At 45.1% G+C, this 281228-nt stretch overlaps 23 protein-coding genes, 1 long non-coding RNA gene and 1 other non-coding gene across 47 annotated transcripts; 17 read left to right on the forward strand and 8 right to left on the reverse strand.

Moving 5' to 3' along the window:
• The first annotated feature begins 628 nt into the window (after positions 1-628).
• fbxo41 (F-box protein 41) lies at positions 629-20771 on the forward strand. Its single transcript, XM_084688023.1, is given in 14 exon segments — positions 629-1174; positions 1359-1588; positions 7470-7677; positions 9755-9828; positions 11602-11770; positions 11772-11997; positions 13261-13496; positions 13702-13817; positions 14168-14320; positions 14926-15021; positions 15187-15305; positions 15473-15631; positions 15969-16084; positions 16772-20771. Coding segments are annotated over 14 exon segments (2511 nt in total). The 3' UTR covers positions 16835-20771.
• Positions 20772-22150: 1379 nt separating this feature from the next.
• On the reverse strand, positions 22151-49945 carry rnf24 (ring finger protein 24). Of its 8 annotated transcripts, none has more exons than XM_084688019.1 (7): positions 49550-49944; positions 45842-46077; positions 36546-36695; positions 33201-33243; positions 32637-32678; positions 28519-28598; positions 22151-26874 (listed from the first exon to the last, which is right to left on the reverse strand). In XM_084688019.1, exons 3-7 carry the CDS (start codon positions 36686-36688, stop codon positions 26673-26675), a joined length of 510 nt encoding a protein of 169 aa, XP_084544145.1. In that variant the 5' UTR covers positions 36689-36695; positions 45842-46077; positions 49550-49944; the 3' UTR covers positions 22151-26672. The 8 variants fall into 8 exon arrangements, with proteins under 8 accessions (XP_084544145.1, XP_084544147.1, XP_084544146.1 ...); XM_084688021.1 differs by having other exon boundaries at positions 45842-46074; positions 49550-49567; XM_084688020.1 differs by lacking the exon at positions 49550-49944 and adding an exon at positions 46709-48499 and having other exon boundaries at positions 45842-46074.
• Positions 49946-50411: 466 nt separating this feature from the next.
• LOC146236409 (uncharacterized) lies at positions 50412-53310 on the forward strand. The gene is made up of 2 exons (XR_014740973.1): positions 50412-50712; positions 52336-53310. It is a non-coding gene; the product is annotated as an uncharacterized LOC146236409 (long non-coding RNA).
• A 5747-nt stretch (positions 53311-59057) lies between these two features.
• On the forward strand, positions 59058-91288 carry tll1 (tolloid-like 1). The gene is made up of 21 exons (XM_084686495.1): positions 59058-59238; positions 66112-66228; positions 66959-67039; positions 67226-67411; positions 67616-67733; positions 70229-70407; positions 71220-71325; positions 73747-73871; positions 75065-75180; positions 75915-76017; positions 76117-76233; positions 76558-76703; positions 77852-78047; positions 78135-78260; positions 78972-79132; positions 79496-79676; positions 83191-83316; positions 85394-85521; positions 87776-87989; positions 88457-88707; positions 88896-91288. Exons 1-21 carry the CDS (start codon positions 59058-59060, stop codon positions 89028-89030), a joined length of 3093 nt encoding a protein of 1030 aa, XP_084542621.1. The 3' UTR covers positions 89031-91288.
• A 3053-nt stretch (positions 91289-94341) lies between these two features.
• On the forward strand, positions 94342-98511 carry LOC146236411 (NLR family CARD domain-containing protein 3-like). Of its 2 annotated transcripts, XM_084686496.1 has the most exons (6): positions 94342-95453; positions 95566-95736; positions 96308-96481; positions 96593-96766; positions 97121-97170; positions 97317-98511. In XM_084686496.1, exons 1-6 carry the CDS (start codon positions 94453-94455, stop codon positions 97835-97837), a joined length of 2091 nt encoding a protein of 696 aa, XP_084542622.1. In that variant the 5' UTR covers positions 94342-94452; the 3' UTR covers positions 97838-98511. The 2 variants fall into 2 exon arrangements, with proteins under 2 accessions (XP_084542622.1, XP_084542623.1); XM_084686497.1 differs by lacking the exons at positions 96308-96481; positions 96593-96766 and adding an exon at positions 96855-97028 and having other exon boundaries at positions 94343-95453; positions 97121-97158.
• A 105-nt stretch (positions 98512-98616) lies between these two features.
• On the reverse strand, positions 98617-119836 carry LOC146236412 (tripartite motif-containing protein 2). Of its 4 annotated transcripts, none has more exons than XM_084686498.1 (11): positions 119675-119836; positions 106851-107023; positions 106158-106395; positions 105532-105683; positions 104992-105172; positions 102977-103700; positions 102506-102609; positions 102160-102327; positions 101672-101852; positions 101089-101300; positions 98617-100774 (listed from the first exon to the last, which is right to left on the reverse strand). In XM_084686498.1, the coding sequence occupies exons 2-11, from the start codon at positions 106982-106984 to the stop codon at positions 100622-100624; spliced, it is 2247 nt and encodes a 748-aa protein (XP_084542624.1). In that variant the 5' UTR covers positions 106985-107023; positions 119675-119836; the 3' UTR covers positions 98617-100621. The 4 variants fall into 4 exon arrangements, with proteins under 4 accessions (XP_084542624.1, XP_084542627.1, XP_084542625.1 ...); XM_084686501.1 differs by having other exon boundaries at positions 101684-101852; positions 119675-119834; XM_084686499.1 differs by lacking the exon at positions 119675-119836 and adding an exon at positions 114675-114821.
• A 9320-nt stretch (positions 119837-129156) lies between these two features.
• Positions 129157-138196, reverse strand: fhdc1 (FH2 domain containing 1). Of its 2 annotated transcripts, XM_084687390.1 has the most exons (12): positions 137726-138196; positions 136233-136294; positions 135177-135279; positions 134949-135034; positions 134723-134823; positions 133789-133859; positions 133592-133699; positions 132804-132874; positions 131952-132069; positions 131536-131700; positions 129403-131385; positions 129157-129357 (listed from the first exon to the last, which is right to left on the reverse strand). In XM_084687390.1, the coding sequence occupies exons 1-12, from the start codon at positions 138194-138196 to the stop codon at positions 129157-129159; spliced, it is 3540 nt and encodes a 1179-aa protein (XP_084543516.1). The 2 variants fall into 2 exon arrangements, with proteins under 2 accessions (XP_084543516.1, XP_084543515.1); XM_084687389.1 differs by having other exon boundaries at positions 129157-131385.
• An 11235-nt stretch (positions 138197-149431) lies between these two features.
• On the reverse strand, positions 149432-161380 carry arfip1 (ADP-ribosylation factor interacting protein 1 (arfaptin 1)). 9 transcript variants are annotated; one of them, XM_084687357.1, is made up of 12 exons: positions 161174-161380; positions 160178-160239; positions 159205-159704; positions 156502-156603; positions 156299-156334; positions 155693-155798; positions 154700-154801; positions 153893-154005; positions 153147-153368; positions 152344-152501; positions 151913-152087; positions 149432-151341 (listed from the first exon to the last, which is right to left on the reverse strand). In XM_084687357.1, exons 2-12 carry the CDS (start codon positions 160185-160187, stop codon positions 151186-151188), a joined length of 1680 nt encoding a protein of 559 aa, XP_084543483.1. In that variant the 5' UTR covers positions 160188-160239; positions 161174-161380; the 3' UTR covers positions 149432-151185. The 9 variants fall into 9 exon arrangements, with proteins under 9 accessions (XP_084543483.1, XP_084543484.1, XP_084543485.1 ...); XM_084687358.1 differs by lacking the exon at positions 160178-160239; XM_084687359.1 differs by lacking the exon at positions 156299-156334.
• A 1018-nt stretch (positions 161381-162398) lies between these two features.
• On the forward strand, positions 162399-177198 carry fam193a (family with sequence similarity 193 member A). Of its 2 annotated transcripts, none has more exons than XM_084687554.1 (23): positions 162399-162809; positions 164893-164964; positions 165328-165570; positions 166262-166437; positions 167853-167990; positions 168260-168548; positions 168836-168960; positions 169163-169310; positions 169453-169527; positions 169651-169725; positions 169818-169930; positions 170082-170369; positions 170674-170815; positions 170990-171139; positions 171298-171603; positions 172248-172473; positions 172752-173093; positions 173487-173769; positions 173906-174092; positions 174335-174574; positions 174749-175760; positions 175877-175958; positions 176087-177198. In XM_084687554.1, exons 1-23 carry the CDS (start codon positions 162591-162593, stop codon positions 176178-176180), a joined length of 5025 nt encoding a protein of 1674 aa, XP_084543680.1. In that variant the 5' UTR covers positions 162399-162590; the 3' UTR covers positions 176181-177198. The 2 variants fall into 2 exon arrangements, with proteins under 2 accessions (XP_084543680.1, XP_084543681.1); XM_084687555.1 differs by having other exon boundaries at positions 172752-173045.
• Positions 177199-181653: 4455 nt separating this feature from the next.
• Positions 181654-186555, reverse strand: tnip2 (TNFAIP3 interacting protein 2). The gene is made up of 6 exons (XM_084686253.1): positions 185755-186555; positions 184522-184821; positions 184000-184077; positions 183565-183891; positions 183274-183390; positions 181654-183019 (listed from the first exon to the last, which is right to left on the reverse strand). Exons 1-6 carry the CDS (start codon positions 186076-186078, stop codon positions 182732-182734), a joined length of 1434 nt encoding a protein of 477 aa, XP_084542379.1. The 5' UTR covers positions 186079-186555; the 3' UTR covers positions 181654-182731.
• Positions 186556-186853: 298 nt separating this feature from the next.
• On the reverse strand, positions 186854-186927 carry trnai-aau (transfer RNA isoleucine (anticodon AAU)). The gene has a single exon. It is a non-coding gene; the product is annotated as a tRNA-Ile (tRNA).
• A 150-nt stretch (positions 186928-187077) lies between these two features.
• scpp1 (secretory calcium-binding phosphoprotein 1) lies at positions 187078-189946 on the reverse strand. The gene is made up of 9 exons (XM_084687558.1): positions 189819-189946; positions 189490-189544; positions 189315-189362; positions 188869-188925; positions 188724-188765; positions 188554-188607; positions 188342-188380; positions 188039-188104; positions 187078-187847 (listed from the first exon to the last, which is right to left on the reverse strand). Exons 2-9 carry the CDS (start codon positions 189541-189543, stop codon positions 187296-187298), a joined length of 912 nt encoding a protein of 303 aa, XP_084543684.1. The 5' UTR covers position 189544; positions 189819-189946; the 3' UTR covers positions 187078-187295.
• Positions 189947-193438: 3492 nt separating this feature from the next.
• sparcl1 (SPARC-like 1) lies at positions 193439-198582 on the forward strand. Its single transcript, XM_084686910.1, has 10 exons — positions 193439-193492; positions 193574-193639; positions 193820-195136; positions 195392-195500; positions 196151-196272; positions 196468-196588; positions 196866-197002; positions 197120-197268; positions 197696-197844; positions 197999-198582. Exons 1-10 carry the CDS (start codon positions 193439-193441, stop codon positions 198025-198027), a joined length of 2253 nt encoding a protein of 750 aa, XP_084543036.1. The 3' UTR covers positions 198028-198582.
• A 567-nt stretch (positions 198583-199149) lies between these two features.
• Positions 199150-200617, forward strand: LOC146236420 (uncharacterized). The gene is made up of 7 exons (XM_084686438.1): positions 199150-199194; positions 199282-199323; positions 199430-199546; positions 199699-199881; positions 200039-200122; positions 200285-200353; positions 200543-200617. The coding sequence occupies exons 1-7, from the start codon at positions 199150-199152 to the stop codon at positions 200615-200617; spliced, it is 615 nt and encodes a 204-aa protein (XP_084542564.1).
• A 2096-nt stretch (positions 200618-202713) lies between these two features.
• Positions 202714-204331, forward strand: scpp9 (secretory calcium-binding phosphoprotein 9). Its single transcript, XM_084686425.1, has 8 exons — positions 202714-202758; positions 202869-202883; positions 202969-203097; positions 203297-203425; positions 203559-203618; positions 203827-203901; positions 203998-204048; positions 204251-204331. The coding sequence occupies exons 1-8, from the start codon at positions 202714-202716 to the stop codon at positions 204329-204331; spliced, it is 585 nt and encodes a 194-aa protein (XP_084542551.1).
• Positions 204332-205316: 985 nt separating this feature from the next.
• odam (odontogenic, ameloblast associated) lies at positions 205317-207263 on the forward strand. Its single transcript, XM_084687947.1, has 9 exons — positions 205317-205376; positions 205495-205530; positions 205634-205693; positions 205889-206128; positions 206284-206340; positions 206603-206743; positions 206892-206924; positions 207015-207098; positions 207228-207263. The coding sequence occupies exons 1-9, from the start codon at positions 205317-205319 to the stop codon at positions 207261-207263; spliced, it is 747 nt and encodes a 248-aa protein (XP_084544073.1).
• A 4181-nt stretch (positions 207264-211444) lies between these two features.
• LOC146236423 (uncharacterized) lies at positions 211445-217769 on the forward strand. The gene is made up of 5 exons (XM_084687012.1): positions 211445-211517; positions 211640-211710; positions 211796-211870; positions 211958-212243; positions 217645-217769. The coding sequence occupies exons 1-5, from the start codon at positions 211445-211447 to the stop codon at positions 217767-217769; spliced, it is 630 nt and encodes a 209-aa protein (XP_084543138.1).
• LOC146236424 (uncharacterized) lies at positions 215323-215921 on the forward strand. The gene is made up of 3 exons (XM_084686541.1): positions 215323-215388; positions 215478-215534; positions 215724-215921. Exons 1-3 carry the CDS (start codon positions 215323-215325, stop codon positions 215919-215921), a joined length of 321 nt encoding a protein of 106 aa, XP_084542667.1.
• A 1219-nt stretch (positions 217770-218988) lies between the features above and the next one.
• On the forward strand, positions 218989-221587 carry LOC146236425 (uncharacterized). Its single transcript, XM_084686298.1, has 7 exons — positions 218989-219042; positions 219210-219500; positions 219625-219681; positions 220406-220552; positions 220677-220709; positions 220841-220879; positions 221072-221587. The coding sequence occupies exons 1-7, from the start codon at positions 218989-218991 to the stop codon at positions 221528-221530; spliced, it is 1080 nt and encodes a 359-aa protein (XP_084542424.1). The 3' UTR covers positions 221531-221587.
• A 1300-nt stretch (positions 221588-222887) lies between these two features.
• Positions 222888-224835, forward strand: scpp7 (secretory calcium-binding phosphoprotein 7). The gene is made up of 9 exons (XM_084687592.1): positions 222888-222925; positions 223080-223144; positions 223261-223305; positions 223606-223653; positions 223772-223813; positions 224020-224079; positions 224192-224260; positions 224443-224491; positions 224608-224835. Exons 2-8 carry the CDS (start codon positions 223091-223093, stop codon positions 224485-224487), a joined length of 363 nt encoding a protein of 120 aa, XP_084543718.1. The 5' UTR covers positions 222888-222925; positions 223080-223090; the 3' UTR covers positions 224488-224491; positions 224608-224835.
• Positions 224836-226742: 1907 nt separating this feature from the next.
• Positions 226743-227932, forward strand: scpp5 (secretory calcium-binding phosphoprotein 5). Its single transcript, XM_084686381.1, has 6 exons — positions 226743-226754; positions 226848-226901; positions 227180-227209; positions 227299-227367; positions 227592-227675; positions 227915-227932. The coding sequence occupies exons 1-6, from the start codon at positions 226743-226745 to the stop codon at positions 227930-227932; spliced, it is 267 nt and encodes an 88-aa protein (XP_084542507.1).
• Positions 227933-228453: 521 nt separating this feature from the next.
• LOC146236428 (uncharacterized) lies at positions 228454-230469 on the reverse strand. The gene is made up of 9 exons (XM_084687934.1): positions 230333-230469; positions 230080-230158; positions 229938-229985; positions 229705-229746; positions 229587-229622; positions 229423-229491; positions 229204-229266; positions 228810-228875; positions 228454-228665 (listed from the first exon to the last, which is right to left on the reverse strand). The coding sequence occupies exons 2-8, from the start codon at positions 230137-230139 to the stop codon at positions 228834-228836; spliced, it is 360 nt and encodes a 119-aa protein (XP_084544060.1). The 5' UTR covers positions 230140-230158; positions 230333-230469; the 3' UTR covers positions 228454-228665; positions 228810-228833.
• A 1360-nt stretch (positions 230470-231829) lies between these two features.
• On the forward strand, positions 231830-234033 carry enam (enamelin). 2 transcript variants are annotated; one of them, XM_084687613.1, is made up of 7 exons: positions 231830-231871; positions 232051-232113; positions 232275-232298; positions 232448-232522; positions 232707-232748; positions 233084-233161; positions 233385-234033. In XM_084687613.1, exons 2-7 carry the CDS (start codon positions 232057-232059, stop codon positions 233778-233780), a joined length of 672 nt encoding a protein of 223 aa, XP_084543739.1. In that variant the 5' UTR covers positions 231830-231871; positions 232051-232056; the 3' UTR covers positions 233781-234033. The 2 variants fall into 2 exon arrangements, with proteins under 2 accessions (XP_084543739.1, XP_084543740.1); XM_084687614.1 differs by having other exon boundaries at positions 231836-231871; positions 232451-232522.
• A 1933-nt stretch (positions 234034-235966) lies between these two features.
• Positions 235967-238861, forward strand: cnga1a (cyclic nucleotide gated channel subunit alpha 1a). The gene is made up of 8 exons (XM_084687013.1): positions 235967-236013; positions 236098-236151; positions 236250-236384; positions 236469-236573; positions 236681-236787; positions 236999-237609; positions 237769-238607; positions 238798-238861. The coding sequence occupies exons 3-8, from the start codon at positions 236311-236313 to the stop codon at positions 238859-238861; spliced, it is 1800 nt and encodes a 599-aa protein (XP_084543139.1). The 5' UTR covers positions 235967-236013; positions 236098-236151; positions 236250-236310.
• A 7885-nt stretch (positions 238862-246746) lies between these two features.
• Positions 246747-266422, forward strand: LOC146236431 (neuromedin-K receptor-like). The gene is made up of 5 exons (XM_084687095.1): positions 246747-247414; positions 250504-250692; positions 251042-251192; positions 261824-262020; positions 262885-266422. Exons 1-5 carry the CDS (start codon positions 247047-247049, stop codon positions 263189-263191), a joined length of 1212 nt encoding a protein of 403 aa, XP_084543221.1. The 5' UTR covers positions 246747-247046; the 3' UTR covers positions 263192-266422.
• Positions 266423-281228: the final 14806 nt, after the last annotated feature.

The raw sequence follows: 281228 nt of genomic DNA on the forward strand, positions 1-281228 counted from the left end.
ATGGAGGGCTGGATGGATGAAGGGAGAGATGGATGGATGGATGGAACTCTGTCTACAGCCTTTTCTAGAACAGGGTCGTGTAGCATGTCGCTGTAGCGGCAACAGCAGGCCTGTGTTGTGTAAGCTGAGGAGCTGACACGTCTATTTCTGGAAGCGTGCGAATGTGTTAAGGAACTGTGTAGATGTTTTCAGCATTTTCTGTCAGTCATTTCAGCTTGAGAAATACAGTGTGAACTAGACTGGAGAAATGATGTCTATACATTCTTGTTTTTCTCTCCTCAAGGGCCACATTTAAGGACAGCACATAAGAGGCAGCACTGAAGGCAAGGAACCTGGGAGGACTTTGAATGTGCACGGGGGCCAGTGTGTGTCCCCGTCCAACAATGCACTGTGTTGTGAGTGTGCAGAGGTCTCCCAGCACACAGAGCCCCCACGTCGCTGCTCTCCTCTTTGTCTAACTCCACCCCCATCTCTCCTCCGCTCATCCCTCCGTCAGATCAGCCATGAGGCGATCTCTCCGCATCCTGGCCGGTGCGCCAGAGGCCCGCCTCTGCCTCCCCGCCGCCTGAGCCCCCCCCCTCTCTCTCTCTCCCCGCCTCACTTCCTCCCCAGCGTCTGTGGGCGCGGCATGGCCTCTCTGGACCTGCCCTACCGCTGTCCTCGCTGCGGAGAACACAAGCGTTTCCGGAGCCTGTCATCCCTGCGCGCCCACCTGGAGTACAACCACACCTACGAGACCCTGTACGTCCTGTCCAAGTCCAACAGCGTGTGCGACGCCGCCGCGCTCCTCCCCCTCGTGGCCGAAGGGGCCCTCCTCGCCCCCACCAACAACAACGACCCTTTCCAGCCCCTCCGACCCTCCTTCAAAGAGCGACGCTTCCCGTGCCGTGAGCTACCGTGCCCCGACGACCTGGGTTTGACCCCCGCCAACTCCAACACGGCTGCACGTTACCTGCCCAATGTCGAGTTTCCCCTGGGGGAGATCTTCATGAAGACGGCCATGACCTCTGCGGATCCCGGTCCCCACGGCAACCCTGGCAATGCGGTGGCGGTGGCAGCAAACGTGGCGGCGAGCGCGGTGGAGGCGGCCTATGAGGAGGGACTGGCCAGGCTAAAGGCTCGGGCCTTCGAACGTCTGGAGTTGGACGAGAGACTAGAGAAGCTATCTGAAGAGGTACAGGTCTTTCTGAGGCTGACTATTGAAAGGAAACTTGAAATACAAAGTATTTTAAGTTGTCCTCATCGCATCTTTTTTCTTTACAGAAGGAAATCATTTCAAACATCACTGGCCTTTAAACGAAAAAAAAAACATGATAAATCCTCATGCTGAACCCTCCTTCTGAATCCTCCGTTGGCAGGTGGAGCAGAAGATCGCTGCGCGCGTGGGCCGCCTGCAGGCGGAGCTGGAGAGGAAGAGCTCTGAGCTGGAGCGGGCCAAGCTGGAGAGCGAGCGCCTGGGCCAGGAGAAGCAGCAGCTGGAGGACAAGGCCTCGGAGCTCTCCAGACAGGTGGACGTCTCCGTGGAGATGCTGGCCAACCTCAAGCAGGACCTGGTCACTAAGGAGGACGAGCTCACTCACAAACAACAGTGAGTGGTGGATGTTGGCATTTGATAACTTTTATATATATTTTCGTCTTTTTTTCTTTCTTTTTTTTGTGTTTGACTTGAGATACGGGCCTCTTTCTCACTGTGACTTCTTGTTGTTGATTACCATTGACTGCTGTGTGTGTGTGTTTGTGTGTGTGTAAATTTTGGTAGACAGCTGATTATGTTCCTGCTGTCCCTTAGGGCCTTACAGCTGTGTTAGTGTTAACAACGCCTGACTGAGCTCTGGGTGGGAAAACAGTGCTGTCACCTAGACCCATGCTGTACAGCAGGACAACACACACTAATTCACCCTGGTTAGCTTCTATTTTTCTCTCTTTCATTTTTTTTCTTTCTTTCTTTCTTTCTTTCTTTCTTTCTTTCATTCTTTCTTTCTTTCTTTCTCTCTCTCTCTGTCTTTTTCTGTCTCTGTCTTTCTACCTGTCTCATCTCTCTGTTGATAGTGTGATTGTCAGTGGTAGTCCACCCAGAAAAAACTGTGAGCTGCTCCTGTCTGCTTGTGTCTCTATGTCTCTTGTGAGCCTGGGAGCTGCTGGCTGTGCACAGGCTGAAGGCAGACCTGGACAGCTGCAGGAGCTCAGCACAAGGGGAAGTCTGGATCTGGTCTGCTGGTCTGGGCCTAGGTGCTACTGCAAGGCGTCGTCATGCAGCCTTGCAGTAGCACCAAGCAGGCTCAGCTTGTGGTTCTCGAGAGAGGACTAGCTGGCAGCAGAACAGTGAGCTCTGTCTGAATTTGGAATGAAAGCTGTGCTCAGAGAAGGAAAAACCGCATCACTGCCTGTGAATGTTGAGCCTGGGCCTTCATGAGTCAGCAAGACTGGTCCACGGGACCGCCCAGAAAAATGTCACTTTTTTTCTATTGAGTGTTTCACCACACCCAGGCCTCAATCCCCAGGCTTGATTTATACCTCTTCCCTGCCGAGTTGAAGGCAGAGTTGGCCTAGCAGGTGGAGAAACCCTCTTGTGATTACATAAAAAGACTATGCCAAGGCAGACACATTTAAACATCATATTTTGCCTCATGTCTTTTTCTCGCTCCCTCAAGAAACAAAAGAGCAGAGGAGGGGGGAGTGGTCTCGTTATCTTCTTCTGTCACCTCGGCCGCTGCCGTGGAAACAAGATTGTTCGACTCAAAAAGCATCCCCTAATGCAAAGCGATGTTGTCGGCAGAGAGAGAAAGAGAGAGGTAGAGAGAGGGAGAGAGAGGGAGAGAGAGGGAGGGAGAGGGAGAAAGAAGCCGGGGTGGGGGGCGTCTCACCTCATTAACAGCTGTGTCTTAGAGAGACAAGTAGGCGTTAGCATCATGTGGAGGTTAGTGCAGGGCGTTAGCATCGCATAGAAAAAACTGCAGATCTGACACCTCCCTAACAAAACAAAGAGAAGAGTAGAGGAAGAGGAAGAGAAAACTGCCGTCCTCCTCCATTCTGTGGTCAATGCGTCTGGTCAAATGGGAGAATGCTCTTATACAAAATCAATAAGACGCTGCAAAATGTATTGTTGCTCGTCAGTCACCTATCATGTGTTCATATTACTGTAAGAAGTCTAGGATAAAATTGAAATGGAATGTTCTGGAATGGATATGCGGGCAATACAGGTCATCCCCATTTTCAAGTTCTTTGAAACCTCAGAAGAATATTAAACATACATTGACTGCATGCAATATGAACTTACAAGTGTTTTGTCCAGCCTGTATGATATTATATGTAGAATTCCTGAGTTGATCTCGTTGTGTACGCTGGCCTGAGTAGCAGGAGAGAACCAGGAGAGGGGGGGTTGGCAATGAACATCGGCCCACAGAGTGCAATTTATGGGTGTAGGGCCGTCCGTCTTCCCCTTAGACAGCTGGGACCGAGGGCGGTGATTTGTGGGTCCTTGAAACTAGAAGTGCTTTGAGGAGAATGAGAGAGGAGGCACAGGGACAGCCCTGTGTCTTCTCAGACATGCCCCGCCCCTTTCTTTGTTGTGTGGATTTAGATGGGTCAACAGGACTCGGCTCTGCAAGGAGAGAGAGAAAGACAAAGAGAGGGACAGAGAGACTAGAAGTGACAGAGGAAGACCGAGACAGAGAGACGTGAAGAACAGATAGAGACCAGAAGGAGAGAGAGATTGAGAGAGATTGATACAGACAGACTGACAAGAAGGAGACAGAAAGCGTGTGAGAGAGAAAACATGGAAAGAGAGAGAGAGACCAGAAGGAGCCATGAGTGAGCGAGGCTCACTAGGGTCCTGAGGTAATTGATCAGAACTCCATCCTGGATTAGCTCTGTGTTGGGAAGCCAGTCACGCTCTCCTGGAAAGGAGGGTTTGGAAATAGGGTCGATGCTAGCATCAGTATGGTGAGGGTGTACCGTTAACACTATGGTCCCTCCACACTGTGTCACTGCACGGCAGGATGACATCACCTCAAGTATACCTCTCTCTCTCTCTCTCTCTCTCTCTCTCTCTCTCTCTCTCTCTCTCTCTCTCTCTCTCTCTCTCTCTCTCTCTCTGTCTCTCTCTCTGTTTCTCTCTCTGTCTCTCTCTCTCTCTCTCTGTCTCTCTCTCTGTCTCTCTCTCTGTCTCTCTCTCTGTCTCTCTCTCACACACACCCTCTTTCTGTCCAGGTGACGGCTAACTCCCACATGAGCCACTGTCCCTGTCAGTTGTTGAGACGAACAAAGTGACTATTTACAGCAGCTCGATGTACCTCACACATCCTTTTGGGGGCATAAATGATTTCAAACCATGAATATTAATGCAGAATAACATTGCATTAATGACCAGTCATCAATGACAAAACTGAAAGGAGGCTGACCAGCGGTTGTGATTACCATTTAAGTAGAGCACTCTAGGAGGTCATTACGTATTCATTGTGTCTGTTGTGTCCAGAAACCCTTGGATGGGCCAGCTTGTCTGTCTTGGCCTACAGTACAGCAGATTCAGAATAGCATTGCCTTTTCCCAACCTTCTGTCATGCAAATGACCACAGACCCTCGTGGTGGCTCTGCATCCACGTCTGGTTTATCTTTGCATCGAGAATTGCTGCTGCTTAGGTGATGAATTGGCGGCCGCCTTCACCTTTGTTTGAGCTTTGTTCTTTTTCACCCATCGCTTCTTCCCCTGTCCGTCTCTCCAGAGACATTGCTGTTATTCCGTGGAACACCACACGATTAGATCGCCTGCTGGAATCAGTGTTCAGATGTCGGTTCCATGGGAGATCTACTGTGTCTGGTATTGTACTAGTATTGAGTTGTCCCTGTTTGCATTAACCCTATGGAAACACCCCTGTCAGGCTGACAGACTCTAACATATGCTCTTCAGCTTGGCCTCTTTGTATTACTTAGGTGAGAGAGAGAGAGAGAGAGAGAGAGAGAGAGAGAGAGAGAGAGAGAGAGAGAGAGAGAGAGAGAGAGAGAGAGAGAGAGAGAGCTTTATTGTGGCAGAGAGAAAGAGAAGGAGACACAAAAGAGAGAGAAGGAGCTAGAGATGATTAAAGAGACTTTGGACAGGTGGACTGGAAGCCTCTCCCTCTTTAAATAGCCCCTCCTCCTCCACTAGCCCCTCCCACCTCCTCCATACACAAACTGCTACACACACTGTACACATAATGTACACACACACACATACACACACATACACACACACACTCAGGTTTAGACACTGGTCCCATTAAAAAGCTCCCAACTTCACATCTCCACACCTGAAACTACAAAAGGTGTGTGTTTTTCCCAGAATGCACGAGGATCTGCCGCCCAGCTCCCGCCATGACGGCAGGTAGTCCTCAGATGTTTCGATTGGCTTTTCATTCCTTGGGGGATAGTGTGTGTGTGTATGTGTGTGTGTATGTGTGTGTGGAGGGTTTATTCGAGATGGATGGCAGGAAGCAGTGTAGACTGAGCTCTCCCACGCCTCAACTGTGGTGCCTCCAGGAACTGCTTTTAACTGTCTGTCACCTCCTTTGGTGTTGTGTGTGTCGACAGTATATGTGTGTGTGTGTGTTTCCTCTCCCTCCACCTCTCCCTGTGCATACCCCCTCTCCCTCGCTAGTTCTCCTCCGCCCCCACGTCTCCTCCTCTCCTTTCCTCTTTCCCTTGGAATATTCCATCGTGTGTTCAGTGTGGGGGTATCTACTGCCCCCTCGTCTCTTACTCAAACGCAGACCAGGCCTCCTCCTGGGGGGTGGCAGGAGAGACCAGGCCTCCTCCTGGAGGGGTGGTAGGAGAGACCAGGCCTCCTCCTGGAGGGGTGGTGGGAGAGACCAGGCCTCCTCCTGGAGGGTGGTAGGAGAGACCATGCCTCCTCCTGGAGGGGTGGTAGGAGAGACCAGGCCTCCTCCTGGAGGGGTGGTAGGAGAGACCAGGCCTCCTCCTGGAGGGGTGGTAGGAGAGACCAGGCCTCCTCCTGGAGGGGTGGTAGGAGAGACCAGGTCTCCTCCTGGAGGGGTGGTAGGAGAGACCAGGTCTCCTCCTGGAGGGGTGGTAGGAGAGACCAGGTCTCCTCCTGGGGGGGTGGCAGGAGAGACCAGGTCTCCTCCTGGAGGGGTGGCAGGAGAGACCAGGTCTCCTCCTGGGGGGGTGGTAGGAGAGACCAGGTCTCCTCCTGGGGGGTGGCAAGAGAGACCAGGCCTCCTCCTGGAGGGTGGCAAGAGAGACCACTACTTCCTGGAGGGCTCATCCTCAACCGAAACACTGTTACTTTCCTCAAACCTTCAGCTCCTATGTAAACAGCACGGAGGAGCCGCTGTGCTCTTTACTCACTGTTTCCCCTGGATGATGTCTCTCTCTGACTATGCTTATGACAAAACAAAGAAGCAAAGCAGAATCAGGCTGGTGTTGTTTCAGCTCTGTACCACTATTTCAGCTCTGCTGTGGTTAGAGATATGTTCACGAGCTGTTCTCCTGGTTTAACAACTGTACTGAAACATCAGATCTGCCGAAAAACGAGCTGTTACCAGTATTCCAGGCGACTGAACCAGCTCTTTCAGGCCCAGGGCGGTTTCTTCACATCACACAACTGTCTCAGCTAACACAGGTTTGATGATTTATTTACAAGCTGTTTTAGATACTGTCAGCTTTCATTTCTGCACTTAAATACTTGTTCTAATCGGGGAATCAGATTTTGGACGTCTTTGCCCACCATGACATGAGCAATTATTTTTTCCCTGATATCAAAGCATTTCAAGGCCTGTGTTCTTCCTGGCTGCCAGTGTCTGGCTGGATCTCAATAGTGTGAGATCCTTTCTTATTCCTCTCTTCTTCCTTCGTCTCGTCATTTGGTAGTTGCTAGAGTCTGGCAAGAGGAGGCTAGCTGAGAGGAATGAGATACAGGAAGGGAGAGACTGCTTCTGCTCCAGGCTCAACTGAAGGACCTGTCCAGGGAATTATAGAATGCAGATCTACATAAACAAGTATGAAAAGAAACAGAGGGAGATAAGGAAGGAAGGATGTAAGGAAGGAAGAAAGGGAGGGATGTAGCGAGGAAAGAGGGGACATGACTTCAGGTGTAATTTCTGTTTGTGAAAGTGATCAGAATGATTACGGAAATAAGTTGTGAGTGTTGGTGTGTATGTGTGAGATTGTGTGCGTGGGTTTGTGTGTGTGTGTGATCATAAATTGCAAAAGAGTGAATATGTACCTCATACAAAGCCATAATCTCTCTAGTAATGTCTTTAAGGCCAGCGTCTGTTCCCTGTTGGGCTTCCTGGACTCTAAACCTTACACAGACCCTTGTGTCCAGTGGCACTCTTTGTTTTGTGCTTGTATATGGGTGTCTATGCACATGTCATAGCATATGTGTGCGTGTATGCATACAAGTATGTGTGATTGTGTATATACACACGTGTACACGCGTGTGTGTGTCTGAACCTGCCTCTTGGCTGAACCAGGGAGGTGGCCCAGATCGACCAGTTCCTGCAGGAGACGGCAGCACGGGAGGCCAACGCCAAGGTGCGCCTGCAGCAGTTCATAGAGGAGCTGCTGGACCGCGCCGACCGCGCCGAGAAGCAGCTGCAGATCATCAGCAGCTGTGGGACCACGCCCAACGGCAGCCTGGGACGCTGCAGCCTCCAGGGGTCAAAGGGCAACGGGCGCCAGGTGAGGAAGGGGCGGAGCTACACGTCGGGTGTGGGCGAAAGTTAGCGTTTTCTGCTCTTGTGGGGCCTTTTTGCGTTTGGATATGTGTGTTTGCTTTGTCAAGTCGTCACACCACATGGGCAGTTGTGAGGTGTCTGAACAGAACCAGGAGCCTCAGCCTGGATAGCTGCCTGAGTTTGATCCCAGAGAACAGCACGTGGGCACAGATGACCTCACAGCTTCTCAGTGATGTCAGAGCAGGTTTCCCCCCCCTGCATTATGTATAGGTATTGATTATATTGAGCTCTTTAGAGGCAGTGTCTCACTGTGTGATAGGCTTCGAGGCCGCAGACACGTCAGGGATGGGTGATAGACCTCCGTTATGTAAACAGTGCCTCCCTAACGGAATAGCAACACTGTGCAACACACACTGCCAGCGGATGTTTAAAAAAATGCCGTCACTTGTAAATAGGAGTCTTGTAAATGGTCACACTGTATTCTCATAACGATGAAAAATGCCTGATTTGTATTAGATCAGACGTATCTGTAGCCTGCTGCAGCTGAAGCATTAGTGCTGTGGAGTTTCCATGGAGACCGATGTCTCTTCTGGGCAGACTATGGCTGCATCCACCTTTGAGAGGGACAGCAGCCATGGCCCTGTGACCTCTGATCTCTCTCATAGAGGAGGTCTTCAGTGTGTTAGAGCCCACAGCGCCCTTCTGTCCTCACTTCCCCAACTGGAATACACAAATATGGGAAAATGGCTAGATGGTAAACTATGATGAAACTGGCAGTTAATTACTGTCAGGAAGCTTTGTGTCACATACATTTCCATCCTGTTTTTATGTAACACTGTTTATTTGATCATTTTCGAACGCTTCTGAGCACAAAGTCTGTTAGTCATTCAAGGCTGCGGTACAGATTTATTTTTGCGTCACTAAGGACGGTGTTGTCATGGGGCTTGACGTTAACGCTGCTGTGGCCGGCCAAGTCCTGCCTGTTATATTTAGACTGTTTACTCCACAGCCTCTCTGTGAGCCTGACAGCCAGACGCTGGGTCTGTGGCTTCGGAGAGCAACTGGAGAACCAAGCCCTTCACCACAGGCAGACAGACAGGCTAGCTGGTGCATGAGCCAGTTGGCGTGGTGTGTCTCTGGTCACAGGGAGGGAACTCTCACCCTTTATGTTTGCTCACATCGAGTCAAACTTCCTCCTCTCATCTTAGCTTAGCGCTCCTCTCCTTCCCTCTCCCCCACAAACAACAGGAAGGGAAAAAAGGGGATAGGGAAATGTGCCAGATGGGCCCACGCCCAGAACCCTACCTCCACAATGCACGCACATGCACGCACACACACACAAACACATCAGCTGTAAATTGCTTCTTTCTTGTGTTACAGTAATGTGGGCATTGCCAGTGTGTTTTCCTTTGGTTCAATCAAGAGACTCAAGTAGTATTTTCGTATGAGATGACTGACTACAGCCACGTTGTCATTAGCTGGATGGTTCTGTTTCATGAAAACTCTCTGCCCGAGTTGTCAACTTGAGACTTCCTCTGGACATCAGCAGCAGGGAGCTTAGACATCCATCAGTCCTCCAGACAGATCGAGCAAAGACATAACCACAGGTGAAGTCTCTCCTGGTGGAGGGAACAACCTAAACAATCTTAACGATGTGGAAAGTGATTGGATCATGCAAGCACCCCTTTGAGTCTCCCACCTGAACCAGCTCTGCCCATTTAGATGATACCCGCCCCCCCCAACTCCAGCCAATTAGCTGACATGTGTTCAGAGATTTTTCCCATCACAATTATTCCTCCAGCACAGACACCCCCAAGGATGGTATATTTTAGCTTTCTTTTTCACATAGATCTGTCAGTATGTGAACTGTTCTCTCTCCTCCCTCCCTCCCTCCCCCTCTCTCTCTCTCTCTCTCTCTCCCTCCCCCTCTCTCTCTCTCTCTCTCTCTCTCTCTCTCTCTCTCTCTCTCTCTCTCCCTCCCTCTCCCTCCCCCTCTCTCTCTCTCTCTCTCTCTCTCGTTTTCTCCCTCACCTCCTCCTGCTCCTGGCTCCTGCTACTCCTCCTCTTTCTCCTCTCTCCAGAGAAACTCCAGTAACTCAGGATCCACCAGAGGAATGTACCAGGTGTCAGAGCAACGATCATCTCCCAGCACAGGGTAAGGAAGTCCTCACGGCACACACAGGAGGGGAAAGTGGGCCTAGGGAGCTATTTTAGAACAGACTAAATGTGGTCCCCTTGCATTGTGTAAGCAAGCAATAGGAACTTTTTAACTACCATCTATGTGTGTGTATTTAGCTGTTATTTAGCACTTTAATTTATAAATGTGTGTTTATAAATATGACTTTCTTTCTTCCTCCACAATACGTTATTAATAGAATATGACTTATGAGAGGAATGAAGCTGGTTGCTGTGTTGGTGTTTGAACAGAATCTCATTAGTTTCTTTATTGATTTTGTCTGTATTTTTACACACCACAACTGGCTCCTTCTTGCATCAAAATATCTCTGCCTTCTGTCGTCAGCTTAATAGTGCATTAGCCATTAAGAAACTGCCTAAACTTCCTGGTTTTACATGCAAATAATGATCTCCAGCCAATTAGCAAGCTCCCCCTATTGATTTTCCTACATTGATTCAACCTGTGGTCCTGTTGAGCTAAAGTCATCTCAGTTACAACAAGATGTCTCTGTGGCCCCATCAACTGTGTCACTGGACGGTCACTCGGGTCCCCAAGGTTACGCTCATCCCAGCAATATTATGAATCCAGACCAGGACACCATAGTCCCTGCACACAATGAAAGGGATTTCATAACATCAGCTGTAAACAAATGTGGTCATTTGTACAGTGATAATATGTAACGCTCTGATGATATCCAGTGTTTGGACAGCCGTTACTGTAAATAACGTTAGGTCAAGGCGTGTTTGAAAGCTGCTGGAGGGTGTGCATAGATGAAACCGTAGGCAGAGGAAGAGGGAGATGGAGGTAGAATGACAAACAGAAGATGTCCTACTTTCTCTCAGACTCAGATTATAAACTGCTCATTATATGTAAGTCTGGAGGAGGAAGGTTAAGTGGGCTCTAATGCGAACAGAACGACTGTTTCTCCATCTCTTTACCGTCTGCTACTGAGAGGCTGCTCTTTCTAAGACAAAAGCTCCCTAACTGAAAAGCTTAATATTCCGTAGCATTCACAGACTCATTGTGCTTTTGTTTAGTTTGTTTTAAGACATTGCTTGTTACATAAAAGGACATCAGTGTTTGTTTAATGTTACTGGACAGGAGGAATAACTCTTTGATTCGTAAAATGCAGTGTTTTTGATACTTAAATGTTTTTAATGCCAACGGCCACTTTGCGGGAGTTCATTCATATTTATGTTCTCACCCAGGTTCTGTATCTAATAATATTATTGCGCTGAGAAGAAACCCCAGGCATCTGCAGTTCTAATATTAACAACCTTGCTGAGACACGTTATACTGCAGTCTCTGCATGACGGAACCTTGTCACGGAAACAACTTCCTCTAATGTCCAGAAAGATTTAGACCCCTTCTTATCTCCCTTTGGTCCATAACCCCTCCTCTCTCTGCCCCTCTCCCCTCCTCTCTCTGTCTCTCTCCCCTCCTCTCTCTGTCTCTCTCCCCTCCTCTCTCTGCCCCTCTCCCCTCCTCTCTCTGTCTCTCTCCCCTCCTCTCTCTGCCCCTCTCCCCTCCTCTCTCTGTCTCTCTCCCCTCCTCTCTCTGTCTCTCTCCCCTCCTCTCTCTGTCTCTCTCCCCTCCTCTCTCTGCCCCTCTCCCCTCCTCTCTCTGTCTCTCTCCCCTACTCTCTCTGTCTCTCTCCCCTTCTATCTCATCTTCTTTCTGTCATAACCCTTCTCTTCTTCCCCCTCCTTCCCCTTCTTTTCCCACGTCTCTCATCTCTCTTCCCCCGGTCAGTGGGATGGGTCGGGTTCACTCCATGTCCCAGGGCTCGGGCGGGTATGACAGTGACAGTGTGGATGTGCACCCCATGGAGGAGTGCCCAGAGGCCCAGTACTACCACGTCCAGTGCCGGCTAGGCGAGGGCGGGGGCGCGGGAGCGTACGAGCGCCTCCCGGCGACTGGGGGGGGGCTGCTCCCGGAGTTGGGGGCTCCGCAAGCAGGCCATCCAGAACTGGCAGCGCCGGCCCTACCGCAACAGCACGGAGGGAGAGGAAGGGGACGTGTCGGACGTGGGCTCCCGAACCACCGAGTCGGAGGCGGAAATGTGGGAGCAGGAGAGGCGGGCCGTGGCAGAGGTGCAGCAGTCTTCAGCACACCACAGAGGAGGAGGGGGATACCGTTTGGGAGCAGGTAGGGGGGCTGGAGGACACGCATACACACACACACCCGACATGACCCTGTACACATGCACACACACACACACCATTCATTACCAAACACACATGTTCAACGCATTCACACACAGCACACATTACCACATATTCAATTCACTATGTGTCTAAGACTAGACCACAACACGGAGTACTGGAGCGCAGACACCCTGTGCAGAACTAGGTCAGGGTGAATCACAGCAGATCTGGGCCTAGACTGACCAAAGAGCAGTCAGAGGCTTTGTCACTTCAACATGACTAATGAGCAGACTGCTCCAGAGTCTGACTCTAGGTCAGCCAAGAAGTAGCTGTCACGAAGGGGTGACGGATGGCCACACTGCAAAGACCAGGGCACCACTAAAGTGACACACTTCTGCTGTTTGTTGGGGTGTGTGTGTGTGTGTGCATGCGGGTGACTAACTACAGATTATATTTGAATCCCCTCAGCTTTTGAATCATGGAGCCAATAGTTTTCCTAAACTAGTGCCAGTTTCTCTTTAACACGCCCTTCTCTGCCAACTTCCTTCCATTCCCGGCTGCCGTCCCAAACCTTTTATTTCATGTTATTAACAAGCAGCTTCTTGAAATGGCTACGTGGCTGTGAAGTTTGCTGAAGGGGGGAAATCCTAACAACCCTCTACACCAGGGACAAGCCTGCTTGGCCTTCCTGCGTATCGCAAGGCTGCAACGTCAGTCATGTAATGTCACGCCCTGACGTCGTCCTCCATATTGGGCTCTCAGAGTGTGTGCGAGGTGAGATGGAACACATCAACATATCACACGGTTTGTTCAAGCACATATATCCCAGTATGGCTGTGAGAGTGTTGGGTGGATCTCACGCGTGGGTGGTGCTTCTCTAACGGCCTGTTGCTGGATAAGAAGCCTCCTTCCAAGGCCAGGATGACATGGATGACTCATCCCCGGCTGATGGAGTTGGAACAGTGTCAGGGATCCAGCCCAACAGCATTGAAATCCAGAACATGTTTGAATGTAGGGATTTATCATGGTGACACGTTGAATGTTGGTGCCCTCATGTGGATTGAAACCGAATGGCACTTTTAACGCCCTGGATAAAAATCCAATCAATTTATACAGCCTGTTTTAAGCAATGGCGCATAAGGCTGCTATTTCTCCCCAGGCGTAAGTGCTAGTCTATTCTACTGTACTCTGTATGGATACAAACAAGCATCGAAAACAACGAAAGGATCTCTCGAACCAGACGCCTTCTCTGTCCTGGCGGCAGGGCGGTCGGAGGGGGGCCACAACAAGCCATGCCACCACGAGAAGACAGGCAGGGCCAACGAGGTGATCAGCCCCGAGGTGCTGAAGATGCGGGCGGCGTTGTTCTGCATCTTCACCTACCTGGACACCAAGACGCTGCTGAGGGCGGCCGAGGTGTGCCGGGACTGGAGGTTTGTGGCCCGCCACCCCGCCGTGTGGACCCGGGTGCTGCTGGAGAACGCCCGCATCTCTTCCAAGGTGGGCTCCGCCTGGGCGCGCACACACACACACACACACACCCCCACAGGACATTTCCACATTTTAGGAATTCATTTCAGACGATGTTCTCCTATGTGATGTACAGAAAGTGCATGTGGAAGGTACAGCAGGAGATCAGATGGTTAGTAACTAACACAGGAGCGTGCTGAGTGAGACTGACAGGCGCTGTGTGTTGCTGTGTTAGTTCCTTTGCACCCTGTCTCAGTGGTGCACACAGACACACTCGCTCATCCTGCAGAACCTCAAGCCACGCCAGCGAGGCAAGAAAGAGACCAAGGAGGAGCACCTAAAGAGCACACGGTGAGACACACACACTCGCAAACACACACACACTCACACACACACACACACATACACTCAAACATGCAAATCTTTTCTCTCAGCAGACTGCATAGGGTTTCTATCCGGTTTGTGGTTCATTCACACTCCATCCTCCTCTCCCTTTCTCCCTCTCTCTCCCCTTGTTTCCCTCTCCCTTTATCCCTCTCTCTCCCCTTGTTTCCCTCTCCCTTTCTCCCTCTCTCTCCCCTTGTTTCCCTCTCCCTTTCTCCCTCTCTCTCCACCCTTCCCTCTCCCTCACCCTCTCTCTCCGCCCTTCCCTCACCCTCTCTTTCTCCGCCCGTGTCTCTCTCTGTCTGTCTCCTTCCTAGTGGATGTCTGGAGGAAGGTTTGGAGTCCCTATTGAAGGCCACAGGGAGCCAGCTGCTCATCCTCAAGGTGTCCCACTGTCCCAACCTGCTGACAGACCGCTCCCTGTGGCTGGCCAGCTGCTACTGCCGCGCCCTGCAGGCCGTCACGTACAGGTACCCACTCAATAAACACTTTACATATACTGTAGAGATACTGTCTATACGAATATTCTGTATGTAATATATTAGTTATCAAATGTAACTTGAGACTCAGTACTGTGGTTTGTGGTTATGCAGGAGGTGCAACATATTGTTAGCAGTAGATTATTTGTTGTTCTAAAACTGGTTGTTCCCATCCTTGATTGTGATTGGCTATATCCTCATAACATTCTTTAACATTCCATATTACTGCGCATCGAATATTTCAAATAAAAAAAGACGGCTAAGGTGTCCATCTGGGTTAGGGTTAACCCTAACCCTAACCCACCCCAACGGTTTATTATTGAACTATTTTGTTTCTAATTGTTTTTATTTATGAAACCATATCAAATATTTGTAGTAACAGTTTTAGAAAAGCAATAAGCCCCGCGAGTCTTCGCGTAGTGCCTAACAACCCCCCTTATTTGTTCTAAAAATCAGCACAAAACACGGCCTCTTGGGGCTTATTGCTTAAATGTATGTTAGGTATCTAACAAACGGAGTCAATTCATGGGGTGAATGTCCAGTGGGCTGTGGCAGTTTGGTTCAGTCTCCCATGTTGTGTGAATGCGTTCCCTCAGGAGTGCCACAGACCCGGTGGGTCAGGAGGTGATCTGGGCTCTGGGAGCAGGCTGCAGGGACATCATCTCCCTCCAGGTGGCGCCACTGCACCCATGGTGAGAGACAGGCCTGGCCTTAACATGGAGCTATCTGAGCCCTGATCAACTTTGTCTGGGGTTTAACACTGACCTTTACGTAACCTTCAGACTTTTGAAATGGAGGAAATATCTCAGTTGCGTTGTGAGGCTGTGGTCCAATCAGTGCCCATCTCTCGTTCTCAGCCAACAGCCGGCGCGCTTCAGCAACAGGTGCTTGCAGACCATTGGTCGATGCTGGCCACACCTCCGTGCCCTAGGAGTGGGCGGGGCTGGCTGTGGTGTACAGGGCCTGGCTTCATTGGGTATGTGTGCTTGGAGTCTGTTGTTACCTTGGTGATGCATTCAGTATAGAACTCTGCCATGTGTTCACAGGACTGACAAGGAAAACAAATGCCCATCAAGACAGACAGTGTGTATGTGTGTGTATGTGTGTATGTGTGTTTGTGTACGTGTGTGTTCTCCACCCCAGCGAGGAACTGCATGCGTCTGCAGGTGCTGGAGCTGGACCATGTGAGCGAGGTGAACCAGGAAGTAGCAGCAGATGTGTGCAGGGAGGGTCTGAAGGGCCTGGAGATGCTGGTGCTCACCTCCACCCCCGTCACCCCCAAAGCTCTGCTTCACTTCAACAGTGAGTACACACCAGATAGCCCTCAAGGATAGGGGAAGGTTGGCCGAGGGCTGAGGCAAAAAACTACCAACGGAATAATCCAGGGATGCAGTCCAGGTGTATTTATTTATAGAAAAAAACATATTTAGAAAGAAACAAATCTTATACTATACTGTATATCCAAATGTAACTTGGGAACACAAGGCACAAGGCAATGTCCACAGAATGCTCGTCAACAGTAAGTAGAACCTACAAATACAGCTGTGTCGCACTCCTCTTTAGTAGAGCTAGCATTGTATAGTATGTTTCTGTAGTTTCTGTTTGTTCAGGCCTGGCTCTGTCTTGCTTCTCTCCTCAGGTGTGTGTCGTAACCTGAAGTCCATCGTAGTGCAGATTGGAATCGAGGACTACTTTGAGGACCCCAACAGCCCCGAAGCCAGGAAGCTATTTGATGAGATGGTGATCAAGCTGCAGGTGACCCCATGTCTCTGACCTCACATCCTCTAAACGGAGATAGTTCCATCCTGTTTTCCCTGACTAACAACCAGAGACACGATCCTCTCCCCAGTGTCTGTCAGGTGGGTGGGAGGGGTCTATACTTAGAACACAACCGGACAGGAGGCACATGACTCAGCCCGGGAAGTTCACCGGCTTCTAGAAGGAATGAAAGAGAGAAAGATGAAGAGAGAGAGAGAGGGAGCGGTGCTATCCTAGGCCCCTTTGGTGTTTTCCGTTTGTTAGTCAGCTTGTGGATGTTCCTGCTAAATGAGAGAGGGTGTTGGAGGAGTGCACAGAGCTCTCAGATAAGTTCCCCACAGTGGAGGAACCGTGTGAGTAATCCTGCGGCTGTTTTGTAGTCTGCCGAGGAAACAGCAGGGCAAACATTTCATCACACTTAATGAGAGTGCTGTGGGAGGATATGCTGTGTGAGTTATGAGCTATAGGATTCCGAAGCTATTCCAAGCTCCACAATCATTCATTTTGTGTAGTGCTATGGAATAGGACTCGCACTCAATTGAATCAAGATTAATGGACTTACTTTTCTCTGACTAACAAGTGTAGCACTCTAATTTTTCTTTTTTGGTCCCGGCTTTTTCCATTTTCTTTCTTTCTTCCATTCTCTCTGTATCTCTCTCTCTCTCTCTTTGTCATGTGAATTAGGCCTTGAAAAAAAGACCTGGCTTCTCCAAAATACTCCACGTCAAAGCTGACAGCCTCTGCTAACACCCTCCACATGCCAAGACGGCGCAAAGGACACCGACCATTTTGAATCCAGTAACTCAAACAGACCCAGTCATTTCAAAAGCCTCAATATGACTGACACAGTGGCATATACTACCATGTTGGACCAGGGGAATAAAGCTATCCAGCCAATGTTAAGTCAACATGCACTCTGAGTCTAAGCACAGAAGCTTAGTCTGCACAAATAGCCACAACCTGGGCTGAATCAGTGAAGATCCCAGAAGATCTCAGAAGAAATAAACACTCTACTAGAATAAAAGGGACAATGTTCTGACTAGCACAGTAACTGGGGACCCTGCCTGACACTTGTCAAATGAACAGAAACAGTAACAGTACAACGAGACATTCTGGCAGCCATTTCTTTTTTTTTCTCATCACAAACAGAGACGTTAGTTGGAGGATGACATCATAAGAGTAGGTTCTGGGAAGATGAATTCACATGTGAGCAGATTCTGCTGGATGATGTCATAAGAGAGCAGGCTCTGGGGGATGACTTCAAAAGGGTGCAGACTCTAGGGGAGGATAGCAGCAGGGGGAAGGTTCTGGAGGATGATAAGGGAGCACGCTATATAGGATGTGTTTTTCTCAAAGTGGATGATTTGTTTTGATGTTTGAAGATTTTGACCATGCCCAGAGCCAATAGCCAGAGACCCAGGTGTGTGTGTTTGTTTGTGTGGTTGTGTGGCACCTGGGGAGGTAGACAGATTGCCCCCCAGATTGGTCAGTATCGAACGGTCTTTCCTGCCACCTCGGGAAATGACTGCTTCACGGTGCCTGCTGCCACTTTGGGAAGAACAACACTGCTTTCATCCATCATAAACAGAACTTTTAACAACTCCAGACCTGGTAAAAAAAAAAAAACTAACACAAACTGCTTCTCACTACTTTTTAAGGAACCTGTCAAAAAATCATCCCCCAGACCCACTCTAAACTTTCATCCTTACAGCCACTGCATGGTGTGTGGTTGTTATGTAAACAGCAAACTAAAACCTCTCTGTCTGCGCCGTTTCTCTCCCCTCCTCAAGGAAGATGAGTAGAGCACAGAATCGACATCCTTCTATCCATAAACTCGGAGCTCTGTTATAATGTCTGTCGACTAGCTACTGGCTTTGCAGTCTTTGGAGTCAACTTAGTTCTGACTTTGGTGTCTAAATTCCATTCAGGTAGTCCCCACAGACCTTCATATTGCCTTCCTTCCAGGAACTGGTGCCATTTGTTGGCCTGCGTGTGTTTTTCTCATCCAACGTGCCATTAATGTTAAGGAGCCATGTTACATCAGAAAGATGTCTACTATCTTCTAAAAAGACAATTAATTGACTGAAACTGCAAGCAAATCACATTTGTCACAAGAAAAACAGTTGTAACCTGTGGAATACATGTGTTTTCCAGGTGTATAAAAATATGATGTGTTACAGCAGTATATATGTATACATATGGTATACATGAATAACAGTATAAATATATATACATGTATTCATTTCAGACTAACAGACTTGCACTACAACCACAGCTGAGGGCTTTGTGTTCCTGTCCTCTGATGTCATCTAACAGCTAGCTCTCTTTGGCGCCATCTAGAGTGCTTTACTCCTGGGAACTCCTTCCAGCACCATCCGTCCAAGTCAACACCTATCAGATCATCTCGTTTTAACAGTTAAATGATCTCCCACAGAGGTCAGAGGTGTCTGTGTATGCTGTCATAACATCAGAGGCAAAATGACTGGAATTTAGTATATCTTATCTGTTCGAGTGACTGGATCACAGACAACAAATTAGAACTGGTCCCAGACACAGAGTAGACGGTGCACAGAGTTACATCAATGGTTGTAGGAATGGGATCGCAGGTTTTTCTCCTACTCGGTAGTTGACCCATAGTCATCTTCTTTAGTAGATTCCATAGAGATTTGCAACTCATTCGCTCACCTGTGACTAAAGTTGGTCTTTCTCATCTGGTCCGTAAGACACTAATCCATTTCCAAAAAAGAGAAATTACAAATTGTATGTAAATGTTTGTGAAAACTGGCTTACCAAGCACCAACCCCCAAACCCACTACAATCTCAAATTAATTGTTTTTTAAGTTACAGACAATCTTGTCTTCTGTAAGACTATAAAAACCCTGTATATAATGTTGTTTATAGTGGGGGTGGCAAAGACTTGGCGTGGGTGATTGCATTTGGTGTTCTATACATTAAGGTCATAGGAATGTGGATCTTCACGGTGAAAAGAGTTGAAGAAAGGTGCCTGCTGTTGTTGGTTCTGTACTGTTCTCTCTCAAAGGTCAAATGGTAGATCACCACAGAAAAAATATATGATGTATAATGGTAGTGTTGAAATTGCAGTTGTGTATTTTAAATCCTTTATATTTAATGGGCATCAGAGTCATATAGAGATGGAAATTATTTAATGAGAGGATGAATACAATTGAGCTATTTATTTATATAAAAAAGAGAAATGTCTATAATATTGGCATGTTTGTGTTCAAGCATAATTCAATCATCAGGTTGCCTTCTTAACCGTTCTGCTAGCCTGGCTATAGAGCATTATTAGGTGTTTAAAACTTAAATTTGCTTGCAAAGGTTTATGCTGTTTTATTATTTTATTAAGTCTGTTGTTGCACTAGTGGAAAAAATATAATCCATATTAATATTAGAGTGCTGTTTTTTTATTATTCAGCTCTTTGTCAGTATTTGGCATATTACAATGCACTTTTTTCTAGAGCGCTTTTAGGCTTCAGTTGTCGTTGGTTCTATAAAAAAAGTTAATCACACTTTTCTGTCAGTCAACGTGATGCTTCTGTTTCCATGGTTTCCTCCGTTGTGCCAAAAAAAGAATATATATGACGTTACTTATGTTCTCATAGGATGGAAAAAATGGACAATTCCAGTGATTCTGAATTATTGTCAATGAAGGTGCAATACGTTTATGAAGGTGCAACTACCTTTGTGACTAATAGCCTTTGGCTCCCAGGAGATCCTGTGTGCTCTATTGGCCCAGGCTTCTCACTCCTTTATTTGTCAGATCTCTGGGTTGGTTGTTGAACATGTATGGTTGAACCTGGACCTACTGGGATCAACAGCATCCAAAGTGCTTTTAAGGTTCATTGCGATCATGACAGTACACTCGCCTTTGTGTTGGTTGCTGTCAGTTATTGTCAGGTGCCGGCAGTTGCTAGGTATAATCACTGTTGTGTTCATGCTCAGTGTTCATAAGTTTGGTTCTATTCCAATACTTCATAAAAGAAGGGGTACCCAGTCCACATCAGTGTCTGACACCCATGTTACAGTATACTTTTTAAAAACCATATACTGTAGGTTAATATTATTTTTTGATTCACTGTATTAATTTGCTACCTGAAATTACCCATAAGTGCTCATTTGATTTTAATATTCATATTTGTATATTTTGAGGGATATTATAATTTTAGATTTTTAAAGGCTGCAGCATTTTTAGGATTTAAGTGTGTACGTTAAAAGTGTGTATGCTATACGTGTGTACGCCGTGTGTAAATTGTGCTCTTCTACTGTGAGTGGTAACGTTCTGACCTGCTTGGTGCCAAGGCTTTAATTTACTGCAGTATACAGTATCTGTTTGTCTCTCTCAAGGTCTTCATAATGTACTTCTTATGCACATATTATTCCCTGTATGAATGATTGTATTCTTTGCCCATTTGTCTGAATAGTATTTTCATGCATTACCTCAACACTTAACTGGGCAACTAAGTGTGCACATTATTTGATCAGTATTGAACATGATGCTCACTCATGAACTGTAGTCACTTTCTTCACGTTGCTCTTTCTTAAGGAGAATTGTCTCACCTCCAGAATAGTGTTTGAATCCTTAGGCCATGCATTGCAATAGATGAAAACTGTTTACTGTCATTCTATTCATTTTTGCTCATAATAATAAAATTGATTAATTTAATGTAATTGTTTCTTTATTTCTGTTACATATTACCTGGATATGCATATCATTAGGATTTAAAATTAATTATTGAAACATTAGACACCGGAAAGACATGACAAACTGGAAGCTCCAGTAGGAGTAGGGCACGTCAGACAGTAACAGAAGGCTATCCAGGGGAGCTCGTCAAAACCTGCTGTCTGAAGAAGCCCCTCCCCAGAGACGTGCATACCATGCAGCCTAAGGCCTGACCACAGCAGCTTGGGTTTGAATCCAACTTTGGCCTTTTGTTGCAAATCTTTCCCTCTCTCTCTTCCTGCCTTTCTTGTCACACTTCACTTAAATACTGTCCAATAAAACATAAAAAAAATTGTCCAAAAATATATCTTTAAAAACAGCTGTTTGCAGTCTGACACTAGATGGCGATGTACGTTTGGCCAACACATCATATAATGATTTTGGCTGATTGGCAATGACATTTTCGGGAAGGGAGATATCTTGTTTAAGAAACCAACCAGCTACGCTCGATTGAATGCAGCAATGTCCAGAGTAGAAACAGTTAACAGATGTAGCTCTACCATTAGGTCTATAGGGGACATGCTTGTCCCAGTAGGATCTGTACATTGAGATGGTCTCTGACTAGGCTTTGTAGCTGTGTGGGAACTAATGTTGTGGCTGCATGCTGTCCTCCAACCATTTCACCAGAACTTACATAACAGGGAGGGGCTCCTTTAGTGAGATAGACACACACACACACACACACTCACACTCTGTGCAGAAGTTGTACTGGGATGAGATGTTTTTGTTTGCTTGGTTTTGAGGAACTGAAAAGGAAAGAGCAAACTGACTTGTGTATTTCTTCCACGTGTCGAAGTAGAGAGCTGTTTTGCTGCCATCCTCATCCAGAACACCCCAGGCGAGGTTAAGGCCAACTGGCAACTTTGAGGGACCAAACATCTACACACTGGCTCTCCCCTCATACTCAGCCATCAGCTTAAAAACAAGCTAATAAAGAGCTGTACGTTATGTAACTTCTGTACTGTAGAGCTGGATAGTGCATGTAGGGTATGCACATCTGAGAAATCCATTAAGTGTTACATAACTTCAGCAACGGACAGGAGTATGGTCTCTACTATAGCAGACATAACAAACATTCCATGTCATGCCATGTTAGGGATATGTAAAAAATATATATATAGATAGCCTCAGCTATTAGGAATGCTGTCATCACATTACGTGAGATACTTCAGTATCATGTCATGAGACCCATCTATGCAGTGTTCTAGATCCACAGATAACCCTGAACATTGGTGAGACACTAATAATGGTAACAGTTTTAAGAAAGTAACCATATTCTACTTAAGCAAAGTTTACAGTAAAAAAACACTGCTCACGCTGTATTATGTCCAAAACTTGGTAATTTTATTTACAGTTCAAGTCAGTCACATGCAACAATTTCCTTTAAAATGAATAAACATGAAATTGGCAAAAAAAAAAAAAAAAGCATCTCATTTATCTCCTCAAAAATAGCAATTAAATATACAAAAATAGAGCTTACAAATACTGTACAGCAAATAGTCTCCAAAAATATTCTGCTGCAGAATTCTTAGTTTTACAAACATGTTTGTAGGAGTCCACAAACGTCGTCAGTGTTAACGCAGATGTCAAGGTGCAGGTAGGGAGTGGGGGGGTACTGGGGTATTGGAGGTGGTGGTGGTGGGGGGTCATAAGGAACAATAATGATGGAAGATGCTTCAGGAGGGGGGAGGGGGGTGTTAGAGCAGGAATACAGTACAAAAGCACACGCCAACACAACACAGGGTTGAAGTAGGCGATATGCAGGGGCTTGACAGAGTTGTTAAATGTTGTGAAACCCAGCTGACCTCCTCTGCATGGCGTTTCCTGTAAGTCCCAGTCTGCACTGCAATATGCCTTCTGCTCCTGGTTTGATCCTTACAGGACCTCTGAATGTTTTGTAATCAATGACCTTAACACTGAAACATTAGTGTATGGAACTGCAACTCCAAGGCTGCCATGTTCATTACTGGTCGTTTCTAATCATTTTGATTGATCGTGATTCAGGCTGGCTCACTGTAACTGTTTAAACTAATTTTTAACAGAAGTTGTCTACGCTATTTCCTAGCTCCTTCTGAGAAGTGGAAGTGGCATGTGTTTACAGATGATGGAACTGGAGAAAACATGGTTTCGACAAATACATGTTATTCAACTTAGAAAAAAAGCCTTTAAAATCCACCCTCCTTCATTACAAATCTTCAGTGAGCGATGGCAGCAGGGGATCTGATGCAGTGTATTTTTAGGCAGAAGAACACTAACTTATCCAGGGTTAATATGTCACTGCCATGACTCTTTTTGACAACAACTGGGATTTGTCAAAATCATATGCATGCAATTCACATTTCAACCCGCCTGTTTTAACTGCACATCCTATCCTAACTGTACATTCAGTTGCAGAACCTTGAGTTTGGGGTGGAGCTTTAAGACTTGCTGTGTTCAGGTTTAGAAGGTGGCAGGGTTGGCAGTCCAAATACTGTACACTGCTTTACAGGTGGGCATGGACAATAAATATCAGTCTGTTTGTTCAATCAAATATGCAATATACTAAGTGATAAATAGTATGGCAGAGATACAACTCTACTGAAACATAGTTAACCGGTAAGCCACTCACACATACAAACAACGTTGAGTGCCTTAAAACTTTTTTCTTTTTGAACTCCATTCTCTGGTCAACTACAGGACTGTTTCATCACAAACATTGACATACAACACACACATAAGTAAAGCAAAAGTAAAATAAAAAATTCCTTCCCTGCTAAATTTGTTCTCTTTTTTTCACCCATTTGGAACAAAAACGACACTATAACTGTTCATCTGTAACCAGGCCCTACTTTATGATGTAATGTTCCAGAGAGTAGGGGCAGGTTTTTTCACTGAGGCTTTGTATAAGTGTTTAATGAGTTATGAACCTAAACTCTGCAAACTCTTGTCTGGCAATTTGAGCTATCACACTCTCCAAACTGTTTGGTGATGTCCATCTTAAAACACAAAAAACAACTGTTCGGTATCATGGCTGTATGACTCTTAGCACTGAGAAAGCCGTAGTGAAAAGGGCCCTGTCCATTCTGAGAGTAACCAACAAGACAGCTTCGATCACCATTCAGCCCTGTTCAAAAATCCAATATTTGGCCTCACTTCTTTTAGGGAAAGTTGCAATGTCATTTGGACTATTATGTGACACTAATCATGGCCATGACCTCTCACCTTGATCTAGTCTGTGGCCTTCACAGTTTAGCAGCCTGCACCTGCCTGGGTTAGGATTAGGGCAAGAGGACATTCGCACAAAGGACCTGTTTCACAGCAGGGTCCAGTTACATAGTGCTCTGTGTAGGACCAACACATAAAGGGTGTGGGAAGAGCCCAGAATAAGGGCTCTAAAATAGCTACACTTTGTGACGAGAGAATGAATGAAAGTGCTGCCTCACTATAACTTGCCTCACGTTCATCTCTCCCCCATGTGTGTGCGTTGAGCCCTGTGTTCTGGTCATTAGCAGGGTCCTTGTGTCAGTGCTAACAGTACAAAGAGGTGTGCTGGGCTGGGGACAATGATATGCTGAGGGCAGCATGATTTCTGACACGTTTTAGGACCAGTCAAATAAACAGCTAACTCATACAGCTAACTCCTAAAGTACAAGGTCAGAATACTCAGCTAAAACTAAGCTAAAGGCCAGAACCATGTTCTTTTTAAGAACCTTGATCATGGGTTATTATTTTTATTGAAATAGTAAAACAGCTGGTTTGCTCTGGTCTTTGACAGTGCTGGCAGCCACAAAGCCCAATTAGCTTTCTTCTGGTGAGATTTGTAACACCTCAGTTGACACAAACAACCACAGGATATAGTTTCTGATTTGCATAGTGGCTTATATATATATATATATATATATATATATATATATATATATATATATATATATATATATATATATATATATATGCGTGTGTATATTTTTTACTTCAGGACCTCACAACATTCTAAGTGCGATCGAGGTATTTGGTAACTAAATCAAGACTTGGGCCTGACGAGATCTCAGATCTGAGAGATCTATCTCAACATTTGGCACCGTGTACATATGTGCACTGTACATATATGTATAAATGTGTTTATTAGGTGTAAGATTAAGATTTAGTTTTGTTCAGTGATTTCCTTTTCTTCCCATCCAAAGAGGAACACTGGTGGTTCTGCTATTGGAACAGCTCACGGTTCTGCTAGTGGGCTGTAGGCTGAATCGCATCACAAAACAAGCAATCTTTAACTATGGGTTCTGACATTCACCGTATGCTAAACCCATGACTCACACTTCAGGAGCACTGTGGCTGGGAGCCATACTAATCTCTCACTTCCGTAACAATAAACAAGGCTGCTGATTGGCTGCAGGGCCGAGGAGTGCCGCAGACGCAGGGTGTCGGGTTTCTCCATTTCCTGCTTGCATTAAGACAGGAAGTGACTGGAGCCAAGATGCTCCCAGCGTGTGTTGACTGACGTGTGGATGGGATGTGCAGCACTCTCTCTCTCTCACACACACACACACACACACACACACACACAATGAGCAGGTGGGGTTACTGTTATCATGGCACCCATGTTTAGAATGGTGTAGATCAGGGTCCTGGATGGAACAGAGATTTACAGGCAACTGAAAAAACTTCAGAGGACAGTGACGTCTGAACTGGCCAAGTACAGATGGGTCTTCCCAACTATTCACAAATGTTACATTTCTCTTAGCCAAGCTCATTCTAACCAGCTGTCTAACATCAGCATTGATGCAGATGACATGCTGTTCCTAGTGTCTCATTAGAGTGAGGGGCCCACAGAGGAGCAAGGAGGGGGGGGGGATTCTTAATGGCATGGTTCTCACATCATCCTTCTCATAGCATATTAGTACATGGCCTGGCTATACTGAAATGGCAGTGGCCACACTGTCATAGACACACTCACTCACACACCGAGCTGTGAGTAACATTCTGCAGAGCATTCGTATGAGCGTGGGGGAGGTGTCAGTGGCCTTCTGGGCACATTGACATCTATGTTCACATTTAAGTGGTCACCATGACCCGAGGTTAACTAGGCTTAGAGCTCTTCTCACAAAACACGCGAACACTCCACACACACAAGCCTTCAGTAATCAGTTGACTTGTTTTGTGCAGGAAGGGGGGGGGGGTGGTGTAAGTGTGAAGGAGCATCTGGTCTTTAGGATGGTGTGGTTCTAAGCATCTAATGTGTTTCCGGACGTTGATTTGAAGGCTATTGTCCCTTTTAAGATATTTTCTCAGTAAAAAAAAAAGTCCACACAACTACAAATGAAAATTCATGTGGCTCTGTACACATAAAAGAAAAGTTAATCTTAATAAAATATAACCTTGCTACTACTCTCCTCACAAGCAATCAAGGTTGACTTCTTATAAAGTGCTCGTTAAAAACAACAACAACAAAAGTTATGTAAAAAAAAAAAAAAAAAAAATGCAGCCATTTCCATTTCACTGTCGTAGTCGTCTGATTTTATGTCTTTCATTCGTCTTGCGCTGGTGTCCCAAGAAAAGTGCTTTGGTTGGGAAACAGAGTGACCTCAGTCACAACTGGGACAGCTCTCCTTCCATCGTCCCCCAAAAAACGTCATCAAAATAAGACACCAAAAATGATCAGTTGCCGTAAAATCGTTTCGATTTTGCGACTCTACAAAGGCAGCGAACAGAGGTGGAGTACGTGGAGTGGGAGAGGCCAGGCTGCTGGGTGTCTGCAGAGCGCCTGTCCACTCCTCATGTCCGACCACACTCATATACACGTGTACCTGTACAGGTGAGGGAACTGGTGTGTTGAGTGTGTGTGTCGATGTGGTAGGTATGTGTGTGCTACACCAAGTTCTCCACGCCTGGCAGAGGCTGCTGGGGCAGAGGCTGCTGGGGCAGAGGCTGCTGGGGCAGAGGCTGCTGGGGCAGAGGCAGCTGTATGGCCACGGCTGCGTCCAAGGTGCCGGCCTGCTGGGCGAGCTGCAGGACGGGCATGTTGCACAGCGGGCACACCTTTCTCACCTCCAACCACTTGATGAGGCACCTGGAGGGAGAGAGGGAGAGAGGGGGAGAGAGAGAGAGAGAGAGAGAGAGAGAGAGGGAGAGAGAGAGAGAGAGAGGGAGAGAGGGAGAGAGAGAGAGAGAGAGAGAGAGAGAGAGAGAGAGAGAGAGAGAGAGAGAGAGAGAGAGAGAGAGGGGAGAGGGGGAGAGGGGGAGAGGGAGAGAGAGAGAGAGAGGGAGAGAGAGAGAGAGAGGGGGGAGAGGGGGAGAGAGGGAGAGAGAGGGAGAGAGGGAGAGAATGAGAGCAAAACAAACGGAGAGACAGTGATGAGAGACAGATGGGACAGGCACAGGGGAGACAGACTCTTTTTTGTTGATATGTTGTCTGCATTTTCATGCTAATGGGGGTGGGGGATGAGGAGAGAGGGGATGAGGAGCGAGGGGATGAGGAGAGAGGGGATGAGGAGAGAGGGGATGAGGAGAGAGGGGATGAGGAGAGAGGGGATGAGGAGAGAGGGGATGAGGAGAGAGGGGATGAGGAGAGAGGGGATGAGGAGCAAGGGGATGAGGAGAGAGGGGATGAGGAGAGAGGGGATGAGGAGAGAGGGGATGAGGAGAGAGGGGATGAGGAGAGAGGGGATGAGGAGAGAGGGGATGAGGAGAGAGGGGATGAGGAGAGAGGGGATGAGGAGAGAGGGGATGAGGAGCGAGAGGGCTACATGGAGCCAGGTCTGGCCAATCAGCCACTGCCATGAGTCAGAGCGACACACTTGCGAGCTCTCTGCTGGTGAATTATTTAGGGCCGGTCCAGGCTATTTCTGGCGCGCTGGTCACTGAGGTGACGGGCTGAGACGTGGGGGGGGGGGGGGGGGTTAAGAGGGAGGGGGGTCACAGAGGAGGTGGGGGTTGGGTGGGATTGAGCCCCTCCTCTTCAGAGAATCCCAATCCATCCAGTCCTCCATTGTTGACATCTCTCACACATCTGTGTCTCATTCCTTTTCACTCTCAGGCTCTGTTTCCACCTGGCATGAACATGCGCCTTGCTTGTCCCAATCCCAAAGCGGACAGCTTTGAGGACATCAGTTCACGCCTGGCATCAGAATGTGTCTCGAGTGACCACTTGTGATCTCACAACACCACTTCTTTGTTTAAAGAAACACTTCATTTCCCTTTTGCAAATACCAACTGAGTTGTTGTTTTTTAACAGGCGCAAGGCAGCGACGCACTTCCCATGCCTAGTCTGACGGAAATGAACAACATTTGAAATCAAAACAAATCAGACTGGGTCTATTCTTTGACTGTGTTCCAGACAAACCAAATCGCCCGAGATGTTTGACGCACTCATAATAATATTATCTCAATGGGATCTTTTTGATGTCACGGACAAAGCCAGCTAACACGATTTGTTGTTGTTGCCTATAATCACACTGTCAAATGTTGGTATGGAACTCCACAAACGTGTCTGTGTTTATGGGGTGTGAGCGGGAGTAACACACTGAACCACAGACACACATACCCCTGTGTTAATGAGGCTGTGTGTGTTAATGAGGCTGTGTGTGTTAATGAGGCTGTGTGTGTTGACGAGGCTGTGTGTGTTGACGAGGCTGTGTGTGTTGACGAGGCTGTGTGTGTCGTGCGTGTGCACCCAGGGTGGTTGTTGACGGGACGGGACAGTGTCAGTACTTACTTCCTGTGAAAGGCGTGTTTGCACGGGCAAATCCCCAGCTCATCCTTCTGTTTGAACTCCTCCAAGCACACTGCACATATCTGGGAGAGAGAGAGAGACAGACAGAGAGAGACAGTGAAAGAGAAAGATAGATAGATAGAGAGAGAGAGAGAGAGAGAGAGAGAGAGAGAGAGAGAGAGAGAGAGAGAGAGAGAGAGAGAGAGAGAGAGAGAGAATCAGCATGGCAGACTGTAGAATCGCTGAAGCAACAGAACAGTTTGTCGTTAAGAAAGTCTGTCCTTGCACATGCCTCTGATGTGTGAGCAGGCTTGTGTGAGGGAGCGCTCGGTGCTGTTCAGATGTGTGTTATGTAACCAACACACATGCACACACATGCACACACGCACACACAGAAACACAGGGTGTGATTTATTTAACAACCCACTGACTCATTCCTGACATAATACGTAAATCAAAAATGAAACTGAAATATGCACACACACACACACACATACCATCCACAGCTTGACACACCAGTGCCAAGAAACGTCCAGGCGGGAACCAGTCTAAACCAGCTCCTCGTATCCCCTGTCCCAAAACCGGTCTGGCCCGGTTCTACCATGTTGACCCCCCCCCCGGGCCTGTGCTGCCACCGAGGTGGCACCAACACCACCCAGGAAGTAACAATAACAACCCACAGGGAGAGAAACAAGGAGGGGAAAGGAAGGACTGTAACCTAATGTGTGATGAGGACCCGGGGTGCTTCCTTGGTCCGGGCTGGGGAAGAAAGATCACTTCAGGGCCTAAAAAGCCTGCTTGTTTTTGGATGGCTTCATTCAAAGACCCAGGGTCGCTTTCCTGTGGAAACAAACGAGTGTCTTCCTCTCGTGTTTTCTCCGGGACCCGACGGAGGGAGGCTGAGGGGTTAGACCCAGCAGGTGGGACCATCAGCACATCCTCTCAGTAGCTAAGCCCTGTCAGTCAAAATGACATATCCAGCTTCAATGTGTGAAACTAGTGTTTTCAAACTGTCTAAATGACAATACGCCAATTGTGCCAGCCCCATTCAACACTTTGCTATAGTGTAAAAGCCCCACCGGAGCTGAATAGAGACCGTGGCAAATGTGGCTGGAGCTCTCACAATTACTACTAACGTTGTGTATGTGTGTGTGTGTGACAGTGCTGAGACATTCTACATCCAGAATGTGACAATAGGGCACATTGTGGGTGGGTACACAGTGTGAGCTTACTGTGAGTTGTGTGTTCAACTTCAACTGTCTCGCAGTCAGACAATGGAGAAGACAGTGACATAAGCAGTGGCCGAAGGGCCGACTCCATTTGGCTGACCAGACTGGTGCTGTGTGTGTGTGTGTGTGTGTGTGTGTGTGTGTAAGAGGTACACTGTTACCATCTGTTTCCACTTGCTCTTTCTGTTCTGACACCACTAAAGTGTAATTGTTCCTGATTTGACTCTGAGCTACACCTTAACACCTGACAATTAAAAACCAGACCATTGTACTCATGGTTCCATACTGTGACATCACATACAGGTGACGCTACCTGCAGGAGCAGCAGAGAGGCCTCCTCCTCCCTGCTGCCAACACAGTGGTGCTCATGAGCACAGGGGAAAGCATGGCGGCCCAGGCTGTGGAGCTTCTCCCAGGTGACTCCGGGAGAACAAGAGAACTACACTCTCTGTTGAATGCTGCCTTGCTCTCGCTATCCTCACTAGGTCAATGCCTCAGTTCTTTTCAAAGCCTTGGCAATAGACACACTCTCTCCAAAGACACCCTGGGTGAAGACACACTATCCCCAAAGAGAGAGACACTGACAGCGACAGCTGGTCGACATCCACGCCTGTCACTTGAACTCATTATATGAACTCATTTTCTAGAAAACTTTTTCTGGAGCTCACGTAAGCAATTACATCACTGGGGGAAGATGGTAGGATTTCACCTGGGGGGAAAAACTAATCTTCCTTTGTACTGTGAAACATAGTGAAAAACACAGAGGTGCCTCTGGGATGACAGAATGAGTGTGTGTTTCTGTAACGGCTGTTCCTGTCTTGCCTCCTTCTTCATTCTCTCTCTTGAATGTCGCTGGTTCTGACAAGTGTGCCCAGGACAGAGACCCAGACCATGGCCACGACATTCTCCTGAGGAAAAACATCACGACTGCTCTCGCCAACGGAGAGACCGAAATAAAGAGTCAGCCTATAAAAAGCCACATAGTGAGTTCAGTCAGAGAACATGATAGAGAGGGTGAGAGAGAGGGGGGGGGGAGGGACAGAAAGAGATGGCGAGATAGGGGGACACTCACGACGCCGAACTTCCTCGGCTCTGTCAGTGAGGTTAGCACAGCGTGCTGCATCAGAGTCATCTAAGAGCGGTGGCGAGGCAGGCAAGGGATTCTGTAACTGTGGAGTGGCTGCTCACGGTTCATTAGATGTATTGTTCCTATTTATTTCAGAGGCCAAAAATAATCTTTGCCCTGTTGAGAATTCAGGCTCATCCTTGGTGCACCTCCGTGGTTATGCAATATGTGCCTCGTTCCTCTGACATAGAGCGAACACAACAGCTGGCTCCAGAGCCTGAAGGAAAGCTTGTCGTCTGCCCCCCCCTCCCCCCTCCTGCAAACCAGCTCATCTGAGTTTGGATCAGGTTTGCAAAGATGCAAATTCTCCCTCAAACTGCCACCAACCAATCCGGTTTTAGCCATGACAAAATTCCATAACCTTGCTTTAGGGGGGGGTTTATACCAGCTCTCATGTGAAAGCTTTCCTGGGTACATGTGAGAGGAGGGTGTGTGTATCGTGAGGTCAGCCTGGGGTAAGGGGCTGGGGTGGTGTGTGTGTGTGTGTGTGTGTGTGTGTGGTAAGACGTGCTCCACCACCATGGTTGTGGCTGTCAGAGGTGACCAGCCCCTTCTGTCTTTCAGCAGGGTTGATGAGTCAGCTGTCTTCCAGCAGAGCTAGCCATCAGCCACCTGGATGTACTGGGAAGGGAGGAGAAGTCGCACGGAGCAAATTACACACACACACAAACACACACACGTGCACGTACACACACAAAGTCGTAGTTTCAACTGACAGAACAGTAAACGTGTCAGGAAAAAGCAACCCCTGCAGTATTGCGCATTCAATAAACAGGCTTACAGAGGCCATGTTCTGATCTGATGATTCCTGTAGGAGGTTGATGATCCATAGCAGGTCTGTACTGTTGTACAGTATGATTTACAGTGTACACCATCTTCTCTCTACATTTATAGCTCCTAACAGAGGAGATTTATAAAGGATTGAAGTACAGTTTTGCTGCACAAGGCTTAATCCAAAGTAATATAGCGAGGCTTTTTTCTTTTGGAATGGTTCCCTCCAGAAAATGGGTCAGTCCCCGGGGCTAGCATTAAAGAGTGTTATCAATTTGGCTCAGCTTGGCTTCTGTGCCACACAACACACTTCTGTAACAGACTGTAGAGCCCCTCTCAGAGCTAATAACAGCGTGGGGGGGGTTAGCTCCTGGCTGTGAGAAATACCAGGCCAGAGAGTGAGCTCTGAGGTTTAGCCTAACAGCCCACCTAGCATGCAGGCTACTTTTCATTAGCACGGCGGTGCTGAAAGGCGAGTGGTGTTTGAGGACGGTCCACCAGGGCAGCGATGCACACTGACTCTGGGTGTGCTGTGGATGTAACAGACACCTGGAGCTGACCAACACACCGACGGTGGAGCGCTTGCACTGGCGTTGACAGACGGCCCTGCTAACTTTAGCCGGAGGTGTTAGTTTCACGTTGTGGAGCGCAAAATAACTTGTGAGAACAACAAGGTACGCCAGGGACAGAGTATGCTTTCAGTCAAAGCTGTAAAACTGCTTTCTATGGCACATGAGAAGTCTGTGGCACTTTCAGGAAATCTCTGGACGTATGAACATCAAATGGCCTTTTCACATGGCAAAACATGCACAGATATCATGGCAGGCCTTGTCAGGACTGATCCATTCCATCTAGTGTCTGTGTCCCTCGTCCACAGACGGACATGACGTCCACAGACGGACATGACGTCCACAGGTCCACTCCGAGCCCTCTGGGATCATCCAAACACCACACCACTCAACATATGCAGCAGATAAACATGGCAGGCAACTTACCTCATGCAAGTTTAACTCTTTCACTTTTTCTTTCTGTATAACCTGCGCGATAAAGAAAGAAAAGTCACCATTAGTCAACCCAAATGAAGTGCTCCACTGTGATGAACGTCTTACTGTGCCGGCACTGCATTCATACAGTGAGTACCAAGTGCCCCCCCCCCCCCCCCCCCAAATGAGCTTCCTTTCCGGACACAGATGCTAAGTATCTGGCATACAGTATATACATTTATTTAAACCGAATTAGTCCCAGATGTGATACAGTATGTACCCCCCCCCCCCCCCCCCACCTCCTCCTCATAGGCGGGTGCTAAATGTAGCCGGTACATTCTGTATTTATGTAAGCACATCTATCTTTAGGGGAAGGCTGGAGAGCCATGCTGCTGGGCTGGGCTGTAGTGTGACGTGAAATGGAAACCCATGTGTGTCTGGAGTGTGACTGTCTAGACTTACACCTTCATCTAGTCACCTTTGGAGAAAGAAACGGAAAGAGGGTGTGTGTGTGTGATGAGAGCCAACGAAAGAGAGCAAGAGTGTGTGTGTGCGACAGAGAAATGGACTGCTTACTTGTTTGTACGCGTACAACTCCTTGTGGGCCTGATGCCGTAACCTGGGGGATCACAGAAAACACAACACCTCTACATTAGTAGAGGAAACCACCAAAAGATCTTACAATGTCTTCAAATGTCATGGCATAAGAAACCTGCCTTAACAAGAGGAGAAAGGAAAAACACTTAGAACAAAGTAGAAACCTTATACTGAAACAATAGTGCTATAATAGAGGGGGGGGGGGGGGGGCATTAAGACCTCTAAAGTCTGGTTGCTCAGACATGACATGGATAAATTAGTTTGAGTTCATTTGATCCCAGCTCATTGCAGCAGCTGCACAGCCATGCCAAAGACCTCATAACCTGTCGGGTAACAGACTCATTGGGAGCCTACATGCATTTGGTCAAAACAAATAAAAAAGTGATTGTATTGAAAAATGTGCTTTCCGTGAAAAAGCTGAACCTCCTTCGGTTTTAGAACAGAGGTCAGTGCTTGAGTTGATCAGACATGTAGCCTGCTCCTGGTTAAGGGTTACTGGACTGAACCAGGTTGACATGTCATGTTCCTATCAGAGCAGAGGGCTCCCATGCTGCTTGGCATTGCTCTGACAGTTTTGGGCTTCTGTCTCATTTTATGGTCTGTGAAATGGCGACGCGCACGTTGTTAATACTGCGCCTGTTTTACGGGGAGATTTGAGGGAGCCGTGCTGGCCCTGAACCCAATGACACTGACGTCTGACCTTTGTAACACTACCACCCCTTCCTTTCCTCTCCAATGCATAACCCCCTTCTCTATTTCACACACACACACACACACACATTCAATCTAAACGTAAGTGTGAATGGAAAGTAAAACTGCTTACTACCATTTCTTCCAAGGTATTTATACGATCATTACATGTGAAAAATAAAAGCTTGTACAGACTAAATCAAGTTTGGCTTGAAAACAGAGGAAAAAGATAGTGTAGCTCAAGAACGAGGGGGAGGAGACTGACATGAGAGAAGAGAGAGAAAGAACGAAAAAGAAACAGACAATGCAGACAGAAAAATACATACACAAACATGGTTTTGTTAAGATTTACCTCCATTACAAGTAAGCTTAACCTCTCGTAGCAGTTTGAGAGGGATCTGTGAAACAGACAGCACAGTCTAGGAGAGAGAAACTGATGTTCTGTAAGAGAGCAGCGGGTAAGAACGTGGGGTCCTCCCAGAAGGGAGGGGGCCAGGTGATGGGCCTGGTGTGGTCCTCCCAGGAGAGCAGGAGGGGCTTCCCTTCACCCCTGACTGGCCAACACAGCCAGGCGATGGAGGGAGGCCATGTACGCGCTTATCGTTCTGGGAGGGATTTATGTGTATTTACAGCTAAATCAATGTTTTGTTGTATGTGCTCATGTTAACCTGCTTAAAATACACAGATTAAAACTCAGTAGAACGTCTATATGCTATATGTCTATAGAACTGTGGAGATGTCTGAGGTATTTACGGGTGCACTCGTTTTCCTTCGACATCCTACACAAACACTCCCCAACGTCTGCCTGTCATAGGACTCATTTCACACGCGTGTGTGGACTGTTGAGGGTAGCTGTGACGCTCGGCCGCACACGCTTGAGTGCGTGTGTGTTTACCTTTGTCCGGGGAAAGTGTGTATTCACATGTCTACTCCAGCTCGCTCCATTTGCCTTTCTCTGCACACATCCCTTCCTCCCCTCATACGTCCCTCACCTTCCTCCCCCAGGCTATTTGTCTCTCTGTTGAGAACCTATGACTGGATCGAGTCTGAGTTAAATAGGCTTCCAAAATGATAGTTCTGTGTGTGTGTGATGGCTTATGTGATTAAGGGAAGCATTCAAGGGAGTCTGGATCTTTAGAAGCCTTTTGTTCTTGTGTCGAGTCTCGTATTGCTATGAATTGACTTGATAATCCGGCCACCTTTGAACATGTTCATGAATTGTGACACTGAATCAATTTCATACAGTTCATATTTAAGGGGGGGGGGGACACAAAAAGAGTAACAGTAAGCAGAAACACACTTACCATAGTCCCGGCTGGGCGGGCTAGGGTGGGTGGGATGGGGTGAATGTGTCTGAGAGATGCTGCTTCTCACTGCATTAGGTAAGAGATGCTTCACAGTTGCAAGTTATTTCTACTGCCTACTGCTGCTAGGGGATGACCACACCCCAGCTACCGAGCACGGCAACAATGGTCTGGACAATTGTGATTGGACCACAGAGGCCCAATCAGATTTCCAGTGTCTTATCCTGTGGAAACAGCTAGATTCTATAGAAGGTTGGGACTTAAACCATAGCTGTTTTCTCATGAGGATTTGAATACATTAAGCTGCTCTCGCTCAACTCTGATTCAATAACCTCACAGTGATACACGTCAGGTTAGAATTAAATTTAGATCAAATATCTAAACTAGTGGCTTCACAGTAGCCACTTATCTGGAGGTAAACATGGACTGGACAGTGTTGGTGAGAGGTACGACGTGAGCCTCTTCAAGTCTGGGAGGGTCAAGGGATTGCTAATGAGAAGCAGCTTTGAAAGAATTAGTTTTAACAGTCGAGAGGCCTTGTGGTGGAATTTCTTTGTTCAGATTATCAAGTCAGCAATTGTACAGACATTCTCCAAACTGTTCTGTTGATCCTTTTGACCCCATAAAGATGTCGAAAAAGTAACCCAATTCGATTCCAAAATGACAGTTACTGTATTTCAAGCCATCAAAGAACAGTTAATAACTTCATAAATGATGTGCGTGACCTTTGTTCTGAACCAAATCACAGATTAGGGTTATGGTAAAACTGCCACAATTTCAGATACAATTCAATCACTTCCAACACAGGCCTTTCTCTAGGGTGTGTATCGTTCATTTAGCATAACTGTACCGTAGGCTGAAAGCAGCTCAGGTCTTCAAAGAGAGCGTGATGAAGGACACAGTCACTTGGACCTGTGGCACAGGAGATGAAAGAGCCTTCCAGAAGCACCCCTGCCCACACCACCTCCACGCTCGCCCTGGACTCACGGGGCGGAGATGAATTTGAACATCTTCTACCAGCCCCTCCTCCCCCCTCCAGTACACAGCTGTAATAAAACTCCCTGGCTCCTCATGTCCTTGGGTAACATGCTGGTGTCCATTCAGGTCAGATAGGGGGAGGGGGGGGTCAAGCATCTGATTGGACGCTTGACTATGCAAACTCAATCAAATTGTCGTCGGACACCCTGAAGCTAACTGTGCCAACCATGTCGATATCTTTTTATTTTCTTTTTAATAGTAGAACAAAGACTATGGCGCTTGTGGCAATGGGCCTTGAACACTAACCAAACAGCTTGTCTAAATCCGTCCATCAGCCCAATGTAGATCTTACCTGATCAGGTAGCAGCAAAAGAGGAGGCTGAGGATGAAAACAAAGATGGCCGTCCCAAACACCACAATGTAGATGTTGAGGGGAAGGTTCTGGAACCCTATGTTAGGCATCCTGAAACTGTAGTGTTGGAAGTCAGAGCTCATGGATATCCTGGAGAGAGAGAGATGGAAAGAAAGAGAGCAAGAGAGAGCGAGAGAGAGAGGGATGGGGAAGGGAAGAGGGAGGAAAGGAAGGAAAAAAAGAGAGGAGAGAGAAACATTAGACTGTAACGGAATGATAGAAGTGGCATGACTAGTAACCATGACAACAGTGGAAAGCTGGGTCGATAAAGGGCCCGGTGATAGGAGAGCCCACTTTCATATGACCTAACCTACCAGCAAAAAAACATCTGCACCAGTTTTCCTACAAATAGCTTATGATGACGTAGACTCACTCTCTCACATTATTCATACCAGGGGGCAACAAACACTTCCACAAAGTCTGTTTTGCAAAGAACCCAGCAGCGCTGAAAACAGGGGTTTAAATCAGACAGTGTTGCTTCCCAGGGAGAGACTCAACCCCCCCCCCATGGATCAATGGATAAGAAGAACCAAACCGTGTCATGTTTATGCCGCTGGTACAGTAGGAAACCAGCGATCCCAAACACATCGGTGTGGTGACATTGATCTGCATTTGCAAGGTTACACAAAAAGCCTCGTCTCTTTTCCTAGAAGCCGATGGGAAACAGATCGCTATCGTAGCGTGGCCTCCTCCGGAAGACGGCTGCCTCTTTGTTTATGGAGGACAAACCCATCGTCAGGACAGCTCCAGCAGGGCTGGCCAGGCAGCAGCATGAGAGGGGAATGTCCTCTCGTCTCTCAGCCATGCTTTGAACACCAAGGAGGAGTGTGTGTTTCACTGTCTCAGGTTCCCTTCCACTGGAAGGGACATGTCTGGACATGACCGGTCTCAGAAGAGGAGCGGAGGACGACAAGAATGGCTGTTCTGTTGCACTGAGAGCCTGCTGGATCTCCCACCCCTCTCTCTCGCCTTTCTCTCACTCGCTCACATACACAGCCACACACACACACACAGCCACTCTCTTGAGACACTCTCTCTCACACGCACGCACACACACGGTCATGCTTTACTTCTCCCTGCACACCCAAGCCAGCTGACAGGGCCAGCGATAAACACTGTTTACTTCAGAAGGCTATGGAACGCTTCTGCAACACACACACACACACTCACCCTTGTGGTGCCTTCATGTTGCAGGGCTGAAACAAATCTATACCTCAGAGTGGCTGTTGTTCAGGGCAGAGTTTGGTAGAAGCGGAGGGGGAGGGAGTGATGTTTTTCCCCCCGTGTGGGGTCAGTCAGCCCCCCCCCCTCCCTAACACACGCCTGGGCAGTGATAACAAACACAGCGCTCCGTCCCCCAGCAGCCCAGCCGCTAGCTAGTGGGCAGTCGTAAACAGAGCAGCTCTCTCGTTGGCTCCGCTCGGCGCTACCACAGCCCCCCCCCCAGCCCCCTCCCAGCGTGACATGGCTCACAGCCAAGAGCTGCCCTCTCGCCGTCGCTCTCTTCCTCTCCCATGTCCCCTCTTACTCTGCCTTTCCGCGACCCCCCCATCTTGTTCTCTTCCTAGGTCTCTTGTCTTCTGCGCCCCTCTCTCCCCCCTCACTCCCTATCTCTCTTCCTCTGTCTCTCTCTTCTTCTTTCTCTCTCTTCCTATTTCTCTCTCTTCCTCTTTCTCTCTCTTCCTGTGTCTCTGTCTTCCTCTGTCTCTCTCTTCCTCTCTCTCTCTTCCTCTGTCTCTCTCTTCCTCTGTCTACCAAAACAGAGTGAGGTTATCTCAACTTATCGGAGCTTGTGAACCCACCAGATCCACATGGCCCTTTGACACACAAATTCCAGTGGGCGTGAATGCAGACACACAGACCGGCACACACAGACTCAAACAATCTCTCTGGAGCAGCCTACTGAGTCTGCTGAACCCAGATCTGCTCGCAGGCAATTCACTGATCCACCTCCATGGATCCCCTAGGCCATTGACATGTTTGACTCAGTAAGAGAAATACCTGAGATTGACAGAGCTGAAAGACTTGATTTTGCAGCCATTCCAGGTGGAAGGATAACCAAGTCTGTCACTCTCAGTGCAGTCTATACGATACCTAACCCTAACCAAACACCTAACCCTAACCCAACACCTCACCCTAACCCAACACCTAACCTTCAGCCAGTCTATACAACCCCCTTATCCTAGCCAACACTTAAACTACCAGTCTGCTTGGACAGACGCACAACCAATGACTGAACAGGCTTGACTTACATCAGTGAAAGACTGGATCTGTTTGTTGTGTCATCTACCGGATCTTGCTCCGGTACTCTCTCCCTCTGCAATCCTTCTCTTGACTTACTACTACCCCCCCATCCTGGCCCAGAGCTGCTGTTTGGAGACAAAGCAGTTTCTGTTGAAGCTGGCAGCGCCACGCGCGGTTACGCAATTCAGCTCGGGGGATAAACCCTGCTGCTGGGCGGTCTCCAAGGCCTAGGAGGCAGGGGTATGGAGGCAGGGGGAGGGGAGGAGGCAGGGGTGTGGAGGCAGGGGTGTGGAGACAGGGGTGTGGAGACAGGGGGAGGGGTGTGGAGGCAGGGGTGTGGAGGCAGGGGTGTGGAGGCAGGGGGAGGGGAGGGGGCAGGGGTGTGGAGGCAGGGGGAGGGGAGGAGGCAGGGGTGTGGAGGCAGGGGGAGGAGGCAGGGGTGTGGAGGCAGGGGAAGGGGGCAGGGGTGTGGAGGCAGGGGGAGGAGGCAGGGGTGTGGAGACAGGGGGAGGGGGCAGGGGTGTGGAGGCAGGGGGAGGAGGCAGGGGTGTGGAGGCAGGGGGAGGGGGCAGGGGTGTGGAGGCAGGGGGAGGGGAGGAGGCAGGGGTGTGGAGGCAGGGGGAGGAGGCAGGGGTGTGGAGACAGGGGGAGGGGAGGAGGCAGGGGTGTGGAGGCAGGGGTGTGGAGGCAGGGGGAGGGGAGGAGGCAGGGGTGTGGAGGCAGGGGGAGGGGAGGAGGCAGGGGGAGGGGAGGAGGCAGGGGGAGGGGAGGAGGCAGGGGTGTGGAGGCAGGGGGAGTAGGCAGGGGTGTGGAGACAGGGGGAGGGGAGGAGGCAGGGGTGTGGAGGCAGGGGTGTGGAGGCAGGGGTGTGGAGGCAGGGGGAGGGGAGGAGGCAGGGGTGTGGAGGCAGGGGTGTGGAGGCAGGGGGAGGGGAGGAGGCAGGGGTGTGGAGGCAGGGGTGTGGAGGCAGGGGGAGGGGAGGAGGGAGAGGGAGGGAGGGGCAGCATTCAGACACCATCAATCAACGCCATGTAGGTGCTCCCATGACTTGCAGGGCGTACGTTGTTATTGTTAAGCTGCATCAGACTGTCAGGAAGAGAACATGGTTCCTTCAGCTTTTAAATAACTGGGCTGTTAATGGTCTTGGAGCTACTTAGCTTTACTTCGTGGACTCATTACAAATGTGTTTCTATGCAGAAAAAACCCCAACTAGGATCAGACTAGAAGGGTGTTTCACATGCCTCAGGGCCAATCTGAAAACCTGAAGGGGCCAACTGTCAAAATAGCTGACATTCTATCTACAACGCACACCACCGGACAATCTATGATGACATGACATAGCCTGCATGGAGCCACACCAGGGACCTTCCCAGTCTCCTAAGGACAGAACCCAAGGTGACTTCTATTCCCCCCCCCCACCCCATACTCCCTCCTCATGCAGCAGAGCACAGCCCCCCCTGTAGCCCTTCGGCGGGCCCCTCCCCCTCCCCTGCCATATCATGATTCGCTGAGTCCAGGGGTCCAGGATGTGCCTCGTTGCTGAGGTAACACTAGCCTGCTTGGGTAAACAACCAGGCATGTCAAGGTGTCTCACCGTGTGAAACCGGGACCGTCCGCAAGTTAAAGTCACACAATAAGCCCACAGAGGCAACCCCCCCGCCCCCTTCCCCCTCAGAAAGAAAACCCTAAAACAAACTTTGTTCTGTTGATGCTCTATGTCAGCTATTCAGACTCAAAAGCCTCCCCACAACCCCCCCCCCTCCCCTCCCTCCCCCCCCTCCCCTCTCTGCAGTGCATCCATGTCGTCAGCGGGGTGTCTCTCAGCCCGTCTCTCCTGGAGGACCAGGGAGGAAAGACGGCTCATTGACTGAGGGGAACGGAGGCAGGAAGGAGAGGCAGGTCCCTGTCAGGGAGTGGGGCATGCTGCTATGGAAACAGCCACAGTCCCTGTCGACTTAATGAGGGCAAACGTTGAACACACACACACACACCTGAACAAAACAAACATCGTCCTGTGATGACCTCATTACGTGAGTATTTATGAGAATTTCACACCAACAAAAGAGTCATCTTGAGAGACAACTCATTGTCACTCGGTGGAAAGCACCTTAACTTCCCTACCAGTCTCCCCTAGTCTGGAGGAAAGCACCGGAACATCCTCAGCTCATTCCTAAACAGCCGGGTTCTGCCTGCTGGTTCCACACAGTCTAAAAATACCTCTCTGCCTGCTGCCGTTTTAAACTGAAGGAGCCTCTCAGGACACGACAAACCCAGTGGCACGCCCGACTGGACACCAGGAAGAGGGAGGGGGGATACAAACAAACTAGTGCTGTCAAACGATTAAAATATTTAATCGCGATTAATCGCATTAATGTCATAGTTAACTCGCGATTAATCACAATTAATCGCACATTTTTATCTATTCTAAATGTCCCTGATTTGTTTTTGTCCCAATCTTTTTTCAAATTTTAATGCTCTTATCAACATAGAAAAGTGGTTCGGATTGCTTTGTGCAAATATTTTTTTTATTGAAAACAACATTGCAATCGCCTGGCTTTGACGAGGGGGCAGAGAATTCGCATCAGCTGTGTGCTTGGCCATCAAGTGGTATTTCAGACTGGACGTGCTGCGATGATAACTCAGTTTACAACGACAAAACACACAGATCACTGGTCTTGTCAATAGAACCATTTGGCAACTTTTTAAAAGCAAACTTTCCATTCAGAATCTTATTGGCATCCATTTCGGCATCTCGCGCTCGTCATCCACTCAAAACGTAACGTTAGCCTACTACCAGAGAATGTCTAATATCCGTAAACGGGCTCTGCTACTACTCTTTAGCCAGCTCGCAAGCCAAACGAGTGTTTGGCGTGCCTGTTGTTTTGTTTCCGGTCTAGCTAGATCCGGTGTGGTGTTGTAGTTTTTCTAACGTCGGTAGTTGTTGCAACAGCATGTGAAAAAAACTACAAAGTTTGCTAGGCCAAAAAGAGCGTTAATCGCGCGATAAAATAATTTACGCCGTTAATTTGGGTTTGCGTTAACGCCGTTAATAACGCGTTAAACTGACAGCACTAAAACAAACAGAACAGCTTCCCCGTCGCCACAGACGAAACCTCGGCCTCCATCACACAGTCCAACAGAGCTGGCCCTGCACTAAGGCACAGGTAGCATCTACTGACGGTCAGGATATGTTTGCCTTTTTGCATTGGGTGAAGCTGATGGAGGAACAGGAGAGCCTTCACGCAGACTCCATGAACAAAGCCAGAAGTCGGACGGCAGATGTTCGACCTTCCTTTCCCTTCTCCCTCGCTCCGTTCTGCTCCCGTCCCATCCTCCCCCCTCCCCCTTGCGTAACCCGCTGGGGGCTCGTGTCACCACATTCCTGGGAAATGAGAGCGAGTGTGAGCACGCCGCTGGTCCCAGCAGTGGTGAGGGGCTCTACGTGAGATGTCAACACTGAGTGAGAGGTTGGACCTGGGAGAGGCCGAGAGCGGCGGGGCGGCCTGCTGTCCACTGTACCACGGCTCCTTCTGGAAGCTACGCTGCGTGAAAACGGGACGCCCGTGTGCTCATGAAACAGCAGTGGTCAAACCAACCCAACACAGGCATGAGGAGAGGACGCGGGGGGAGGGGGAGAGAGAGAAGGGTGAACAGAGAGGCGGGGAGGAGGAGTAACAGAAGATATATAGCCCTACAGGGTTGGTGGTCCGGTATAGTACATGGGCCCTGCAGTCAGACTGCAGTGTACGGAGTGGACCGCGATCGCCCTCCGCCCTGGCGTAGCCACACTGCCGTCGGCCTTTCAGCACGCCGGCCCCTCGCATATGAGGAGTTCCATGAGGCTCGTAGGCAGAAGGGGTTCAACAGCCGAGCAGATCGAGAACAGCTGACACCTCGCTCCACAGGATGTGTCAGAACAGGTAGCCTTTTCGACACTGGCTTGGAAACTGGAAAGGGTGAGGCTTCGGATAACCAGGACCTCAGCTGAATGATATGCAGGCCGCGCAAACAATCCTCCCAGGTTCTGGAAAGGTCATTACAACTCACCCCAAAGGTGAAACCTTTCTGGTGTGGAATAGCAGCCCTTTGTTTCTTCCACACCTCAAGTCTAATTTAGACTGCTTCACTTTGCATCACCATAGGGAGTAGCCGAGTTCTACAGCTCAGCTCGGTTGTTGTCGCAGTTGAAAATGGGCGATCCTGGCTTCATAATTACCATTATATTTGTTTATGTTAACATATGAAATTGGAACAAGCCCAAAGACAGCTTGTCTTGTTAAAAGGCTTTGCCCTTACAGAGCTTCCATCAGAAGTTAGACAGAGATCTACACATCACTACGCATCACAGTGTTTGCACAGGGAAGTGAGGCAAACCTTATGCAGACATCAAACACAGTTTGAAGCACCTCTTGGTCATTTCCCAGCAGAACCTGTCTCCAGAGAAGAACCTGTGGCGAGCAGATGTCCAAACACTCCAAAAGTCTTAATGACAGAAAAGAACTGTGTAGAGTTCATGTGGATGATGACAATTAGGGTTGGTATGGGACCAAACATTTCCGGTAAATTTCTGGAAACTTTCCATGGGAAGTTAAGATTGGGAAATGTGTTTGGTGACGTTTGCAAACTAATAAAAGAGATGTTAAGACATGTTTTAGTTTTTAGGCTAGTTCAATCGGGTCAAAAAATAAACAAGGTAACAGATAGGCTCCTGTGAATTCAGGAGACTCGTCAGCATGTTCTTGACAGAACTGTGGAGCTGGATGTGGTTTGCTGCAGCCTCTCAGCAATGACAAATGATCTTCTTTATTCAATCTGACACAGTTGTTGGAACATGAGAGCATCTTTATTAACCCCCCTCTCTAGCAAGCAACCAAATAAGCTCGTAAAAGGCTCTTATCAAATCAACCCTTTTTCTCTCTTGACAAAAACCCACCACTTCTCAAATCATAAAGCATCCTATGATGGTGGGTTTGGTACCGCTCTACCCAATGTGAGAGGTGGTGGTGTGGAGGGGGGTGGGGAGAGGGGGCTCCCTGTGATACCAGGGATCCAGTTCTGCCCTGGACGCATTTAAGACTGTAAGGCAACCCTGACTCCACGTGTCCACGACATGGACACTGGAGCTGGATGTTAGAACACCCCAGCTGCTCCAGAGACCAGCTCACTGGATCCTTCATTCCAGTAATGCACAACTGGGAAACGGTAGATCCAGTCCACCTTCCAGAGCAGCCTAACTCTACAGTGTGTAGTCAACAACATGCTGGACTCCACAACCCCCACTGAAGGCAGAAAAGCAGTGAACGTGACATTGAGACCAAAACATATAGATCATCTGCTTTCCCCACTGAGATCTTATCCAGTTCTTACAAGCGATCAATAGTCCCTCTACGATGTGGGACTGATCACCAGGTCTGTGACGCCGACAAACTGAAGTTCACCTTTCACCCTCTTCTTGTCATTTGGTTAAATTGTGTCACTGTAGCTGCATGGCTATTTGGAAACTGAGTAACCGTGACTAAGACAAATAACAGGAAGAATGGTGAAATGTAGACATAAAAAAAAAAACTACAGAATGTTGTAACTGATTGATGTGGGCATACAACACATGTGACTTAGTAGGTAGACCCATGGTGTCACATTAAACGGTCATTAGTGTATTTTTACTGCAAACAATCACTGCTTTCAAAGCTGCTCACCATGGCATGCTATCAGAAACACAACTCATCTCTGTCCTCCTTGGCACCTCCTGACCCCCATGTTTAGAAATGCCTCTCAGTTTGAAAACAAAAACAAGCCCACATTTTTACAACTTTGGTCAGAGTTGGCTGTGCTGTTGCACATTCTTTCCTCTCACTGTGTCGCTCAAGCTTACCCGCTCTCGCCTGTTCCGAAACAGCTTAATGTTTGCTGTATTTCGCAACAACCCCCCCCCACAACTGTGCTGCTGGCCAGTTTACAGGGCCTTGTAGAGAGAAGCCCCCCTCCCCCCCATCCCCACACACACACACAAGAAACAAAGGCTGCTGTCTGAATCTGGGAAGTGGAAAATTCCACTGGAAGTCCAGTCCTGCGATTTGCACTTCTGAAACCTAATATGCCAAAGGACAGCACAGGGAAAAAACGACTTTGGGAGGATCTGAATCGGTGAGTACTGGCGAGAGAGACCACACCCACACCGCTGCACTACTGGTTCAGTGATTTTGTCCAAAATCCCGACACAGGGACAAGGCCTTATGGTGGCTTAGAAGAGTAATTGGCATCATCACTGCTCACACATGTTGTATTGTGTTGTGTAGAGTCATTGTGGGGGGGAACAGTAGCGAGGCTAAGCTGTGAACAAGCTCAGCTGTGACCCCCCCCCCCCCCCTCTCAGGGACATGCAATGTATACATCAGGCATCATAAAGGGGATGGTAACCTTAGGAAAACTCCACTTTGTTCTGGTCAGGCTGTGAAACAATGACGGGTGTTTGGTTGTGGGAGGGCGACGGGAGAGGGTGTTAAATAGGCGCCCCATCGATTCTAGGAGAAAACATAATAGCCTGAGGCTCTGAAATATCTATCGCAAAAAGAGGAAAAAAAGATCTACTTGTTTTACAGCCGAGTTGTGCCAAGTTCAGTACAAAGTAGGTCAGCCTAACAGACTTCAGACATGGAGATGGAGAAGGGGGATGGGAGTCACTTGAGCCGAATAAGGTCAACCAAACGTCATGCTCTGGAAACATCTAGAGAACACACATTCATTATGTGTAGTGTACATTCACACACCCGCACACGAGGGGGGTGGGGAGGGAGGGGCCACCCACCTGGGCCCTGCCAAAGTCCACTGCCCACCTAGCACTGGACACAACAGATGTTCACAGGTACAAACTTCCATGCTTCATGCCATTATGGGTCTGCAACCTAACTGGTAAACACATCTCCAATCACACTATAAACCCATCACTGCCACAAGTGAGCAGGAACACTCCACAAATCATTTGATTCCCCTACCTTGAGACAATGAGGACAAAGTAGACACCATGACGACGGTTAAGTGTTTCAGAGAACTGCCAACAACATCAGTGAGCAGGGCGCCACAGTTGACCTGCATGATCGTCTAAATTCACTCAGTATGCTGGCACCCGGATTAAACCAACTCTTAATCCAGGGCAATGGTCTTGGTCGTGCGGTTAATTAATCCACTTTACTGCTGGGGCTGATCTGGGGCCGGGCTGTGGAACCCCCTGCTTAGAGAGGAAGACAAGTGGGAGCACAGAGACACAAACTGGGAAGAAACACCACAGAATAACACCGCCTCCCAATGACTGCTGTTGGCCTGGTAAGTAAGCAAGCCTGACTTGATGAATTGGACAGATGCCTTTACATGCGCCTGACTAGAAGCGACATTTGGGATCCCCGCCCTATTCTTCTTCTGTGGTCTCATTCAGTAACACAAGCTGGGCCAAACAGCAACTGACACACACAGCTGTCGACCATCACTCCGCGGCCCTTACTCACCCTCTCCCACCTAGTCCTGCGTGGTGTACGCAGGGCCTGCTCTCTCGCTTGAATTCCCCTGTTGCCTCATAAACAACATCTATTTCAGAGGCGGATAAGCTTATTTGTTGGACTTGATTCACACGTGTATCACACATGCTTTGTTTACATTGTCGGAGATATGTTTTACTGCCTGACTTAGGCTACACGCAGCAAACATAGACATTGATTAAATGGTTGACTTATTCCCGAAGATACACTGCTGCCTTGAAATTAAATGACCCATACGAGATGCAAAATATGAAAGAAAGGGAAAACATAGACTAGCACTACTTTTCCTTTTAACCAACCTCCTTAGTTTGATATTGCGCACAAACTCACCTAATTTTCGCAAAGACGTCTGCTAACCTGGTGAGTCGGTGAGATGGTAAACAAGCCCTCAAGTTAACTCTGAGTGGTGTTGGGTGTGCTATGTTCGGCTATTAGTCTGTATGCTCTCATCTTCAATGAGTTGATAGAAATAGGACCCTCTCTCGCCCTGCTAAAAACAAGGTAACTGATGCTCAGTAAAACACACGGTCACGTGAGGAGACGAGGGCCAAAACTGGGCAACAACCACATGCCAAACACAGATTTAGGCCTGTATATTATCTCAACCCCAAACCTCACAGACACTATGACTCCAGCTCAAACCAATGAGGGTGAAGCGTCGACATAGGAAGCACCGCAAGAATCATTTTCCAACAAAACACACACAGTGTTCATCGATCAAATGCTTTTACGATAGCCAACGAAGCAAAGCCACAGCACAACCCAAGCCGTTTGATCACAGGGAGTCACATTGCCACATTGCCAAACAACCCGACCACAAACAGACACTAAAAAGGAAACACGCTAATGAGGAAATGTGCATTTCAGTCCACAATCCAGTAAAGAATGATCTCTATGATTGGCCTGACCTCAGAGGATCATCTCATCACAGCGTTGCCCTTGGGCTTTTCTTTTGTCAGCATGCTTGGTGCTTTCTTTGCCAAAAGCACAGGGTTTCTGCCCTCAGTCCAGCACAGCGGAGGGAAGACCTAGCCAGACCTGTGCCCTGCACAAGTCTGGCTAGTGGCTACATGACTTGATATGGGAAAAGGGACTACTGTTCAGGGACAGCATGGTTAAAGTGTCACATAACGGTTAGAATGGTTTCTTGTTTCAATGTGCATACATTATCCATCTCCTTGACATGTAGTGCAGCATCCAGGTTTTTCTGGTAGCCATATCTCCAATTCAGTGTTTCTATCTGGCTTATCAGTGAGATGTTGATCGACAGCCAAAACCATGACTCGCATCCAAAACAAACAAGTTTTTTTGGCCTGGGTTTGGCTGTTAACTCACATACTGTCCTACTTTTGCTTTCATTCTGTTGTAAATCTAGGGCGTTTATGAGTCCATTATTAAAATCATTTTCAATACTAGTCTGTTACATAATCTTGTTACAAGTCCATTTGACCAACTTTGATCATTTAACATCACCGCAACTGACCCTCATCAGGGAGTCCCAGGTACCCTAGTGTACACCAGCACAAGTACATTTACAATTACCGTCAGCCTTGTTTCCACTTTAACAGGGGAATTGCATAACTGGGATTAAGACCAACACAGCTGGGCGTTGGGGACGGGAGTGTTGTTAACAGTGAATCTGATGTACGGGTACTTTTTGTGTTTTTATATTCCGAGATATCGGCTCCTGGGAAAAAAACTACAACCCCCCTTTTTCTCAGGGGGTGAGGTGGGGGTTTCAGTTGTTTGTAACCACAGTGCAACAAAGCGAGGCTAACTGACATCTCTGGACATTGTGCAGAATAACATGTCCCTGATTCCTTCTTAATAGCTGGTCTCCTATGGAGAGGGCACAGGGAGCACAGCTAAACGGTACACGAGTCCAACTGAGGGGATGATATTAGGGGTGGAGACAGACACAAACAGAGTACACACACACCCACACACACACACACACAAAGGTAGGTCTAATGCTGTTTTTTAGTGCTTGGTTTTACGATTTCAGGGTAAAGTCAAGGTAAAATGAAGTGTTTCATCTTGTTGCTATGCTTTGTCAGTACATAAGAGTAGATCCCAAAAGTTATTATCTAGTAACTATCTTTCCCTTGATTGAGGTACATTAGACTACAAACCCCTGTTTAACGTTGTTAAAAAAAGATGCGGACAGGGTTTACAATGTTTTCTACAACAGCTCTTATTTCAAATCCTCTAGCGCGCTCATTGCTTAATTTTCAAATTGCCGGCCTAGTACTGGTCTGTTGGTTCTAGATTTTTTAGGTCACATAAATAGCTAATAACCAGATGAAAGCATCTTATTCCAATTGATATACCTAGTTATAAGTATTATTCTGTTTGATGGCACAACGTGTTTTGAAAGTGACTCAGTAGTGCTGTAGAGATCCAAACTGTTTCAGACCAGTGCTATAAGATTTTTCATGGGGACTCGAGAGTTAATGTTTTACCAAAGCGCGTCTTTAACGTTAATTCTCCAACCTCTCAGTGAAATTCAATGCAGAAATAAAAAAAGACAGAGGCAACATCTAGTTTATTAAAGTGATGCTTACCACAATACCAGAATGTTATTCCCATATAACACATAGGCATGATAAAGGAGATTATAAAAACACAAAAACATTTTGTGTAATGGTACTTACAGTGCTCAACTCAAGAGGCAGTTGCTTATGAGTTCTGTTGTTATTCTACACAGCACGTGCCGCAATACAAATCTAGTGATGAAGTCATAATTAAACACAACGCATAGTCTGGAAGTCTACTACAACAACACAGCTCCCACGTCTAAATAAATCGTGTTTTTCCTTAGAATGATCCTTAAGTAGCATATGTCGATGAATGAGGTTTGCTTTGTTAATCGACGTGATCTGGCGGAACGATTTTTGGTAGCTAGCTCTCAGTAGTTACTAGTTCTGACTAAAAAACTGAAAAACCTACCAAGTAAAATTGTCTTATTTAGCAACTGTACCAAGCCATATAGCTAGCTAGCTAGCTAGATATACTCACACATACACCAACATCCATAGCCCATAGGTCGGCCTAAGTAACATTCATGCATCAGCATTAGCCTCAGGTTAGCCTTGCCTTGTAAATGTGACTGAAATTATAACACCAACATACTCTGGCAACGAAGCAAGATATAACAGTAAGACAACTTACCAATCGATCTTGACTCCGATATCTTCTTTGTGTTTGAATCTTCTGTACTGCCAATAGAGAAAATATTGCTTCGATACCAATGGAAAAAAACTGACCAAGTCAAAAAAATTAAGCGAAACGCGAAAGCCGCTCAGTTTAGGGCGTCTTAAATCAGTTCGCGACTGCTGTGGTCGATGTCAAGCTAACGTTTGTCTGCGTTGAATCTACGGTCTTAACAAGGTTACGGCCAACATAACGTTGAATCAAACAATTAATATGTCAACAAACGCTCCTCGGGCGACGGTCTGTGGGTTTTCAGGTGAAGATGGCAATTGATATTTGCGTAGACAATTTCAATTCAACGCGTTTCACACGTAGCTCTCGACTAGGTCCCTCCTCCTAGCCGGTTCAACATAGACAGAGAGAGTACAGTTTGTACGCGGAGTGAGGGATGCGAGCTGAAGCGAGGAGGGGGATGCTCACGTAGGTAGGTTACCTCCATCCCCACATAGCTCCATTCGAGACAGTTTTCACATTGTTCTTGCAAGCACACAACTGTTTGTGAAACCATAGCTGAACAGATACAGACCTAAATTACTACATAGTCTACTCCCTGAAATCCTGGGTATTGTACTTTTAATTGTTTAATTAAGTTTATTGCCTATACCTTCTCTTCCCTATACCTTAATACACAAATGTGTAATAACTGGATCTCTAAACGTTTTTAATGGGCTAGTCTGCAGCACTTTAGTTGACAGACACTGATGGTAACACCAGACGGTAAACACTTTCAAACACGTTAGATTTAAATGTGTGTGTGTGTGTATGAGCCCAACCTAGGCTAATAAACAAAAGAAAAATAGTTGTGTCAAAGCAGTCCTTAAGTCTGACATGTGTTATACAGATTGAAAACATACAAATAGGCTAACCAAAACAAGTCTAAATATTCCGCTAATGAAATCCACCATAGTTCTGTAACGACACAGTTTAGCTACAACTCTTTAAGTGGTCCAATTGCATGGTCAGTGCAAGTGCAAGGCTTCCAGGCTATATCAGTCATATATCTTTGTCTGCTTGTCTTTGTTGCAGGACATGCACACACTTCCCAGGTCAGTGACTGAGAAGCACTTCAGAGTTCTTATGAGAGGGTTTGAATGAGGACCGTTCCGGAACCAGGAAGTGGGGTTTGTTTCTGCACACACACACCCCTTCCCAATCCTGTGCGAGGCGTCGAGCTAGGCACCCTGTCCCTGCCAGACGCCACAACCACGGCATGCCAATGAAGGGCTCGTGACAGGGATGCATTGTGAGGCGGGCACGGAGTGGGCGTGCCATGTGACCATCCTGAATGTGTAGGAGGGGAGGATGGCAGCGTCGACAAAGGCCCATTGAAGGGTGGCACACTGGGGCATTAGACTGGCACCAGCCCCTTTCCATCTCCTTCCACCCTTGCTCTGCCCCCCCCCCCCCCCCGACGCAGTGGGTATGAGGGGGGAAGATGAAGGAGGAAGCCGGCTGCCTGATTCTTACTGAATAGATGGATTCTTCTGGAAGAATCGGAGAAAGGAGATATTTCTCTATTTAGCTCTTCATCCAGAGTCTTGTTGGTTGAGGATGTCATCTCTTATTCTCAGAGAGAAAAGCTGTTAAAATTAATTTGATAACATACATGAAAAGACCTATGTTTCTCTGTAGACAGATTGCATATTAGAAGACGAGACCCTCGAGAACCCTCTACTGCTCAGCCCTGACCCTTTTGTCAATCTTTGTTTACTCAAAACACACACTTAAAATAGATAGCCTTTCCTCAGATACATCTTTTCGCTTTGTGACAACACACATTCCATCTGTCACACACAAACACTAGTTCTCACTGGTTTGAAAGTGTTTTCCGTCACTCAGTTTTCTCTGCGCTCACAAAACCTTTCCACAAGAGATGAATGTAGTGCTGAACAACAGGCTAGTTTATGTAACAGACTCAAGCTTCACACTGGAGTGTGATTGCCATGAAGCCGTGATGATGCTCTTCAAGGAACATATTTTAAAAGTCCTCAGTTATACAGGCATTACATTTCATCACTTTGAGTCACATTCCCATATGTGACTCAACTTCTATTCCTGTACGCCCCACGAATAGAAGTTAAAGTTCCTGTCTTCTGTTGAAGTTTCTGGATGGTTGTTGAGTGCGCATATGTGGTTTGCTACACATATACTTTATTTAGAAAGACTCAATTTAAAAGTTTTGAACCGAAAAATTAGTACATTAGTGTCCAGATGTGTGTAGTACATTTAATGGCACTTCAGCATTGTTGTCCAAGGATACTCAATCTGATAAGACAATTGTGTATTTGATAGCCATAGGCAGAATTCATATGTGTGTATATCATTTACAAACTAAAAGGTAAGTTATTTTAAGATGGTTACATCAGGCCATACTATTTTCATGCAAGACAAGATGCACAGGAGTTTAACGTGTGTATGTGTTTGCGCTCGCGTGTGCGCTCGCATGTGTGCGTGCGTGCAGTCTCTCACACACACGATTCACAGAATAAACAGATTTCCCTCTTGTGGTAGAAGCAGTACATTGTAGGGAATGCAGACTGAAATTTACAGTACAATAAATCAGATTTAGGAATGTTTCTATGTTCTACCATTGGAAACTTTGCTGCTCTCTAGTGACCAACTATGTACACTACCATATTGCAAATATGTGCCAACTAAAGAAAGAATACAAAACCACACAGACATACATCACTACCATATATGTAATTTGCAGTATGTAATTTGCAATCTTTGCACTTTTGCAGTCTGTGCAAAAATCGTCCGCTAGAATCTTGACCAGGAGGAGGACAGGTAATCACATCATTCTCGTTTTGGAGTCCCTTTACTGGCTCCCTGTCATGTTTTGTATAGATTTAAAAATGATATGCTTACCTACAAGGCTCTGCATGGTTTGGGCCCTTTGTACTTGTCTGAACTTTTAAATTTAGTAAATTAGCAATAGTTACAGTAAGTACAGGGGCATTCCCCCGAGGCAAGCAGGGTGAAGTGCCTTGCCCAAGGACACAACATAATTTGGCACAGTCGGGAGTCAAACTGGCAACCTTCTGATTACAAGCCAGATTCCCCAACCTCTCAGCCATCTGACCCTTACCCCTTACATTCCAAACGTGTTTTTCGAATCTCTGATTGTGATTTGCTAACTGTTCCCATGTCTTGTTTCCGCTCTATGGGTGAATGGACCTTATCGTCTTTTGCTCCTAAACTATGGAACTCTCGTCCTTCTGAAGTTAGGCGTGCTGAATATTTTAGTATTTTCTGAAAATGTACTTAAATGTTTTTTCTGTGATTATCATGTGATTCATTTGAGGGGTTATCTTTGTTCTTATTGCATGTTTTCTCTACCTTTATATTCATTGTATTTAATTTCTTATGTTGTAAAGCACTTTGAGATGCAACTTTTAAAGGCTTTATAGAAAATACAGTTTTATTATTATTATTATTATTATTATTGTTATATAAACCTGACTCCAGGATAAGATGTAAAGTAACCCATATCTCTTATAATTGTTATATTTACATTGAATAAATTAGCAGACACTTTTATCCAAAGCGATGTACAAGTGGTCGCTGTAGCATATGAACTCACTATCTATAGAATATAAGAACAGGGATGAGTTTGGCCTTAAATAAGACCAAGAAACCCACAGGAAGAGTATATTTGACCCTTTTTTAACATGGTTTATCTGCAATTACTTTACGCATTAAACTTTTAAAAATTGTGTTTATTTCCATTGTGCAGTTCAATTCAAACTTCCTAAACTGTCTGATTTCCAACAGGGTGTACCCTAACTTTTGTGTACCACATGCACACTCAGACACACACACAGACACACACATACACAGGAATGAATTTAAACATAAATCCTACACACACTTGCAGCTATAGTGGCACTTCCAGACCAACTCTGTGGTTGATTCAGCTGTTTTAGCGCTAACTGCTAACTCTGCAGATCAATGGCCTCCTACCCTATTACTCATACAGTCCCTATTAGCATCCGCTATTAGCATCTGCTCATCAATACCATCGATCAGTTTTGCCACGAACACACACCAGGGTATAAAAGCAAAGTAGAGTGTGTGTGTGTATGCGCATTAGAGAGAAAGAGAGAAAAAGAAAGACAACTAATCAATTCAAGAAATCAATATTGCCTATGATGACCACTGCCAGCTCAACTGATTTATCCATGCAGTTGCCCACAGCAGCCTCTAGAGGGTAGTGCCTTGTTACAGACATACTAGCTGTCACTGACAGGAGTGTCACCCAAAGTGAAACCATGACATGACCAAATGTACATTTTAGTAGTAAGAGGGTTTCATGAAATAGTTGCGGGGGGGGGGTAAACATGTTGGTAATGACTGTAACTATTATGTCCCATGAGCGGTGCTTTAATAAGGTCAGTCTGGATAAGAGCGTCTGCTAAATGACTAAATGTAAATATAGTACACACATTATTAATAAAATAACACACTGGGCAGCACACTCACCTGTTACACAACATGATGCACAATGTGATGAGGTGTGTGTGTGTGTGTGTGTATGCGTGTGTGGCTTCTTTTTCAAACTGTCTCAGATCTTAAAGTCTTACTGAGAGAGGAAGTATATCTGTGAAGAGCTGTGGCCGAAAGACCACACACATGCACACACACATCCCGGAATTCCTGATGAACTGCTGTGTCAGCAGAAGACTAGTGTTTACATTTGGGCACACACATAATACACACACACAATGTACACACACGCATACACGCACACTCTCTTTTGAAGCCTTCCCAGGATTTACGGGTGTCAAGCTGGTGTGACTGGAAAGTTGCATTCATTATACTCTACACTCACTCACTGTACTCTACACTCATTCCCAATCACTATACAATAATTAACACTCATTCACTAATTCACTGTACTCTAAAGTAACTCACAGTAATTTGCATTAGGCTACTCTGCAGTAATTCACTATGCACCCATTCACTATACTCTACACATTCACTTTACACAAATGTACTTTACTCTACACATGTTCACCATACGGTTTTCCACCATACAGTTTTTCATTTTACTCTACACTAAACAAACATGTCCTGCAGTAACTCCTCCTATTTTCTTTTGACCCCTTTGTTCCTCTTTGTTCCTCTTCATGGCTGCGGTCTCCTCCTTTTTTTCACCCAACCATTCTCTTCTCTCCTGTCTCTGCTAATGCTCTAAGACAAAGACAAAAGTCTCCATATTATCTTCCGAGCAGGGCAGGCTGCTGGTTGGCACACAGACATGCTCCTCGTCATCTACTCTGAACCAGATCCATATGAAGGAGACAGACAAAAGGGAGGATGAGAGAAGAGAAGAGAGGGACAGAGAGGGGGAGGGGGAGAGGGGGAGGCAGGCTCAGCATGGAGTTTAAACAGAGGATATCCTCTCTTCCTCTCCTGCCCTCTCTCCCTCAGCTCGCTCTGTTGACTTTGGGAGAGACCTCTACGAGCTGCGTGTGTGTGTCCATACGTACATGTCCTTGTGTGTGTGTGTGTGCGTTTGTGGACATTCGTGTGCTTATGTGCTTCCCTGCGTGCATGTGTGCAAGTGTGTAGAAATTGTAGTATTCGTATCAGTGTTATTATTATAATAACACTTTGGATACACAGAGGCAGCTAGACTCTATTGAAGAAAATATGATGCAAATACTGGTCTACATGACAATAAAAAGCAGTGTCATAGCCCTCAGTCTCCTGGTACTTTTTCCCTGGAGCCAAAGCGGACCATCTCAAGTCAGGTGGTCTCCTGTGGTGTCAGCAGAGCTTCCCTTTCCTGTGTGGCCACAGTAACACAGTGATGGATCATTCAGTACTCTCTGCCCCCCCCCACCCTCCCCCCACCTCCTCCCAAGGCTCAGGAGATCTCAGAAAGGCGACCAATCCACCCTGTCACCAGAGGAAGAGTCTATAATCTCATCATCTTTACTACTCCACTCCTATCATCTTTGTATCTCTCCCTATATCTCTCTCTCTCTCCATCTTTTCATCTTCCCCACTTTCTATCTTTCCTTCTTTCCTCTCTTCATCTCTCGCAAATACAGTATATTGCACATGCTTTTTTGGTTGTGTGTGTGTATGTGAGTGGTGTGTGTGTGTGTGTCTGTGTGAGTGTGTGTGAGTGTGTGTGTGTGTGTGTGTGTGTGTGTGTGTGTGTGTGTGTGTGGGGTAATAACATTCTTACCTGCTGATCAAAGCATCCGGAGGGTCTGGTGGCCACTCAGAAGTGGAGGATCTGTGTGAGTGTGTGTCTGTGTGTGCCTCTCTGGGGGGTCAGTAGCTTGGCCCAGAGTGCTGGCGAGCTACTTTCACAGAGTTTCAGAGATGCATGCTGATCAATATGTGCTTTAAATAGAAACACAAACACACACACACAGCATTAATTTCTATAGATTCAGCCTGTTTAAATACACAGCATTAATGTGAATAGATTGCATAGATCAAACACAGACTCTGTGTAGGTAGCAAAGGTTACACAGAACTACTACAATCCAAAAGTTTTCATCAACAGATATCTAGGTGCTGCAGTTTTCTTTTGTTCCAATAGATGGCAGCACTGGTAACTCCCACTGTGGAGGTACTGTAAACAACACCATAGCCTAATCCAATTGTGTTGTGTTTGTTTGTTGTGTTGTCATAATATTAAGAAAGTACCATTTACTAATCTAGCATGTGTCTATGTCCACAGACAGTCTTGTTGACAATACACCCCAAGCCCAACACAGAATTGTGTGCTTTTAAATGGGCCATTACAGTGTAACTGGTAGTGCACCAACATCCAGTCAGTCAATTCAAGGCTATGTATACCCATATCAATGTCGGACAGATTCTAAACACGTCTGAACATTGAGACTGCTTGCACTAGACTCTGTAGGTAGCCTTCTACATGCAGGACTACAACAAGTAACTTCCAAATCATGTTTGGATAATAGCTCGTGATTCAACGGACCTGTACTTGTCCTAAAGGTATGGGTATAGAGCTGCGCATCTTCCTCTGTGTCTGTTTCTCTCTCTCTCTCCTGTCACCAAGGGATTTGTTTGTCACAGACCCGCGCAGACAGCTTGGTGCTGGATTGATGGAGTGACGTCAGCGCGCCGCTACTTCTCCACACGGCTGGATTAGTCGGCGCGCAGTAGAGACAGCGTCCCCTGTAATCTTCCCTTGGGGAAATGGGCACGTTTGGAATGACCCGTACCAGGCAACGAGGGCCTGATGAGACTCAGGCGGCGCTACGGGGCGTCCTCGGCGGCGTGGGAAAGCCTGGGGTTCCCTGTAAAGTAAAAAAGAACTCACCTTGAACCCTCAAAGAAACAGCAGGTAAGCGTCCGCGAAGGTGCGTGCGGTTCCAAAGGATTTAACCTGGTTTTCACAGACGCCGTCAGCAACTCCAACTTTATTTTTTACGACTGCGTTAATATCACTCCAGGCAACTTTAAAAGCATTTTACGACTTTGAAAGATCAGGTTGAATCCGATTGTGCAAAACCTATCAGTGTACTCGTGTATTCGTAGCGCACCTGTCATTAATCAAATAGCCTAGGTGTAACGGATGAAATTGTGTCTCCTGCTACTGAGACTTTGTGAAGGAAAGCCACACTAGAAATTATTCAAACAAAGGTAGCCTATAGAGTTATAGAGACCGAGTTTCCCTAGAAACTAAAGGTTTGTTGATGTCAGGCCTACGGGAAATAGATCAGTGCATCTAGCTCATACCACCACAGGTGATAACAGCCGCGGCTGTGTAGGCCAAAGCTCTTAGGTGGCATAGGCTACATGCCGCTAACAGTCGTGGAAACGACAGAAGGATAGCAACAACATGCTAATAATAGAACGTAACGAGCAATGATCATGTCCGGAAAGCGTATTAAAACATAGAAGTAGGCCTAGGTAGGCTAGTCTATAGGCCTACTGCCTATACGTTTATATAGGCCTATATCTATCTATAGGCCTATATAGATTTGGCGTGCGACTCTCTTTCTCTTTTTTGAGTAAGGGGGGGGGGGGGGGGCAATGCAAAAATGACCCCATCTGTCAAATTTCACACGTTCGCCAATTTCACCATGTAGGCCTAACTAAATTACAAGCCCATGACCATGCTAACGGTATTTACGACCCTACTCTCACCTACTTGGAGAGAGCATTCTAAATGCCCCACATCCTGTCTTTTCTAGGACTGTGCGTGGAGAACACAGACAGAACAACCCTCAAGCTAAAATGTTGAAGGCAGTGCGAATTTTACTGCCACCGTTTTTTTTTTTTTTTTTTTTTACTCTTTTCTCCAGTAAATGCGTGTCACAAACAAGGGCACTGAATTTAATTAAGATGCAATCCCACCCCCAACCCACCCACCCCCCTCTCCCCGCTTCTTATCTATCAGCATCCTTGTTTCAAAAGAAGCCAAGATCGCAGAAAGGTAATGAGGGACCCCCCTCCACTAACACCCATTCCAGCCCCTCCCTCCCCCCTCCGAACACACACACACAGACCCAAACACACACACACACACACCCCTGCACCATCACCTACCTTCGTCACCGCTCGAGGAACCGCTCATCTTCTGCACGGAGCAGAAGTGAAGTAGTAAGAACTGAAGCGCTAGTTTTGTGTCAGCTACAGTGCAAGTGACTATGCTACATGGTAGTAGTGCACGGAAAGTGCAGTGTAGGGGGTGCGCCTCCATATGATTATTAGAGCACAATATTGACGGGGACAGAAGCCGCGCTGGTCTCGCGGAGCACACAGTTTGGACCATCTATTTTAAACAGACAAAACGAGAGAGGTTCAGAGACGAAGAGCACTGTTTACAGAGAGTGAGCATGAAGGATACAGATAGAGTGGAGATAGACGAGAGAGATAAAAAGAGCTAGACAGACAGAGAGAGAAGGCCTACAGGACAGTGACGCGCAGAGCGTACCGCTTGTGCGGCTAGTGCCTGTAGTTTAAATCCCCCAAAAGCGTGCTTCCCAGGACCAGGAGTGGAATCCCCATTCCCACTTGTCACTTTCTCTCTATTCCGCAGCGTCCCGACACACGGAGTCTCCCCTGCGGTCACAGCACTTTCTCGGACACTTGGTTAAACCGGAACCGCACCAAGATACACTCCTCTGTGGAAATACTGTAAGAAAGCCACCGTCTGGCTCTTGACCATGGAACAGAGACAGCTACAGTTACGGTAACAGGAGCCACCTCTCGTTGTTCAGAGGCCGGGGAGCCGTGCAGAGACAACCGTATGAGTGCGACCACTGACCATTCCTAGCAATGAGTCGTTAAATTCCTGCACTCGTCGTTAACCTGACTTTCCGCCGAAAACCTTCTCTTCCAAAGAGGAGAGGAGGAGACAGTAAGACGTTTACTCATATATATATATATATATATATATATATATATATTTATATATATATATATATATATATATATATATATATATATATATATATATTGTCTTCTAATGGACCGAGTGCCCTCGACTTTGGCAGCTAAGATGCGTTGGATCACGCTGGTGCTGGCCGGGTTGACTTTCTGGGGCAAAGTGTCCGTGTGTAACTGTTTCGACTACGAGGACAACAATTATGATTATTACGAGGAGGAGAAAGCGGAGACGATCGACTACAAAGACCCTTGTAAAGCTGGTGAGTCCATCTCATTAGCCTATGATACCCAGCGAGAGAAGAGTCTCTGACATTGATGTATACATTTGCAGTTGTTTAACATTGATTGTGGTTGTCAGTGTATTGTGTATGTATGTTTTATTTTATGAGAAGTTGAGTTCCTGAATCAACGTGTCATTTAATGAAATATTTAGATTATCTAGACCCACCGAGACGCGCTTCACAGTGCGCTCGGGCTCTGTCACCATTCTTAGCGCCACGGAGAAGGGTAACATCTAGTGTCCGTGTACATACGGGATGTGTTTGTAAAATGTATACAGCCTACAGAGTGAGTGTGTTTGTGGAAGAGAGACAGGTATGCTTGTACGTGCAGAGATAAATGGAGAGAGATACATGTAGGCTAATTATTCGATTATTAGTCCAGAGTCCCTCCGCCCCCCTCTCCCGGCTTCGGTAACCGATCATGCCTGGTTTAGTTTGCTGTCCGCAAGTGATCCCGGGACGAAGCCACGTGCGGACCGCTGACGGTCATAAGCCCGTTTCCTCATCGGGATGCACTTTTCACCGCCCGCGCGTAAACTCACGCGGCTCCCACTTGTAGGCTACCTGCCCATCAAGACTATTATTGTGTCGGGATCCCATCTGTGTGCTTGTGTTTGTGTGAGTGCGTGTCTCTCTGTGTGTGTGCTTTTATTTGCGTGTGCCATATTTAACATTTAGAAAATGAGTCCATGCATGATATATAGATGAGAAACAGCGGGAGCTCACACGCGTACACCCACACACCCGCCCCATTCACACACATACACGCACAAACACACAAACACACACACACACACACACATACGCACAAACACACACATTCACGCACTAACACACACACACAAACAGGGTCAGAAGCAGTTTTGAAGTCTCCACAGAACCTAATGACAGGTTGGGGCGTGCTGTGGTATGAGAGTCCTAACCTCAGCAGAGAAGGTTTGGTCTTTGATGAGACATGTGCAATCATGGTACACTGCAGAATATATTATAATTCCTTTGAATATAGATGTAGGTTAGAGTGCTTCATTTAACCTCCTCTGCACCTGTGTCAGTATATGTAGTGTGTTTTTCTGTGTCTGAATATACATGTCGTGTGTGTCTGTGTGTGTGAGTGTATTTGTGTCTCAGTGTGTCTATGGCTTTGTGTTTGTCTCAGCTGTACTCCACCCAGTAGTGAACAGATGCTGAGACTCAACGTCTGGAGTTTCACTCAAGTCTCTTTCTCTCTCAATGGCCAAATGGGCACTGTCTCTCTATTTGTACCTGTGTCTTATCTCTCTCTCTCTCTCTCTCTCTCTCTCTCTCTCTCTCTCTCTCTCTCTCTCTCTCTCTCTCTCTCTCTCTCTCTCTCTCTCTCTCTCTCTCTCTCTCTCTCTCTCTCTCTCTCTCTCTCTCTCTCTCTCTCTCTCTCTCTCTCTCTCTCTCTCTCTCTCTCTCTCTCTCTCTCTCTCTCTCTCTCCCCCATCTCTGTAAGGGCAGTCAGATGGATAGTCAGCATGTCTCTCTTGTTTTTGATAACGGGGCGTTTGGGAGTAGGTGTGTGTGTATTCATGGGTCTTACTTGGTCTCACGTGTCCTCTCACATGCTTCATTACTCTGTAAACACATTTTCACACCCAGTTTTTCCTGCTACAGTCTTCATTGGGGAATATGTTTCATTTGAATGGACTGAAGCTCACTCTAGTGAACGTCACTGCTCGAGTGGGGAAAGTTAACCCTTGGATGGTGTCCAATCATCCTGTATTTACTTCAGCCATGCATCATTCAGTACTGAGTTTGGCTAAAGACCCAGATCTGAGTCAAGTACTGACCTGTCCTGTTCTGCCCTGGCTTGGCCTCTCTTCCTCTCTCCTCTCCTCTCCTTCCCTCTCTTCTCTTCTCTTTTCCAAATATTGTTTTGGTACTTGTCAGAGTGTGGGAGTAAGTGTAGTGGTAGTCTTACTAATGATTTTTGTGATGACATATTGCACTGATAAAAAATAACTCCATCCAGAACATTAAACTTTCAAAAGCTTACTTAAACACATTCCAAACATACCACATAGACCTGAACTTGAGCTGTGTGTGTGCGTGTGTCTATGTGTGTGTTAGTTTATAGTGAGGGTTGTGTCACGTTATGTTCTGATATTTTGATATGATAAACGTGACTTCCACAGCTCGATCGGGTTTGAGCATGAATGTACTCGTGTGTGAGTATGTGACTATGACAGATCACAGAGAGACAGCGTGAAAACACTGGGCTCTTTCAGCTCTCCTGAACACGTAAACAGCGCTCCGATTGAGAATCCTGAAAGACACGGGAGCCCTGAGACTTGGAGTTTGGTGCGGCCGCACACTACATACACGTCCACACTCAAAGCATGGCTGGTCCCTAAAGCCAACAGCTCTCGAGCCTTTTCCAAGAGCAGGAGCCGGACTCTCACTACCCAGCCACAGGTGGAGATGCAGATCTCCAGTTTGATTCTTCGTCCAGTCTCCCACTCTTCATGCTGTTCCTGTCCTCAGCCTCATCTCTGTTCAGTTTGGTGTGGCTGGAGGAGTTGGGTCTATGTAGTGCAAATGTGTGTCTGGGTGTGTGTGTATGCTATCATGTTTCCACATATCAATGTGACTGTCATTCACATATATTACTAAGTGTGCATATGTATGTGTGTGTGTGTTTGTGTGTGTACAGCCCATTAAAGTGGAAGTGGGGCCCATTCCCTGGGTGACCCCATGGCAGTGGTGTGAGAGGCTGGTATTCCGGCTCCTGTTATTGCTGGGAAAACACAACGGGAATATTTGGCTGTCTGCTTATCTCCTCCTAGCCTCACTCTGTTGGACAGGAGAACACACACTTCCAGCCCTTTGTGAAGTGATTTCCCCATATGAACACACACACACACGCATCGAGCACGCGCACGGTCGCCAACACACATGCGCTCACTCACTCTCACTTAAACACGCACACACACACTTACTCACTTACACATGCGCGCTCTCACACACACACACACACACACTCACAGCTCCCTCCATTCACCCGTGCTTATCTCTTCCTGGTTGTCTGTATCCTGCTACTCAGCTGGAGATGACACACACACACACACACACATTTACACACATGGACTCTCGCTTAGTCACACACTAACAGTCATTCATGCTTCCTTCCAGATCGCTGTTCTCTTAAACAGTGCCACACACAGGAACAGTGAGAACACAACAGAACCCAGTGTCAGAATAGAAGGAAGCTCTAACATTAGGACAGAACTGGTGTCTGCTCCACCACAAACACCATGGACTCACTGGTAGAACCTACTGTGTTTGTGTTTTTGAACCTGTGTGTGCATGTGTGTGCTATATTGTGTGTCTGTGTGTTTCACTATACGTGTGTGTGTGTGTGTGTGGGAGCAAGGCCACTGTGTCGTGACAGCAAGCGGGGGGCTACTGTTCACCTCCCCCCAGAGGAAGGAAGCCCAGTGTGTGTGAGGCAGAGAGAGAGAGAGAGAGAGAGAGAGAGGTTTCACTCCTAGTATATTAAACAGGATTTTCCCGAGCGGAGTGCTCCTGCTACTGAGTTTCCTAAGTCTCCCTCTGGGTTCTGGCCTCTACACTGACTGCAGCCAGGCCCCCAGCCCGGGGGGTTTGCTTTGGAACTGCATTCTTCCGGGGGTTCTAGAAGCCATGAGTCAGCGCTCTGTCACTGCTCCCATCATGCTTCGCTCAATAATGAATGGTCCAGATCCCGTCGTGTTGCCCGGTGTGTCCCAGTGCCACTCTCCTGAGTTGTGTGGGGATGCCTGGATGTTTGAGGGTAAAATATGTTGTGAAGATGTTGGGCTCACATCACTGTTTTAACCTGTCTTGACTATACATGAAGTAGGCTATGTGTTCCACGTAGTGGCATCAGCTCACATCAATGTGGGACGTGTATTTTGTATCTTGTAACTCCACAAATGTAATTTATTTTTATACCACGGTGTGTTTGCTTGGGTTATTCATGGCTGTCTTGGGGAACGTGCAATGTGAATATGGTATCCCACAATGCTCTTCATCACCATCTGTTTGGATTGGTGTTTAGCCATGGGGATATTTCTCCAGTTCGCTTATACACGCACACACACACACACACACACACACACACACACACACACACACACACACACACAGACACACACACACACACACACACACTAACACACACCACATGCACAAACACACTCATACACACATCATGACAGCCTGGTTGAAAATACAGTATTTCTCTCTTGTCAGACATGTGGAAAGAAGGTGTGAATCAAGGAGGGAGATGCTCCAGAGTGACGAGGGTGTCCCAGGGCACAGCTGAAAGAGCTGTGGAATTGTCTCTCTGTATGAGAGCCTGGATCCGTGTCAAAGACAGGGGAACTGTAGCATTAGCATGTGTTTGTGTCTCTGTCATTGGGATACACAGAGTAACCCTATTGGTACACATTGGCAAGAGGATTCATCCAATATGACACACACATGCATGTATTACACTTTGTGTGTCTTTGGGGTGGAGTAATACCGCCCAAATATAACCCAAACCCCAATGTCACTAGACAACGCACACACACACACACTCCCTGGCACCTATTAGGGAGCTATTTCAGCTTCTTTGACAAAAGCAGAGATTATACCGCTGTGTGAAGCTGAACTCAATGAACCTGCTGGGTTCTTATAATCATAACATTAACCAGTCATGGGTGATTTGTCACTCGTTGACACAATGGTGTGACTGATGACGATATAATACTATAATTTTTGAATGTTGGAATGATAGAATATTAGAATGATAGTAAAACAGAATGATAGATAGTTGTATGTTCTAAGGAATGATCAGAGACTTATAGTGGTCCAGCTCGGAGAATGATTGCTTTCTGAGAAAATCCTGGAGATTAATCTATTTTTTAAAAGACTTTCTCTTTTCCTCTCTGTCTCTTTCTCTCTCCCTTCATCTCTTTCTCTCTTTCCCCATCTCTCTCTTTCTCTCCCTCTTCTCTACCAATTTGTCTCATTCACACACTCACCTCCCCCCACACACACTCCTAAACACCCACCTACAGTGTGACCTTACAGTATAGCTACTTAATGAGGAGCTTAATGGCAATACGCACACACACACACACACACATCCCTCTTCTTGTGACTGATTGACGGCGTCGATCAGCCTGCCGCTGTGTAAAGCAGTTGTAAGCAGGGATCTGTCCTGTCAGCCTAAGTGGTTGATCAATAAAGGGCCTCCACTAACCTCCTAGCTCTGGGCTGTGTGTGTGCGTGTGTGTGTTTCATCGAAAAAGATGCAGTGTTTGGTGCAGCGTCCCTCATTTGTGCTTGTGTATGGGTATTGTATGTGTATTGCGTGTGAGCGCGGGCATGTGTTTGCCTGTGTGCGTGTGCGTGCCTACGTGTTGGAGTTTGGGTGTGTGTGTATGCAGGCCCATTTGGTGCATTGCCCCTGCTGAAGGACAAACAGGAAGACCAGGTCAGCGTGACAGAGGTCCTGAGGGACATCCCCGGAGTTTAAAAATCAATAACCCCCCCCACCCCATCTACTCCTCCTTCTCCCTCCCTTGCTCCCCCCTGTCCTCACCCACCTCACCTCACTCCACACATTCTCATCCCAGTTTCTTGGCTATTTATAGGGTCTGCATGGATTTGCAAGACCCGTGAGATCAGCGGCCAAATGGGCACTGTCTCTCTATTTGTACCTGTGTCTTATCTCTCTCTCTCTCTCTCTCTCTCTCTCTCTCTCTCTCTCTCTCTCTCTCTCTCCCTCTCTTCCTCTCTCCTTTCTCTTTCTCTCTCTCTATCTCTCTCTATTTATCTTTCTCTATCTCTTTTGTATATCTTATCTCTGTCAACCTTTTACCCAAGTGAGTTAAAAGGCCTACCTTGTGGAAATGGACTCCACCTTCAGATGGATTTGACCCTCATGGCCACACGACAGCCCAATGCAATAGCTCCATGCACGCCCCATGAGAGTGGTCTAATCATACGCTGCTCCCTGGCCTCTTACACTCCCTGTCTCTATCAGATAGGATGATTTGTTAACCATCTGCTGCCATTGTGGTCGGTGCACAGAGCAGCACAATGCAACAGACAGACCCATTTCCCATTGACTGTCTTGATTTGGCAAATGGCAGACCCCCCGACGTGTCTCGCTAGCTTTAGCATTAGCAATGGGCTGAAAGGTCCACAGGGGGCAATAGCAGAGCTACGCTAATCACCCCAGCGATGGTTATCACCGCAAATGTTCTGTGTGAGAGGTCAGGGAAGAATGAGAAAAAGGGGAGGGGGAGGGTTAGGAGGACTGGTAAGAGACAGAGAGAAGTGGGGGGAAAGACAGAGAGAGAGGGAGAGAGAGCGAAACAAAGAGAGAGGATGGGAGAGAGAGACAGAGAGGTGGGGGGGCGAGAGGGGAGGGTGTGAGAATGTGTGGCTTGCTGAAGTCTTTACACATGGTCTGATATCGGATCTGAAGACGACAGCGCGGGGTGGGGTTGTTTGTGGGGTGGGGTTGTGTGTATGTGTGTGTGTGTGTGTGTGTGTGTTTGTGGTGAGAGTGACTGAGCTAAGTTTAAGCCATGTGGGGGGTTTTCTTGCAAAAGTGGAACAATAACGGTGTTTGATTTCTCGGTGCCGCAGGTTGATCATATGACTTAGAGATAACAGAGCCAGTGAACACACCCTCGCCGACTATGTACCATGGCAAGCTCAGTCCATTCTCTGTTTCAGGGGCCTCTAACCCTGTTCCTGGAGAGCTACCTGCCTGTAGGGTTTTGCAATGGTGCTGATGATGATGAGGAGGATTATGATGATGGTGTGTGTGTGTGTGTGTGTGTGTTCCAGCCGCATTCTGGGGAGACATAGCGTTGGACGAAGAGGATCTACGGATGTTCCAGGTTGACAGAACGATAGACCTATCACAGCACAGACACACACACTCCCGACAGGGACACACCTCCGGTGAGTGGCATAGACACTGGACAACAATGGAATATCTATAGCAATATATGGATATGTATGTACAATATACGGTTTATTTTCTCTCTCTCTCTCTCTCTCTCTCTCTCTCTCTCTCTCTCTCTCTCTCTCTCTCTCTCTCTCTCTCTCTCTCTCTCTCTCTCTCTATCTATCTCTCTCTCTCTCTCTCTCTCTCTCTCTCTCTCTCTCTCTCTCTCTCTCTCTCTCTCTCTCTCTCTCTCTGTGTGTCGGTCTGTTTGTCTCTCTCTCTCTTTAGAACGGAGGGGGAGGAGATGGGAGGAAGGCAGAGGAGAAAGGGGGGGGCAGACTGGTGATGGTCCAGTAGAGAAGTGTAGAATTTGTCACCTCAGTTTCTCACTTAATAAGCCAACCAGGGCCCACCACACAGCTGTCAGTCAACTTCTGTCCCTCCCCCTCTAACCACACAGTATCATCATACAAGGCTTCCACACACACATCTCTGTTCTCCTCTCACACATGCTTCTCATCCGTCCATCCATCACAGTGAGGAGAGACGGAGACTGAGCGAGAGGGAGAGAGAAAGACAAAGAGAGAAAGGGAGAGAGAGAGAGGGAGACTGAGCGAGAGGGAGAGAGAGACTGAGAGAGCGACTGAGAGAGAGAGATTAGTGGGTCTTCTGAGTGAGAATAAGCTTGTCTGGTTTATACTGAACTCTTCAACTCTACTGTGTGTGTATGTGTGTGTCTCCCAGGTGGTCAGGAGGAACATGAGATTGCCAAGAAGAAGAATTCGTTATACCTCTTGTTGGAAAGGATACAGAAGTTTGGCATTGGTATGGGCCCAAGTCATACATACATGTTGCTACAGCGGTGTGTGCACTGTACACACACACACACACACGCATAGATAATTTCCTTTGTGGATAGAACACAGTCAATCTCTCTCTCTCTCTTTCTCTCTCTCTCTCTGTCTCTCTCTCTCACTCTCTTGCTCTCTCTCTCCCTCCCTGCTCTTCCAGAGTATCTACCTAAGAACCGGAGCCAGGAGGCATCGGGCCTCAGGTCCAAGCCTGCGAAAGCCTTGAAGGGCGGGGGCTCTGTGAGGGAGGGCGTGAGGAGCCGCCTCCCCAGGGCTGCCACGTCCCGGGCGGAGCGGATCTGGCCTGGAGGGGTCATCCCTTACATCATCGGGGGGAACTTCACCGGTGAGGGGAACAGCGGGGATCTCACTTTATCTAGGCTTCGGGGTGTCTAACCCTAATGGAGAGCGACCTCCTTGTAGGTTTACACGCCTACACGCTTGATTGTAACGGTCAGCGGGTTGATCATGCTGAATGAGGAGGTTAGGATGATGATGGTGGTGGTGGTGGGCATGATGATGACGGCGGGTTTGTGTGTGCGTGTTCCAGGAAGCCAGAGGGCCATGTTTAAACAGGCCATGCGTCACTGGGAGAAGCAGACCTGTGTCACGTTCATTGAGAAGACAGACGAGGAGAGTTACATCGTGTTCACCTACAGACCTTGCGGGTGAGAGACAGTGTGTGTGTGTCATGTCCTGTGAGCGTGTGCACGTCTGTGCAAGGGTATGTCGATGTTTGTGTGTGTTTGTGTGTGTTTGTGTGTGTGTGTGTGTGTGTGTAGGTGTGTGTGTGTGTGTGTGTGTGTGTGTGTGCAGAGGAGGCTGAGTAGTGACCTGGTCACAGTGAAAGACGACACAGTCAGTCAACAATGGCTGTACTTTCCTTCCTGGTCCCCTCAGCTCCCACATCTCCATCCCCGGTCCCCTGGTGTGTCTGTGTGTGCCTGCTGCCTGTGTGTGTGCATGTTGTCTGTGTGTGCATGCTGCCTGTGTGTGTGCATGTTGTCTGTGTGTGCATGCTGCCTGTGTGTGTGCCTGCTGCCTGTGTGTGTGCCTGCTGCCTGTGTGTGTGCCTGCTGCCTGTGTGTGTGCATGTTGTCTGTGTGTGCATGCTGTCTGTGTGTGCCTGCTGCCTGTGTGTGTGCATGTTGTCTGTGTGTGCATGCTGTCTGTGTGTGCCTGCTGCCTGTGTGTGTGCATGTTGTCTGTGTGTGCATGCTGTCTGTGTGTGCCTGCTGCCTGTGTGTGTGCATGTTGTCTGTGTGTGCATGCTGTCTGTGTGTGCCTGCTGCCTGTGTGTGTGCATGTTGTCTGTGTGTGCATGTTGTCTGTGTGTGCATGCTGTCTGTGTGTGCCTGCTGCCTGTGTGTGCATGTTGTCTGTGTGTGCATGCTGTCTGTGTGTGCATGCTGTCTGTGTGTGCCTGCTGCCTGTGTGTGTGCATGTTGTCTGTGTGTGCATGCTGTCTGTGTGTGCATGCTGTCTGTGTGTGTGCATGCTGTCTGTGTGTGCATGCTGTCTGTGTGTGTGCATGTTGTCTGTGTGTGCATGCTGTCTGTGTGTGCCTGCTGCCTGTGTGTGTGCATGTTGTCTGTGTGTGCATGCTGTCTGTGTGTGTATGCTGTCTGTGTGTGTGCATGCTGTCTGTGTGTGCATGCTGTCTGTGTGTGTATGTGTCAGTGCGTGTGTGTGTTTGGTAAGGGGCTATTGTTCGGGGATAACAGCACTGCGTGGGTATTGTGATTAGCAATGGATACAGCTTGCTGTAAGGGTAACCTTTTTTTAATGCTTGTGATGTGTGATGGCTGTGGTGTGGTTGATGTAAGCTCTCGATATGGTTGCGGTTGGATCACAGTAGCAGGCTGATAGTGGCGCAGGCCATGGTGTGATTTTATACATACTGTATGTCTTGTGCATTGTTGTTGAAGGGTTTCATTTGCACATTTTGTGGGATATATATATATATATATATATATATATATATATATATATATATATATATATATATATATATATATATATATATATATATATATATGTACAGTATATATATAAATGCTTGGTGATGGTTGTTTAATGGTTGTTGGAGTTGCAGGGATATAAGGCATGTTAAGTTGTTTTTGTGGTGAGGTGATATCAGGATGCATGCTGCACTATACCAACTGATTGGCTTGTAGAATCAGCGATTAGGTGCTTTAATCTGAGGTATAAATAGCCCTACATACACACGCTGTGCTTGCATATGTATGTGTTTGTGTGCACATGTAAATGTATGTGCATGTCTGTGTGTGTGTACATGCATACTGTACGTTTGTTTTCTCAGTCTCAACAGGAGTAAATAGTGAACGGAGGGTAGTAGAAGTGCCAGAGAGCGTTTGTAGCAGTAAGTGTAGTTGTGCCGTAGTGTTGGTTCCTTAGTGGATCAATGCAGTGTAGTAGGATAGGACGTTAGTACTGGAACAGAGCTTAGTACACGGTGGTACCATGTAGTGTGCTGTTATGCTCTGATTTCTGATCCTTGGTGTATAAATCCAGCCCATTAGCAGGATGACTTGAATCAGATTGTTGAACCTGGCACTAACGTCTCTACTTCTTAGAAAGGGTGTGTGTGTGTGTGTGTGTGTGTGTTTGGGGGCTGGGACCGGGGGGCATTATTGCAAAACCTAATTAACCTGCTTTAAGTATTGCTTGAAGATCTCAGAGCTTACGTATTTAGGTTGAGTTATGAAGCAATTATCAGACTGTTTGTATGTAAACACAGCTGGGTTAAAACCTAGCTGGAGTGTGGAACCAGTGGTGTGTGTGTGTATGCATGCATGCCTGTTTATTTGTGAGTGTAATATTTCTTGCTATCTAGTTTCAGACTTGGCAAATGCGTGCCCTGGATCTAACAATCATTGTACAATCACGCAGAACCACTCCATTTTCCTTGCATCCTTTATCGAATTGCTCTTTCTTTCTTTCTTTCTTTCTTTCTTTCTTTCTTTCTTTCCCCTCCCTCCCTCCCTCCCTCCCTCCCTCCCTCCCTCCCTCCCTCCCTCCCTCCCTCCCTCCCTCCCTCCCTCCCTCCCTCCCTCCCTCCCTCCCTCCCTCCCTCCCTCCCTCCCTCCCTCCCTCCCTCCCTCCCTCCCTCCTCTCCTCTCTGCCCTTTTGCTCCCGCCAGGTGTTGCTCCTATGTGGGTCGCCGTGGCAACGGACCCCAGGCCATCTCCATAGGGAAGAACTGTGATAAGTTTGGCATCGTGGTCCATGAGCTGGGTCATGTGATCGGCTTCTGGCACGAGCACACGCGGCCCGACCGGGACGATCACGTGACTATCATCCGAGACAACATCCAACCAGGTGGGACTGCCTGCTCGTGCCCCTTGCTTTCCCATAATGCACTGCTATCCCAGCACGACCTGGGTCTGAAAGAGTGGTATTTCATGTGAACGTTCCACCCCAGGCGATGGGGAGCTGGAGACAGGGGTGAGATGGGGGTGGAATGGCCAGGTGGCACATCCCCCTCACACCTCACTGGTGGGTGTGAACGCTGGTGGCCCTGCCCTCCACCTCCCTGTCTACTGAAACCCACACGCTGCTGACACAAAATGGCCGCCTTGTCCGGGAGGTGTTGAGAACAAGGCTGGGTGGTGACTCGCATCCAGATCAGATCCTGGGGTTGTTAAACACAACACGTTAGAGACAATGCCGTTGATGTGTCAACTTGTTGACCTGTTGACCTGTTGAAGTGTGAAGAATATTTAATCTAACTGCAAACTGTTTTAAGAGTGTTTAAAAGTTGAAATTTAGCAGCTTAAACAGCTTACCATAGCAAATGAGATGTTGGTTGTGTAAAGCATGCTGGCGTGAGAGGGCTGGGCTCCAACTAAAGCTGACACAGCCTGCGGGAGCATCTCCCATCTACTGACACTAGGCTGGAGGAGTGTACCAAAGGATCACAAGCACTTGATCAAACGTCAGGATTTACACATACACACACACACACACACACTTTCTCACCCACACACGCTGCAAACAAACATATACCTATCCAGACAATACAGTCTAAGAGAAGCCACATCTGAAAAGGCTCTTAGCTGTGCCGAAGTCGGATTACATCTGTGTGTGTGTGTGTGTGTGTCTGGGTGTGTGTGTGTGTGAATGATTTCCAGGTCAGGAGTATAACTTCCTGAAGATGGAGCCAGGAGAGGTGAACTCACTGGGGGAGTCGTATGACTTTGACAGCATCATGCACTACGCCAGGAACACCTTCTCACGGTACACCACAACACACCAAACTGCACTACACCAGACACTACACTACACTACACCAGACACTACACTACACCAGACACAACACTACACAACACTACACTACACTACACTAGACACTACACTACACTACACCAGACACTACACTACACTACACCAGACACTACACTACACCAGACACAACACTACACAACACTACACTACACTACACTACACCAGACACTACACTACACTACACTACACTACACTACACCAGACACTACACTACACTACACTACACTACACTACACTACACCAGACACTACACTACACTACACTACACTACACCAGACACTACACTACACTACACAACACTACACTACACCAGACACTACACTACACTACACTACACTACACTACACCAGACACTACACTACACTACACTACACTACACTACACTACACTACACCAGACACTACACTACACTACACTACACTAGACACTACACTACACTACACTACACCAGACACTACACTACACTACACTACACAACACTACACTACACCAGACACTACACTACACTACACTACACTACACTACACCAGACACTACACTACACTACACTACACTAGACACTACACTACACTACACTACACTACACCAGACACTACACTACACTACACTACACTACACCAGACACTACACTACACTACACTACACTACACTACACTACACTACACTACACTACACCAGACACTACACTACACTACACTACACTAGACACTACACTACACTACACTACACTACACCAGACACTACACTACACTACACTACACAACACTACACTACACCAGACACTACACTACACTACACTACACTACACTACACTACACTACACTACACAACACTACACTACACCAGACACTACACTACACTACACTACACTACACTACACTACACAACACTACACTACACCAGACACTACACTACACTACACTACACTACACTACACCAGACACTACACTACACTACACTACACTACACTACACTACACAACACTACACTACACCAGACACTACACTACACTACACTACACTACACTACACTACACAACACTACACTACACCAGACACTACACTACACTACACTACACCAGACACTACACTACACCAGACACTACACTACACTACACTACACTACACTACACTACACTACACAACACTACACTACACCAGACACTACACTACACTACACTACACCAGACACTACACTACACTACACCAGACACTACACTACACTACACTACACCAGACACTACACTACACTACACTACACTACACCAGACACTACACTACACTACACTACACTACACCAGACACTACACTACACTACACTACACTACACTACACTACACCAGACACTACACTACACTACACCAGACACTACACTACACTACACTACACCAGACACTACACTACACTACACTACACCAGACACTACACTACACTACACTACACTACACTACACTACACTACACTACACTACACTACACTACACTACACCAGACACTACACTACACTACACCAGACACTACACTACACTACACTACACTACACTACACTACACTACACCAGACACTACACTACACTACACTACACTACACCAGACACTACACTACACTACACTACACCAGACACTACACTACACTACACTACACTACACTACACTACACCAGACACTACACTACACTACACTACACTACACTACACTACACTACACTACACCAAACACTACACTACACTACACTACACTACACTACACTACACTACACTACACCAGACACTACACTACACTACACTACACTACACTACACCAGACACTACACTACACTACACTACACTACACTACACTACACTACACTACACCAGACACTACACTACACTACACTACACTACACTACACTACACCAAACACTACACTACACTACACTACACTACACTACACTACACTACACTACACTACACTACACTATACTACACTACACTACACTACACTACACTACACTACACCAGACACTACACTACACTACACTACACCAGACACTACACTACACTACACTACACTACACCAGACACTACACTACACTACACCAGACACTACACTACACTACACTACACTACACTACACTACACTACACCAGACACTACACTACACTACACTACACCAGACACTACACTACACTACACTACACCAGACACAACACTATACTAACCAGACACAACACTACACTACACTACACTACACTACACTACACCAGACAGTATAATATGCCACACTAGACACTACACTACAATGCAAACTACACCACCCTACACAACCTCCTGTGATCTCAGCCTTGTGTTCCACGCTGTACCTCTTCAATCAGATCCCTCTCTGCCTTGTTTGTAGGGGGATGTTTCTAGACACCATCCTACCATCCAGGGACGAGAACGGGATCCGGCCAGCTATTGGTCAGAGAACCCGTCTCAGCAAAGGAGACATCGCACAGGCCAGGAAGCTGTACAGGTGTCCAGGTACTACCACAAGCCTTACCACACTGTGTGTGGGGTGGGGGGGTGGCTGTGGGTGTGAAACACAGACAGAGGGAACTTGACCAATCCATCACGTAGAATGGGAAAAACACATGACATCACTATCGCTTCAGTGCCTTTCAGGGTGGAGGGATCAGGCAATGCACGCGCGCACACATACACACACAGACAGACAGTTCCTGGCATCGTGTACAAAGGACGTTCTGCTCCACAGTCACTCCTCCCCGTGGAAGGCTTCTGATGCTCTGGAACTGTTCTAGAGCTGATCCACACAGTGATGTCATAAAAGTTTATGGGCTAGAACACTGGTATTCCGGCTCCTTCTTCAAGGACTCATTGATGAGAGTAAAGTGTGTGTCTGTGCGTGTGAGTGAGTGTTTTTTTGTGTGAGTGTGTGTGTATGTTAGTGTGAGTGTGTGTGTATGTTAGTGTGAGTCTGTGGCCCCAGCTGGACAGAGAGAGATCTCTAACCTTATGAAGTCACATGTGAGAGATGCCATATTCAGGAACAGATGAACTGTGCCCTGGGGCATTGTGGGAGGACAACAGCACGCATGATGGGATAGGAGGGGCACATTTGGCCCTTCATCTTTTGAGAAAGAGAAAGAGATGACGATGGAAGACATATTTTAAAGAATATTCACCCTCCACGTACAAAAGCATGAAATCCCGCCTCGATTATGGTGCATCGTTATTGGCTGGTTGGCCCTGATTGTGGTCGGCAGTCAAGCTCATGCTCATGTGTAACAACAGTTCACCTAAATGGTCTCTTTCTAAACCAAGGCTGCTCTTGTTTTTCAGACTGTAATTTAGTGCTTATAGTGTTTCCTATCTTAATCAGACACATAACTACCTCCACATGGAGCCCAATTAGTGTTGAGGAGACGCAGGACACACACACACACACTCCCATAGTCCAAGATATGGCTCTATGACATGTAAAGCCTCTCTGCAAATAAGGAAAATATTTGAGTTATGTATGTGTGTTTGTGTGTTTGTGTTTCTACTAATATGCTTCTAACAGTAGTGATATGATTTCCTACTGTTTTCGGCTGTGATGAACACCATAAGAGCTTGAACAAAATTGAACAAAATTGCAATGATGTGACTTTTTACGTGAATAATACAAAGATGGACTGGAAGAGAGTAACCTCCTCAGTGTGTGTGTGTTGCAGCGTGTGGAGAGACACTCCAGGAGTCGACAGGAAACCTTTCGTCTCCAGGTTATCCCAACGGTTACCCCTCCTACACACACTGTGTCTGGAGAATATCAGTAACCCCTGGAGAGAAGGTATACACACACACACGTTTGTGCTCTGAAATCCACGTTTTTGTATTCTGTTGGCTCAATTCCCAATGAACTGATGTACTGATGTACGTCATGGTGAACATATAGCTTGATACTGTAGCTACAGCATGTATACTGTCTGGATACAGTGCAGGGTGCTTTTATATTGGGAGTGAGAAAGAGGGAAGTCTTCCTTCGTAGTTTAGGAGAAAATAGTCTTTGCGCCACACACACAAACACACACGCAGAATGATGCTAGTGCGGTGAATGTGCCAACATGGTCAATAAAGAGAGTTGGCTGCTGAAACACGCCTATCGATCGTCCCCTAACCCCTGCTCCCTCCCTGCCTCCCTCCCTCCCTGCCTCCCTCCCTGCCTCCCTCCCTCCCTGCCTCCCTCCCTGCCTCCCTCCCTGCCTCCCTCCCTCCCTCCCTCCCTCCCTCCCTCCCTCCCTCCCTCCCTCCCTCCCTCCCTCCCTCCCTCCCTCCCTCCCTCCCTCCCTCCCTCCCTCCCTCTCCTCCTCTGTCTTCCCAGGGGAGAGGAAGCTGGACGTCCCCCGTTCTGCTGAGCAAACCTCCACCCTTCCCCTGCTCCTCCCCTCCTCTCTCCCCAACCCCCCCCTCTCCTTTTAGTAAGAGGTCACATATGAAGTGCTAGGACAAAGACTCTTCATTGATTCATGTTTCTTTTTGTTCTCCTTCTTCTTCACTCTCTCTCTTTCTCTTTCTCTCTGTCAGATTGTTCTGAACTTCACCACCATGGACCTTTATAAGAGCAGTCTGTGTTGGTATGACTACATTGAAGTCAGAGATGGATACTGGAGGAAAGCCCCACTCTTAGGTGTGTGTGTCTTTGACTCCAAATACCCCAAAGTAAACAAATGTTATTCACCTCCAGCTTACATACCTGTATGTGTGTGTGTGTGTGTGGGATCTGCAGGGCGTTTCTGTGGAGATAAGGTTCCTGAGGTCCTGGTCTCTACAGAGAGCCGAATGTGGATTGAATTTCGCAGCAGCAGCAACTGGGTGGGCAAGGGATTTGCTGCAGTTTACGAAGGTAATACCCCATCTGTGGGAGAGGAGGGCTGGGGATGAGAGAGGAGGACTGGGGGTGAGCAAGGAGGGCTGGGGGTGAGAGAGGAGGGCTGGGGATAAGAGAGGAGGACTGGGGGTGAGCAAGGAGGGCTGGGGGTGAGAGAGGAGGGCTGGGGGGGTGAGAGGAGGACTGGGGGTGAGCAAGGAGGGCTGGGGGTGAGAGAGGAGGGCTGGTGGACAAGAGAAGGGGAGGTACGGTTGTTTCATCCATCAAAGCGTGTCCATTATACAGTATATGTTTCTATTTGCTCTTATCCCCTTCACCCCCCTCCCTCTCTCTTTTTAGCCATCTGTGGAGGGGAGATCACCAAGGACTCAGGGCAGATCCAGTCCCCTAACTACCCCGACGACTACCGGCCGTCCAAGGAGTGTGTGTGGAGAATCATGGTGTCTGAGGGATACAATGTGGGCCTCAGCTTCCAAGCCTTTGAGGTGGGAGCTCTCTCTCTCCCTCTCAATTCATTTCAATTCTATTCTGATTCAATATGCTTAATCGGTACGAATGTTCCCGCTAAACAATGTTGCCAAAGCAGCTCACAATGAAAGGACAGCACATGTAGTTATGAAAACACAACAAAGAACAATTATAAATCTTTCAAAACTCTCTCTCCCTCTTTCTCTCTCTGTTTCTTGCTTCCTTGCTCTCACTCACTCTCTCCCTCTCTCTCTCTCCCTCTCTCCCTCTCTCTCTCTCTCTCTCTCCCTCTCTCTCCCTCTCTCTCTCTTTCTGTTTATCTGACTGTCCCTCTATTCATCCCCTCTTCTTTCCCTCTCTCGCTGTATCAAATTTCTCGGTGGTCAGGTGGTCAGGAATGTCTGTTGGACGAGATTGGGATCTGTGTGAGTGTGTGGATGTGTAGTCGTCGTCGTCAGATAAGGACTTGTAAGAATGCGGTATATAATGCTATTGGACTCTTGGCGACCTCTGGGCTTAAGACCAGTGTTTCCCCATCATCGTGCACACTCCTGGGGTAGAGCTTTCGAGACAAACCAGCATCCTCACAGCATCAACCAGGCTCCTGTATGGTCATTGACATAGTCACTGATCTGCAATTTTGCACTATTGTACTGTACTCCACTTAGGTTAGAATAGGTTATAGGGTTGAAATAGGTTTTATGTGAATTTAGGGTTAGTATAGTGTATTATTTATTGTTATCTGTAAATAAGGAAGTTTTAGTATTAGGGTTAATATAGTCAATTATTTATTGCTATCTGTATATTTAGGAAGTTTCACTTATTTAAGTTCAGCATAGATGTAAATTATGTTCTGTGTACTTATATGTTAAGTTATGCCAGGTGCTTGCGTTGTCTTGTCTTAAGAATTTCAGTGCCCAGTCTGACCTTGTGTTGTTCTGTGTACCTGACAAATAAAAGACTTGAACTTGAACTTGAGCATCTGATAGATAGGTGCTGGTGGTGACGCTGGTGGTGACGCTGGTGGTGATGCTGGTGGTGATGCTGGTGGTGACGCTGGTGGTGACGCTGGTGGTGACGCTGGTGGTGATGCTGGTGGTGATGCTGGTGGGGATGATGGTGAAGATGAAAGCTATAACGATGCTCTTTGTGTGTGTGTCTTAAGATTGAGAGGCACGACAGCTGTGCGTACGACTACTTGGAGGTCCGCGACGGCCCCCTGGAAACAAGCCCTCTGATTGGTCGATTCTGTGGCTACGACAAGCCCGAGGATGTCCGGTCCACGTCACACACACTCTGGATGAAGTTTGTCTCAGACGGGACCGTCAACAAGGCCGGCTTTGCTGCTAACTTCTTCAAAGGTGTGTTTGGATTCAGATCTTCTCAATTTGTGACACTCGATGGGTCGTCAAGCTGACGTTTGGATGTGTGTGTGTGTGTGTTCTCAGAGGAGGATGAGTGTTCGAAGCCTGACAATGGAGGATGTGAACAGAGCTGTGTGAACACTCTGGGAAGCTTTAAATGTGCCTGTGACCCCGGCTATGAACTCGCCCCAGACAAGAAGAGCTGTGAAGGTAAGTCTGGTGTGTGTGTGGGGGTGTGTGTGTGTTTCTTATGCGTGTATGTGTGCGTGTCAAGATGTGTGTGTGTGTGACTCATTACGGAACTTTTGGAATGTTGAAATGTTATTGTGCCAGCATCTGGCCTAACCAAAGGAAGCAAAAATGAGTGTGTGGATGTGTGTGTGCCCATGTCTGCATGTTTGTGTGTGTGCGAGCGTCTGCGTGTGTGTGTTGGTGTGTGTGGCGGATGTGAGTGTAACCCAGCAGAAGAAACATCCCACATCAACAGGAAAAAACAGCTTTGGAAAACAAAGAGCTCAGACTTGTTCTTCACTGCCACATCTTTCCCTGCGACACACACGCACACACCAACTCACACCTACACACACTAACACATCAAACACAACACATTCCAGCACACAACCACCATTATTATCCCAACACATTGGAGCAATGACTAAACCCACACTCATTAAAGCACTTCAAGGGTTCATGTGTGTTGTCAACGTCTAGGGATCTGAAGTAGTGTCGCTGTGACTGTGTGTGTGTGCGTTCTTGAGTCTCAGCGTGTACTCTTCTTAATCTGTGTGTACCCTCTGTAACACCTGTGTGTGTGTGTGTTTGTGTGTCCCCTCCCCTCTGTACACACCTGTGTGTGTGTGTGTTTGTGTGTCCCCTCTCTCTGTAACACACTTGTGTGTGTGTGTGTGTGTCGTCCCCCAGCGGCGTGTGGGGGGCTCCTCTCCAAGCTGAATGGGACCATCTCCACCCCCGGCTGGCCTAAGGAGTACCCCCCCAACAAGAACTGTGTGTGGCAGGTGGTGGCCCCCACACAGTACCGCATCTCCATGCAGTTTGAGGCCTTCGAGCTGGAAGGCAATGAGGTAAAGGAGAGAGAGAGAGAGAGAGAGAGAGAGAGAGAAAGAGAGAGAGAGAGAGAGAGACTGGGAGAGGGAGAAAGAGAGAGAGAGAGAGAGAGACTGGGAGAGGGAGAAAGACAGAGAGAGAGAGAGAGAGAGAGAGAGAGAGAGAGAGAGAGAGAGAGAGAGAGAGAGAGAGAAAGAGATAGTAGGAGAAGGAGAGTTAGAGTGATAGAGGGAGAGACAGAGAGACAGAGACAATGACAGTGAGAGATGCATGTTTTCCATTTACTGTGGACTGCTTTGGCAACATTGTTTAACCAGAAAATGTATACCAATAAACCATGCAGAGCAATGTTATTTAACGTGTGTGTGTGTTTGCTCCAGGTGTGCAAGTACGACTTTGTGGAGGTGCGTAGCGGCCTGTCGTCAGACTCTAAGCTACATGGTAAATACTGTGGAACAGAGGTGCCAGAAGTCATCACTTCCCAGTACAACAACATGAGGATAGAGTTCAAGTCTGACAACACCGTTTCCAAAAAAGGCTTTAAGGCTCACTTCTTTTCAGGTAATACCTGCAGCCGTGTGTGTGTGAGTGAATGAGTGAGTGACTGAGTGAGTGAGTGTGTGAGTGCGTGTGTGTGTGTGTGTGCATTAATGTGTCCAATTTGTCGATCTCTCAACCTTAGCTCATGGCATTTAAGTGGTTGGCTATCAGGCTGGTTTAAGGATTATCCAGGTGTTAGTGTGTGTATTAGTGAGTGTTGGTTTGTGTGTGTGTGTGTGTGTGAGCAGAGCCCTGTACCCACCCTGTGCCCTACCTCTCTTCCTCAGACAGACAGGCCCTGTGCCGAGAGCGTGTGTTTGTGTTTGAATCATGTCGCAACACCAGGCGCACTCGCCCTCCCGCTCGCGCCCGTATCCGTGGCAACACGGCGACCTCAGGGGAGGTCCGAGGTAACGACCTCACAATCGGGCTCTCTGATTGACTCTGGTCTAACATGCGATCCAGGGAGAATGGATGGATCCAGCTTTTGGGGTGTGCGGACAGTGTGACATCCATTCTCCTCCCAAGGGAAACAGGATTTCTTCTGAGAATCAACAAATGTTCCCCCCTATCTCTCTTTCTCTTGGTGGCAGGGATGGATTTGTTGGGTATTATCTTTACAAACAGCTAAAGTTGTCTTCCAGGACCAGATCTGGGATCAGACTTACAAGTTAACATGCACTAGTTGCTTAGGAAAAAGATTGGGGGTGTGTTTGATATAACATGTTTGATATTTTTGAGACCATTACATTGCAGTTAATCAATCGGAATCAAACGCACCCTTACTTGTTCTAAGTACAGTCATGTTGTGATTGATCCAGGTTCTGTTTTAACTTCTAAACAGCCAACTGACCTCAGGTGGAAGTCCTGGGACGTCTGCTTCGTGTCATCACCTCCCCTCTCTCTGTGTCTTTCTCTCATCGGAGAAAGACAATTCCTGCTATTCTCTTGCTTTACTGGGAATACTGGGGCTGTTGGACAGGGATATGTATTTTCCTGGGATTTGAACTCTTTCTACCTAACTAAAGAGATTAACATCTGCTGTCTAAAATGTGGTGGTTTTCTGGTCCATTCGGGAGAAATTGACAGCTGAATGGCTTCTATAAATGTATTCATTGTCATCTGAACATGCAGTCATTTGAAGAATGGACCAATTTTGACTGTTGTCAGGCCATTCCCATTTCATTCAGTCTGTACGTACTATAACCTACTGACAGTGGTATTCCTGGTACCTTTGGATACACTGTAGACCTTGTGTGTGTGTGTATGTGTGCATGTCTGGAGTCACCGTGAGAGCGTCTCAGCTATTGTCAGGAGCTTCCAGGGATAGCTGCTTGTTGGCCAACAGCCAACTGCTCTGGGGAGGTCCCTCTGGCCTCCTAAACTAATCCCTCTCTGTGTGCGTGTGTCTGTGTGTGTATGTGCGCGTGTGTGTGTGTGTGCGCGCGCGTGTATGTCCATGTGCGTGCATGTGTGTATGAAGAAAGCCACTGATTCCCGTACAATGGACACTGTGTAGCGTTGATGGAAAAGCTGCTTAGCCTGTGATTGGGTGAGACTGTGCCCACAATAGCACCATAATACCACATCAGACACACACACACACACACACACAGGGAAGGATTTGGCTGTTTCATTAAAAGCAGATCTAGTTTGATTCACAGGCTCTGAGGTGAGTAGAGAAGTCAGACCTCACAACCAGCCTCTCTTTCTTTCTCTCTTTCCATGTCTCTCTCTCCCTCTCTCCTTCTCTCTCTCTGTCTCTCTCTCCCTCTCTCTTTCTTCTCTCTACTCCTCTTCCTCTCCCTCCTACTGTCTCCCACTCATTTGCTCTGCAACACTCTTGTTGACGTGGCAACCCCTGAGACCACATCTTGCCTCCCTCTAGTCCAACCCTGTGATCTGCGGTGCAGCAATCAAGGCACCCGCAGGGCCTGGGTGACCACTCAGCCGCACAGAGACAGAGGATGTGTGCGGGTTTAGGGTTGTCTTCAAACTATCTAGACAAATGTTGCCCACATAGTGCTAGGTAAGTTAAAACTCTCTCACAGGGACAGAAAATAGATATTCTTTACCAGATGCTTACTCATCTTTTTTTCACCTGCTAAGATTTTATTTTTTCGCAGTGCTGACACTGGAAAGAGAACTGGGAGATCGAAAACTTTGTTTTGTTTTATTCTGCTGAGTGAGGATGGCCTCCTGTGGGTGTAACAGCTGGCTTAGGACCAGCTGAGGTGTTGGCAGGAGAGGTGGAGGTTTGGACAGAAGAGGAGACAGCTGATCTGGGCACAGCTGTGACAGACAAAGGAAGGCCAGACTGAGTGACTGGTACCTTGACCATGACCACCAAAAAGACTACCTTGGTGTCAGAAGAAATACTTTGTGTCTGTGTGTGTGTGTGTGTTTGTTGGTGTGTCTGTGTGTGTGTGTGTGTGTGTGTTTGAATGTGTGTGTGTATGTTGGTGTGTCTGTGTTTGATTTCCTGATCACTCGGCTGTTGACGTCTTCTGTAGGGACTTTACTAAGAAACACACACACACTAACATCGACTCAGGTTGTCTGTGGAGGAACAGTACTTTTTAGCTCTCTGCTTTATCGATCCGCTGCTCTCTTCTCCTTCATCCAGTCTTTGAAGGACGGCTTTGCCTTTCAATCTTGCCCTCCCTCCTTCACTCTCTCCCTCCTTCACTCTCTCCCTCCTTCACTCCCTCCCTCCTTCACTCCCTCCCTCCTTCACTCTCTCCCTCCTTCACTCCCTCCCTCCTTCACTCTCTCCCTCCTTCACTCTCTCCCTCCTTCACTCTCTCCCTCCTTCCGACACTCTTTCCCTCCTACTACATGTGGGAGATGTTTTGTCCAGTTAAGCAGTTGTGGTCAAACCCCTTCAACATTTCATACTTTTTTGATGGATGTTGGTTGGTTTTAAGGGTTGTTGTTTGAGTGTTTAAATCACAACCTTTGTCCCCTGTATGGGGCTTTAAATGACAACCCTCACCTAAGTGTTGTGACCCAGACTGAAGGCCAGGGACAGGATAACCAGAGGTTTCTGTCTCTGAGTTCTCATCCCAGCTTGTGTACGTGTCTCTGGACAAACATGACGACGGCACGTGTCTCGCTGTCCTCCAGCGTGCTTCCTTGTCCTGTCGCACTGTCTATTTGTTTCCCTCTCTCTTTTATGTCCTTCTCTTTCTGTCTATCCACATCTTTTCCCCCTCTTCCTCCCCTCCTCTTAAACCTTCGGTGACCTCTGCCCCCCCCCTTCTCTGTTCATCATGACGTTTCCCCTCCAACCCCCTTCATTTCTCTCACCCCTTCCCCCTCTTCCTCCCCTTCTTCCTCTTTCTATTCTCTCTCTCTCTCTCTCTCTCTCTCTCCTCTCTCTCTCTCTCTCTCTCTCTCTCTCTCTCTCTCTCTCTCTCTCTCTCTCTCTCTCTCTTTCTCTCTCTCGTTGTTTACCCCCTCTTCCTCCCTCTCTTTGCTGTGCCTCCCTTCCGTGATTGATGTGGGCCTGTGTGCATCTCTCGCGTCTCCACAGACAAGGATGAGTGCAGTAAGGATAATGGCGGCTGCCAGCACGAGTGCACCAACACGGTGGGCTCCTACATGTGCCAGTGTCGCCACGGCTTCATACTGCACGAGAACAAACACGACTGCAAAGAAGGTAGGCTAACTCCACCCCCTCACACACACACACACACACACATGGTGCTCTTCACATGCAAACACAGACACACACACACACCCACATCTAGACTCACACAGCAGTTCCTAAAGGGACTCTGGTTACAAACATCTGGTTACTTCAAAGTAGAGAAGCATCTTTGTGTGTGTGTGTACATGTGTACTATATATGTGTAATAGAAAATAGAAAGAAAAACAAAGGCAGGCAGGCATGTGGGGACCTGATGACTGCTACAGCACATGTTCCAGGCCTTTTAAGGAGTCAAAGTCACAACTTTAATTTCTGTTTGACCACATCAGAATGAAAGAAGCCAAGTCTGACCCAGAAACGGGACCATGCACATGTTTTCATGTATTCATGTATTCATACACCAGGACACGCACACATTCATCAACTCACTCACCTAACCAATTGTCACTCCCTCTCACCCACAGGCAATCACAAACACACACACACACACACACACACACACCAGTAAGTCCATCAGTTCAGTGGGTTAGCAATGGGGTAAGCCTCCCAGAGGCTCTGACCCAATAAAGGGCTGAGTGGTTTTAGAGAGAGGGGACACTGGGTCCTTTCCCCCATAGGCTCTCTCTCTCTCTCTCTCTCTCTCTCTCTCTCTCTCTCTCTCTCTCTCTCTCTCTCTCTCTCTCTCTCTGTCTCTCTCTCTCTCTCTCTCTCTCACACACACACAGAAATACACCACTGATATGAATGCACACTATGATTCTGCATGACAAAGCAACTGCTTCATGTCAGTGTAGCTCTGAGCGCAGATGATGGTCTGTGGTTTACGCTGATCCCATTCCCCTCCCCACTGTGTTCATGGTCTATGTAAAGCTCCTCAAGGGCTCAGTTGCAACCCCTCCCCCCCCTCCCCTCCACACACACACACACACACACCTGAAGAGGCAGCCATATTATGCTGGAAGTGGTTCATATTTAGGAGAACAAAGCCCTTCAGTGAGAACAGAACAAAGCTGTTTCACACAGTGTGGTTTTGATGGTGTCCCAGTCTTAGCAGACTGATGCTAATGTGAATGTCTGGATTATTAGGATAACCTGTGAGAGGAAGGCTCAGAGCCAGCAGCAACACAACACAGCAGCCAGGGAAAACACTACCGGAGGACCACTGTATTCCCTGAGACTGGTGTGTGTGGTGTATATGTAATTCCCCCAAATTCCCCCCTTCCCCCACACACAGACATACATGCACATACTATTATGGACACTTTAACTCGCCCCCCCCTTTCCTTCTCTCTGTACAATGTGAAAGGTAGAAGGTTAATCGGCACCTAACAGACTTAGTCTCTAGAGTGCTTAACATCTTCGTCGAGCCTTCTCTTTCTCTTTCTCTTTTGCTCGGTCTCTCTCCCCTCCTCTATGTCTCTCTCCCCCTCCTCTATGTCTCTCTCTCCCTCCTCTATGTCTCTCTCCCCCTCCTCTGTCTCTCTCTCTCCTCTATGTCTCTCTCCTCCTCCTCTATGTCTCTCTCCCCCTCCTCTATGTCTCTCTCTCCTCTATGTCTCTCTCCCCCTCCTCTATGTCTCTCTCTCCCTCCTCTATATCTCTCTCCCCCTCCTCTATATCTCTCTCCCACTCATACAATCACACGCACAAACAAACCACAGGCTACAAGCCTATCTTTTTTAAGGTCAGATTAGCGCTGGGTTTACATCAGGTCAGACAGTTTACGATCTGCTCGCTCCGGGACCGTCTCCTTTCACCTCAGCTGTCCAACGTCAATGTCCACTTGTTGTGGCGGAACCCTGGGCCTGTGTATCTAGAGAGAACAGCTGGAGTCCTCCAGCATAGGGAGATCCTGTATGTGTACGTGTGGCTCCAGTGACACGGGCTGGCGTGCGCACGCTGCACATTCCACAGACGAGTCTCCATCCTCTCTGTTCTCTTTCTCCTCGCTCGTCTCTCATCCCTCTCTGTTCCTGCTCCCTCCTCGTTTCCCTTTTCCTGTGCAGCCGCCGTTCCTAACTTCCTGTTTCCTCCCTCTCTCTTTCCCTCTGTGCGCGTACGTGTGCGCGCGCGTGTGTGTGTGTAGCGGAGTGTGAGCATAAGATCCACAGCCCCACGGGTCCCCTGAGCAGCCCCAACTGGCCTGACAAGTACCCCAGCAGGAAGGAGTGCACCTGGGACATCACAGCAACACCTGGACACAGGGTCAAAATAGTGAGTAGACCTTACAGTACCTGTCTGTGTGTGTGTGTGTGTGGGGGGGGGGGGGAGGGGTCTGGATGTGTCTTTCCCTCTTACTGTCTTGCAACATTACACACGTCCATGGCCACAGACTACATCTCTCTCATATTTCATGCTCCACTTCTACGCTCATGGGAGGGGGGTGGAGGAAGGGCCCTGGGCAGGGGCCATCTGTGTGTGTGTCTGTGAGTGAATATGTACATGTGGGTTTCTCTATACTAGTGTGTGTGTGTGTGTGTGTGTGTGCTATGTGCTACACTAGCCCAGACAGATGGTGTTTGGCTAGCAGTGTTAGCTCCGTGCTAATAGAGATTCAAGTCAGCCTTGAGCACGGAACACGCTTAACCTCACCTGAACACCATTGGCCGAGGTGAGAGCATGGGCCATGCACGAGACCTCACACACACACACACACACACACACACACAGACCCACACACACAGGCACACACACAGACACACACACAGACACACACAGACACAAACACACATGGCACGCATCAGGTAATCCTCAGAGCCTGCTCACGTTTCCATGCAACTGGATCACACACACACAGCTGCTCTCACTCCCGTCGCTCAGTCACAGACTCACAGTCATTGTTCTGTAGGGCGGTCCTGGACTTGGAATCATCTCTGGAGATCTTTACCAGATCAAAAGCCCCACTTTGCATCACAATATTGTGCCTGCACTTAAAGCACACACAGCTTTCCCATATAACCAGCCAGCCGGTCAGTCAAGATCACACGCACGTGCACACATCCACACTCGTCACACTGTCTGGACACATGTTGAGAGTGCAGTGTGTGTGTGCATGTTTAACCTTCCATATCTCGTCACCTGTCATCTTCCATAATAATCCCTCATTACTGCTTATGTAACCGGATAAACTCCACATCATCAGCCAACAATATCTCATTTGTACCCAACTGTGTGTGTGTGTGTGTTTGAGGTGATGTGTGTTTTTGTCATTACGGAGGGCATTCTATGGCCCATTCTATGGTGATGACATGAAAATTAGTTCCAGAAATGTTCAAAAGTAGAAGGTCATATACCTCTCGGTATACTTCACTCCCGAGATACTTAGTTTTTGTACACATTTGTTTCGACACACACACACACACACTCACACACACGATTGTGTGAGTTTGTGTGAGGTACTTCATTTGAGGTTGGGTCCTCACTGCAGCTTCACTCCAGTGATGATGTCAGGCAGTGCAACAGACACCCCCTTCCTAACAGAAACATCTGTAAGCCATCAAGACCCCAGAATTAAACACTTCCTTGTTCAATAATAAACTCCCCTCAGAGGGATACCTCCCAGCGCTCTCACACACTTTCTCTCGCCTTGTTGCTCTTTCTCTCACTTTTTGTCTCTCTCGCTCTCTCTTTCCGCTCGGTTAAGAAAGATCAATGGTTTCTGTCCTCTAGATGTGGTTGAAGTTTTCTCCCGGGGAATAACCCTCCGTAGATAGTTGGACAGTAGTGTGTATGTATTTGAGTGTGTGTGTGAGGATAACCAGGTGACGCATATTCACATGGGGGCAAAACACGACCTTTTCCAACGTCAAGGAAACGCTCCCCGCGTCTATCATTAATGAGCCAGGAACGTCAGGCTCCCATTAGGGAGGCTTGTTTCACGCCTGTCGGTGCGTCTCCCAGTCAAAACCCAACCTAAACGAGGTCTAAACAGCCGTGAATTCAAAGCAGTGACATGGAAGTTGTCCCCCCCCCCCCCCCAGCTCTGTCTGTCCTCCTCTGCATCGCTGCGTCTTGTGCATCTCATTGTTGACGAGTGATTAGGAAAGGAGCCAGAGACGAAGGGGACACGGGGCAGAGGAGGAGAAGAACGCTTCTGTTTGAAGACGCGCTAATGAGGGAACTAACAATGCACCCTTCGTGTCTTCGTTTGCCCCTCTGCCTCCTCTTTCCTTAACCCCCCCCCTCCTCCTCTCCTCTCTCGCCTTCTCGTTATCTCCCTCACATTTTCTCTCTCCCTCCTTCTCTCTCTTTCTCTCCCTCATTTCCTCTCGTTCTCTCTCTCCACTGTGTCTTTCTCCCTCTCTCTCTCCATACACTCTCTGCTGCATCTCTCTCTCTCTCCTTCACTCTCTCTGCGGTATCTCTCTCTCTCCTTCACTCTCTCTACTGTATGTCTCTCGCTCCTAAACTCTCTTTCTTTCTTTATCTCCTTCACTCTCTCTGCTGTCTCTCTCCTCTTGGTCTCCAGTCCTTTAGTGAGTTTGAGATAGAGCAGCACCAGGAGTGTGCGTACGACCACCTGGAGGCCTTTGACGGTGACGGCGACACGTCCGCCATCTTGGGTCGGCTGTGCGGCAGCAAGACTCCTGAACCACTTATCTCCACGGGCAACAAGATGTACCTGCGCTTCATCTCCGACGCCTCTGTTCAGAGGAAGGGATTCCAGGCCACACATTCCACTGGTACGTGTGTCCGTGTTTTCCTTTTTGGAATAACCACTGGTCTCAAACAAGTACTGACAGAGAACAGTGTACTGGCTCCCCCCAGTGGTATAAAACTGTAACCAAAGACATTGTTTCCTTTTGACTTAGATGACTTAGATAAAGTTCTACATTAGTCACGGCAATAATACATTGGAATTCTATAGGTCTTTTGTTTTCAGTTTTGTCTCCCTATTTATAAATGATCTAACACTCCTTCTGCATACCATCATCCATTCTTCTGTTCCACGCTCGTACACCTCCGCCCGCCCGCCCGCCCGCCCGCCCTCCCGCCCTCCCTCCCTCCCTCCCGCCCTCCCTCCCTCCCTCCCTCCCTCCCTCCCTCCCTCCCTCCCTCCCTCCCTCCCTCCCTCCCTCCCTCCCTCCCTCCCGCCCGCCCTCCCTCCCTCCCTCCCTCCCTCCCTCCCTCCCTCCCTCCCTCCCTGCAGAGTGCGGGGGCCGGCTGAAAGCGGAGAGCCGTCAGAAGAACCTGTACTCCCACTCCCAGTTTGGGGACAACAACTACCCTGGCCACACAGACTGTGAGTGGCTCCTGACGGCCGAGCAGGGCTACGGGATCGAGCTGACCTTCACCACCTTCGAGGTAGAGGAGGAGGCGGATTGCGGCTACGACTACATCGAGCTGTACGACGGCTACGACTCCAACTCACACCGCCTGGGACGCTTCTGTGGCTCTGGGGTGAGAAACCTGGTCGAAAACACGAGACATGTTTTGTTTTTCCAGAAATTACCCGATGTCGTTGAGATATCGGTGAGCGTCATCCTGTTATTCCCTCCTGCTTCGCCCCCTTTTCTCTCTCTCTCTTTTATTCCCTTCCTCCACCTCTCTCCTCCCTCTCTCCCATCCTCTGCACCTCTGTCCTGCAGCCCAGGGAAGAGATCTACTCGGCCGGTGACGCGGTTCTGATCCGTTTCCATAGCGACGACACCATCAGCAAGAAGGGCTTCCACATCCGCTACACGAGCACCAAGTATCAGGAGACTCTTCACACCAGAAAATGACCCCTGACTTCCCCATGACCCCCCTTTCCCCCCCACCCACCCCCACATGGTGACCTTGTCTGACCCTCGCCAAGTCAACCAGAGAGAGAGAGAGAGAGTCCAGCAATCACCTCGAGGCGCACCAATGCTCCTCCTACTTTACATTTCAGTGTTCAGTGAAGGAAGACAGAGAGGATGAGAATGGTGTGTTCTTGAACTCAACATCGCCTCTTTACTTCAGGAGTGGATTGTTCTGGAACTCTGGAGAGATCTAAACAATCCTGAAATGAGCTGAAGTGACAGTGGATTATAAAATGACTAGTACATGAAGCATGATCAGACTGTATAAGTCTTGGTCAACGGGAAGAGATAAAGTGGCCCTGGGTTTTAAATGGAGGGACTCTGAGAGTCTCAAACATCAGGAGGACACTTCAGTGTGCTTGTGTGGTGGGGGTTATGATGACAAGAGCTCTCTCAAAGGCTCGAGTGTTGAGTGTCATGACTGTTTTGATTTGTCAGTTGCACCGCTGCACCCTGTCTAAGGGGACTAAGGGACCTCCTTATGTTATACAACTGGCTTACACACATTCACACACACCATCAACCACTCGGATTGTGAATGCTTCTAATGTTTCTTCCTGGATCTCTGACTCTTTTACTCCTCAAACTTCACCTTTCATTCACTGCGTTGAACTAAGGAGGTGATCGTTAACGCTGTATCAATTATGACCGGACCCAAAATGGTTGTGTTATGGAAGTCTGAGCCTACAATGACTTGAGCCAAAATGGCACTTTCATGGAGATGACTTGAGCCAAAGTGTCTGTGTTGTTAAGATCTTTTCCCACAGTGACTTTAGACAATATAGTTACTTTAGAAAGATGTGGCCTGCTGGCCTATGAACTCTGCATCCTTAATTTTTTGGAGCCAAAATGGCACTGCAAGTAAGTCAGGACTAAGGCAGTGGCCATTTTGATTGCCTTTGAGGAACAGTCTGGACTCTTTGTCTCAAAAAACACCACATTGACAATATTGATGGTTTTATGTTATGTCTTATTCTACAACAGTGGTGTGTGTGAAGTTACTTAAAAACAAAGGCTTACCCCTAACCCTGGCCCTCTTTGCTTTGAGCTTATGCACACGCCCATACAACAAAAAAGGAATTATGAATACAAATGACAGAAAAAAAGATTTCCCAAAATATCTGCAATGTAATGTGACGCCTTGCGTATAATATGTCATATGTGTCCTTGCTGTCTTTACTCTGGCCAACTCAGACTTGTAATTCGTCACCCTTTCACTTCAGTCATAGTAGGACAAATCAGAAGAAACAGTACTGTGTTTTACTAGATGTGTTCTTGAACGCAATCTTTCACTCCAAAGACTCCAAGGTTTGTTAACTTCGTCATCTATACTTTGATCATTACAAGGTAGCACAACTACTTTTGGGAATCCCTCAAAATTAGGGAAGGTGTTTTCGACAACAGCGACTGTCTATTGGAACCACAGAACGTTCATCAACAAAGGGGAACTACCATGGTGCTAAAAAAATTAAAAATAAACAGAAGAGAAGAGAAACTGTAAAGGCAGAGGTGTTCTGCCTGCCCCTCGTCTGTCTGAATGTGCAGCAAACTGAACTGCAGTAAGAGGCAACAATATCCAGTGTTCTATCAGCACGCAGCGTCAACGGTATTAGTCCTGTGGAACTACAATAATTGCCTTAGTACCAAAATGTATGTTCTTGCACAGAATGTCTCTGTCTGTTGTAAAAAAAAAAAAAAAAAAAAAAAGTTTGACAATGAGTTTGAAGAACTTGAAAGATGTATTACCTGATAAAAAGGAAAGCTGTGTATGTCTGTGTGTGTGTTTGCATGGTGTGTTTGGGGTCTGAGTATTTGAGAGAATAGTTAACAGAGAAGAACATTTAAAAGGTATTATAATGCTTTACGCGTGAGCTAGTTAGTTAGTTATTGCCAAATGAATCAGCAGTAACTAATGGTGTGAATGCTATGTAAGTATGTATATTCTAGATGAGGCTTTACATGTGCTTGTATGTGTGTCGTATTTGTGTGTATGTGTGTGTGTGTTGTAATTGTTTGTGTGTGTGTGTTTATTGGGTTGACTCGTTGTTGTATGTGCCAAGCTTCTGTCCCACTGTAGTTTGTTTTATCACTGCTCCTCCATGTTTGTAGTTCTATCAACTATCGTCCATGTTTGTAGTCTAATGAAACCAACATGACTTCCTCTCCATGCTGAGTCATTAAAACTACACGCAGGTAAACTTATGTGTCATGATTTTTTTGCCACAATGTGTGCATGTGTGTGGACTGGACTAACTGAGTTTGAAGACATACAAACATACTGTAGCACAGTGCTACATTGTGACACACACACACATACACTCAGGTACATCCTGATTCAACCTGGTTTGTTGCAAGAGGAAACATGGAATGCCGGGTGCTCATGAAACCATATAGCTACAGTCTACTTCAGAACAGGTATGCAGCCTTTCCTCCCCTGCTGAGACAAACCTGTTCAACAAGGATTCAGGATTAAAACCAGTTTAAGATTGAGAAAGAAGGAGTGGCTCTGAATGTTTTGGGAATATGTTTATACGTCAACAACTTCTTTCACGACACCGGAGCAGGATTAACAGCTACTTGGAAAGGCCTCACAATTTTAAGTGGTTGGTGTTTTGTATCTAAAATTGAAACATTATGTTTGTCCGGCAAGGAACAGTTGTATTTAGGAGTGTACATGTGTAATATTATCGTTAAATTCATTACGTTTAGATTAAAAATGTTATGATAGAGAAGGACAAGCATACATAGCATACAAGCATACATAACTAATGCCAAAAACACTACAAAATATAATAATACTAATAATAGTTCACCCTGTAAACATTCTATGCATGATTACTTTTAGAACCCTGTTATTTCAACAGTGAAGTGTCGTACATATTTAAATGATTGGTTTCCTGAGAGAACGAAACTTGAGAAAAAAAGTCATTTCTGATCAACCTAAGAATGTATGTGTACGTGCAAGCATGAATGATGTCAAACATGTCATATCCTCACTGCAGATTTGATGGACTCGTCAAGGAGGTAGACGTCCTGTCTTTACAGAAGCTACTGACCCCGTCTGCTTCAGGTGTGAGTCAGGAGAGGTCACCTGAGGCTGCCATGAGTCTGTCTGGGGAGAGAGATGAGGACAGCACTGCCTCTGAAACAGGTCCTTGTGAAGGGAGTCCCTGCATTGAATCTAAAATGTGAGTTAAGTGATCGTTAAATAAGGCTGATGATTGGCTTCATGTTAGCTGAATGTTTACTTATATTTACAGTATGATTCATAGTAAACTTTTTTTAGAAGCGTTTCGATACCCCGTTGGTTGTCTGAGCAAAGAATTAAGTTGAAGCAGGAAGGAAAACAAAAGCCAAATCAAAATGTCAGATCTGATGCTGTACCCACATTGTGACTATCATGAGGACTATTTTGACGTTTACTGACAGAGTCAAGCATGAGAGGACAGGCTCCTGTGTGTCTATGGAGGAGCTAATATACTTCAGACAAGAACCCTTTCCAGCAGGAAGGTAAGGGAATTTTATCTTTAGGTTTGCTTCGCACTTTGCTATTGTCTTTTATCCATCAAGGCTTAACATGTTAACAGATCACATGCTATTGACTGGAAAGTTCTTCAAAACAAACACGGAGCCATGGCAGCTGGTAACACTAGCAGTAGGCCTACTAGTGAAAGAGGAGTCATTTGGTCAGGGAAGGAAATTACAGCACTTCTAATCTTCTCCATCTACTCTTTATTCAAATGTGTTTACAGTATCTGGCAGAATTGCTGAAGAATTATGAGTATTCATCCTAAAATATTGTATATTATATTGAGTGACTTCTTAAACACTTTCATTATATGAAAAAAAGGGAATTGGTAAAAAGGAAAAGAGTCCAAGCCCAATATGAAGGTTGCTGACGTGGACCCTTTCACAAGCATGTGTCACATTTTATTTTAATGTCATTCATAACAAGATAGTGTTTACCATCTAACTAATGTTGAATTAAGATAATATCCCTGTAAACATTTCCTCTTATGGATTTCATATTTCCAGTCAAAAAAAGTAATAATTCCTGTCCTGAGCACTCACATAATGTTTGTCCACAACAGTGACCAATGTAAGAAATCAGAATCAAACCATCAAGATGACGTCATCGCTATTTTCAAGGTGGGCTGATAACATGGATTTGCAGCAATAACTGTTTGTAAATGTACATATAATACAATACTTCAAATCAAACAATCTGTTTTAGTTGCTAGAACAAAACGTCATCACTTTAGTCAGGAAACATCTAAAGATATTCCGGGGACTTCTACACGAAGATTACCCAGAGTCCTTTGAGAGTCAAAAGAAGGAGGAGGAACCAGTTGATGCTGAGTTTGAAAACACAGTCAGAGATGGAGCTCTGAAGATCACACTGCAGGTCCTTAGGAGCATGAACCAGAACAAGATGGCCGACACACTGGAGAAAAGTAAGATATCTGGCATTTGACATTGAGTGCACCAATATCTAGGTAGTGCATACAAAATATATAGAAGTTGATTTGCGGACAAATGATTGTTGTACTACTGGGAGTAAATTCATGGTCTTCCATCCAGATGAACTAGTTGCTGTATGTCAGCGTCAACTGAAATGCAGCCTGAAGAAGAAATATCAGTGTGTGTTTGAGGGAATGGCTGGCCAAGGAAACCCAACACTCCTCAACAACATCTACACAGACCTCTTCATCACAGAGAGTGGAAGTGGGGGGTCGATAATGAACATGAGGTCGGACAGATTGAGACAAAATCCAGGACACCGGCAACGGCAGAGACACCTATCAAGTGCCAGGACCTCTTCAAACCCCTTCCTGGACAAGGAAGATCTACCAGAACTGTTCTGACTACAGGTATTGCTGGCATTGGAAAAACAATCTCTGTGCAGAAGTTCATCCAGGACTGGGCAGAAGGAAAAGCCAATCAGAACATCCAGTTCATCTTTCCACTTCCTTTTCGAGAACTGAATTTGGAGAACGGTAGACAACATAGTTTGATGACACTTCTCCATCTCTTTTGCGCGGAAACCAAAGATTCAGGAATCTCCAGTTATGACAAGTACAACGTCCTGTTTGTCTTAGATGGGCTGGATGAGTGTCGACTTCCTCTTGACTTCACAAACAACGAAATCTGTTACGATGTCACAGAGACAACCTCAGTGGACGTGCTGTTGACCAATCTGATCAAGGGAAAACTGTTTCCATCAGCTCTACGCTGGATAACATCCCGACCTACAACAGCCAATCAGATTCCTTCCGACTGTGTTGACTTGGTGACAGAGGTACGAGGGTTCAATGATCTACAGAAGGAAGTGTACTTGAGGAAAAGAATCAGCGATGAGAACATGGCCAGCAGAATCATTGAACACATAAAGATGTCAAGGAGCCTTCACATCATGTGTCACATACCAGTCTTCAGTTGGATTGCAGCCAAGGTTCTAGAGAGACTGTTGAGAGAAGCAAAGACTGGAGAGATGCCCAAGACGCTGACACAAATGTACACACACTTTCTGGTGTATCAGACCCAACAGAAGAACCAGACGCATCCAGGAGATCACGAGAGAGATCCACCCTGGGATAAAGAGACTGTCCTGAAGCTGGGAAAACTGGCCTTCAAACAACTTGAAAAAGGCCATCTGATCTTCTATGAGGAAGACCTGAGAGAGTGTGACATTGACGTCACAGAAGCCTCAGTGTACTCAGGAGTGTGTACTCAGATCTTCAGAGAGGAGCGTGGGCTGTACCAGCGGAAGGTATTCAGTTTTGTACACCTGAGCATCCAGGAGTTTCTCTCTGCTCTGTATGTCTTTCTCACATTCAAGACAAGTGGACAAAATCCTCTGGTCAAACACGTGAAACGTTCATTTTCACTGAAGAGCAAACCAGAGATTGACTTACACAAGACAGCTGTGGATCAAGCTTTGGAGAGCAAGAATGGACACCGAGACCTGTTCCTCCGTTTCCTCCTGGGCCTCTCACTGGAATCCAATCAGGCTGTCTTACAAGGCCTGCTGACTCAGACAGGAACGACCCCACAGACCAATGAGGAGACGGTCAAGTACATTAAGAAGAAGATCAAGGAGAATCCCTCACCAGAGAGGTGCATCAACCTGTTCCACTGTCTGAATGAGCTGGGGGATTGCTCTCTAGTGGAGGAGATCCAAAGCTACCTGAACTCAGGAGATCTCTCCCAAGCCAACTTCTCATCTACACAGTGGTCAGCTCTGGTCTTTGTGTTGCTGACCTCAAAAGAGAAGCTTAATGTTTTTGACCTGAAGGAATACTCCAGATCAGAAGAAGGTCTTCTGAGACTGCTGCCAGTCATTAAAGTCTCAAAAACAGCCTTGTAAGTACAGTACATAAACAGTTCCTTTAGTCCTTGTCTTATACACTAACATCATACTTGGTACAAATTTGTTGGCGATTACGGTTAAATGTGTTATTTTCTGTGTGTTTAGGCTGAATAAATGCCATCTCACAGAGAGATCATGTGAAGAATTGTCTAGAGCTCTCAGCTCTAAGTCCAGCCACCTGACAGAGCTGGACCTGAGTGACAACAGCCTGCAGGATGCAGGAGTGATACATTTATGTGCTGGGATGAGTCTACACAGTAGACTGGAGACACTCAGGTTGAAACGTTATGTCCATTTGTGTTCTATCAGTAGGATGTCTTCACAATAAACATACTCATTGCAATGTCCTGTCTAGGTTGAACAAATGTTGCCTCACAGGGAAATGTTGTGAAGTGCTAGCCTCAGCTCTCACCTCAAACACTCACATAAAAGAGCTGGATCTAAGTAACAATAACCTGCAAGATTCAGGCCTGAAGCTGCTCCATGCTGGACTAGAAAACATTGAGGTGTTGAGGTGAGATATTGTTGCGGGAACGTAACCGCAGCATACATATTTTTATGGATTGATACACAAGGTGAACGCCAAGGCTTTAAACAAAAATAGAAGTACTCTATTCTTTGATGTTTGCAAACCTGGAGAACACTTGCCTTACTAGCTCTTAGTGTGTCTGTAAAGGTAACGATGGTTCCAATAGGCTTGCTATACGCCCACTGTAGCACTTCTTCAGCTGACTGCTAAAACAATATACAATTTGTGGTTCTAAATTTCAATTTGGTAATAAAATACATTGATTGTTTTGCCCATACTAAGGGGCCTTGATGATATATCATGTTATCTTCTGTCAAGGCTGAATGCATGTCATCTCACTGAGAGAAGCTGTGGAGAGTTGGCATCAGTCCTCTGCTCCCCTTCCTCTCACCTGAAGGAGCTCCATGTGAGCATGAACCACCTTCAGGATTCTGGGGTGATGCTGCTCTCTGCTGGACTGGGTAATCCTCAGTGCCAACTGGAAAAACTGAGGTTTGCTTTATTTAACGTTGATTATCATTGATTATTTGGGTATGCTGTTTACAGTACTGTCTTAAGATCACGATATGTGAACATTTTGTTTTCCCTCCATTTCCTAACTAGTTTGTGTGAGTGTCAAATCACAGATCAAGGCTGTAAGGCCTTGGCCTCTGCTCTCGTCTCAGAACCCTCCCACATGAGAGAGTTAAACCTAAGTGACAACAACCTGCAGGATTCTGGTGCTAAACAGCTCTCTGCTGTTCTAGGGAGTCAACACTGTATACTGGAGACAATACAGTGAGTTTAATAGAGCTGAGGAATATCCTTTTTTTACTGATACACTTTCACTTGTTCTAGTGAAATTGTCATTGTCATTCATGAACAGGTTGTCATTCTGTGGTGTTGGAGAGGAAGGCTGTGCCTGTTTGGCTTCAGCTCTGAAGTCTAACCCCACCCACCTGGAACAGCTGGATGTGAGTTATAACCACCCAGGAGACTCAGGACTGATACTGCTTTCCTCTGCACTAAAGGATCCCAACTATAAACTCAAAATTCTCAGGTGAAAACTGTCATTTATGTAGTTGGTTTAACAAACTGACATAACAAAATGTTTATAAAATTCCTTAATAACTCATTTAATTTCTCTCTCAGAATTCAGCCTGCAGGGTTATGCTGGTCATTAAGAAGGAGTAAGTTTATATGCATTCTGCATTAACTGCACATTCAAACGGAACGAAAAGCATTGCTTTTAGTGCACCGTCATTCAAACTGCTACATGTGGCAGTCTGCTTGCTTGTATCAGAGACCACATAGATAATGGTTTACTTTTCCTTGTTTTCTCCATTAGATCCCTGTAATCTCACGCTGGATGTCAACACTACACACAGAAACCTGTCTCTGTCTGATGGGGGCAAAAAGGTCACATGGAAAGGAAAGAAGAATCCCTATTCTGATCACCCAAAGAGATTTACAGACTGGTCCCAGGTGCTGTGTAGAGAGGGCCTGACAGGATGCTGTTACTGGGAGGTGGAATGGAGTGGGTTAGGGGTCTTCATCGGAGTGGCATATGAAGGAATCAACAGGGCTGGGAAATTGCATGACAGTTTGATGGGGCACAATGATAACTCATGGTGTCTAAGCTGCTCTGGTCACTCTTACACTGCTTGGCACAGTAATATAAAGACTTGCATAGCTGTGCCGATGTCCTACAGAGTCGGAGTGTATCTGGACTGGCCGGCTGGCAGTCTCTCCTTTTACAGCATCTCTTCTGATACGTCCACCCTCCTACACACATTCCACTCCACATTCACCAAGGCCATCTACCCCGGGTTCTGGGTTTGGGAAAAAACATCAATTTCTCTATGTTAGTCATGCAGGATTCAAAGAAATGTGATTGATATGATGTCAAATTTGACTTTATCTTAAGTCTTGTAGACATGAACACACACAGGAAAGTGTTTATCTTAAAGTTAACAATAATGTGTTCTGTGTCTGGATTATGTTTTACTGTGAACAGACCAGTGGTGTTTCACTGCAAGCTCTATGACATTCCACCCACTAGAGGTCATGTTTTTCTTAAATGAAAGCTGTTCAGTCTTCAACTCCAGTAAATGTAGTCTGCATGACCTCATCTACCACTGAGTTGGTGCATACTGATGTACCAAAGACATACTTTATATACTGTAATGGAGAAAACTGTCACCGTCTAGCATTGACTTGAGAGGTAGAGCTAAAGTGAATGACCTGTTCATGTTTTTCTCAAATGTGGGTGGGACGAAACAAATATATAACTGAGGATGCTGCTGTTGAATATAATTTTCTTAGTAAAAAGTGTGTATACCTGTGGGCGGGCAAGGGGCTGATAGATTTCCAGGTCACATACCTTCCATTGGTTTATTTAGCGGGCAGATCAAATAGCTTATAGTGCAATGTTAGATTGTTTGGTTCACAGTTGATGAGCATTACTTCACAATATGGTTGACAATAAAAGGTATCTGAGAATATAGAGAAGGAACACAAATATACATTTTGTTATACTTGTATATTGTATTGTTTCTGTATTTTGTATTGTCATTCTACCACTTAATCACATTTTATTTAGTAGCAATATTAATAATGGACAAAGAACAAACAAAGACACAAGCACATCAAAGAAGCAATACTTTATTTCTAGTGCTGTACACAATAGGGCAAATAAACATAGATGGAATGGTTTACCGTGTGAGTGATAGAGGGTTTTACACCACAATATCCCACAAAACTGGGTTGGTTGAGATATGTGAACATATCCTAACTGCCATATCTGACATCACACAACTTTACTGACTGTTGTTCTAGAAGGTCTGAGGAAGGAAGCCTGTCACTAACATACACAACATGTGCATTCATACAACACTAAGAGCTGCATTATACAGTAGGACACATTTCTAAAGTGGTTTGAACTCCGTTGGAACAGCACAATCTAAATCAATGTCACTAAAACGGTTTAATTACAAAATGTTCAAGTTGCATCACATTTGTTTTTTATCTGAGATTTGAACACAAACACAACAGACATGTGGGCACTTAATTTTCATTTGGCATCACAAATAGAACCATGAACTAGAGGGGGAGAAGGGTTAACATTTTAAATTCATAACAATTTAAATGTACAAAATAGCTGAACTTGTCATCAAATTATACGTCAAAATAAACGTCTAGATAAGTCAAGGGCATTGAGAAACATTAAATAATAAAACTGCCAAATAAAAAAGAGGCCAATGTTTTGCATGATCAGTAAGTGGCTTTACATTTTCTTGAATTTAGTAAGGTTTGTAACAAAATACTACAGTACATCAGTTGTCTCCCTTGTCTTGTTGTCATAAAGTCTACCTCCCACCCGCTCACTCAAATTGTGTTGACCAACTGTGTTACTGTAGAACTGAAGATGTTTCTAGAACTGAAGATGTTTCTTACACCACAGAAGCAGACATAACATCACCATATAGTCACCAGTTGATTATTGTGATATTTCATTGTATGTGATGGTGTGGATTCAATTAAGCGTTCAAATACATGTAAGTATCTCTAGAAAACTGAAACTTATTTCAAAGAACTTATAAGGTGTGTTGCATCAATATTTGATGGAATACCAAACATTCTTCTTCTGTGGTTGAGAGCTGACGTCTACCATTTAAAGTTATGGAGAAGGTTTTACAAATGTTTGTTGATCTGTGTCATGTGTGAGTGATCTGAAGGTTATTGGCCCACATTGCATGCATAGAAATTCCATGCTTTAAAAAGTACCCTGCTTGTGCAGTATTGTGTTTGATTTAGTGTTTGTAATGATGACATTGTGACCACAATTGAACTATTGTTTAATTTATCACAGAGAAACTTTGACCACCCAATTCTGTATCAATTTACAACCCTTGAAAAGCATAAATTCACCTGAAACATACACCTTTGAAACTGGTCCGTGATAAAACTATGAGTAACATTCACTTAAATGACTGTGTTAACACTATACCCTAGTTAATTTACATAATGTGCTATGTCACAAAAAATAAATAACAAATGTAATAGAGGCTGCAACTTAAACGTAATTCCAGACATCAGTTTACACCATCCGAACAACTGTCTTTTCAACGGGATGTATTAAAGCAGGGGGCTTTGTCCCTCGCATAAAGAACCCCCCTCCACCAATCTGTGAACATCAGGCATCAAGCCCCTCCCACCTACACAAAAGGACCGCCTCTCCCTGACACCGCAACGCTCAACTCCGTTAACCATTATTCAATCATTCAATTTCCCTTTTTTCAGGGGAGACATACAGAGGCCTGTTTCAGGCATGAGTAGGTTTGTAGCAGCTGAATAAAAAGCACCTAGTCCCTCGTGTTCCAGATTACTTCAAGGTAGGGAGGAAGAAAGGGCGCACGTCTGAAGATTTGAGACATGCCCAGTGCTCCTCCTCTGCACTATGAGGGATCAGGTGAGGAGGAGAGGAGAAAAGAGGCCATGGAGACACACAAGGTGAAAGGTCAGAGTGAAGGCTTCTGCATGGCACCAACGATGGCGTTAGGGGAGGATGAGCAGATAAGTGGATGAGAAGCTAATCTGTCCATTGCTCCACAGTTTGTGTGTGTGTGCGTGCGTGCGTGCGTGAGAACAGGGTTACTGCAGGTAGCGGTAGACCTTGAAGCAGTGGTTTCCAGAGTCGGCCACAACCACGTGACCGTCGGAGGTGAGGGCCAGGCCCTGGGGGCCGTACAGGGGGTCTGCTGAGGTGTTGATGTAGGACAGGAAGGAACCACTGCCGTCAAACACCTGGGTCACAGACAGAGGGAGGGAGGGAGGGGGGAGGGGGAGAGGGGGGAGGGAGGGAGGGAGGGAGGGAGGGGGGAGGGAGGGAGGGGGGGAGGGAGGGAGGGAGGGAGGGAGGGAGGGAGGGAGGGAGGGAGGGAGGGAGGGAGGGAGGGAGGGAGGGAGGGAGGGAGGGAGAGGGGGGGAGGGAGGGGGGAGGGGGGGGGAGGGAGGGAGGGATACAAAAATACATAAATACATAAATACACAAACACAAATAATCCAAGAGGATCAAACTGTCTAGAGACTATTACATCGGAAAGAATCTACATTGTCACCTGAATACGACTGTTGCCCCAGTCTGCTACTATGATGTTGCCGTTGATATCCACAGCCACTCCTGTAGGAGCATTGAACTGGCCGTTCCCCTCGCCGTTGGAGCCAAACTTCAGCAGGAATTCCCCCTCCGTGTTGAACACCTTCACAGAGTGGTTATGGAAGTCGGTCACAATGATTTCATTGTTGTGGTTGACCGCAGCAAAGTGAGGTCCTGGAAGGAACAGGTTCAGAAAAGACCGAGGTTGTAATTTGGTAACGATAATACGGGGACTGTCAGTTTGGCATTAACTGGAATTTGACACTGGAAATGGTTTGCAAACAATCGCATAGGAACTGGAGATATGATAAAACATGAACATGCTCACACACACCTTGAAAAGCAATGACATTCAAGACAATTAAGCAACACAAAGGGAAAGTGAGCCCTTTTTGATAGAATGTCCCTTCACAAGGTCAAAAGGTCAGAAGCCAAAGGTCATGGCTCTTGACTGGGCGTCCTAGCCAGATTACGATCCTCATACTGCATGCAGGTGTGAGTAAGGTCAGAGGTCAGACAGGAGGAAAGGGGAGGGCACTTATTACCATTCAGTGTACCTGCAAACTGCCTGTCGCCGTTGCCACGGTTACCAAACTTGGTGACTAGCTTGCCGTTGGGCTGGAAGATGAAAACACAGCAGGCCTTGTTGTCCACGACGATGATGTGGCCGTTCCTGTCCACCGACACGCCCTTGGGACCCATTAGCTTGCCAGAGCCTATCTTAGTCTGGTGGAAGACAGGAAGTAGAAAGAGTATTGAAACTTATTCAAGAATCTGTTCAGACTTACATCTGAATGGATTAGTAGCAGCTGTGTCTCTGAGCTAATACTTTCCCCTATCCAATCACGTTAGATTGGATACTATCCCAAGGGGAGGAGGAAGAAAGCTACTGACACTTTTAGTTCTGGAGTTCTACTTCCAAGAATTCTAGAACACTTATAGAGTTCAAGTTCAAAGGCAGGGGATACTAACTACACTGTGAGTCTACAGGCTAGCTGATGGTAGTGAGGTAAAGGAAGCTGGGGGTCCTTACCTTGAACTTGCCGTCGCTGGAAAATATGCTGACCCACTTGTTATCATAGTCAGCAATGATGATGTCACCGTTGGGGTGAACCGCCACGCCTGTCGGCCGCTGCAGTTGCCCCGGAGACCGCCCCCTGACGCCGAAGCGGCTCTTAAACTGCCCGTCATTGGTGAAGATCTGTAGGCGCCAACACACACAAATGCATCCATTCAAGCACACACACAAAATACTCTTTAGTTACATCCTCTTGAATATTTGGTCTACAACTATATTTGCTGTGGACCTACAGACCAACAAGTGGGAAACAGTCACTTGCACACACAAAATAAAGTGACCAAGTGTAAGTTTCCCATACCTGGACACACTGGTTGTTGCTGTCAGCGATCAGCACCTTGCCCTGGGCCGAGGAGGCCACGCCCTGTAGGTTTGTGAACTCTCCTTTGTTTCTTCCCTTTGTTCCTGGAGAGCAGAAGTGACCGGAAACTAAATATCAGTCCATCTTTTCTCAAATAATAAATATATAATATTTGATTCAGCCTGGATCCTTGTCAACTGTCTTCAGTTGCTGTTGCTTTTCCAAAACATTAGTCGCACAGTGGTGACATGTGACGGGGACAAAAAATACAGCTTATAATAGCTGAGAATAATACACGACTAGTGATTTAGTTAACACACTACTGTTTGAAGTCAGTTCACATTATAGAAAAAAAAGAAGGTGAGAGGGAGAGAGAGAAAAGGAGGAAAAGTAGAGAATCAGAGCACCCGGTCGAAATCTATATCAAAGAAAGCCTTTGTGTCTGACGTCATTAAGACAGCTGGTCTTTACCGATCCTGAAGATGAGATCGTCCTCGATGGGGTTCTCTTTCCTCTTCCCGGTGCTGTACATGCTCGCTGGCCTCTTGATGGCCTTCTGCTTCACGTGCCCGCTCCCCGGCGACTTCAACCTCTTCTTCACGCCGTCAGAGGTCGGCGATACATCCGCCGACTTGGTGGCCCTGATCTTGAACGGGCTTCCTCTGATGTGCTGGTCGTAGAGGCGCAGCGACAGCGTGAAGCTGCCCTCCTTGGCAGCAGTGTACAGGTATTCGTACGTCCCGTTCTTGTTGTCCAGTATCTCGCCGTCGCCGATGCTGCCCGTGGGCGTGGCGATCTCTGCCGTGATGTTGGCGTTGCCCATCTTGCACAGCTCGCCGTCCTTGTCCTTGGTCGTGATGGTGACGGAGGTGGGCAGGCCTGCCACGCACTGGCGCAGGCCCTCGCCCGTCGCCACCGTCTCGGACGCCACCGCGTTGGTGGTCACGATGGTGCCCAGGTTGTGGATGGACTTCTTCAAGCCGTCCGTCTCCACCAGGAAGTCCAGCTGGTGGTTCTCGCCGGGCTGCAGGGGCAGGTCCTGGATGGCCAGCTCGCTGAGACGCTCGCTCATCTGCTTCTTCACCAACAGGACCTCGGCCTCCGTGCCGTGGCTCAGAGCCTGCTCCGTGAACGTGCAGCTGCTTTTGATGCCCTCCTGGCCTTGCAGCAGGGTGTCCAGCTGGGCTTGGAGCACCTGGGGCCCACACACACACACACACACACACACAGACATGCACACACACACACACACAGACATGTCCACAGACAGACACACACACAGACATGCACGCACGGATGCACATGTGCACAGACACATGTGCAGACGCACACACAGAGGAGGTAAGGACAGACAAATGTTAGACGCAAGAACATATACAGATTCTGAACATGTTGATGAGTAAAAACAATCACGCACACCTAATTACACACACACACACACACACACTTACAGTACCTGCATCTGGCTATCACATTCTCCTTCACCTCCCAAAGCAGAAGCCATTAGCCTTGTATCTTAGAACCAGCCCTCACTGTGTAGAAAACTACACTCAACCTAACTCTTAAAGAGAGAGAAATATACGAGAAGAGAGGGGAGGGGAGAGAGAGAGAGCGAACGAGAGAAACAGAAAGAGAAAGAGGAGAAGAGCGATCACGCCCAGAGAGAAGGATCGACAAAGTGCTTCATTTCCTAGCGCAGTGCACTGGGAAAACCAACACCACGGTGTTGGCTGTCAAATCTCACTGCATACAAGACACACCCTACCTCCAACAGGCCTAACAGTATATTAGAGTACAAAGACACAGCCCGTAACACACACATAAAGAGATACAGACCAAGCAAAGTCCTATAATAGAAGAGATAGATAGATACTACTCTGTTTTTTTACTTCAGGCTGAGGACTGTCTTTGCTGATCGCAGAATCATTATCCAATCATGTGATCAAACTCCCAAAGGGGAGGAAACTTGGGGGGGTTGGTAGCCAAGTACCGTACAGTGATTGGGTCTCTGGGTTGGGGTGGGGCTACAGCTCATTTGCCCCCCTCCCTTCACCTCTCTCTCTTTCTCTCCCTCTCTCTGTCCTTTGCCCCTCCCAAGTCTAGATTTCTTCATTTATCAGGCCAGTGGGGCCCAAGGCACCAGAGGATAAACATTGTATCTAGTGTTGACCAGGGGCTCAACAAAGCCTCAACTGTATGGGTAAGGATTACAGAAAGTGAAGAGTTTTCTATGTGTAAATATATACTAATATATGTCACATATCAGTGATACCTTTATAGAAAAAAGAAAAATAATATATATATTTTTTTTCATTATGTTTGCCATCCGGAAGAAAATTCTTGCTGTTATCTTATCAGTTTAAACCTTTGCTTTCACCCTCACATGTAAACATCGACATTACTTAACATTACGCTTACATCATACGGCATATTTCAACCAAGATTTCTTCCCAGTTGTCACACATTTTTTGCAATTGTGCTCTGACCTTTTGCTTGAGACCGTAGTTGACTTCCAGTTCCATGAGCAGGACGCTCTTTCGGACGTTGAGGGTCTTCTGCAGCTCATCAAATGTGGTGTGGATGTCCCCCTCAATTGAGCTCTTCTGATTGGTCAGCTGCTGCAAGATCTCTGACAGTACCTGCAGGGCCGAGTCAATCTCTGGCAGCCTGGGAGAGAGAGAGGGAGGGGGGGGGGGGGGGAGGGGGGGGGGGGTAGTGGGAGTGGGGGAGGGAGTGGGGGTGGGGGAGGGAGGGAGTGGGGGTGGGGGAGGGAGGGAGGGAGGGAGTGGGGGTGGGGGAGGGAAGGAGGGAGGGAGGGAAGGAGACCATTGCAAAAAAGAGAGTTAGGAAGGAGAACAACTTGAGGGAGAAAAGGAGAAGCTGTATTTTTTCCCTGGGTCTTAATAGCTTGCTGTCCCCCAAGAGTCCATGCTTGGCCCTGCCTGTTTTTCATTTATTCCATTGTAATGGAGGTTTTCCGATATAGAAGGACACATGCTGGGGTACACAACACCAACACGTGGTACCTGTTGTTGACAGCGTCCAGCTGGCCCTGCAGGGAGGCCTTGTGTTGTTCCACCACGTCTCTGAGGGGAACGGTGGGGTGGTCGCCATGCTCGCCGCTTGTACACTCCTGACACATGGCCGTCTCACATTGCGGGCAGTAGAACTCCATCACCTTGGCAACACAGAAGTTCAGAAGTACAGAGTTTGTTGGCACCAGGAAATGTTCTACTAAGTAGGAGCCGTGCCAGTGGAAACTCCTCTGGAGCACAGGGACATAACACGAACAATACATCCCCAGGAACATGAATAATGGCTGCCTCACTGCAAATCGAGAGAAAAGAGGTGAGGGGGCCAGAAAGAGAGAGACAGAGAGAGAGACAGAAAAAGAGACAAAGTGAGAAAGAGAGAGAGAGAGAGAGAGAGAGAGAGAGAGAGAGAGAGAGAGAGAGAGAGAGAGAGAGAGAGAGAGAGAGAGAGAGAGTGTGACGGAAAGAGAGAGACTGTCATAGTCTGATATGTCATGGCTAATGAATGTCAACCCAATCAGAAATTATCAGAAATGTCAGTCAAAAAAGGCTATCTACTAAAAACCGTCAGCTGCTCAGTTTAATTATTGAAAGGTGCATCACGTGTGTGTGTGTCTTACATTCCCCCCGTGGTTGGGACAAGAGAGCGGTTGACCCGTGGCGACGGAGGCGATGGTGTCAAGCGCCGCCGCCTGGTGGGTGTGGCTGTCGGCGGGGCGCTGCAGAACGTCCATCAGGTTGGTAATGAAGAAGTTGCTCTGGAGCGCCGCCACGCCTTTCTCCGGCAAGATGGACGTCTGGCGACACACGGGGCACGACAGCGTTAGGCTGTGGGCCGGGATGTAGTTCTGCAGACACCTGGGAGGGGCAAGGAGCAGGCATTCAACTGAGAAGGGGGTGGGTAAGATCTGATAAACACTCCAATAAGAAAAGAGGAGGCACACAATCACACACACACAGATAGCAACGAAGCAAATGAGCCTCTTGGGTCGGTGCTAGTTGCGTCATGTGGCTCTCTAGCTCTCTGCAACAACAAGAGCAGAGGAGACAGGCTCTGTGTTCTCTGTAGCACAAAGACAGACAGACTTGGAGGGTGATACTGACCAGCCCCAGGAGTACTATGACTCCAGGGTGACACAGACGGCAGCCATTTTGTACTGTTCTTTCTGTCATTTACTGTAACTGACTGGCTTAAAGCTACCTCAGGAATATGCCCACATCTTTTGATTAACTAGCAGACACATTCAACACGCATAAACAAACACACAACCCACACATCACACAAAAGAGCTAAAAGAAACATGTCCACTTACTTCTCACAGAAGGTATGCAAGCAGGGCAGAACTTTGGGGTTGTCGTAGCGATCCAGGCAGATACTGCAGATCAGGAACTGCTTGTCGATCTGGTGCACCACTGGGCTGGGGATACAGGAGCCTTCACTGGCCATCCTAACACATAGGGGTCCCTCCGCCTCTCACCCTGCGCCCTGCACAGAGGGGGAGAGAGGGTGAGGAGGGGCCATGTGTGCAGGCTCTGGTACGTCATCCACACACCACTGGGTGCCATTTGAAAAGAAGAAGATCAAAGGTGGTCACAGATGCAAACACACAACTCAGGAACCAAACCGACACGCCTGCAGGGGTTCAGGCAGAGACAGTAAGAGAAGTGGCCCACTGACACACACGTCATACATCCTTACCCTCCTTCCTCCCACAGACTGAGGAAATGCCAAGATTCTCACACACACACACACCTAAACACACACGCACATTAAGGGTCAATGACAGTGTGCGAGCTACACAAACATCCTCATATGGATTGTGTTTACTACGTTTGCTAGTAGAGCATCCATAGGACAAGCTGTTTGACAGTTTGGTCATGTAGTCTAAAGAACACACTGAGATATGTTTGTTTACAATATCTCTCACTCAAACAAACTACGGTTTAATTTTCACAATAAATCCCATAGAACCTATATGACTACTATCCAGTACTGTAGCACATCACAACAATGTGCTTTGATTAAAAGCTTAAATTACTTTCTAAAGTAATCAATGACTGAAGTCAATCACTTTAAACTGTAAAAAATCTCTCCATGTTCCAAACTGACCTGTAGCCCCTAGTTCTAGCATCTAGGTATAGCCCCTATAGATAAAGTGCATCCTTGAAAGGATTGGACTGATTGTTGAACTACAGCCTAGCTGATTGAAGAGCTAGATGGAGGGGAAGCTGTGTTACATTGGGAACTAGTGAAGCAATGAAGATGTGAGCTAATCCATGTAGTTAAGGGACTACAGTGCTGATCTTTTCCAAGAGAAAATACTAATAAATATTTGATTAGGTCTGGAAAGCAAAGTCTGAACAGCAGGTCAGCACAGTCTGCTGACTCACAGCAAACACAAACAGCTAACAGTTTTCTTCAACATCCTATACCCAGCAGAACATGAACTCATTATATTGGTATATAGGCTGCAAGCTCCACTGCCATGTATCCAGAGAGGCTTGATGAGGAACTACATTGTCTGATCACATCAGTCCTGGATAACCTGAACCACAGACGTTTTAATCACAGCTTACATATGGATGATAAACTTCCCCCAGACCTACCGGCATAGTCAAAACATCTGGATCCAAATGACCAAACCCTTCCTGTCAACCTGTCAGGTTTGGAATATCTATCATCGAGGCCTGCTTTAACAGAGGGGCGTCAGGGCTAACTGGAAAAGATCTGGCAGTGGCTGAGCTTAGAATATGTGTCAGCCTCTTTACCACATTTAAGACGGGCAAAGAAACAGGCCAGGCCTTGCTGCTGTTAAGACCCCCAGGGAGAATCCTGCTATCTCACTGGCTCTCCCTCTCCCTCTCCCTCTCCCTCTCCCTCTCCCTCTCCCTCTCCCTCTCCCTCTCCCTCTCCCTCTCCCTCTCCCTGTCTCCCTCTCTCTCTTTCTGTCTCCCTCTATCCAGTACAGTATGTGCCAGAAAATAGCTTGAGAGAGGAGAAAAGAATGGGGACCCGTTGCCTTGGCAACCGGGAAGGAGAGGAGGTCAACTTCATCCATGTGACTTTTGTAAATCCTAGTTACCCATGTTGGTACTAGTCTGCTTTTTTAACAGTGACGACATGATTGAAAACAGCATTGATCAGTGGTGTTTTCTACCTCTGATGATCTAAAGGGAAAGACGGAACCCCGTTACTTCCTGATATATTTGTACCCTAACCACTACTTTACTACCCCCCCCAACTCCACCCCCCCACCCTCCCACCACACACACACATAATCTGTAGCCACAACGAACGATGCCTGAACAATTCCAGGAAGCAGACAGGCAGATAAGTAGTGCATGAAATATGGAAGCCATCATTAAAACCTTTAGCCCACAAATCCCTCTGCCAGCCCCATCCCAACACAACACAACACAGCTCAACACAACACAGCTCAACACAACACTACAAGCCCTGTCCCCTGCCACACTGCAGGGTGAGGATGCATTCTGCTACAAATATTACATCATCTTTATATAAGACAGTCTGTGCCAAATGAAAGGATTTTTGCTGGATTGATGGAGTGTGTGAGTGTGGAGCCGCAGTGTGTTACAGTGTAGAAAGCATGCTAAGGCTTCACTCACATGTAAAGTTCAATTTACAAAGCAAATATTTGATTTATTGAATGCCCCTATTCCACAGCTGCAATGAAGACATTGCTACTTTATATATCTACCCTCATTCATCACTCAATCAATACATAAAAAGCATGAAATACTCTTTTATTTGACCACAATACTGAAATGAATTCGAAGTCGGAGTGAATGAAAGTCAGATCACTTACGCGGTCCACAGCACCGACTCCTCACAGCGATCAACAGGCGTCACCCATCCCTACACACACTGTCACGACCACCAGTGCCCCCCAGCCAATGCAAGCTCACAGAACCAGACTGTACCATATCCTGCCAGTCAACAGGAGCTCCATGACGCACCAGTGGAGTCACTCAGGGTGAACATCGCCTCGCATGCTGCCACTGGGAGAGGACTCTACCCCCCTCCCTTCCAGGTAGAGATGAGTTGATCCGGCTTTAAGAAGCGCTAAGCCATGAAAGAGATGACGATATGTACGAGGAGAGTGCGTGAGTGAAAATAAAATGAAGATAGGAGGGCGGGTGGGGGCCGAGGGGGAGAGGGATTCATTGAGAGAGCGCCGTGGACGTGTGGACCTGCGTCTGTACTCAGAGCCAATCAATTCTTATTACATCATCCTCCCTCCCTCTATCCCTCTGCCCTCCATCACAGTCTCTCTCTCTCTCTCTCTCTCTTCTCTCTCTTCTCTCTCTTCTATCTCTTCTCTCTCTCACTCTCTCTCTCTCAGTTTCTCCTGCCCTCTCCCTCCCTCCTTCCCTTCCGCCCAGCTCTCTGAAGTTAATGCTGGCTCACTGCAGCTAGCATAGCTAACACAGCACCCTGGGAAGGGTGGGCAGCAGCGGCAGGAAGCAAAGAGTGGATTGGCTGACAGCATAGAGCCCAGCCAATGTGAAAGAGAGCAATTGGTGTGGTTCAACTCGGGGACCAATGACAGGGCAGCTAACACCATCAGAGAAAGTATCGGTGTGTGTGTGTCTACGCATTTTGCTGACTCACTGCACACACCGGCAAAGAGTGAGAGAGTAAAAGCAGAAATAGAGAGACATACTCAAAGGATGGAGAAGGAGAGAGAGAGGGGGAGGAGACTGTGAGGGAGAGAGAGAGAGAGAGAGAGAAAGAGAGAGAGAGAGGGGGGGGGGAGGAGACTGTGAGGGAGAGAGAAAGAGAGAGAGAGAGAGAGAGAGAGAGAGAAAGAGAGAGAGAGAGAGAGAGAGAGAGAGAAAGAGAGAGAGAGGGGGGGGAGGAGACTGTGAGGGAGAGAGAAAGAGAGAGAGAGAGAGAGAGAGAGAGAGAAAGAGAGAGAGAGAGAGAGAGAGAGAGAGAGAGAAAGAGAGAGAGAGAGGGGGGGGGAGGAGACTGTGAGGGAGAGAGCGACGACCACGATCAAAGAGCCAGTCAGATATGCACACGCATGCAGGCACATGTGCACACACAGACCCAGACACACACACACACCATGTCAACAGTGAAATACCGCATAGGTGAGTTGAGGTCAACAGAATAGCTCTACAGGAGAGAGGCAAGCTATCTGTAATGTTATCTCAACATGCTTCTTGTGAAGGCACAGTAACTCTAGTCAAACGGAACCCACGACTGTGTGCATGCACGGAGGGGCGTGACAGAATAGAACAGAATAGAACAGAATAGAACAGAATAGAAACTTGAGTCTCAATCCCACAGAACAAAAGTTCTTTCTTGTGAACTGGTTGCATCCTGCCTACATGACTACACACTCTCATACCTCACTGCTTCACAAAGAAAAAGCGACTTGCACAAAGACAAGAGAAGACCTGGACCAAAAAGAAAGCCAAAGACAAAGCGCCCTACGCAGGGTCCACTGTATCTATTGAAGGCAAAGAAGCCCTTCCTTTATGGAGCCTGAATCAGAGAGCCCTCTGCCCAGCCTTGGGCCTAGACCCTGGCCCATGGGCTGCTGCTAGAGAATACTGATGAGACGGCATTCTCAGCCAGCCCTCATCTGACGGGAGAGGAGTCCACTCTGGAGACGGCACGTTAAACACATCACTGACTGTGCTTCAGTGAATCCTTCTGAGTCTGAGAGGATACACACACACAGACGTGTTAACAATCCTCACAGAGTTGATTCTGCTCCAGCGTCCACAATAATGATCCAGTCCCACACAGAACACACACGGAGCAGAGTGTTCCCTCTTACAGTCCAGACTCTGGGGCGACATGGTGACACACAGGCCTGAGGCTTGAACCTGAAGTTGAAGCTACGTCTCCCCCCCCCCCCAGCCCTGAGCCCCCCGCCCCTTTCTGTCTCCTGTACTCACCAGTCCTTTTTGGAGACAGTGCCCCTGCTCACAGCCCCCTCACTGTTCTGTCTCGCTCAGCTCCAATACTCCCATCAACACTCCGGCCCTCTTTTCCCTCCCCAACTCGTTCCAGAGCTCTGACCTCAGCTGTTTTCCCCCCTCCCCCCCCCTCGTCTCTTTCTCTCTCTCTTTCCATTTCTCTCCATCCCTTCACTCTTTGGAAAGTGCCCTGCCAACACAAAATCCCTCGTCACCCTGTACAATGATGATTCTACCAGAAAGGCCCGCTGGTGCTTTCAAAACGTAAACAAGCCAGAAAGACAGCTCCCAAGAGCCAGCCTGCTGTACCTCACACGACACGCACGTACAGTACAAGCATAATGACCCTGTCCCACCCACCAACACTGCACACACACACACACATCCCACACACACCAACCCTACATACCACCCCTACTACACACACACACACACACAGACACAAACACGTGCAGCAGGGGAGCAGCCTAACGCAGGCTCAGCGTCATGCCACCAGGCCACCTGTATGGGTCTGAGTGTTCAGACACTGAAGCTCCAGCGAGTGCAGGGTATTTACAGAGCTGGAGAGGCCGTGTTAAAGAGGCCCAGCGTCCCACAGAGGAATCCTGAGGGCCCAGGACACACAAACACACACACCTACGCGAATACACACATACAGAGATATGCTCACACACACACACACACACACATTTCACGAAGGCAAGAGTAGTGGGATAGGCTTCACATAATGAATACTAGTCAAGTCCCCCCACACACAGGACAGTCCAACAGCACCAAGCGTCCAGCCCTCCCTACAGAACAGATAGACACACACACACACACACACACACCTAGCTGTCCTAGCCACTTAAGCTTGCCTCAGATGGACTAGACCATTCACACCCAACAGGAGTCTCATGCCATCACATTCATCACTCTTCAAATCCAAACAAGCAACTGAGCTGTGCTGAGTAGTTGCTGTGCAAGTCTTTGTTGGGTAACTAGGGGCCACCATCACCATAATCACACCAGACATGATGATGAGGGGGATGTCTTCACACCCCCCACAGGAAGGCATCTCTGCCACGTAGCTTGAAGGCCATGATGAAAGCAATGTTGAGAGGTCTGAAGGGAGGATTTCTTAGCTCTCCTACAAAATGAGGATTTACGACAGCAGTGTTTATGGTTTTCATTATTTAACATTTTCGATAAGACGACATTTTGCTTTTACCTTGAGTGCTTAAATGTTTGAACATGAACAGACCCAGCATTGTATCCCTGGATATCCCAATATCCTTAGAACCCACACCAGTTCAACCAGCCATTTGTTCATCCATGTCAAGATTCATATATTTGAAGATGACATTCAGCAGTTGCTTGGATAATCCCAGTCTGGAGCACAACATCTTATCATGGTCTGTTGGCGGGCTCTGTGTGCTTTGTTGTTGGCAATGGTGAGAAAAGCCCCTCCCCCGGTTGAAAGGACAGTACGCACACACCCACACCCACCACCCTCATGCACATACACACCATCCTCAGACACACCACTCTCACACACTCCACCCACACACCACCCTTACATACACCATTCTCATGCACACGTACACAATCCTCTCAGAGACACACACTAATCTAAAATGTTCACCAGAGAAGGGATGATGAGAGATTATGGAGGGCGGCAACACGGTCAGGACCCTCACCATCCCCCCTCCTCATCCCTACATCCCCCCTGCTCCTCCCTCCATCCATCCTCCCCTCCTCCTCCTCTTCCTTTACACCACCTCTGTCTCCTCCTCCACGTCCCTCCATCCTCTCCCCTCCCTTCTTTTCACTTCAGATTCCCCCCTCACAAAGCCACTAATGGACTGAAACAAGTCAATAGTTCAAACAACACATAACTGCATAGCAGTGTGTGTGTGTGTGTGTGTGTGTGTGTGTGTGTGTGTGTGTGTAGGTGTGGGAGGTTATCAGCGTGGGCAGACAGCAGCATGACGTCAGTATGAAGACATTAGAAACTCTGACACAAGGGTGGCAGCAAATGTGTATTGATCTATGTGGTAATGAAATAAGATATCTAGCTCCAGCACTCAGCTGGTATCCATTATAGAGACAGTTAGAGTATTTGGTATCTAGTCTGTATTCAATGTGATAAACCTGGTTTTAATACACTGGCTTCATTACCTAATTTCAGACATTACATTTTTGCAGGGGATTCAATTTGACATTGCCAAGCTGACACACTAGTGTATTAGACCATTTCCTTCCATTTCAGTTTGACAATAATTGTATTAAAATGAACCTGTTAGAAGGAACACTGGTCATATGAGTGGTTGGTTGATAGTTGACAGATATGCAGCGAGAACCTTTTCCTCTGGTCTGTCACTAACAAAATTGCAGTCCCTTATTTGAGGTCATTGTAACACACACAAACACACATACAAAAACACACACACACACACACAGTATTGTCTCGCATTGCCCTATCTTCTGTCCTCAGGCTGTGTGGTTAGCAGATGTGGATCTGAGGGACGGTTCCCTTGAAGATGGTTCTGGAACACTACTGTTACAAACGTTCACACACATACACACTCACTTAAAATATGTGTGCTATATGGAAGAGGCCTGTATAAAACATGCAAGCTCAAAAGTCAACATCATAATATTGATAGCATTGACACAGTGAAGCAGACTCACATCATATCAAAACCAGCAGAGATTCTTCAAGTGAAAAACAGGAAACAGGAAATTAGGTTATTCAACTCACTAAATAACTGCAAATGTGTCACAGGCACCCAGAAAAGAAAGTATAAATGCCTGCAAGGGAAACAAGATCTGGGCAGAGAGGAAGCTAATTAAACACCTGTAAGAAGAAAAACGGTGTACACCTTAAGCATGAACTAGTTAAACTAGTTGAACATGTAACACATGCTTGTTAGAGCATGTGCTACACCGCGTTAATAGTGGGTTATTACAGGTGCACTGTGGCACTTTCAGTTTGAACAGGAGGTGCACACAAACAAATAAAAACACACACACAGTGGTCTTTCCTCGCAGGTCATCTCTAAAACTTCACTCATCCCCCTTCCACCTTCCTCGAACCAAATCTCTCCCTACTCATTTCCAGCTGTCCATTTCTCTCTTCCACTCCTCTCCCCTTCTCCAACCTTCTCCCTCCATCACTGACAGTAAAGAGTGGCACTTACTTCAGCTCCATGTCTGCTGTCCTTGTTTCCCTCTTCCTCAGTGTGAAAATGTCCACGCTGCCCTCTCTGTCAACTAATCCTTCTCATCTCTGACACTGTGGGTTGTGTGTGTGTGTTTGTGTGTGTGTGAGAGAGAGAGAGGCTGGTGTTATAATAACGCAAACAGACTGACAGGGAGCTGCCGGGGTGAGCAGAGAGGGAGGGGGAGGGGCCCTGTCGTCAGGGGAGATGAAGCAGCCAATCGCAGGGTCGTTTGGGTGCTCAGGGGCGGCCCCATAGTGTGTGTGGATCTAAAAACCCCACAGAGGCCGGAGGGAGGAGAGAGAGAGAGAGAGAGAGAGAGAGAGAGAGAGAGAGAGAGAGAGAGAGAGAGAGAGAGAGAGAGAGAGAGAGAGAGAGAGAGAGAGAGAGAGAGAGAGAGAGAGAGAGAGAGAGAGAGAGAGAGAGAGAGAGAGAGAGAGAGAGAGAGAGAGAGAGAGAGAGAGAGAGAGAGAGAGAGAGAGAGAGAGAGAGAGAGAGAGAGAGAGAGAGAGAGAGAGAGACAGATAAGAGTGAAGGGAGTAGGAAGGGATCTGCTAAATGACAGGAGCAGAGAGGAGGAAACAGGACGTGGCTGCAGCCAGTCAGACTGTCGATCAACGTTGTCATGACATGTTGTGTGTTTGAGCACAGCAGATTAAAATGTCATATGGGAAGTGTTATTGTTGAGTAAACAACTTGGATACAAAATAAGCATACAGGCAAGTTCTCTGTATACCTGTTTGCAAAAATGATTAAACATTAAAGTTATCATATCTAAATGATTTGCCTTCTAAAAGGCATAAACTTGTAAGAAACTGAAAAACAGACTCAGAGATCTTAACTAAAGATCCCCCGTGAGGTAACGGATGAGGTCATGGATGATGTCACTGTACCCAGGTACTATAACACACAGGGAGCTCCATGCACAAGTCCCACAGGGGAAGTTCCCCCCTTGAGCTTGGATGGTTTGTTAGCTTTAATAACAAACACATTCTCTCCATCTCAAGTCTCCGGTTTTTTTCTCCAAAGTGGATGATAACAGCTTGAGGTAACGGTTGGGATGAAAACTACAATTCCAACTCATCATTAGCAAGGGAGTATGTAACTACAGATGGCCACTGTAATGTTTATTTTTCAAGAATTCTGAACACAGAGTTGTCTAACAAACAATAATTTCAGCACTAAAGCAACTAAAGCTGTATAGTCATCTCTTCCATACAAGAACATTTATATATAATTGTTTTGCTCCCCCCCCCCATCTTTGACATTCCATGCCCTTCCTATATCTGTGTGAAAAAGAAAGAAAAGACAGTAAGGATGAAAATGACCCGGCTCCATCAGACCATGCTCCAGTAGACCAATCACAACCAAGGATTTGAGGCCCTAACATGAGATCACCCAGGAGGAGGATGAGAGAAGACAGGCCTTTGACTGCAGCCTGACTGTGCTGGCAGACATAGAGAGATGTGGAGCAGCGTGGTGACAGCAGACAAGGCACAGCGTTTGCAGAGCACTCTTCCATGCTTGGTTGAACAGTGGCTGAAAGAGCCTGGTTGGTATACACACGCACTCACACACACACGATATACATTGTCATAGACAAATTCAAACACACATGCTGAACGTTCAGTTTGCTTCACAGACTAGAACAGGTCAGGTCATCAGCGCATAAACCTTCCTCTTCAATCTGACATTCCCTCAATCAGTTTAATTACATTCAAAAAAGGTCAGACGACAAGATCATCTCTCCACACTCCCAATCCACCAAGGAGTGCACTGAAACATCACTGCGTTTCAGGTACCAAGGAAACCAGCTGTTTTGGTGTGTGTGTGTGTGGGCAGGGGTGAGCGGACCACCCGTAGACACTATCAACACGCCTGTCATGTTCCAGAACTGAACTGAACTGAACTGAGACCTCATCAGGGAAGCAGAGGAACACAGTGCTTCAACCATAATGATTTACATTATATAAGGTGGTTCACCAAAGCTTTATGTGATTCATATCATTGAACAGCATATTGTACACAGATTAAGCATGATTAGGAATCACCCAAAAAATCCATACATGTAGAAGACAAAGCCACATAGTATAAGCATGCACACACAAGCGCACGCACACAAACTTTCACACACACACACGCGCGGTCATGGATCACTAAACAGGTTGGTTTCCAATTCAAACCAATTAGCTCTAGCTAGTCGAAACATCTCATGCATGACCCCTAGTCCAGCTCTCATCCAGACGCCCATCGACCCTTATCGTAACAGAGGTCAGGAGGTCACAGGACAGCACTGCCCTGGACTTCTGGGGCCTACGGTTTATTTCCAAAATGGAAAGCATCAATACTGGTCATCGACAGCTTTCCCACACCACTGGAAACAGTCAATATATTCCTGAGTGTTAGGATACAGGAGAGACTCAGTGTTAGGATACAGGAGAGACTCAGTGTTAGGATACAGGAGAGACTCAGTGTTAGGATACAGGAGAGACTCAGTGTTAGGATACAGGAGAGACTCAGTGTTAGGATACAGGAGAGACTCAGTGTTAGGATACAGGAGAGACTCAGTGTTAGGATACAGGAGAGACTCAGTGTTAGGATACAGGAGAGACTCAGTGTTAGGATACAGGAGAGACTCAGTGTTAGGATACAGGAGAGACTCAGTGTTAGGATACAGGAGAGACTCAGTGTTAGGATACAGGAGAGACTCAGTGTTAGGATACAGGAGAGACTCAGTGTTAGGATACAGGAGAGACTCAGTGTTAGGATACAGGAGAGACTCAGTGTTAGGATACAGGAGAGACTCAGTGTTAGGATACAGGAGAGACTCAGTGTTAGGATACAGGGAAGACACTGGTAGGAGACAGGAGAGGACAGACTTTTTAGGAGACAGGAGAGGACGGACGACAGGGATTCTCTGTGTGCACCATGTGACAGACATACAGAGGCATCGAGACAAAAAGGAAAGCAGACACAAGTGACAGCAGTTGGGTTAGACTCATTTTTATGCTTAGACAACCTTGAATATAGGCCTAAAGTTGACCTCAGGGCTTTGAGTTAAGGCTGTTGTAGAGCGACTTTGAGCAAGAACGCTTGGGAGATTACATACATACAGCAATACTTTTAGGTTTGTGACTGTAAAGAATAGGGACTTCATTTCCTGACAGATTCTGTGCTGTAGATTATTACATACAGTAAATATAGAATCGTATCCCTCGTGACCCCATCTAGGGCTGCACTGCAGTGTTGCAGCAGAGACAGAGCTACGCACCCTGCTACATACTGCACCATTCGCTACTTCCTGGTCTCACACACACTTAGCTGTGATGTCAAACTACAGAGCTAAAGTACTACAATGCACCTGAGCTTGGGTCTAGGAGAGAGGGTGACAGAGAGAGAGAGAGAGAGAGAGAGAGAGAGAGAGAGAGAGAGAGAGAGAGGGGGGGGGGAGGGAGAAAGAGAGAGAGAGAGAGAGAGAGAGAGAGAGGGAAATGGAAAAAGAGAGGGAGGGAGATTATGTAATACGACTTTACAGTCCACCATCTCAATCTGCTGAGTGGTAGAAAGGGTTGGCAAAACAGGAATGTAAACTTAATGAAAGCATAGTGGTCTGTTTAAGGGAAGCAATCTTACTAATTCATGTGATGACGGGCATTTAAATGTGGGTGTATGGAAGGCTGACCATTCACGGAAGGAGGAGGATACGGTCAATCCCAGCGTTAGTCTTGCCTTGAACCACAGTGATTGACAGATCATAAAGTATGCTTTTAAAGCTAAAACTTCCTATATCATTAATGTATGCCATCCACGAATGACCCAATATCACAGCATGATTTCACTGATCTGCACTTTCAATGTTATCATTTAAGTTTGATGATTGATGTCAACATGACGTGACAGAGGATGTCCTTTTAGACAAAGCACTACCTAAGCATATTCACATGACCACAGTAGTCAAGGTCATAAGATAGCGACACGACACTCACAGGACCTGCGACAGCTCTTACGCATACATTAATATAAGAAACCCTCTGGTTGTTGATCTAGAATAAGTTACCATCAATCGTTTTAACATTTACGGGTGTTAAAAGAGATTAAACTTGGGACAGTGCCAAGTGTAATGTCTTGAAAGCACTACTGGAGGGGGCCAACATATGCCTGATGATGTCATAGGCATCTCTGGAGACCTTGAACTAAGTGAGCATCATTCACAAAGCATGAGTCAGCAATACAGAAAGACAAGAATCCCTTCCAGCTTTCTATCCACTCACTAGACCCATGTAAAATGATATAAATACATCCTAGTGACTGTCTGACCATGTCAAAGTCTTGCATGATCTGACAAAGTAAATTAATTTTGATAATGTGGATTGATAACAGGTGTCCGGCAATAAATGAAAGCACTGGAAGTTGGAGAGACTGAATTATTATTGAAATATTTCATTGAGGGGTTAAGTGGTCTCCGTGGCACTGATTTGGAATTCAGATGACTACTTTGACTAGTGTCATATTACCTTAAAGTAACAGAGACAAAATTGTACCAGTTCGACTTGATTATTAAGTCCTACATGAAAGTCTAAAAACACTGCAGTCTCTTCAAAATAAACATGGCAATCTAGCCTGTAAAGGAACATCACCAGGTTCCTAATCTATCACTGTCACCAGTGGATATACATAGGTGTGTGTGGATCTTAAACCATTAGTAGAGCTTGCACCATGTACTGCATCAGTGGTCAACATCGTGTCGATGACTACGTAGGTAAAAAAAAAAAAAAAACTGGTTTAACAATACTTCGCTTTTCCTCTCGCCTTTGACATCGTAAAGATCACCCGTAGTTGACGCGCTCGAACAAAATTTTCAACAAACTGCGATATCCCAAACAATTCACATGTTCACGCACCAAACTCCTGTTAGACCTAAGCGTACATGCAGTATCCTACATCATGGGAAATTGATGACTATCGACCTTTTTACTCACGTTCTTTCACAGCAGATGTGGTCACTCTCCGTTGCGAAATATTTTGAAGTAGTTTTAAGTTCTCGCTCTCCTTGCTGTGCCTAGACAAGAGACCCAGCGGAAAGCGCGTCTTCACTGCCAGATTCAACGTATGAAGTGGGGCAGAGCAATGTGTTTCTGTGCAGTTAAAGGGACATCTGTAGCGACTGTCAGGCAGGCGACCACAGCGGGACACACATGCATTAACCAAATCCGCTTAAAAACCACATCAATATTGGATTCATTGCAATGCATGCGCATCAGCCCATATACAGAAATAGACTTAAGATTCATGCAGTATTCAATTCCTTTTTTATCAGTTAAAATGTCAAGGGTCTACATAGCCTACTGTTCCTCGCACTGTTCGATGTTACTTATATATTTGAAAATGTTTAGATATCTCTGGCAGATGATCCTACATGATTCCTCGTCTGCATGGAGTGTCAAGGAGGGCGTCCCGCGTGCTCAAACCCTTGGTCATAGTAGTTTCCAGGGGAACCACTCTCTGCAGCCCCTCCTTCTTTCCTGAGGGAGGCTGTTGCCATAGCAAACATGCATTATGCAGCAAACCTATGAAAGCCTCTTTTGAGACTTTTTTTCTAATTCAAAAAAAGGAAAGGGGGGAAAGAAAGTTATTTGCATTCCTTTTTGATTACAGAATTCATTGATAGTAACAAGGAAGAGGCACACTATGGGATGTTTATGTGTTAATGTGTGTGTGTGTGTGTGTGTGTGTGTGTGTGTGTGTGTGTGGGGGGGGGGGGGTTAGGGTAGTTTCTTTTGAAAAGAAGTGCACTGCCTGTGCTACATTGTGAGAAAGCTAAGATAAGAACATAGTGTGCCGAACACTCATGCAGAACCTTGTATCATATCTCAGAGCTCCAGGACTTCTCTGTTGCCAACTGAAGGTGTGGCTGAAATGTATGCAAAGCAACATCATGATACTAACTACTCACATCCTAAAGACACTGGGATTCCTCCAATCAGAGTATTAGGGTGTGGTGTGTACGCCTGGTGCCCCTCTGCACCTGCTACAACCATTAGCTCAACAGTGCATGACGGGATTAGAACACACTCACACATGCACGCACACACACCTGCCTGCAGTAAATCATTAATTGGTCCTTTTGTCTTATTGATGATGGTATGGTGTTGATGTCAATGTGGTTAGTGATAGACAGATGTCAGAACATTGGTCTTCAAAAGAAACCATGTTTTCTCTGTTCATCCTAATCATTCCTTCGAAATATATTTCAACAGATCTGCACTGCAGGCAAGAACATGTAAGACTAAATGATCCACTGAATCTTTAGAATACCAGACCTCCTGCTGAGTCTCAGTAGGGGTAACTCAGACATTACAGTGCAGTCTGGAGAGATGTAATTGCACCTACTTTCTCTATGTATATATATTATGAAAGTGTTAGATAAATGGCTGTAATGAAAAAATGAACAAACTGGTGCAAAAAAAAATTTGAAACAGTTTGTGAAGGTTGTGGTAATTTCATAAAATAACTCACCTCTAAGATCATAGTTTGAATTTAATCAAAAAAAAATTATGGGGTAAAGTATCTGCATAACAAAGGTACACTATGGTGTACTCTCAGACAGGGCCCTTACCCCATGGTTGGCATGGTTTCTTTTCAGTCTTGGATGCGGTCTTTGTCTCTCTCCTGGGGGAGGGCCGGCTGGGCGAGCGTGTAGGGAGGGGTGGCTGTCACTCTCTGATCACATCATAGAAGGATCTGTAGACAGGGGAGAAGGAGCCAACCACTGTCACAACCACACAGCTAGCCTGATTCCATGAGCACCAACCTCAAACGGGAACTTCCCTAAGGTGGGTTTGTTCCCTGTGTGGCGTGATGTTTGATTAAAAAAAAACATGAAATTCTAAGTGCAACATTTGAAATTTGTATCATGTGAACAGTTAATATGAATTATATAGAAACCTTTATATTCTGATGTTTCTATGCCTGTACATGTCAATGTATATTTCGAACTGACTAGTGGATGAAATCCTCATATGACATGAGGACTATCTGGAGATATGCCTGCGAAGAAGACTTCCTCTGTCCCGCCATTAGCCTCTTAGTGCTAATCACTCTGGCCAATGTTGACGTCCACAAGCTAATCCAACAAGAATCAGTGAGTGTTTGATCTAGAGGGGTGTCCCACAAAGTAGTTGATTGTGGTGACATGGAACAGTCTTTTCTGTAGTGACATGCTGATAACATCGGGCCCTAAATGGACATTTGAAAGACCATCTGTGAGTTAATGTGACACATGGTCCTGTTAATGTCATTCAACTTTTCAAACACAAACGGATATAAAAATCTACACTGTTTTAATAAAAAAAAAAACATTTAAATCCTAAAATGTACATCATTTAATATATACATTTTTTCAAATACCTTACCAGTGCAACACAGTGTACTATCAAAGTTGCAATGTGCAGTGGAGTACGCCCAAAACACAGGGTTAGTATCTGCTGCAGCACCAGCCATGGCTGCCACTTACCCTGGCCTTGGTGCTAGTATCAGCTGAGTCTTCCTGTTTACCAGCTTCCAGCAGCTTCCTGTTTAAAACACTCTCGTCCCCCGTCACACAAGCAGTTCCTCAAGGAGCTCAGTTGAAGCATGAAGAAGAAAAAAATCACTGTCTTTGTTTTAAACACTACTATGCTTCGCCACTAATAAGTCATCGTAGTGAGAGTAAATTCTCCAGGAAATATGAAGTGAAAGTGAGGATTCACTTGTTCTTCAGGTGTACTGACTGAGCCAGAGCAGGATTAAGTAGGATTGAGGCGAGGGTATAATCCTTGGCGCATGAGAAGAGCGATGTTGATCTTCAGGATAAACGTGTCAGGTCATGAGACACTGCATTGAAGACGTGGCTCCAAACCAGGCATGGTGACCGTCACCTCTACTGCTGGCTCTGTACTCACTTCAGGGCATGAACCTGCAACTGAGAAAAGGAGGGTGTACTACTACTACTAATGCTCTATTATACTTTAGACATGAGTAGAATGAGTGGAGTAAAGACATACACATACGCTTTAACCACTGAGACTACCACTAAGACTACCTGTATGGTATCTCTTGATTTTCTACTGTAATTCACAACTTTTGATTTGTAATCAACCAGTATATAAAGTGCACATTCTAAGAATGTTTAAAAAACTCTGCCTTTTCTTTCTAAATACATTGTGGCAAACTGTAACCTGGCCATTCTGTCTTTTGAAAAAGGTTTTGTGGACAGGTGAAACCAATATCTTGATGGTAAGTGCAAAGTATGGAAGTGAAAAGGAATACTCAAGGTCCAAAACATAGCACATGTAACATCAGAATCAGAATTGGTGTTTATTCGCCATGAAAGTTTGAACAGACAAGGAATTTACTTTGGCAGGAGAGCCTGCGCCATTTTCGGCGCCAACTAGAAAAGTTACAGCATAACATGAGGAGAGAGGAGGAGAGAAAAAGGCAAACCCCAGACAATGCTCCTAGAGGAGTACAGTGTGGGAACAGGCCAAAACCTCAGCACATAAGCCCAACAACATTTACAAGACACGTGACTTGCAATGGGGAGTGGGGGGGGGGGGGGTAGACAAGCAGCATCTGGACCTGCAGCCATGGTAGGCGCTGGACACAGACCCGCCAGCCACCCTGAGGAAACAAGCAGGCAAAGGCGTTGGATGGGGGTGGGGGGTAGGTGATATCTGTAGAAGGTGAAAGTGTGAGTAGGTCGGGGTTGGCGCCCTCGACCTAGGCCACAATCAGTCTGATTCCTGATTCTCCCTATGCAGATCGTGCTGGCAAGGAGACATCCTTGGTCATGACCCGGGCAGAGACCAAACCACAGATGTCTGTGGGGGGGGGGGGGGGCAAGATAGTCTCGCTTCATGGTGGTGGGGATGTTATGGCCTGGGTATGTACGGCTGCCACAGGTACTGGCTCACTCATCTTCATTGATTTGTGGCACTGTCTGTCTACAGGTTGAAACCCAAATGTTAAGACTACCCTTTGATAAAACTTGCAAATGTGTCCTTTAACCACTTGAAATCGATAGAAATTGTGGAGTACACAGTGAAATCACGATTGCTTGTCCCAAATATTATGGAGGGCACTATGTAGTCAACCAAGACAGTGTACTATCAGGGAAAGTGTGCCATGGGCATCTGGTCTACAAGAGTTATAACTCCTTACCATTTTGTCACAATGTTAAGTTTGATTCCCTCCTAAATGGCAGGGACTGGCAAAAAGGGACTGGCAAATTACTGCCATCTGGTGACTGCATTACAACCAATGAATGTTGTTCATTTTTCATATGACTAGTAGGCGGAATTAAACCACAAATTAAGGAACTACTGCTCCCAGGTGGCTTCACGGCCGCAAGTGCATGTAATTCAAGTTTCCTACCACTAGACTGCAGTAATGTAAATATAGCACTGTAATGAACGATTGCTTCTGTAGCAGCATGACTGCAACGACATGCATCATGTCTTGCTACCACTAGATGGCAGCAACATACTATGGAACTACTGCGACTACATGACTGCAGGCAAAGGTTGTTCCGAGTTCACAAAGATAGGTGGCTAGCTGTACTGTTGTTCATATTGTCCTGTTTTTTTTATTATTTTATTGGACTGTAGCTTGTACAGTAGACCTGTCAAAGACTGCAGTTTCCGTTTACTTAGCTACACTCATAGCCTAGTAGCAGGAACGTTTTGTCAATTTATATGGATGGCATTCAAAGAGGACATGACCCTTCGCATATGATTCAAACAACTGCGTGGTTACACGATACAGCAAGCAAAATTTGGGTACAAGATACCAGTCCATAACTACAGGAAGCTATCCCCAGCATTACTAGTAGCCTAACCAGTGCTTGAAGTGGAGAAAATAAGGTGCCCTGGTACTGCGTACCGGAGAGTACCGGCACACTTCGAGCACTGCTAATAACCAAAAGTTAACCCGACAGCTCCCGTTGCCTCCATATTCTGTCAGACTTAAGCAGAGAATGTCTAATATAGAGAGAACTGCCACTGTCGGGAAACTTCCGGGTTCTGAACTGGTTGAAGTTCCATGTGAGGGCGCTAACGAGCGAGTGCAGAATGAATGGAGGTCTATGGAGCGGTACCCCTCAAAATCCACTTTTCTCAGGATAAAATTTTTTGTCTAGTAATTTGAATTCTGAATTCAAAAGGGGAGGCAAAAAAAATACATATGCTGGCTGTTAAATTGTTGTAAAGTCGCCTTTCTGTTCTAAAAAGCTTTTGAAAATGTCATTGACGTCATACACATCGTACGACCAGAGCTACTGCTTGACGGCAAGCTCTGGTCACTTACTTTTTTCTCTCAGGGCATCGACAACACAGCTGACAGGTTAGGCTCTCCCTGTCAATACACATGCTTGAAAGAGTTTTGGCTTGCTAATGTTGTTGCTAATGTTGCTAATGCTCCGACATTCTGATTCCGCTTCGGATGCCATCAAGCGGGAGCTCTGGTCGTATCAGTCCTTTACTAACCAATCAGCATTCAGTAGCAGAATGCTAGCGTGTTATGGGCAACAACGACTCACCATGTAAGAAATCAAATGGACATAAGTACTCGTTAATTCAATTTTAGACCTATAATCCATGTTGAACATGCACAAACTACAATCAAATCGGAGATTTTTCAACGACAATCAGGCGAAAGAGACACATTTAGCCGTTTAGCTCCATAGACTCCCATTCAACATGCACTCGCTCGCGATCACCCCCAGTGGAACTCTGGTGGAACTGCATCCAAATTCGGTACAATGGGTTTTAATAGGGAGTGGCAAGGCTCTCCTTAAACGGGCTCTGACTTAAGTATCAAGTTAAGCATGTTGCAACTAGCCTATAGGGTGAATTTAAATTCAATATTAAGGTTGAGACAACGATGTCATCACAACGCGGAAGCTTGGAATGTAGGCTACCATTGAGTCGTTAGCCTGACGTTGTCTTACTCATTCTAGTCCGAACTCTGAAAAAAATGCTTCTTCGCTAAATTGGATAGACCTATAACCAATCTGTAATATGTTGTTTGTTGAAAACGAATTCAACCAAGCGCTCTTTGGTGACGATTGATTACATTACTGTTGATCATCTGTCCATCATCGTATAAAGCCCGCCCTGACAATTTGATTGGTCCGAACAGCTCCTGTTCGGACATACTTTTTCCCATAAGTAGCGATCCAAGACCCAATTTCCCGACCACATTTTTTTGTGTGCGTGGTTAAGTTGGGCTGGCAGCCAGGCTATGCATTCGTAGTTGCAGCGGCAAGTCTTAAGTTGTCACCTTGCTGGGCTAGCTACTGAATAGCAAACAGAACCCCAATGAGCTACTGACTGTAAAAGCTAACAGCAGTTAACTGTCTCTATTCATGACATAAAATAAAGTTAAATAATTCGCAATTAAATATATTTTATTAAAATGAAAGGAAAATTATGACAAACAACTATGTAAACATTAATCTATTTACAACTAGAAGCCATATTATGGGAATCTTGCCATCCTCCTTAATGACATGCACTTAACAACTGTCATTTCACTCCCCAACACGCAGGCTCCTAGCTACCAGTATATAGTACAGGTTGGGTAAGCTTTGGCAACAGTATCAGCTGGGGTAACTGACTAGTCTACATCATGGTGGATACCGAGCCAAGGTGCAAATCTTGTTGAATATATCAGATGCAGGCAAAGGCAGGCAAAACACTTCTGTAAATGACACAGCAATATGATTTTATTGATTTATTTTGATATAATTTCAAACAATCAGTGCTGGAGAATATCGACATTCCATTTTATAATACTAAAGTGATTCCAGACTAAACGGGTCTCTGGGCACCGCTGCTGGAGACTTTTAAGTGGAAAAGGTGACTTGGGTTAAAAGGCTAAGCAGAACGAAGGCAGGATAAGAGAGCGGCTAGTTCATCCACACAGCAGTGGGAACTACAGCAAAGACATGCTTTGGGTCTTTTTTCAGAAAAGAACCACCTTTCATTTTTAGAAAAACACCATCAAAGCCAAACTCAGACTTAGACACACAGGGGCTGCCAATAAGGTTATCTGTGCCACACAGTACCTTTTCCTTATGTAGTAAACAATGAACCTCAATGAAAGATAAGTTAGGATGTACTATTGTATATGAAGTCACTGTATTGTGCGTGTGACTATTGGACAGTGGAACAACTGACGGAGATTTAATCCCGTCTGACGTGAAAGTCACCACCTACAGTGACATTCAGTTAAGGCTGGGGAACATTAAACAACAACCCCTTTTACTATTGCTTGCAGTTCGCCAGGGGTCATAATTTACTCTGACACCCCTTGAAGGAGGCTCTTATTCTCTAAGTTAAGCAGGCAATAAGTCAGACTGCAGTCTACAGCTTGTGTTTCAGTCTAGTCTCCCTCGCCCGGAACAAGTTGCTACGGTGACCATCCCATAGCAAGGAACTGTTTGGAGGGTAGTGTGACAGAGGTTGGTGTGTGTGTGTGAATTTAAATTCCACATAGGTCCCACTGTTAGGAGCTTGACGTAAAAGTCACCCTATTGTTGCCCCCTCTGCCTGAGAGCAACCCCACAGCAGGAGGCATTGTGAGATAGAGGTGGGAGGTCTATGTAAGAAAAAGGAGGCCTTTAGTAGAACTAGAGCACTTCATCTTATAGAGGGTGTGAGGACAGAGAGAGAACAGCTCCTGTCTGATGTCTTCTGTGTAGCCTGGAGTGTGGGCCAGAGTAAGGACCTGCAGTTTTTCCTTCTGATCCTAGGGTCCAAATAGTATCTTCAGGGTACAGAGAGGGTGAGGAGGTGTTACCATCCTTGATCAAGAATATCCATGACTTTAAAATGGAAATGTGTAAAATACAGGGATAGGCTTTAACTCATCTGCTTCCTACATCTTATAATGAATGTCATATTTTACCTGTAAACATAATGAGAGCTCTATGTATATAGTCCAAAAAATTGTACGTCTATACCCTATTTACAAAGTGGACATCTACACCTGTTGGCCTCATGTCCTTCAGTAACTATATCATTTTGTTTTCGTGCAATGGAATGTTTGGAAAGATTACAATTGAGGAATGGATGATGGAATGGTTACATCAAGTTTTAAGGTGATGATTGTTGTGGTGTTTGGATGCTGTTCCTGTTTTTTCAAGTCAATGGCACAATGCAGTTTGAAAGGCAAGTGGTGTGAAGATCAATCGCAGGGCTAAAAGGCTAGTCTACAGTACTGACCAGCAGTGGTCATACAATTACAACTTCACACTGTATGAGGGGTCAAATAAAAGACCACATTCACAGCAGAAATGTTGATGCGTCATATAGAGTGGGACAAAGCGTTCAAAGCAAGACTGGTAACACCATTACTAGGTGTCTTTACAGTTCAAGAGTACAATGTTCAATGCAATTTCTTATAGCATTATCGTCAAACTAGCTACAGTAGCATGGGCTGGAAAAACAAACATTTTCCTTTGTTTGGACTACTCCATGAGACAATGGAGGCGTAAAGTACAGAGGAACAGAAATACATGACAACAGTAGCACAAGCACATGAGAAGACATCAAGTCAAACCAAGTCAAACCAAGGTCACCTTCAGCCCAGACTTGCTGCAACGCAGTGTACGACGTTGCACTGCAGAGGTATCACACCAAATTAATAGACAGTGTCACTCTTCTGAATTTTGGGACAGGGGACTAGGGTAGGTGCAGTTCCAGTACTTGACTCAGTATTACCAAATAGGATTGAGATTGAAGCGGCAGCCATTTTGTGTGAGCTGGTACTGTTGTGGGAAAACTTGGCTCCGGAGCAGTGGAGAACCTCCCAGCCCGCTGCTGAGGAGAGCCAGTCTAATAACAGCACATTGAGCTCAGTCCAACATGGCTTTGCACAGAGACGAGGCGATAGAGGAAGATAATTAAGTCACAGACAAAGACAACTGCGCGGTGTTGCAAAGCTTGTAACCCTGAACGGACGACTCCAAACTCAGTCCCAGAATTGTCAAATCTAAAATAGCAGCATTCATATGTGTTGTTCAGTAGGTGTTTTTTTCTACTTTGACATAAGGTTTCATCACAAACAGCGTCACTGAAGATCACAAAGCAGGCAAACATGTTCTGTGGAAGGAGCAAAGAGGGCAGGAGTGGAATTTGCCAGTTCTCTTCCCTGTTGAAAATGCACAGAAACACACACAGGGACTTTTGAAAATATAATCTATCTTCTATCTACAGAGTGTAAGGACATGGTACATTGCATTTGTTCAGCAATTTGCAAAAATCAGTGGGGAGTTGAGGTGAGATTGGTTGGTCATTGAACCAGGAAAGATAGAAGTTTTTCTGCTCTATACATTATGGCAAGAGATTGTACTGTAAAGAAATTGGGGAAACAAATTCTAACTATTTCCTCCCTCTAAGATTCCTCCAATCAGATTCCAGTTTTACTTCCAGGTGGGCTTATGGGTCCTGCAGGATGTTGCAGAGTCTCTTGATAGGAAAGATCTTTCAGAGAAAACACTATTCTTGCGAGTGCGTTCGTGCGCGGGTGGCGGAGTGGGCGTGTTACTGCGCTGGGTGCTCCGGCTGGATGCTCGGACATTCTGCACTCTTCGTAGGTTGGTGCCTTGGGGTTTCTCTTTCTCCTCCCCTCGGGGCAAGTGCTGCCCCCCTGTGGTGGGAGGGGGAACTGTCCTGGTGGCAGGTTGCTTTTGAGAGGCAGTTCGGGCGAGGATGGAAGGGGTTTTGGAGGGGGTGGATGGAGTGGACACAGGACCCATCTCCTTTGTCCTGGAGGAGGAGGCTACGGTGTTGCGGGCAAAGCTGGGCAGGCCAGATGCAGTCTTGGGGCAGTGCGCAGGGGTCTCAGGGGCGCTGGGTTCAGTGGAGGTCCCCACACCCTGGGCCTGGGCCTGGGCCAGGGCTCTCATAGTAGACCGGCACATCTTCTCCTCATGGGGGGCCTTGGGGATATTCCTAATAGGCTTGGCACTGGGTTTGCGGAAGGAGGGCTTGCGTGGGGTGGGGTCGCGAGCCCATCTTGACAGACCACAAGCCAAGGCTCCACCTCTCGGACTTTTAGACTCATCCGGTGGCAGGCTAGAGTGTCGCCGCGTCCGGCTTGCCCTCTCGTCGTGCCCCCTCACTGGGGTGCTCTGGTCGCGGAGGGGGCGAGCCGGCTCGCTGCTCTCGTGCCCCGGTGGTCTCTCTGGCCGCCTTGCGTTGCTGCCGGAGCGAGCCAGCTTGGTGATGGGCACCACCTTGCGCATGTCCTGGGTCTCGGAGGCGGTGAGTGTCCGGGCAACTCGCCCCCCACTATTTTTAGATGACTTGGACACACCCTTGTTCTTAGTGCTTGAGGGTTTCACACCACAAGTCTTCACTGCTTTCTCCCCCACCTGTCTGGCCCTGGCTATGTCACAGCTGTCTGTTTCCCCCTCTTCCGTAGTGAAGGACTGTGTGGCGGAGGCGGGATGTTCGTCCGTCAGCTTAGATGCAGACACTTCATTGGTTGAAATGGACTGTTCATTGGTGGACGTGGACTCATAATTGGAGGAAAGGGAGCTCAGGTCTTGAATGTTTCCTAATTCGTTGTTGCAGTCAGTGGTTTTTATGTCGTGGACCAGGCCTTCCCTTATGAGAGGAGAGCTTTCGACTTCGGAATAGTCTAAAGCAACCGAGCAATCTGTCTCAGTGCAGTCTACAATGTAAAACACCGGCTTCTTATTGGACACAGAGGTGTCTAAAGGGAGGGGCGTGTCGCAAGTCGTCGATGACACAGTGCTGCTGTCCTCCTCCTCCTCTTTCTGTCGCGAAGCGACATACTGAGCAGCCCTTTCGGCCTCCCACTCTGGGCCTCCGTCTGAGCTCTGATGACAAGACGAGGACATCAGATGCAGGGTCTTAGGAGGGGTCTCCCTCTCCAGGTCGGTCACCAGTAAGTCGCCCTGGTTGATTGAATGCATATGGTTGCTGTTGTTGTTGGGACTGGGGAGGTCAAACAGTTGGAGGCCGGTGACAAGCGTGTGTTTCTCCACGCTGACGTTCATGTGTCCCGTTGTCACACTGGCGACTGGTGTCTTCTGGAAGACATTGCAATTGAGAGGTGAGACGTCCCCCTCGGACAGAGATGTGTAGTTGTTGTTGACGTACGGATCCTCATTTGCGTTGAAGCCGGCGGAGGAAAACCGGGCCAGCGGGCTGATGGGTTCCGTCTCGGCACGGGGGGACGTCGCCGTGGTCACCTGCCGCCCGGGGCCCAGCTCGCGGTTGTCGTCCTGGGAGACGAGCCAGGCCGTGGTCTGGCGCTGGGGTGTCCTGCTGGAGCGTGGCAAGCTGTTGAACTTGGAGTAGTCCGTGGCGGCGTTGGGGCCGCCGGTTCCTCCGAAGACCTCGAGGTAGCTGTGTAGCTGGCGGTCGGCCATGCCGGACATGGTGTGTCGGTGTCGGCGTGCGCTGGCCGAGCGGCTCAGCGGGCTTTGGGGGCTCTGGGAGCGCTGCTGGAGGAAGTCCAGGAGTCCTTCCTTGGTGAGCATGTCCACGTCGTTTTCACTGCTGCTGCGACCGAAGCATCCGGCATTCTGGTCGGCGCCAGCCCAGGCGACGCGCTTCTCCTCCAACTCCCTGAGGCGCCGCTGTCTGGCCGCCTCTTTCAGCTCCCGGTCATGGTTGTCCTTGAGGAGTGGCGGGAGGAGCAGAGAGGGAGAGACATGGCAAGAGTCATATACTTAATCTCCAATTATTTCCAAGACATGGTTTGAGTTCCAGCGAGCATCAGACACACCCATTGATAAGTGGGAGAAAGTATCTACGAAAAATCTCACCTTGACCGCCTTTTTGAACTTGTTGCAGAAATCCTGGAATATGCGAAAGCACTCGTCCAGTTTGAAGGCGTCCTTGTCTTCACAGAAGAAGTCGATGAGTGCACTGCCCTCTTTCCGCAAGTCCAGCCTGCGCCTCTTCAGATCCTGCAGCGTGCGTGCGGAGCTCTATCAGACACAAACACAAGGCAACATAAGAGAAACACCAGTACTTCTGTATGGACGTCCATAACTAAATGTAGTAACTCTGTTTTAAAGGTGCCCTCATGGAGGTGCATTGGTTATGTGATAAAAATAGCCTCCTATACTTCTGTCACTTGACCAATGGTGACATAACCTGACTACATGATTCAGCTTCAGCAAAGTCTAAGCCACATGTCCCCTGCTAGTGCCTCCGGCCCTGCCAGTCCTGCTCCCACCTGCAGGAAGGGGTCCAGCTGCTGAAAGAGCTCAGGGTCGTCCTGAACTTTCTCCTCCAGGGATCTGGTCCTGACATAGAGAGATGAGAACTCTGACTCTATGTTCTCCACCGAGACCCTGCAGGGGCGAGTCAGAGAATGGGTTAAAGGTCAATTGGAACATTGAGTAAAACAAAACACTGTGAGGAAAAGATGGATTTACAAATGTTTTTCTTTGAGGGGGGGGGACTGCAGTGCCAGTCTGTTGGACTGTAAATGAACTCATAATCAATTACCTCGCACTGTCCAACAACCCTTGTAACTAAAGAGCCAGAGAGGAGGTGAGGTGGAACAAGAGAGGAGGAATGATGTGTCAGCAGATTTACAGGGAAGGAGGAAGGGAGGGGGGTGCAGGAGGGACGGCAGGTAATCTTTTGGCTCTCCTTTTGGAAGAGAAACTGCATCCAGCCATGCAGAGAAAATGACCTTGTGGAGGAACAAAGTCTGACAGCCATGAGGTAGATGTAGCCTTTCACACAGCTGAGCAGGTGCATCTGAAGTATGGTCTAAAATGTGGTGCTAAACCACTTTTATTTGAGGTCGTTGGGTATCAAGACTTGTTCTTCTCAGGTGTAGATGTGAAGTCTGAAAAGTGTTGATTTATAAGCACAATACTGCAGCTGAAGCAAGCCTGTCAAACACTATAGCATTTCAGGAAGTTTAAGCTTGTAAATGGGGTAATTGTGGTTGTAAAAGTCCTCTCAGTTAGAATCCCTCTTAAAGACAGTAAATTAAACTCAGACAAAGCCATCAATAAACCCATGAATGTCAGATCAAACCCTGTCCAGGTGATCCCTGTCAGAGGACACATACCTGGCAGCACTCTGAACATCCTGCAGTTTCTCTGTGAACTTCAGCAGTTTCTCATCCTTCTTCTGGGCCTCCTGGGAAGAAAAACATATTCGAACACAATAATTAAATGAAAAATAACACAAAAAGCTGATATATTCATGCATTTATTTACTTTTGTGGGATTTTATAAAATCAGATTATAGCTTATAGCTTCTTATTAAGGATATATATGGGGCTGCTCTTTCTTGTTATGTAACTACAGTGAGCAACACATCATTTTCTGCTAACATCTGCCATCTTTCGTCCTTCTTGCAAAATTCATAATGCCAGACAGTTGGACACTGCTTGCTAAGAGTCATAAAAGATGGAGAGGCCAATTTCAAGACGGTTGACAGGGCAATTCTGGAAATAGATGCTTCTTATTTTAAGTTGCCCTTGGTGAGGTGAAGGGGTCGAATTTATATATGTGGAGGTGTGTAGATAAGGTCCACAGCTTTACAGAATGAGACATCACCAAGATTCTTCAGTGTTAAATATTGGCAGAGAATGGGCCTTTTGCTGGGCAAATGACAACTATAAGTAGCAGTCAACACTCTAGTGCTAACTACATTCATCGCTGCTCCTCATGTTTTTGTTGATCTGAACTGTGGTCTTCATAGAGGAGAGTAGATGTTTACAGTAACCTCTAACTTACTGTTGACAAAAAGAACGTACAACGACTTTCTCATGTATGTTTTTTGGCCCCAAATCCTCACAGCTTCTCAATTATCCAAGTGTGTGTGTTTCCCAGAATAGCAGCCATTACTCACCAGGGCCACAAAATGTAGCAGGTTCATGGCTGGCTTGTTGGCCTTGGTGTCGGCCAGGGAGAGAAGAGACGACAGCTTGAAGCCCACGGCGTTGCCCGCGTAGCCACCCTGTCACAGAACAGACCAATGCGCCAATGAAAAACACACCTTATAAAAATCCCATGACACCAGCCTGGTGTCTGCCCCAGACTACTCACAGCATTCATGATGTTACCAGCCTGCAGGACCAGGTGGAGGATGGCATGAAGTTCCTCACAGGTCATCAACTCTGCAGGAGAGGAGAGGGGGAGATAGGAGAAGAGGAGAAGAAAGAAGAGGGGAGAGAGGAAAAGAGAATAGAGGGGAGGAGAAGGAGAGCAGAGAGAAGAAAACAGAAGGAGAGGATCAATATAAACTCAATCAGAGCATTCAGGGAACAACTCTCCATGACACACTCTCACTGCTCAGGGCTTCTCGTCATCACACCATTCCTGACACCTACTGACGACTGCCAATGGAACCAAAATTAACTACAGTTTTTGGTGAACTAGCCATTTAACGGCAACAGGTCGACAACACTTGCAACCAGGTCCAGAGAGATAGAGAGAGAGAAGAGGGGTGAGTACTTGTGACTGCTAAAAATGACACTGGGCTGCCGCGGTAGGGCTTAGAGGGAGATGGCCTTGTTAAATACTTCTCACAATTTATTGGATTTTTGTCTCCCCCTTTTCCTCTGGGAAAGGATGTGCTGGGTTATGTATGTGAGAGAGAGACAGAAGATACAGAAAGAGTTAGCAATACAAACAATGATGTGTGCGTGTTTCCCTCAAGAAGAATAACGTTGTTTTCAGCTGTTACAAGGTACAGATATCTTTGCATACTGTAACCTATGGACACATCTGTCCAAGTTTGCCCGAGTATTTAGTATGTCCTCATTCTCCCCTGCGTATGTACAGACCTCCCATCTTCCTGCCCTGTCCCTGCAGTGTCACTGTCCCCACACAGTCCCGGCTCAGGTGACGGGCCTCTGGTCCTTGTCATTTCAACGCTGCCGGTGGCTCAGATATCTGGGTCATCTGCCTGCATGTGTGGGGGCCGATGTACTAGTGTGTGCATCTGTGGGTGTGTGCTCCAGCAGTGGCGTGCCATTACCTTTGGTGGCCACTCGGATGACATCGATACCGTGACTCATCATGGCGCAGGAGGGGAAGAACTCCTCCTGGAGGACCATGGCCTCGATGCGTACCTCAAACCTGCAGGGGGGGGGGGGGAGGGAGGACATGGGGTTCAGGGGCATCTTGCACAGGGGACAGAGTGTGCACTGGGTTTGAGAGCAGGGTACAAAGGGACAGGGGGGGGGTGCCAGTCACAGCCTTACCGTGGTACCTGGATCAGGAGGTACATGAAAGAGTCGGCTAGAGTCAGCTTACTGGAGTCTCCCTTGAACTCCTTCAGTTTCTTAATCTATGGAGGGAAAGGACAAAGCTGATGTGGTGCTGACTTGTTTTTACTGATCAGATCTTGTGCAGAGAGCAGAGGATGGTACAATATGTTCTCACACACTAAACAGGAGTGTACACACACACACACACACACACACACACACCTCCTCAGACTCAGGCAGCAGCTTGAGCAGGTCTTTCAGCAGCTCGGCTCCATACAGCTTGCCGTCCCCCTGGCGTATGTCCTCCACAATGGAGTGGTTGGACCTGGAGGAAGAACACACACACACACACACATTGGTGTGTGCACGAGAGGAGCTTCATAGGCAAGAGCCCCTATTCATCTATTGTATACATTTAAGTGTGTCTCCTTCTATGTCCCTCTCTCCCTCTCTTGCTCCCTGTCCAGGATAATAAATGCAGTTTTCTCACATGGGTGGTCTGATGTGTCAGCTGAATGGACAGGCTCAATGTGGATTTATTGGCAAGCAGGAGAAATACACCCTTTTTCTATCTGGGACTTCTGGGTATAAGTAGAACGCAACCACTTAATAGTGCAGCTCGACAGGAAGTTACCACAGTTTGACACAAACACGTAGTTTTTATAGTGTATAGACTATGAATGGCATTTTTATGCGCTGGTAGGATGTAAGTGTTGATGGAGGTGTTCTTGGGACACATTCAAATGCAATGGAAATATAGTCAGTCATGCAAACATGCTATGAGATCAGCTGGCTTAGCTTGTATGCAAAGAAGCAGCAACAACGTTCACCACACCCCTCCTTCTCCCCCCCACCCCCCCCAATCTCTCTTACTCCACATACCTATGTAGGCTATAGTACTGGCATGCACATACAGTACCAAAGTCTTTAGGTTGAAAACATGTTCTTCCGGAAACATTCTGATGTGTCTATTGGACCGGCCAAGCTCAGGTTGCATAGAGGCCCCTCACTATTGAGAACTACTCAGAACATCTCTGTTCTCGACTCCCTGTCTTGAAACCTTTTGTGTTCACACACAGACCCTTAACCATGTGACCTAATTTTCCCAGGTACCTGCTGCCTCACGCAAGACGTTTGGACCTCGCCACTTGAGCCCGCCACACACCTGCATCGGGTTTCACACACCGAGACACACGCATCCCTCCCCCAGAGCCCTCAGCAGCATTACGCACACGCTCCACTGGTCTCACACACAGGGCACTGCGGCCCAAGACTTACTTCTTGAACTGTTTGAGGAAAATGCCCACGTTCATTCCCCGCTTAGAGTCCAGAATGCTGATCTGGAAGGAGAGGAAAGAAGAGAAAGGTGACTCAGCATAGATTTAATGGTACATGGAGGTACATGGGTTTATGGGACAGTGTTTTATAGTCAGTTTGCTACTTCAACCCTTCTCAGTCAAATTGGTGATTTAAAACGTGACCCTGCTGCACCTGCCAATGTGTTATTCTCTTCAGCTCTTCTGTTTCCAAACCTCCCAGTGATGAAATCATCTAATTGAATCCAAACAGGCTTGCGCACTTGCGCGTGGCCGTACACGCAACACACACACACACACACACACACACGCAATCCTTCTCCTTCACAAACAAGCTCCTCCCTCTTCCAGATCCCAGGGGACCAGTGTGTGTTCCCTGCTGCCTCTGATGTAACCTGGAGCTTCACATGGTGACACTAGAGGGCTTCTGAAATTCCACCTGGGCCACACGTGTAGTGCGCACCACCATCGTAGACAATGACGGAAAGCTCTACCTTCAATTCCCAGGTGAACAATTTGTACTCTTAGTCCTCAAGCAGGATACTTCTGGTCCTGATTATAGAGTTGAGGCATCACTGTGGGTCTATTAACAGAGGTCCAGTACAGGATGAGTGAATGAGTGTATGTTGGCATATGTGTGTGTTTAAGGCAAACTGTGGTAGGGAGACTGATTGGTGTCAAACTTACCAAATTGTAAAAAAAAACTGCATTTAAGAGACATCTACTTTACATGAGACGGAGCTCACTGACAACAAAACATTACGGGAGGTGAGAAACATAACGTTACAGTAGTTATGGTAACAGGTGTCAGGGTCTCCTGCACCAGCAAACAACAACCGGTTCTGTATTACAGATAATCATTAAAAAACACTTCAGATATGGTTCTGGTGCACGACACTATTGTTCTTGTAGCCATAGTATCTACGGTCTGCCTCCACTCAAAAGGCACAGCATGTGCCTGCATGTGCGTAGAAGCTATATTTGGAGTCCTTGGGGGCAGAACAAGAGGTTTGTGGACGTGATAACAATTGTTCTGTCATGTATGCAGAGGGGATGCTGGGAAGTCCTTCTGTGTTCTGAGCCTCCTGACCCCTCACTAGAGTATCGCTTTACTGGACTGATCATCAGGGCTGTCCTGGACAGGTCTCTGACACTCCACCACAGATAATTACCTACATGTACAGCTAATGCAGTTGTGTAACTTCCTGGAAAAAAATGCCAGACTGTTGTGACTTTAGATGGACAGCAGTGGATTCCCTGAATGAACAGACTAGTATGACACACAGTAAAGGGTTTCTGGCATTCTCATACTTATCTTTCATATTTACAGCCAGGCAGTTTTACCTCACAAGACCACACCACAAAAGGTCCTGAGGTCCTACTGTGACCTCAGAGAGCCCTCCTGTGTGGAAGCCCTCCAGGTTCCCATCAGCCCCTGGGAGCCGTGTCACTCACCTCGTCCTTGCTGGTCTCCTTGAAGGAGCGAGAGCGTGCAATGCGCGCCGAGGGTCCGGTGGCCGTGCTATCGCCCGGCCTTGACCCTGTCTCCTCCTGCTGGCCGAACAGCTCCTCCACGGAGCGCACGTCGATCTGGTACTGCTGCTGCCGCACGGCCATGGTCCAGATGTTGGGCTTGCCCCGCACCTTCTCCTCAGGGATCGGCTTCCAGAAGAAGCTGCGCACGCGGCGCTTCTTCCTGGAGCCGTGGTTGGATAGGGACGTGGGCAGAGGGGGCGGGACCCCAGGGAAAGGCGGGGGGAGGGGAGGGGGAGGCGGTGCATCATGGCGGTGGGAGAGGGGCGGGTCGGAGGAGCTGAGTCCAGACATGGACGAGGGGGGGTCGGAGGTGGTGGCGGCACTGCTGCTACCTTCGCTGCTGCAGCTCTCTCTCTCATTTGTCGGGGATTGGATACTCATAACACGCATCACAGCCCGACAAGGGGTAGGCTGGGTGGGGGCGGGGCTAGTGCCAAGGGGGAGGGGCCGACATGCAAGTGCCACTCCGGGGCCTCCTTGCTGGTTCAGGGGATTTTCAGTCAATTTATGTTTATCACACCAGCTTTCCTCAGGTGCACTAATACTATGTCTGCAGGACCATACCAAGACAGCTAAATAACGTTGTGTCCTTGGGCAAGGCACTTCAGCCTACTTGCCTCGGGGAGAATGTCCCTGTACTTAATGTAAGTCGCTCTGGATAAGAGCGTCTGCTAAATGTATATGACTACAAATATGTGCATGTCTAAATGCTCCTAGAGTCTAAGTCTTTCCCTGAGTTTAAGAGAGGGTCGGTTTTGTATGTAATGTCAAAATGAAGTAGTCAGCATGTTTCCTGGCTCTGTCCATCTTCCTCGCCCAGCAGGTATCCCATCATGCTGTGCAGGGCATGCGGAGGGCACCTCCTGTGGGGGCGGGGCTTATGAGAATAGCCATGGTTCTGCAGGAGGAACAAAAACAACACAGGGAAGGATTATCTGTGGGCGCTCAAGCATATCACACTGGGGGGACCTGAAATTAAGGGGTACCAAACATCAAAGAGCCCGAGGTCCCCCCAGCCCAAGGAATCACAGTCCAGGGAACTACAGACATCATTGTTTCACATGGAAGTCCTTGAAGTCAACCTGTAGGGTGTAAAATGGCCAGTGACACTCCAGGCAGGAGGCCTGACATTACCCTTGGGGGAGGCTGCAGGAATGGTTAACTGTAGCACAGTTTGTTTTGAACAGTTAGGAATCTTGGGAAGGTCAAAAAACAATGTTATACTGTAATGATAGTGTTTCTTCAATGTTAATTTGAATTGGGTGCTGTATATTTGCCGTTTATATCTTTGAGGAAGTGACTGCAAATGGATAAGCACACAGATCCCTTACTTGACAGTGAAAATGCCACAGACTCTCCATCTGTATCTGTTTACCATAGTACTGTGACTGGACCAGGGGTGAATCAATGGGAGTATGTGTATCCTTGTCACTGAGCTTTGCATAAAATAAATAAGATATCTAAGTTTGCATAGTAACTTGTATTTCAATAAGGAAATGACCGGATTACACCACTACATACCGTTTGCCTACGTATGAGAGACAGAGAGATGACCAGGTGTTCCCAGAGCATGACTACGCTAAACGACTTCACGTGATAAGGAAAGTCCCTCAAAGTGAGCGTGAGCAGTCCCTGGAACGCGGTGGAGACGCCGTCTGTCAGCGCCCCGTGAACCTGACACCCAGGGGAGGGGTCTTTACTAATTAACGTCTCTGACGTCACAGACTGCCTCATGTTCCACAGTCGGCCGTGCTGTCCTCCGTCCCGGCCTGCCTGGCTTGTGTCTTATTCATGAGCGAGATGTGGAGAGGGGAGGAGAGCGTCTGACCCACCCTGCGGCTCGGTGTTGAAGGCCCAGGGACGTGACAGGGCTCTGGAGGGGAGGGGCAGCGGCTGGGTACAGTAAGAGGTAGGGGAGTAAGAGGAAGGGTTAGGTCTGTCTGCTGGCTCGCTCATCGCTCCTCTCTCCCTCTCCCCGTCGTCTTTGCAGCAAAGTCAGCTGCTTCGGAGTCGCATGGTTCACACACACACTCTCTCTCACACACACACACACCCGCTGCAAGCTCTGCTTCTGTGAGAGAGGTGACTATTGCAGCTGCAGTCCATGATGGAAATTCTACAAGCTCATACATACCAATCTTAATGCTATAAATTCAATAAATGCTTAATGCGTTGTCTATCCCAGAAGTATCCTTCTGGAGACTGATTTTCCTAAAAAAGTCCCATTCAGAGAATGAGGCTCATGGCAGAAGCGCCATCATTTGAAATCACCCGTCAACCCCCTTTGCCGAAGATGTCTCAGACAGTCACAGGTTTTTGTTCTTCCTACAGACACAAAGCTAGCAGTGACAGGTATTCTACAAACAACATAATGCAGACATGCCATGTCGCTGGAGGCAGACTGACACAAAAGCCAGGGAAATACTCCAAAACACCAAAGGTGTCTGTTCTCCCTCCAGACACCTGACACCATATGTAACACTATGAGGGGCCCTGGGGGAGCAGACAGACAGGCCTGAATGACCGTCCCCCAGCACTCTGTGTACCTGGAGCACACAGCTCTGAAGGAGGGACACAGCTGGGTAAGACTGGACAAAGCTGTCCTACCCTGCAGCCTTTGGGTTAGAGTTAGGGTAACACTTCAGATCCAGGTGCTTGTAATAAGCATAAGTTCAAGTGTAATAAGGCCCTTATATGATACTTGTTTAACATGAATATGTCTTAGTAAGACTTACTAACTTACTAAGGCCTAATTACCTATTGATTGACATTTAGGACCTTAGAATTTGGATCTAAAGTGTTTCCCAGCCTTCCTATCACCATCACCAGTCACCATTACTGACAGGACTGCCCCTCCCGGACTTGATATGCTGATGTAGCTTCAGCCTGTATCCAGAAAGGGTGGAGGGTTGAGACAGTGGGACAATGGCTCTCCAATTCTGGTCTTTAAAAGTAGTGGGCGGGGCTGGTTGGGGGTGGATGACAAGGAAGGCCTTTGAGGTCAAACATAGTATCTACTACAGACACCGGGAGGGTTGAGTGTGTGTGGGCTGTCAACTTTGACAAGGGGCTCACCTTATATGAACCCCTCACCAAAACTTAAACCCTTCCAGACAAAAAGTGCTACAATGCTACAGTAGCCAAAACATCTCCTTATTTGGAGGTCAAAGGGCCACTTTCTGCCCCAGATCAGAGAGGAAAGACTAACACAGCGTCCCCCAGGAAGCTGTTACATCCTGTCACTTCCTGAGCTGGTTAATCCCTCACTGGGTCTTTCATTCCCACAGCAGGTTCAGAGGGGCACGCTCGCTCAAGGGGGTTTGCTCAATCCTGCTCCGTCATCATCGCCAGGGAAACGCATGCTAGACAAGGCTTGGTGGAGGGCTCCGGCGCTCTTGATCTTGTTCGTTTTTTTTTTATCCTTCCAACAGCGTTGATCTGCCCGTGGGATTACGCAGGAGGCTTCAGGTTGTCAACAGTCAGGCAGCGACGCCAGGGGTTAAAGGCACATCATTGTTGAAACTCAGTGGTCTAAATGGCCACCGGCTTCATTCCCTCAATCTGCTATGACTCAGTTTGTTGACACATTAGATGGGGGGTGGAAGAGTGTACACATTCTCACACACACACACACACACACACACACACACAACATAGAGACCCGGACACAAGATTATCTTAGCCAAACACATCTATGAGGCTGAACCTTAATGGTACATGAGGAAAACAGAGACATAGAGGCAGACCCTTTACAGTACACCAGTTCCTGGCAACTGCAGCAATAGCACGGCATTTAATTCAGATTTGACAGATGGCCACAGACTGCATCAACAATGTTTCATCTATCTGGGGTGTTTCCTGATACGTCCCTCAGCCACACTTGTCTGCTCCATTCGTTTCATACTTCACTGGATATCCCTTCCTGGTGGCGTCTGTGGAAAGACTAAACTTGTCACTGTGGGCCTACATGACAAAACTGGGTGTCAAATATTTGTGCCGTGCATAGTGAAACAATATGTCATATTGTGTCTTTTTCTTCTGATATCTATCAAAGTCATTTTTGCAGACTATTGAATACTTAACACCTGCTGCAGTGATGTCGTTTTTACTTCTACATGTGTCACGTTATTGAAAGAGAGGAGATGTTTTGCATGTGGTCTGCAGTCTCATACAGAGTATATGGTTATGTTCTGACTATAGAACAACTCCACTCTGGTAGATAAATACAAGTCTCAATAAAAGCACGAGCTAAGCTGTCGGAAATTGGGCAACGACACGGACAACAATGTTTTTATTTGAGAAATTCAATTCAGACTTGAGAAGAGGGGGATAAGGACTTACCAAATACTTGATAAGATTGAAAGCTTAGTGCTTGTGTGGAACTTTACGTAAATTTGGTCTAAGAAACCTGGACCAAATTGGTTTGAGGCTCACTGAATATTCACATTATTCACATTATTGAAATAATCTTTCTTTCAGTCTCACATTCTGAGACTGACCGGTTGTCCTAAGCAGAGACGCACCAGCATCCATCTAACAGTGCCAGTGGCACAGACACCTGCAGAAGTTTTCATACAAATGCTTTATTCATGACCCCAAAAAGGAACACATACTTTGCATATGTCATATCAATATTGAAAGTTGTCTTCCCTTCAGGTTGTGTTTCAAAGATTTCAATCATGATTAACTTTCGTTTGATCGACATGGTGCGTTGAAATCTCCAATTGTGAGTTCCATCAGTTGGCGTTAATTCATAGATGGATCTTATAAAAATTATGAATGCAAAAATGTACTAAATTCAAACAGGTCTGACCTGTAGAACGAGGGTGGCTGGTACAGACTGGCAGAAAGAAACAACACAAACCAAAGTGAACCTGGCAGGACGTTCCGGCTCATTCCACTGGGTGTCAGAGAAATGAAGGAGGTTTTTTATTCCCAAATCTGTTAATGAGCTTTCGTCAGATTACCACATTGTTTTCTTGCCTACTCCCAGACCTCTGTAAGACCTACTGTTGTCTGAACATTCTGGAGGGAAGTCAAAACGCAGATGAACAGAACAGACAGACTGTTCTCTGTTGCATCCAACTGCTGTATACTCAAGGAGTATATCATTCACATATATCTTTCACCCTGTTCTACCAAATATATTACCATTTAACATCAAATGTGAATATTCTTCCACAACTCAAAGAAGGTCTGTACCATATCGAGTCTTTTTGTATACCAACATGAACCTTTTTTCTTATGTAATCACTGGGCAGGTGAAAATAATCAGTACTCTTAACTGCCCTGATTCTCCCACATCATGATACAACAGTGACCTATAAAGTTTGTCAACTATCAATACCCTGCAATTCATTCTCTCTTTAGTATGAACCCACTCGTTGTGAGAGAGGGCTCTGTCTGTAGGTGACGGTAATGACACTTCAGTTCATTTCTCTCCTTAGTGCCGCCTCAATCTTCTCTCCCTCCGCCAGTGGAGTGAGATACGACACAGAGGAACGCGGCCTATGTTTACGCATCGTCTGAGTATCCTCATAATCTTTGCCATTTTACAGTGGAGAAAGAAAGAAAAAGAGCAAGCAAGCATTGGACAGCACAAACGAATACAAAAACAACATTGTAACTCTTCAAGGCCTGTAAATGTTTCACATCAGGCAAACAACAACATAATCAGTATCTTGACATCTAGCACTATGCCAGAGCCTGTCAGTGCACAGCTAATCTCAGCCCATCTCTCCTGTGCCGTCCTCATTATTGATCCACTGGCTCATTAGAGAGCATAAATCCACTGCGGAAACACTGAGCCAGCCTTGCGGCTGGTCCCCGCGCTAACTCAAGCTGGCTGGAGATTCTTGTTTTCACACGTTATGCACACACACACCCTAACACGCTTGACTGACACATATAAAATAATGCACAAATTGCTGTTGCCGCGTGAGGCCGATGTTGGCAGCTCTGAATTTTTGAGTCTGACCTGGTAGGTACCTGTAACATTGGTGCTTGTGGGAGGAAAGTGGGTTTCTGGGTTACAGAGCCCTTATCGTACGATAGCGACACAATAATTGGGCCATTGGCTTCCTAGCTTCGGGGACCATTCAGATGTGAAAGATTGTGCTGTGTGAAATGAAGGTTAGGGAAGCCTAGGAGCCTGGGGTAACACATGTGTTTCTACAGTGGGTCTTAATATATCAATAATATCACATAACTCAGCATGCACTTAGTAACACTCTTCTTCAATACTCTTTCTGTTATGTCCACTTCCCAAGGCAGGCAGACATGAAAGTTAGTCTCTTACAATCATTAACGAAGAGCAACATATTTTGATTTGCTTCAAGACTCGTGCATGGTCAGTGTCTTCTCATCATGTTATGGTCTATAAGGCACCGCACACACAAACATACCCTGTAGCCTACACACCTCATTGACTATGGCTAGTGCTGAGACAGGCAGAAAGAGATTGGTTGCATGTCAAATTTCCATTAATTTACAGTATCATAAACATCAAATCCCTGCCTCAACTTATTTATGACAATAAGGGGTATCATTAATGTAATATTTATAAATATTTATAATCTACATAAATAAACCACTTCTACACGGTACAGTACATGTGTATAGGTTTCAGAATCCATCTGAACACAGTTGGTCTTCACGTAACGTGTCCACAAGCAAAGCACCAATCCCTTAATCATAGCCTGTGGGTCTGAAGGCAGGAGGTGGGGGGAAGACAGGTTCTGTTTTGCTCTGTCATTGTGAGATCTACTGTGCCAATGTAGGCTAGACGCTAACAAGGAGCCGCTGTTGATTAATGTGAAATATCCAACATGGGCCTCAGAGAGTACACAGCCACTCTTATGCTGACATTGATACAAATAGCAAACATACAGACTGGACTTCCCCATCGTAAGTCATATAATACAGTACCATTACTGGAACTCACTTGTATTGTAATACTTCCGACATGCCACAGCAAGCCTGAGGATTCCCGGCTAAAGTCTCTAAAATACCCATTTAGTTTACGGTGCCTCAATCATATGCGTTACAGCAACATAAAAACAAGACTGCCACCCAAGAGCAAAATTCTTTATCTTCTAGCTGACTAACAACTTCAATCTTAGTCTAGAACATAGGTTCATGTGTCATGAACCTATGTTCTAACCTTTCCTGAACATAGGTTCAGGAAAGGTTAGCTCAAATATGATACCGGTGACACCATCTCAAATACTATAAACAACTATAAGCAACAGCTAAGTCTCTTGAGATTTGGAGATTTCATGTTGTGTAATTTAAAGTAAGTCTGAAAATCCAATCGACAATTTGTCACGTCCAAAATATTTGGGGAGCAGCTCCATTTTTAAGGCTAGTTGAATAAAAACAACAGGGATTATATTAAGAGGACAGAGTGTATGCCCCACAGGGAAACATGGTGAACTGAAGCAAGCATCAAAACAAAGGTTTGAATCTGTCTCCTTTGTTCTGTTGCAAACAGGTGGTGAGTGTCTGGGCTGAAGCTGAACTAACGCTCAGCTCTTCACTCTAACTGCTATCTTTATAACTGAACCCAGCAGACTAGCCGGGTCCCAAGTTTCTGTCACTATAAATGGTCAGGCATACATCATATGCTTCATACAAATCACTCCAGCTTGGAAAGAAACACTTAAATTACTCATGTTAAATGACGTAAACTCCAACAGGTGTTTGTTGACAACACTAGTATGGTGAGGAGAGAAAGAGAGGTTGTTGGAGTTACCATAGAGATAACAGGTGGAAAGATGGGAGGGGCTTGAAAACACCTGATGTTTACTTGGTGGTGGTGGTGGTGTGTGTGTGTGTGTGTGTGTGTGTGTGTGTGTGTGTGTGTGTGTGTGTGTGTGTGTGTGTGTGTGTGTGTGTGTGTGTGTGTGTGTGTGTGTGTGTGTGTGCGGAATGGGGGGGGGGGGGTTCCTGAGGCATAGGCTCACTCAAAGCAAGACTAATGAGAAAAGAAGTCATAAGGCCAAACAAGGAGTAACTCACACATCTTGAATTACCTTAGTGCCCAGAAGGACACTCCCATGTAACCAGACAGGGAACCCCTGGAAACAATATTAATTTGTGCAAAACCCCCAAAGCCAACATGCTACCTATAATTTACCCTTATTTATGTAATACATGTATATATTTCAAGCCTTTCAAATTCATGTATAGATGAAATATGTTTAAAATAAGTCTATATATGAGCCTTTACATTCTGCTTGAATGAAACCAAGCATACATCATTTGGAAAAGGTTTGCCTTTCCACCACAAATTCTAATTCTAATGTGTCTTCCAGTCTGTCAATGCAGACAGAAGACTTGACATTTTCTGCTCTGTACCAACACCATGCAGTTTACAACTTTAACCTTTTCCACTGCCAGGACATCGCAGTCCAACAGCAGTTTACATTCGCTTTCCAACATGTAACATCAGTTAGACTAGTACCCTGTTACTGGAATAACTTTCAATTCACCCCATGTTTAGGTTACATCTCTATCACAAGCTACAGTATTTAAAATACCAAAACACAGATTTTACTATTTTTAACACTATAGTTTACAACTAAAAACCCATTTCACATTCCATCCTAGTATAACCATATGAATCCAGTTCTCAAAAACCTTACTATCCTTACTATGTCTCCATAAAATGTAGTTTCACCCCTTAGTCTCAATCTCCTGGGTAACAGGGGTGGAACCATCCTCCCCCTTGACCTGTCCCTGAGAGCTTTCTTTCCCTTTGGAACATTGTTCCTAACACTTGAATGGATCGCTCCCTAATTCATCGCAGCATGAGAAATATAATACAAAGACCAAAGAAGTCAGGATCTGGGGACTTGTCTACACAGACATATTTACAAAGACTTACATAAAGACAGACAGATTAAGGGGTCACAAAACAACTGGTTGACTCAAGAACATGCACTATAAGGCTAGAATTGTTAGAACAGTTATTGACTTGTTTCCAATTGTGCAGAGGAGTTAAAAGCTTCAGGCAAAAGCCATTAAAGAATTATGAGAAATTGTCTGACACACAAAGCCTACAATTTTCGATAACAAATGTTATGAGTCCCCTATGGATTCATGCAATTTACAGTAGCCTACTAAACATTAATGTTTAAAAAAGAGGCAAACATCTGTTTACAATCTGCTGGAGTCAAAGATCTAGTTGATGTCAGCCAGTGTAATTTGTATAAAAGACCGACTACCACCCATGTGTAAGTGGATTCAATTAGTACATTTGACCTCGAGAAATTAGTTTATCTGTATTTTAAGCAGTAGCCAACTGTAATATAATGAAGGCAATGGTTTCGTAACCCGCGTTTATTTTCTCTAGTCTACATTTTGAATACTGTAAACTGTGACAAGATAGGACAAAATAAGGTTAGGCGAAATCCATAGAATTTTTTTTTTGAAGAAAAAACTTACGTGAAAACATTTAACAGCCACCTAATTTCATAATCACAGGTTAGGCTTCATCACAAACACAGCTGCACTGAGTAAACCTCCTTGATTGCAGACCCTTAAATTCAAACTGGTCATAACAAATATCAATACTTGACTCACCGTTTCTTACAGACAGAAGGGTAGGACACATACTAAATAATCCGCAAGGATAAGGTAGTGGTTAGAAAGAGCGCTTTCCAGAGACTGAAAAGGTGTCGCGTTGTAATTTGTTCGTTGGTGCAGCATCGGTGTCCTCTGTAGCTGCTGCTCAGGAGGAGACCTGCAGGAATGAGTGAAGGGCGGCAAAGGCGGCAGTAGCATCAGCAGCGACCAAGGCGGTCGTGTGCATTCTCTCAAACGTGATTGGTCCAGGTGAACGCGATGCGACCACCCCTTGCTTGCGGCGCACCGCGCGACACTATAGGAGGCTGCGACAAGTGGTGCACTTCTCTCTCTTCCGGTCTATTTTTTTGTTATTACAAGGTGATATATTGTTATGTGTGACCGGTTAATGCACCAGTCTAGGAAATAATGTTTCCTGTAGAATTTAAATTACAAAAAAAAGTTGAAAATACAAAAAGGCACACAAGTTGTATCTCTGTCCAGTTAGTTGATGTCTAATCACTTGATAAACTCTTAATGGAACTGATAGTTTGACTCTATTAGTTAGTCATTGCCCAGACAGAAATAGATAACTAAATCATTGAATGAAACACCTGCAGGGTATTCATTTAAAAAAGGCATGAATGAATTAGTTCTCAGTGCATTTGAAACCTCATTTCCAACCACATCCTTTCTTTCTCACTTACCCTGCAGCTATCTATCTCTTGCTGAGGTGTATAATACACGTTTTACTCAACTGGAGATTTGGAGCAATTATGAAAAACAGGGAGAGCAAATTTTTTAGAAGGAATTTGAGTACATTGCAGTTGACATAGGTTGTTGATGCAAACCTAATTTGGGATTATCTAAATTAAAATTATTCCAAAATATATAGCAAAATCACAGGCACACTTCATTCCATGACTGTCAAATTTTGTGTTCCATACGAAGGATAAAACATGTTTTCCGTAAGTACAAAACACACAATGACATCATGCTGATGTTAGTCAAAACTATTGCCTTGTTCTGATGTCCTTGGGGAGGTGGATGGCTTGCATGTGTGCTGTATAGATGTTTGATGAGCACTTAAGCAAATGGGCCTCTAACCCTTGTGTAATAGCGTAGATTGGCTGTCACTTGTTAGCTAGATCAGCAGATCTGTGGACAAACATGCATATAGGGATCAGATTTAGAACACACACACACACACACACACTTGTGTGTGATTGTTTGTGTGGGGTTGGTACTGTCACCATGGTGCCATATAAATGCTGACAGTTGTTGCAGTCGAGTCACACCGGAAATGCCAAAGTGAATTCATGGCTTTTGTTGCCATTACCTGTTGGCTATCAAAATAACGTTATTAAGATCTTTATTTCACGTGATCTAACCATACTTTTTGACAGTTCTAGATCCCCCCCAGACACAGAATAATATATAGGGAGAAAGATGGGAAAGATGTGTATTCATTATTGACACCATGCACCCTGGGCCTGTCACATGTATTTTTAATACATATGGGAAAGATTTAACTTTTGAATTGGCCGTGAAGTCAGTGAAACCAAAAATGACAGAGTTTGATGTATTCCCAAGCTCTGGAGCTTGGTTGATAAATGGCAGAGCCTGGGGCTGTGCTTATTGTAGAACATCTCTGGCTCCTGGAGAGTCTGTAAGCTTCCAGCCTTACATTATAATGTTGGTTTACATTACATTTAACACAGAGGTTCCACCCCACTTCCTCTCTATGTTTAAGAGGATAATCAAGTTCCTGTGAAGTTTATAAAAGAAGCTGGGTGTGGCATTGATGAAAAGAAAGGTTGTCCACCTGTAGAAGCCTCAACTCAAAGAAAATGGACCTGGAAGGAGACCAAGCTGCAACATGACCCATCTACCACCCCAAGATCCCTACACTGAAGCACTTTTAAGTCAATAGAGGTGCACCCATTCTCAATAGTGAAGGACCATAATAAAAAATCTAAACTATTGGTCTAAAGACAGTGCCTCTGCACACTAGGCTTTGGTGGTAACATGAACAAATGCATCATAAGAATTGAGTCGTTCTTTTCTGAAGATACATTTTTATTTAATTTTTCCCAAAAGATGTTACACAACATTCAGAAACCAGTTTTGGAACATTTGTTAATAAACATGTCATTTTTACAAGATATAACTCCACAAGTCTTCAGAAAAAGAGTGCCCTGCGGCAGCATCAATACACTTTTTTATCCCAGGTAAAGAGGAAATTACAAATATATATGTTCATCTATGTTTACATCAGAAAGTCTGTGAACACCAGATTGTTGTACAATTTACACGCACACACTCGCTATACGAAGGAAAGACAAAGCAACCAAGTCAAAAGAAAGTCAAAGTTGGTTTAAAATACCAATCCGCTCAAAAATGATTCAACCCAAATAAATGAGGTTAGCAGCTCAGACAAATAATGCTGGTCTTTCCTATGTACAAACAGTTTCATTCCGTTTTGGTTTACGTATCATTCAGTTCTTAAAATGTGTTGTCATTATTTGCAAAAATACATAAATGTGTGGTACAATATCCTAAAAAGCAGAAAGATACATATAGTAACATTTCAAAAAGTCTGAATGTCATTAGTGTCTGTGTGATTGCTGTCCAACGCTGGTATGTTGCTAACGATCCCACGAGGAAACGTGTTCCGTTCGTGTGCATGTATTTGATTGGTCCATTATCCACATCTGACCAGATGGGGACTGAAACTGGCTGAGTGTTGGTATTTTTAAAATTACTTCTTAAATGTTTCTTCATTGAGGCATATGTGCAATGTGATAGTACTGGAGTGCAACATCAAACAACAGGGCAGGTAAACAGACAGATACAAGGCACGTCAAGTTGCAAGGTAAGGCTGGACCTTTAACTTATCTGGAATTACTCAAATCTAAAATTCAAGCCATTTCATGATTTTAGTCCTACAGACAGAAGGTGAATGGGAAAGTATTTCTTAAAGCTGGACATCATTAGGTTCTACAAATTGAATGACAATCCTGGGACTGACTTGGGAAAATGAACCAATGAAAGACAGGTGTACAGGTTTAGCTCACACTGTATATACACAGTGATTTCCTGACAACCTGAACACATTCCTATTGTCATACATTTGTTAAAACCTATGTTCATATCATGGTTGTGGTGCATCATTTAATCCTAATGATTACTTCCCCAAGAACCACTCACATATGGGTGACCAGATATTTATAATTTTTTACAAACCCCTTTCTCCAAAAGCAGAGATGCCAAAATGTTAGAAGTACTGTCCTACTGAAGCACTAATGTAGCACCGCGTCTTCTGCTTTGCTGATATCCATCATTCATATGCTGGAATAAAATAGGCCTTTACACATTCCTAACATATTTAGTCTTCATCTGCTTCTAACTTGATCGTCAGAACATACAAAAGTGCTTTCCCCATGATTTTCGAAAGTTCTGCCACAGTTCAAGTAAAAAAGATGAAGCAAAGAGAGACTAACTTCACTACACAGTATGTATAAGAATCCTATCAATAGCAGAAAATAGGAGCATCACCTTTTTTTTTTTAACTTTGAGTTTTTATTTTATTTTATATATAACCTTTTTTTTTTTTTCTTTGTTTGATTTCTTAATTTCTTAGTTTTTTTTGTTGCTTTGCCTAAGAGGTACACAATTCTGAAAGAAAAAGAGGAATAATAAGAAGCTTGGAGAGGCTTTTGAATTGCTTCTCTGGAATTCTGGAATCTTCCCTTCCCGCCAAAACTCTCAATTGAACCCGAGAGAGGCTTTTAAAGAGAGGGTGAGGGTGTTTAGTGCTGCTCCAGCCAAGATGGAGTGTCCCCACCAGGCATTTTCAATTTGATATGGAACTGCTTGAGCGTCTGTTCCAGCTGCTGCTGGTTCCCTGCATAGTACGCTGCTATGGCATTGTGGAAGAGGGTTAGCTGGTTGTGCAAAACCTTCACCTTGAGGAAGAAAAAAAAAAACAAAAAAAAAATACAGCAGGTTAAGTCAGTCCGGATTGTAAATACTCTAAACCATTAGGGGATTTCTCTCTTGACAGAAAACTGTGATTGATTGATACAAAGCTACCCCAGTGTAATGTACAGTTGTACTAAGTACACACTTTAGACAGGGGAGCCAAATGAAAGGTTTATTGAAGAGCTTCTGCTAATGTGCAGCCTGTAAATCCTAGCTTTCAAAGATCAGCTAAGGTCAGCTATGTTAGTGGAGTAAAACCAAATTAATTCTAACAATCTGCACTCTGTTTACCGACACTCAGGGCCGGCCCAAGCCTTTATGGGGCCTTAAGCAGAATTGATTTGGGGGCCCCTCTGAATTTGTATAATTACCATTAAAATAATATATATAATTTTTGAATTTAGCTGTAATTTCATGTGCTCTTGGGGGCCCTCTGGTGGCCAGGGGGGCCCTAAGCAGCTGCATAGTTCACTTAAGCCTTGGCCGGCTCTGCCAACACTGTAAATATTTAGGCACACATAACAGTTTCTGAAAGAAGCCCATCTTCAATCCTACCTTATTTTCCTCCAGGAACTTGAGCTTGACAGACACATCATTGCGCATCTTCTCATACTTGTCGCGATGGATCTGGAACTGCACCTGGGACTGCTCTATCTTGGGCAGGGTGGTGGCATCCCGGGGGCCCAGGTTCAGCTCCTCCAGGTCCGTACGGTACGCATCATACTCAACCCTGGAGACGAGGGCAAGGGTCAACCACTGACTTGATTTGAAGTGTATTCTATCTTAGGGGATACTCCAGCAGTACATCAAACTAAAATGTGATTAAACTGGAAGAAAAAAAAATGTTGAATATTTATAATACGTAATTCTATGTGTAAATACTATGTAAATACTTTGTAAATGCAAAAAAAAAAGCTGTGCCACATTCTGTGTTTGTGCAGCAGACAACACACGAAGGTGAAGGGGGACATCATCACTGCTATTACCTGGCTGTTTCATACTGTTTGATGTTGATGATGGTGTCCTCAATTGTTTTGTCCACCAGGGTGTTGACACTACTGATGAAGAAGGTGATGGCTCCTAGAAGGGTTTCTCCATTCTTGGACAAGAGCTTTTGGGTATCAGCGTTGTAGCCAAACTCCTCCTGAAAGTGGAAACATTAACACACACAATACACAGTTATTCAGTTATTAAGACTTGTAAGTCTCACACACAAACACTATAATTGTGTGCGTGTGTGTGTGTGTGTGTGTGTGTGTGTCTGTAAACATCTGATAACACAGAAGTAACATGGGATACTCAGTTTATGGCCCAAAATTGTCTTTACAACAGACACGTTTACACAGCAACCATAAACAAAACAGATTGTTAATGCTCGGCCAGATAGGGAAATAAAAAATTTAGTAGGTGCATGCATTAATAATGCACCACCAGTATAACTTTTATTGTCATGTGTTTTGATTCTTTCACATGAAATGGATGCAGCTTTATCACATTTTTATTACAGGTTGCCTTACCAAACCTGCATAATAACATAAACAGGACCATATTGAAGATGAATCAAGGAAGACATGTCATGATATATGACATCAATAATGTACAATTGCTAAGATTTCTGAAGAATACATAGACTGTTAAGAACGACATATACAAAGGCTGTATGAATACATTTATAATAAGAATACTCCATAAGGTGAGAAGCTAGACCAGCAGTCTGGAACCAGAGCTTCCATGGTAAAGGTGATGGTTTTGGGTCAAACCCGGAAGTGATGGGACATCTACGGCTTACGTGGAGTTCAGGTGACTTGAGGCTGAGGTCGGCGAAGGCGTCTCCCAGCTGCCTCTGTGTCTGCATCATCTGGGACAGCTGATTGGCCAGAGTCTGGGCCAGCTTCACCACGTTCTCGTACTTCCTCTTGTTGTCTCTCAGCACCTCGATCTGGGCCTCCAGCTCCAGGTCCACGGTGCGAGAGCCGCGGCCCAGCTTCTCTGACAGGATCTGTCTGGTGCACTGGTGCAAGAAGGGAGGGAAGGGGGGGCACATAGGGACAGCTAGGGTTAGTGTCAGGCTACTGGTATTTGGCATCCATTGTTGATTGCTACTCACAGTTTATATCAACCGACACAAAGATGAGTATTTAAAACCTCGTTCTGGATAAGTCCAAGTACTCTGGGTTGATTAGTTAAAGAGAAGAAATAACTAATAGCTCCTCAGTCACTTCAATGATATGAAGCCAAACAGTAGTGAAACATGAACATGATCAGATAAAACAGACAAGAGATCACTACACCTATTGGTGAGCGCGTGTGTGTGTGTGATATTGAGACTGTGATTGTGTGTGAGGGAGTGTAAGAATGTGAACGTGTGTGTGTGTGTGAGAGCTGCCAGCAGCAGATGCTAGTGGCTTCAGTCCCCCTGCTGAGATCCCAACAGACTGGGAGATAACCCAATGAGGAATAGAAGAGGTAGGGAGAAAACTAAAAAGGAAAAGGAGAACATGTATATATATATATTCTTTTTTTTTGTTTTTTTACTTTGTAGGTGTTGACGCTCCACTTCCTCACTAGGTCCAGCTTCTCCATGGCCGGGTTCTTCAGGTCATCTGCCAGAACCACTGCTCCGCTTTGGGAGGGTCCTCTCATAGTGCCTGTACAGAACGACCATGTGTTTGCTATGGGAGTCACCGCGCACAACATTAACCAACCATGACGCAGTGGTGGAGACTAGAGTCCCGCTGGAACAATGTACAGTTAAGAGTACAATAACAGAAGGGTATTTATGTGTTGTTTCTTTCAACAATAACAGCAACAATTATTTATTTTGTGAATGGAAAACAACTAAATTGGGATTGTTTTTAGTTGAGCAAGGAAGAATCAATCTGCAAGGAGCGACATCAGCCAGGTTGTGCAGTACGAGGGGGGAACAGGCTGCAGGCAGAAATGCTCATTGAAAGTCCGGTAAAGACACAAGCTTGGCAGACCCAGGAGAGTGTTAGAGCATGAGGAAGACCGTCTGTGCAAGCAATACTTCCCCCAGTGTTAGGGGTCACCAGGGGTCACAAAGAAGGTACAAACCGAAAGTGAGAGGGCATCCGGCACAGCACGGACAAGCAGATGAGGAGGGAGTCAGGAAACTGCCATTACGTCAGGTGATGAACAGGAAGAAGAGAGGGGGGAGGGGGTGTGTTTGAAACTAAACCGTCTGCTAACCCGGACCAAAGAAGAGGGAGAGAGATAAGCCTAATCAGAAGTAGCAATACAGTATAGCTGCTGTTAGTGCTGGGTGTAGCTAGCGACAGGTCCACAACATCTCTCTCTCTCTCTCTCTCTCTCTCTCGGTACCTGTCTCAACCTGACTATCGCTGGCAGAGCGCGCCAGGCGGCTAGCCACGGCCGAGCTGGGAGCCACAGATGCCACAGGAGACGTGGGCTGACTCGCTGACCCTGGGAACAGTCAGAGTAGCCGTTAGAGAGCTCCGTTCCACACCACACCTTGTAACGCTAGGGCTGAAACCTGGAGTGGAAGGTGTGCGTTTGCAAGATGGACTAATGGAGCTGCATTATGATAATAGCATAAACCACCTAGATGAATCTCATTTAAAAGAGTGGTGCTACTGCAATTCAACTTCTTCTTTATTCATTTCCAGGTGTGAGCAAATATCAACATGAACTGGGGCAGGGACAGCCCCAACTTGACACGGCAACAACAGACTCTGTTGCCAAGGGGGAAGAGGGGGGATTTATTTACATCTGTAATCGAGGAAGTTGTAATGACATGGAAATGCAGGAGCCACAAAATGGAGATCAGAGGCAATTCATTAAAACTCAATTGGAAGGCCTCCTTTATAAATTCAAATGTCTCTCCTCTCTGCCGCCAGGCAGAGTTGGGCAGTTTGTCAGGGGACACACACTAAGCTACTCACGTTTCCCTGTTGGATGTGGCAAAATGCAATGCAGGCAAAAATACCACAATACACTGAGGAAGAGTCTCATTAAATAGTCTAATTCATCACTATCTAGTTCTCTGTTTGAGCACAGCTGACTAAGACAAAAGAAAAGTATTCAGCAGCATAAAAGAAAAAACAATGACATTCAGTAAACCAGCCGTTATGAAAGAGGAAACACAGCACGTTGAAAGTAAAATGTTGAGAAGCAATAGATGCTTTAAACCAGGGGTGTTCAAGTTCGGGTCCTCGGGGTCCACTGTCCTGTATGTTAGTGTGACATAGGAAAGTGGACCCTGAGGCCCAGGATTGAACAGCCCTGCTTTAAACCAATGACCCGACATGTGTTTAGGACTACACTTCAGTTGCGTTGACTGGATATTGCTGCTACCTCTGTATGGTCCTGATTCGATGATGCCTTCTGCTGAGGCGAAGCTGCTGTTGCTGACGTGTGCCTCTGAGGCGCTCAGGGCTCCAGGGGGGCCTCGGGAGGAGTCCTGGGGGGGACACAAGTGACACACCAGGAGGTGTGAGCGTGTGACGAGCGTGTGACGAGCGTATGTGTGTGTGGGGGGTGGGGTGGGGGGGGCATAGACTGTCTTCTGACTTCTGACTGACTTCTATACAAAGTCACTTCACACACCGGCATGTAGCAAGACTAATGTTATTGACAGGCTGGGTTCATGTCGAGAAACCAAAGCCTCCAACTCTGTCTTACCAATCAGTTCATTATAAGGTGGAGGGCAGAGGCTCAGTCTTGTTGGACAAACTGCTGATTTCAACATGTTCCAAGAAACAAAAGCAACTGCCTTTGGCCTGCTCTGTGCTAAGCCTCGATCTACTTGTATGTACTTGCTCAATTGAATTGAACCATACAAGGCTATGGTTACAAAGTTTGTTTAAGCTCCATTTAAACTGCTCTCAGCTTTGACAATGTCCCTGTATGACTTGTAATGACTGGATGTAACTGTGGACTGGACAGTGTACATTTACGCACCACCATACATCTAGGTGTCCTTCCTGTTCTTGAATTCTGCAAATGACAAATTACAGTTCTCACAGTGGGACAGAATGTACGGTTTGTGTGAATGGTATCCATGTTTACAATGTGTTTGGAGTGTGTGTATTAAGCAGTATGCAGGATATCTGTGTGTGGTTGTGTGAGTTTGGTTGCGAGCATGCGTGAAGGTTTGTCCTCACCCTTGTGAACACATCTTCGTGGCCGTCGTCCAGGCCTCCATTGCTGGTGACGGAGATCTCAGCTGCAGGACTTCTAAGGGCCTCCTCTGTCATGGTGCTTTCCTGAGAGGAGAGCAGAAAACCTCCATGTGAAACACTGTGGCGGACAAAGCTTTAGAAAGGGGAGTCCTGTAGAGTTATCTGTCAAATGTTTGGATATGAACCAAGAGAGAGAGAAGGGGGAGGCTCCATGCCGAAGTTTGGCAGGTGTGGGCTGCCATCTTGTGGGCGAGATGGTCCAACTTTGATTTCAGACCGTTACCATAACCATGGAAACGTCATCTCACATAGCCACACTGAGTCATGTACAGAGCAGGAGTAACATACAGACGAGCGCACGCTTAAGAACCAGGGCTGTTCATTCATCATCCTCTGTAGCTGTGTTACACACTGGGATGGTTTGGCTGTGTCGAGGATTTGTTGAAGCACAACATTTGTAGATTGGTGACCCCAAATTATTGATTAGCGGTACATCCAAATTTTACATTACTATCATGTTAAGCTTAAGGACAATTGTCTAATTGTCTAGGATTAGGATTTATCCATGTCTGGGAAACTGGGCCTTTGACATGCTGAACCAGACACACAAACCTAGTCTACCTGTTCGACCACCACAATCTATACTTCCACAAGGAAGTTTGGCATAGAATGACATACCACTCTAAACCAAACAAATACAGGAAAAAAGCATAGACCTAAAGTGTCACAAAATGCACATATTGTGACACTGTAGGTCTATATTTCACCATAGCATATGTGACTACATTGACACTATGGTGAAATAGACATTTATGTTTCTAAGTATGTTGTCTAAGTACCGTTTCTACACTTGGCATGTCATGAGTTTGAGAGGCAAGGTTTATTTCTCGCAGGAAACACCGTCTATTTCCGGACTCTACTTCTCTGTAGCCCTAGACAGCGATCTAAATAATGCAGGTATCCACCATATACAGCTGGCCTACGGACTACAGACTTGTAGTTCAAATTCATCATTTGGACAAATTAGTTGGGATGCTAAATGTGCCACAGATGAGATCCACCCTACGGATACCCGAACAGTTACGGGAGGTTATGTCAACTCCACGAAGCCTTTAAGAAGATTGTAAAATGTCATCAGAGCCAAAAGCAACCCGTGAGTTTACAAGGTTGCCTGCCCATGAGACTGACTGACAGGATCAAGTTCAGGAATTATCATGCAAGTAGGCCAATTGAATCAGACTGAACCGGATGCTCAATCTCTGAATACAATAATCTCCTGCTTACTATTATATCCCACTGCATAGAAATTGACAAAATATTACAGACAAGGGCCTAAAGTGTACTGCTGTGTGCCATCTGATCATACGCTCACCTCAGACTACAAAAACTCAAAGCTGGTTGTGTTCCAAAGTTTGTCTGTGTCATTTTGTAAGCTCATCGGGGTTAAAGGAAGTCCTATGGCCTGTGTCCTATGTTCAGACGAACGACATATAGTACAGCACTACTGTTTCAACGCGCAATCAATGAAACAACTACATTTTCTAGTAAGAGAATATGCTAAGCCTTCAAAAGTTCAAACGCTCCAAAGAAGCGACATGATCTTAGAGACATGATTGGGATTGCTTTGGCAGCAGAGTATACCAGCCTGGCCCTGCAGACACGACTGCAGGTATCAGATTCCGACACACAACATAAATAGTTAAGAGCCACACGACGCCCACGTACGGTTGGAACACAAAGACAGCAGCATGCAGGCTTGTCTATAGAGAAACAGGACAGAGAGCGGCCCATCTCACATGAGCCGAGAGGTGTGTCTCCACAGAGCGAGACTGCATGGCCTTCTGCAGAGGTTGGCTTGAATACAAAATGGACCAAACCAAAAACAGTCAATCTCAAATCTGAGTCAGAAACAAAGAAAGAAAAAAAAAAAAAACTGTCATGGAGCCTATCGAACCATTCTCAGTCGATAGCCCCCTATTCAAAACCACGTGTGATGCAACAATGGGAACAAGCCCAGTGATTGAGTGCCGACAGCTTGGAATGGTCAGGCACAGCGACAGCAGATCTGGTGCTACATGGGAACACTAAGGCAGGGGCCCAAATCCCTCTGCCTACAGCCACAGCCCAGCCATGTGACGCTCTGCTGAATACAAGTGCTGTATCCACATACACAGGAAACACTGGGATGGATTCTTATCATAGCTGGGATCAGTCACATGTACAGGCCTCTGTCAAAGTCAAACCAGTGAAAATCCAGGTTTAGGCTGGCAGGTGGAAATGATTGTCACAGCAGTTGCTCGATGAGCCTCTCGTAGTCAATGGATTGCGAATGTATAAATCATTGGCATGTAGAAAGAGCAGCTTGTGGAGTTGCAGAAATCAGCTACAAACTACAACATGTCACAGTACAGCAAACCTTTCAGCAAGAACCCCACCAAGCAAAGGCAGAAAAAGCACAGACACATCATACCACCAGTCTGTTTTACAACTTAAAGTTCCACAACAAATTTAAATAATTTTGCAAAGCTACCAACCAAGCAAAAAGAAAAAGATCCCAAACGGTACAATTTGCGTGAAAGCATTCATCAAATGTTGATTTGAGCAAAATGTTGAACTTGAGTGCTGCAGTGAAAAATGTCAAGAGAGTAGCTAAGTTGATTGCCAAAGTCAAAGATAAGATGTCACCTTTGTGCAAGAGTGAGAATCTTGAACATTTTCCTTTGGTGTATTCTGGTCTGCTGTCTCAGTTTGGTCATTTTGTGTTTCTGCACCAGCGCTGAAAGAGCTGGCGCTGACAGCAGAGGGCGGAGCAGCAGTCCCGTGATCTGGAGTCTCCATGCTGTCTGGAATCTCACTGCTTATCTGAGCACCACCACCACCGTCACTGTCGTCATCCTCCTCAACAACATCATCATCATCATCATCATCATCATCGTCATCGTGTGCCTCGATCCTCTTTCCTCTGTCATCTTTGTCAACTTGCACATTGTCCTTGACTGAATGAGAAACTGGGTCAGGATGTTCTATGTAAACTGTTGCATGTTGAGCACCAGGATAACTGTTAGCGTCTTCCTCTCCCTCACTTTGGGAATCCTCAGTGTTCTGAGCTTCGTTCTTTGAATCCATTCGCAAGCCCTCGTCTGAGATTACCCCAGACTCAGCCTCGAGACTAATTTCGGACATGCCTGTAAACAAACACACAGGTGGGCATGAACACATGTCCCTGGAAAACTGGTATGTCCGGGCAGGTTTTGGCACATTCAGAGAAAGGGGTGGTCAACACCTGAGGCAGAGTAGCAGTCATTTCAACTTATTCAGAAGCAGGTTGATGGCATTCACACAACAGGTTGTTCTGTTCCGCAAAATAGAACCAACCAGTATAAATCAATGGTGGGATGTTTGCAGAACCATCTTAATAAACATACCTTTACAGTGACAGTGTGATTCAACAATTGTTCCACAGAGCAACAATGAACACTGAGGTGGTTCAATGTGCAAATGCTATGTATACCGACATTTGTCAAGATGCAGAAGTATTAAATCAAGAAAAAAGTGTAGGTCTATAAAGTTCGGGTTTCAGGACCAGATGATTATCCCACGTCTGATCACCCCTGCAACAGCAATGTTCTCTTAATAAAAAGCCAGATTAAAAGCCTACCTGGTTCCATCCTTGTAGCCAGTCTGTTGGATCTTTAAAAATGTTATCTGTTCTTCAGTGGACTGTGGACAGAATATGTCGTCTTTTTATGACTGAATAATGGCCACTTACTTGTGAATTTAATCGGGCGCTTTAACCCTTTAAATGTTTCATGTCGCCTACTATTAGTATATCATTATCACTAAAATTGTACGGTATGATTTGTAATGATGGGCAATTGCATAGAAACGGTTTGTTTTGGTATGTTTAGTTACCCGAAAAAATCTTGATATACGATTTTATTTTTGTTACTAATAGCACTTAATCTGATCAAAATTAATGACGTGTACCTTTAAGAAAAATAAGGCCAATAAAATGTAAATTGACACGTAAACGGTAAGCTACTGTTGACAACCTGACAAATGAACCAACAATACTTCTGCTTATGCAAACTACCAAAAAGCTAGCTCCATGCAGTCTACTTAGTACTGCACTACAGTACTGTAGTGTTTGACATCTAGATTTAACTTGCAAACACCTGTAGCTAGCTAACATTGTTGCTGGTGGCTAATCTATACAGTATTTTATGCAAACTAGGTTAAAACCTCCCGTGGCGATCAAAACCTCTAACGTTTAGAAAATGCCAAATATTTAGGAAGTTGGAGTAAGTGTTTTTTGGTTTGCTAGACAGAATAGCTATCTGTGGCGGGCTTGATGTATACATCATCAGCTACTGTATTACTAGTTGGTACAGTACTGTCTATAGTAGCCACTATTAGCTAATCTAGTCTGAAATGTAATCCTGTCCATTTGTCGTTTAAGTTAGCAATAGCCAGCAAGCTAACTTATAACGAATACAAACTGTGAGCTAACAAGCCAGTGTGTTTAGCTGCTACTAGCCACTTACGTAGCAAAGTGACACATCATTAGCTAGCCACGTACAGCTAGCTAGCTTCAAACAACACACCCTGACAGTGTCGGACTGATGTGTCCTAGTATCGATCTGGGCAAGTTTACCTTAACACGTAAGTTAGCAAGCAAGATAGAAAGTAATCCAAATCTTCCTTTGTGATACCGAAGTGTCCCACTCCTGTCCTCTCGGCAGAAAAACGTAAATTTACTTTTATTCCGCACCCATTGGGTTTACTCGATAAAGTCGTCCAGACCCGGAAAAGTGAGTGTAGTTTTCCTGCTGCACACCAGAGTGCACAGTGGTCACTTAGTAACATTGCAAAAGCTTAGACGTATCTTGTTCTGTACTCTCAAACCATCCCGCGGTGCTTACCATGTTTGGTTTCAAGGCAGTTTCCTGAACGCAAACAGAGAATGGGGCACCGCTGTGTCGTCTTATTGGTGTTTAATATTGGTATAGTATTTTAATCTTGTAGCAGAAGCAGCATACGTGAATAAATCGGGGGTGTTTCCATCGCATCCAATTCGTTGGCTTTCGTTTGATTCCATTTAAGGACGGAAACTAGCGTTACTGACTGGTTTTGCCAAATCGAATAGACCTGCAGATCTTGCGCACGACAGAGTCATTCTCCCCCTGGTGATTGACTGCAGTAGTATTTACCGACAGTAAATGAGATTAAAATTGAGAAATTCTCAAATGCATAAAATTGAATAATTAAGCGACTATACTTTACAATTTTTCATGATTTATATTAACTTTTTGAAGTTGGTTAAGTTTCGTTGCAGAAATAAACTGCATTACCCATCAGCCAGAGAACAGACAAGCGTTGCCAGATTGAACAGACTCCCCCTTCCCTTTTCCTGAATAAATGTGAAATCGGTGTATGTGTTCATTGGAAATGGGTCCCACTTTGCACACAAAATTTACTCTTTTAACCAGAGAATGCAATACCATAACATACATATTTGTGGCACCAAAAACAGACAGACAGATATAGACAGACAGACAGATAGACAGATAGATAGACAGGAAGACAGACAGATAGAGATATCCCCTGCCTGACTATCTATACCCTGCCTGACTGAAAACTAAATAATATCACACAAGCAACTGACAATAAACTCAAAAAGAACACCATGTTTCTGTTGAACATAACTAGCATGATGGTTTTCAGATTTATTCTGCTATCATATATGTCACAATCACGACATGTCTTAACTTAAAATGAAAGGATATTGGTGAAGTAATGGAAAAGGCCTCGCACGGAGTTTAGGACATCTTGATAGGGGGATATTATAGTACCTGGCAACCCCCGACGCAAGCTCTTGCCTGAGTATGTAGCTACAGTGGCCATATTGAAATCTCAAATCTAGCAGTAGTCTGAAAATTCAGTGTCGCTGTCTCATTTGGAGACTCTGAAATATTGCTATCCTTTATTTATATCAGGGGGTTTGGGCCAGACATTCCACCTGAGACCCTGCCTTTACTGGACGGCAAGTTGTCTCTGATTTTCGTGGAAAAATGAGTCCAACTGATGCTAAAAGAGGAGCTAAACGCAGGAAGAACAAGCGGGGCGGTGGCAGTAGCTGCAGCACTGTCTGCAGTACCAGTGGCAAGGCCGGGGTTTCAGCCACGGCCCTGAGTCCTCAATCCACGGCAACACCCTCTGTCTTGGGTTTTTTGACATCGGGGAGTACTGGGAATGGGAACATTGGTTCCATCACTGGCATGAACGGAGAGGTAAGAATGCTACAGTCGACGGCAAGTGCATGAAAGCTTTAAAGGAGCGCTCGAGATTGCTATTAGATAGGAAGCCAATGTAGCTATCTAGCTTGTCTAGGTAGCCAAGTTAGCTTGCTGATAGCTCTCACATCAACGACACAGACATCTTGGCCTGACATTTCTGAAACCAGACAACCTAGCTAGCTCGCGAGCTAAAAACGGTTAGCTAGTTAAATATTGATATGACAACGTATTTTAGACTATACCTGTCTAGCAATCTGTGTGATATATATTTCTAATTCTGGTTCACCTCATTGGTTTCTATGCGCTGCCGTGTAACATTATTGTTGACAGTTGCTTGTGCAGTAGACTCACTCAATGTTTACTACTGTTATTTGACAGGTACACGAATGGCTATCTCAGCTATCTAGCTATCTAGCTAGTAGTCTGGTTAACTGCAGTAGTAGCTAGCTAACTGTCTAAAATAAACTAGCATAGACTTGTGCACAGCCACACTGGCGCAGTCTTTTCTTTCATGTTAACCATTAGTAGCTAGAGCTAACATATAGCTAGCTTGTCTAGACTAGTAGATGGCTTGCTAGATGCCGGTTCGCCTTCTCGATATAAGACTTCTCGATATAACTCCGAGCTAGAATAATAAGAGAGTTTGTAAGAGTTTGTACTTTAATCTAAAGTTAGCCTATCACAGTAGCTACTAGTTAGTAGTTTCCAACAGATAGTTCCTTGTCGTATAGCATCTTAAAGGGCAGTGCTAGAGCTAGGCTAGTTGTAATCAGAAAGTCTCTGTCAAGAGTCAACTGTCATCGGATTAGGATTAGTTTAGTGTATGTTTACTCAAACGGATAATTTAATAGGGAACTAGCTAGCAAGGTTACCACTCAAGCCTGGCGTTGATGTTTAATGGAAAATAAACCCCAAACAACCAACACACCTTGTCACACAGCCAATGAATAAAAATGTATGCAAAGTCAGCGAAATATCTCACTGTTTTGTCCCTAAACTAGACTAAAACATAATAAGGGTGTTTTCATACGAGTTAAGTCGTGCTAGATGTTGACAACCTGGTTCAGTTTCCAATTCAGTGTAAATGTATGGGTCATAGTATGCTTTGTAGTGGCAACTAAGCCACTACAAAACATACTAAGCCCAATTTAATGTAAATTGGGTTTAGTAGATTTACTGCTGTACATCAGTAAATTATCCAAAATGTAATCTGTAGATGTCTGTTCGGACTCACACAAATTTAGATGTTTCTACATAACTTAAAGTGGTGGTTTGACGTAATATGCACTTTCTGCCAATATGTTTCTTGTTGGAATCTGATGCCAGTCTTGAGGGGCTAGTCTGAAACAGACATTGCAAAGACAACAGTCTGACTTGCTCAATTCGACTGTTTCCAGAACAGAGCTTATTCTGTAGCAAGACAAAACGTGAAATGCACCATTTAGAACCATTCTAGACACTTGATTTTAAATCTTAGTTGAAATTGGTGTCCACAGCTGCTCTTCCTGCAAGTCATGCGCACTTGTATCCCTGTGTACCTCCAGTGGTGACATGTTCTTCAAGAAATCTCAAAATGAATCAAATGTCTTTGTGTCTCCCAAAATATTGAATATAGACTAGTTAAATACCCTGTTTTGATGTATTTTTGTTGAGATGTATAGGTCAACATTCTTCAAATTGAATCTAGCAACTCCTAATCCAGGCTCCACTATGATTGTTACGATTAGGTTCTCAGTACACACACACACACACACACACACACACACACACACACGTGAACTCACTGACTGACTGACTCAGTGAGTGAGACTCAGTCAGTGACTGAGAACTCACTGCTTGACTGCCTGAATATACTGCTAGCCAAAGCATTAACACAAAATGCTATATATCTATACATGATCCTGTCTACCTCACTAGCTAATCTTTGTCCAAATCACATGATGGAATTAAACGATACAGAGGTCAAATGCAGCATAATGTAGCGAATGTTTCTCAGACAAACGTTGACAATGTGTTTGCAGTTTGGTGGGTTAGCATTCGATTTATTATTGTTTGACTGTTTGTTTATTTCTCCCAGGTCCCAATGAACGGAAATGTTACACAGTTTACGGAGGGCCCTGTGAATTCCGACTTCTCCGGAGTCCTGCAGGTAAAGCCCTGCTGTAGCTATGTAAGACATCTCCAGTCTGATGCCGGTGAATAGCATCAGTGTTACTGTGTTGTCTGCCAGCATTGTGTCAACTCAAATGTTGGGCTACTGGAACTCTCCAGAGCTGCTAGTAGTTGTGCTACCAGGAGGTTGAGTGAGAAGAATACTTCACTGGTTCACCAAGGCCAAGGGCTCTAGTCTGTTCAGTCATCCCTGTTGCATCCCAATCATTGCTTCTAATATTTTCTGTTCAGCATTATGCCTTACTATATGTAAAGCACCTTGGGGTCTTAAAAGGCGCTATATCAATTAAAGTCATTCTTATTCTTAAATGCTAGCCTTTTCTTCCCGTTTTCATTCCAGACTCCATTCACCTTTGGGCTCAACCAGCGAGCGCCCTACACCACCGGTGACCGCTGCCTTCTCTGTAGGAGTGAACGCAAGGACAACGGCCTCCAGCAGGAGGTGGGCTTACCGGGGCAGAATGGCACCGCGGCATCCGCCAAGCCCCCCAGTGCCCTGCAGCTGCCCCTGTGGGTGTGCCCCGACTGCAGGCACACGGTGGAGAAGGAGGACCATCACGCCGTTCTGGAGGACTCACTGGGGGTGAGGACGGGGGAGATCCCCCCCCCCTGGGAGCGTTACAGTAGTCATATATGAAGTGGATGACAGTCCACTGCTGTTTTTGATGGCTCACTCGATGTTTTGGAGGCTTGGCTCTACCCTGCCCATCAGGAGGAGAGAACCCTGTGTGGCAGCCACATTAGAAACCTGATGAACCACTTTAACACACAATAGGAATGACGTTTTCCATTAGACACCAAAACTTAATTATGTGTTGGTCTATGCCAGGGGTGGCCAATCCTGGTCCTCGAGAGCCGCTGTCCTGCATGTTTGAGATGTTTCCCTGCTCCAGCACACCTGATTCAAATAAATGGGTCGTTATCAATCTCTGTGGAAGCCGGGTAATGACCATTCATTTGAATGAGGTGTGCTGGAGCAGGGAAACATCTAAAACATGCAGGACAGCGGCCCTCGAGGACCAGGATTGGCCACCCCTGGCATAGACCAACACACAATTACGTTTTGGTGTCTAATGGAAAACGTCATTCCTATTGTGTGTTAAAGTGGTTCATCTCCACACTTAGTCATGTATTGTATGTTGTGCTTTATGGCATCTCATGGGTGTTATTGTTTATGTCGGCACTCCTCCAGTATTCTTAACTAGCTCAAAGATCCTTCAAGAAGGCATTGATTTCACATCAGACCCTTTCCCTGACATTCTCCCTTCCTCCAGAACCAGGACTTCCTGTTGCACATGCCTCTGGGTAACGGAGGCGTGGTCCAGGAGCCGGTTTCCGGGGGTCGCCTGACCAGCACTGCGCCTACATTACCCATGCTTCCTGCCCCAGACCTCACCGCCTCGCTGACGGCTGATACTGCGTGCAGATGCGAGGCCTGCAATGAGAGACGGTCAGTAGCTGTGTTGTCGATTCTGAGCGGAAGACATGATGGTGTTATCGTACCGTCCCAGAATCAGGCATATGTTATATTGGAGTTTAGATGTTCTTGTTGAACTGTGTGTTGACATTTGCAGACCATTCTTTGTCACTAACCACTGAAATACGTTAAGAACTGTGCTTCTGGGCCTTGAATACATGCTGTCGATCCTTTGTGCATTATTTGTATTTTATTATATCGCTTTGGATAAAGCATCTGCTAATGGATAAATTAGCAAATGTGCATCCTCCTCTAGGGACACAACGAGCCATAATGAATAAGAATGAAGAATGATGATACGTTGTGTCTAATTGTCTGCCCATACAATGTTCATAAAACAGTCACCCCTGCCGTGACCTATCGTTGACCTTGGTGATCTTGTGGATATCCAATTACATATCGTCTCTTGATTGCTCTTGTCTAACACAAAGGAACCAATGGGCTATTTTCCATATACTGGAAAAGAGCCTGCCTAACCAACACTCATAGCAGACTAAACTAGAGAGGGTACAATTTCTGGGGAAATTGGGGGGTGTGCTTGTGTCGGGCTGAATCTAGGAGCAAAACGAAGCACAGCTGTCAGCTATAGCTAGGTATATACACGTAAATGGTGTTCACTTCACTTATGTACTGAACCAGACCGTTTGACTTACTGTAATATAATCCTAAACCGTGCAACAATACAGCGACACATCACACAAGAGTTCAAATACATAATTTAATGTGACATTACGTACTGTACATTAAGTCGGGGTCACATGGCTGAGCGGTTAGGGAGTCAGGCTATTAATCAGAAGGTTGCCGGTTTGATTCTTCGCCGTGCAAAACGATGTTGAGTCCTTGGGCAAGGCACTTCACCATACATGCCTTGGGGAGAATGTGCCTGTACTTACTGTAAGTCGCTCTGGATAAGAGCATCTGCTAAATGACTAAATGTAAATTCAAGTCTTAAATTGCTGAGCAACAGCGTAAACACAGGCAGGGATACAGTAGCAATGCTAGTGCTAAATAACAGTTTGGCTGGTAGGCTCCGTGACGCTGGGTAAGTAGGGCTCATGAGACTGCTACCTCTCACGAGCCCTTCACTGCTCACCAAAAGAACGAAGGGGAACGTATCTATGCGTCGTTGCTAACGTGTGCTGACATGGTGACGTTAGGCTAGGACTGAGTTCCCCTTAGTTCAAGCAACGCAATCGCTAACAAGACAAACCTTTTGACACCGATGTTGTCTATGTAGTACAAATATTGAGGGATCCTTAAGGGTGAGAAAAGAAATAACAATATATATACTGTATGAGAGAGAACAATCTTTTGAGCTTGCTGAAGGTATTTGCACAGCATCAAGGGCCCAGGTCTGATGCAGGATGTTGCCCCCCACCCCCTCATAGGGAGATCTCTGCGGAGTCGGAGCGCGAGTCGCAGCAGCTACAGAACCATTGGTCAGAGGTGCGCTACCTAGTGCGTGGCATCTACCGGCAGACAAGCACGCCTTGCGACAAGGAGGGAATGAAGGAGCTGGTGGACAGGTCATTCTGCCTTTCTCTCTCTCTTTTGTTTTCTCTCGCACGCACACACTCTCCCTCTCTGTGTCTCTCTCTTTGTCCTCTCTCCCCCCACCACCTCTCTCTCCTCTGACGTCTTCCTCCTTCACATGTTCCCTATCCACTTCATTCCATCATTTTCCTCCAGCGGTAAAGGTGCACTTAAGCTCCACACAGCTCTACTTTCATCTGGCATCTCCCTCAGAGTGGGGCTGGATCTAACTGTGCCTTCCCCCTGCCCCTCCACCACGCAGGCTGTGTGAGAAGGACCCCTACCAGCTGTACCAGCGCCTGGAGCAGCAGGCCAGGGAGTACGTCCTGGAGATGAAGGTGCGGCTCCTCAAGCACCTGTCGTCAGGCTCCAAGTCCCCCCCCACCACAGCGGCAGGTCCGGCCCGGGCGGGCTCGGCAGGGGCTGTTGGTGCCCCCCAGGGCCCCCCCCAGGGCCCCCCCCAGGCTCATCAGTTCATCTCCCTGCTGCTGGAGGAGTACAGCGCCCTCTGTCAGGCAGCACGGACCATCAGCAGCTTCCTGCTCACCCTGGTCAGTGGTTAGCTGCAGGCCCATCGCTTAGGTCATATGTTTGACAGCCCTGTGTGTGTATTATATATGTGTGTGTGTGTGTGTGTTTGCATTCACACCAACTTGGTACATCAACTCGGAACCCTGTTCATGTTTTTTGAGTAATTTGACCAGCATGGCCCCCAGCAATACTGTTATGTTATTAAGGAACCTTTTGCTTTGTAGTTATGGATGTAATGAGCTTTTATTGCTGGGTGAAATGACCATCCTATAGACCAGGCCACTGAGTGTTTCTATGGGTTCCTCAGGAGAACGAGCACCTCCAGAAGTTTCAGGTGACGTGGGAGCTGCACAACAAGCACCTTTTTGAGAACCTGGTGTTCTCTGAACCCATCTTGCACAGCAGTTTACCTGCACTGGTAGCACAGCTGAGGTAAAACACTGTGCAGGCTTAAGCATTTTTCTTTACACTAAAGTGTAGCTTTTGTTTAACTTTTTGATTTCTAAGGTGTATCTTGTGTGGTTTTGCATAATGTATTTATGGGTTTCTTTCAGGAAGCGGGTAAAATAAATGTCGTTTTCCAAGGCAAAAAGTTCCAACCAAGAAGTTATTTCTATGATTTGTTTGTATTCAGGCACGGCACAGCCTCTCCTGACTCGTACAGCGAGGACATGTTCAGGACCCTGCTGGAGGGCCACAAGCGGCTGGAGCAGGAGATGGCCGCTGTGGCCACCGAGTGGCAGGACTGTGAGAAGAGGATAGACGACTATGTCGACGAACAGGTGGACACACTCAGACACACACATTCACCCACACACAATGCTGTGTACATTCCCTGGCTTTTGGTACACACAATTTCCTTTCAGCACAGGGAAGTTTGTGAAGTTAAATATTCACTCATTTCTTCTGTGCTTTGTCTGGCAGCTGCTTTTCAAGGGGGATGGACAGAGTCTAGCTCACCGACGGCCAGAGCAACACAAGTCTTTAGTTAATAAAAATGTAAGCTGTTTAAAATGGAAACAAACTTTCAGGGCATTTTAAATGACGACACAGTTTTCTGTCAGGTGTAGTGCATTTCAAATCTCATATTCCTGCCCATGTCCTGTTTCTTGTCTGTTCCAGACTTTGAAAACAAAACAAAGAATGCTAAAGGAGGACTGGGAATTCTTCAAGCAGACAAGGTTCATAGAGGAACAGGTAAATAAAGTATAACTACATAAACACTTTATTTATTTTTCTTTTCTTTGGTAGAGTTACATACAAACGGTCTCTTCATTTCTTCTTGGCAGTTGACCAATAGTAAGAAGTCCCTTGCTGGAGACAGTAACTTCACAGACACCATGAGGATGCTGTCGTCCCGACTCAGCATTCCTGACTGTCCCAACTGCAACTACAGAAGAAGGTCAGTCCCCCCCAGGAGCCCTGCCCTCTGCCCACGTCATCTAGCAGTGCTACTTCTTTCTCGTGAGATAAGACGCAGTACCTGGAGCTGACAGTCCCAAAACCCCCCTACAGCTTCTCAGTCCTGGCACCTCCTCCGTCTCTCCCCCCAGGTGCACCTGTGACGACTGCAGCCTCAGCCATATCCTCACGTGTGGCATCCTGGACTCCTCCATCGCAGAGGACCTCCACATCAAGCTGCCCCTGCAGGCCGAGGCGCCCCCGCTCCCGCCGCACCACCCCCACCCCTCCCACCACCACCCCCACCGGGACTACCTGGTGCTGCACCCTCCCAGCCTCTCCTCGGGGGCCAGCTCGGCCTCCGGCTCGGCCTCCAGCTCCCCCATCACCATCCAGCAGCACCCGCGCCTCATCCTGCCCCAGGGGGGCGGCAACACCTTGTGAGTACAGTTGGCATGGAGACGAGCGGGGTCAGCAGGTACAGAGCAATGAGGAAACTGTCCTTGGAAAAGCTCATGATCCATGGACTGATTTTGTAGCCGTGACAGGTGTCTGATAGCCAACCGGTCCACACCGGTTTAGACCACAAGTATGTCGCGGCTGGGCTTTTCAGTACATTTCTAAGGAAGTCTGATGGTCACTTGTTTCACAGAACTCTGATAAAGACATTCATCTCTCCTGTTGACTTTCTCTTTCGCTCTGTGTCATTTCCTCGTCCTTCTCCCTTCCCCTCTCCTGTCACAGCGTCAGTGATGATGACGAAGTGCCTCCACTGTCAGCCAAGTTCGGGGACATCTACCCCATGAGTGGCTACGAGGACCCGGGGGTCTTGCCCGCCATGAACGGCCTGCACAGCCAGCTCAATGGAGGAGGAGAGAACAAAGAGGTGTGTGCTAATTGGGTGTTCACGCACGTCTCCAGTCTTTCCTCCCTTTTCTCTCCCACGTCTTCCCCCATACCCTCCCTCCCTGCCCCACCACTCTCAACTCTCTCTCCAAACTCTCATCAACCTGTGGACCCCCCCCTCTCTCTGTCCTCCTCCCCCCCCTCTCCCCCCCAGTCTCCTCAAGGCAGCAGCAGCAGCAGCAGCTCGTCTGAAGGCGACGAGGAGGAGGCCGACGTGGAGAGTGGCGGCGAGCCTCCGGGACACAAGAGGGAGCACTCCCCTGGGAAGAGCAACAGCCCTCCCCCATCTTACCACCACCACCAGGTAACACACGCAGCCAGTCTGTCACATCTGTGTGAGCATTCTTGAAATGGGAGGGGAGTGTATTGAAGGTGGGTTGACTGCTGTCCAAGACTGTTAGGTCCCACACGAACATGAATGAAGACATGCCTGGCGGCCATCTTGTGTCTTTGTCCTCACAGATGGAACAGATCCAGCACGCTTGCGAGTGCCACGTCTGCTACCAGGACAGCTCCTCCTCCGCCCTGGGCCATCCCGGGGCGCCCCTCCCCCCGAGTCGTCTCCATGGCGCCCCCGCCCCCCACTTCTTCACCTCGGACGCCAAGGCCCCTCCGTCTCACCCGGCGCTCCAGCTCTACCCCCACATCCACGGCCACCTGCCCCTCCACACCCTGTCTCACCTGCCCCTCCACACCCTGTCCCACCTGCCCCGCCCTCTGCTGCACCCGACGCTCTACCCTCCTAGCGCCCCGCTTTCTCACAATAAGGTGAGTGGGTTGCATCATATTGCACATGACCGCAACAACCCCCCCAAATCTGAGCTCATATTTCCCCATCAGGGGGGTGGGTGCTGTGGGGGCTGTGGCTATGGCAAACACCACATGACACAGAGATGTTTTGACAGGCGCAGATACAGTTCATGGCTTTTTTTTGTAAGGATGTGACACTTAATGTATTGTCCCTTACTGGTGTTTTTGGTGGTTTTAACTAGGGAACTTTCATTGCATTTCCTCCTAAGTGGGGATTTACACAGAGGAAGTGTGATTCACCTCTGTATTGTTGCTGTGTTGCTGCAATGGCAGAGTTTCCCCACAAGAGGTCTCACTGCATTATCAGAGTTTTTAATTAGAGGCAAAGATTGAAATCACAGTATCAAAACTAGATTAGATCCATATATATATATTTTAATATTAAATATTTAAATACTTCAATATTTGTATTAGTTGTATATGTATTTACCATTCAATAACTAGTAATTAGAATAAGACATAATAAATAAAAATAATATGACATAATAAAATGTGTATATATATATATAATATATGTAAATATTTTCACCTTCCCGCTTCCAGATCAATATTAACATCATCCATCCCTCTTGTCTTCTTCTCTCCCTTCCTCCTTCCCTCAGCCTCTCCCTCCCGCCCCAACGTCAAACCACTCAGCGGCCAAACAGCCGGCGTTCAGCCCCTCGCTGCCAGACCACGTCTATCAGAGCTGCTTCGGTAACGGTGGGGGCGGGGCGGGGGACTGGAACAGCTCGCTGCAGTGCCTGTCGCTCAAGTTTGAGAACCTGTGTGATGCTGCCATGATGAAGAACTGGAACCCCTCCATGCTGCTGCAGGACCCTCTCCCAGGTGGGGCTGGAAGCTCAGCAGGACCCAGCATACTGACCCGTTCATGTTCCCTCTGAGGGGTCTGGGGTTCAGATTGGGCGTGATGGGGGTCATCAAGCTGGAGATATTCTGACATCAGTCCTTAATCAATATATATGTGATTCATTTTGCCAATCAATCCTTTTGTGAGTTGTCTGTCGATGGAATAGTAAGAGAGTGAACGTATCCACTGAACAGACGGACTGGTTTGGACTGGTTTGATCTGGTGTAACCCGTGGGTCCTCATTTTCCCCCCACAGGAGACATCCTAGGACCACCCCTCCCCGACGTGCCCCTGCCTCCCCCCTCCTCCTCCCACCACGGGGACCACCCCATATCAGGGGAGTCTCCCCTCCTCCTCCCTCCGCCTTCCTCCTCCTCCTCCTCCTCATCGTCCTACTCCTCGTCAGAGCACAGGGAGCAGAAGAAGAGTGGCGCCAAGAAGAAGTGTCTTTATAATTTCCAGGATGCCTTCCTGGAGGCCAACCGGGTAGTGATGGCCACTTCAGCCTCCACAGCCTCCGTCTCCTGCACCGCCACCACTGTCCAGTCAAGTAATAACCCACCCATCCACCTAGCATCTAAAAGACCCAACTCCTTAGGTAAAACTGGAGGTAGGGGCTAGCAACTGGGCTAGGCGGGTGGTAGAGGCTAGCAGCTAGGCCATGCGGAAGGTAGAGGCTAGCAGCTAGGCTAGGCGGGGTGGTCGAGGCTAGCAGCTAGGCTAGGCGGGTGGTAGAGGCTAGCAGATAGGCCAAGCGGGGTGGGAGAGGCTAGCAGCTAAGCTAGGCGGTGTGGTAGAGGCTAGCAGCTAGGCGAGGCGGGGTGGTAGAGGCTAGATGGTTGGGCTGTTGTATGGGTTTGAAAAGGGTGTTAGCTTAGCTAATCCTGCCATTGTAATACCTGCGTCACCTATTGTAATGTCAGTATCCGTACCTCCCACCCGCTACCTCCTCCAGGTTTTTCACCCGTGTTCCTGTGTCCTCCCTCCTCAGGTGACGTCTTTCACAGTGTAGGCAAAGAGGACCACAGGCTGATGCCCCCAGGTGCCCCTAGGAACAGCCCGACCGGCCTGGCCTCACTCCCCCCGCTCTCCGACCAAGCCCTGCCCCTCGCCCCCTCCACGCCCCTCCCCAGCATGGCCTCGCAGCCCTTCCCACAGATGGCTGCCCCAGTACCAAGCTTCATGGAGGCCCACCAGGGCATGTGCCTCTCCCCAGCTGAGCCCCTGGCCCCCCTGGCTGAGGGTCCCCTCAGCGCCCCTCCCAGCATCTGCAGGTCAGTTCACGTCCAGATCTCAAAGCGGTGAATCCCAAAACACAACACCTTTAAATGTACGGTACTAAACACGGTTATAATCCGAACCCGAAACGTTAAACTCCCCCGCTGTTGCCACTTGACCCTGCCACCCCAGTGACCCGGAGTGTGAGGGCCACCGCTGTGAAGGCAGCGGGGCGTATGAGCACCAGGCGTACGACGGCGAGGAGAGCCAGGACGAGGACAGCTGTTCAGAGCACAGCTCCTCCACATCCACCTCCACCAACCAGAAGGAGGGGAAGTACTGTGACTGCTGCTACTGCGAGTTCTTTGGGCACGGCGGGGTGAGAGAGAGAGAGACATAAGCACACTGTACATAAACACACACACACACGCACTGAACAAAGGCATACACCTTTGCCCGCGTTACATGTATGTGAACACACACAACCTTTTGATATTTATTCACACGCCGTCTTAACTGGCTGTATAAGACTGTGTAATTGTGTGAATAACATGATAAGCATTATAACCTGTGCTGGTCTCTCCCCCACCCCCCCGCCCCCCCTTCATTCACCATCTCCAGCCCCCGGCCGCCCCCACTAGCCGTAACTACGCGGAGATGCGTGAGAAGCTGCGACTGCGCCTGACCCGGAGGAAGGAGGAGCAGCCCAAGCGGGAGGAGCCCCCCCCGGTGGCGGAGCGGGACATGGGCGTGGAGGACCACCGCAGGGTGGAGGACCTGCTCCAGTTCATCAACAGCGCCGACAATAAGCCCGCCTCCAGTTCCAAGGCCGCCAAGAGGGCCCGACACAAACAGAAGAAGGTGAGACGGTGACCTCTGACCCCCCTCCCTCTCCGTCCTAGCTCCGACTCCTCTGCCGTATCGTGGCGTTGCCTCAGAGGTCGGGGGTCCCCTCTGACTTGAGGTAGCAGAGCTAAGAGTAGAGCTAAGCCGTGTGTGTGCGTGTGTGTGTGTGTGTGTGTGCGTGTGTGTTAGATGGAGGAGAAGGCGCGTGTGGAGGCAGAGGCCCGGGAGCGAGAGGAGCAGCACTTCCTGGAGGAGCAGCAGCGGCTGCAGCGGGAGGAGGAGGAGGAGGCGCAGCTGCAGCGGGACCTCCTCCGGCTCCAGGAGCTGCAGCACCTCCGCGCCGCCAAGAAGAAGAGGAAGGAGCGCCCCAAGGACCCGGCGCCGCCCAACAACCCCCAGCCCCTCAAACAGACGGCCCAGAACGTTCTGGAGAACCTGCAGAACGGAAAGTCCCAGTTCCTCCACAGCTTGATGCGCCTCCCTGGGCACAAAGAGCCACGGCTGGACTCTTCCGCGGCCCACATCGCCGTCAACGGGCACCCTGCCCAGCCTCCGGCCCCCTTCCCACAGCACAGCCCAAAGAGCACCAGGGAGAAGGCCTCTGGCACGGACACCCTCAGCATCCCCCCGCTGCAGAACGGCACGGCTGCACTCCAACCAGACATCAACGGCAGAGCCAAGCCTAAACAGCAGCAGCCTGGCAGACCGCCTGCCAGCACTACCGGGGCCAGGAAACCCCACGAGGGCACGCCCAAGGGCTCAGACCTGGCAACAAAGATGGCAAGCAACAGCAGCAGCACCACCACCAACAGCACTACGATCAGCTCCGCTGCAACAGACACCAAAGCAGATCAGCCCCGGCCTGTTGAAGATCCAGGCCCGGTCCAGTCCCCCGAGCACAGGAGGGAGGAGAGGAGCAACGGCACCCCCGGAAGGAAGCCACAGCAGCAGCTGCTAACCCATCAGGCCAAGGAGGAGAGAAGGCCGCCTGTCTCCAACCCCTCCCCACCCCCAGTCCTGGTCCCGGTTGCGCCCATGGCTCTCCACACAGAGCTGCCCCAGCAGAATGGGAAGTTCCCCAGGGCAGAGTCCCCCCAGCCCAGGACCAGCCACCAGGCCAAGGCAGAGTCCCCCCAGCCCACCAGGGCCAAGGCCAAGAAGAACAAGAAGAAGAAGGGGGAGAAAACAAACAGCTCCATAGGTTAGTGTCCACCCAGCAGACAGGTTAACCAATCCAAATTCTGGTCTGTAAAAAAAAAAAAAAATGTGTTTTGGATTTGACCTTTACTTTTTTTTTTTTTTTTTGCACCTTTTCAGATGATGTGTTTCTGCCCAAAGACATCGACCTGGACAGCACTGACATTGATGAGACTGAGAGGGAGGTTGAGTATTTCAAAAGGTGGGTGTTCCAATAATACAAAAATAAACTTTTACATTTATTTGACCCCCCAAAAATAAAATGGAAAACTGGGGAAAAAGCATCTGTGTGACCAATGATTAAAAAGTGTTTGTTTGGACCTCCCCCAGGTTCTGTCTGGATTCTGCCCGTCAGACCCGACAAAGACTCTCTATCAACTGGTCCAATTTTAGCTTGAAGAAAGCCACGTTCGCCGCACACTGACAGGGCCTTGCGGAGGTCCAACAGGCTGGAACTTGAAGCAAGACGCAATCATCCCCACATAGTCCCCTTCTCTCCCTTCCCTGACCCTCCTCTACTCTAAGGCTATCAACTGTCAACCCCCCTCCCCGCTCCCAGACTCGTTTACCTGTCTCGTCTCCCGCTGTGCCCAAATCTCGCCCACGCTGCCTTGCCCTGTCCTCGTCACTGTGGCTCCACCAGGAACCCTACTGGACCGGTTCTCCTCTTGCGGGACTCTTGAGGAGAAAAAAAAAAATCTAAAAGTGAAGACGCCACCAATAAAAAAGGAATAAAACACACATCACAAAATGCTACTTTCTATCAATGATTACTTTTTTCTTTTCTTGTGGGAGCGCTTGTGTGCTTTTAGTCCATCAGTGGGGAGTTGCTCTTGACTTGACAAGCAATGTTCTAAAAATCGTATGTTTTGTTTGTTTGGCTTAGTAGTCAAAAATATGCTTGAATATTCTTGGATGAAAAAAACTTTAAAAAAACAAGACATGCGTTTGCTAAAACCCAGTGCTGATAAAAAAGAGATGAATTTAAAAGCCTTTAATTCTGTTACTGTGGCTTATTACCCCCCCGTTACCTCAATTTCCTAGCACGGAATCTCATTCAGATAACTTGACGAGGGAATGGGGTTGGTGTCTTCCCCCCCCCCCCTCCCCTCCCCTCCTTTTCCCAACCCCAACTGAGACAAAAGCTTGATACTTGACTACGTTCTGTTCTGTTGGGGTTTATTCAGTTCCATTTAACAGACCGTTGAGTAAGTGTTTTTTTTGTTTTTGTTTCTTTTTGTTTTTTTTGACTTGTAGCCAGCTTGTATCAGAACTTTCAGAATGAAATTTAAAAAAAGAACAATACTCACACTATCAATCTGTTATAGAGTGTATATTGTATTAACACTGAAGCCAAACTGGCTACTTTTTAACATATTGTTAAGTAATATTAAAATCTTGTCTTTCTTTTTTGAAAGATGGAATACAATAGTGTGGCAGGATGCGTGTGTTGTGTCAAACCTTCTTTCTTCATATCTCTTTGTGCAGCAGATAGTCATCATATATCATGTTATCTTGGTTTACTCTTTAAATATCAGTCCAATGGCTTTGTCCATAGATGTCTGCATGCGTAGGAAGAGTAGTATTACATGGCATGTGACGTGCATGTGACCAACTGGTCCCAGGTGAGTCAAGTTGACTGGATTTACCAGGGTGGGGGGGAGGTGTCAGCTGTTTGATTTGACTAGACCGCCCCCCTGGGGAACTGATCAGGGTGTCGTGGTGATCTTTGTGTAAGAGCTATGTGTATGCGCCCAAGGCCCTGGAGAGCCTAGCTCACCTGGTGCCGTGTGCATTGATGTGGGAGTACCAAACAAGTGGATCAGAGCCATGTTGAGGATGAGAACAATTCTTTTTTTGTCAACCACCTCTTTGTGAATGCATGCTGTGATTATACGGGAGAATTGATGTTACCATTTGAGTTTAAATGGAGGGTTTCAGAGATGCGTAGAGTTAAAACCACACAGAGACCATCCCCCCACCACTCGTCAGGTGTGACACCTACACATAGGGAACTTTTTTGAGGCGGGGGCTATACAGTATCTTTTTTTAAACATCCTTTGTCTTTTTTTCCTCACATCCTGTCAGAAAGGGCCTTTGCGCTTTTGGTAACCGCTCTCACTGTCATGTGACACCCTGGTGAAGGTGAAAAAACAAGAGGCAGCCCTCTGGGGGGGAGGATTCGTCGACTGGATGATTTATAAAAATGTTGAAGAGGTTTTAAGAAATGTCCCTTCTGCTTTCAAACTTCATGAAAAAAAAGAAAAATGCCTACAACTGGCATCTCACCAGGCCCCAGACCTCCTTTCTGCGCACACAGGCAGAAAATGAGGTTGCACTTGCTCCACCCTAACTGTTTTTTATTTAATTTTTTTATACTGTTTTAGACGCAATTCTCTGAACTCATGTCGTTATTCATACGGGGAGGACTTCTTGTATGCCTTGTTTAGCATCTATCCATCCATGAATCGATTATTTTTTTATTGAGCCATTCAATTATCTATTTCTTTTATAATGCTTTGGTGATGCTAGGTTAAATACTAAAACATAGCACAGACAGGAAGTGAGTCAGTCTGACTAAACACATGATCATTGTAATTTTCCTCATACTGGACTATGCTTTTGACTTTCACTGCCAACATTCCCCTTTCTTACACATTTAGTCAAGGAAGGAGAGCAGGGAAATTCACAGCCCATCATAAGATGATGCCATAGAAACAGACGTCACAGTGTGAAATGATTTTGATATGCGTCAGGGTTCATGTTAGTGGCCTTCTGTCTGGCTGTGCAGCATGTTCTCTGTCATCCTGCGGTGATGTAAGAATGGAGGTGCCCTGCTCGGCCAAGGGAGCGACATGAAGGAGAAGCCGCGCTCAGAAAAGGCCACCTAAACACCACACAGACAAGGGGTTCCTGTCAGGCACAGGGAGATCATGGAAAACCCATTTCAAATTAGACAAACCAGTATTTAGATATCTGTGGGCAGGGTATTTATAAATGTGTTGTATGTGCTGTATGTAACATGTAAACTTGGTCTACAACAATGCTTAGGTAAGGGGTACATGTCGAAATAACATCCACATGAATGACTGGACCCAAGGTTTCCCAGCAGAACATTACCCAAAGCATTACACTGCCTCTGCTGGCTTGCCTTCTTCCCATAGTGCATCCTGATGCCAGGTGTTCCCCAGGTAAGCGACGCACACGTCCACATCCACGCGATGTCAAAGATGATGGGCTTCATCAGACCAGGCAGCCTTCTTCCATTGCTCTGTGGTCCAGTTCTGATGCTCACAGGCTCGCTTTCGCTCCCCATGTGCGGCAGTAAGCCTTGGCCACACAGCCTCGTCGACGTTGCTCAAATCCTTATGTTGCCCATTTTTCACTTCAACGCATCGACTTTGAGGACAAAATGTTTCACTTTCATGCCTTATCTATCCCACCCACCGACAGTGTTATTCACTTCACCTGTCAGTGGTTATAATGTTATGGCTTTGTCTTTATGTATTTATGCACTGTATATATATATATATATATATATATATATATATATATATATATATATATATATATATATATATATATATATATATGTGTGTGTGTATTTTTTATCAGATGTGGTCCCTTCATCTGTGTTCATTGAGTTAACTCCAGACCTGGGTCCCCATGTTGGAGCCCAGGCTCCCTGAGCCAGAGAGATGCAGGAAAGCACCGTGTTTGCTGGCTACGCAAGGTTGGGGTGTCTCAATGACAGGGGGCATAGCTCCATTAGGAGCCATCAGGCCTCTCACATGGCTACCCGCAGCTTGTAATCAGTGGAGGGGGATCTTTTCATTGCAAACAGCCTGGGGCGTCGAAGACGTTGTGTACACTTCCATGGAACAGAGGGAGCACCCAGCTCACTTAAATTCACAATTGAAATTGCCTGACAGAAGCACTCAGAGGTACTGGGTTGACCCTCGCTTGGCATAAAGACTTTGACGAAAGCAATTGACGCCAGCCACCCCGATTTCAACTCATAATGATCTACAATTCCGAGTCTAGAGTCTATAGCTCCTCTTTCAAGTGAACTAGAGAGTCTACTTTTCGGGAATTCCCTATGTCTATGGTGGGAAATTCCCATTAGTTTTCGGATACACAAGAGATTAAAGGCCATATCCATTCTGTGTTTGTCTGGATGTCAGGCACACAGGAAAAAAGGTTTTCCCAATCTATGATGGGGTATAGGGACAGATCTGAGGAACACCACATTATGAAAAGCTGTTAGTGCCAGCTACGGATGTTCTGTCATTTGACTGCAGATTCATAGTTGTGTTCTTTCTGAGAAAAGGTCTCTGAGAATAGAAGAGGGATGTGTGACCTAATTGTTTCCACTCTATGATGAGGTGGGCGGTTTGTGTGTTGTATAGCGTTCACAAATACAGATATGTGTGTGTATAAGTGTTCAAGGGGGAGTCCCTGGGAGCCCACCTATGACTTTACCCAAGGCAGCATGTGCATGGTTAATGTGACTGTCAACCTCTGATCGCCCTACATTGAAGTCCCAATCTGAAACGCTCAAGTCGTCATGAACTCCCTGATCACATGACAGCTCAGGGGGCAAACAGAACCTCTATGTAAATGTTTATACGCCATGGGAACTAGTTGACGGTTATCAAACATCTTCCCCAAACACAGTCCCTACGTCATCCCAAAACTGATTTGGCTGATCGTAGGTCTTCGAAACCTGATGGGTTTTCTCTCGTTGAACTTTTAGTTGCGTTTTACATAGTTTTACCCCGGTGTCTCTTGTAGAATTTGCTTCTTTCCCACAAGTGGTACTCAACCAAGGCAGAGTTTTGATATCTAGTGCCATAGCCAGGTGAACCTGTTGGGCTGCCTACTGTACTATTCAGTAGGTCGCTTTACGATATGAAACAGAAAAATTGCATCTCTATGGAATGTGTGAGGCTGTAAGTGGAATGACGAGAAGACATTTAAGTAGTCAGTTAAAAACCAGAAAGATCCTAGTCCTATTGTTACTATGGCTGCTTCTTTGCAACCGCATAAATACACAAAGTCTACAGGCTGTAAACAGTCTTGGCCATAAGTTTTGGCAATGACAAATGTTGTGTTTTGCTGGTAAGTTTGCTGGTTCAGTATTTGAGGAAAATGTTTTCACGTTTCTAAAAATACTGGAAACACAATAAGGCACATTTCATATTTTTTCAAGCTTTTTTGGGGCGAAAATCTTCAATCGATGCAAATACTACCATCTTTTACAGCAGTCAATCTGTTCTTAAAATCCAATCAGAGTGATTTCACCTGGCTAGAACTAGTTCACACTTTCCCCTGTGCTGATGATATGACTTACTGAAATGATGCTAGCAGTCATTTTATGCCAAGGCCCAACAAGCTTTGCAAACACAAAATGTACGTTGCTCCCAATACTTGGCCACGGATGTACACACATTCCTCTCATAAGGTTGACACACACACACACAAAAACCTGTAGTGCTTTGTCCACCCCCTCTTTCAACTTTTAAAATAAAGGCCCACTTAATTTTAACCAAGACAAACTACACTCACAACTAACAGGTCCTAAACTTGGTGTTTCTTTCCTCTCACAAGGATTGAATTGAGGGCTTGACATGAGACAACTGATCCTGATTCAGTTGAAACTAGAACTAGTGTCTGACTGGTCCGGTCTGTCCTCTTGCAGTGTTCCCTTCAGCCATAGGACAGCTGGGAATGTAGCACACTGTACAGCATGCCCATTCAGACTACTCAGGGAAGGGGGTTTCCACCCTGTCCACATATACATCCACACACACAATGTTTCAGCTGTGGTCAGAGGCACGTGGTCTCTCTACCACTACTCTACACAAGCAAAGAGACACGCTGGCATGCACAAACAGTTCAGCAGCTTTTGTGTTTATATCTGATGTCAGAAACAAATACATACGCACACAACCACATCATTACCATCACAATCATTCTGCTGCTTTTTTCTCTTCCTCCCCACCGACCCAGAACATGACTGGCACATGACTGGTAGTTACCTTACTGACTAACCCCCACACAGCCTCCCTACGATCTGATTTCACAGAATAATGTGACACCATGTGATCGAGGCAAACACTAAACTTTTATTATAAAAAAATAAATATTTGTGACCAACAGCAAGGGATATTGTGATATTTCATAGAACTGAGCTAAAACATTGTCAGTCATGATTCAACTGAAAAAGCACTTTCTTTTGCATTTTCAGTTGACATAACGGAGCATTATTGGTTTATTGCAAGAATGTAACATGTGTTGGGTGCAAACATTATTAATTGTTTTGGGCCAGGTTCTAGAACAACATGGATTCAATAAATTAGATATAATACTGTGATTGAACTCTGTCTGTGGCATGTACAGTAGCAAGTTAAAAAAATCTATTGGGTAAACTGAATAGATAATTTACAGACTCAAAATATATCATTAAAACATGTACAGCTAATAGCACCATATTAAGAATAAACTCAAAATATTTAACCAGAGGGAAGCTTATGTATTTAAACTTTAATAATCTGTGCATTTAGGAAACCAATTTGGCATAAGTTAAGAAGGAGGTGCAACACGGTCATCATTTCATGCAGAGAATATTAATGGAGGTATATTTTATATTGCAGTGATATTCAATCACCTAGTATTCATACTGTCCATACAAACAGACATTTTATGTTCTTGCCACAAAAAAACCCTGTATTTTTGGGGGGTCAATCTTATGTGACACATAGTGGGACTGCTAAATAAAACATTTGACACTTATGACATTTAAGAGGTTTAGACTCTGAACTCAAAGTCAGTTCTTATTCAAAATACATTTCAAAAGTCCAAAACGTTCAGCCACATTTAGTGTTTTTCTCCAGTGCTCAGCTTTCGTCAGGTCCGGAATAGAATAACAGGTCAGGAAGAGATAATAGTCTAGTCTCATTCATGCTGTACCTTTCACAGCCTGGCGCACTCCTCACAGTGGTTCAGATACTCTGTGGCTTGGTTTTCATCAAATGTTGTGAAGCATCGTGGGCACTGTAGTTCTGACAGTCCCCGGCTCTCCATCCAGGCTGGGACAAGCAGCTCTGTCTGTGCTGCTGCTGATTGGCTGGTCTGGTGCTTGGCAACCGGCAGGTCCGCGCTAGTCCTTAACAACGATTGGGTCGTGTCCATACGACGGTGAGGTGAGACTCGGACTCCAGTATGAACTCTGCATGTGGCCTTTGCGTCCTTACCACGACTCTGTCAAAGATACAGAACCACATTTAGACTGACCACAACTGCTTGTCCTTAATGCTTTTTATTCTTTTTTTTTCCGAGTGACATTTGGTGCATGACATTTTGAGGATGTGTTCCAGCCTGACTAAGGTCCCCTTGTGTGTTTGCAAGCTACGTTATTGACCAGCAATTAGACAGCTATATCATAGAAAAAGTCTATGTCCAGTCCTATCCATGCTGTGTGAGACCTGGTAGCTTGTGCTACACTAAGGCCTCACCTGTGCGTGGAGCTGCTGCTGTAGACGAGAAACCTCCTCCTTCAGATCCTGGATTGTGCCCTGTGCTCTCTCTCTGTCCGCCCGCTCTGACTTGAAGTCCTCTGTATAGATAAGAACCTGTGGGAGATGAAGAGAGGGAGGGATGAGGTCAGGTGAAGTCCTACCCAGGTGTGGATCTGTTATCATTTCATAATGAGGAAGGACACAACTCGGGTTTCATGATCCAAAAACACCGGAATATGTTGCATTATAAGAATAAGAGAGCGGAATATTTCCATATATGACACTGACCTGTTGCTCTAGCGTTTGAATACATTCCTGGTTTTTCCTCCTCATGCCCTCCAAGTCTCTTCCAAGTCTCCCACAGTCTCTCATCTTCTCTTCCAGTAAGCCATTAAGCCTGGCTATCTCCTTCTGGAGCAACCCGCTACTGGGTGAGGCCAAGCCAGGCACCAAGCCTGATCCAGACCCGGGCCTAGGCCTAGGCCCAGGCCCTTCTACTGGGCTAGTGCTGGGGGTAGCCTGGACACTGAACTCCTCCAGTCGCCGGCACAGTCCTCTGACGTACTCTTCCCTGCTCGCATCATACTTCTGCCATTTAGCATTCAGAGTTTCAACCTGGGAAGAAGAAAAGGATAGTTATTCCCCCGTAACATTTCAGGCTTTTCTGGTCTTTTTTTTGCATGCAATGGTTGGTTCATTTTTTGGGGTAAGACCTGTTCTTACATGAGCCACGCTGTGTTTCAGCTGTCGGTTCTGCTCCTGCAGTTTTTTCACCAGTGCTTCCTGAGACCCGTCTGTCATCTTCATGAACAAACAGAAATCAAAGCTCAAAATGAAACAGTCTTTCAGGGAATTCCAGAAACAATCAATGTCAGTCATTTACATTATTGCCAGACGTGTAGAGGAAAATAATGGGACATTTTAGTAGACTAGATGACTGACAATTTCAGTTTCTAAATGAATAAATGCGGCATCAAAAACTCAACAACCTTTACAATAAATGGGGTTACTAATAAAATGCACTGTGGGTTTGACTCCTCATGGGAAAATCAATACTTATGGCAAATGTGAGAGATCATGAATAGGAAATTCACTAATTGTGTTGCTGAGCAATTATTCTCTTTTTCAGTCACAAATTCAACAGATCAGGGGGCACAAAATAGCAAAGGTTGTTGGAAACGTTGTTACAAGTTACAGTTAAAAGTCTATTCTGACTGGGTCTGCTACAACTACAATATTACACACCTGCTTTCCCCTCTGTTGGGTCTGTTCCTCCTCCGTCACCCCTCCCTTCTTCTCTTTCTCCAGTCTGCCCAGCAGCTCCTGGCATACCCGGACTGTCGCTGCCAACTGGGCTCGCAGCTGGTCTGCTTCCTCCACCAGGGAGTTGCACAGCACAGCTCTGGTGGCCTGGGCTCGATCCTTCTCCTCCAGCGCTCCCCGCAGCCTCTGGATCTCCTCGTCCTTCTCATGCTCTGGTTGGAGGGTGACGGTCTCCAGCTCCCTCTCCTTCTCTCTCAGTTGCTGCTTCAACCTTTGGATCTCCTGTGGGGACAGAGGGTAGGGAGAGAGAGAGAGAGAGAGAGAGAGAGAGAGAGAGAGAGAGAGACGGAGAACGTGAAATGGGGAGAGACAGAGAGAGGAAGGTATATGGAGAGAGAGTAATGGAGGAAGAGAGAGGAGAGTGATCAATCATACTCAAGTATACAGTTTATAGTTTCCCTTTTATGGGAACACACTGAGGGTTTGAACATGAATTCTGTGTGTTGTTCTTGGTAGAAGAATTGTTGGTAGAAGAATTGTTGCTCAACTGTCCTGACAACCCGTAAAACAACAGTTGCACCTGCACCCACACAGACGCTGTGAGATGGAAAAGTATGGTTGATGCTACAGCAACACCCACTGTGCTTGTATGGTGGGTCTGAAGAATTAAGATTTGTATCAAGTTTTGTCAGTTTCACTAAAAATAAACTGGGCATATATGTAAAAGATATTACTTTAGATCAATCATTATATGCTTTTAATATATAGCTCTGTAATATATTACATATATATTATATTTATAATATATAGTTTCCTTATCAAAGAGCGTGAGCACATCTAAACAGAGTATTTGTCAATTATTATGAAACATGATAAGGAGTTTGTCAAATTTACCTGACAAACACGTCAAATTCCCCAGGGAAAGGTCTTACTATACTCTTCCGATCTACTTTGTTCTGCTAATTTTAGCAAGACACGTTATGTAAATTTCGTGGCTATAGAACAGATAGATGTTGTATAGGGAGTGATGTCAAGTCATTAATTATTGTAATCTAACCTTTTTTAGCTATACAAACATGAAAATATAGTCAATCAAAAAACAATAGACTAACTGTAGTATATATTATAATAATATTGAGTTACACGTTACTTTATCTGCATGATTTATTTTCCATGCATGCCATAATTCAGATTGCCAATAAATAGGTTACTTACTTGTTGACTCAACTCTGCTTGATGGGACGTGTTCACCTGTGTCTCGTAAAATTGTTGCTTTATTTTGCAGATTTCTTTACATAAACTTTCAATTAAGCACGTGGATGGTCCAATCACAACTGACTCTTGTCCCTCGACATTAATATCGATTCTCTCATATTTACCCAATCTTGCTTTAAGATCAGAAATTAAATAGTCCCTTTTGATAATCTGCTTATTCAAAGTATCCATCTGTTGTTGCGTTTCGTGATAAAATGTATTCAAAGTATTACAACTCCGGATTTTTGCTTTCAACGAATCATTGTCAACATTTACACTATCCATAGCAAGCGAGTATTTCCGAAGTTGACTCTTTTTGAGGGAGATAAAAGGACAGTAGGTAGCGAATGTTTTCAATATTCCATTATTTGATGTCCAATTGTTGTGCTTCGAGAGTTCTTCGCTAATAAAGCCAAATACTTTCAAATTAAACAAGGAGGTCAACAAGCTAAAAGATGTGGCGCATCTCAATTTCGAAATGGTAATATTCCGACTGCAGGGGATTTCCTTGTGGGGAGTTCCCTATTTCAATAGGCGGACTTTTCTTGTACTTTACTTTGCTGGTAGCTATGCCTACTAGGTCGGGTAAATGAACCACTCCTTTGTTTAGCGTATACATTTAATTTCTAAAACACTTGTATTATGATTGTCGTTTATGAAAATGTACACATTATTTAGATTGGGTAGCCGAAGCGCCTGTCCATAGTTTGTGCACATGCGTATTCAAGCCTGGGCTTCCGGACTCTGATCCTTGTTAGCAGAGCCCGTCTACCTATTAAACATTCTCTGATGTTAGTCAAGCTGCGTAACGTGCTTAAATTCACATACCATGCAATGAAATTGCATCAGAATATTTGACCCAGGCTTCAACTAAAATATCAACGGAAGTTGTGAAATGTGAAATGTGATGCAAGTTGTAAAAATTAGAAGAACGCGTTTGAACGCCAACCCCTCTTTAAATACCGCTCTCCATCAACTAACACATTTAACATAAAACAAAATAAAAAATAAACATTTCTAAAACGAAACTCTCCAAAAATGTCCTCTTGTTAAAATATTATGGCCAGTACGGGTATCGAACCCGCGACCTTGGCGTTATTAGCACCACGCTCTAACCAACTGAGCTAACCGGCCGATGAGACTCTCACGGAGAATTTAGACTATATCAATTGTCAACTCTTGATAGAGCTACACTTAAATCTTATCCTGAATACAATACATTTATTGTAAAAACGTATTACAGTACAAAGCCATTTACAGAAAAATACAAACAAATAGGGCTGCATTTAATTTCAAACTTTGCAGAAACCATGCCTATATACTGACCACCTGTTATCTATAACATTAGTTTGAAGTTATAATTAAAGCTGACCATCAATCGAGGTACTGAATCACAATACAACATGACAAAGCTTCATATCTCTATGTATGATGCAACTCAAACAAAAGCAGAGCGTCAAATAAAACAGTGTAGGATTGAGAGATGTTCGTCAAAGTGTTCATTATCTCCGTAGATGCAACTCATGCACCTCTTCTGGCATCATTAGGTGTTCCACTGGGTAATGAGCGTCATCACCTATGTCTTGGAAGACATACTCGTCGCTGTCGCAGGCAGTGCTATCGACACCTCCCCGGCAGTCCCTGGTTTCCATCTGCTGTGTGTCTGCGCTGTCGCTGGTCTCACTCTCTGTGCTCTCGCTGGTGTCACTGCTGTCACTGGCCTCAGAGGTCTCACTGCTCTCACTGGAGTCAGTTTTAGCCTCTGGCACATTGCTGGTATCACAACCTTCTCTGTCATCCTGGTCCTCTCTGGGAATGGTCACAATTTGACCATCTAACGGTTGGGAAATACTTTCCACCGAAAATATGTCTCCATTGCTTGGTACTGTGGTGCCCTTCCGGTTGACTGTCATGGCAGTGGTTGTGTGAATGGAGGTGTGCAGTTGTTCTCCCTCCTCAACATTCTGATGATCTGGTTGACCTTTGACCTCGACACTGCCGTTGACCTTGGGGCTCAGGACTTGGATGACATTTGCAAACATCCGGATCCAACTCTGGACATGGACAAGATTATTTAATAAACAAAACTGTTATAAAAACATGACTTCACAACATCACAACGGTTATAGCTCCTAGATAAATGGACAGAAATCACATTCATTTATAAATTACACTTTAGTGTCTCATGATGGCAAGTTTGTAAGCACAGCTCTGTTCTGTCATAATGTCAATAGTCCTTTCTCACCTTGCGAATGTTCTCCTCACTGCCCAGGCTGTTGTCACTGGTTACACCCATCTCACGTGAAGTGTTCTGCACGGACATTTACAGAAAGAAAAGACCTTTCACAATATTCCTGACATAAGAACACTAATCTTTCTTCAATGGGAGATGACAAATACATCAAATGATGACCACTGATCTTACATCATAGGTATTGCATTAAATTTTTCTGAACATTCTATCATGTGGTCATGATAAGTTGAACTGCCAAAACTACCAACAATGCACTTGATTTAGAAACACTTTATCCTTATCTTATTATCTTACTGTGTCTTGGAGTGATTGGCTCTGACTCTTTTCAGAACTCTGTCGGTGGGAAACAGACAACGCTGCTTTTACTGTGACACCACCACTGGGGGATTAGTAGCGTTAATTGAATTTAAGTAAGCGAAATATGCAACAAGTCCAGAGCTTGTTATGGTTGTTTTGTCAACATCATTTGTCTGTGTAATTGTGTCTACTGATGCATCCACACCCACCTCATCATCAGAATTGGATTCCAATGATTCTGATTCTGATTCCGATTCTGAAGTCTGAAAAGAGAAACCCAGCTGTGACCTACATGATAAGAATGTAGATGACCTCAACATGAACACATCTGCTGTGTTTTGGAAGGTGTCTCGGCTTTATCAAAGTAGATGTTTCTGACCTGGTTCTCAGATGTATCTTCTGATGTGTTTTCCTCAGAGCTCTGCAACATAAGTGCAGAAACAGAGATCCGTTAAGATCGAAGACAATAATAACCTTGCAACAACAAACAATAATACATTACCCTCAAAACAATTCACACCCACCTGAAGTTCTGAAGTGTCACTTTGATCTGACGATTGTGAGCCAGACAAACTTTGAGTCTGAAAGACAAAAAAACCCAGCCAGATACAACAGTTCATTTTAATGAGAAACTCCGTCCGCCAACGTCAACAATAATCATGTTCATTTGGAATCTAAACATGCCCTATTGCGGCCCCAACAAGCTCACATCACCTACACAGTCTGGTGCATGGATGTACATAATGCAGAGAAGGCTAACCTCAAATGTTTACTAAACCTGAGGTTTGGCACAGGTATAAATTACTGCAATAGTCAGCTTTTCTTGCTGAAATGGGGATGTGTAAGAGAGGGAGGCAGACAGGTTGATTGCACTCAGGAGACTTGTGTCTGTGTGGAGATTTCAAGAGCCCACACCCAATGCCACAACCAAGTGCAATGGATTCTGATTGCATGTTGTGATAGTACTCACTGCATTTGATTCAGACACACATGGCTCCATGTCTATTCTGTGCAAAATCTGTTGAAAGACAAATTGAAGTCGGAGACAGACAGGGTGTGAGAATAGAAATTAAAGCATACAAATCTTATGTCCATTTGACAATTGATATGTTGCTTTTTCTCATAAATCTAGGAATGTTACTTACTGGGTTTGCAGAAACGGCTCCCATCAGACAGAGTATTACTGTGGCAATCTTCATTCTATGATAAACACGAATTGGATTTAAGTTTTACACGTTTTACAGTGTGTAAAACATGACTTAGTAGTAAATACAATTATCATAAACTTTATCAGAAAATGCATTTCAGACCAAACTCCCCACCACTACCAACAACAACTCCTCCACAGCAAACAGTCTGCATGGGATAAACATGCACTTAAATCTTACCTCCTCACAGAAAGTAACACATTCCATATCCCATTCTCAGATGTCAGACAAACATGCAACTTTGTACAAGTTATTTGGTCTTTTACCTTCCTCTCTGCTGTAACCAGATACAGTAGGCTGCTCAGCTAATGGTTCCTATGTGGTGTGTAGAGGTAGGCTGCAGTGCCACGCTTGATCTCAGAAGTGTGGAGACTGGATGCTGAGACAATCACATTAGTGGATGTGGTGACTGTGGAAGCAGGCAGAGCTATATAACTAAGCATGAACACCAATTAACATTGTTGCATCATTTCCTCCCAGGCGACAATGCTCTGCCAAGCTGCATCGCCAGTCAACAGGGAAGGTGGGTTTGTTGGAGAGCCTAGACACACACACACACACTCATGCACACACAATATACATGTGGACAGACATAGATATACATACACAGATGTACACAAGATTGCTCACACCCACACACACAGGCTTGTGCACACACATACACACGCACACACGCACAAGACACTTACGCACACTTGTACACTGGATTGCACACACCTACACACACAATGTACCCAAACAAACATGGACAAAGGCGGGTATGTTCACGCGTACACACACACACGCATAGTTGCAAACACACTTATTCTCACAAGCTAGCACAGACACGGCCTTCCTCTCTCCCACATACACACACACACATACGGATCCATCCATCCAAACAATCCATCCTCCTCTCCATCCTCCCCCTCCCTGTCAAAAGTTAAATGTAATCTAGGAGTCTAAACTACAGGGTCTGTGGTGCCTTTAAAAAACATGTTCACCCACACCAGGAAGAAGGGAGGGTCAAATAAGAACACAGCTACATCCTGTCAAGGAGTTCCGCTTTACAAACCCCTGGGCCTTCATCAGAGAAGCTCACTCACGCTGAGATACTCTAAGGGTGCTACACCATCCTATACAAAATTAAATGATACCACCGTCCAAAATTTCTGCAGGAATTATATGAACGTATTCAACAGTAATGTAGACTAATGGGTTCCCATGTATGTTTCTTTGTAAAGGCTTTTAGGACTCAACAGGACTGTTGTCATATTCAGTGTAATTGAAACAACATTTGGAATACTTAATTTGTATTAATACAACAAGTGATTAAGTCATTTTAATAGATTAAGAACATAACAGCTCACTTATCATATGTTGCCTGAGTTACCTGCCTGCATGACACCAACATATCCTCTCCTAGAAATCCATATCAATAGTTTCCTGGATATCCATATTTGGACAATTACTCTTTGGAATTCCGTGTTTTGACCTCACTCTAAGTCAGTTATTTCAGCTATGCCAAACACAGCATGTAATTAGAGCAGCTCCACACCACACTGGTGCTGCATGGGAAACCACTGATCCCCCCCCAGTCATGGTATGGGTCTGGTCAGGAACGAGGAGGAGAGGAGGAGGAGAGGAGGAGGAGAGGAGGAGGAGAGGAGGAGGAGAGGAGGAGGAGAGGAGGAGGAGAGGAGGAGGAGAGGAGGAGGAGCACAGGGGCTGGTTACAGTATAGACTCAGTACACAGCATTGTTGTCATTGAGCAATGTGTTTTCTCCCTCTAACTGATATTGGAGTTTAAATGTTTTCTATGTGGGGTGTAACAGTGTTGGTGGTTGAAGCAGATAACTCAAACTGATTGTGCTTTAGGACTCTGTAATGTAGGAGTTAATGCAAATGTTTAGAACGTTGTGTAAAAAAAAAACTAGAAACATTGTTTTGAAGCTTGATTGTTTGAAAGCCTATCTTGTTACAAGTGTCATCTACAAAGTATGATGGTACTACATAAGATTGAAACTAATAGGATGATGTTTGGAAGTGTGTTGAAACTGTGTGCATATTTACAATGCTTAGAATGAGCTCCAAGCTATTTTGGGACATGAGTGTGTGTGTGTTTAGTAGAGACCGTATACAGTGTTTATGCTCATCTGACTTAGATATGACAAGCAACCTGTTGTAGACTAGAGATAGGGGGTCATCTAGTGGTGAAAGTATTTCACTACAACATTTGGTAACAACTTCGTGAGATATGCCCGTTTCTATGAGATACCTTAGAGGCCACCTAATGGTGCAAAGATATCACTGCAACAGTTTACAATTCCCAAGTTAGTTTTTATTCTGGACATCTGTGATAAGCTTACCTTTTACTCTAACTACAACGATGTATTCTACTGTGAGTTAGTTATGTCATACCAATTTTTAAAAATGCCATCAGAAACCATAGAGGGATACTTGATAATTTGTCCATTGGTTCTTAGACTCGCATAACCTAACTTTATCAAGTTGCTGTTTTATACACCACGCCATATATTTTTTCATTACTACTGATACAATTAAACAATAACATTCTCTTTCTGGTTATCTCTCTGGTTCTCTCTCTGTCTCTCTCTCTCTCTCTCTGTCTCTCTCTCTGTCTCTCTCTCTCTCTCTCTCTCTCTCTCTCTCTCTCTGCTCTCTCTGTCTGCTCTCTCTGTCTCTCTCTCTCTCTCTCTCTCTCTGCTCTCTCTGTCTCTCTCTCTCTCTCTCTCTCTCTCTCTGTCTCTCTCTCTCTCTCTCTGTCTCTCTCTCTCTCTCTCTCTCTCTCTCTCTCTCTCTCTCTCTGCTCTCTCTGTCTCTCTGTCTCTCTTACCCAATTCCCCATCCCTAGATGGCTCACTGTACAGAGACCCTAGGAACCCTGTGTGTGTGGCTGTCTTGGGTGAGAGCAAACCACTCTCCTGGTCCAGCGCTGGTTTGTGTCAGTGTGTGTTTGAACAATACTTTACCCTCTTCTCAAAGCCAAACCAAGGTAATATATTAGTTATTGTAGTATTTATTTTTTATGAAGGTCTTTAAGAGTAGAAATTACTGTTATCACAATAGGACTTTTTGATTTATAGCAACATATTATAAAACTGGACATTAATCATTTTGCAATGATTGTACAATTGTGTTTTGGAAGTTAAGTTTTAGTAATATCAACATACCGCAGAATGTGTTTGTTTATCAAGTAATGAAAGATTGTCCTGGTTACAATGCATACCAAATCATGCACAATTGGATTTTCTCATTATTATTCTTTATTGACATGAGAATGATGGCTTCTTTAGAACTCACTAATTGAAGTGTTATATTTCTAACATTGCACAGTATTTGAACATTATGCAAAGTCTCAATAACTTGTCAGTGATGTATTATATTTCACAGGACTGCTTTAACACCCCCACTCCCTGTTCTGGAGGCTTGTTCATGGGTTCATTGTCTCCCACGGTTGATCCAGTAATGCCTGCATTGTAGCTGCCCCCTGAGAGACAAAAAAGTTTGTGGACTTTGTCGGTTCTTTTTCCAGTCTGGTGGGTTGTGGTGTTTGCTTTAGCCCTCACCCTTTCACCCGCTCCCCCAACTCAACCACTGTGAGAGGGGGCGCATAACGCTGCCCATCTCCGTGGCTACGGACCTGGGAGGCCTCTGTGTCATCACGGCTGTCCTGGCAGCATACAGACACACTGGGGGGAAGGCTGAGAACGCTTGGACCCAAGATTTGAATGATATTTGTTTATCATTCATTTCTGTTGGCTCCTGTCTGAACCGTCTTCTGTTGCAAGAATCATGCAATGCTCAGTGACAATATCCATACTTTAGGATTCCCTGAATTGCAGTTAAATCTAATTGGACTAATATCATTTCTCCTGTTGCAGGTATGGAGACCCGTTTTCTGTTGGTCTGCTTGTTGGCCTCAGCCTTTGCAGTGTCTGTGAGTAGCACTTTCTTTCTCAGTAAACTCAGTGTTTCAACATGCAACACCATTTACATCTAATCCTTCACTGTCCTCAAGGTCAAAGGCAAACCTCATGAAAAACACCAAGCTTCAGTCAAGTCCTCACACACAACGACTGAAAAGGTACAGTATGGAGCATTCAGGTTGTGTTCAGGTTAGGGAATTCCCACAGTCCTTCCCGTTAGGATAGGACCCTTTTTCTCATGAAAGTAAACATTGTAAAGTGGCTCCTTCATCTAGCACCAAGTTGGCTTGGAATCCCATTGCGTTTAACACTCATGCCTTTACAACCTGGTCACTCAGGATGCTGTCTCTGAGGGCACCAACAAGGGCCAGGTCCTTGCCAGCAACGTAGAGGCCAGCAGTCTTGAGCAGGAGGACGAGGAGCTGGGCTCCCAGGACAATGCTAACGCTGACAAGGAGGAAGAGGAGAGGGAGGAAGGGGACAAGGAAGGCAAGAGAAGCACCCCAGTCCTTCTGAGCCAAGAGGAGCTGGTGGATCTCCTGCAGAAGGAGTCCAGGGAGGAGGTGGCGACAGAGGAGGTGGGGGAAGAGGAAAGAAAGGTAGAGATAGAATCTGCCGGGACTGTGGAGGAGGTGGGAGAGGTGGAGGGAGAGGTGGAGGGAGAGGTGGAGGGAGAGGTGGAGGTGGAGGGAGAGGTGGAGGGAGAGGTGGAGGGAGAGGTGGAGGGAGAGGTGGAGGGAGAGGTGGACGTGGAGGTGGAGGGAGAGGTGGAGAAGGAAGGGGAGGATGAAGAAGTGGTCAGTGTGAAAGAGGTAGAGGTAAAGGGGGAGGAAGAGACTGACAACAATGCTCAGGAGGAGGATAGTGAGGAAGAGGAGGATAGTGAAGAGGAGGAAGTGGTGGCTGATAAGCAAAAGGAGGAAGAAGAGGAGGAGTCCTTGGTTATGGATGGAGAAGGAGAGCAAGGGGTTGATGTGAAGGAAATAGGAAGCAGCACAGAGTCTGAGATCCCCAATGACATGGAGTACACAATGCCCCTGGAGACTCAGACCCCTGAAGGGAAACCCCTTGCTGATGACACTCAGCTCCTCTTAGAAGAGAAAAAATTGGATGAGGTGAAGGCGTCGGGGAAAAAGGAGGAAGAGACCGCCACTGAGGAAGAAATCCCCTCTTCTATCGACGACTACGAGTCCCAACAAGATGTTCAAAACACGGAAGCTTTGGAGGATGAGGAGGTGAGTGACGAGGGAAAACTCCCAGAGGAAAACAAAAACCCGGGCAAAGATTCCCAGGCTGTACCCCAGGAGAACAGCTCCACTTGGGAAGAGGACAACCTGGAAGTTGACCAGGGTTCTAAGAATAGCGTGGAGCTGGATGGGAGTAGGGAGGAGGACAAGGAAAAGGAGAGCATCAGCCACACCAAAAGAAAGATAAGGAAGATTAAGAAGAATCTGAGGGTGAGGAAGCACCCTGCTCAGAGGGATGAGGCCAGCCAGGATGCTCAGAGGGATGAGGCCAGCCAGGACGCTCAGAGGGATGAGGCCCACACGGGACAGGCCAGCCAGGACTCCAAGAAGTCCGAAGGACAGGTGGAGCACAGCTTGCCCGCTGACAATGCTGTCTACAAGCCACAGAGGAAGAGGGCTGGGAAATGGGTAAATATGTACAGTATGCAAGGCGTTAGTTATAACAGTAACTGTTAGTGTGACAATGCCCATTCACAAATACAATTCATTCACATTTAAATTCATTGAAATTCATTTTCAATGAATTTTTAATTAAAGGCCAATTTAACTATGACCAAGCAACATGAAACTGAAAATCCACATGAATGCACTTTCTTCGTCATAGTTACACAGTCTTCTTGATGGTTATACGATGTGACTCCCTCTATGGTGTGTTGTTTACAGGCTCCTTCAGTGGGCATGAACCCAGTCCAAGTCAGGGCCAGGGTGGATCTCTACCCCAGGACGAGGCCCTCTCTATGGGCCAGCATTCACAGAGGAGAAGCATCCTCTGGTAAGTGTCAAATCAGCAGTTACTGTAAATCTCTCTCACACATGCTCAAGCAGGCACATTATTTCTGTCCATTTCTCTCTCTCTCTCTCTCTCTCTCTCTCTCTCTCTCTCTCTCTCTCTCTCTCTCGCTCTCTCTCTCTCTCTCTCTCTCTCTCTCTCTCTCTCTCTCTCTCTCTCTCTCTCTCTCTCTCTTGCTTAGTCTCTCTCTCTCTCTCTCTCTCTCTCTCTCTCTCTCACACACACACACACACACACACACACACACATACACACAATAAATAAATATATAAATATGCTGACTGGCCTGTTTTACTTACCCTCCCAGAATAATAGCGTCATTCTTTTTCACGGTCACTACCAAAACACAACTGTGTCCAGCTTAAGGAGTCAATGAGAGAGATCATGTTGAATTCAGGCTCTGTACAAACTACTGCAGCTCTGGAATGTAGGGCTCTGGTGTACTGTGGATGTAGTGCTTGTGTTCCCTAGTCCCTACGGCCTCCAACAAGGACAGGGAGGGCCAGGATGAATACATACAACAACAACTAAACAAATCAAAATCAGTTTTTTTTACTCTACGTTACATACATATATGTATGTTCTGGGTCTGAGGAGAACCTATATTTCCGCTCTGTTTGTGTTCCCCTCAGACCCCTGTGATACCTTCCACTGCAAGCGTGGGAAGACTTGCAAGCTCGGCGAGGACAACAAGCCCACTTGTGTGTGTCAGCAGCCCTCCGCCTGTCCTCACAGCAAGTCGGACGTTGAGCATGTGAGTGCAATGTCTTTGGAGGGTTCCACAAGTTGTGGATGGGAGAATAAAAAAAAAACAATATGATCTCAGTCGATTTCACTGAACAAAGATGAAAAAAAGGTTGTAAGGAAACTATGGAAGAAAACATTTGGAGTGTAGTATTTAGCTACAATACCTATTGCTTTTTTAATACACTGTATACATGTGTTATAGGTTTGTGGATCTGATAACACCACCTATGATACCTCATGCGACCTGTTTGCTACGAAGTGCAACCTGGAGGGAACCAGGAGGGGCCATAGGCTCCACTTGGACTATACCGGGCCCTGCAAACGTAAGATGGCCACCATGCCAACTACCATGCCAACCACCATGCCAACCACCATGCCAACCACCAAGCCAATTATCTGCCAGTCTCTTAGTAGTAGTGACAGAAAATGGGTCAAACTGAAACAAATTCACACTGTATTTACTACCACTGCTTTTCACATCATCACTGTGTACCTTCCTCTCTCTGTCTCTCCCCATTTCACATTCTCCGTCTCTCTCTCTCTCTCTCTCTCTCTCTCTCTCTCTCTCTCTCTCTCTCTCTCTCTTCCTCTGTCTCTCAGTCATAGCCCCATGTCTGAGCTCAGAGTTGGTCCAGTTTCCTCTGCGAATGAGGGACTGGCTGAAGAATGTACTGTTGCAACTCTACGAACACGACAGCAAGACTCCTGGGTTCCTCACTTCTAAACAGCGCTACAGAGTAAGAATGAAACAATGGATGGATAACTGTTTGACTCTAAACCTTCTAACATCCCTAAAGTTGATCTAAATATGAAAAGAATCATTCATAAAATTGCCATATCCCAAAACCCCTCAGGTGAAGAAGATCTTTGAGAGCGAGAGACGTCTCCACGCCGGAGACCATCCCATAGAGCTGCTTGCTCAAGACTTTGAGAAGAACTACAACATGTACATATACCCTGTCCACTGGCAGTTTGCCCAAATGGACCAGCACCCAGCAGACAGGTATTCAGACATCAGGAAGGTATCGAATGGTTGAAAGAAACAAAAAGAAAAGTTTATGTTCATGAAACAAGAATGTACAGTTTATGAAACCAAGCATGGATTTACGTAATACTCAAGTCAGTTATCCATCACACTGGGACACAAACACAGCATAGATTCCTGTTGCTGACTTGTATGTATTTCATATGTAAGCCTTAATATGACACTCAAACTCCAGGGGAGCATTTAGACCCATACATGCATCCCCCCCTCCCCCTTCTGCTTATCTCCTCTTCCTTCCCCCTTCTGGTGCGTCTCATCCTTCCCCCTATGTCAACCTGGTGCACCCTCATCCTTCCCCCCTATGTCAACCTGGTGCACCCTCATCCTGACCCCCTATGTCAACCTGTTGCACCCTCATCCTTCCCCCCTATGTCAACCCTCCCAGGCTCCTGTCCCACACGGAGCTAGCCCCTCTCAGGGTCCCCCTGGTTCCCATGGAGCACTGCACCTCCCTGTTCTTCCAGGAGTGTGACGTCGACAAGGACAAGCAGGTGTCCTTCAGGGAGTGGGCTCACTGCTTTGGCATCAAGAATGGTGAGGAAGTGTTTTCTGTTTGGATGCCATTTTGGTTTCTACTTTGGCAGATGTGTGCTGAGGTTGTGTTGTTGGCACTCTGGGGTTAGTGTTAGACCAGGCTGTATGGTCAGAGAACGGTAATTGACATATTGTCCTATTTTTGTCCCAACAGAGGATATGGATGTCAACCTGCTTTTCTGAGCTTCTTCTCTGTACCCAATCAACCGGCTTTAAAGCGGCCGCTACAGCAATGACAGAGCAAGAAGAGACAACACCCCATTACCTGAACAGAAGAGGTTGGCTGAGTCAGTCATGATGTGCCCTCAAGTATAGATAACTAGAACAAAACAGAAAGGATCCTCTCTGTGTCTTGGCCATACTTCCTGGTAAATGGAAGATGATATGTTGTGTTACTTTGACTTTGCCTTAAGACAGACAAAGGCAGACCACTTGGGTCTTTACATGTGTTCATATTCTGTGATATGTAGATGCATAATTTCTAGCATAATTTCTGTGTGTTAGCTGATAAGAAGGACATTTTAACCTTGAATAATAATAGTGTTTTGATCGCATTCCAAAAGGGAAAAAGTTAACAATCTCTCCTTCATAGCTGACTGAGAAAACCATATGATATACTGTGTCATCAATGTCTTACCAGTTTTACTGTTGTGCTGAATCTTAAAAATACATATATATATATTTTGGAATATATTAAAATACTGTTGGTCATAAGCCACATAGAAGCATGACATTTCTTTGAGGAACAAAACAAAATTGAGCTGTTAGAAGTTATTTATTTCCATGAAAAGAAGTACTGAGAGTGTTGAATGCTGTACATGTTAATTGTGTTTCACTTATTTCTGTTGTCTTCTTTAACAATTCTAATAAAATGTTTTTTTGACCTCGACACATTTCTCATTCCCCAAATGTACCTCTCACAATGAACACCTCACATGACAGTCAGAACTACCTTCCAGCTCTGTAGATAATGAAAGCCTGAGCGTTGAAGACATCAGACTCTAAAGCTGGGGTTAACCCAACTAGGTAATCATCCACACATCCTCCAGAAATAAATCCTAATTGTGAGCTTTGGTCTTTTACATGGTCAAGAGGGTGAGAATGACTAACATGTTGAGATCAGCTTTGGAGCTTGACTCTGATTGGACTGTGAACAGCTGGACAGCTGGAGGGAGTCCTCTTTAAAAGCACATTGTCTTCACTTCATCACTCAAACACACCACATCAACAGAATAAGATCAAAATTTGATAAGTCTTACTTTGTATTGCTTGCCTTGTTTCCATCTCTTTGTAGAGGAGAACATCATGTTGTGCTTTCTTTGGGTCATGTTTCCAATCTTTGCTCTACTGGTAAGAATGAAAAACATGTCCAGACTATTCCTACATGACAGTAGATCCATTGGGATGTGTCTCATGTTTCTTCTCCTGGTGTTTCAGGTGGACGCTGGAGGAGCGTCGTCGGCCAGCGCAGAGGCAAAGGTACGCACTGCTGCTACTGTTTCTATATGTACGTTTCTTCTCAGGATATGTACAGTGGCTTCCTGTCTTTATGAGTACCGTTTACTGTTTCTGGAACGTTCTACAGGCTGGTGGTGGCAATGGGAAGGCTGGCGGAGGGGTGAAAGGAGGAGTGATGGGTAATGTTGCCAACCAGGGGGCTATGAATGGTGCCATCATGAACGGGCAACCCTTTCTAGCCCAGGTTTGTTCTTTTAGAGAACTTGTATACTGTCAACATGCACTATTAGGTACCTTCCATACTGATGAAGTCACCATCACACATACACACATTGCATGCTTCTTCTGTGATGCATATGTTACTAATATGTAAATTGTTTAATTTTTACATTATAGGTCGTCCCAGTCGGTGGGTCATTCTTGATTCAACAGCCGGGTGCTCCCATTGGTCAGGCTGCTGTACCTCAGTTGGTGTCCATTGGACCATTCCGGCAGTTTGGAGCACTTCCGGTAGGGCAGGCTGGAGCAGCCAATGGGGTGCCACAGCTACAGGGACAGCTGCCTCAGCTACCCAATGGGGTCAGTGTGTTTTATCAGCCCAGAATGACATACATATCAACCTGGGAACCTTTGAAAATGTAAAAATAGAATGGGATCATAATTAAAAAACAGGACGTTTTAAAACAGGAAGCAATTAAAAAAGTATCATGTGGGTTGAATGAACCTATGTTGGCAGGCAGTACCACTGTATGCCATACTGGCCCAGCCCAATGCCATGGGAGGTCCCCAAGCTCCAGTGTTCATCCCTGCTCAAGTACAGGTATCCTCACCTGAACGGATTGATACATATCGCAGACTTTAAGATGTCATTTAAGGTCACCCAACATTACGATTTAAATAGGGGCCTTGTCCGGGAACTAGCAACTGAACACACATGCCATACTGTTATGGAGCCCTTATCACTCATCTGTCCCCTCCCCAGATGATCCCAGTGGGAGGGGGAAACATGCAGCAGCCAGGAGCAGTGCCCAGGGGAGCTGCCAAAGTCAAGGTAACCCCAAACACCACTGTCTCCTTCCTCTGAGATCGCTTGAAAAAACCTAAATAAACCGACATTCCGTGATGTAGGTCTTATAAAACAAGCATTTTATGTTACTAACAAGACACTGGGGAGCGAGTTGTGACGTGTACTAATGATAGTGGCACTGATGGTATGTTTCCTGTTTCTGTTTGTTGACAGAGGTGGTTAGTTGGAGGTGAGGTGGAGGAGTCTTCAGGGACAGGTTCTACGATGGAAGTCAAGCAGACCTCTTGAAACATCTACATTTATCATTACTGATATGGTTCTTTGTTTAACTGATTGGACCATATCTGTGTTGGTAACCTATTTTGATAAAATAAATTTTCTGTCATGTCAATCCATTGAAATACATGATTAAAGAGGAATTGATGAAAACGATTTTGTGCTTACTTTGTTAACACTTTCACATGCTTGAATATGAGTTCTGATGTTATCATTGGTGATGCTGGGAGTGAAGAAAGTCATCTCCTCTTTCTATCTTTGTTGTGTCTGTCTCACATTCACACACAAATGCACACACAGTGGTGATACGTCATGGGAAAACTCTCAAAAACATCATCTTAATCTTTGCTGATGTCTCAAAACCATGATGAATCTCAATCTCAATCTCAAGTCACAGTGTACAATTAAACAGGCTGCATGACAGTCTATAATCAAGGTAAACCCCCAGACCACCACAGGTGCTAGTTACCTGGAACACACCAACCCCACACGATCTAATCGTTGCATTGCACCATATGCATCCGACCACTAGAGCAGAGTCATGGCCCAGATAACATCCAGTGGAAAAAGACAGTGTTCTGGTCTCTCTCTCTCTGGGATCTCTCTCTGGGATCGAATACGTCTCCCTCCCTCCCTCCCTCCCTCCCTCCCTCCCTCCCTCCCTCCCTCCCTCCCTCCCTCCCTCCCTCCCTCCCTCCCTCCCTCCCTCCCTCCCTCCCTCCCTCCCTCCCTCCCTCCCTCCCTCCCTCCCTCCCTCCCTCCCTCCCTCCCTCCCTCCCTCCCTCCCTCCCTCCCTCTCTCCCTCCCTCCCTCCCTCCCTGGAGAGGAGGAGACCATGGCTCTCAGGTTACTTGATGCTCAGGCAGTGTTACTGGGGCTGGTCATGGCAATGTTACACATTGAGTTTTCTATTGTAAGCTGGTTGGAAAGATGGAAGCTTATTGCTTTGGGGAGGGGGCGGCTTCTGTGCAAGTGCAAGTTGTAACCAATGGGTTATTTATGTTTTTGTTTATCATCATTATGCGTCAATAGGTTGTGCTGCATGTCCAGTGTGGTGTAACCATCAAATAGAGATGAAAACAACCCTAGCTTTCTCTGTCTCCATCTCTGTTTTGATCTCTCTCTGTCTCTATGTCTCTCTCTCTATCTCTCTCTGTCTCTCTCTTTCTCTTTCTCTGTCTGTCTCTCTCTCTCTGCCTTGTCCCCACATAATGTACACCCTATGCAATCCTGAAACAGACTACCAAAACACTCCACATCTCATTTCCCTGTGGCTGCAGCCCACCAGCTGCAGGATGTTGTGGCAATCAGGCAGCTGACAGCCCTGACACACCTCAAACACAGCAGCAGAAGAGAGGGGAACCTCTGCTAGGAGTTCAATGGGATGATCTTTTTTACAAGACCAGTCTATTATTCATGAATCTATGGAGTTCAATTAAAGTCAAACTCAGATTATCTGGAGGACTCCATCCAGTCTCTCATAGTCTGCTTGTCTGTGGCTGGCCACTTAAAGTCCCTGTTACTGTCTCATCTTTCCTTATACCACAACAGGTTACCACTTTACCTTAAGAGGTTTCACAATCTACTAAGACAGCTGGTTTTTCACCTGACTCACAACATCTGTTTTTGACTGGTCATTGTCCGGCTGTTGTCTTTCAGCATGTCCGGAACAATGGCAAATTTCTCCATTGCAGTGTTGAAGTCATTCAAGGCGAAACCACAAGCTTTCGACCATTATTGAGTGTTTAAACGCTTTTGTCAGATGGTAACAACATGGTCACTTTTGTAATTCTGACTTGCAGGTGACAAATATGAGTAATTATGACTGTTTACTAATTTCTAATTGGCCACTGTGTGAGGTCTAACGCCAATAAAAAGCAGCAGTATGCTCAGTGTTCATATTACTGGGCGACGGAAAACCTGGCAAAGCAGATATCTTGAGAAGAACCGATATCTACATCAAAGGTCTGTGTTCATCAATTAATCACATCCAGCAGGCTCATTTATAATCTAAAACTGTAAGGTGTATGAGCTATTGTCCCTTTGTAGTTCTTTTGCCCATTCTGTGTGTTCGTAAATAGTTGTTCAATTTTTCAGCCGTGACCAAAATGAAGCTTACCCTCCTGGCCGTCTTCATAGCTGCCTTCTTCCAGGTGAGTCGACCTGAAACAGTAGATGGTCAGACATCAAAGTAAAACAAACAAAAAAATGACAAATTGCACATCGTAAATTACTTTTTGTCTCCTCTTCATCCCCTCATTAGGTCAACGAAGGCAAGGTAAGAAACATAATTGAATATTGCTTATCGTCATGCAGAAAACTAAAAAACAGGATCCCTGACTTTGATTCTCTCTACTGTTCAGAAACTACGTCTTCTGGCTGGTGTTAATGGAGGGGTTCTGGCAGGGGTGAACCCTGGGCTGGTGGTAGGGGGGGTGAACCCTGCTCTCCTTGGAGGGGCTGGCTTTCTTGGACAGCCCCAGTTTGGCCAGGTCAGTCCCAATACTCACCCCTTCAGAGGTTCTCTCATCCAGGTTCATATGAAACTTTGTGCTTCATGAATTTGGTCAAACTAGCTACCTTATTTAATCTCGGATTTTGATACTTCAGAAGCAGGTATTCTTTTTCTTTAAACAAAAGAGAAGTGTCAATGATCCACCTGTTTCTTCCCACCCTCCTCTCTCCATCCAGATGGGCCCTGGGTTTGGGTTTCTGCAACCCCAAGCCTTCCCTGCCGGGCCCTTCGGTCTCCCCAATGCTGGTCTGCAGCCTCAGCAGTTCCCTGGGCAATACCAGTATCCAGGCCTGCCAGCAAACGGGGTACAAATGAAGAATTACTAATAATTACTGTATTTCAATTCAGAATATAAATTTGGAATCTTTTGCATATTTTGGTGGCGTTAATGTTAGTGTTGTAATTTGACGTTGTCATGTGTCTCTTTGCTACTGGTAGCTGCCTTACCCAGGCTTCCCTCAGATGGCAGGAATGATGCCCCCACAACAGCAAGTCATGGTAAAGTCCATTTTACAATACTAATATCTGTTTGTATTGTAAAACTAGTACTCACCAGTATTCACACTGTAGTGTGCCTCATGTAAATAATCACTAATGCCAGTAGAGATATCAGCACAGACTTTGTTCAAATCCACATAATTACTGGCAGTAATGTATTTATTGTGATGAAATTGACATTGTGCATATGTCTCTACTTGCTGACTAGGGAGGACCAGGAAATGCTGGGAATGGCATGCAGCAACAAGGTCCTCCACAGTCTGACCCTGTCAGAAGATTCAAGGTACCTACTAGCTGTGTGTGTGACTGGGTCTGCTTGCTCACACAGTATTGTGTCTGTGTGAAAATCACACTAATAATCGCTATTGTCACATTTCAGCGTTTCCTCATGAGAAAGGCTCAGGCCTCTGAGACCAATCCTGATTCCCAGGTAACACTCACGGTTAACCAACCGATGGAGGAAATGTATTGTATCAGATAAAAATATCATATTGGACCTTCAACCATCTCTCCCTGCTTCCCAGGCCCAGACCCAGGCCCAGACCCAGACCCAGACCCAGGCCCAGACCCAGGCCCAGGCCCAGGCCCAGGCCCAGGCCCAGACCCAGACCCAGGCCCGGGCCCAGGCCCAGACCCAGAACCAGGCTCCCACTTCAGCCCCTGCTGAGAGAGCAGCTGTCTCAGCTGTCTGTAAAGACCACGATCACGTTTAAACTTGACAGACAACCTGAGGAATCATATACTAAGACTAACAACATGTCTTTGTTAATGGTGCAGGTCTTACACAATTTGAAGGGATAGAATATTGTTTCACAGTTTTCACAGTCATTATTATATCTGTTTTCTAATCTGTCTTTACAACTGTTTTGTCTGCTTATTAAATTAGTGCCTACAGTGAAGTTTGACAATCTTCTTATGGTTCTTCATAATTCAATAAATGACTATCAGCCTAATTCAGTTTGTTGTAATGTCATTTTTGTACTGTAAAGGCTTGTGACAGCCCCAATCTTAGATTGAAACAGACTTTTAATCTGGTCATTTATCCCCCTCCAGTGGTGTAATGAAGCATTTTGCTAAATGCTTCAGAATGTACTTGGACAATAATACTACAGATGTAGACTACTACATGTTGTTACAGTTTTTAAATGGTTTATTTGACAATATTAATATAATATGTAAAATAACTTATTACCAACATTTACTATATTTTGCACATATTTACAAACCAAACACAACCATTTTAAATTACTGTTATTAATATGATCTCAAAAAACCTACAGCCAACAACAGCAAAACCGTATTTTTAATGTTAAACTTGTCGATCATTCATTGATCTTTCAACATTTTTCAAGACATGACACTGTGTTAGACAATGTCCAGTCTGGAGATCAGGGATGACACCATGTCCATAATGACACAGTGTTTCTGCACCGTGACTGTCTGAGTCTAATGTGGTTGTCTTTAAGTGGCCCTGCGTCATGGTGGCAGCTTGTGTCTGGTTCACCATGGCTCAGCTTGTTGATGCAGGGAGGGTATAAAAGGAGAGAGGTGCAATGAAAGGAGGAAAGTGGAAAGACTGGAAAACACTTGAAAAAGGTAAAGTGAACATTTCGAACATGACAAAGTTGATATTGACAAAATGTTTAATGTTTTTGTATTGAAAGGCCTTGAAACAACTCTGCTTTCTACTTCAGGACCATGGAGTTTCAGTTGGCTGCTGTGTTGGTCTGCCTTTTTTCTTTGAGTTTTTCCCTTCCTGTAAGTGATTCCATAATATCTCTGCAAAGACACACTGTCTGTTTACTTCACGTTGGAGACGTGGAGAAGGTCATTGTAAATGCTAAAGATAAAAGTGTGAACATTTTTGCTTTTAAAGGTGCAAATTGGAATCCTTGCAAGTAACAGTAATGAGGTACAGTACATATTCAGATTACAGATTTACTGCAAAAACAATTCTTCTGATTCCCACATCGATACTGTGTCAGTCATGATTAAAGCGTTTTTCTGGTTTTCAGATTTTGCGGCTGAACGGGCTAACACTGACCAACCTGGGCTTCGGTCAAACACAAGTACAAGTACTGAGAGGATCTTTTTTGTATTCCAATCACAATGCAAAAAAATGTTTGAAAATACACTAGATCAATAACAGTCAGTGTCACTGACACACTGCTACTTATCTATTTGACATGAAGACTAACATGTTATGAATGCATTTGACTTTGGGTATCTCTCACCTGAAACTCCCCTGACCTTCACCCTCACTTCCCCAGGCCTCTCCCTTCCTGCCCCAGTACGTGCTCCAGCAGCAGGCAGAGTTGGCTCGTACCCCCCAGTTGGTGAACCTCAATCCCCAGCTGACAGGCCCCTTCGGGCCGATGGGCCCCCAGATGTTGTTCCCTGCCCAGGGGAACCAGCTTACTCCCCAAATATTCCCAAATGCCCAGCAGGAACCGCAGCCCGGGACTCCCCAGGACCCAAACAGCCCCCACCAGACACACAACACACAACAGGTCTGCAACATCAAAGACTGTACACTTTGACACTCAGGTGGTAAAGATAAGGTTGCGTTAGCTTTGCTACCTGCTAACCTTCAATATTAATGAAGTATCATGCCATTTCAAATATATGTTTCAGTTTAAGCTAATCTTTCTTTCCTTGTATTCAGCAGATGGTTCCCCAGTATTACCCATCCTTTGCCTACCCTCAGCCACCCAGAGTTCAGGTTGGTAGAATCCTACTCTACCTCCATCTTCATCAGGATCCCTGTTTGCTGGTGATGTAGCATCAGTTAGTTTCCTGAGATCCAGAGCGCACTGTATACAACACTGACAGAACCAACACATTTTGAATAATGTAGTAATGAGCAAAAGTCCAATACTTACCATGTAAAATTTTGGTAACTCTAATATATTTAGTATTCAGTCCATACTTAATGCATTTTCATTCTCCATTCAGATGGTAATCTAACTCTCAGCTCTCCACAGGGCTACCCCTACTACCAATACACACCCTACGGTTACCCTCAGATGAGGAACTCTCCATCGGTCATGCAACCAACCATCAACAACGGTCAGGGCCAGCAGAACCCGGAGAAGACCACCCAGAACCCACAGCTCCCCCTGCAGGTGAGGATGAAGTTTCATTGACTTGAGCATTTCCTGTCTCTGTCATTTTCCGTGCACCTCAATCTGTGGTACTCGGATCATGGACAGTTTAGAGCTAATCGAGGAAGTTTGTCATTCTGCTTGTCTGGTCTTTTTCTTATGACGACAGCAAGCAATCAAACCACCGGGGCAGGGAGAAATGGTGAGGATGCCATCATAAAACATTCTAACTGCTTCTAAATAGAGAGAGAGGTTTTCTGGGACAATGTTGAGTTTGTGTTGTCGTCATTAGATATGGCCCAAGGACAGACCAACAGAGTCCTCCCCCCTGCCCCCTGATCACCGTGGAGACACAGCTGACCCAGGCATTGATGAGGTGTGACCCCTGACCCCTGACCTTTAACCCAAAACAATAAAATACTTTGCATAAAGTTGCACTGTGCTTAAAAGTTGCATCATTGTTCCAATGTAGTACCTTGATCGTTTGTGCTGAATATGTTTCTAGGGCCGTCCTAACTTCCCCTTCATATTTGAGCCCTAGACCACGTGGGCATCAAGAGCCATCAAGGTAAACTGACGCTGTAACATGTTTTTACCAAGGATCAATATATGATAACCTCAATCTAGGTTTGTCCTAACATCATATTAATGGTCATATTTCAACTGATAACTTGATATTTGTTTTTGTTTTTCATTTCCAGCATAACCTTTGCATCACTGTCATTGATTGATCAGGACAATTTTGAGCAACAGTATAATACATTGTCAAATAAAACCACTCATGCAACGTGCATGCTTGTGTCAAACCTCTTGAATTTCAATACATAGTATTATTTTGCATGAATTCCATTTTAATGAAAGAAAGTTACTGTGTTTTACTTCATCATTACTTATATGAATGTACAATATGATATACAGGTAATATATGATGAAGTATAAAAAAGATTGCTACACAAGAAAGATAGAAAAAGAAATCAAACCAAAAGCCTAAAGGCTTCAAATTGAGTTTGTGGTTTGCCAGTATGATAGTTAGATATATCATTTATTAGATAACAAATGAAAGTGATGAACGATGGTCTTCAGAACGATAGCTTCCATCTTCCATTCTGGGTTTCTGTTGGCTCATGTCTTATCTTAGCCTGTTGGGGAACCAGTCATTACAATAGGTTATTAACATCACGCTCAGTTTAGTATTCTTAGAATAAGAATATCAACCAAGACTTACCAAACGGAAGCTTCAGACAAAGAGCCATGCAAAAGAAACAGATTTTCACCATGAAGTAAACGTGTCACCAAGTATATTTAATATTATTAATTATCATTATTACTACAGGTTATGGCGTGTATTTTAAGAATTTGACTGAAGTTACTCACCAGTGTTGTTAATCCATATTCAAAAGAAATTTTACGCTTTAAAAGACCAAAAGAAAGGGTTGATTACAGTTGAATTACTTACTGATTGATATATTAATTAATTAATTAATTAATTCAAATGTATTCTGAAGTTTTCAATTCATTACCGTTGCGGTGGGATTGTAAATGAGCTTCAGATAGGGCTGAAACAAAATATGAAGACAAATTCTTAGTAATTCAACCAGTAATATATACTAAAATCATGAAACAAATCATGACAAAAATTGTAATGACTTACCTGAAGATTATAGGAAGGATTTCCAAACTATCACCAGAGAAAAATATAAACATACATTAATTATCCTCAAAAGAGAAATCTATTTCCCAGTTAGAGAAACTTATGATCATACCAATTGACTCTGAGGTGCGTTGGGATCAACCTGTGAGACATATCAAAGACACATTATGGTTCCAATATTAGTTTGATTCCTTATGCTTCATTACTGTTATGTTATATTTTATTGCCACTGATGAAGCCATACAAAGGGTCTGTTTACTGTAAGAAAACTGACTCATACCATTGGTGGAGGTGGTCTTGTGTCCTGATAGGAAAAGACAAGATATGTTAGAAAAGTAAAGGAAAGTGTCTTTGCTCCACCTTTAATGTGGGTCCTTCTACTGAATGCAACAGTCCCCAAGAGCCCTTATGATGCATACATCTTTACTATATGCATCAAATGCTTACCACTGGCAGCAGGAAAAGATTTTCCCCCTAAAAAAAAGGAATTATTTACACGTCCATGAACTGTTTGGTTTTGAGATGAACAGACTAGTCATAACCAGGAGGCAATTCATCACTAACCTCTTTCAGGGGAAGGTCAGACACATTCTGTGAAAAAAAATGTTTGAGTTATTGATTAATTTAGCATACAGACAATTTACAGGAACAAACTTAAAGGAACTTAAAATGTTGCTCTTACCTGGAAAGTCACATTATCCGCCTGATGAAACAAGAAACAAAAATTTGACTGTCAATCAAACCTGACATCATTAAAATATCACATTTCAGTAAGCTGTGTTTGATGTTGGAAAAATGACAAACGTTGTACTTTACCTTCAGGAAAGGGAAGAACTCCCTATTGCCCTGAACAAAGAAAAACATAATAAAGAGACTTAAATCCACAGTCATTCCTCTTTAATGTTACAATGTACAGAACGTGAATGTGTGAGTGTCCGAGCAGCCTACAACAATCTCAGGCATCAGGGGCTTCCCTCCAATAAGGATGTTGCCAGCTCCAGGGTATGGAAGCATCGGTCCAGGCTACAAACACAATCCACGTTCCATTTATTTGACGTCTTTTCTATCAGTCTAGTGTGTAGTCGAGGAGCATTGTTGCTGTGTATTACCCTTCTGTTTCTGTCCCGTGTGTTTGGCCGTCGTGCTCCACCCCTGGGTCCTCCAGGCTTCCCAGGTCGGCCTCGCGGCCCACGCTGGGGCTCCTGGCCAGGGTAGGCCCTCGCGCCCTCAGACTTGTACCCAAAACCAGGTCCCTGCATACATGATGTATTATTGCATGTTAACTAAATGAAGTTTGTGTGTGTTAGGAAAGGTTGTTTGTGTTGCTGTACTTACAAACAGAGGTGGAAGGCTGGGTGGTGATGCAAGATCTCCCATAGTTCCCTGCTCCCACCATGGAACCCAATCATCTTTCTACATCCCAAACAAGATTTAAAGATAGTATATCTATTCCATATGACCATCTCTACTGTACAGTTATAGATGTTAAAAGACTATCTAGACTACAATGACCTAAGGTTGGTAGTGAGGAGTTGTCACCTACCAGTCTGTCCCCCCTTTCAGGGATTATAGGGGGTCCTCCAGGCTGTGGTCTGCTGGGCGGCTGGGCGGCTCCATTCCCTGGTCCTGCTGTGGGCCCCTCTGGGAGCCAGGGGGGTGTCTCTTTAGGCTACATGACATCAGTGACATCAGTGACATCATTGACATCAGTTACATCAGTTACATCAGTGACATCAGTTAAAATCGGGAATATGTTATTGCAGATATTTTGTCATGGCCACAGAGAGGGAAATTCTTACCCATGTTGGATTGCCAGGTTTCCTCACATTCCACCATGGCCACAAAGGTCCTGCGCCCATTGGTTTTTGGCTTTCTTTCCCTCCACCCATTGGTTGACCCCAAAATTGTGGTCGAGCTCCTCCTCTGTCATTGGGCTGTACAGAACACTTGTTACAGTGACATTTATTTTTAATCAAGCATAATTGATGAGTGAACGGATGATAATAATTTCTGTCTAATGTTTTGAATTCTTAATTTACAATAATCGAAAACTTACCCTCTTTGGGGGCATGTTACTGTTTTCAGGAGGCCCACCAAAGGGGGATAATGGAGGGCTTCCTTGCTGCCACCGCCTCCATGGATCAGGCTGAGGAAGATTGATACAATCACAAATGTTTTACATCATCAAGCATCTAAATGAATCCAACAATTATTTACCAAACACATATTTTACAGTTTGGGAATATGTAGAATGTGTACTCACTTGTGCAGCTACTGCTGAGAAGAATAAAGCCACAACAAAAAGTTTGGCCATCACACCAGATTAACCTTTAAAAGACACAATTAAAATGTTTAAACACTTTCTTCACAAATATTCTTTTTTTTGTTGTTGCAAGAAATCAAGTGTCATTGTGCTGCTTCTACCTGTGTCTGACAATGTCTCTGTACTCCTGGTTGTGTGTGGGAACTTTTATTTGAAAGCAAGTGTTGTGAAATCCCCATCGTTTTGGAATACTCCTGTGGGATGTACGTGTGCAATGATGTCTACAATTTCACATAGTGTTTCCATAGAATAGGATTTTAACTGACCTGAAGCTCAGAATTCAATTGCTAGTCCAAACAAAGGGATTGGCTTTGCCATGAAAATATGTGACACAGGAAAGAAATACAAAAATGACATCTACAAAACTAACTTTTTGTAGATGTCATAGGCTCATAATGTTTTTACATTTTCAAACATGAAGGCATGTGGATGACTTTACACAATCTGTATCTTGTCTGAAAACATGTTTCAATACGTGACAGAGCTGGAATAACAGGATGAAGGAGACACCGGAAATAGACAATCATTGTTTTTAGCACTTGATTATCAGATTAAGTGGGTTTATGTTTCCAAAACAACATGATTAGAATAAACTGCCCGGTCCTAAATCACAATGAAACTGACATCAATTTTAATCCTGCATTACCACTCCTCTCTTATTTCAGCATATGGGGCTTTGTTTTCACAACCTTCTTATCTGGTGTGACATATGATGACATCGGTGAAGCTCTTTAAAAGAACCCACAAGATGGATCTACATCCATTGTTTTCTCTCATCTTTAAACCTGAACATTTGTCAAGATTTGTGAGATTTGAAGGTAATTTATCATATATGTACTTGCATTTGTATGTGTGTCTGTTTAGGATGTTCACAGTACTGATCTAATATGGTCAACCTAAGATGTGGAGTATGGTTTAACTGTTTCTGTGTTCTCTACATGACTCACCTCCAGTACAATGATGAAGACTGCAGCTATTCTGTCATGTCTTCTGGGGCTGGCACTGACTCTGCCTGTGAGTTTGACAATGTCAAGAACATTTTCTTCTACTTGTCAGTCTTTTGCATTTCGTGAGTTGACAGTGTTGTCTGTTTTTCCAGGCGGAGGTGAAGCACCAACGAGTGGCTCGCTCTGACTCTGACTCTCATTCTCACTCTAACTCCAACTCTGATGAGGTTTGCTTGCCTTAATTAGGCACTAGTTATGCTCAAGTGAACCCAACTCCTAATTATGAGAATTAAACTCTCTTTTTATTTATACAGGCTGGTTTCAATTTGCCGCCTCAGCTGACAAAAGAGCAGTTGCTTCAACTGATCCTTAGCTTCCTCACACCACCTGCCCCACCTGTGCCAGCGTCAACACCTGCTCCAGCCCCAGCCTCAACTCCTGCTCCAGCCCCAGCCTCAACTCCTGCCCCAGCCCCAGCCTCAGCTCCTGCCCCAGCCTCAACTTCTGCCCCAGCCCCAGCCTCAACTCCTGCCCCAGCCTCAGCCTCAACTCCTGCCCCAGCCTCAACTCCTGCCCCAGCCTCAACACCTGCCCCTGTGGGTCAATAAGGACGTGTTTGGTTGATTTGATTTGATAGTCTCAGTCCATGATCCTGATATGAATATGAATTGTGTATCATCATATTGAATTCCTTGCAAAGTCAATTTGGGAACAGAATAAATTAAAATGCAGTAAATTCTAAATACTGAGTATTGTTCAGTTTTCTCACCGAAAAGACTGATGCCATTTAAGAAAATCGTATGAGAAAGGAAAACAAATTCATGGAACAACTAAAAGCTAAATCTGTAAGCATGGAATGTTGTGCTTGAATACAGTCTGCTTAGTAGCCCATGTAAGAACACAAGTCTTTTCAAAATGCAAGATGTATGTACGAATCACTGACCCTTTCAAAATGCCTTGACTAGATCTACAGGTTTCTTAACATCTGATGAGACACAAGGCTTTGTGGGAGGACTGTAGATTTACAGGTTTTGGGAATAAACCATTCAAAACTCAATGTCATCACATCATTTTTTTTGCCTTGTTTTTTTTTGGGGGGGGACAAATGACCATAACAGCTTTGGGAGCTGATTGGTTGTTTATGTAGGGTGGCGGTCTTTATAAAGCCCTCACTGGAGCTTCAGAACTCACTACCACATTTTGCTTGCTCCAATACAATTACACATTTTTGCATCTACTCTTCAACAGGTATGTATATTATACATGAGGCGACATCAAGGGCACCCGTGTCAGTTTAGTGTCATTGTCAGGCTGTAATTTCTTTGTTTTCTTCAAAAGGATTCAAGAGAGTCATGAAACTGTTGTTCCTGGTTGTGTGCTCCATTGGACTGTGTTCCTCCCTTCCGGTAAGCTCTCTGTTTCGTAAAACAGTTGATGCGACGGAGACGGACAGAGGTTGTGTGATATGTGATATGCTTGCCCTGTTTAAATAATTGTATGTGTATAATTGTTGAATTGCTTCTTTTTGAAGGTATCCAAGGAGGTCCATGATAGAGAGGAACGCTCTTCAAGTGATGAGGTTAGTGTTTATCAAGAATCCTCGTCATTGATGTTACATACACATACGATACAAGTCATATGAGCCTGCGCTTCACTACTCTCTCTCTCTCTCTCCCTCTCCCTGTCTCTCTCTCTCTTTCTCCCCCTCCCTCTCTCTCTTTATGTGTTTCAGATGTATCAAGGTTTTCGAGGGTTCAATCCCTACCAGTTCCAGCCTCAGTTCCCAGTCTACCCCCAGCCTCAGTTCCCATTCTTCCCATTTGCCCAGCCTCAGCCCACTCAGAACAACAACAATGCCCTCCTGACTCTCCTACCCTTCCTGCTGGCCAGTCTGGCCACTCCTGCAGCTGCCCCAGCCGCTGCTCCAGCCGCTGCCCCTGCCCCAGCCCCTGCCCCAGCCCCAGCCCCTGCTCCCGCTCCTGCTGGGAAGTAAGATGGACTTCACCAGAAGATTGTGCAGCAAATTCTTTGACTTTTTAAATCCTGGCTGTAAATAAATGCTCTTGAATTAGTCTTCAATAAATCAAACAATGAAAACAAAATACTTTCTGAAGTTGTTTTGTTTTGCTGTGTTGTCAGTGCTTCTGAGAGTAAGAGTCACTGGCATTACTTCAGATTTGTTTATCAGGTGTGTTCTGTTAAGCTGACAAGTTTAGCCTGTTTTCATTGACTATAACAGGTCAAATAGAACAAAGTTTCAAAAGTAAGGCTCTGCAGAGAGGCCGAGGACATCATTGGCTATGGGCTTCCCATCCAATTAGACACCTACCACTTGCAATGCCAGAGAGAAAACCCACAAAATCACTGCAGCCAGTCCACAAACCTTTCCAATTAATGTCTGACTGATGGTTCATAAGCATCAGTGCTCATACAAACACAGACAGCTTTTACCTCCAGACAATTAGGCTACTCTGCACTAGCCATTTAGACATGACATCCATAATGTGAATGATGTTTGCGCCACCAACTGCATTACTAAATGCAGCTTCATCTCAAGCATTTATTTGTCTAGATAACACTGCCACTCTGTATTTGATGAATAAAATACTTCAACTTGTCATTGCTAGCTGTGTAGAAGTCTATATTGCTAATGGTTAAATTATTGTTTTCAGAACAACACTTGGTACAGGCACAGGAACAGCAAGTTGGGTCAATGTTAAATGTTGTATCTGTGCTGGACCTGCTGGTACCCTATTCATTGTAAAACTACTGTGGGTGGTTATGTGTGTGTTACTTGTCAAAATGTACAAAATTGTAGGAACAAAATTGTAGGTGCGTGAATATAGGTGGTGGGTATCACTAGTCTCAGTTAGTTTAGCAGAATGTTATCTGGTAAATGCAGTGTAGTCACGTGCAAGCTTGGCTAGTTACTCACTTCTGCCCGAACACACAAAGAGAAACCAGTTTCTACATCGCAGCCTCTGTCAAAGTCTAAGCGGACTTCAAAGCCTGATGAAAACTTGAGGAAGTGATTCATGCTGAGATCCCAACAATAAGAGCAGAGACGGCAGGATTTGCCTAAATATGGTCATGCACATCCCTAGTCCTCAATAGCTCACACTACCCCACCTCAGCAATCATAACATCTCTTAATGCTTATCTGTATAGATATAGTATTTATAACATGTTTAAGGTAAATAATGAGGAAAGTCTTAGATGGTTGACCTGTCACATTGTGAAGAAATGTTATCTAGCACACATATCCAAAACGCTGTACAGTTCATGAAGACAAAACCCATATATGGCCCATGTTGTGGGATTATGGTATCCAAACCTAATGAGCATGCCTGTTTGGCAATGCCAATCTAGCATGTCCAACCCAGACAACAAACAGTACAACACCCTTCCTTGCCACACATTTGGGAAGCTTAATTAACGAGAGCAGTGATTGGCTGAAAGGTTGTATATATTGTGCCGGGTGTTCTTTCCATCAGCTCATACACAAGAGACAACAAGAAGACTTTTATTCAAGATACTCACAGAGACCCTGAGACACACCAAGGTAAAACAGAAGAGTGTTTAGGTTCAGGATTTCCGTTCCTGGTCAAATTAAACACTTACAAATGACTGTGGATTAAAGATGCTAATTATGATCATTATTTCCTATTTTGTGTTTTAGATGCAGACATTTGGAATGAAGCTCGCAGTTCTTCTTGGATGCTTGATGCTTCTCTCTTCAGCGTTGGTAGGAGTCAGACAGTTGGCTGAGGCAAATGTACACATGTAAAAGGGATTTGTACTTCTCTACAAATGATTAAAGCGTGTCTTTTTTAGGCTGAACCTGACCATGTCATCGAGAAGCGTTCTTCATCTTCATCTTCAAGCAATGAAGTGAGTCTAACTCCAGTCTGAGTGCATAAAAACTAAGAACATCTGAATATCTTTATCAGAGTATCTTTATCAATGTATGGTGCCATAGCATGAATCTCCAAAATTGTTGAAAGTGTTCATCTGAGATCACAGAAAACTGTGGCTGCATGTTACTGACAGCCTTTTCTTCTTGCCTTTTGTCCTTTGCAGGACAGGAATGGCAACCCGAATTTCTTACAGTTCTACAACTTCCTCTTGCTCCTCCAGAGACTTGGTCTGGCTCCTGCCCCTGCCCCTGCCCCTGCCCCTGCCCCTGTCCCTGTCCCTGTCCCTGCCCCAGCTCCTGCCCCTGCCCCTGCCCCTGCCCCAGCTCCTGCCCCAGCTCCTGCCCCAGCTCCAGGACGCTAGAGCATCAATCACAGACAGGAGCCAACAACGTCTTTTCTGACTGTAAATCTATGCAATGACCTGTCTGCTGGGATGATGTTGGTTTACACAATATGCAATAAAGACAATTGGAAATAGCACATATGGCTTCATGACTTCACTGTTTGATAGGACCTTCTTGGTGTGATACATGCTGTGTGTGGGTAACAACAAGTAAAGAAAGTATTGTGTGTGTGGTAGTGTGTGTTTATGTGTGTGGCAAGTAGTGTACGCGTCAGTGAGAGAAACAGAACACCATATGAAAAGAATCAAATGTTGAGATTCACTATATGTGATGCCTTCAGTAAGTCAATAATCAGTAAAGTGATCCGAGTGGGGTAGAACCCACATCACTCCTACAGTAGTAACAGCTGTTTGTATACAAGACGTGTTAACAACGTTGGTTGCTGGTGGACACCCAAAGTGGTGTGGAAATAATCCATTCCAACATGTCTTTAAGTCCTTATGATGAGAACATGGGTGTAGTTGGTGCAGTAACAAACACAACACAGTTGTTTTGAAAGTTGTTCTCCTCGAAGCCCATCCTGAAGCAAGCAGGTGCCAAACCTAGAATTAGCTAGGTTACTTGGACTAAATGCATTGATATTTAACTACATATGTCTCTGAAATATTCAAAACATTTCCACATTCTTTTTGCAAGACCTTTGAGAAAAGGATGAATAATGAGCTGGTTGTTTTTACCACAGGTAAGGGTAGATCTAATAAGTTATACATATTTGTATTTGATATGTTAAGGTGTATCTTATATGCACGCTTAATTCTTATCATTTAGTGTGTACATGTAGCTGAAGGACGTTTTTTTGAGGATGTGTGTGTGTGTGTGCCTGCGTGCGTGTGTGTGCGTACATGTGTTTGTGTGGGCATGTGTGTTGTGTGAATGAGTCTCTGCTTCTTTGTCTTTCTGTCTCAACATTTCAAATGTCTTTAACAATGAGTCATGTTAGTGAGGAAATAATTGTTTTTTAATCCTAATTGGTTTGTTAATTATTCAAGGGTTAGCTTGAGACATCTGAGAAAAAGAGAGTTGGAAGTTTAGATGCGAACACAGATGAGGAACTACCTGTTTAATCATACTTGGAATTTCCCTGACGAACCTGCCAGATTCAAGTCCTCATGGTAAGTGAGCTCCCATCTATGAACTGTCCTTTTTATTAATGAACTATTAACATAAAAAAACGTGATTTTTGTGTATTAATAAAATCTTTTTGGAATATTTTTTCAGTTCATCATGAACTTTGTTTATCTGTTCATTCTCATCTTTGGAATTTTCCCTGAAGCTGTAAGTGTAACATAATAACATTATTCATAAAGTATATAAATCAATGTTTAGTGAAAGCTTTACTTGAATACAAATTAAGGAGGCTGATGCATGTAAAATGTAAAACCAAATGACTTTAGTATAAATGTATCAATACTTTTTTGTAGAACTGTGGTCGTCACTATCATAGAAGCTACTCTGACAGCGATGAGGTAAGAACATTTATTTAAAATATAACTTTACTGGTCTATCATCTATTTGCAATACTAATGTCAACATATTTTAAACATATCTGTCTTGTATTGTAGAGACGTAACATCTACCCAATCCCAACATTTCGCTGGTATCGCCCGATACCGGTGAATTTTCGCTTTCCCTTCCCTCTGTGGCCTCTTTTTCCTGGGCTGCTGCCCCAACCGGCCCCAGCCCCAGCCCCAGCCCCAGCCCCGGCCCCAGCCCCAGCCCCAGCCCCAGCCCCGACCCCTGCCCCAAGCCCAGGACCTGCTACCCCACCCCCTGGTACCACCGCCAAACGAGGAGACAATGGCTAGACCTTCTCAGTGGTACCTGCAGATGTCTATGGATCCTTTCCTTAAACATGTCTTTTAAATGTCTTCAGTATAATGTATTATCCTCTGTTAACAATGAACCAGGGCAGCAAAGCTCTTTTCAACATGTTCATTTATTTCCACATTAAATAGATCCATCTGCATTTTGTCTGTTTTTTTATATGATTTGTGCTCTATTTCTGTTTTATCAAAAGATAAATTCCTTTCTCAGTTGGATTAAGAATTGTGTTGCCTATTTTAATATTATTTCCGATGGTGTTTAGTCTTTATCTTATTTACACAATGTTGTTCTGGTCATGTTGAACAATTAGAATCTAAGATTTGAATTGAGAAGGTGGCATGAAGGCGTGTCCCAGGAGGAGTCATGATCTTGATGTTTGCATGTGTGTTTCATTGTGTTTGTGTATGGGTTCTTTTTTTCGATGTGTGTGGGAGAGTGCTGAAGACAGCCAATGGCACAGATATAAATTATAGGATTAGCTCAGATTATGACATACCTAGGTGCTGCTGGTGTAATACTAGGCCTGTGAGGAAAACACCCCAGTCACCAAGGCCAGTAAAGTGTCTAAGCCTGCACTCCAACCACACCACTCCTTATTGATGGATGGAGATACAAGCTGGGACAATTGAAAACTGTATAATAGTTGGAACTACAAATCCTAACATCCTAGAACACCTAAATCCTAGATTACAAATCCCAGAAGCACATCGGCCCATGTCTGCATTTATAGATGCTGGACTTCTAATGTTAGTTCGGATTTGACAAGATTGTTACCTCACCAGGTTACAATATTCTTCTACTGATTTTATTGGTCTAACAACAATTGGGCTGTAATTTATTCTTTTAACGCCATTGTGGTTTAATCTAATTACGGATGACGCATGGACCTCAGACTATGATGTAAAGAAAAATTATTGTCAGTGGCTTTTGTATGTTTGCTTGCGTGCCTTTTCAGACATTACAGCACTAAAACAAAATGAAGACCTCTCAATTACATCAAACCAGTGCTTGGTCTGTGGCCATTAGCTCATAGACCACTTCAGGTACTTCAAGAAAGGAAATTATGTTGGTCTGACGTGATTGGTTGGTTCGTTCCATGGACAGTGCATAAGTTCCAGATCTCTGGTGAATTCTCTCACTTTTTCTCTCATATAAGTACTTGTTTTTATCCCTTTCTACTGACAAAACACAGTTTTTAAGATGATTAGAATGGCAATACTGGCATATCTTGTCACAACTGTAACTGCAGTACCAGTAAGTATCTTCTCTTTGTATTTTAGACAGACACGTTATCGCACAACTTATATCTTGGAAAATGACAGTTCATCTTGTTTTTTGTCCATTGTTTAAACTTTGTTTACTCAGTTCAGTGTGGAGCTCTAACCCCATGTTCTTCCCATGCACGTGTTCATCTGGCCCAGGTCACTGGAGGTCCAGCTCTTTCACAGCCTAAACAAAGAGGAGACCTACCGGCCCAAAAAGACCCATCTGTTCAAGCCTCTGCCACAAAGCCTGGGCCTCAAGTAGTGGTTCAGATCCATCCCAGTGTGCAGCAACCCCAGCCTATACTACCTCAGCAACAAGATGCCCAGGGTGGAGGTCAGTTCCTGTTTCCCTTTCAGCCCCAAGCTTGGGGACCACAACTGATGATGCCTTTCCACCCCAACACTCAGAGTCCTGCTCAGCCTGGCCCTCAGCCTCAGCAACCTCAGGTGAGACACACAGGCTTGGCTTAGTCATTCATGAAAAATATGATATTGTGTTTGATTAAAAAAAAAAGTATTGTTTGAATTCGGCCTTATAGAAATCGCATTGTGTTTACTTATTCTTTTACAGTATGTTTTGCCCTATGGATACTTGCCTGCATTTTCACCACAGCAAGGGAATCAGATGGTAAGATGAAGCTGTATGTGTGGTCTGATTGTATACGTGTTACAGTAAAGGTACAGTTTCATGACAGTGCAATAATCTGTGAAATATCTGCTGGTTTTCATCCAAAACCAAACATAATTAAGTTGAAACGTTTGGCCCTGAAGCAGTCTTTGTTCATCTGCCACGTCTACTGTAGGGATTTTTTTCAGAAGTTCTGCAGTCAAAATATTTATCATATTTATCAAACAGAAACTGCCTGTATCTGTCCCCCAGTCTTCTCCCAGGCTTTTGATTTGTTGGGTAAACCTCTGACATCAAAACGAACCCTTTGACTCGATCAGATAGAGCCTGAGTTATGACTCCAGGAGGCTGCAATATTCAAAGAAGACTGTTGATTTGTAACCGGGAAAAGAGATCTATTGAAAATATATTGTATACTGTGATGGATTTTTTCCCTGACGGTTCATCAAGTTCATTTCAGCAGAATGGTCTCTAAACCATCTTTTGTCTAGAACAGCTACACAAACATAATTTTACATGTATAATTCTGTTACTGCAGATTTCACTTACAAGTGCAGGAAATAGTTTATATAAAATATGATTTATTATAAATGAGTCATGAAAAGTAATATAAATTAGAAATAATTAAAAAATAGATATATTATATTATAAATAGTAATGTAAATTAAGAAACATGAATGAATATACAGTTTACATTTAATGTGACTTGTTTGCTTGTCTCCAGTTCTCCCCCTATGCAATGCCAGTGTTTTTCCAGCCACCCGTCTACCCACACTTCCCTGCGCCATCCGGCCCAGTAGAAACAGTCATGCCTCCCTCCCAACCTGAAGCACCAGCCCAGAACCCCCTGCCCGAGGAGCAGCCACAGCAGGTACCAGAGCAGGCCTGACCCTGCAGCTGTGTTTGGTTCCTCCTGTTTGTTCAAGTAGCAGGTCATGCTTTCAGCTAGTATCTGTAAGATTAGGTGTTGAAAGGTATATTTTCCATGCCCACAGACTCCTCAATTTGTCTGGATTCCACAACCAAGGGTAAAACAATAATATCATATTATTGATATTATTTGATAAATATCATGATACTGTACATTCTATGTTTGCAGTTCATTTTGTTTGAACAATGCCACTCAGTGGAATGAGTCATTCTTGCGTTTACCTTCTAGGACCCTCTGTTTGGGGGACTGAGCTCTGAGGAACTTGAGGTGAGGCAACCAAGATGTTAATCAAGCCTTGTTAGTCATTACAAGAGAGGAATTCACTGAACTCAATGCACTCATTGACACCCATCTGTGTAAAAGCCAACTGAACACACCCATATTTTCTTTCCCTTGCCTCTTTTCTCTCTCTCTTTCACCCTCTATCTGCATTGTCTTCACTCACTGTTTCTTTCAAAGATGGCAGACAGAATGGGACAGATAGGTTTATTTATGCCCAATGTACAAGGGACAAGTGTGGCCAAAACTCAATCCCGGCAAGCGGCCCCAGCCAGTCTGCCTGCAGGCACCATGGCCATTAACCCAGGTCTGCGAAGCTTTAGTTTACCCTCTCCTGCCTTCATACCTACCATGGGAGTCTCACATGGGGGCCTCCCCACCGGACAGGCCACCTATCCTGGGGTAACCATTGGAGAGGTTCCCCTCCCTGGAGCCCTGCCGGACCATCAGGCTCTGCCAGTTGGTCTAGAAGCGGCCATCTTCCCAGCAGTGGTCGAGCCCAACTATCAATCAGTCGAGCCCACCGCCACATATTCAGGCATTTCTCCACCGCGGGTTGAATCCAAAGTATACCTCCTCCCTGAGACCACGCCCACTGCAGGGTTTGCCGTGGAGACCAACACAGACCTCTATCCTTGAAGAAAAACATCTGAACAAGTGCATTTGTATGGAAACATAAGGGATGTTAAAATATGTGTTGAGTTGTATTAGTGATACTGTAGTAATTGTAATGAGTAAACTGTGTATCATTATAGAGGTTTTGCTTGATGAAAGTTGTAATTCTTATGTTATTATTAAATGTTAATGAATTATAAAAAATAAAAAAGAAGAAATTCTTCAAGATTACACGTTTCAGAGCGACATCTTCTTTCTTGCATCTGTTTGAATGTCTGTCCTGAATGATGTACAGCATTTAAAACTGAACAAAAGAAAAACACAATGGCATATGAAAAAGATGTACTGCCCTATCAATCCTCTTGAGGACATGATATTTATGAAATGTTATCTTCAGTCAGCCTTCCTTCACCTCATCCCACCCCCCAGGTAGAGCACTTTGAGATTAACCCTTGTGTTCTCTTCGGGTCATTCTGACCCATCAGTCATTGTGACCCAACATCGTATTGCGACAACTTTACCGCATACAAAAACAAAGTGAAGTATTTTCTTTTAACCGTTGGGCTGTCTCAGACCCTCCACATTGCGAAGGTTAAAAGAAAATTATTTTTATTTGTTTTTGTATTGGGTAAAATTGAGTAAACACAACGATAGTTCCTTATGAACCTTTGGGTCGAAGGCAGCACAAGGGTTGAGTTCAGATGAAGATGATTGAAGGAGATAACAAAATAAAACCACACATTCCCTTCCTGGTGTGTAAAACTTGTAATTATATGTTTCTCATAACAAGGTTAGTTTAATTGAAAAGAACCTCTATGCAAAATGATGAAGGTGGAGGGTGTGTGCACTGCGTATTAACCCACATGGTTATGAAATGCAATGTCTCACAATGGTTTATTTCTTGAATCTGTCAGTACTCAGTGAGTCAAAAACATTTAAGGTTGCTATATTTGAAAGGCTTTCAGTTGGTCATTGCTCAAAAATGTTAGGCAGACCAGTGTTTCAATATTACCAAACTATGCTAGGTCCTTATGCTCATTAGAGGTCTATCCACGTGTGAAAACCGTTTTTCTCCTCTTGTCCCTAATCATTTAAATCATGTCACATCTTGTGCATGTTTACAACAGCTGATAGCATTGCTTCCCTCTAGGAGCCATCTAACCAAACACAGGATGAGGGACAGACCATAATTAATCTTTATCTCTATCTTTGGAGATCTTCCCTATAGATACATTTCAGCTGCCAAAGCAAATTTTTTGCACAATTCAAAGTAAAAGTTGGCAAGGAACCAAAGCCTGTCAAGCAGCTTTAGAGTGTTCTTTTGTTTCAGAAGTGAATAAAAAGGAGAGGACCTTTCCACTGTCATCACACTCCTCCTCAAGCATCCTTCGATAACCGTGTGCCTCTACACATCCAAAGGTAATGTAGGAGAACTCTCTAGAAGTTCTGTAAATTGCAATGTTAAAACAATGTGTGCTTGGTACATTTGGTAAACTTTGATAGAGATTTAAAATATATAAAGTCCCTGTTGTGTGTCATGGTACTCATTCTAAAATTGTATTTGTGTTTGCAGATTCATTCAAAATGAAATCCTTCCTTCTGCTGGCCTTTGTCATTGGGACTGCCGTCTGCGTCCCTGTGAGTTCCCAATCCCCATAAAGAATTATTTGAGAAATATTCGGTTTGCATTAATGAACATTGGTTTGATAGGAACAGGCAGTGTGAGGTTGACATTTATTATTTTCATCTTTCAGCAAATGATGTTCATGGAGTTTGACATGCACCATGCACCTGCCCAGGTAAGAGAGGAATAACACTCGGATGTAATGTATAAAGCATGCAGAGAGACTGTTATGGTGGGGATAATACATATTTTCGTTTTCTAAAATTGCACACCTAAACATTTTATATTCTCACCTCAAAACAGTAGTTACTCCATGACAAGGATCTGTTATTAAGCTTTCTCCAACCAAACAGAAATAACAATTTGATACTCTGAAATTCACAGAAAATAATAGACTTCAACTAAGTCTATCTGATTGATGTGTGTGATTATATGCCAATTTAAAGAGACTATTTAAAATGTCCTCAATCTCCAGGCCCTCCAAGCTGTTCCTGCTGGAGCAGGACCTGCCAGTCTGGAAGTGGCAAGTCTCTAGTCCTCCTTGCTTCTTTCATTGGCTAGAATACAACTGTCTAGACTAATACTGTAAGCCATTTTCAAAACTGGTATGGTAACCAGAATCAATCATTTATATTTTACAGCTCCTCCCTGTCAATGCTGCCCAACAGCCTGCCCGCGCACCTGTGAGTAACTATGGCAACATACCGTAGAGCCATAAGAAAGTATCCCTCATCACGACAGAAATCTTTCAGTGCGACAAAATGTGCATTCAATAATTAGGGCCTAATGTTTTTCTACTTCCAAAAGTGTGCTGAATTGAAGTTGGTAATGAAAGCGATGTTTCTGGGGTTGTTTGTGAACTCGTCCTCTGGGTGGTCTTCATCCACAGACTCGTGGCTTCATCAAGCAGGAGATCCCCCAGCCCCTTGGTAGAGAGAGCATTGAGATCGTAAGTTCTAATGTGTTGTGCGCGTACAGTAGAGGACAGACTATTGGTGTCTTTGGTCACCTGTATGTAATGTGTCTTCTCCCCTCTTCTCCTCTCCCGTCCTCTCCTCTAGTTCCACCCCTTCGGTTTTGCCCAGGCTGCCCCTGCTGCCCCTGCTGCCCCTGCAGCCCCTGCTGCTCCAGTAAGACTCTCATTTTGTAGTCTCTAACATAGGGTGTCTCCTAGCTAATATACAGCTGATGATATTCATGCAAAAACACTATGCACAATATTAGTCAAATTTTTATTGTAAAAGTGGATGGTATGGGACCATTGCTCCTTACAGAAGTGTTGATTCATTTTTCACCTGCTGTGTCATTCCAGGCTCCCAGACGTAGGTCTGATGACGATGAGGAAGACGATGAATAAAGATGTGAGTCCCGCAGGCACACACACACACACACTCAAACACACACATTGAAACCTTTCTGGCTCAGTCAGTGAAATCTTCTTTGTTGTATTCATTTTTCTTTTTTTTCTGCTGTTCAGATGACAAATGACGGTGATTGATCAACTGCGCCCCCTATTGAAACAAGACTGGAAATGTGTTCTTCTAATACTGCTTTTATTTCCACAGAGTAATGCAGTTAATGCAGATATTAACCCAAAGCTAATTAAAATGGTCTAATGGTGCTTAAAACCTGGATTAGCTATTGTATAACCAATGTTTTTTCTATGGCAAGTTTGTTATTGATCTGATCGGTAATAAAACTTTTATCAACTTATCCCTTTGTGTTTGAGTAATATTGTGACAGCAAACCCACGCACACAGATAAACAAATACACACACATACATATACATATACACACACACATAAAGATTGTGTGGAAAACAGTTATGTCCTTCTCCCCTTGAACTGTCTGACCATCAGTTTAAGTATGTTCAATCCTCAGAGACAATTCGCCAGTACTGTATCTCTGTGTGTCTGAACTGGTCGTTTTCATGCCGAGCTGTTACATTTTCTCTCCATTCAGCCAGTTGTCTAATATTCATAAACCCAGAACCTAAACTGATGCTTGCATTGTTCTTGTGGAGACAGACAGAACTTTCTTCCACAAGCTTCTATGCCTGTACAGTGGTCTCACCATAGTCCACCTGGTCTGTAACAAAACATTTTATAGTTTATAGGACTGCAAAGCTGCCGTGAATGAGAAAGCATTTCCCCAGGGCACTCACCTCTCTGTATGCCTTCCTGCTTTCTTCTGGGTAAAATGTAATTCGATATATGTGCTCCAGTATGATGCAGAGTAAGGCTGAAATGAGCCTGTGATACACATAATCAGCTGGGCACTGCTATTACTGAGACAGCCCACCTGACCACTGATCATTTACTAAAGCTCAGGACTAGACACCCACACTCAGTCGCAAGGTGGTGCCAATGTAAGGTCAACACCGATTGGCTGAGAATTCAGCCAGAACTATTTAAAAGCCCATGTTTTGGTGGACATAGGAATAGACCTACGGAACCTGTCTTCTTCAGAACCTGTACCAATAGTACTGCAGGTGATGTACTGAGAATATAACCTAGGCCTTTATTTGAAATGCTTTAGAGATAAAAAAAGAAAGAAGCTGAACTGTGTTTGGTGATATGATCTCTGCTGATATTTTTGTATATTGATTCATGATGTTGACAAGGTTTCTTGTGATTGTGTCGTAGTGAATCCTGTGACCATGAAGCTGCTCATACTGTGTATCTGCCTGACCAGCTCCATATCGGCTGTCCCGGTAAGTTTGACAAGATCAATAATACCATAGCATCATTATAAATGAGTATATACTAACAATAATTATAAAGCCTCTCAACTCATCAAGTTATACCATGTTATCAACTTCATATGTTCTGTTACATCAACAGTGTATTTCTTATTGGGTCCAGATATCCATCAACACAGCCATACGCTGGGGTATCACGGCCAACCTACCTATCAGTCATCACGGAGATGAATGAACACAAATACAATCTTGCTTGTTTGACTGTAAACCTTGTGCCTTTTCAGCTTCCCTCTTTCTTTCATTTCCTGCCTCACTTTGGGCCCAGACAGGCTGGCCCACCCACGCAGGTACGGCAACACGTACACTTGCTGGAGGTTGTCTAATTCTGTGTTCACATTCGACAGCACATTCACTCGTTTTATATCGTCCATCTTAGTATGAATCTTTATCCTGTAGTGTTTTCCGCTTTATTTTAAAAGTTGAACTGTAGTAACATCCCTTCTCTCACTCTGCAGGGGAAGGAGGTCTATCCAGCAGGCCAGCCCTTGCAGCCAGACATGAACGGGGCCGTCAGCATGGAAATTGTATGCTGTCATCTTTCTTACACTGTATTTTATGTAGATGATGCACATACAGTATAAGCTGTACTCCATGGGCCCTGCCTCTTCTGTTGATTCAACTTTGACTAGAAGAAGTTGACTGGCAATCATTCCTCAAAAATGAGAGGTTTGCAGATAGGAATAGCTGTAGGATACCCCTCATCCAATAACATAAAAGTTAATTGGGCTATGTAATGATTAGTTACACTGAACCATCAAACAAAATTGGTATGCAAACCTGGTCATTGAATCAAGTTCTCTTCAAACAGGTGTTTCCACCCAGATTCCCTGGCCAATCTACAGGTGGACAAATGAATGGACAGGTGTGTAGCTGTTAACTGTTGGTTTACATTTTTAAATGTTATTAAAGATTTTAATCTTCCGTATTTCTCTGTCTGCCATCCTTTCCTTCTCAGGCCTTTCTCAAGTACTCAGTACCTAAGGCACCGGGTCGAAAAAGTGTGGAAATTGTAAGTATTTCTTGTTCTCAATGCAGAATTATATGGTGTAAGATGGAGTGAACCTCTTCAATTACAGGGGAAGTTAAAACCACAGGCACCGATGAAGATGTGTTCAGTCACAGCGGACAGCTTGTGTGATGTTAAGTGGGTTGCTGTAAGGCTGGGTGTTTGTGTGTGAACATTAGACAACCACTGTGATGTCTTACTGCGACACTGATCATGATGTGCTGCATGATGTGGAAAGAGGTTTCACATTATAATTATTATTTTTTCTTTAAATGTTTCAGTACTACCCCTTTGACTTCACACAACAGCAGGTGAGTGTTTGAATTCAAGACATACTTATAACCTAACTTCAATATCTTCAAATCTTAATATCTAAATATGAGCTCCTTATCTTCTTCAGATGCCTAACATTCCACAGCTGTTCCCTTATGATAACTCTCCCCAAACCGTGCCCCAGCAAGATCCCATAGTAAGTCGTACACGTTTTTGCGATTATCTTATTTGTAAATGACAATACAACTTACAGCAATCAAACATACCACCCAGTCTTGTCACAAATAAAACTAAGATATTTGACATACATAACTAAATTGGGGAGTTTTATCAGATCAGAAATTTTCCAAGGAACAGAGAAAGGAGGATAACGTTTTTTAGGGGATTCAAAGTGTCCTCAGACCCATGTGTACTCTGCAGGTGCCGCCCTATGAGGCCAGACTTCCTCATACCCAAGATCCTTTGCAGCCAGCCCAGCAGGAACAGCCACAATGGAGAGGCCAGGTGGGATCCAGTGTACTTGCAGTACCTGTGGTTAATGTAATGTCCATATGTCCTGTATGTGTCCATCCACAAAGGAAAAAGACTTGACATTCATGCATGCTGTACTGTTAGAGAACTCACTCAGCAATAATGAACATATTCTTCAACACGGTCAAATGAGTAGCTGTAGAACATCTCTCATCCAAGGTCACATTACAAATGTTGCTCAATTTAACAATAACATTTTCGACACTATACAGGTGCCTGTGCATCCGTAGGATGGGAATGAATTGTAAGTCAAATCGAATTATACTTCACATACAAATTGAAGTAGCATGACAGTAACATCCCAAAAGCCCCTGGGAACTAACAACCACATTCTTTCATTTGTTCTTGTAGTGACTCGCAGGATCCAGAGTGCAGCGCTAGAAAGAGACAAGTCATCGAGATATGTGTTTGTTTCTCATTCATCTGTTTGCAAAATGTCTATGGATGGATTAATAACTGCTGGAGTCAGCAGTCTTTATAGGCTGTATAATTTATTCTGTGTAGGAGTAAACTAATTTCATACAAGGATAGAGAACTGATATACTGTACGGTAGAACACAGTGTGTCTTATGTATTGTATTGTAAGTAGTGGTTTCTGCTGTGTGTTGCATTTAAATGTTCCCCTATTAGTAATTAAAGCAATTAAAATGTTTACAAGCAACCATTTCATCTGTCTTTCTCATTTGTTTTTATATCATTGACACGGACTGTCTTGTAGATGATGTAAAAGTTTATTTTATGCAGTAGCATTATGGTTGATGAAGTATGGTTAAACCGACTGTAACAGTAACATTTCTTGAGTCGAAATATCAAATCTCTTTGTCATATCTCGTACATGATTTGTATAGCAAGGGGCTGTTACAGTACAGTACAGAATTAGCTAACTAAAAGCAAAAGCAAGCAAACAAACAGATTTAATATAATGGCTTTTTGGCTCTTGGAAGCCGTACTCCATGGATTGTCCTGCAACAGAAACCAAATGTTAACATGTTTTTCATCAAAATAAAACTAGCTTTAAGGTTTTTGCATGCTGATGGAAACAGTAAACAATAATGGTGAAGTTCCAATCCAGTCTTATGTATCACATATATACATCCAGTGTCAGACCTTTGCAGACAGAATACTGTTGATCTAGTCATCCTGGTCCTCGTCTTCTCCTGCAGGGGCCGGGGCCTGTAACGACACGTCCACAGTGACAACTAGCTCTCACTCGGTCTCTCTTCAAAGAGAGACAGATAGACGGCAGGCGCCATCTTTCTACCCCATTTATGTGTGTGTGTGTGTGTGTGTCCCAGCCCCAGTCAAAGTCCTCCCTTCAGTCAAAATTCAAAGCCAACCAATCCATCCATTTGGTCCAATCCATCCATTACTACAAACATTCAAAAGATTTCTAATTTACTCAATGGGTCTTTCATCTTTCCTACAGGGTTTGCAGGTTCAGCACATCGAGACTCAGTTATCCTTATCCACATGCAGAGTCTGTAGTTGTCAGTTAACTTACATGAGCTTCTGGAGCCCCAGGGGCCAAGGGGACTACAGCCTGTCTGCCACCAAATGGAAAGATCTGTGGGAGGGAATGGAGGAAAGATTTGTGGGTAACTTTGATGGGGTAACTTTCCCTTTGCATACAGACACAAAACCAACATCAACAACAAATAGTAGATTACAAATCACTCTGTATATTTTATTGGTTCTCTACCAGGTCAGGGGCCTATCTTACCAGCTCGTAGCTAGCTCTTCCTGGTAGATGAGGCACTTCCTGTCTGATGAAGCCTTGGGATGAGAAGCCCTGTCAAACAAGAGGAAAAAACAAAAAAGAAACCTAATACAATCACTTACTCTTTAAATTTGAACTTTAAGTCTTTTCATCAACAACACACTTACAATGTTAGGCTGCTGCTGGCCTCCAAAAGGAAGGAGCTGAAACGGAGGATGAAAGAAAGATAGATGTGAGGTTGTGTAAAATAACATTTGATGTATAAAAATGTCATGTGATACTCACAAACTCCAACTCGTACTGTGCTGGATTTCCGGGTACTGCTTGCTGAATGTGAAATGAACGTCAACATCACTGTGTTAACGTGATGAACTGAAGTGCAGGCTTAAATATTACCTTTGTTTTTGTTTTGCTTTTCTCTTTTGCAGTTTCAACTGTAAGGTCTAAATCCTAGCATTAGATGAAGGAACTGAATTTTACATAAATATTGTGTGTAGCTTAGTTCCATTGTAACTTACTTGAGTCTGTGGTACCACATAGCGCTCAAATCCTCTGTAATGCCTGGCCTGGGACAAGAGGTAGTCACACCAGATGTGATTATCCATACACTCCATTAGACTTTACAAACCTCCTACTGTAGAATAATCTACTTGTACTTACAGGGACACTGAGTGCTATGCCGGCAATGCATGCCAGAAGAACTGCGATGAAAGACTTCATGGTGACGTGGTGATTGATTCTACAAATGGGAAGGACATCGGATGAATGTCAACAGAACAACTTGTTGTATAACGTTACAAAACAAAATGCAATGTGGCAAAAATGTGATTTCTGAACAAAAAAACACTACTATAATCAGACTTCCAAACACTCGTAAAATCCAGATTAGTAGTTAGTAGAGAACATACAGTACCTGTGAGATGTTCACTGAAAAGATTCTGTTGATGAAGTCTGTGGAACACACTCCTATTTATCTAGATGATTGGGTGTCAATTTCAACCAGTAACGATGAGACAGCAAACAAAATCTGAATTAAATTGTATTGTGTCAGCAAGTTCATATAGTCATCAAGAGAATCACATATCCCGCAATAGTTTTGAATGAATTAAGCAAATGATAGGTTCAAATCATGTGTTATGGATTCATTGCTGACATTGCAAGACTTAAAGTTTAAACCAAAACCTTTGTGTTGATAAGACATTTATTGTGCATATCCTACTTTTATTTCACAACAGTGTTTACTGTTACCTCACAGTAAGGGTTTTTACACGATGACCGCCATGTAGGTCTATCTGCAATGAAAAGCTATATGGAATGTTCTTAATTTGGCTAGTAACTTAAGGAGTCCCTATAAATGTGAACCTTGCCATTTCTTAAAATCCTGTTGGAGAACACAGCCATAATGTTGCTAAGCCACCTGACACTTGAATGCAAAAGATTAAGCCCCATTTGTTAATTTGACTTCACTCTCCTTAAGCTTGGAATACAAAGTACAGACAAACAATGGAGCACCATTTAAGGCTGAGCTGTCATGGCCAACTAACCTTAAGACAACGAGACAATATCTGCTTGTCAGACAAAAAGCATAAAACTGAGAGATACCAATATGATGATCATAATATAGAGGTTTCAGAATATCTGATAAGATGTTAATCTATCCTCCACCGAAAAGACTGAGCACAGCATTTTCAGAAGTGGCAGCTATAGACATAGAGGAACAATTAAGAATACTGTTCCAGGTTTGAAATTATGGAACTCATTCTTTCATTGTTTATCTGATCTGGAACCTCAGAACCACACAACCTGCTTCCAACATTCCATATCACCTGGGGCAGTAGCGATACCCATCGAACAAGCCCAAACGAACCAGCGGGCTAGAAACCCCAAACCTAGACGCCAGTTTGGGGGGATGGGGTTAAGCTGTTAGTCTGTGTTGATAACTTTGAGACATTCTTGCCCTAAATTGTCTGGCTGCTTCCAAGTCCAACAACACACATCAGACACATAGCCATCAGGCAATAAGTCAATGCAACAGCTCAGGCTTTTTTTGGGAGGGGTGGACTTTTGGGGAGGAGGAGGAGGAGGCCGTGAGGTAGAGAGGACCTCAGGTGTGAGTGGCCGGGGAAGGCAGGGGGGGGGGGGGCAGGGGGGGGGGGGGGCAGGCGGGCGGGGGGGGCAGGCGGGCGGGAGGGTATGTGCTACAGTAAGCATTCTTGTGTGTAATTAAACATAATGGGGGGCATTAAGCCTTCACGTCTTGCCTTACTTTTGAAGACTAAGGACATTTCATCAAACGACAGAGGCTTGCACATGTCACTGGAATACCATGATGTGATTGGCTGTCTCACGATGGTTGATCAGTATAAAATGGCAACTTTACAGAGACAAGAAATAGTTCACTTCTTCTCTACAGCCAGAGACCTCTACAGCTGCTCTTAATACCAAGAAAAAGGTGAGAATTGTCATCCCATATTGTTTTAACTGATACTTAAACTTTTGTTGAGTACTTTGAACCTATTATTAACCCAATTGAGTCGACTGGGGTTCCATGATATTTCATACTGTACTGTACATTAGGGTGGAAAGAATCTGTTTAAATTTGCAAATATACTTATCAGTCTTTTTTTTAAGATCATCATGATGAAACCAGTGGTGTTCCTGATGTTCCTGTTGGGCTCAACCTTTGCTGCACCTGTAAGTATTGTGGCAACCCTTTTAGAAGTTCAGCTGTATACATTGTATTTCTCTATATATTTAGCTCAAAGTAAGACCACCTCTTTCCAATTCCACACAATGTCCTAAATGTTACTCAGCTGTTACGTCTGCTGACTCAAACCAATTCCCTGTTTTACTAGGCTCCTGAAAGCGGAAGCAATGAGGTAAAAATAAAGCTTTCCTGTGCAGACATCTCTCACGTTCACCTCCCAGCACGATGTGCCAAACTGTCTCAACCATGATATCCTCATGTCAAAAATGACTCAATAGCCTTAATTACATGTCTGCTGTCCCGCCTGCCGGGTTTTTCCAGCAGGTTGCAGCACATGCCAACATGGCTCTGAGGATGATGGAGCTCTACAGAATGTACGGTTCCCTTCAGCAACAGGTTAGACGTCCTCCATGTTTTTTTTCTTCCGTTTAAGAACTTGAACAGTTAAGACACTTGACTTGTGTGGAGCGTGTGAGTGTCTTGGGGGTTCATTAAATGGACAGAGATAACACAATATGGATCTTGTTGGAAGATGCAACACAGATGAAGTGTTCCTAATATGTGTTGATGTTTCCTGTAGGGTGTTGGAGCAGCAGGAAACCCTGCCTTCCCTGCTGTTCCCGTGAGAAACGTCTTATTTCCTTTCACAAAAGAAACATAGAACAAAAGACCACATTACACACTTTTGCCACAGAACTTTATAAAACTGACACCTTTTCGTTTTGTATTTTCTTGGAAGATTACCATTACTCAATGTTACTGTTAAAGCAGTTCCATACTTAAAGCAAACTCAGTTCAATGTGTCCATGAATCCATTATCTTCCTTGTTCATTCATGAAAGTATAAGAGCGTTGGCAGGGGCCGACCTTCTAGAGCACATGCAGCATGATGTGTCCTTACAGTGTAAACAGTGTTGGAGGTTGAAAGGGGGGCTTGATCACGGTGTCTCTCCTGCAGGGGAACGCAGCTGCAGCTCCGCCGCCCAGCTTCTTCATGCCGCCTCCCATGCCAGCCGGGTCCGACGAGGAGGGAGCGGTGCGTGCGCTCTTCTCAAAGGGTTACATTCCACTTGATGAGATGAATTAGGACTGTTGATGACATTTCTAAAGGGGCACATCAGGATGGTTCTCATCCTGCTTTTAGGGAGGAAAGAACGTGTGTCCGTACGAATGTGTGCACGTGTGTGCTGAATGTGAATGTGTGTGTGGGGGGCGCTCATACAACTCTTCATCTAATTTCTTCCGTGTCTGTTCTCTAGCCCCAGTATGCCTATGGGTATGGCTTACCAGCGGGCGCAGCCCCCGCTGCCCCCCTGAACTCTGACGAGGTGGGAGAGGCTGCTGAAGCCGAGGCAGAGCCCGCTGCGGCGGAGGCCGGAGCCGAGGCCGAGCCCGCCGCAGAAGCCGCCGTCCCGGAGGCCGCGGCTCCCGTGGACGTGGTGCCCGCTCTCCCTGAGGTCTCCATGGACATTGCCGTTGCCGTCCCCGCCGGCGCTGACGTTGGCGCCGCCGTGGATGCCGCCACCGCTGATGCTGTCGGCTTCGCCGCCGCAGCCGCCGCCTCTTTCGATCCAGCCCTCGTTCCAGAGGGGTCACCAGTTGCCGTGGATATCGACACCACTGTGCTGGCGGTGGATACCCCTGCATTGGTGTAATTTCCACAGCCACAGTTTCCAACCTGGGTGTGCTTCCCTGACGATGTCATGACGACAATCAAAAACATCAGTGAAAAAAAGTGTTTGGAGGAAGGAGATGTTTGTGTGTCCTGGCTACTTGTGCTGGGAAGGAATATATATTTGTTTTGAAATTGGTCTGAGGGAAAGAATGATCCTGGAGTGTCTTTGTCAAACACCCCTGATTCAGTCTTTATCTTGTGTTCTTTTTTTCATTCTCAATAAAAGAAATCTTGCTGAGATACTGCATCTGATCTTGGGTTTTATTAACTCTCATCTGACACCTCCTTAACATCAAATCTGCTTCTCAGGTTTGAAACCTGTGGCTTTACAACCCCTCTATGTCTTTCAACAAGGAAGCCATAGAGTGCACTGTCTATGCATTCATAGTTGCCTCTAACCACAGATTTAGGTTCAGATCCTATTCAATCCCATTACTGATGGTAGTACACATTATGGTGATGTAATCTGATCTCCAACAAGTGGGTAAAGGCTGAACAACTTGTCTGGCTAGTTTTAATAGGATCAGAGGGATATGAGAGGTTGCTGACCAGGCAGAGGGGGTGGCAATGGAGCAAAGCCGGCCCTCACAGTGGATTAATCTGCATGTGTTCTACTCCTGGTGAAGAACTAGATAGGAGGGTGAATTCAATTCAAGAGGTTGAGTAAGATGTTGATGTTGAATGAAAGTACCACTTTGACCAAGATATGACAGAAATACTGGAATAACATAATAAGCATGAGAACAGGGTTCAATAGGTCTTCAAGAAAGTAATAAGTAACATACTTTATTAATTCCCAGGAAATGTACATTAAAATATTACTTTGAAAGTAAAAGTATCACTTTGACCAAATTGTGACAACACAACGCTGGAATAAAATAACAATGAGCATGGGAACAGGTTTTAATATGTCGGCAATAAGATTTGCTCTGGAATGTACAGTAATTCATTCCCAGGAAAGATAAATTATATATTTTGGATGAAGGGCCTTTTCAGTGTATCCACAGTTAATCATTTAAAAGGAGTCAAATGATTTGCTCCCACTAGCAGTGTGTAAGGGCTCTCTCTAGTACCAAAGGAGGGTGTAGGAGGATATGAGCACTCTGTAATCTACTTATGTTGGTCAGGGTCAGACGTGTCTCTACGACACTACTATTACACAATGCTTGGACGAAAGCACATATTTTATTGTGATATGATCATTAAATTGAGGTTGTGAATGTTTTTGGGGATTGTGTTTAGAGTTGGTACACAAAAGTCATTTTCTAAGATTGCCTAGCTGAAGGACTATGGACCGTACAATACGTTAAATAAAGGTGAGTATTCTACATCATTGGTTAAAGTTAAGAAAAGTTGTTTCTGTGCCATTATGTTATATGCATCAACAATGATTTCTGTATTTGTTCATTTTCATATGGGAAGCTTGGTGAGTGGTTGTTCCTTGATAGTAATTGGCTTGATTATTCTGTAGAGTACATTATCATAATATTGCAGTGTTCGGAAGTAGTTTCAAAATGGCTGAGATACTGCTGGGTTTGATTGAACAGAACTTTACGTTTATATTTGGAAGGCTGGATCGTTAACCTGCAGTCATGGCAACCACATGGAGCACCAGGCGCTATGTGTCTGTCTCGTCTCGTGTCACCTCAGAGATGAACACTGACACAGAGGGGGACAGCACGGAGGATGACGTGTAAACAACAACACACCAGGACACACACTCTCATTCTACACGGTCAAGACCATAGGTGCAGGTTTAGGGGTCACACACGCCCCTACCAATGTCAAGTGACCATTTCAATGTCCCTTCCCAAAATTTGCCTTCAGGGCAGGGCTTCTGTTCACATATAGGATGATTGGAATTTTTGAACCAACAAATCAGGGTTGTTTCTGGACATATTGGTGCCCTAGGTGAAAACTCAAAGGAATCTACTGTATTGATATATGTGTTGTCTATGTGGGGGTGGGGTAGGGTGCGCCCATTTGGTACCGGCCCCTTTGCAGGTGGTGCCGGATGCATCCTACTGCCTCCCATGTTCAAACCAATCCTTCACCCTTGGTCTGATGACGAATGTGACAGAATATTATTTTATTGTTAAATTTCAGTTATATGTTTCAGGTTTCAATTAGAAATTGTTGTTGTTTTTCAGAGACCCACAGCCTCCTGGCCCAGGTCGTCTGTTCAATGTCAACAACAGCAATAACAATGAGGGGTATGTATGTTATAATATCATGATAAAACATTTAAACATTTCATGAGAGCTTCATTTAAACAGATTTCTATGTACTTTCCCCAGAGAAGAGAAAACAAAGAAGAAAAAAGAGAAGAAAGAAAAAAAGGAGAAAAAAGAGTAACAGGCTATTTCTGATTACTATACCAACAACTTATATGTATATAAATACATGTGATGCAGTGACCCATCATCATGTGTCTCAATGGTTTTCTCAGGAAGAAAGAGAAGAAAGAGAAGAAAAGGGAGAAAAAGGAAAAGGAGGAAAAGGAAAGAGAAATGGAGCAAGAGAAAGAAAAGGAGAAGGAGAAAGAGAAGGAGAAAGAGAAGGAAAAAGAGAAGGAAAAGGCGAAGTATGTGTAGCATATGAACGCATCAGTGTTATATTGACACCATATATAAATTGTTTTCCATAATTCAGTGCTCTCTCCTGGCAGGCCCAAGGAGGTGTTTGTCATAAACCCTGCAGGCAGTTTGTACTACAACTGGCTATTTGTCATCGCAATTCCAGTCATGTACAACTGGACAATGATTATTGCAAGGTAGCTTCTTAAATTATTGAAAGCACGCATATCTAACATGACTGGTAAAGGTGGAAGCATGTGCTTGTCTACAACACTCCAATCATACTAGTGTTTCTCTATTCAAGGGCCTGTTTTGAGGAACTCCAGCATGACTACCTTCTCACCTGGATGATTCTGGACTACTGCTCTGATGTGCTGTACCTGGCTGACATGGCCTTCAGGGCCAGGACAGGTGAGGGGAAACGTACTGTCCCACCGCACATGTTAAAACCAGTCTGGATTCTGTTTCAATATCCAATGTCTGACCATCACGATGCCTGTGTTGAACTTATTGTAAAAAAAACTGTGCAGTGATCAGTACCTTCACAGAGTTTATTGATTCGTTCGACCTCGTGCGTTGAAGCTGTGGATTTTGTGTGTGACCCTGACTTTTGTGTTCTAAGGTTACCTGGAACAAGGCCTTCTGGTGAAGGATAAGAAGATGCTGCGTGAGCGCTACTTCAGCAGCCTACAGTTCCGTGTGGATGTTGTGTCCATGCTCCCCACAGACGTATTCTACTTGTACCTGGGGCTGGACTACCCGGAGATCCGCATCAACAAGTTGCTGCGCATCAACCGCATGATGGAGTTCTTTACCCGTACTGAGACCAAGACCAACTACCCCAACATCTTCCGTATCTCCAATCTGGTCATGTACATCATCATCATCATCCACTGGAATGCCTGCCTCTACTATTCCTTCTCCAAGTCCATTGGATTCGGATCGGACGCCTGGGTCTACCCTGCCCTGGATGACCCAGATGAGCCGGAGTTTGGGGAGCCCATGAGGAAATACGCCTTCAGTCTCTACTGGTCGACCCTGACGCTGACCACCATCGGGGAGACGCCATCCCCGGCCCTGGACTCCGAGTTCCTGTTCCACGTGGTGGACTTCTTGGTTGGGGTCCTGATCTTCGCCACCATCGTGGGCAACATCGGCTCCATGATCACCAACATGAACGCCGCCCAGACCCAGTTCCAGTCCCGCATCGACAACATCAAGCAATACATGCAGGTGGGATGAGACTGGGCTACCCCCGTTGACACCATGGATACGATTTCAACCCGACACCGAATATTAATGGCACATGTGCATTCCATGTTGGTATGTCAGTATTGTACGTATACGATGTATGAAACCTGAAGCAACCTGAATACTATTTGTTTCCGACAGGTGCGTAAGGTCAGTAAGGAACTTGAGGACCGTGTCATTAAGTGGTTTGACTACTTGTGGAACAATGGGAAGGCTCAGAATGAGAGGGAGGTGTTGAGGTACCTGCCAGACAAGCTGAGGGCAGAGATCGCTATCAATGTCCACCTGGATACGCTGAAGAAGGTGCGCATCTTTGCCGACTGCGAAGCGGGCCTGCTGATTGAGCTGGTGTTGAAACTACGACCCCAGGTGTTCAGCCCGGGGGACTTCATCTGTAAGAAGGGTGACATCGGACGCGAGATGTACATCATCAAGGAGGGCAAGCTGGCAGTCGTGGCCGATGACGGCGTCACACAGTTTGTTGTCTTGGGCGACGGAAGCTACTTTGGCGAGATCAGCATCCTCAACATCAAGGGCAGCAAGGCAGGGAACCGGAGGACTGCCAACATCCGGAGCATTGGCTACTCTGACCTCTTCATCCTGTCCAAAGATGACCTGATGGAGGCCATGACGGAGTACCCGGATGCAAAGGTCATTCTGGAAGACAAGGGCAGACAGATCCTGCTAAAGGACGGCCTCCTGGATCTGGACCCATCCAACATCATGCCCGACACCAAGGACCTGGAGGAGAAGGTCGACCGCATGTACAGCACCATGGAGCTGATGCATATGAAGCTGAAAAAGCTGCTGGGAGACTACACCATTACAGACCAGGCCCTCGTGGATCGCATCGCCATGATGGAGCGCCTGACCGGAGAGGAGCCGGAGGAGGAGGACGAGCAAGGGGAGGAGGCCAAAGCAGAGGTGGAGGAAGAAAAAAAGAGGAAGGAGTGCTGGAGGAGGAGAAAAAGGAAGGAGAGGCAGAAGAGGAGAAAAAAGATGAGGAGATGGAGAAGAAGGAAGAGGCAAAAAAAGAGGAACAGGAGAAGAAAACAAAGGAGAAGTAGAAGCAAGGAAGGAAGTAGCAATCTTCTTTCTAGCCTGAATAGAACTTTGTAAGACAAAAATAAATCTATGTCAACAGGGAATATAGCTGACTTTCTTCGTCAGAGTGTCGTCTGCCATCGGACAATGGAGTAAGACAGAGACTGAAAAACACCAGAAAGTCAGATGAGAGTCAGAAAGAATCCTTCCAGTAGATACATAAATGTAAACCAATACACCAGTGGTGGGGAATATTGTTCATTTACGTAAAATTATTTTCTGTTTTGTAGAAGATGTGGAGTACAATTTGGGAAATGCCATAATTCGATTAAAAACTGAAAAGAGATTGTTTTTTGTTCTCTGTTTTTGTTCAAATGAATCATACTTGATCTGTGTGTGAATCTGTGTAAATCCCAGCTCAGTAATCACTTTGCCATGCAAACAGTGACAGACCCACTCTTATGATGATGCAACTCTATCATGTAGTACATGTGTTCTTCCACAGGGGTGTGGTAGAGGGCAGCTTTATTTTCATCCTTTTCGGATTTTCATCCGAGTTTTATTGATAAGTGTTGCATGTTGGAAATTTTATCGAGTAGTATAGTGAAGCACCACTAGAGTATTGATCAAACTAAACACATTGTCATAAGTTCTCTTTTGTGTTCATAGCAGCCTGTACTGGACAATGAGATGTCATACCCAAAGTCTAGATCTGGGACATTTTATCTTGCGCCTTGAGCAAAAAACCTATATCTGTTTTGTCCTTTACCTTTCTAACCCTGTTCTGTCAGTCAACCACACACAGACACACACTCTTTCTCTGTCAAAATCAGCCAGTCCCATGTTATCTGAGCCTTCGGTATTGAAAGGCATTGTGCGTCATGGGCTATTCAGATGGTTCTATCGGCGGTCTCAAAGATAACACTTCAGACCTTTTTCTGTCAGGTTCTCATCTCAGCTTCCCTTTTAAAATTCCTACATATCTTTCCTGATTGCTTGCCCTGCGGTTGTGTTCTGTAAAATTCTCCCTATGCGCTTTGTGCCAGAGGAAAAGTTGAAAGGGGTATGCTGTGTGCTTCAAGATGAAAGGCAGCATTTCAAGCTTCTTGTAGGATGCTTCTTCTTTTGCTCCATTCACGGTAATAGAGTCTATTGTTGTGTCTCGCTCTCACTTCCATTTTGGCAATTCACTGTGATTTATTGTTGAGGGATTGGAGAGGGATCGGTTGATTGGAGCAAGAGAGAATACGATTTAAAAAACAATTACTGGGGATGACAGCCTTGACATAGGCCATTCAATTTTGTGTCATGTTTAAAATTTCACAGGAAAAGCCCAATACACATCTCATTAATTACACTCTCTTAGTCCACAATTGCCCTGTCATTCTTCATGGACACCCATGCAAACCGCAGGTTTCCAGACATCACCCCAAATGTGTATGGTAATAATGATGCGGGCATGCATGCCATTCTTCAGTCCACTTCCTCCTCCCTCACGTGTTTCTTTGACTGGAGGACAAACATGACTCTTTCTATGGAGTACAAAAATATGAGTATAAAAAGTAATCTCGCCAGAGAGACAGTTATCTGATTACATTCCCACTGAAAGAGAGGAGGAATAGAGGACAGTGCTGGCCTTCTCACTATCAGACCTCTCCATCTGATCCATGTATGTATTCTGGTGAAAACCTTTCATTTAAAGTCACTGGAAAACCTTGAATCTAAGATTTCCTTCTCCTTCTTTGTCTCCACAAAACACCTTTTCACTCTTCTCAGCCATGAGATGTATTATTGATTGTGTTGGAACAAACTAGGTGCTGCTCTGCTGGCTTCTTGAATTGATTGTATTTTAAACAGTGCTGGTGGCCCACCTACCTGCTCTACTGTTGTGGTAGTCTAGCAGATGGATGTCACATGTCAAACTTTATATGCTAGCTTTTGGAGTTCACCCTCCATGCCTCTATAGCTTGCTACTGTATACTTTAACACTGCCCAAGGGCTTGATTTTGTGTTGTGTGGTAATCAAACCAAAGTCCAGGCAGACCCCTGTGATGCAAACTGAGGAGGTAGGGAAGTGATTTCTTTAAAAAAAAGAAATTTCCCAAAGGGCAAAAACTGTTGGCGGGGCACAGCACTTGCACACACAGACTTTGTTCAATAGGTAAAAGAACGATATTAACCACATACATACACACAGCATGTTAGTTAGTTTCAGTTATTTTGAACCTTATCCCATTCTCAGGTGGAGTTCAGTGAGGGAAGCTACAGTAGGCCTACAGAACAAAACACCAAGGGAGAAATCGTCCTTTTCCTTGAAAACCCAGAGTGACAACCATGAAATCTCTCGCCATGCAGCTGTCACTCACATTTAACAGAGCATTTCTGAGAGGTAGGATGTAAACCGCCAGATTGGCCCAAGGCCTCCTCCACAGGTCATTCTAGGTCTACCAGCAGGTGCAATTTGCAGAAGTGACGGGAGCATTGATTGGATCTCATTTCACACACCACTAGGTTGTTACCACCAGTAAGCACAGACAAGTATATCAAATCCGGACACATTTGTGGAAGGTGGTTTGAAAAAACATGTGTGTGCTTGTAATCTGTGTAATTGTATGTGTTTTGTCGATTACTGTTTGAAACGGTATCCACGTCGAATGTTCTTTGACGAATCCCTCTCTTCTCAAGTGCACTACCGTTCAAAAGTTGGGGTCACTTACAAATGTTCTTGTTTTCAAAATGATATCCACTAAAATAACACCAAATGGATCACATATACAGTCTAGAGTAGTGTTGTAAATGACTATTGCAACTACAAAATGTGTATGTAATATCTACCAAGGCTTACAGAAGCCCATTATCAGCAACAATCAGTCCTGTGTTCCAACCATACGTTGTGTTTGCCAATCCAAGTTTATTGTTTTAAAAAGCTAATTCAACATTTGAAAACACTCTTGCAGTTACAGATGAAAATGACTGTGCTGATTTAAGAAGCATTAAGACAGGTTTTCTGTGGGCTACTTGATTATCAGGAGCAACAATTGTGAGTTTGATTACATGCTCAAAATGACCAGAAACAAAAAACTTTCTTCTAAAACTCAACAGGCAATAATTGTTCTGAGAAATTAAGGTTATTCCATGCAAGACATTGGTAAGAAGAAAACTGCACCCAGCCCATTTGTTGTATGATCAGTACTGCTGCCGCCCTCCACCACCCCCCTTCTCCCCCATGATGTCTGTTCTATCCACCAGGGGGATTATATCTCCCTGCCTCATATGTCACGTATGGATGTATGTGTTGCATCGAGGAGGCAGGGAGGGAGTGCTTCCCTTAGATCATCCGCCAAAGTTAAATCTACATGTCCATGTCATGCAACAATAAATGCTCAAATCTAATACGTGATTGTCTTGACTGAGGTGGATATTAGGGTCTGAGGAATGCGGGACAAGACTAGTTGTAGATATGCTTCTTCCTCTGCAAGCAAGAGGCCCCCAGCTATAAATGTAGTTGCATGTTTATGACCCTATGCCCAGACTCTTGTCTGCAGCTGCAGGGTTCAGGGACAGTACCACTAGTTGTAAATTGGGAGGATTGTCGTTGTATTAAAAAAAAATCAGATGGGGGGGACCAATTGCAGCTCACTTCAACAGATGGACAACAAGAATGCCAAAGGTCTGCAAAGTTGGAGGATTTTCTTTTTACAAAGGTAATGTAGAAATGTTGCTATTTCAATTTCTAATTATTATTTCTAACCTACTTCCTCGTTGCGATGTACAGACCAGAAAACAGTTGTTGTTCATCACCCACCAATTACATTTTCAAAAACCTGATGAATCTTTAATGAACTCATTAAGTTTGAGTTACAGTAACAAGTATACATTCTGCACAACCAGCATGTCTTTTTATGTTGGCACAGACAAGAGCAGGTATGAAGGAAGGGAGGGAGGGTAAAGCCCAAGAAGAGAATAAGCTTGTCCTTAATAAAGGCCACGGGAGACATTTAACAGCATGTCCAAATTCCCTACGATGCTGGATTAATGTCTTTCTCTAACAGACGCGAGAAGAGCCTGCAGCACATGTTCTGTTTGCTTATTGGCACACGAGCAGACACCCTCTTGAGCGGCTCATTAGCCTCATTCCACATGGTCCAGGCTGGAAGACTGCAAGATAGCCCGCCTACAGGGGACCAGTCTGGGGTTGGTAAGGTTGTGTGTGCGCTCCATACAAACTCCTCTTGAGACCTACTTAGCATATATCTCAGCCACGCCGTGTGAGCATGTGTGAATTACTGTGACACTGCCTTAATTAGAACTATAGGCTTACTGCAGTATAATACATCCACCAAGGTATCTTATAACAACATCCACTTCAACCATATTTTCCAGTTTGTTGATGTTACCATTGATTCTAGATGTTTCCCTTCCACCCCTTACCACATCTCTGCAGCTCTTTTTGTTTTGTTTTTACGGAAAAATCTTTTGTTGCTATTATTGTGCTGAGCACAGTGGGATTGGACATTAATGTTGTATTGATGTGGAAGAACACATTTGATGTAAGCAATAAGAGGAAATAGCCTTTTTAGATTTGCTCACAATATAGGTCTATATTGTCAGAAGGATTGAAGGGGATGTCTCTGTTGTAGAAGAGCTTATGGTGAAAGGTCATTTTTGTAAAATGTAAGTGCATCTAACAATATTTGTTCCAGGATAGAAGCCATAAAAAAGCTAACAATCAAATTATTATTAATGGGAAACTACATGTCATCTTTTCATAAATTCTATGTTGTGTGGGTCACCCATCAAATCGATCAATCATTATACAGTCAATCAACAAACCAATTTCATTTGGTTGTTTTTTGTTCTCTTGACATACTCGGTAGGAAAGATTTAGAAACACACATACATATCAAATTCAAGTTTGTTTTACTGCCTGTCTTCAGACATTTCCACCAGCAAATCCTTTCCTGAAGCTAATTCCTCCAGCCATGCTTTGCGTTTTCCTCATTTGTACTTGACCCATGATGACCTTTACAATCCTCTTCTTCTCCGGTGCGGTGGACCGGTCTGGGAAGCCAGTTAATTGATCTTACTGAGCTGGTCAGAGCCACGGCCTTGAGCCAGTGAGTGAAATACATTTCTGTGCTAGGCACATTGTTTTTGTCACCCTTAATTTACTGCTAGAACCTGTGAGTTCACCCAGCTCAACTCTTCAGACTCCTACGCTAGGGAAGGTACCAAGGTTACTGTGAGACCTTGCTGTGACAGAAAAAGATACAAAATGACAGGAATTGATTGAAGAGCATGTGCTGTCCATTTATGTGGACATTTATTTAGGGATGTCTGTGTGCTTTACACAAACTGGGGCAGGCATACTGCATGGATATCGTATCACCTTCTGCACCCTCCACCCTGCTGACCTGTGCTCTGTCTGTGTAGTTCTGGGTCATGTAGTCTGGCAATACCCCAGGCCTCTTGTCCCATCCTCTAAGTCTAAGGGATGGGACAACCTGACACACTCGAAAAGAGCTCTGTTGTCTGTTTAATCAATCAGTGCCCACTCGATCTGCAAAAGAGAAAACGCTGACATGGGTAATGTGACACCATACAATCTCTCTGTTCATTTATCGATTTCACTGTGTGTGTACACGTTGGGTCATGATGTTGACTCCTCTAGCAGTGAGGGCTCCACTCACATTTAACCAGCCAGGGTTGGAATCAATAAATGAACACATAAATGGATGAATACATTTCTATGGATGATTCTCAATTTGAAATACACCTGACCTCCGTCAGCTTACCAATTTGCTACCTCAATACCCCAAATGTTTAATGTTGATCATAGTATTAGTATTAGCATATTAGCATCATTAGTATCACAGTATTGGACCACAATGTTTTGTCCACCTTAATTAGCATTCATTTCTAAGCTTTCTACTCTGCCAAGAATGACATATTATTATGACAGTGGACATCAAAGGCAACCAGAGTCAAATTAAATTAAATTGTGTGAGCACACTTTCGACAGGCTGATCAAGCGTGGTGCATACCTGCAGTTGTAAATGTAAAGTATCAAAGGGGCTCTGTCGTATGGGCAGCATGCCAGATCTACATACAGCGTGTAATCGGTTTCCAGGCATGTAATACATACCTCACACATGTCTCCCCCCCTCTCTTACAGGAACTTGGCCTGTTATTGCCAGTTCATCACATAAGTCAGCAACAGCTTCCTGCAACCTGATGCAGAAAGCAAAAGGCTCATGTGGTGTTTCCATCTAAACGTCTGAGGGTATTGGACCAGTAGAAGACAAGGTGGTGTTGGTGTGTAAATGTGGACTTTATGGACTTTGACAATGCTGTTGTGACAAACAGCAACATCTGATAACTCAAAGGATTGGAGCTGTAAATCACCCATTTTACAATCGCAACAGTTGATAGACGGTTACTTGTGCACTCCAGAAGTGTTTCTGGAAACCTCGGGAGTGGCTTCCTCTTTGGTTTCGGGAAGTTGTGGAGGTTCCTATTCCTCAAGATGTTTTTGGCATTGATCCTTCAGTGTACACAGTGGTTCCAGCAGGCAGGAAGAATTGCACAGACGAAGAACAGATAAACAAAAACGCTTCCAGGAAATCTGGATTGAGTGTTTCTAGTGTAGAAGCACATTGTAGGATGGTTAGGGTGTTCATAGGAGAGACTAGGGAGATTTAGGGGCTTTCTATGTGGTGCTCCCTGATGTATGACTTTGCTGCTTTATATTCTCACCATGTGGACACAAGAATTAGCAAATTATGAAAATGTTAATAATTCATCATTGCCACCATTTACATGTAATCATTTTCTTTTGTAGAAGAGCATCGCATTTTTTAAATGCTTACATTTTGAATGCAACTAAAGGAAAGGTGCATAACATGTTCACATAAAGACAGTGAATATAAAACAACCTATGGATACATGAAACATGGCTAGCACTGGCATCATTACAATATCCCTGAAGGCTAAACTATGACATTACACCAGCCTGCTCTGCATTTCAATCAGCTTGAGGGATGAGAGGATGCAGAGGGCCCATGAACCCCGACCCATCAAGAAGCTCTCCAGTAGTTTTTTATTATAATTACTCACACAACATGAATCAAGTTATAAATTGCGGAACCTTTATCCTTTGCGGTACACAGTGTTGATGACACTAATAGTAAGGGTTAAACTGTAGAGAAACACTTTGTTCTGCAATTTACCTTTAAAGGCACTTTAAAATGATTATGGAACCATTTGTAACAGTAGAAGGACATTCTGAAAGAATGTACCAGACGAAATGTCAGACAAAGGTTCTCTGAGCCATGAGAACCTTGCCTTGTTCAGCCGTGTATATTCTTATCAGTACACTCTGAAGATGGATTGCTGGCCCATCCCTACACAAAGCTTGTAATACAGAAACTCCCATGGTGTTTCCTGGGCTTAATTGCTCCTTTGTCTGATGGATATTCATTTTGAAAGAAGGGTCTGTGGGACCACAGGATATGAAAAGATATGCAAATATAGATACATTGCAGATAGTTCTGTTTGACATATAGGGTAGGTAGTAAGACTGGTGCAATTTTAAAAGGGTTGATGTGTCTTCTTGGAAGGAGACACTCATTGATTAAGATGTGGGTGGGGTATGACTTTCTCTTAAGAGCTCATTAGCCTAAATAATCTTAGTGGTGTGCTATCCTGCTATTTTACACCTATTGAGTCTTACACTTGAATGCAAAAAATGTTATGTCTGAACTGTGAGGGATTGTGTTTGTTGACGTTAGATCAACATCAGAATATTTTCATCTGCTTTTGGTTTTGTGCCAAACTGAACTGCAACCTGTTCACATTCTGTTGCAAACAGTTTTTTCCGTTCGAAAAAAAGAAGCAATGACTCTAACGGATTGATTAAATAGCAGAGGGATGCTCTCGCTCTAACCTATATTTGTCCCCACTAAGTTTAAAAACGGCAGCCTGCCAAAATCAATCAAATTCTCGCTTTATCTGTGCCATTGGTGCGTCACAGAGTACATTGGCTGTTGCTGTGGACCGCGCGCCTGTCTGCATTTAATAGGAGAGTAGAGGGACTACAGTGTGGTCACTACACTGTGGGAACTTGCCCCACGTCTTCATATCGCAAAATTATTTCGTATTTTTATTCGAAGAAGTCTGAAAGACATGCATCCAGACTAATTTAGTTGGATAGAAAAGGAAATTGTATTTTAAACGTGGAGTAGAGGGCTGTGGAAAAGGTGCAACCTTACCCTTGTTCGGCTGTAGCAGTGGCATTCTCGGTACTGTTATCGCGGAAATAATTAATAATAATTTAAAAACATAACTATCTTTGACATAGTAAACTAGGAACCAGAATGGCTGCGGTGCACAACGGATCGAATATCACGGGGAACTATACCAATCAGTTTGTTCAACCTCCCTGGCGCGTGGCGTTGTGGTCGGTAGCCTACAGCTCCGTACTAACAGTTGCAGTCTTCGGGAATTTAATTGTAATTTGGATAATCCTTGCCCACAAACGAATGCGGACAGTGACAAATTATTTCCTTTTAAACTTGGCGTTTTCAGACGCATCCATGGCTGCCTTCAATACTTTGATCAACTTTATTTACGCTTCCCACGGAGAATGGTACTTCGGAGAAGCTTATTGCAAATTCCACAACTTTTTTCCAGTAACTGCCGTGTTTGCCAGCATCTATTCCATGACAGCAATCGCCGTTGACAGGTATTGGGGATGCAATTGAAATCAATTTGAAGTCATACATTTGCCTGTGCAACTTTTCTCAATTGGTAAATTCCAATGGTTCAACACATATTGGAGCACAATGTGTGTTAATGTGTGTTAATCAGCTCTTACTTGAAATATAAAATATAGATATGTTTTTCGCTTACGTGTTATTAATAGACATCAGTGAATCCGTCTGCCATTGTTTCCTTCTAATTAGCCTCGCAGATGTTCACTTTCCCATTCACTCCATTTAGTTATCTGGCTACACTAACAGCATGGGATTTAAAAGGGGGGGAGTTAGTGTGCGCGCGCGCGCGCGCGCGTGTGTGGTGGGGTGGGGTAGTTGCAGTGCATGTTCTAAGCAGAAGCAAGAATCAAGATGTATGTCCCCTCAAAACAGAAACAACCCAGACCCTCTCCAACCTCCACACTCTGATACAGCTTGCTCAGGGAAAACCAAAAACACCTCTGGCCATTAACTGATCTAAACTCCCAACCCAGACGGCTTGGCTAAAACTAATTAATGCCATTTGACAAATTGGCTAGCTCCCGCACCATTGCTGTTCAATCTCTGGCTCTGATAAATTATTTATGGCAACTCCAGGGGGCGACACCAGAGAGGCCTGAGCACATCCATTTTGGTGATGGAGGCCCTAGTGGGCTGTAATGTTATTGTGCATCCGTTTCACATCACTTCACTGGAGGAATGGGTTTTTCTCAATATGCATGTTAATGTAGCCACTATTCCATAATGTTGGCCTTATGTATATGGATGCAGATGTGTTCTCCCCTGTCGTGATGCGCTGCATTAGTATTGTACGGGTTAAAGTTTTGAGAATGGAGCTTTCAGAGATCGAAGACTATAAATATGTTTTATGAATGTGTTGTCTTTTAGGAAATGGGGAAAGTTGTTTATGGAAAAATTTGAATAATCTCTGGCACACTGTGTGTCACTTTTTTATTTCCTCCTCCTACGGTATCATGTAATGAGATGATTCAAACATGTTCCTCCATGATTTATATATTGAGTTGACCAGTAAACCTGATCAAAGTTTCAATCGTTCAATTAAACATTGAAACCCACATCCTCAGAAGTCATCTTTGTGACAGCGAAAGTGTTTGTGTGTGTGTAGGAGTGCACACGCTGTGTGTGTGGAGAAAGCCTGCAGTGGGTGTACACAGGCCAAGGATGTGTGACTTAAATTTAGGAGATTGTCCACAGTTCCATGAGAAACAAGATGGCCTCCTCTGAGCTACTAGATGTCCTGTCCCCCCCACTCAGAAAATCATTTTCTATACAGCTTATGTCCTTCCATCGAGTTCTGGTTTGGGGACCACAGTGTCCCCTTCATGTCATCACCCTGGAAACCAGACAAAAATAATACCTATGATTTGACCTACATATTTAGTCTGTGACCTTGAGTCTCAGACTTTGTTGCCAAAATGTGGCGCGGTTCTGTTGACATCTTGAAAATGGCAGAGGTTCTATGGTTCAAGACTGTTTCTCGAACGCTTCCTCAAATACTTGCTGCAGCTTCCCTCTATATCTCTGTGTACACTGGAGCTGCCGAAGAGACTTCCTGTTGGCTGTCAGATCAAAAACGGATAATGTGTGACATCAACCAGACGAGGTCCCCAATACGTGTGTGCACAAGTACAAACTTGCTGTGTGTGACAGCTGCCTGTCTGAGGTGTGGTGATTTTTTGATAGTTGGATTGATTCGATTTACGAGTCAGGTGGCTGAGCGGTTAGGGAATCGGGCTAGTAATCTGAAGGTCGCCAGTTCGATTCCCGGCCGTGCTAAAATGACATTGTGTCCTTGGGCAAGGCACTTCATCCAACTTGCCTCGGGGAAATGTCACTGTACTTACTGTAAGTCGCTCTGTATAAGAGTCTCTGCTAAATTACTAAATGTAAATTATTTACACACACACAAGACCTTTTCCTCCTTCTCCTCACCTTTAGCAGTTGGTGTGTAAAACCTAAGTAGCTTATTTTTTTATTGTATAATGTGTAAATATTGTGTATCTTTTGATAATAATAAGTTTAAATTCCCCCCCAAAATAGATCACAAATAAGAATGGGAAGGAAATGTGCAAATGACTTGGTTCTGTATGTGTACATTTCTAACTGTTTCTAAATATGTTTGAAGGTTTCCCCCATGTACATAGGCTGTGTTTCTGAGTGTCCGCTTCATGAACATATGCCATTTCATTATTTTGAGTACACGTATGCAGACAGAGTAGAGACATCAAAATAACCTTTAAAGCCAGTCCAGTACCCTCAACAAGCCGAGAGCTCTGGCAGATGGCTGGTGTATAATTGATTCTGAATTAAACAAGTGATTCCTGTCCAGTCTCCCATCCTGGACTGACGAGTGCCACTCAACATAAATAACAATTAATTACTGGAGGCGGTTAGGGAGGTCTGTGGGTATGTCTTCTAGGGAACGTCCATCATTGAGGTGACGAGGTGATGAATACCCTCAGACAGTCATGAAGAGTGTAGTCTGAGTATGCCTGCGTTTCAATTGGCATCCTTTACCCTCTACTCTTGACAGTCCATCAGTGTGGTATGTACCAGAGGATGGAATTCATTCATCAGGGTAATATACTCAGCATATCTCCTTCCCTGGCTCACAGTTTAGGCAGGGTAATAATCTCTGCCTCATTTGCACGTTCTATTGTTCAACTCAGGCTGGGATTTCTCAAAATCCGTTGTTGATATGAATGAAGCAAGATAACCAAGTACAGTGAAGAGGATGTGAAATTTGAATTTTCTGTGAAGCGAACTCGAAGGAAACAATGACAGCCTGATGTACATTGGCTACTTTTCCCCTTTAGGGGTTAAGATGGAGAGAGAAATGTGAGAAAATGAGGCTCTTTATTTGTTTTATTGAATTATTTTACAAATCGGTTGGAGAGTTCTCCACCTAATAGTTTATATGACTACTGGAAATATGTGAAAAGGTGTTCTCTCATTTAAGATGAAAGTGGGCAACAATAATTTTTGCTTCATAAAGAAGTGTTGGACCACTGAACCTTATCCTCTGACATCTGGACCCTGTGATCTCTGACCTGCACAGGTACATGGCCATCATCCATCCCTTGAAGCCTCGCCTGTCGGCCACTGCCACCAAGGTGGTGATCGTGAGTATCTGGGCTCTGGCTGTGGCCCTGGCCTTCCCTCTCTGCTTCTACTCCACCCTCCGCAGGATGCCTCGCAGGACCATCTGCTACGTGGCCTGGCCTCGACCCGCGGACGACTCATTCATGTGAGGGGGCACACACACCAATACAAGCACACACACACATATGCAGACACACACACACACCAACACACAGAAACACACACAATAACTCTCCCATTATTTCTGATCTTAGTTTCACCGGTCATACTATAAGTCTCTACTAATCCTTTCATCCACTCTCCTTCCCTCGCCTCACTACTCATATCTGTCTTTGATACTAGACCAGATTTATAATACTGTGTTGACCTGCCTACATTTTTATCAGTTTGATTTATGTCACACTGTTCACCTCCCAACTCCTCCAGTTTCCGTAAGATAATACTGAACCAAATACTGCTTTTGTTGATGGCCGTGTTTAACTGTTTGTGTGCAGGTACCACATAATTGTGATGGTGCTGGTGTACTTGCTGCCCCTAGTGGTGATGGGCATCACCTACACCATCGTGGGCGTGACCTTGTGGGGAGGAGAGATCCCTGGGAACTCTTCAGACAACTACCACGGCCAGCTCAGAGCCAAGAGGAAGGTGAGAGCAGAGTCCTTCTGTAACACATGATGGAGAAGAAGACAGAAAGAGGGCGGTGAAAGAAAGAAAAATATTTGAGTGGATACTTTAAATTGTTCCCGGTAATTCAGGAGAGTTTTGGTAGGAGTTTTTAAAACCTTCTACCTTCTGGTTCAGTGTGGCAGGAGATAGTCAGGGGAGCTGTCTCTGGCAACAATAATATTTCCATCTCACGAGCAAACAACTCTGACCGAGGTTAAGGTCTGTCAGAGAAAATAAATGGTGCCAACGCTCAGAAAGACAGCCCAATCTGAGGTGATACCTGAATAGACCTAGTGCCCCAGCCCCACCCTCTACAAGGGACCATGAATACGTGGCTTAGTTTGCTTAGACCTGCCTGCTCTTTGTCCTCACTAAACCCTTACGCTGTGCCACAATTAGTATTTTGAATGTTTTCTGAATGTTAATGTAGACTCCCATGTGCGCTGGGAGTTTGCTCACTCCCCACCACTCCAGTCCAAATGGCAGGAGACAGCATAACACCTGGCTGGGCACTGATGCTGACAAGAAGCCTGCCATGGAGACCGACAACCTATGCAATATCCATTTGGATCCAAACCAAAAGAACTCAGTTGTTTGTTTTTGGTGTCATTTGGATCCATCACTGTGGTCTCATGGCTGTGGTTATGTGTGAAATGTGTGAAGTGAGCTCTGTTCAGCGATGCTTGCTTTTCTATGCGAAGACTACTATTCTTAGCGAAGTGTGCTCTGCTTAGCAAAGTTAGTTCTTTTTAACAAAGTGTAGGGTGGGGAACTCTGAAGCGTGTTCTGGTACAGTTGTCATGGTTATTTTGTCTGTGGTGCTGTGGTTAACTCAATTTAATTAGCTCTGATTTGGGGCCCCTGCCATTATGCTGTCATTGCCAGTGGCATTGATCATTGACCGCAGCTTGAAACCTCTTGTCATTAATGAATACTTCAGAATACAGGGAGGCTCCTTATACTCCCATGCAGCGTAAATGAGCCTGCCTGAATCAATAATAGACAGAGTAGGTCCCAGTACATGGTGTGTCTGTGATGTGCGTGCATTCGTATGCGTTGCAGCGATTTTAGAGTATATGTTTTTACTCTTTCATTCCCTTTAATCTCCTGATGCATCTTGATCTTCATGTTGTTGCGGTATGTTTTTTTTCCCCACAGCCGAGCCCGAAAAGATTTTTTTTATGAGTCCTGCACTTATAAAAAGGGACAGTTGCTGCAAATTAAAAGTGGGTTAGAACATTTCACGTCCTGTCTGTACACAGACTCTCCTCCCTCCATACCCCCGGTGTAACCATACTTGGTTTTGAACGAGTGAGAGTCGACTGAATGTCCTTCCCCCCGGGGATAATGTCCTAGGTAGCGTAAGGTTAGGTGTTGCTGACCCCGCTCAGAATCTGTTAGGGGAGAGAGCCCAGGCCTTGAGCACTACTGTCACAGATAATATAGATACTGAGACTATAAAGGCTTAGTGTCACTTTCATCGTCCACGGCCAATTTTCCGAGCATCATGTTTTTCAGTAAAATGCTGTTAGAGCACAGGGCACTGAGCAGATCTATTTGATGTGGACAGTGGTGTTGTTGCAAAAACTTATAGCATATTAGATAGGGCTGTCAAGTGATCATTTGTTGTCTTTGTTTGCCTAGGTCATTCAACTCTCTTTGGCAAAAGACATGATTTGGTTTTGTCAACACAGATAGCTGGGCACAGAAACAGGCTTAAAATCCCGGCCACAGTGACACAACCATGCTGGATGACTGTTTTTAGAATTGACAGTAAAACTGAGTGGTCGGGTCCCTGAATGTGTGCTTGAACGAAGGGTCCTTGAAGAAAATTTAAGTAAGCAGAAATTATAGGCAGAAAGTAGAATAATGATCGAGTCTACCAGGGGCTTTCGTTTAGTAGAGTCAGCCTCAGCTTGTCCTCTCTGCTACCTGCAGGGTGGTAACAGGGCTTGGTGTGGGCAGGTTGTAACAAGGCTTGGTGTGGGCAGGTTGTAACAGGGCTTGATGTGGGCAGGTTCTAACGGGGCTTGATGTGGGCTGGTTCTAACGGCTTGATTTGGGCAAGTTGTAACAGGGCTTGATGTGGGCAGGTTCTAACAGGGCTTGGTGTGGGCAGGTTCTAACGGGGCTTGATGTGGGCAGGTTCTAACGGGGCTTGATGTGGGCAGGTTCTAACAGGGCTTGATGGGGGCAAGTTGTAACAGGGCTTGATGTGGGCAGGTTCTAACAGTGCTTGATGTGGGCAGGTTGTAACAGGGCTTGATGTGGGCAGGTTGTAATGGGCTTGGTGTTCAGGTTGGAAGAGGGCAGCAAGTCATCGAGAAGCAACGGTCTCTTGACTATCATTATTATCTCTTATCATCTTCACAACGAACAGATTCAGCAGTGAGCTCCATTGTTTTCTGTTTAATCCATTCTGTGACAATCTCTGACAAGTAGAATCTATTAATGTTTGGCCCTACAATGGCTTTTCCCTGGGAAGAACCCATCCATGACCATATACCAGACAGATGACTTGTGCTGCTCTGGAAGTGGACTTGCATACTCAGTCTCTCAGCAGACAAAATGTGTATGCATGTTACCGTGTGTTGGTCTGTGTATTATCTTTTAGTGTTATTGCTAGGTTACCCAAGAAGACCTGATTTTTAATCCTGAAGGCACACGTGTGACAATGCTAGAGCCATCTGAAGTGTGGGGATGTGAGGCAGAACTGCAGGCACCACTGTTAGAATCCAATTTGTGCTGCAGAATGTAAACAAGCTTTGTTATAGGGCGGCTGATATGTGATTGACATCACGGCACAGAAGTAAGTAATTAAGACTTTGACTTTATATAGCACATTTCATACAAGAATTGTAGCTCAAGGTGCTTTACATAAACTCAATAAAAACAATAATACAAGTGATAAAAGTAATAATTAAAATAGCAAATCTATAAAAACAATAATATAACTAATAAAAGTAGTAAAACCCTTCTAAGATAAAATGACTTAAATGCTTCGGTAAAAAGGTAAGGTTTTAAGCTGTCTTTAAAAAATATCTAGCGTGTTTGCTTCCCTGATATTTATGGGTAATTTGTTCCATAATTTTGGGGCGTAATTGACAAAGCCCGAATCAACAATCTTCTTATGACTGCTTCTGGTGACCTCTAATAGGCCTGCATTTGATGATAGCAGTGTTCTAGCTGGTGTGTAGTTTATAAGGGACTTAGCAATGCAGCTAGATCCTTGTCCTTGTAGAGCTTTGTATGTGAGGAAAAGGACCTTAAAGTAAATTCTGAAGGTACCAGGGAGCCATTGTAAAGTAGCTACAAGTATAACAGCCTGCATGTTCTTGAGAGACATTTGAGGTTTCTGGCAGGCTAAATTGTGTGCAGTGTGCACATTTCGCGCTTCCCTCAAAATCAATTACTGAAAAGTGTATGGCATTTTGAAAGACATGCTAATACAAGTCTGACAGGCACTTTCAGTACTCCGCCTGTTTGCTACCTATGGTATCAACTCATTTTTTTACTTTTGTGTCCAGGGTGTAGATGAGACATGGGAAGCTATGGTTTGTGTTGCTGATAGAACTCTTATGTTGTGGGTACTCTTAAAAGCAGCACAGAGAAATATATATAGAGGGTATGTGGGTTCTTATAATGATTGACGGGAAGTAGCTTTTGATTTCTGCTAATATTGGTACAACCATGACAACAATCTGAAAGGCCTTTTGTAGTAAGGTCTGAGTGGGTTGAGGGTCTTGAATATTTATATATATCACTTCTGCCCAAGAAAAATGTCCTCCCCCATTTCTTACAGTCTCAGGGCTTTGTTTTCAGTGGCTCATCTTCTTCCAGTTGTCCTGAAACTAACAGTTAGTCATTTACTGCATAATGATGCATTATAAATCCAATGAAGTGGCCATGCCCTAAGACCACCCTTCGCAGTTGCTGCATGATTCAACATCAATTAGATACATTCAAATTGTCATTAAAGACAGATTTTCAGCAGATGACAAATTTTGTTCCTCCCCTACTGCTCTGCTCAAATGTTGTTGTTGTTATTATTCTTTTCATCCATAATGGATGTCTAACGGGTTATTAAAATGTATATCTCTCAGGAACAAGAATTTGATTGAGAATATGTTGATGAAAAAAAAGGAGCAATAAACAGCAGTGGAGCATACTTCTCGCTTTGTCTTGGAAAGGAAGACACCGTTTTTATGGTTTGATACAACTGACACTTTTCTAAAGATGCTACGAGGTTACTGTGTAAATAAATTGTTTAATTATACATGAATATGGACAGAATTGTGAAAAGATGGATACCCTACAGGTTGTGAACAGGTTTGTGTCTGAGAAATGGAGCACACATATTGACATCCAATCATAGCCATTTAAAACATGAAGGGTTTCAGCGAGACCTACTAATACGGATGTGCTGGTGCATGTGAGGAATACTGTTGTAAACAATTCTCAAGGATCCTTCAACAAATTCAAAGTAATCTTAAATGGCCTATTTGTCTTTCTGTAGGCCTACGGTAATTTATTATAGGCTACGTGGGAGTTTCATCAACCTGGCCATTTTAATTTCCCCTCATGTCTCTAGCTCTTGTTGTCCCTGAGAGCAGACATATTAGTTAAGTAGGAACCAGGAAACAAGGTTTCACATTGAGTCTTTGAAACAAAAGGACTAAACGACTTGACAGCTTTTAAAATTCCCTCTGAGAATACTCTAGACCTTTTTAACACATTAACAATTTTCTTTTGTTACTGTGTGACGAGAAAGGGGGCTACAAAGGATTTTTCCTCAGTCAGCCTGCTGTTTTTCAGCGCAATAAAAGACTCTGAATTCTGCTTTCATCCCAAATGACAGGGACAAATTATTTATCTTTTTAACACTGCAGGTACGTGTAACTAAACAGTGTTTTCAAAGATAACAGCTTGATTTTCTTTATCAAAGCACTTCCATTGGAGGTTGTTAAGATGTATTGATTGGCTCTCTGTGGATTTCTTCCATCCTTAGAGAAAGCCCCAGCAGGTAGCCAACATCCCCATGTGTGTGATAACCTGTTGGACCAGAGAGCTCTGTCACAGCCTGGGTGTGATTACCCAGTGACAGAGCATCTCCAGATGAGCCAACGTGCAGAGCCGTCACAGCACGTAATCAGCGCCATATTCCCAGTTTCCCCGGCGTGACCATCACAGCCCACAGTGCACAGTCGTCCTGCAGCACTCCTAAGGAAATGCTGTTTGTCCAGCTGTTTTTCAACAAACGACAAAGATCAAACAAATATTTGGGTAAGAGCACTTCCTGGACTCAAAATCAGTTGATTTGAGGTGCTCTTTGGAATGGGGATATGTGTGTAACAACGATGAGGATGATTGGTTTTTTTGAAAGGCAGTGTTTTTTTGAAAGGCAGTGTGTTTAATTTGTATGGTATTTTACTTTGTGTTGCCACATTGTATATGTGTGCTTGATCTGGTGAGTTTTGATGCAATACCTGTGATTTCCAAAGGGTGATTTCCTTGTTGCGGACTTAAAAGTGAAGAAAAGCTCAACTTTTGAGTGTGTATGGATGCGCAAGGCCAATCAGAGCACAAATGTAAAAAAAAAAAAAAAATCCTGCACAGTAGTCTATCAGTATGTGGCCCAATAATGTAGAGAATGTACACCCTGTGCTGCCAGGTACGCTGCACTGAGAATGCAGCATTATGCCGTGTTCTCATTAGAGCATTGTTCTTTTTTGGTGTACACAGGGTGGGTGTGCTGCATTTTGGTCAGGTCTGTAACAATATGGTATCGTGAGAACACGACATAAGAGGTGTGTGTGTGTGTGTGTGTGTGTGTGTGTGTGTGTGTGTGTGTGTGTGTGTGTGTGTGTGTGTGTGTGTGTGTGTGTGTGTGTGTGTGTGTGTGTGTGTGTGTGTGTGTGTGTGTGTGTGTGTGTGTGTGTGTGTGTGTGTGTGTGTGTGTGTGTGTGTGTGTGTGTGTGGCTGGTCGGAGAAGGTTGGGGCTGGTCGGAGAAAGGTGGGGTTGGGGCTGGTGACGCGAGGGCATGGCTTGAGAGCAGACATGCATGTGTTTGTTTTACTTGGTGGTCGATAAGGGCCCCCTGGCTGTTATTTCCATAGCAAGGATCAATACAAGGGAAGCCATTTACTGTGTTGAGTGAGGTTCTATAGTGCCAGGGTCTGCTGACACATTTGAGCAAACTCAGTCATTTTGTCTCGTTTTGTCCGCTGGTTTTTGGGGGGTGACCAGCTCATTTAAATGATTTTCATACCCTTTTCAGACAACAACACAGATATGCAAAGTTTCACATTTAGTTTGAGGGTATAACAATAACAATGCATTATAACTGTACATCTGTAGCTGGCATTTGTAGCAGAAATTCGTAAGGTATAGAATTGCTTTGAATTACTCTCAGATACAGCACAGTAATATGAACAAATATCAATGTATCTTTGTGTTTGACATTTTAATTAAATCCCCTAACTACAGTATCTCCAATCAGGCGTTACTTTTCCAATGAAAAAACACTTAGCTTCCAACTTTCCATTCTTGTGGATAAAGGCTGATGTTTGATCTAGTGCAGCTTTTTGTACTGCCCTTTGAAAGTGTTTTCTTTTTTATCCACAGCTAAGATGAATAGAATGGATGAGTCAACACCATTAGCAGTCTGTCAGGTAACTGCAGAGCCAGGAAGAGCAAGATTAGATAGACAGATGGACAGACAGACGGCAGGAAGGAGGTTTGGAAGCGTTCTTTTGAGCACCATGGCAGAATAGGTGTGTTACTGAAAGTGCTCCTTTGCTCAAAGAGCATTGCACACAGAGCGTACATCACATGCCTGATCCCGCCTCTACGTCATATGATACTGAATATACCCAATTGGCATTATGGTTGAATCTAAATCCATTATAATCACATCCCACAAATATACTGTCGGAAGTTTGGTGTGCATAGCGTAGATGACTCACTGTTGAGGTTTTATTTGAATCAGCCTGTGCATCAAAATCTGTCAGATGTCTGTGCTGGTTAAGGGCATAGCCCACCTCATTTCCTGTAGCCAGGGGCAGCGCTCAACCTTTCATGCTGCTGTTGCTTCCAAGTCAGTAATAATGTGCATTGTGTTCTCGGCATATTGTATAAAATGGGCACTATCTAGACTGTAAACACTAACTAGACTGTAAAATACATGCATGTCGGTTCTAACCACAATTTTGTCAGTTTGGGATTTTCCTGTTTTCTCCTACCATTCCACAGTGAGATATTGCACGGAAAAGTATATGGAAAAAGTTGATGAGGTAAAAGTGAAGCTAAACGATACAGTAGTTGAATTAGGTCATTTGAAAGGGTTTTCTTCATGGATGAAAAGTTGGCTACCTAACTAGCAGCAAGACAATATAAAGTGAGTACTTAGTTTCAGGAGAGACGCAGTGAATTTGATATTCATTTTAATGAATTGACATGCATAAATCCAATCACTTGACAACAATTGTTATCCAGGAGGTCCGATACAATAGCATCATGTTTCAGAACTAGACTTAGAGACTGAAAAGAGACTAAATCAGTTAACTAACATGACGTCCGTATCACCAATTCTCGGCACGCATACATGTACCGTAACACCCCTAATATATATTTACTGTCAAGTCTCTCAATGTTTCCTTCTTCCAGCTCTCTTGTTTCTCTCTCAGACCTGTCAGCTTTTATGGACTAATAAAACAAATCCTCTCACTGGATTGCCCACCCATAGACTCTATGTGCTCAAAGACATTTCGCTGCTAACCTTGCCCATTGTATAGCGTACATGGATGTGTGTGTGTGTTTGGTACCTGTACACTACATAACCTGTGTGACAGGATGTGGGAGGCCGTCCCCATGTCACCTCTGAAGGTGGTTGGTCCGAAGAAGAGGATTGTGCCGTGCTCTGGATGTGGCTGGGCTGCTCTCTGGATTTTGCTGTGGTATTTGTCTACCTCGGGGAATGCACACTGCAGCCTAGATACGTAGGAAGGGAGACTGTAATTGGTGGAATGTGAAACCTGCCATATGTGGACTTCCAGTAAATACTTCATCAGTCAATTATGGACTAACTAGAGGTGTTTGGTGTGTGCATGTGCGTGAGCTATTGAGTTGGTAGCTTACCAAAACCAAAGACTTGGAGGCTTTTCCCAGGATATTTACTGTGTATGTTCTCTGATGTTTTCATGGACCATTGGCCTGACATATAGTCTGTACTGTCAATTATTTTGGGGAACAATAATATGGGAACTGTCTGGAGTCCTATGTTGTCACTTGAAAAGTTACCAGAGTTAACAAGACCATCATGACCATGAGATAAAAAACGTCCCATCTTTTGTCAACACAATTGACAACACCTCGGTGCACCATTTTCTGACAGCAACAGTCCAGGCAATCTTAAAGAAGACCAGATAAGATGACTTACAGATGATAGAGGAACTCTGTTCAGCTCAACTGATTTATTTGTATGCCAGACCTCAACTTCTATTCTTATCTATGCGGCAGCAATGCCTGGCGGAGAATATGCTCTGTTTGGCTTGTGCAAGACTCAAGTGTCTCTTTCAAGCACGATTATTATAGTTTTTTTTTTATAGCTTTGCCTTTTGGAAGAGAGTCCAATTTGGACAGGAGATGAGACCCAGATGCCGGGCCCCACCCCCTGAGACGGCCTTGAGGTTTGGAAAGTCTTTTCTCGGTGCCGTAACGCAGAGAGCAAAAGTGAAGGGTCTGACTTGTTCAGCTGCTTGGCCAGCACTGCACGTCCTGCCAGCTCATTCTCCTGAGGTCAATGTGGATGAGGGAGAGGGATGGAGGAGTGGGGGGTGGGTGAATGGGGGACTATTTAACAGATAAATGTATAGTAATTTCAAGTACCTGAATCTCAAGTGGATAGGATGGAGAGGAATGTGGGAGGGGAGGGGGAGTTTGGGGGTGGACTATTGAACAGAGAAATATTTATAATGCTTACCTGATCTCAAGTGGATAGAAATGGGGGAGTAGGTAGAGGGGGTTCTGTCAGGAGGGGGGGGGGGGTAAACTATTCAACAGGAAGATATTTGTAATGCTTTCGAGTACTTATAAAAATACATACACATCTGTTTGGAAGAATGAAGCCAATTGACAACTAACTTTGCAGCAAAGCTGTCTGAAAATAGTCCTGCTCTGCTCCATTTGTCTCCAAGGTTGGTCCTTCATTTCCTCACCATTGTCTAAGTGCAACTCCCTGACGTTCCTTATTACCTTATTAAGGGGGCGTCCACTTTTCACCTCAGAGACCACGGGAGGCCCTGTCTCCTGTAGATCCTCCTACACAGAACAGCAGTGGAATCAGAATGATCCCCATCGTTTGATGCGGATGAGCAGTGGGGCCTCACCCTCCCAGAGACATGAGGCTTTAGAAACGGCCTGTGGGGTCAGGTGGAGGGGTCATTTGGTCTGCTGGTAACAGCTTGCTGTATAGTCATATACTGTAGATAACATGCTGTATACTCGTATACTTTATATCGTTTCTGTGCATTGTCTTGTATGTTCGGGTTGCAACATTGCCTACACAAATAAATGGCACGCTCCTTTGACAAGGGAGGTGCCTTTGCCACATCTTGATGAGTTCTGTTTAAAGTTGCTCGAATCCCATTAGAACTGAGCAGGCCACATATTGACAGTTTATTGATTCTTTGAGAGTTTTTGGTTCTGTCAGCACGACGGTCACTCAATTATCCATCACACTGTTGAAATGATTGACAATGCTGAACCATAATCAATATGTCAATCCATCATACTAATCTCTCCAAACTGGGTGTTGAAGCTTGCCTTTCCTCCCTCGAGAGAAAAGATGCACGCAGCATCTAATAAAACAACACCTTAATAATTCCTTTATTTTTACTAATTTTGAACTAACAGTAAGAAACTGAATGGTAAAATGGCATCTGACTTTTGTCCACCCAGTTTGTCAGAATTTTAGTTATATGTTCCTATCAAATTCATATCAAAATGAAGGAAAATATCTATAGTATAATATAATATCTAACATAATATAATATAGAATAATAGTACAGAAAAATTATCACAAACAAAACTGGAGAACATGTAGACATGACATCACAGGATGCTGTTTTGTAAGTAAGTCAGAGTTAGCTCCAGAAGCAGTGACATGTAAACACAGTTTAACTTCATTTACTCCAGTGAAACCTACTCGTAAAATGCCTTACTGCCTTGTACTCAGAAAAAGTTCTGGTCTCGTTTTATAGGCCTGTATCCCAGCCCTCACACGTCTCTCTGGTGTCATTTTTACAGTCTCCCCCTCACGGTGGCTTGTTCTACCAGATATCCAGTTGAGATTGTCTCACCCCCTGCTGTTACCCCTGATGCACTGGTCAATGTGTTGTATGTGGCAACAGACTGGCCTAAAGTGACATCAGTAATCATTTCTTGCCATAGTGTACAGCTTGTCAAGGCTCAACCATTTCACATTTCAAGAAAACCTTTCTTATTAGGTTTGGTGTGCAGTTATTTTGTAATCCTCGAGGTATTGCTGGAGATACTTCTCGGGTTCTTCCCTGCTGGTTCCTCAGCCGTTGTCCCCTGTGTTCTCTGGTAGGTGGTGAAGATGATGATCATCGTGGTGGTGACCTTCGCCCTGTGTTGGCTGCCGTACCACGTCTACTTCATCGTGACGGGCCTCATCAAGTACCTGAACAGGTGGAAGTCCATCCAGCAGGTGTACCTGTCAGTGCTGTGGCTGGCCATGAGCTCCACCATGTACAACCCCATTATCTACTGCTGTCTGAATAGCAGGTAGGCTAAACACACACACAGAGATCAGAACATAGTTGAGTGCACAGATAAAAAGCTTTCCTGGTGTCTTCTAACCAACAGAATGTTGCCTCATCTTGCTTTTGAAAATGAAAGGCTTTGTTCACAGTTTAGAAGGCGCCCCTCTAGCAAAGTGGTCCAATAACTCTGGCTGATTCTTTAAATCTACTCTGTGATTCATGCAGTTCATAAACATGCTCTGAAGTGGGACATTATTGGGTGGATTATTATTGTTAGACAACCCAGTAATTATGTGTGATACTTGTGACTACACAAACACACACAGATGGTTCTGAGTGAATAAATGTTTCCATGGCCATGGGCATTGTTTCTGCGAAACTGATCATAGCCTGACCATACAACAACATGACAGAGACATGAGGCAGCTTCAAGCACCCTGCATGGTTTGGGGGTTGGTGTATGGCAGTGCATGAAAGGTGATTAGCAAATAGGGCAATTAGGGATTCATGGTAATTAACTGAAGTGTAGGGTGCCTTTTTCTCCAGAATAAGCACAGCTCTGATTGGGGGACGTACAATGTGTTTGCCTCCTCTCTGACACTTAAGGCAAGTCGTGGGGAAAATACATCAGTCCCCCTTAAATGCCCATGAAGGCTCATGCCATTGTCCACACACAGTAGGGGCAAGTTGGGAAGCTGCTGCCAACATACTTTTGTGGATTCAACTGTCAGCTTTAATGGAAAAGTGGGATTGACACCCATTTCTCTCCTCTCTCTTTATCTGTCTCTCTGTTATTGCCCCTCTCTCTCTGTCTCTCATCACCTCTGTTGCTCTCTCCCATCAACCACTCGATCACGACCATCTTCCGCTGCCCCCCTCCCCCCAGGTTCCGGGCGGGGTTCAAGAGGGCATTCCGCTGGTGCCCGTTCGTCCAGGTGTCCAGCTACGACGAGCTGGAGCTGCGGACCACCCGCCTGCACCCGGCGAGGCAGAGCAGCATGTACACCTTGTCCCGCATGGACACCAACACCGTGGTGGTGTACGACCCCGCCGAGGGTGACGCCGGGAGGGGCGGGGCTGTCCAGAACCACGCCACCGCCAACAGGAAGAATATTTCCGACGACTGCAATGGGAATGGGAGAGCGGTCAAGGCCGGGATCGCCCCCACAGTGGAGGCAGAGGAGTTCTCCTGAGAGAAAAGCGAGCACGCTCACACACACATACAGACACATAGTCACGCATAATTAGAAACATTTACAGAAACACACTCAGGATAGTGGTGAACCAAGTGCTGTAGTAAGTTGTATCAAGACAACTAATAATCAATGTTTCCAAACAGAACGCACACACGAGTAAACAGCACAAACATGAGAATTGAATCTAGTTCACCGGAACAGGTTCTTTGTAGTAGACTTTGTGAACACCATCCTTTTAGTTCATCTCAAGTACAGTTAAGCAAGGTCGCCGTGGCATGCCACAGCTCTGTGGTTTGTCTTGCTTGGTTTGTGTTGTAGTGGTTTCATCTTTGCTCTAATCACCTGAGGGTTTCTCCTATATGCCTCATTGAGGGGTTCATGCCGTGATCACAGCGCTCAACCTTGGAACTGATTAGCATCTGAAAGGTCGTGGACTGTGGCAATTAGCGAGGGCACATGCCTGGAAAAAAAAAGATCCTTCTTGGACTGTTTATTTCTTGAGCAGATCCCACAGTTTACATGGTCACACCAGTGCTGTGTACATGATCCAGCGTACATGGTGATCAGTTTGAGCTCTTCTTTTGCGTGATACTGTGATAATGTGGTCATGTATCAATGTCTTCAGCCATTTGGAGACTTGCCAGTTATTGTAATTGCAAGAAAAGGTGTAATTAAGTTTATGTGTTGTGTGTGCCGTTACGGGTTTGTTGCCCATTCATTTTCCTGTCAGACCCAGTCAACATGTAGTACAGCTGACAAAAACACAAGGTTATTGTCAGCTGTGCGGGCCGTTTTGATCTGATTCATGATGCCTGGCTAGGCATTATCTTAAAATGGGGGTGTTGTCTGTGTGTTTGAAGCGCACCAAATAACTCTCGATTGTGGACATGTAATAACAGTGCAAATCACTTAACAGCAAAGTGAGTGTGGAAAGGGTCGTACATGAATGGACAAATCTGTCAAATTCGTAACATTACTGTGATGATGGATTACGATAGCACCTGAACTAGCAACAATGTGTGAATGTAAATGTGTGACTGTAAAATATTTTTTCACACCCCTCTGTAAAACCACAATTGCCTGAGTTTCCGCAGAGCTCCAGCTAAGTGTGTGTTTACATAGCTGAAGAACAATGACTGTAAGTTTCAGTGTAAGTATGGCAAGGAAAGTGTTTTTCCCTCTTTGGAGAGTGTGTGTGCGTGTCTCCCCCCATCCCAGGTTAATTTTACAGCCAGGTTTCTCCATCATGTGCTAAATGCAGCGCCCACCAGCCCTTCAGCTCTTGTCATGTTTGGTCTGAATGCCAAACAGACACACAGTGTTTATGCGTGTTTGTTTCCATGGCCTTAGAGGAGTGGGAGAAGGGGGGGCAGTTCAGCATGAACCAGCTTTATACTTGTCAGACAGTCCGATGGGGTCTCCCAGTCATCCCTACAGGGCAGAGATCAGTTCTAGCTTGGGGTGACAAATGTGTAACCCCCCAAAACAAACACACACACAAACACCTCCCTCAGGGCCAGCCAAGTGTTCTGTTGAATCATAGACAGATTCCAGAATCGAAGTGTAACGGATTTATTTATATATTTTTTTTCCAGATGACTGACCTCCACCTGTGACCATTCCTTCTTTGTGCCTTAAAGAAAACAGTAGGATGGGTTTGTGGTGTTGGTGGTGGTGGGGATTTGTGTTGTTTGTGCTTGTTGGCTGTCATGGAAACAATTGAATGTTTGTGAGGTCACGCTAGGAACTGTAGCTCTGTAGCTCGTCAGAGTCCTGTTGTTTTAATTTGTGGCCTCTGACAGATTGTAGAAACATAATTAGGTTGTGAGTGATACCGCATTCATTCTCAAAGCATGGATTTGTATTTGGAGGCCTACAATTAGACAGAGTTCTGTAGTTATTTAACAACCGACATTGTTTAATTGTACATATGAACTTTGATAGATATTAATGTTTTAGTGGATCAATAGTGATTTGTGCAAACTCTTGTTTTACAGTATCAGAAACGCATGTTTAGAGCCTCTCACCTTACAGCAAGCATGCCCTCCGAGGGGGCATTGCTAATATATTATATGTATATATTTATTTCACATAGGAGTTATAGTGCCAGAGAGAAATATATTGTGTGTACTCAGACAGTTGAGTTCTCAGTCGTTGGTAGGCAAGCTAAGTGTGCCAATAGAATGTTTAAAGACTTCATGAAAGTATTATTAGATTATATTCACTTAAATTATGATTTCAATATTGCGAGTATACTTGCTATAAAGCAACTGTTTATAATTTCATACCAAACCAGTTTTGCCATTTATGCTGCTATGTTATGCTAAGTGTTGTCAATCTATATGGTGTGCTATTTGTTTCTAAAAACAAAGGAATGCCTCTGAAAAAGCAAGTTGTTGCGTGGTGTCATGTTGTGGTTTGCTCAGTTGAGATTTGGCGTTCCTGTTTTACCTGTTAATGTATACGATAACATGCTTTGTGTTATTGGACAGAAGGAAGAGCAGTGCCTCTAATGTTGTGTTATTGTATGGCAGGAAAATCACCCAAAATAAATTTATAACACATCTGCCAACTTTCTGGAGTTATACACTATAAACTGTACATTTATTTTTAATAATGGATGAATTCTCGGAACCCAAAGGTTTAATATAAAACCCAGTGGATCGAGATGGAATATGTTAATGCTGTTTGGAATCGTAAATAGCTATTTTTTGACTTGACAAAGCTCTGTTCTGTACCTTCTGTTGGCCCTTTTAAGTTGTGTATGGTAGAATATCTTAACTGTGCAGGCTGTCATCTTACTACAGTGGGTCTCCAAACTAGTGCCCAGAAGTGTTTTACATTGGAAAGATTATCCTGTTATCAGTTTTTAGCTTTGTCTGTCTTTGCTTTTAACACCATCATGGTCTACTCAAACTGAGAACAATATATTTATGTCCACTTTTAAAGTGAAAAAAACTGTTCTAAAAAGTTATAGATTTATTTATTTAAAATGCACAATGTATCGCAAGTTATGTAATGCAAATGCACTGTATATGCTTCTGTGTTCAGTAACTTCAAGACAGGCCCTTTCAATTAATCAAATGTTGTGCTTTGTGATGAATTTTGTTATCACAAAAGGAAAAACTTTTCTTTTTTTTGTAAGTGCATTTTGTAAGTGTGTGGACTTGTAACTGTTGATCTGTTGTGTTTTTAAGTGGTCCTGTAAATAAAAGGTTTTCTGCTCCACTGAATAGTCCCAGCCTTTTCCTGACTATTACCAAGCACAAACTCGCCTGTGCTTTTTTCATTATTGTAGACTCAAGCAACTGCAGTTTTCTAGATTGTCTCTAGGATTAAACGAGCAATGGATCAACCCAACACTTACAACAAAAGACATTTTCCTTCCAAGACCAATTTTCCTCATGTATGCTTTGTACCCGAAGCAGGCATGCATGTGTCGGGAGAAACGCAGCATTAGTCAAGCCCTGTTGTCCAATTAGAGACAGTTCGGATGTGACTAATCTGTGAACCCGTGTGAAAATGTCTCCGGACGTTATTCCGAGGATTTGCAGGTCCCCTTTTTGAGATTGCAAAGTTTGTAGCGGAAACACTGTTGTCCTTTATGCTTCAGTAGACTCAAGTTCTACAGAGGTAATTAAAACATCTTTACTTTCAAGAGTCTTTAGATATCGAGTGGTTGTTTGAACCTAAGATGTTGATGGCTTTAAAAGCCTGTTGTGCATTTTAAAAAGGGCTTTGAAATGTAAATGTTGTTTTTATTAGAGGTAGAACATCAAGTATAGAGATTCACCTTAATGCACACGTGTCATAATTTGTTTCTATTTAGTTAATTAGTATGGCTCAATTCAAATTAAGATATAACTGTAGCTGATCTCTGCTGCGTGCACATAAGGATATAAGCTAAGTACAAAACAAATTTGAGAATGTCAGAGGTCCATACATTCCTTGTGTCCATGACCCACCCAGGCACAACCCAGCCAGGCACAATTACAAACTATTTTATTAGATCTTTCTGACATCTGAATGAAGACAGTTGTAATACAGGATGCTTGTAAACATGACTCACAACAACATTAACACAGAAATTAGTCTCGATGAGACTTCTGAAATAGTGGGTTTGAAAGCTGCATTAATTTGCTGTCTTTCCATCAAACAATTCCCTCAGAATCAGAGGATTATTTTGTGCCTTTGGGCTAATAGTGCACATTAGAGCTACTTGGCAGCAATACGATTACATTCATTACTCCTCTGTGGTGTGTCAACAAACACCTGAACATTTCATTCTGAAGAAGTCTCTGACATAACGGAACTCATTGCTTTAAGCTTTCTCTCTTGTTAAGCATTTAAAAATGGAGGCCATGTGCAAGATTGAAGACTGCTGTCGTTACTGCATGTTTTGACCATTACTCAAGGCTGAATGTGGATCGTACTAATGCAGCAAGTCAGGGGCATGTTGTTTATCACTAGCTTGGTGTGTCGTCTTACCACTGGTCATTGGTTTGCTATTGCGCTTCATTTAATTCATTCAACTAATGAGCCAGAGTATGCTGTACATATTTTCAGCCAATTTGTTTCTGTCTGCTGGGATGGTTCTCTGAGGGTGGGAATGCCCAGGATTGGCACAGCCAGCACGGATATACTGTATGTTTGACTATGGGCCCTGCCAGATAAGCTTCGAACAAATATTTGACTCAGAATGGCGGTACACTTGTAGATTTGTTGTCAAGATACAAGTTCAAAAGCTCACAGCCTGAAAGATAGAGTTGTTCTCTCCTCAGAAAGATGGATGACATGACATGAGCTTATCCAATGGATATCCATTGGATAAGCTCATGTCATGTCTGTCTCTACGGAGACTGCTGTACTCGCAGACATGTTGTGAGCAGTCCACTGCTGAGTGGACTGGCCTTGTCAGGTTTAAGGAACAGTTCTGTAGATGCTGTTTTCCCCAGCCCATGTATAGTAAAGACCCAGCCTTTGCCATTTTACTTCCGAGGCTTAATCTTATGATATAATGATACTATCAATAATGAAAGCTTTTTCATGTGTTCTTTGTCGAATGATCCGGAAGTGTGACCTCCCTGATCAATAGTAACTCATGGTATAAAAGCCAACATCATTTTAGCGAAAGCTCTTAGAAGCGGGGTGGGACATTCAACATCAAAGCCCCTGCTATAAAAAGCCATTCATTCTTCTCTAGTCTACAGTACAATGGTGCTAAAAGTGCAATTTATTTTGCTGTTATGAACTTCCTACATATGTCATAGCTACTCATCCTTTCCTATCACCTTATAAGATCCTCATACTGTGTAGCCTGTTTACAAGGGGCTGTTAAAATCCAATCACAAAACCTTTTCTCTTATGTCCATTCCTTGCATCTTTAGTTCTACCCACAATTGGAAAAAGATTGCCTCCATATTGACTTAAAGCGTTGTCTGAATGCATGGTGTATTTTCTGATAGTATGCCCTCATGTGACAGACTAATGTTTACATAACCGTTCGGCAGCATCCCAGAAGTCAGGAAATCACACCAGAGCGTGTCCCCTGCTCCCTGAGCCAGACCAACACTGAGGGGGGATTTTCTGAACAATACATACAATCCAAAAGTTCAATTTGATCTTGGCAGCTTTCTGAGTGGGGAAGCAGCAGCAAATATCACTTCTCAGTGAATGTGCCTGGCAAGGGGCACGTATAGAAGTCATAAATTAAACATGGGTTTCTATCAAATTGTACCCATAAATCCAGAAACATGGTGCCTAAAATAAACACAGATTTCTAATATTAGTGTCGCCAAAAAGTACTTCTTCAACTCCTCATGATAATATAATTTTTTCACATGACATGGTTGTACATTAAGTGGTATGATTATCATGATGTGAAGATCTACAACTTTCATTTCCAACATGGAATGGTGTCTTTCAAAAGTAACAATATATTGTTGAACAGAATATGTTTGTAGTTCTCCTAATTTATGTTTTACACCAACATCGTGCCATATTTGATATCAAATTGATAAGAAATAAAAATGGATATTCGTTAGAGATCAAAGCAAGTCATACTATGTAACCAGCAGTCCAAAAGTAAACTTTGTCTTTTCACTTTGATTTTGTCACATTTTTTCACACATTTGCATAATGAACTATAACATTATTTATATTCAAGTTTAGAATATGGTGATGTTATCTAAACATATCCAGGAATTTGTTGCACAACTTTCTTAGCAATTGGACCTGAAAGAAGTTGAATATCAGGAAATGTCAAAACCAATGATAATCAAGTGAAAGAGTTAATATCATAGGCACACTCCACGTTCTGATAGCAGGCCTTCTGTACCTACTTGGCTCCACCAACAGTGGCTAACTGAAACCCATGGTTGATAGCAGTCCCCTGAGCCTACCAGTAGATGTGGGGGATAAGCCCTATTTAGTCCAATCAGGTGCTTGAATTTGCATTCAGTCCCCATCATACAAGATGTTCTAATTTGCATAACTTTCCTCCTAGACATCGAGACACACTGTGTAGGGAGGAGGGGTGGCAGCTGTGCGGCTATGATGATTATTTAATATTAAGGCTCATACAAAATCTATATGTGCTGGTAGACTGATGCTGTTCTATTCAACACTGTTGTAGTTAAGTGGATATCCACCATGATGTCCACCCACATACACACAGTCTTTCTCTCTCTGTCTCTCTCATACACACACACAATCACATATAGTCCATGCACTCAGAGAAGGTTTTAGTCTGTTTCAGCTGAAGATGCCCTTAGCTTGGATAATGTCTTACCTCCCCATCTGTCTTACCTCCCCACTTATCTTACCTCCCAGTCTGTGTTACCTCCCCACTTGTCTTACCTCCCAGTCTGTCTTACCCTCCCCTCTGTCTTACCTCCCCTCTCTGTCTTACCTCCCAGTCTGTCTTAGTTCCCTGCCATGTGTGCACTGAAAGATGGCAGAAGATAACAGCTTTCTTAACAGTGTACCTTTCCCAGTCTCACCCTAGTTATTCAGAGGACGTGTGTATGAAAGCCATGGGGAGCGTGTGTTTGAGGACTTAGTCCAGAGTGGTGAAGATGTGGGTACTGTCAGCTACAGTATCTGCCTTTTTGACCTTTCCTATGTGGAGGGATTTCAATTGTTTCAGTCCCTTGTCCCTCTGCTTCCCTCTTAAAGTTGAACTGGGGTTTGGGAGGAGATGACCACACCACACCTCCAATCTGCCACCTTTCCAAGCATCTGGTCTTGCTCACAACTTTCTATCTCACGGAATTCTATCTGTTTTGCTGTATCCATATCCAGCTGTTGGTGTGGTCTTGGGAATTACTGTAGGAACTCATTTTTTTCTGGTGTTCTTTTGAGAGTGTGTTTGCATGTGATATGTGGACGTATGCGTACGAACATTGTTAGTTTGAGTTTTAAAATTGTTGACAGACAGAATGGCTATCCAAAATTAGACTTTGCTGACCTTCAGTAAGTGACAAGTGCCAACCTAGTATTATATTTCCTTTTTATTACCTGGGTGTTGTGGCATTGTTTAAACCCAACAGGTACTGTAGTTATGGCACCAGCTCATTGTTCCGAATTATCTAAGTGATTCATTACTCATTTTGCTATTGATAGTGCAGTGTTGCCACCTTTAGAAACTGAAAGGCCTCATTTACATTGATTGATTATCTTCCACCCAAAAACTGAGTGTGTTCCACAAGGGCTCCACACCGTATTCATTTCAAAGGAAGATGAATTATTCACACAGTTCGGCAGAACAGTTTTTATCACTGTCTACTTTGGCAATTACGTTTGTGAACGTTGAGAAATTCTGATGTCAAACGCTGCCATTGGGAAAAAGAAGACAAAGTCTGTCTTGATACTAACAACAGGCAGCACTAGGTGTGTGTGTGTGTGTGTGTGTGTTGAAGTGTGTATGTGCATGCTTGTGTTGTCTCAGATGTGACAGGATCCAGATAACTCCTACTGAAATGTGTGATTCAACTCCTAATGGTGAGAACTTGCATCTTAAAACCCTGTGGGTGTTGGCTGATGAGAGAGATGAATGAACTGAAGTGCTTGCCTCAACCTGTCACATGGTTACATTACATTTACATTTAGTCATTTAGCAGACGCTCTTATCCAGAGCTCTTATCTCATGATTACCCATGAGACCACCGCAGCAAGCTTTCAGATGACATGAATCAGGTCTCTTGACAGGCCTTCTGTAAATGTCTACTATCAAGTTAAATATGGAAAACATGGTTCCGTTATATGAGTCAACTGACCCTCGTCAGGGGCGCCGTATAGGGGGGGGGGAGTTAGGATGATTCTAAGGGCCCCTGACTGACAGGGGCCCCAAAAAATAGAAAAACTAATAGAAATGATCAAAAAATATAAATACTGTATATATTTGCTTTTTTATGGGGCCCAAAATTCCTGGCTGCGCCCCTGACCATTGTTGGTGTGTGAAGAAAGAACCTTCAGAGTGTCGCTCGTTCATCTTCCTATTGTGAGGATGCTGAATACAAAAGCCTGGACTGCAAAGGCTTGGAGTTGCTTTAGCAACCTGAAGTAGCAAGGTTTAGTCAGCTGCAGTAACATACAGTTGCATGGTCTACTGTCTACTAAAGCTGTGTATGTGTGTGTGTGTGTGTGTCTGTGTGTCTGTGTTGGCATTTACCGAAGACATTTTCGGAGAAATGCCCCAGAGTAGCTGTGTGTATGGGGAAAGGGGGGTTACTATGTCTATGTAACAGCCATGGGGTGCATTTCAAGCATGGTTATTTCATGTTTCAAGAATCATGTGGATGCTATTTGCCCAGGGTTGACTGTCCACAGTTCTGGAAAAACAATAATCTAAGACAAACCTATAACATCCTACCATTCAAAAAACAATTTCCGTACACACACAGACACGTGGTTTGTTCCCTCTTGCTTGCATTAACTGAAGAGAGGCCCTCAGAAAGGTGGTGAAGAGATTTGTCCTCCATGGTTGGCGGTTACCTATCTATTGAGCCCTGCAATCATACTGTTCTTCCTCACTGCTTTGTCTGCTTTGCTTCGCTTCTTTTGCTTCTTTCTGGAATCAATATCCAATCCCATTGGATGGGTGGGCGTAGTTTGTTTAATCCCTTTCCTGCGTGGTAGTCTAGTAAAAGTAAAATGCTAAACAACACATTTTCACAATGAGATTCATTGAATCGTTTTTTCTTACTCAATAACAGAGACATTGCTCTGGGCAACGGAGGCTCGGGAAATCAATTCAAAAGCGTCTAATCATCTTGTTGTTTCGGGTCTAGATTATTTCAGTTCCCTGAAGAGTGAGAGTAGACTACTCGGAGACAGTCTTGATTGATACACATCTTCCACTCCACATGGCCAGGTCACTCAGACTCTGTCTGAGGGATCAGACTGCAGGTGAGGTCTGTAAGGTCCTTATACATACAGTAATCAACCCTTGGGGTGGGCCCAAGAGCTCATCAGCACCTCACTTTTCCCCAATGCAATCTAGAAGTGTGAACCTTTCACCTGACGAGCATGACCAGGAATACTCACAGCATAGCGGGGTTGCATGTCATGCCAGCCCCTTCCCAGTGTGGTGCCATATGTATGTCGTGGCTTTGACTAGCCTCCGTAGCAGAGATGATTAGGCTTGGATCACACAAAGATGACTGGTAGCGTTTGGTGTTTAGGGGGGGAAACTGAAGAAGACACGGGATTGCAGAGTTTGTGAGTCGTTAGATGACAGGGGTAGACCTGAACCACGTGTGAGCCCTGGACTCAGTAGGAACATTACGGCTGGCCCCAAGGCAGTGTTGTCATGCAGTTGTTGCCTACACTTCCGAATACTTTAGGGAACACTTCCCATCATCTATGATGCAAGCCAAAACTACTGTTGATGTGCAAAGCAATTTTCCCCAACTTAAATCCCTTTTTCATCTCAGCTACAAGCCTTTCCTCAAGGAAAACCATGTTTCTCCTTGCTTGGAGTGAAAGCTTGATCATGCCTTAGTGATTTCAGAGGTCCCCCAGGGACAGAATGCCAGGACGCCTGAGTTAACTGAAGCCTGCTTTTCTGGATTACAATTCTATGCTAAACAGATCTCTGACATCTGGCCAAAAGCAGAGCATGAGCTTCTATCAGGCTTCCGTCACCGAGTGATCAAAGAGATCCTTGGGTTTCATCCTGCCTAGCAATTTGCTCTCTCGTGGAAGTCAAAAAAGATCATGATGCCAAGTGAATACCGATGGATCCCTTTTGGAAAAACCTTTCTCTCCTCTTCCGTTCTGCCCATCTTTTCTCCACAATTTATTTTATTATTGCTGTTATTTCATGGAACTTCAAGTTCAAGGAGGGAACATCTCTGCCTTGTGGGGGTGATAAAAACCACAGCTCCTTCTCTCCACTTCATTGTTAAAGGCCTCCTCAGAGAACCAGGAGTCAGTGCACTCCTGACCTGGGGCTGCTGGCCGACTGGCAATGGGAGGAGCTCGGCAGGCTTCATTAGAGCGTGAAACACGACCTTGTTCTGGCTGGCTGGTAAGTGTATGGCAGCATACAAATGGACAGGCGTCCCAAATACTGGTAAGACCACTTGGGATCAAAATATGAAGGATACACCAAATATGGCCTGACACGGTGTTGTCTTTGGTTGTTTTTGTTTCTTATGAATGTGATGGTAAAGATTAGCTACATTTGGCTGAAGTGGAATTATTTTTACATAGCTGGTTGTTATCATGCCTTTCGTTTTTCAGTTCTATAACAAAGTATAAGTGAACAGACACCCACCATTGTCACAGGACTGTGTATTCCACTGGTCTCAGCATTGGTCTCCATGCCTTATCTAACACTCTCCTGCATCCTTGAATCTAAGCTTTTCCAGATGGAGGATCTTGCCCAACTCTTTCAGCTCCATATGAAAAGAAGACACAGAATCAGATTTCCATAATTGCAAAATACGTTTTTTTGGTCAACAAATACCCTAACAAACTGGCCAATGGTATTGATTTCTAATTAGTTTGTGGTTGAAGTGTTACTGAAATATGAGTTGACAAGTCATGTTTTATTGTTTCTGAAGCTCTGGGAAGCTCCGCTAAGCTCTGGGAAGCTCTGTGAGATACCATGGCTTGCTCTTGTTTGTAAGCCAGATATTCTCACAAAGTTTTTGTCTCTGGTTTTTGCGGAAAAGTACAACTGGCCACGTCGTCTAAGTAGAAACTGCTATCCTTAAAAGTCTTTGTTAGGTAGACTTGTAGACTGTTGTATCAATGTGTACACAGACTGTGTCCTAATACAGTGGTGTAGTGCTGCATATATTCAGGTGTAATGTGTATAACCACCTCGGAAGAGACGATCGACAGAACACCCACCTACTGATAATTAGAGATACGTCTCAGTGTCCATCCATTTAATGGGAGCTAAGCCGCAGCCGAGTGGAATGACATTCGTAATGTAATAAGTCCACTGGTGTTATTAATAATACCGCGGCTAATAAGCGGCTATATGTGCACTCATTCCTGCCAAGCCCAATTCTGTTAACATAGCTGATTATAAAAAATGTATGAGAGAACTAGAGTGGAATGGAGAAGTACTTGAGTGTGTCCTTGAAGCTGGACAATAGCCCTGATTATGTTTGCAAAGGAGGATTTGTATTTTTCCAGCAGGTAATGGACCTCTGCTGACTGTGTGTTGATCAGAGCAGAGCCCTCAGGCCTGTAGCCAGCAGCAGGTGAACATCAAACTGAATACGTAGTTTGAATCTGTTTCTTTAGCTGTAGAAAAATAGATGTTATTTACCAGTTTTTTCCCCTCAACATTCGTATTTTATGGGAGTGTCCTGTCATATGAATGAATAAAGGATAAAGTCATGGGCATAATACTTCCTGACACTTTGACCTTGATGGGTTGCATTTTTATGTTGTCTACACCGATAAAGCATTCTGGCATCTAGGTTTGGCTGTTGCAAAGTTTGAGAGATTCCTGATGGAATTGCCTCAATTCTAGTTGCAGTACTAACTCTGTGTCCTCCCATGTCTGTAAAATGTGATCCTGGTTTCTTTGTGCACCTATGTTGACCCGATCCACAGCTTTCATTACAATCACATCTAGGTGAGAGTATACACACTGCGGTTGTACATTCAGGCTCGCTTGTGACTCTAACCTTGTGATGCCAGAACTGCAAAACGAACACAGTCAAGAAGAACAAACACAATATCCTTTCTAGGTTTATGAATAGATTGTGCCATCCAACTTAGCCCTGGCCATTAACGATCACATTTGAGTGGTTGTAATTGGACAAGGCATAACATTACATTAAATATATTTATAAGTACTGAAGCAAATTACTAAAAGTGTGCTTCTAGCCTTGCAATCCAACATGGAACATGAAAGAAACATTGATTATAGCTACAACTTTACAATTTTCCAAGCTTTAACATTTTCCACGAGCTGAAACATTTTGAATATGCACTTTAATGTTCTTTGACACCAATTATTGCCCATGTGGGTATTCGGGGGGAAAAAAAGATGGTCTCATACTCTACTCTATAAAACCTTAATGGCATGTATAATCAGAAGACTACAGAGGTGATTCATCTCCTGTTGATATCCTTTCCAGAGGGGAAAACAATGGCAACCCACACTGCTCAGGATGATACTTTTCAGTCGCAGTACGCTTTTACAAGACAGATGACCCCTGCCAATCCAGTTATCAAAATCAAGTCCCATTTTACAGAGAGTTATTCCATAGAAACATGATTACAGTTTGTTTGTGAGGACCTCAACCCCCTTTTATTTTAATCTGCCCTCTTCTTCAGAATAATGTGTCCTAATTAGAGGAAGATGGGAGCTTCTCAAGATGAGGCTCTCGGCATAGACGAGCACTTAATCAGTTCTTGAGAAGTTTTTGTGTCCCGGCCGGCCAGATCAAATCAAGACAGCGTTTCAGGATGCTTAGCGAGAGCTGGATCTGAGTACCCCCTCCTCCCTTTAATAGACACACACACATGCAATCACTCAGAAACACCATTGTGCACGCACACACTTTCGAGCACATGCTAGTAGTCGGTGCACACACAACTGCATACATTGTCATCACATGCACACACACATTTTTTTGCAATGAAAGCCCCATACAAAAATCTTAAGCAATTCAAACCTTGTTTGAGATCATATTCCTCATCCTCTCCTCTCTGACAGTTCTTCTTGAGTCTGTATGTCACTGATTAAAACCTTGATTCATTGGCTTCCCTGCAGCCAGGACCACTCGACAGACTTAGCTGTTCAGTCTGTGATTAGGAACAGTGTTTGATAACTTCAGCAGGGCCGTGCACTGAAACAATAAACCATTCTTATCACTTATCACTACCATTAAGTGACTAATGGAAATGATGTCTTCTTAGTTCATGTTTTTCATCTTATGTGTGTTTTGACTTCAAATTGTCAGGCGTTTGTGGTGCCATACTCCTAAATTGATTGACTTTAGAAAACATTAACAGCTGCCCTTTGAGCTTCTTTTTTTTGTTGCTGTTAAACCTGCAGAAATTTGTTTTTTGTTGTGTTGGTTCATGGAACAAAGCAATTTCCTGTCCTGTTAGCCTTGAGGAATGTACGTCAACACTTCTCACCAGTCACGTACTGTTGGTACTCTGTTGGTACTGAATCTACAATATTGTCCACAGACACAGACAGTGAGTAAAAAAGAATGAAACAGCCCCAACATACGGTACATTTATCACCAGAACAACCGGTTGCTACGGCCACAGGCCTTGGTGATTACCACAGTAACTGTGCTAAGCCTCAGGCATATCACGTTCCTATAATGGACAACTGCTTTAGTATACTGTGAATGCAGGCATTGGTTTGTGTTTTGTTTTTCTTTCGAAGTACGTCCATGTTAACTCTGATTCAATGTCTATGTTTTTAAAAACTTGCCCTATTGTTTCATAAGCCTCTTCAGTCACTCTGAATAAGTGAAGTCTCATTGACATTAGCATCGAGTGTGGCAAAATTAATATATAACATCATATGTTTCAATATCACAGTGTTACCGTTGGAAACGTTAGAAATAGTCAGGGCCTGATGAACACTGTTGAATCACATGAAGGATATGACTGGATGTTGGTCTGGAATGTTTAAAGTCCTAGAAGATCCATTACTCCATTGATTCACAAGAGGATTCTCCTAATACAAGTTAGGTCTCAACGACGACACATTGAAATGTAATTTTAGCATTAGATGAGACAGAACTCAAAACATAACCACATTTCTTTATTGCAAATCTTCAATCTTCGATCCTCAACCTATTGGTAAATATGCCTGTATATGTATCCTTCATTCCCGATGTGTTACCTGTTTCATGTGGATGTGATCTTATCGCTCTACCTAACTCTCTGGGAGTCACCTAGCTGATCATTAAGTCTTCTAGATATTGATGTTTTACATTTCCCTGGTTTTTCTCCCATAGATCCACTATGAAGAGGCCACGAGAACTGATTGGGTTCCATAGTTCAACACTATGAATGTGCGCTTGTGACAGGCTTGCATTGCTTTACAACACTGGTGTTGTAATGATATAAAATAATAGTAATAATAATAATAAGCATTCTAAGGTGTCTGAGAGGACAGGGTTTATGTCAAGAGATCAGGCAACACGAATCATCATTATATCTGATTGATGCATATAAATATGAATTCCCGTCTATTACCTTACTCATTAGTATACTATGGCAAATCTTTGTGTTTTCAAATATGTTTGCTTTGTTAATATTGAAGGAAATTCAGTAGTTTATAGGTGTGTGGAAGAGAGCCATTCCATTTCCAAACCAATTACTCCATACATACAGAAAACACATATTGGCATTGACTTGACATGCACACTTGGTCATGCCTGACACAGTAGTCATGTAGTTACTTTATAATCAATGGGGCGGAGACATAATTTAAGTATGACTCACCTCCGAGATCTATATCTATAAATACATAATCTTACTTTCCTATGCTTGATTAGGAGGTGCAAGGAACCTCCTTGTTAGAGACTAACAATTTTTCTCCACATTTGACAGGATCAATCGGAAGCAAATTAGTTTTCTTTAAAAAGAACTGCCACACTTAAGAGCATTCAGTATTCAAGAACTGTCATGCATTTCTATGTCAGATATAGTCCAGCTTTATTTTTTGGAAAAGAAGCCCACACCATTAAGTAGTAAATGTATGACTTGGTGTTCAGCAGCCATCTTCTTCTCCTTCAACTCCATATGACAGAGTTTAACAAGCAGGTCATTCTTATGGTGGCGGCTGCCCATTTAGACAAGGGTTGTTGCAGGCGCTCCTTAACCCACGCTACTCTCCCTCTCAGTTGTAATGTATTCCTCCACGCATGTTCCCTTCTCAAAGTTGAAATACTACATTAAAACGCTTCTTTTCAAATAGCAGTCATTTTGACCCTAACAGTGCATAGTCGATACGGCACATAATCTAGGACCAGATGTAGACAGTTCATCAGGTCCATTTTGTTGATGCTGATGTGAAAGTCCTTCGACAGGCACTGTGTCCCTGCTGGCATTTGAATGAGTATCTCTTTCTTTGTCTGTCCATCTGTCTGTCTCTCAGTCTTTCCTCCCTCTGTCTTGCCTTTTGAAGACGCCTCCCGTCGAGGTCTTTATCACCTTGCGCCCTCCTGAGTTTTGTTGTATCTAATACCGGAGCTGGAATAGTGAAAAAGGTCACCCATGGCTGTCTACTGTCGATAAACCAAGTGTGAGGAAAGTCCCGCAGTGCTGCAGAATGGGGCAGGTGTGTATATGAGGACATGTATTAGCTGTTAGCACCAGCATGCTTCTACAAGGTTTAGAGTGCACTTCAGGAACCTGTGTTATAAATAACAACTTTGCTGAAAAAAACTAAATTAGGAAAATCCAAAGGTGCAGGCAGTAAGGTTACCGGTACTGTCTCAGCAAGGCCTTATTATATTGGTGAAAGGGATGTGGAGATGCAGATAAACAAAGCATTAACATAGCCATGTTCCCAGCTGGAGTCATTACAGACATACATCTCATTGATTACTATACACAGAACCGTGCTATTTATTTTTGATGTGTATTAGAGACTATTTGAATCTCTCTAATAAACATATACACACAGGCTCACACATACATGTACACACAGGCTCACACAGACAAAAACAACAACACTTGCCAAACAAACTGCGAGTGGGGAGGGAACATAAATGAGTTACTGGGGGGTCAGATGGCTGAGCGGTTAGGGAATTGGGCTATTAATCAGAAGTTTGCCGGTTCGATTCCTGGCCGTGCCAAATTATATTGTGTCCTTCGGCAAGGCACTTCACACTACCTGCCTCGGGGGAGTGCACCTGTACTTACTGTAAGTTTCTTTGGATAAGAGCGTCTACTAAATGTAAATGTACTGTAATGCCTACTTTAACCACAAGGGGACAGTAACACAGATGCAAATGATAGAACAAGTGAAATAAAACTCCAGATGAAAAACACAATCAGACCCTGTGGTTTTTAATATCTGGTACAAGCGATTCCTTTGGACTATGTGTTATATCAGACTATATGCCTGTCTCAGAACACTCCTGGAGTCTACTGGAGTCAAGACAAGAGTTGATTTTCTGACAGGTCTATTTGTGATGCATTGGTCATCATCTTTGGAATCATTGGCATTATCATGTCTCACTACGAATTATTGCACACAAGCACACACATACACACACACTCACAATTGCTTTTCAATCAGCAAGGCCTTTGAACACTAAGCAGCTCAGGTCACATCGTCCTCTAAGAGGCGCCCAATTTCAACTCTTTTTACCTCCAAGGAGGGCAGTTACCCTCTCATTCACCCTGCAGCTCAGCCCCACGCTTCAAACACATTCAGTTCTGAGGACCGATTTAACATTGTGCCAAATCACCCTGTGTTCCATGGAAACTCACACGTGTACACACACACACACACACAAACACACACACACACACACACACACAAAGCCATTCATCTCCTGGCTGAGCTGCCATCTGTCACCAGAGTGTCCAATCTTGAGAGATGACAGAGCCCACAAGAAAGATGACAGAGCCTATTACAAACAGTGTACCACCCGTTCCTCCCCCTGCCGAAGTTACTCCTAAATTATACATGGATGAAAGGGGGACTAATAGGCCTAAAGCAATAGTGTCTTAAAGGTTGGCCATTTAGTTTTTTTTAATGACTTATAACCTTTAAAGGTGTATTCATGTTGGGGCCAGACAGTTTAAGTGACATCCCACCCTTTCAAACCAGGAGTGGTTCAGGTGCGGGGGTGGGCAGACTAATTATGAACGCCCTGTTGAGAGGACACTGTCTGTCTGACCTTCTAAGAAGGAAGAATACCTCGAAACAGTGCTACTTCACAAAACTGTGTCTCAATTGTGTTTTGTGAGAAAGAGACACACACACACAGAGAGAGAGAGAGAGAGAGAGAGAGAGAGAGAGACAGAGAGAGAGAGAGACAGAGAGAGAGAGAGAGAGAGAGAGAGAGAGAGAGAGAGAGAGAGAGAGAGAGAGAGAGAGAGAGAGAGAGAGAGAGAGAGAGAGAGAGAGAGAGGGTTTGTTAACACACTACGTATGCATGTGTACCAGGGTACTGTATATGTACAATCGATCTGTGTGTGTGTTTATGTGTGCATCTGTACCTACGGTGTATTTGAGTGTCTGTATGTCTGTGTGTGTGTGTATTTGTGGACCCCGTCATCAAAATTGTTTCTCCACAAGGGTGTGCTTGATCGTCAGAAAAGGTCACATAGCAAAACACCTTCACCTCCGTGCCCTTCTCAGATAGGAAAAGTTGAACTTCCACACCCAGTTCTTCATTTCCACACAGCTGGGTGCCCGTGTACAAAGCCACTTAATTGACCTATCCTCACGGGCACATGCAGGGGCACAAGCTTTACCACAGAGCTCCTTCAAATGGGAACACCATCGCTAATCCCTGGTAATTGGCATAGGAGCCCACCAGGAGGAGAGCAGAATAATTGGGAAAGGCTCTGT

This window comes from Hypomesus nipponensis, chromosome 22, assembly GCF_054491055.1.
Source record: "Hypomesus nipponensis isolate SF chromosome 22, ASM5449105v1, whole genome shotgun sequence".
Lineage (NCBI taxonomy): Eukaryota > Metazoa > Chordata > Actinopteri > Osmeriformes > Osmeridae > Hypomesus > Hypomesus nipponensis.

Bases quoted from the DNA above. Each gene is read 5' to 3' on its own strand.
- scpp5 (XM_084686381.1), top strand. The intron at 226,902-227,179 runs GTAAGTATTTCT...TAAATGTTTCAG, and splicing joins GTCGAAAAAGTGTGGAAATT to TACTACCCCTTTGACTTCAC. The intron at 227,368-227,591 runs GTAAGTCGTACA...TGTACTCTGCAG, and splicing joins TGCCCCAGCAAGATCCCATA to GTGCCGCCCTATGAGGCCAG.
- fam193a (XM_084687554.1), top strand. From the start codon at position 162,591: ATGAGTCCAACTGATGCTAAAAGAGGAGCTAAACGCAGGAAGAACAAG. The intron at 171,140-171,297 runs GTAACACACGCA...TTGTCCTCACAG, and splicing joins CATCTTACCACCACCACCAG to ATGGAACAGATCCAGCACGC. The intron at 173,770-173,905 runs GTCAGTTCACGT...CTGCCACCCCAG, and splicing joins GCCCCTCCCAGCATCTGCAG to TGACCCGGAGTGTGAGGGCC.
- rnf24 (XM_084688015.1), bottom strand. The intron at 28,599-32,636 runs GTAAGTTGCCTG...TCTCTCTCCCAG, and splicing joins AAGAGTTAAACTTGCATGAG to ATATGTGCAGTGTGCTTGGA. The intron at 26,875-28,518 runs GTAAGTACTGAC...CTCTCCCTCCAG, and splicing joins AAACACGCCTTTCACAGGAA to GTGCCTCATCAAGTGGTTGG.
- scpp1 (XM_084687558.1), bottom strand. From the start codon at position 189,543: ATGAAGATTGCCACAGTAATACTCTGTCTGATGGGAGCCGTTTCTGCA. The intron at 189,363-189,489 runs GTAAGTAACATT...GTCTTTCAACAG, and splicing joins GAGCCGTTTCTGCAAACCCA to ATTTTGCACAGAATAGACAT. The intron at 188,926-189,314 runs GTGAGTACTATC...TTTGTCTTTCAG, and splicing joins GTGTGTCTGAATCAAATGCA to ACTCAAAGTTTGTCTGGCTC.
- LOC146236431 (XM_084687095.1), top strand. From the start codon at position 247,047: ATGGCTGCGGTGCACAACGGATCGAATATCACGGGGAACTATACCAAT. The intron at 250,693-251,041 runs GTGAGGGGGCAC...GTTTGTGTGCAG, and splicing joins CCCGCGGACGACTCATTCAT to GTACCACATAATTGTGATGG. The intron at 251,193-261,823 runs GTGAGAGCAGAG...GTTCTCTGGTAG, and splicing joins AGCTCAGAGCCAAGAGGAAG to GTGGTGAAGATGATGATCAT.
- LOC146236424 (XM_084686541.1), top strand. From the start codon at position 215,323: ATGCAGACATTTGGAATGAAGCTCGCAGTTCTTCTTGGATGCTTGATG. The intron at 215,389-215,477 runs GTAGGAGTCAGA...TGTCTTTTTTAG, and splicing joins TGCTTCTCTCTTCAGCGTTG to GCTGAACCTGACCATGTCAT. The intron at 215,535-215,723 runs GTGAGTCTAACT...TGTCCTTTGCAG, and splicing joins CTTCATCTTCAAGCAATGAA to GACAGGAATGGCAACCCGAA.
- odam (XM_084687947.1), top strand. From the start codon at position 205,317: ATGGAGTTTCAGTTGGCTGCTGTGTTGGTCTGCCTTTTTTCTTTGAGT. The intron at 205,694-205,888 runs GTACTGAGAGGA...TCACTTCCCCAG, and splicing joins TCGGTCAAACACAAGTACAA to GCCTCTCCCTTCCTGCCCCA. The intron at 206,341-206,602 runs GTTGGTAGAATC...AGCTCTCCACAG, and splicing joins CTCAGCCACCCAGAGTTCAG to GGCTACCCCTACTACCAATA.
- arfip1 (XM_084687357.1), bottom strand. The intron at 153,369-153,892 runs GTAAAAAAACAA...TTCTTGCACCAG, and splicing joins GGAGCGTCAACACCTACAAA to TGCACCAGACAGATCCTGTC. The intron at 152,502-153,146 runs GTAAGCCGTAGA...TTCCACTTTCAG, and splicing joins TCAAGTCACCTGAACTCCAC to GAGGAGTTTGGCTACAACGC.
- LOC146236425 (XM_084686298.1), top strand. From the start codon at position 218,989: ATGATTAGAATGGCAATACTGGCATATCTTGTCACAACTGTAACTGCA. The intron at 219,043-219,209 runs GTAAGTATCTTC...CATCTGGCCCAG, and splicing joins CAACTGTAACTGCAGTACCA to GTCACTGGAGGTCCAGCTCT. The intron at 219,682-220,405 runs GTAAGATGAAGC...GCTTGTCTCCAG, and splicing joins CACAGCAAGGGAATCAGATG to TTCTCCCCCTATGCAATGCC.
- scpp7 (XM_084687592.1), top strand. From the start codon at position 223,091: ATGAAATCCTTCCTTCTGCTGGCCTTTGTCATTGGGACTGCCGTCTGC. The intron at 223,145-223,260 runs GTGAGTTCCCAA...TTCATCTTTCAG, and splicing joins GGACTGCCGTCTGCGTCCCT to CAAATGATGTTCATGGAGTT. The intron at 223,654-223,771 runs GCAAGTCTCTAG...TATATTTTACAG, and splicing joins GACCTGCCAGTCTGGAAGTG to CTCCTCCCTGTCAATGCTGC.
- tll1 (XM_084686495.1), top strand. From the start codon at position 59,058: ATGGACCGAGTGCCCTCGACTTTGGCAGCTAAGATGCGTTGGATCACG. The intron at 73,872-75,064 runs GTACTACCACAA...TGTGTGTTGCAG, and splicing joins GAAGCTGTACAGGTGTCCAG to CGTGTGGAGAGACACTCCAG. The intron at 76,018-76,116 runs GTGTGTGTGTCT...TGGGATCTGCAG, and splicing joins GAGGAAAGCCCCACTCTTAG to GGCGTTTCTGTGGAGATAAG.
- LOC146236428 (XM_084687934.1), bottom strand. From the start codon at position 230,139: ATGAAGTCTTTCATCGCAGTTCTTCTGGCATGCATTGCCGGCATAGCA. The intron at 229,986-230,079 runs GTAAGTACAAGT...CTCTTGTCCCAG, and splicing joins GCATAGCACTCAGTGTCCCT to GCCAGGCATTACAGAGGATT. The intron at 229,267-229,422 runs GTAAGATAGGCC...TCCCTCCCACAG, and splicing joins GAAGAGCTAGCTACGAGCTG to ATCTTTCCATTTGGTGGCAG.
- sparcl1 (XM_084686910.1), top strand. From the start codon at position 193,439: ATGGAGACCCGTTTTCTGTTGGTCTGCTTGTTGGCCTCAGCCTTTGCA. The intron at 193,493-193,573 runs GTGAGTAGCACT...ACTGTCCTCAAG, and splicing joins CCTCAGCCTTTGCAGTGTCT to GTCAAAGGCAAACCTCATGA. The intron at 197,003-197,119 runs GTAAGAATGAAA...AAAACCCCTCAG, and splicing joins CTTCTAAACAGCGCTACAGA to GTGAAGAAGATCTTTGAGAG.
- fhdc1 (XM_084687389.1), bottom strand. From the start codon at position 138,196: ATGCGTGTTATGAGTATCCAATCCCCGACAAATGAGAGAGAGAGCTGC. The intron at 132,875-133,591 runs GTGAGTAATGGC...TTTTCTTCCCAG, and splicing joins TGCTACATTTTGTGGCCCTG to GAGGCCCAGAAGAAGGATGA. The intron at 132,070-132,803 runs GTATGTGTCCTC...TCGCCCCTGCAG, and splicing joins GATGTTCAGAGTGCTGCCAG to GGTCTCGGTGGAGAACATAG.
- enam (XM_084687613.1), top strand. From the start codon at position 232,057: ATGATGAAACCAGTGGTGTTCCTGATGTTCCTGTTGGGCTCAACCTTT. The intron at 232,299-232,447 runs GTAAAAATAAAG...GGGTTTTTCCAG, and splicing joins CTGAAAGCGGAAGCAATGAG to CAGGTTGCAGCACATGCCAA. The intron at 232,749-233,083 runs GTGAGAAACGTC...TCTCTCCTGCAG, and splicing joins CTGCCTTCCCTGCTGTTCCC to GGGAACGCAGCTGCAGCTCC.
- LOC146236411 (XM_084686496.1), top strand. From the start codon at position 94,453: ATGGCCAGCAGAATCATTGAACACATAAAGATGTCAAGGAGCCTTCAC. The intron at 95,454-95,565 runs GTAAGTACAGTA...CTGTGTGTTTAG, and splicing joins AAAGTCTCAAAAACAGCCTT to GCTGAATAAATGCCATCTCA. The intron at 96,482-96,592 runs GTTTGCTTTATT...TTTCCTAACTAG, and splicing joins TGCCAACTGGAAAAACTGAG to TTTGTGTGAGTGTCAAATCA.
- LOC146236420 (XM_084686438.1), top strand. From the start codon at position 199,150: ATGTTGTGCTTTCTTTGGGTCATGTTTCCAATCTTTGCTCTACTG. The intron at 199,195-199,281 runs GTAAGAATGAAA...CTGGTGTTTCAG, and splicing joins TTCCAATCTTTGCTCTACTG to GTGGACGCTGGAGGAGCGTC. The intron at 199,324-199,429 runs GTACGCACTGCT...AACGTTCTACAG, and splicing joins CGGCCAGCGCAGAGGCAAAG to GCTGGTGGTGGCAATGGGAA.
- cnga1a (XM_084687013.1), top strand. From the start codon at position 236,311: ATGGAGCAAGAGAAAGAAAAGGAGAAGGAGAAAGAGAAGGAGAAAGAG. The intron at 236,385-236,468 runs GTATGTGTAGCA...CTCTCCTGGCAG, and splicing joins AAAGAGAAGGAAAAGGCGAA to GCCCAAGGAGGTGTTTGTCA. The intron at 236,574-236,680 runs GTAGCTTCTTAA...TCTCTATTCAAG, and splicing joins TGGACAATGATTATTGCAAG to GGCCTGTTTTGAGGAACTCC.
- scpp9 (XM_084686425.1), top strand. From the start codon at position 202,714: ATGAAGCTTACCCTCCTGGCCGTCTTCATAGCTGCCTTCTTCCAG. The intron at 203,902-203,997 runs GTACCTACTAGC...GTCACATTTCAG, and splicing joins ACCCTGTCAGAAGATTCAAG to CGTTTCCTCATGAGAAAGGC. The intron at 204,049-204,250 runs GTAACACTCACG...GCCCAGGCCCAG, and splicing joins AGACCAATCCTGATTCCCAG to ACCCAGAACCAGGCTCCCAC.
- LOC146236423 (XM_084687012.1), top strand. From the start codon at position 211,445: ATGGATCTACATCCATTGTTTTCTCTCATCTTTAAACCTGAACATTTG. The intron at 211,518-211,639 runs ATTTATCATATA...TCTCTACATGAC, and splicing joins ATTTGTGAGATTTGAAGGTA to TCACCTCCAGTACAATGATG. The intron at 211,711-211,795 runs GTGAGTTTGACA...CTGTTTTTCCAG, and splicing joins GGCTGGCACTGACTCTGCCT to GCGGAGGTGAAGCACCAACG.
- tnip2 (XM_084686253.1), bottom strand. From the start codon at position 186,078: ATGGATAGTGTAAATGTTGACAATGATTCGTTGAAAGCAAAAATCCGG. The intron at 184,822-185,754 runs GTAAGTAACCTA...CTGTCCCCACAG, and splicing joins AAGCAGAGTTGAGTCAACAA to GAGATCCAAAGGTTGAAGCA. The intron at 183,892-183,999 runs GTAAGAACAGGT...TCTTCTTCCCAG, and splicing joins TGAAACACAGCGTGGCTCAT to GTTGAAACTCTGAATGCTAA.
- LOC146236412 (XM_084686498.1), bottom strand. From the start codon at position 106,984: ATGGCCAGTGAAGGCTCCTGTATCCCCAGCCCAGTGGTGCACCAGATC. The intron at 101,301-101,671 runs GTAATAAGTGCC...TGTTCCTTCCAG, and splicing joins GTTTGCAGGTACACTGAATG to GACCTCACTTTGCTGCGGTC. The intron at 100,775-101,088 runs GTGACAATGTAG...TCTGTGACCCAG, and splicing joins GGGGCAACAGTCGTATTCAG to GTGTTTGACGGCAGTGGTTC.